This window comes from Saccopteryx leptura, chromosome 13 (assembly GCF_036850995.1).
Source record: "Saccopteryx leptura isolate mSacLep1 chromosome 13, mSacLep1_pri_phased_curated, whole genome shotgun sequence".
NCBI classification, from domain to species: domain Eukaryota; kingdom Metazoa; phylum Chordata; class Mammalia; order Chiroptera; family Emballonuridae; genus Saccopteryx; species Saccopteryx leptura.
In genome coordinates, this window is record NC_089515.1 from 44,751,191 (window position 1) to 45,012,335 (window position 261,145).

Genomic DNA, 261,145 nt, shown 5'->3' on the forward strand with positions numbered 1-261,145 from the left:
CGTACAACTACTGCAAGTTCTTGAGAACATGGGATCATAGTCAATGTATTACTTTGGCATTTGCTTTTAAACTTAAAAATAGACTGTGGACACCATTTCAAGGTAAACATGTACAGAATTAACTCGTTCTAACTGCTGTGTAATTTTTCCTGTGGGTGGACACTTGAGGCTATAAGTTCTCGTTGGGTTCCCTTGGGTTTAGGGTAAACGCCTCCAAAGCGGAGTCCCCGAAGGGTATATGTATTTAAATTTTTAATCAGTTTTGCCGTTTAGCTTTCTCAAGGGGTCATAGCAATTCTCAAGGGTTCCAGGAGGTCCTGGGAATGCTGGTTGCCCACATCCTGGCCAACTCTAGATGCTGTCAGTCGTCTAAACCTTTGCCAGTGTCATGAGCAAAAACTGGCATCTCATTGTTTTGAAATTGTGTTTCCTGAATACGATTGAGGTTGAACATCTTTTCTTGTGTTGTTTGGCCTTATTAAAATGTCCTCTTCCATTAGTTTTTGAATCTAATCCTTTGCCCAGTTTTCTTTTTTTTTTTTTTTGTATTTTTCTGAAGCTGGAAACGGGGATAGACAGTCAGACAGACTCCCGCATGCACCCGACCGGGATCCACCCGGCACGCCCACCAGGGGGCGACGCTCTGCCCACCAGGGGGCGATGCTCTGCCCACCAGGGGGTGATGCGCTGCCCCTCCAGGGCGTCGCTCTGTCGTGACCAGAGCCACTCCAGCGCCTGGGGCAGAGGCCAAGGAGCCATCCCCAGCGTCCGGGCCATCTTTGCTCCAGTGGAGCCTCGCTGTGGGAGGGGAAGAAAGAGACAGAGAGGAAGGAGAGGGAGAGGGGTGGAGAAGCAGATGGGCGCTTCTCCTGTGTGCCCTGGCTGGGAACTGAACCCAGGACTTCTGCACGCCAGGCCGACGCTCTACCACTGAGCCAACCGGCCAGGGCCATTGCCCAGTTTTCAATTGTGGCATCTTAATTTTTTAAAATCACTTGTAGGACAATTTATTTTTTTTTAGCAGAAGAGAGAGACAGAGACAGACAGCAGACAGGAAGGGAGAGAGATGAGAAGCATCAACTCATCATTGCGGCACTTTAGTTCATTGATTGCTTCTCATATGCGCCTTGAGCAGGCAGCTCCAGCCGAGTCAGTGACTCCTTGCTCAAGCCAGAAACCTTGGACTCAAGCCAGCGACCTTGGGCTTCAAGCCAGACCATGGGTTCCACACTCAAGCCAGTGAGCCGGCGCTCAAGCTGGCAACCTCAGGGTTTCGAATCTGGATCCTCAGTGTCCAGGAAATTGCTCTATCCACTGTGCCACCACTTGGTTAGGCTTGTAGGACATTTTTGAACATTATTGATATTAACCCTTTGTTTTATGTGTTGCAAATGTTATAGTCCAGTGTGACAGTTGACTTTTGCTACAGAGAAGCTGTATATACTTATTTTTAACTCTTTGTTATAGAAATCTGAAAACATACTCAAAGGTAATAAGAACAGTATAATGAATTCACACTGTACCACCTCTGAGCTTTGACAGCGATCATGATAAGGCACATTCCCCCCCAGTACGAAGTTTGCCTTTGGACGTTGCCTGTGGTGGTTTTTGCAATGCAGAGATTTTTGCTTTTGTGTAGACATATTTCTCAATCTTCCTTTTTGTGGCTTCCAGGCTTTGTGAAATACGTAAAAAAAGGTCTTCCCACTCCATGATTATTAACAAAACAAAACAGATTCTTCTAGTACTTGTAAAACATGATTTATTATGTTCTAAATGGTGATGTGGTATTTTTTCACAAGAAGGACCATCATTTATTTAACCAATCCCAATTACCGAGCATTAGCTTGTTTCTGACTTGCCCCTATTATAGCCGCTGGATTGACTGAGCAGCTACCCCTGGCTTCCTCACCTCATCTGGACTATTTCAAAGCAAACCTCAGACATCAAGTCATTTCATCCATAAACATAAAAGATTTCAAATTTTTATATTGTAGAATTGGTTAATCCACTTTAGTTGTATTTACATTTTGAATAGACAGTGTATTCGCATTTAAAAGGATAAAAGGATACATAGAAAAATCTCTTTCCCACTTCATTCTCTCACTGCCAGGGCTCCCTTCTGAGGAAACAAACCAGTCTATCAATGTTTTGTGTGTCTTTAGAGTTATTATATACAGGGTGGGCAAAAGTAGGTTTATAGTTGTTTGTATGGAAAATAATACAATAATTAAAAATAGTAATATGAGAATAAACTGTTTTGCATATTCACTACTGTAAACCTACTTTTTCGCACTCCTGTATATTATGCTATGCGGCAAAGGGGAATTAAAAAAGTGAGAGGAATTAAAATTGCTATCAGCTGACCTTAAAATTGAGATTACTTTGGACTATCCCAGTAGAGGCGATGTAATCACCAGGAACCTTTAGAAGCAAGAAGCAGGAGAAAAGTTAATGTCAGGGTGCTGTGATGTCAGGAAGACTGACACTGGCCATTGCTGGCTTTGAAAATGGCAGGGGCTTTTCTGGCCTATGGTGGCGCAGTGGATAAAGCGTTGACCTGGAACGCTGAGGTACCGGGTTCGAAACCTGGAATGCTGAGGTTGCCAGTTTGAAACCCTGGGCTTGCCCAGTCAAGGCACATACGAACAACTAAAGTGAAGCAACTATGAGTTGATACTTCTCGGTCCCCCCTCACCTCTCTTTGTAAAATCAATAAATACAACCTTTAAAAAAAAAAAGGAAAAAAGAAAATGGTAGAGGCCACAAGCCAAGGAATGTGGGCAGCCCCCAAAAGCTGAAAAGGGGCAAAACAAAACAAAAAACAACAACAACAACAAAAAAACACACACCCACGGATGCTCCGTGGGTGGCCAGAAGAAAGCCCTGTGAATGCCCTTGAGTGCAGCCTGGTGAGATCCAGGCTGGACTTGACTTACAAAACTGTAAAGTAAGTGCGCTGTTGTTTTGAGTTTGTGTTAATTTGTTAACAGCAGCCACAGGAAATGAATACTGATACCATCTGGTATTGCCCAGTAAAAAGATGCTCAGAGAAGAGAAGGACCCCGCCCCTGCCTGCACAGCCTCTGGAAGCAGCATCTGGTGAGAAGCCGATCCCCTGGCTCCAGTCACTTTATTTGCTAGGTCCACCTTCTGCTCTGCCTTCTTTCTGATAAGCCCCTGGAATCATGAAAGTTAAATAAACGTCCTGGCAAGATTCAGTTATCCGGAACACCCATCTTTGGAGTTGGCAGGATTCGAGGTTTTTTTTCCTGGATGACTGGGGCTTCCCTCACCCCAGCTGGAAAGGACGAGCTCTGTGCCCCTCCCCCAATGGCAGATGCTGTCCAGATGTGGAGAGGTGGGGCCCCAGGCTATGGCCACAGTGGGGATCATGCGGGGGATTGAGTGGCAGGAGACCTGGAACCAAAGACCCATTCGGGGCTGTCGTCTGCCTGTCAGGGCTGTCAGGGGACACCGGTAGGGGACGGGCAAGCGAGTCCAGGCGCAGCTGCTGGTGGGCGGCCCGAAAGGGTTAAACCCGGAGGAGTAGTAGCCGGGTCAGGTTACTTCCCTTTAAAAAGCCTGCGAAAGGAGGAGTCAGGTCCTGGTGGGGCTTGCGGGTGGCTAGTACGGCTCGTCCTCCTGGAGGTGGCTCCGGTGGCCCAGGCAAGTGGAGGGCCGGTGGAGCGGGTACGGGGGTGTTGGGGAGTGGGCAGGGATCCGACGCCAGCACGCACAGGGAGCCCCACAGCTGCTGCCCACGCCCCTTTCTGGGGCGGGCACACTAAGGCCCAGGGAGAGCCAAGAATTTCTTTAGCCAAGATCCCACTGTATCTCTTCTTGGCTCAGTTGGGGCAGGGGTCCGCCCACCTGGGGCAGAGGTGGCCCCCAGGGTGGGAGGGGGCTGCTGGAGCCTCTGGGGGAGGGATGGTGGGGAGATCTGGCTCCGGGGGAAGGGGTGGACTGCACCCTGCTAAGGTTTGCCTCACGCGGTGGTGGGACTAAAGGTGATCCTGAGCACTTAGTCTCTAGTGGGCAGGGTGGAGCCAGAGAGGAAAGAAAATCCCGGGGCGTTTAGCCTCTAGAAGAGATGGCTCCGCGGGCCCCTTCAAGAGCTTTTCAAATTTTGCCTCTGTCCAAAGCCCTTCGCTGGCCCCCCAAGAGAAGAGGAAAAGTGTACTCCTTTCTTTTCTTTTCTTTTTTTTTTTTTGAAGATTTTATTTATTGACTTTTACAGAGAGAGGAAAGGGGAGAGCGAGAATTATCAACTCATAGTTGCTTCACTTGAGTTGTTCATCGCTTGCAGTATGTGCCTTGACCGGGCAAGCCCAGGGTTGAGCCCGTGACTTAAGCGTTCCAGGTCGACACTCTAGCCACTGCACCACCACAGGCCAGGCTGTACTCCTATTTTTAAGCACCCATTTTACAATCGCGGTCTCCCTCTCTCTTTACACTCACCCCATTGGGATGCCGGTTTCCCAATGCACCGATCAAGGTTCCCACTGTACCTGCACTTGTTCTGGGGAGGGCTCCTCCAAATGGGGCCAGTGGGGTCCTTACCTCATACCTCCAAACCCCTGCAGTGCAGGGGGGGCCCAGGTGAGCCCTGCCTTGGGTTTTGTGACTTGAACCCCCTCCTCCCACCAGCCCAGCCCAGGGACCATACCAGCCAGGCTGTGTCTTCAGGTGATCCGAGCACTAGTCTCAGTCAGCCCTGACGTCTGATTATGGCTTAATGTCTAAATGACACAGACCTATCTGGGTCTCAGTATATTCACCTGTAAAAGGGGAAGTCTTGGACCAGATGGGCCCTCAGGTCATCTGTTTTGCAGGTGGGACAGTAGACATGTAGGGTGGTGGTGGGATGAAATGAGGGCATGGCCAAGTAGAAGTGGGGATGTGCCTCCAGGTTACCACACTAACAGGTGTGTGTTCCCCTCCTGTGGTCTCTAACCCTCATGGGCACTGCGTAGTAGAAAATGGGGTGGGGTATATGGGAAGATGCTTTAGGAAGCACGTGTAGTTAAGCCTGTAGAACCTGCCACTAACTAGCTATGTGACCTTGGGCAAACCACTTACCCTCTCTGTACCTTGGTTTCTTCAGCTACCAAATAGTAGTGTTTATCCTGGTAGCGCACATGGTAGGTACTCAGTTAAACAGATGGGAGTTTCTAAGAAGGATCTGCAGCCCAGAATGTTTCCTCCATGGCTGGTGTGCTTCTCCCAGTCCCACTAGGTCCCCTCTGCTCCTTCCCTGTCGAGCGCCCTACATCGGGCTCCAGAGGCTGACACAGGAGCTGACTTCCCATCAGGGAGCCTTCTAAGGTTCTCACAGGATGGACAATGAATGAGCCTCCCAGAGGAAGCACCCTGGGGTCTGGCCCAGGCCAAGTCTCATGCAGCTGTGGGTGGAGGGCTCAGAAGCCTGGAGAAGGCCAGGGGCCAGAGAAGCCAGAGTGTACCCTGTGTTGAGGCCCCAGCCTCATCTTTGCTGCCGACTCACTACTCCTTCAGAGCAAACAGATGGACTCAGTTTGCCCGCTTGCTCCCAGTTCACCCAGCCCTGCAGCTGACAGGACGGGTTGGATGAGTAGCATTGTGACTGAGTGAGTGTGATTAGCTTACCCAAGACCCCCAAGGTCAGTGAGAGAGCCTGCATCTCACTTCAGTTTGCCTGATTGCTGGTCCTCCCTGCCATAGTCCTTCCCAGGTGCCTGGCATTTTCATGTATCAGTAAAAGGCAACCTGTCCCCTGACGTCTGAGTCAAAGCTGCCTTTTCTCATTCAGTCGATGTCTTCCAGACGTGTGGCTCTACCTTAAATATTCTCTTGCATGATCAATTTCAACCTTAATATATATATATATATATATATATATATATATATATATTTTTTTTTTTTTTTTTTTTTTTTTTTTAATTTAGAGGATATTTTGTTCTCTAGACCAAGACATAGGCAGGGAAGAAATATATAAAGCTATTGAAAGGCTGCTTTGGTTGAGATGGGGCTGGAGGTACTTGGTTTGTCCCCAGTCGAGAAACGAACAGTAAAAGGAACATGCATTTTGTTCACCTGCAGAAAGGTTCCATTCCAAAAACAAATGCCCATGATGCCACCCCCAGAATCATGTGGGATGGAGCAGCAATTCCGAAAGTGGGTGTAGCCATACAAGATGATTTTAGGAGCTACCCAGATGAATACTTTTTAAGTCAGTAGTCGTGAATTGAAACATGTATTGGGAAAAAATGCAACACATGCATTTTACAGGATGAACAAAGGCACAGACATAAGCCCAGAGGGGCCTTGGCCTGATAGCTTGGTTGGTTGGAGCATTGTTCTGATAAGAAAAGGTTGTGGGTTCAATCCCTGATTAGAGCACATACAGGAACAGGTCATTGTTTCTGTCTCTCTCTTTCACTCCCCCTTCCTCTCTCTCTAAAATCAACCAATCAATAAATTTAGGGAAGAAAAAGCTGCCAGGGAAATGCTGGCAGCTGGAGCCACAGTGGGCATTGGAAACAGGAGCAAGAGGGTCAAATTCACAGAAGGTCTTGAGGCTCAGAGTTGAGGTTTTATACTGAGGGCAGTGAGGAGCCAGAAACGGCTTGAGCGGGAGAGGAAGGCTTCTGTGCCAGGGTGTGTGGTGGCGTTGGCTGACAGGGAAGGGCTGCATTGCCACCACTTTCTGGTGGGGTGTAGAGATGTCAGGCCTGAGCCACAGCAGGGGCTGAAGGAGAGGGCTCTTTTCAGTATTACAGAGGAGGGGGCTATGGAGCATGCGCCCCACAGCTGGGCTGGCCCGGCGCCCGGAGCCGGGACCTCTCATCACAGGGGCAGAGGGCTGCCTGCTGCGCCCACTTTGAAGACCAGAGGCCCTTTCCGAAAGAGTCAAGATTCCAGCCAGCTGGGCCCGTGGGCCATGTCCAAAGCAAACAGGAAAAGACTATGGTGGGCCAGGCGGGGCCTCTTTCTTTGTTTGGAGAAGGGATTAGGCCAAGCAGATTTGTGGGTCTTTCCGCTGCAAAGGTAGAAGGGGCTGTAGGCCCCACCAACGACACATGAGGTACAGTTCAGGGGGCTGCATGGGTCGTAGGTGCCAGTCTCCGGGGTGCTATACAGATGGCCTTCCTTGGCAAATTCTAGCACTGATTGAGGGAACTGGGAACACATGCTACATCCCCCTTGGGTGTCACCATTCCTTCTGTCACCATGCCCAAGCTGCAGCTTTGCCCTCAGCACTTGGCTTCTCATTGGTGTCCCTTGGCCATCAGCCCAGACCTGATAGGGTGGCTGCTGGTCACGGCTGTGGGAAGTCCACACTGCCCAGACCAGGGCCCTGGGCACAGGGTGTGCTGAGCGCTTGGAGCACCCTCCCTCTGAAAGGTGGATACCCAGGATTCCCCTGAAGACCCTCTGCTGGCCAGATGGCCGGTGGCAGTCATTCACTCTTGCAGTTATACCTGAATGAATTCATCTCTGAGTCAGTTCACACATATATTCACTGAACAAGCCTTCGGGCAGGCCCAGGGAGCGGCAGACGAAGGAGCTGAGAAGCTGGTGGAGCAAACAGATATGAGTCCTGAGATGCATTTGGCCCCAACAGGAGTCCTGCTTGTTTGCCACGAATGGAGCTCATAGAAGGGGGTAGACAGTTCTCCTAGAACAAGAGGCGGGGCAGGAACAGGAGGGGAGATGGGCTAGAAAGACTTCAATAAGGCGAGACTCCTGAATTGACCCATTCACTTATTCATTCGCCCGTGTGTGCATTCACTCAACAAGTATGTGCTTAAGCACTTACTATGTGCCAGGCATGTGCCAAGTGCTGGTAAGCAGAAGCAGCCAAGGTCCTGCTCTCAGGGGGCTTCCAGTTTGTGGTGGAAATAGGCAGGACTCAAGTCATCAACGACACAGATCAAATGGAAAATTCACTGAGTTACAGGGCTTTGAAGAAAAGGTTTGTGGTGCTAATGGAACTAATAGGGACTTGACTTGGTCAGAGAAGTCAGGCATCTTCTCTAAGAAAGACTTGAAGGATAAATAGGAATTAATCCAGATAAGAAGGGAGAGAAGATGACCCAGATGGAGGAAACAGCAAGTGCAAAGGTCCAATGGTGAGGGGGCTGGGTGAGGTCCAGAGAGGCTAGAGGACCAAGACAGAGGGGAATGTGGTGAAAACGAGGCTGGATAGTGGGCAAGCTGATAGCACCTAAACTTGGGGGTCCCTTTAGAAGATTTGGTCTGAATTCCAAAACCAAAGAGAAGGATTTAAGCAGTGGTAGAAAATAATGATTTAATTGATGTGGCAAAGAGTGGGGGGGGCAGTGGACGTGGGGAGTCCATGAGGGGACAGCGGTGTCCACATAAAGAGTGGCTTTGACCAAGGACATGGTGAAATCATAGGAGGGGGGAATTGGCTGTGGAGATGAGGATCAGCCAATAGCCAAGGTCTGAGAAACTGGGCTGGTGAATGGGAAGAATAATAATGAACATCGTTGTCCTCTGAGAACATATTTTATTGAGTATGATAAGTACTATCTTCATTTCTACCAAGGATAGGGAGAGAGGCAGTGGGTGAGCTCTGGGTAAAAAAGGTGGGGACGATTTTTAGTTTCTGCTATGTGGTGTTTAGTATCTTTTTCTCATTAAATCTATTCAACAAACAAGAGAGGTAAATACTATCATTATGAGGAAAGAGGTCTCAGAAAGATCAAGCTGCCGCCCCAAGATCATGCCTAGTCAAGAGGTTAAGCCTCCACCACTTCTTCTCTTAAAAAGACAAAACCGCCTGACCTGTGGTGGCACAGTGGATCAAGTGTCGACCAGGAACACTGAGGTTGCTGGTTCGAAACCCTGGGCTTGCCTGGTCAAGGCACATAGAACAAGCAAGCAATCAACAACTAAGTGAAGCAACTATGAGTTAATACTTATTGCTCCACACTCCCCTCTCTCTCCTGTTTCTGTAAAATCAATAAATTAAAAAAAAAAAAAAAAAACTTAAAAAAAAAGGCAAAACAACTTGCCTGACCAGTGGTGGCACAGTGGATAGACCACTGACCTGGGATGCTGAGACCCCAGGTTCAAAACCTGAAGGTCACCGGCTTAAGCGCAGGCTTGTCAACTTGAGTGCGGTATAATCACCATAATCTTATGTTTGCTGGCTTGAGCAAGGGGTCACTGGCTCGGCTTGAGCCCCCTGTTCAACTAAAGTGACACGATTAAGAGTGGATGTTTCTCACCTCTCTCCCTTCCTGTCTTTCTCTTTAAAAAAAAAAAAAAAAAGAGGCAAAGCAACTTGTTTTATTCTATGCAGTGAGCTGATAATTGAGGGAAAAGACAGGGGTACCTGGGAGCCCTACCTACTCTAGAGGAATGCAGTAGGAGCCTACTCTGGGAGCAAGTCACTGAGGAATAGACATCCTTCCAGCTCTGGACCACAGGGGAGACCCAGTGTGTTCTGGACCCAGAAACTGATTCTCTCATTCTCTGCATTCCCACCTCTTGTTCCTGGGAAGTCCTTCCCTCACTCTAACCTTGATACTCCTACTTCTGTCCTCACCATCTCCGCTTGCACACAGATAGTGGCTGCTCCCCCACCACTGAGCCTGCAGCCTGCCCCCTACCCTTCAGCACTCTGTCAGGCGGGCTCCAGGGCAGCCAGCAGCCTGTAACCAGACACTGTTTGCTTCCAGCAGGTGCACTATTCCTGGATCTCCTCTCCAGAGCCTGGGCAAAGCGCGCCCCTGCCCAGTGCAGTGACCTTCGCCTGTCTGGTTAATTTTTGCCCAGTCTGCGGGCTGTGGGGCTCCTCCTCTCTGGAATATAAGCCTGGCCCCAGGCTGCCCTGTTCCCTGCCGGCCCTGAGCTTCCCAAGCTCCCTTCCCACCCTCACCATGGCCAAGGGCTTCTACATTTCCAAGACCCTAGGTATCCTGGGCATCGTCCTGGGCGTGGCAGCTGTGTGCACCATCGTCGCTCTGTCTGTGGTATATGCCCAGGAGAAGAACAAGAATGCTGAGAACTCTGCTGAGGCCTCCACCAGCCCCACCACCACCATGTCCACCACTGTGGCCACCACCTTGGACCAGAGCAAGCCATGGAACCGATACCGCCTCCCCAAAACACTGGTGCCCGACTCCTACCAGGTGAAGCTGAGGCCTTACCTCACCCCCAATGAGAATGGCCTGTACATCTTTAAGGGCTCAAGTACTGTCCGCTTCATATGCAACGAGTCCACCAATGTCATCATCATCCACAGCAAAAAGCTCAATTACACCAAAACCAACGGGCACATGGTTGTCCTGCGGGATGTGGGAGGCTCCCAGGCCCCCGAAATTGAGAGGACCGAGCTGGTAGAGATCACCGAGTACCTGGTGGTGCACCTGAAGAGCCCACTGAACAAGGGCAGCATGTACGAGATGGACACTGTGTTTGAGGGGGAGCTGGCTGATGACTTGGCAGGCTTCTATCGCAGCGAGTACATGGACGGCGATGTCAAAAAGTGAGTTGGGGCCCTGGCTGGTTGGCTCAGTGGTAGAGCGTCGGCCTAGCGTGCAGGAGTCCTGGGTTCGATTCCTGGCCAGGGCACACAGGAGAAGTGCCCATCTGCTTCTCCACCCCTACCCCTCTCCTTCCTCTCTGTCTCTCTCTTCCCCTCCCGCAGCCAAGGCTCCATTGGAGCAAAGTTGGCCCGGGTGCTGAGGATGGCTCCATGGCCTCTGCCTCAGGCGCTAGAATGGCTCTGGTTGCAACAGAGCGACGCCCCAGATGGGCAGAACATTGCCCCCTGGTGGGCATGCCGGGTGGATCCCGGTCGGGCACATGTGGGAATCTGACTGCCTCCCCATTTCCAACTTCAGAAAAATTAAAAAAAAAAAAAGTGAGTTGGACCCTGGCCAGTTCGCTCAGTGGTAGAGCGTCAATCCGGCATGTGGATGTCCTGAGTTCAATTCTCAGTCAGAGCACACAGGAGAAGCGCCCATCTGCTTCTCCACCCCTCCTCTTTTCTCTCTCTCTCTCTCTCTCTCTCTCTCTCTCTCTCTCTCCCTCTCTCTCCCTCTCCCTCTCGCTCCTCCTCTCCTCCTGCTGCCATGGCTCGAGTGGAACGAGTTGGCCCCGGGTGCTGAGAATGGCTCCATGGCCTTGCCTCAGGCGCTATTGTTGGAGCAAAGCCCTAGATGGGCAGAGCATCACCCCCTAGAGGGCTTGCCGGGTGGATCCTGGGGGGGGGGGGCATGCAGGCGTCTGTCTCTGCCTCCCCTCCTCTCACTAAATAAAAAAAAAAGTGAGTTGGAGCTGAGTCTGTCAGCTGGGGGCAGATTCTCAGAAATGAGGCAGAGCTGGAGTCTGAGAACCAAAGAAGGGCTTGGGTTCGAGGCCTTGGAACTTCTGATCCATTGCTTTATCTGTAGCTCTGCGGGGAGCAGCTACCAAGACAACAAATCCTTTCCTGGAGGGCCTCCCGTCCCCACTTTAGGGAGCCAGGGATGACTGATGAAAGTGCCCCTTATTTAGACAGGAAAACTGAGGCTCAGAGGAGAGAAGTTTGGTCTCCCAACTAATGCAGGGATGAAGCCTGCCTGGACTTTGACCCTGAGTCCAGAAGGAGCTCTGATCTCACAGGGTCAGCTGTCCTATCAGGGGCTGGAGGCCGCGGGGGGGATTAGGCCGGATCAGCCCTCCGTGTACCTTCCCCTGCACACCCAGCAACACCCTAAAGCACCCCCAGCCCCCTTACTGGAGCAGGCGTTCTGCTGGCAATCCCTCTAACACCCTGGTTTGGGCAGGGTGCTGGCCACGACACAGATGCAATCTGCAGATGCCCGGAAATCCTTCCCATGCTTTGACGAGCCAGCCATGAAAGCCAGGTTTAACATCACCCTCATCCACCCCAATAACCTCACGGCCCTGTCCAACATGCTGCCCAAAAGTGAGTGGGTGTGTCCTGGGGCCACACAGCCTTGGGAAGCCAACACCTCAGGGCTGGGTCAGGGCAGGGGGGAGGGTGCATGCCTACACGCCTGAATGTTCCATGCTCAGGTTCCAGCGTCCCGTTTCCTGAAGACCCCGCCTGGAATATCACTGAGTTCCACTCCACGCCTGTAATGTCCACGTACCTGCTGGCCTACATCGTTAGCGAGTTCACGAGTGTGGAGACGATGGCGCCCAATGGTGTCCTGGTACGAAGCTGGGCCCACCTGCTTGTCCTTCCCAGGATTGGCCTTGCCTGAGGGAGATTTTTTGTTTAGCTTCATCCCTGTCCCAGTCCTTGAATTGTTAGGCCAGTGTCTGCATCTGAAAAATGGATCTCTCCTCATTAACAGAGTTCCCGACCCATAGGTGCCAGACAGACAGATGGTGATTATGACTATTGTTACTTCTCAAAGACTCCGTCCTAGGACACAAAGCCCCTCAGAGACCCTAACCCTCCCTTCTGCTGACCAGGCCTCCCATTTTAACTTTGTCCAGTGTCTGGGACTCAGCCCACCTGCAGCAGGACCCAAAAGGGGCCCCTGACTTACCTCCACCCTCTTTGCAGATCCGGATCTGGGCTCGGCCTAGTGCAACCATGGAGGGTCATGGCAGATATGCCTTGACTGTGACAGGAGACATCCTAAACTTCTTTGCAGAACATTATAACACATCTTACCCCCTCGAAAAATCTGGTGAGAGAAGGGCGTCATAGTAGGGGAGGGCGACAGCAGAGGGGGCTCCATGGCCAGGGGCCATCCTGCCAACTGCCTGGGTCCCACAGACCAGATCGCCTTGCCTGACTTCAACGCGGGTGCCATGGAGAACTGGGGGCTGGTGACCTACCGGGAGAACTCTCTGCTGTTTGACCCAATGTCTTCCTCCAGCAGCAACAAGGAGCGGGTGGTCACCGTGATTGCTCACGAGCTGGCCCATCAGGTAGCCCCTCAGCACGGGGAGTGCAGAGCAAGAGGCGGGAGGGTTCTGGAAGGCAATGACACAGGTCCTGGCTCTGCCTTTGGCAGCTGAGAGGGGAAATGGCAGGGGGGGGTGTCATAATGATGTCAGAGGATCGCCAGCCTGGCCTAGCACGTGGGGGCGCTCCTGAAGGGCTGCTCTGAGTCCTGGTGGTGAACGCAAGGCCAGAGTAGCTGGCTGGGCTGACCGCTGTCCCCCACAGTGGTTTGGGAACCTGGTGACCGTGGCCTGGTGGAACGACCTGTGGTTGAACGAGGGCTTTGCCTCTTACGTGGAGTACCTGGGTGCTGACAAGGCAGAGCCCAGCTGGAACCTGGTGAGCCAGCTGCACAGGGTCCCCGGGGTCTGGGTGTGGGCGCAAGGGAAGACCTATGTCACCCCTCCCAGGACAGTCTACTGATGGCTGTCGGGGTTTTGCAGAAAGACCTCATAGTGCTGAACGATGTGTACCGCGTGATGGCCGTGGACGCCCTGGCCTCCTCCCACCCGCTGTCCACCCCTGCCCAGGAGGTCAACACACCAGCCCAGATCAGTGAGATGTTCGACTCCATCTCCTACAGCAAGGTGCTGCCCCAGCCTCTGCATTAGCCCTGAGCCGGTGAGGGGTGTGGGGAGGGAGGCGGAGACTTGGCCTGCAGGGACGCCACTGCAGCTGGGGCCCTGGGAGCACTTGTCCCAGCCCGATGGGGTCACAGGGTCCTGCTGGCTCAGCACAGTTTTCTGAGCCCTGCCTCTCCCCCAGGGAGCCTCCGTCCTCAGGATGCTCTCCAGCTTCCTGACCGAGGAGCTGTTCAAGAAGGGTCTGGCGGTGAGTGTGCTTGGCCAGCCATTGGGGGTGGTGGCAGGGAAGGGGGCTTCCTCCAGCCGCTGCCCCTTGTGCCCCAGCCCCAGCCCGCCCTAGAGGTTGAGTGGCAGAGCCTGGGGGACACCAGCTTTGCCCTCACCATGGCCTTTCTTCCCACAGTCCTACCTCCAGACTTTTGCCTACAAGAGCACCACCTATCTGGACCTGTGGGAGCACCTGCAGAAAGTGGGTAACAGCCGGCCCTCTGAAGCCATTCTGTTGGGGTCCTGAGATGCTAGAAGTCCCTGGGAGTAGTACATGTGTAAGGGAATGTGCCCAGTCCCACTGCTTACCAGCTCAGGCAGGTCATTGGGAGCCTTGCTTGGTCATCTATAAAATGGGTGCTACGGTGGCCCTTTGATGGAGGTAGTGTGAGAAACCATAGGCCAAGACCACAGCAGGCAGCCTGCCTCACCTATAGTTAGCTCCGTGATGGGAGCTGAGGAATCCCCTCATCTTAGTGCTGAGGAAATAGGCGCTCATGGTTCCCACGCCCAAGCCCTCTTCTGCCCGAAACTTCGGAGCCACTCATTCAACCTATTCAGTCACTCATTCAGCAGTCCTGGCTGCCCTGTGCCCTCCCAGGCCCTCCAGACACGACTTCGCACCCCAGCACCCTCAGCGCAAACTGGGATGCTGCCATCCAACCCCACCCTGCATTCCTGTCAACTCAGACCTGGAGCAGCCCCAGACCGGGGGTGGGGGGGGACCCTCCAACTGCCTCCCCCTCTCTGCACTCCTCTCCTGCCTCTTGTAGGCTGGAGTCTGCCCGCTCTCTGTCATCCACCATCTCTCTTCCTCTCCCTCACAGCTGCCCTACCCCCCCCCCACCCTCCCCAATCCGATCGGCCCCTCCAGAACTCCACGCCCCAGGCTTCCTGCCAGCTGCTCCCCAGGTGCCCAGGCTCCAAGGCTGGACTGACCAGGGAGGGGAGACCCAGGGCTCAGTCGCAGAGTCACAGCTGGGCTCCAGTGTCCTCTGGGCCCAGCTCCAGCCCACGGTGCATCCACCATGAGCCTGGTCCACCTCCCCTCCTCCCTCACTGACTCGGCCTTCTCCCCTCCGCTTCCACTCTCTTCCTTGCCCTGCCTCAGTTTCCCATTTCCCCTGTCCTGCGAAGCTGAGCCCTCCCCCAGACCAGGTGCCCCTCCAACTCCATCGCTCCCATCTGCTCTCTCTTCCCTTGAGGCCCCCTCTTCCTGCAGCCCCCAGAGCTCCCTCCTGCTCAGCCTGTACCCTCCGACATGCTCTTCTGCCCACTTTCTTGCCCTCTTCTTGTTTTTATTTTCTCAGTTATTAACATATATTGTTGGAGTTTTGTTGTTTTTACAAAAACAATGCATATGGACCTGGTTGGGTCGCTCAGCCAAGGTTGTGGGTTTGATTCCTTGTCAGGGGCCCATACAAGAATCCACCAGTGGGTGCATAAATAAGTGGAACAACAAATCGATGTGTGTTTCTCTCTCCCTTCTTCTCTCTCTCTCTCTCTAAGAAAACAAGTGCACATGCATGGGAAAGATAAAAATTGACCTGTGACTACAGGAACAACCACCTTAAGCCTGTCCCTGGACCCCATCTGGGAGCCCACAGCTCTTACCCTCACCCTGACTGTGACCCTGGTTTTTCCTCACCCTTGTGTCCTCTTCCAGGCTGTGAACAGTCAGTCAGTCATCAATCTGCCCGACTCTGTGAAGACCATCATGGACCGCTGGATCCTGCAGATGGGCTTCCCTGTCATCACTGTGGACACCAAGACAGGGAAAATCTCCCAGGAGCACTTCCTCCTTGACCGCGATTCCAATGTCACTCGCCCCTCAGAGTTCGGGTGAGCAGACAGGGTCACGGGGCAGGCGTCCCGGTGAGGGTTCGGAGGGCCTGGCCTGCCGTGGTTCTCCCCCCGTGACAGTAGGCAGGTTCTCCCTCTTGGGCCGGGAGGATTGGGGCATTTGGTGCCAGGGTTGGGCAGAAAGTGGGAGCCCAGGCAGGGAGGGGGTACTCTTTGCTGGCAGTGGCCAAGAACTGGCATCTGTCACTGCCTGACCTCGGGTCTCCTCTTGCAGCTACCGGTGGATTGTTCACGTCACGTCTTTGAGAAATGGCAACCCGCAGGAGGACTTCTGGCTGAAGGATAATCCAGCAGAACGTAATCCAGCCCTGTCCTCGTGGACAGCAGCCCCACCCCACACTCCCAGCTCCTGGCCCGGGTGCTGGGGGGGTTACAGCAGCCTCAGCGAGGGCTTCTTTCCTCATTTCACTCCCCAAATGGAGCCAACTTGTTTGGCTCTAATCATTCTGCTGCTGTGTGACCCTGGGCAAGTTACCATCCCTGTCGGGTCTCCATCTCCTCATTGATAAAGTGGGGCTAAGGACACTCTCTACCCCGTTGAACTCTGTGAGGATTTAAAGGAGATAATCCACATGAAATGTTTTAAACGGTGCTTGGCACATAGTATGAGCTGCCCTATTCTGCCAGGCACTGAAGAAACCAAGGTCAAGGCAAGTCGGCCTCTGCCTAGGGCAAGGCTGTCCATGAAGGGAAGGAAGGTGGGCAGTTAAAAATTTCCAGAGCTGTTCTGAATGCTTTCATAGAGGCACGGGTGACCTCTGGGCTACTTGGGCACATGGGCCAGGAGCCAGGAATAAGGGAGATTCAACTTCATGGAGAGGTCAGGGAAGACTTCATGGAGGAGGTGAGCTAAGTGTTAGAGGAAAAATAGCAGTTAGCTAGGCTAATGGTGGCAGAGGAAAGTATTCTAGGCAGAGGAACACACATAGGCAAGTGCAAAGCATAGAGGCAGGAGAGAACATGGGGACTGAGTAGAGGTTCCTGAAGGATGCAGGAGGCACTCACCATGTCCTTGGGCCAAGAGGAGCTGGGGCAGGTTGGAAGTGGGCAAATGATTGGGTCTGACCTGCAGCTATGGAAGGGTCCCTCCTGGTTGCCAGGAGAAAGGATGGAAGGGGGAGAAGGAGAGCAGGGAGGAGGGGCACTACGCCCCATGGAAGAAGAGACAGGCAGTGCTGGGGGCCGACTGGGTGGGAGTTTGAGTGGCCAGGAGGTGTGAGGATAGAAACATCCAGGTAGCCAGCACTGTCCTGGGCACACAGAGCCTGTAGGAGGCAGGGCAGGTGCTGCAGTGCAGCCATGGTACACGGTCTTTCTGAGGTCACCGGCCAGCCAGAGGCAAAGATTGGCTGGGCAAACTGCTCAATACCCCCGCACCTCTTCTCCCCTTGGCATCATCCTGGAGGCTGGCAAGCCAGCTGCTGCCAAGCTGCAGGAAGCTGCTCTTGCTGAGACCTGGAGAGAGGAGGATCGAGGCTCAGCCTGTGGCCTTCTGAGCAGCCCCACCCTAGCTCTGGTTCTCTCCCGCAGCCCAGGATAACCTGTTCAAAACCGGGAGTGGAGAGTGGGTCTTGCTGAACGTCAATGTGACAGGTTATTACCTGGTGAACTATGACGAAGACAACTGGAGGAAGATTCAGGCTCAGCTGCAGGCAAACCTGTTGGTGGGTGTCCGCACCCCTCCCCCGTCCCCTGTCCCAGGCCCCGCCTGAGGTCACACCCTGAGGTCACACCCTCTGTTGCCCCTTCTAGACCATCCCTGTCATCAATCGGGCACAGATCATCCACGATGCCTTTGACCTGGCCAGGTGAGTGTCCCCTTCCTTCTCAGGTCCACAGTGGCTCTGCTAGAAGCTGTTGACTTAGGCCTGGTGACTTTAGCAAGTGTATTTCCATGGTGAGAACCAGCTGTTCTCACTTGAGCCAGGCTCAGTGCAGCAGGCTCCCTGTGCCCGGAGCACCCCTCCTGTGGTCCCCCTCCCTCTGGAGATTGTGAGTGTTACAGCCCCATTTCCCAGATAAGGAATCTGGAACTCTGAGTTTGAGTACCTTGCCTGAGGCGACGTGACCCATGGACTGCCAGACTCAGGCACGTCCACTCCAGAGTCACACTGTACCCATGGCGCCAAGCTTTTCCTGAGAGCTGACTGTGCTAGGTCACTGTGCTAGTGCTAAAAAATCTGGGGAGGACAGAGCAGGCAACACGTGACATGCATAAACAACTATTAACCACTTCCTGTGCTAAGCTCTTTGATACACGTGATGTAATCCATAGACATGGACATTTATGAACCAAATGTGCACAAACAGCCTGAGGAGGAGCTGCTGGCCATGGTAATAAAAAAAATAGATTAATTAAGGCAGTGGTTCTCAACCTTTCTAATGCCGTGACTCCGCAATACAGTTCCTCATGTTGCGGTGACCCCAAACCAAAAAATAATTTTGGTGGCTACTTCATAACTGTAATTTTGCTACAGTTATGATTCGGAATGTAAATACCTGATATGCATTATGTATTTTCCGATGGCTTTAGGCGACCCCGCTGGGGTCGCGAACCACAGGTTGAGAACCGCTGAATTAAGGAAAGGGCACAGGCATTTTGTCCTTTTGAATCTAGGCTCTGTCTCTACAGGTTGTGTGGCCTTAGGCAAGTCACTTTACTTCTTTGAGCCTCAGTTTCCTCACCCGTAAAATGGGAAGATTGTGGCTGGCAATGGATGAGGGCAGGGCCTGGGGCTGGCCTTGTTTGTGGAATCGCCCAGCACCCATGTTTGCCACCCCAGTGAACACTAGAGCTGGCTCAGTTGGGGCTCTGGGACCTGAGACTCCAGGAAGGGGCTGGGGTTCCCAGAGAGCACTGGGTAGGGGTGCTTACTTGAGCCCTTCTGTTTGTTCCCAGTGCCCGGAGGGTCCCCGTCACCTTGGCGCTGAGCAACACCCTCTTCCTAGCCAAAGAGACAGAATACATGCCCTGGCAGGCCGCCCTGAGCAGCCTGAGCTATTTCAAGCTCATGCTCGACCGCTCCGAGGTCTACAGCTCCATGCAGGTACAGAGGGGCACGGCTGGTCAGGCACGAGGACCAGTTTGCCTGGTGCCTGAAACGGCACTGTTAGGAAGTTCATGGAAATCCTGCCCGGAGTGGTGAAACCCTCCAGGCTGACACAGCACCAGGTCCTTGCTCAGTGCAGGCAGAGTGGTGAGAACAGGAGGGACTGGAGTGGAGGCAGGGGGACTGAGAAGACGGGCAGGTTGGGAGGGGCAAGGAAAAGACCCAGGCTTCCAGCAAAGTTTTGACATGTGGAGGTTAGCACTTCTGGAAAAAGCCACTGTGGGCCCTGGCCAGTTGGATCAGTGGTAGAGCGTCGGCCTGGCGTGCGGGGGACCTGGGTTCAATTCCTGGCCAGGGCACATAGGAGAAGCGCCCATTTGCTTCTCCACTCCCCCCCCCCCCCCTCCTTCCTCTCTGTCTCTCTCTTCCCCTCCCGCAGCCAAGGCTCCATTGGAGCAAAGATGGCCCGGGCACTGGGGATGGCTCCTTGGCCTCTGCCCCAGGCGCTAGAGTGGCTCTGGTCGCGGCAGAGCCACGCCCCAGAGGGGCAGAGCATCGCCCCCTGGTGGGCAGAGCATCGCCCCCTGGTGGGCAGAGCGTAGCCCCTGGTGGGCGTGCCGGGTGGATCCCGGTCGGGCTCATGCCGGAGTCTGTCTGACTGTCTCTCCCCATTTCCAGCTTCAGAAAAATACAAAAAAAAAAAAAAAAAGGCACTGTGCTGGGACGCAGGATGCCTGTCTTTTATCAGCTATGTGGCCCCTTGGGTCACCCTCCTCAGCCCCAGTGAACCCCTCTGTGAACTGAGCAGCGCATACCTGTCTAGCCTGCCCAAGGGACAGGAGGGAGGGAGATGCAGCTGTTAACAGCTGTAAAGCAGGGGGCGCTCAGGCTCCTACTAGGAAAAGCTGGTCTCTAAGGATGTTCATTGCCATGTGGTTTATAAAAGACCAAAAAATAAAAAACACTTCAATGTCCAACAGTTGGGGATTCGTTAGCTAGACTATCCATTTGGTGAAATATTATGTAGCCATTAAATCATACTTAAAGAGATCATTTTTTTAATTCAACATTTTCCCCATTATGATAAATGAGGTATTATGGTAAATGAGGTTTTAACTCATCTTAGCTCATTAATGTATGTACCGTGTGTTCACCTCATCTTCCGAATGTGGTTCAGTCACAATATTTTTTTTTTATTTATTTATTCATTTTAGAAAGGAGAGAGAGAGGGAGAGAGAAAGAGGAGAGAGAGATAGAGAGAAGGGGGGGAGGAGCAGGAAGCATCAACTCCCATATGTACCTTGACCAGGTAAGCCCAGGGTTTCGAACCGGCGACCTCAGCATTTCCAGGTCGACGCTTCATCCACTGTGCCACCACAGGTCAGGCCAGTCACAATATTGGGTCAACTTAGGATGTAACATTTACTTTGTTGGGATTATTTAAATAACATTCTCTGCTGAGCCACATAGAGTATTATGTATATGTTTCCTTTTTTCTCCATGTTATATAAATGTATCAGATAACACAGCAGGTTTACTTCCACCCCCCACCCCCAGGTACCCCTGCTTTCTTCTGGAACCCCACTCAGCTCTTATTCTAGAAGGTTCTCCTGGTCCCTGAAACCATGGGATCTTCCTTGAGTTTTCTGTCTCCTGGGGAAGCTCATCTTCCAGGAATTTTGAGAAAGGGTTCGTAAGAGGTGGATGTTCTGAGGTAGATTTACCTGAAATGCCTTCATTTCGCCTTCACACTGGAATGAGAACTTATGTTGGTTTAGAAGTTTTTATGTTGGAAATTATTCCTTGAAAATGTCAGGTTTCCCTGCCTGGGTAGCTCGGTTGGTTGGAGCATCACCTTGATACGCCAAAGTTGCAGGTTCAATCCCTGGTTGGGGCACATACAGGAGTCCACCAGCAAGTACAAGTGGAACAAGTCAACATTTTTCTCTCCCTCCCATCCTCTCTCTAAAATCAATCAATAGAATTTTTTTTTTAAAAGAGAGAAAAGAAAAGAATGTCGGGTTTCGCTGCACTGACGTCTAGTCTCTGTTGAGAAACCCAGAGCCTTTCTTGTTTCCGGTTCTTTGAATGTGGCCTGCCTCCCCTTGTGCAGGCTGGTGGGCTCTTCTCTCAGTCCTGGTGGGCCTCCCTCAGCCTTCTGCTCTTTCAATCTGGACATTTTTGCATTGCTCCTTTAAACTTTCTTCCTCTCCTTTTTTATTATTATTTTTTTATTTTTATGGCCCTCTCGTTTTCTTTCCTTTTCTGTCTTCCAGTGTATTGACTTCTTGTTCTGTCCTCTAGGACCTGCCCACCCACTGTCCTGTACAGGTTGTATTCATTTCCTCAATCATATTTGTAAACTTCTGAGGGCTACTCCTGGCCCAGCGTCCTGTGCGGTGTCTTCTCTGACCCCTCGGAAGATCCTCATCACAGGCTTTGCCTAAGTTTTCTTTTTCTCCCATTGACTTGTTTCCTCTGAGCCTCCTGTGGGCTTTGGTCTTCTCTTTTGAGTTGGAGGCCGAGCTGTCTCTTTGGATTTGAGAATGAGGCAGTAAAATGGGATTGGAAGCCCGTGGGGAGGTGGGGTTTGTTGCCTATGGGTCTCGCTGTGGGGTGACTGGGTGCTCAAGTGACTCTTCATGGGGAACCTCAAGAATCAGTATCCACGGGTGTTCCCTTGAGACCATGCAGTCTTCAGGGCGTGATCCTCTGTCTCGGGAGGCTGGAGGTGCTCTCTTTCTGGGGAATAGTGAGTGGGGAAGGCAAGGAGGGACACCTCCATTCAGTATGGAAGCTCACCTCTGGTCCCCTTTGCAGTCCAGCTACCCTCCCACAGTGACCCCCAGTTCTGAGTCCCTCTGATTCAGCCTTGCCCTTGGTAGGGAGGGGGTGGCCTACTGCTTCAAGGAGAAAAGTGGGGGCTGGGGGTTAATTCCTCCCTCTGTGGACTCGGACTCCATCTCTCTCTGTTTACAGATCCTGCCTCATTTCTGTCCCTCACAGACCTGTCTTTCTAAAGCCAAGTCTGTCACAGCAAGTCCCCTCGCTCCCATCTCCCCCTCCCCTGCTGCAGGCTCCCCCACTCTGCCTAGCCTGTTATGCCTCCCTCTCTCTGCCTTCCAGCAGCTAAATGGGGTGCATGCCTCTCCCACCGTTCTTTCCTCTCCTAGTCTCTTTGTTCTTGGCGGTTTCTTTCTTTTACATTTCGCTGTGGATTCCGGTTGGCACACATGACAACCGATCAACCATGTTGAACCAGAGTCTGCAAAAGATTTTGATAATCTAGGGTGGGGCTTACGTTATAATGCCAGGCAAAAAGTACAGCATTCAGAGTTGCAAATACACTAGGTAGAAAAGGAGAAGGGAGGAGGAAACGCTCTTCTTTCACCCCAACCAATTTGGAAATTGTCATTTTGGTAAGCTCCTGGGTGGTTTGTATTTTCTGCATATGTTTTTTGTCTTCTAAATTCTTCATAGAAAACACAATATTAACAATCAGGTGGCAGGGGACAGTGGAACCCAATGCTACATTTTCTGGTGACATTTGAGAGTGTTAGAGCTGCTGAGCTTTGAGGAGGAATCCATCATCTGAAACTGGGGTTAGTGTGGCCCCTTTGAGCACTACCTGGGCCTAGGTGAGGCCCGAGCCTCTGGCCACGTGTCCTCTGTAGCCATTCGTCCTTGCAACTCCAGCCCACCCCCATCACAGGCTGCTGGGGGCTCCAGGAAGGTCAGGCTTGAGTTTCCCCTTTGAACTATTCATGTTTTCTTTTCCTCAGCAATACCTGAAGAAGCAAGTCACACCCCTCTTCTATCATTTTGAAAATATCACCAACAACTGGACTCAGCGCCCACAAAACCTGATGGACCAGTGAGTATGCCCTCTTTTGGGTCTGGAGGTCATGGGGAGCCCAGCCACCTTGACCTGGAGTCTAGAGCAACACCCAGGCAGGGTCCCCCTTTGGACCTCCCAACTCCCTGGCCGGACTAGGACTACCAGGGAGTGACCCCGCCTAGGAGCAGGAGGCCTATGGGCCCATCTGGCCTCTTTGCACAGAAACCAAACTGAAACTCTGAGGTCTCCTCACCAACTTGGTCATTGAGATTGTTGGTGTGGAAGCTGGAGCTAGACCTTGTGCCGGCCCCTGTGGGTCCCAAGGCACAGAGCAAACGGGGACCTGGGGGGACTGTACCCTTAGCACCCTGGCCTGGCCTCCCTGCCTGGAGTCATGAGTCAGCTGGAAAGTCTTTGCCGGAGTCTGGGCCAGACAGCTGACCATGTGTCACCCGGGGCAGGTACAACGAGGTTAATGCTATCAGCACCGCCTGCTCCAGTGGGCTTCCTGACTGCAAGCTATTGGTGTCGAACCTCTTCTCCCAGTGGATGCGTAACCCCAGTAATAATCCGTAAGTGTCCCCTGCTCTGCCCCTGTCTTCATTCGTCCCTCAAGCCATAGCCCTGTCCTCATCAGACCCTGGTCCCACCCTCCCTGCTGCCTGTCCACCTCTGACTCCCCAACCCACCCCATGCCAGGATCCACCCCAACCTGCGGTCCACTGTCTACTGCAATGCCATCGCCCAGGGTGGTGAGGCGGAGTGGGACTTTGCCTGGGACCAGTTCCAAAAAGCCACGCTGGTAAATGAAGCTGACAAGCTCCGTGCGGCCCTGGCCTGCAGCAAGGAGGTCTGGATCCTGAACAGGTGAGGACTGGCCAGCAGAACTGGATGAATTTCCCTTCCCACTGGGGACCAGGATCCCCAGGTATAAGAGAAGAACCAGCCTCACAGTGTCTCCGCATTCTCTTTCAAAGTTGCGCAGTGGGGCAGGATGTTCCCACTTTACAAATGAGGACACTGAGGCTTGGTGAAGCAAAGCAGCTTGCCCAAGGTCTGGAAGCTTTACTAAGTGATAGCGCTGATTCGATCCCAGATCTGGGCCCATGTCCTGTGCTTTTCACTGCTGTGGCCTCTCAGCTTTTACTTGACAGTGACTCAGTTTCCCTCTCTGTGAGGCCTGTGGTACAGCTGGATCTCAGTCCTTCTGGATATCCAGCTGGGCAGTTGCCCCCCACAGCCCTTGATGAGGGCTCCTGGCTCCCGCTGTGTGACTCATACACTATCGCCTGGAACCCAGTAAAGGAAGGTTCCCTTCAGTGTCAAAGACAGGGGTGGCCACCCTACCTGGTGCGGGGATCGTGACTCTAGCACTCCTTCCCACCTTTCTTCACCGTCGGATATTTGTCAAATACCTGGCCCATGTCAGGCACGACACCTGGCATAGCCAGTGTTCCTGCATAGAAGATCCAGTGTCCCATCTATAAGAGGGAGGCAGGACCAAGGGGTCGTCAGCCCTCAGCATGCTGAGGGGATGTCAAAGGATGCAAGAGAGGTGTGGGGGGAGGGCCAGGTCCTTTGCCAGCCTGGTTCTCTGTCAAATCACCTGACTGCAGCCATTGGAAGTGGTCCCTAACACAGCATCCTGCCCGCGCAGGTACCTGGCATACACGCTAAACCCTGACTACATCCGGAAACAAGATGCCACCTCCACCATCATCAGCATCTCCAGCAACGTTGTTGGGCAAACTCTGGCCTGGGACTTTATCCAGAGCAACTGGAAGAAGCTCTTTGAGGAGTGAGTCTGCTAAGAGCATGTCAAGGCTGCCCGGGGGGTTGTCTTTGTGCATGGAACACCACAGTCAGGAGAGAAAGAGCTGGGCACTACACAAGGGTTGGGGCGGGAGTCAAAGACCAGGCAGGGTGTGTGCCGTTCCTTTTCCCACTTGGAGGAAAGAGAAAGTCTGGCTGGCGGGAGTGATCTCTGGAGAGATGGGAGTAATGACACTGTAGTGAAACCCGTCTTCAAGTGTCCTTGGGTGTGTCATTTCATCTCATCTACAAGATGGGCCAATCACAGGCCAGCTGTGACGATATAGTGTCGCCTGCCAGTCACTGAGGGTTAGTTCCCGCCCTCCTCACAGTGCCCTCTCTCCCTGACCTGCAGTTATGGTGGTGGCTCCTTCTCCTTCTCCAACCTCATCCAGGGAGTGACTCGGCGATTCTCCACTGAGTATGAGCTACAGCAGGTAAGAAGTCCTGGACCTTGGGACCCATCCCCAGTCTAAGGGCACAGCGGAAAGGTATTTCAGCCCCTACCAACCGTGGTCATAGGGAGCACATGCTTCTTGTCAGACCTCCCTCATATCCAGAGGAGCTGGGGGTTCAGACTTTTTAAATGGTGACAGTTCAATCAAAAAAGTTCATCTTGAAAATTTTATACAGGCAAAAAGGAAAGAGAATAATATCATGAACCTCTATGTACCTATTACCCAGATTGAACAGTTATCAACATTTTTCCTGGCACTTTTTTGGGGGTGGATAATTTTTAGGCAAATCACTGATATCATATAATTTCACTTTTAAATACTTTAGTCGTATTTAAAATGAAGTAATCTCACTGTCATTAGCAAACCCGAGGAAATTAATAACCATCTTATACCCAGGCTGTTTTCACATTCTCTTTAAGATTTTATTTATTGAGCCCTGGCCAACTTGCTCAGTAGATAGAGCATTGGCTTGGCATGTAGATGTCACGGGTTCAATCCCCAGTCAGGACACACATGAGAAACAACCATCTTCTTCTCTTCCCCTTCTCTCTCTTTTCTCCTCCTACAATCGAATGGTTTGAGCATCGGCCTCAGGTGCTGAAGATAGCTCAGTTGCTTTGAGCATCAGCCCCAAACAGGATTGCTGGGTGGATCCTGGTTGGGGCATATGCAGGAGTCTGTCTCACTACATCCCCTCCTCTCACTTAAAAAAAAAAAGATTTTATTTATTGATTTTACAAAGAGAGGAGGTGGGGAGCGAGAAGTATCAAATCATTGTTGCTTCACTTTAGTTGTTCATTGCTTACTTGTTGATTGTTGTGTGTGTGTCTTGACCAGGCAAGCCGAGGGTTTCAAACCAGCCACCTTACCATTCCAGGTCGACACTGTATCCACTGAGCCACCACAGGCCAGGCAAATTCTCTACATTTTTAAAAAAATTCTTTTTTAGTGCTGGCTTCGGGAGCACATATGCTAAAATTGAAATGATACAGAGAAGATTAGCATGGCCCTGTACAAGGAGGACACACAAATTCAGACGTGTTTCATATTGAAAATTTTTTTTTTGCCATTAATATGTTATGTTTGAATTAGAAGCCAAAGTTAATTCATTGCACTAGGTTGATTTGTCATTTTTAAAATTGAGAATAATTGGCCCTGGCCAGTTGGCTCAACGGTAGAGCGTCGGCCTGGCGTGCGGGGGACCCGGGTTCGATTCCCGGCCAGGGCACATAGGAGAAGCGCCCATTTGCTTCTCCACCCCCCCCCCTTCCTCTCTGTCTCTCTCTCCCCTCCCGCAGCCAAGGCTCCATTGGAGCAAAGATGGCCCAGGCACTGGGGATGGCTCCTTGGCCTCTGCCACAGGCGCTAGAGTGACGCCCCGGAGGGGCAGAGCATCGCCCCCTGGTGGGCAGAGCGTGGCCCCTGGTGGGCGTGCCGGGTGGATCCCGGTCTGGCGCATGCGGGAGTCTGTCTGACTGTCTCTCCCCGTTTCCAGCTTCAGAAAAATACAAAAAAAAAAAAGGAGAGAATAATTCACGTATCATAAAATTCACCATTTTAAGTGGCTCTTAGTATATTTACAAGGTTGTGCAACCATCACCACCATCTAATTCTAGAACATTTTTATTACACCCAAAAGAAAACCCACACCTATTAGCCACTTTCTAGTTCCCTGTCCCCAGCCCCAGACAACCAGTAGAGTATTTTCTGTTTCTATGGATTTGCCTGTTGTGGATATTTCATGTAATGGACTCGTGCAATATGTGGCCTTTTGTGTTTGGCTTCTTTCAGTTAGCATGATGTTCTCAAGGTCCATACATGCTGTAGCATGTATCATTCCTTTTTATGGCCGAATCATATTCCATTAGATGGGTATACCACTTTTGCTTATCCATTGGCCAGCTGATAAGCAATTGGGTTGTTTCCACCTTTTGGTTTTTACGAATAACATTGCTATGAACATTCAGGTACACATTTTCAAGTGAACATACATGTTTTCATTTCTCTTGGATATGCACCTAGGAGCAGAATTGCTCTAGCAAAAATTAACTCTACATTTAATGTTTCCAAAGCAACTGTACCAGTTTGCACCCCCAGCAGCAATGTATGAGTGTGTCAATTCATTTATGTCTTTGTGGACACTTGCTTTTTACCTTTTTTTTTTATATTATTATTATTTTTTTTCATTTTTCCGAAGCTGGAAACGGGGAGGCAGTCAGACAGACTCCAGCATGCGCCTGACCGGGATCCACCTGGCATGCCCACCAGGGGGCGATGCTCTGCCCATCTGGGGCATCGCTCTGCTGCATCCAGAGCCACTCTAGCGCCTGAGGCAGAGGCCACAGAGCCATCCTCAGTGCCCGGGCCATCCTTGCACCAATGGAGCCTTGGCTGCGGCAGGGGAAGAGAGAGACAGAGAGGAAGGAGAGGGGGAGGAGTGGAGAAGCAGATGGGTGCCTCTCCTGTGTGCCCTGGCCAGGAATTGAACCTGGGTCTCCCACACGCCAGGCCGACGCTCTACCGCTGAGCCAACCGGCCAGGGCCTCATTGATTCTTATATGTGCCCTGTCCAGGGATCAAACCCACAATGTTGGTGCATCAGGTCCAACTGAGCTACCCAGCCAGGGCCAACTTTGTTCTTTTTAAAGATTGATTGGCTCAAACAAGCAAAAGCCCTAAAGTGATGGAGAGCAGTAGTTATCCGAGATTAGGATTTAGGGGAAGGTGTGACTACAAAGGAATACCATAAGAGTTTTGGGGGATAATGAAACTGTTTCATATCTTGATCATGCTAGTGGTTACACAAATCTACACATATGTTAAAATTAATGAAACTATACACCAAGAAAGCACAGGTTTACTGCAAATTAATTATTTTTTCCCAACTTTATTTATTTATTTTTTGAGAGAGAGAGAGAGAAACAGGAGAGGACAGAGATGAGAAGCATCAACATGTAGTTGCAGCACTTGAGTTGTTCATTGATTGCTTTCTCATATGTGCCTTGACTGGGGGGCTTCAGCCGAGCCAAGACTCCTTGCTCAAGCCAGCAGCCTTTGGGCTCAAGCAAGTGACCTTGGAATCATGTCAATGTGAGGCAACCTCATGGTTAAGCTGGTGAGCCTGCACTCAAGTTGGATGAGCCTGAGCTTAAGCCAGCGACCTTGGGGTTTCTAACCTGGGACCTCTGTGTCCTAGGATGATGCTTTATCCACTGTGCCAGCACCATCTGGATGCATATTAATTTGAAAAATAAAAGGCAAAATTATTTCAATGGCAAAAAAGAAAGATTGTTTGGCTCTTCTGGGTCCCTTGAATTTCTTTATGAGTTTTAGGCTCAGATGCCAATTTCTACAAAAAAGAGCCATTGGAAATTTAATAGGGATTGTGTTTAATCTGTAGATCAGTTTGGGGAGTGTTGCCATATTAATAAGATTAAATCTTCCAATCCATTAACACAATTTCATTTGGATCTTCTCTCCTTTTATTTAGGTCTTCTCATTTCTTTCAACAATCTTTTATAGTTTTCAGCATACCAGTCTTGTATTTGTCTTGTCAAATTTATTCCCAAGTATTTTATTCTTTTTGATGCTATTATAAATGAAGCTGTTTTCTTAATTTCATTTTCAGATTGTTCATTGCTATTGTGTAGAAACACAGTTGCTTTTTACACATTGCTCTCAGGTCCTACAACCTTGCTGAACTCATTGGTTTAAACAAGTATTTTTTTTAAGGTTTCTAAGGATTTTCTATATTCAAATTATGTCATCAGCAATTAGAGGTATTTTTACTTCTTTCTTTCCTGTCTAATTGCCCTATTTATAACCTCCAGTTCTGATACATCTTTTCATCTGTAACATCTCTTTTTTAAAAAAAAAAAATACCGTTTATTTGTTGAAGCAACTGGGTCATTTGTATTATGGAAATGGCCACATTTTGAATTTTGCTGGTTGTTCCCTGTGGTGTCTGCTTAATTTTTTCCTCTGTCCTCCCTTGACTGGACTGAGATTGTAATTCAGTTAAAAACTGGGAGTCAACTCGATGAAGAACCACACACTGAAGGCTAACGACACCTAGGATGGCTCCTAGGTGCTATCATTTCTGAGCTCTGTGCTGGATAAGGACTTGGCCCCAGGAAAGGGGAAAGACGGGCCCCTCCTGTCCTGGAGAACAGGCTGTGGTCGCCATCCCCAGCCCCACTGTGGACTGGGCCCCCCTCTTCTCAGAGCCTGGATTAAGAATCTTTTTTTCCCGGCAGCTGGAGCAGTTCAAGAAGAACAACATGGACACAGGCTTCGGCTCAGCCACCCGGGCTCTGGAGCAAGCTCTGGAGAAGACCAAAGCCAACATCAAGTGGGTGAAGGAAAACAAGGAGGAGGTGTACTCTTGGTTCAAAAACAACAGCAAATAGTTCCTGGTCCGTGCAGTCACCTGGTCCCCATGTGAGATGCCCACATGTGTCTGACCCAGCGGCCCCCCACGCAGGGCCCCCACTCCTGGACCCTGAGGCACTAGCGTCCTCCCCTCAGGGATGAAGTCCTAGCCCACGTTCTCTCCACTCTTCCTGTGGGGCTGACCCAGCTCCTGGTGGCCAGAGGGTCCAAGCACCTCCCAGGCCCTGCCCCTTGTGCCAACCGCACCCATGGCTCCTGTCATCCAGGGCCCTGGGGTTGATCTCAGGGAAGCCCAGCTCCAGGGCCAGAGGAACAGAAGCCCTCAGTGGACTCTGGGCGGCCTCGGGGAGCTCACTTGCGCTCTCTTACTTTCCTGTGAAGACCCTGAACCTGGGGGCTCAGCAGAGCATCAGATCTGTTTTTTGTTTTTTTTTCCTAAGAGAAAATGTAAATAAAGGATTTCTAGGTGAGGTTCCAGACTCCCCACTAAACCAGAGCAGGAGCAGGTCTGTACAACAGCTGGGGAGACTGGGCTGGAGGGAAGCAGGGGTGTATGGGCAGCCTTGTGGGGCCTGGGACCCCTAGGAGCACGAGAGGGAAGTCCCCCCCTGCTGGTCCTTCCTACAGTGCACAGTCTGTCCGCATGTTCCTTTCATCCGAATTCCCAGCCAGGCCCGAGCCATCAGGAGCTGGGGAGCCAGAGGGGTGGAGGGGGGGGGCACGGGGTACAGTGTTTCCATCCGGAGTGGGAGGAGCAGGGCTTGGTGCCAGGCCGGAGCAGGTCCTGACAGTGCCCTTCTTCCTGCACCTCAGCCAGCACACCTGGGACAGTGAGAGAACAGGGCTTGTACCAAGGGCAGCAAACCTTGGGTCCCAGGCCTGATGCAGCCACTTGCTAGCCGAGGGCGCGTTCTGCCACGGCTCTGGAATTCGTGGTGGGTGGGTGCGATATCAATTTTGTAAGCTGGTTGTTTTCAAGAGTAGCGTACTGAAAAAGGCGGGTGCCCTCCTGACCACCTTGGGGAGCCAGTGGCCAGGGCCAACTCTAAGAAGCAGGCCTAGGCCCCATGGGCTCCACGGCCCACATGGGACTTGCTGGGAGTTTCTTGGGAGACAGAGCTAGGTGGTAGGAAGCTCCCCTCAACCTCAGCCCCGGGATGCCCAGCTGAGCATCAGAGGAGGGAGAGAGAGAGAGAGAGCACAGACAGAAGGCCTGCGGGGCTCCAACTGCTGGGGCCTTGGACTCCAGAGGCCTGGTTTTCAGATCGTGGCTCAGCCACTATTTCTTGGACAAGTGACCAAAACGCCCTGGGCTCTGGTTTCATCATCTGCGCAATAAAGAAGATCGAGCCTGGGGTTGACGTGTGAATGGAAGGAGTCACGGCCTTACCACTTGGCCTGATATGTAAGAGCTGGCAATTACTGTGGTCCTCAGCCCTGTCCCCAGGTTCAAGGCTTCACCTGTCCTCTCCCCTCACAGGCTCTCCCCCTTGGGAGGAGCTGATTGCCAGGCCGGAAGGCTCCCCTTGTGCTCCCCTGGGGCCTGCACATCAAAGGGTGGGGCGGGGCCTGCCTGGGATGGGGCGGGGTCTCTCCACCGTCCAGGTCCCCTCTGGGCCAGCCCTTCCTGTCGCCAGTGCCCAGCAGCAGCGGCTGGCACTTGACCTTCTGGAGACCGCCGCACAGGACCCCTTAGGTGGTCCCTGCTGGGAGAGGGGGCTGCCCCGCTATCTAGTGTCTCTAGGGGAGAGCTGGCCTCCAGGGAGAAGAGTCGGCAAGGATCCTAGTTTCTGTGCCTGGCGCCTGAGCTCAGCGTTTATGTGCATTATCTCATTTGGTTTCTCAACAGTCCCAGGAGATAAGGACTGACTTTATCTAGGTTTTGCTGATAAGGAAACAGGCTCAGGAGGTTAAGTCACAACTCAGTAGAGCTGGAGGGAGAACCTGAGACTGGCACTTCTGCCCCTGCAAGAGTGGAGCCTGACTCCACTTGGAGTCAGGGCAGGGGCTGTGACAGTTACCTGCTCAGGCCACTGGACAGCGTACAACACTGGCATTCATAAGGCCCTGTGCGGCTGGAGGAAACTGGTTCCCGGGCTGCAGCAAGGACACACAGAGCCAGTGACCTGTCTGCAGAACCTTGCTCAAGGTTACACACAGAGTGGGAGACCACTGGAACCCACGCTGCTCACACCAGGTCTAGAGCTCAGGGCCACGGGGGGAAGCAGGCTCGGAGGATGAGCACGAAGCAGCCCGGGTACAGTGCCCTCCCCCACCTCCCTGTCCTCCAGGAGGCTCCCTAGGAGGCATGTATGTCCTTGACAGTGCAGGGTCATCAAAAGCCTAGGTGAGGCACTCAGCAAATGTCATCTCACAGATGGTGAATGGGGTCCCCAGGAAAGTGTGTGGAGACCAACATCCCAGGCAGAACCCTGGCATCAGTGCCTCTTCTCCCCTGCCAGTCACTCTGCCCCCCTGCAGAGAGGTGCAGCCAACAGCAGGGGGTGGAGTGGGGGTGGCAGCCTCTGACCTCTGCCTTGACTACTCCTAGAGGACTGGGAGTTTTAACAAAGCTGCCAAGTTCTAGAAGATGCTCGGCTCTGGCTGCTGCTCCAGGGCTCTTGGGCGTCTTGCAGGGCTTCAAAGCTGGGGGAGTGTGGCCGTCAGAGACTGCACCAGGAATACCATTCTCTGTCCCTGTAAGATTCATCCCGGGTGGGTAGGACTCAAAGCAAGGAGACAGGCAGGTGTTCTGTTCTGCCTTTGGTGCAGAAGCCATTAGACTGGAGCCGAGACCTTGGGTTTTCTTGGAAAGGAGAGAGCATTAGATGGGGAGTCAGGGCCCCGACATCCATACCCAGGTGGGGCAGGGGGTTGAGAACCTTAAAGAGGTAATCAATGTAAAAATGAGGTCATATAGATGAGCCCTAAGGACTGACGTCCTTATAGAAAAAGGAAATTGAGACTCACACAGACCAAGGGGTGATCAAGTGAGGACATAGCAAGAAGGTCCAAGCCAAGGAGAGAGGCCTCAGAAGAAACCAACCCTGCTGACACCTTGATATTGGACTTCTATCCTCCAGAACTGGGAGAAAACACACAGTTCTGTGATTAAGCCACCCGATTTGTGGTATTCTGTCAGGACAGTCTGAGCAAACTAATAAATGGGCCTCGTCCCTGGGGGCCATTTATGGGCATCCTTTAAAACAATTTCATATCATTGTGAAAGAGCCCTACTGGTCAGCAGGAATTCACCCAGAAGAATGGAAGAGGGCAATGCTGATGGGTCTGAGGCAAGTGAATACATCCACATGTCGACCTACCTGTGCCACCTTGCAAAGTAGGCCAGGTGGAGACCCTGTGCAATAAATGTGGTCAAATTGGCAAGTGAGGGCCTATGTCAACCTTGGTAGGCATGACTTGTTCCCCACAGGATGGGAACATTTTTCCTTTCTCAGAGGCCATAAAAACCTAAGCTGATAGAAGAAAAACAACAGACCAAAGCACATTTTTGTTGTGTGTTTTTCTTTAAGAAGCAAAATCAAAGTATACAGGCTTCCGCCCTCCCCCTACTCCGTTACCCCAATCCGTCCCCCATCAGTCCCAGCCTGGACAACTTTGTGGTCAAGCACCCAACATCACACTGAAGCTCAGGCTGTATTCTTCAGGGCGCTGGTTGTTCGGGTGGAGGTGTCTAGGAGCAGAGGGCACTGCCCCAGCCCCAACTCCAGCCAGGGAGGCCACCAACTATCTGTTTCAAACACTACTTCCATGAAAGACATCACTTGGAAAAAGGATCCTTGGCTAAAGGAAACCTTGAAAAACCACTGGTGTTGTAAATGAGGAGGGCACCCACTCTACAGGCCTGATTCCTAGCTACAAGGGGACGGGCAAGGCCATTAGTAGAAGATGCTCAGGTGGCCCCCCTCCAGATCTTCCTGCCAAAGTTCAGGGCAGCCACTGAGCTGCAGGCCTGAGCTCTGGAGAGGGGTTTCATCACTGAAGTGGAAAGTGGGGCCTGGTCCCTGGTCCTCCGAGCTGGGGAGCACCTCCGCACCATGGCTCCAGTATTCCCACTGGGTGGGAGGCTGGAGTCTCTGGCAGGCCGGCCCAGGCAGGAGGGGTGGGGTTCCTGGCAACACACAGGACTCTGAAGACACAGAGATACCCTGCAAAAGAGACAAGAGCAACTGGTTGGCGGGCTACTGTCTGATGCCCTGAGATCTCGAACCTGCATGCTTCCCAGAGTGTAGCTGGCAGCTTCTGAACAGCCCTGGCAGCCCGAATGCAGTGAAGCAAAGTGGTTAAGTGTGTCCCCTCTGGAAATACACGGCCAGAGTTCAAGTCCCAGCTTCGCCACTCACTAACTCCAAGAATGCTGAGAACCTCTTTTCGTCTCAGTTTTCTCATCTGCAAAATGGGGCAGAATGAGTCCATTTATGTACAGAGGATGGTGCTGGGAACATAGTAAGCATTCAATAATTTTGGTTATTAATATGCTGTTTTATGGACCATGAGTTTCCTTCCTCTTGAAGGAAACATAAAGGTCACCCACTCAAAGCCCATCCATCAGGAAACCCCTAACCCTGGGGCCGCGGGGTCTTCCTCTCTCCTCCCAGCCCTTATTGGAGCATTTGGACCCTGGACCCTGCAATGTCCAGAGACCAGGATAGAAGGAGCAAGTCTGAGGGCAACTCCCTCTTCCAGAGGGTGTGGTGGTGGCCTTAACTCCTCAGGGTCCCACCTCTTTCCTCAAAGAGGTTAGAGCCCTCTCTATCCTCCCAGCTTCTGTCAGCCCTAACCAGGGTTGAATTAGATAATAGGGATCTAAAAAAGTAAGGATCGCTGCTGACTAGAACCTACCCACACAGTCCATTTCCAACCGCAGTCTAGGGACGGTACCTGGTATACCGCAGCCGGCTCCGCGGCGACGGGGGGCGGCGCCCAGGGCGTGGCCTGAGTCCGGGGCTCCGGGGCTGTCTGTGTTCCAGAACCGGCTGGGAGCGGTGTCCAAAGGGCCGTGTCGGGGGCCTTCCCTTGGGACACCTGCGGAAGCGACTGAATCCCAGGGCAGTAAGGGGAGGAGACCCAGGGACCCACGTCGGGGACCCTGCTTCCCAAGTGTTTGGGAGCCGCTGGGGCTACGGGACCGGCGGGAGGGGACCCCCAGGAGCCCTCGATGGGGGTGGTTGTGCCCAGGTCCCGGCCGCGCGTCTGCGCCTGCGCGGGGCCGCCGTCTGGGCAGAGCGGGCATCCCCGAGGGAGCACATCGCTGTGTCGCTGGCGCCGGCGCCGCAGGCTCTCCTCGCTGAGGCCCAGTACGGCTGACAGGTGGCCGATGTAGCGGATGGCCAGGCGCAGCGTCTCGATCTTGGTCAAGGTCTGGCCGGCGGGCGCCACGGACGGCGGCAGAAAGCGGCGCAGCTCGTGCAGGGCGCGGGCGAGCGTGCGCATGCGCAGCTTCTCGCGCTCGCTGGCGCTCTGCCGCTGCCCGCCTGCGGGTCTGCACCGCGCTGGTCCCGGCGCCGTCGGGGCGGCCTCTGCGGCGTGGGCGCCGCGGGCTGGGGGCGTGGGCTGCGAGGTACCTCGGGCGGCGTCGCAGGGGCACGAGCCCGACGAATCCGAGGAAGAGGCCGGGGACGTGGAGTCCGAGTGTCCGGCCCAGCCCCAACCTTGTGATAAGATCCAATGGTCGAGGGTCTGCAGAGGAGGGGACTGGGCCATGGCCGGCCGCGGGCTCCGGGAGGCTTGGGCCGGCCACCTCCAGCCCCGAGCTTTTATCTGGACCAAAGGTGCAAGGTGGCCCCCCGCCAGGTTACAGAGAGGTGTCAAAACCCACAGAGCCCAGGGAAGGTCTGGGCAGGGGGGGCCCTGGGAAAGCAGGCCCATTTGCGGAGGTGTGGATTCTGACTCCTCAGGGGCTCTAATGGAGGCCCCTACAGCCCGGGAAGTGTGGGAGGGACAATTCGCATCTGGATGGAGCTGCTAAGCTTCTCACCAGGTTCCCCACCCACCCCGCCCTGTCCACTGCCCACGGGTGAGTGCTCGGGAATACTACGGTGGGCAGTGCCATCGTCTGCGGGCGCCCAAGGTGTCTCTCAAGTGATTCATGGACCCCTGTAAAGAGTGGCCGCCTCTCTCATCACCAGGCTCCGGGGTGGAGGGCTGTGCCAGGTAACTTACATCCTGTGCTTACAAGTGTGCCTATAGGACAAGCCCGGACGCTCCTGCCAGCAGTGATGGAGGTGGCGGGACATACAGGTGGACCCTTCCCGGGTTCTTTGGAACTTGCACTTGTTGACTTGCTGTGTGACACATAGAAAATCATCTCACTGCCCACAGTTCATTTCTGTTCCTGAAAAAATAGAACATAGCAGCCTGGAGAAGAATGAATGCGATGCAGTGGGTGAAGAAATGGGGGAAGATGAGCCCCTCTCCAAAGCCCGCCAGAGTCAGGCCTTCGTTTGCTGTGTGACTGGGCAAGTGACTTAACTCTCCTGAGGCTCAAGTTTCCTCATTCTCAGCAATAATAAAAATACCCACCACCTGGGACGGTTGCTGGTACTAAGTGGAACCATCCGGGGAACCACTTAGTGTGGACCTGGCAAGAGAGCTGAGTGTTTGGTGCTGTCAATTTATAAAGAAGGTACTTACATTTCAAGATGCTTGTAGGCATTATTCATGTAATTCATGTTTATTTGTCAACTGGTAAATGTCAGGCACACCAGGGTGAACAAGCTAGCTGTGTTCTTTGCTTTCATGAGATTTCAGTTTTGTGGAGAGACACATAAACAGGCCATTATATAATTAGTAGGCCCACCACTAACTGGCTGTGTGCTCCATCAGAGTCCTTAACCTGTCTGAGCCTTCTGCTCCATAAAAACAGGAATAATAATTACATATCTACTCACAGAACTGTTACAGTCTCATAGTATAAATTTAGGCATAGTCAAGTTTATGAAGTCAAACCTCTCACCCCTCATCAATAATTACAGTTTAAAGGAGGCGTCAACATCCTTTCTGGCCTTCTTTTCGAAAAGGGGCTGACTCGGAGTCTTAGGGCCTCATGAGGGCCAAGAACTGTAGAGCTCTGGCCATGGAGATGATAAAATCACAGCTGAGCCTGAACCGTGAGTACGACTGGAGTAGGGAGAGAGGCAGATAGCATTCTGGATGTGGGAACAGCATAAGCAGAGGCCTGGCAGTGGGACTTCCCAAGGTACTCCCTAGGTGTCAGGAATAGATCAGCCCGTACCAGCCTGAAGTAGTAAATGGCCTTGTAGTGTTTTATGGAGATTTTAAAAAACTTTTTATTTAGAAAATTGAGTTTAATGGGGTGACATTGATCAATAAGAGTACATAGGTTTTGGGTAAACATTTCTATAGCATTTGAACTGTTGATTATGTTGTATACCCATCACTCAAAGACATCATTTTCTGTCACCATATATCAATATTTGTTATGGTTTTTAAAAATTAACTTTTAGCCTGACCAGGCAGTGGCGCAGTGCATAGAGCTTCAGACTGGGACACAGAGGACCCAGGTTCAAAACCCTGAGGTCGCCAGCTTGAGCACGGGCTCATCTGGTTTGAGCAAGGCTCACCAGCTGGAGCACGGGGTCACTGGCTTGACCATGGGATCATAGACATGACCCCATGGTTGCTGGCCTGAGCCCAAGGGTTGCTGGCTTGAAGCCCAAGATCGCTGGCATGAGTGCAAGGTCACTGGCTTGAGCAAGATGTCACTCGCTCTGCTGTAGCCACCCCCCCATCCCCCTGATCAAGGCACATATGAGAAAGCAATCAATGAACAACTAAGGTGCCGCAACAAAGAATTGATGCTTCTCATCTCTCTCCCTTCCTATCTGTCACAAAAAATAAAAATAAAAAATTTAACTTTTAGGACAAATTACATAATGAATACAGTCTCTTTGTAAGAAATGGAAACATTAGAGATAAAGCTGGAGTCCCTGTAATCCCTCCCCAAAGGTAACAGCTATTTCGTGTTGGCAGGTATCCTTCCAGACCTGGTCCATGCATTCACTTCAATCAACATGTACCCTTAGAAGACGCATAGTATAAAGGAGGTAACATACCAGCCTATAACTTGTTCTTTTTTTCAGTCAGCAGCATATATTAGCGTAGGGGTCCCCAAACCTTTTACACAGGGGGCCAGTTCACTGTCCCTCAGACCGTTGGAGGGCCGGACTATAAAAAAACTATAAAAAAATCCCTGTGCACACTGCACATATCTTATTTTAAAGTAAAAAAACAAAACGGTAACAAATACAATATTTAAAATAAAGAACAAGTAAATTTAAATCAACAAACTGACCAGTATTTCAATGGGAACTGTGGGCCTGCTTTTGGCTAATGAGATGCTCAATATGCTCCTCTCACTGACCACCAATGAAAGAGGTGCCCCTTCCGGAAGTGCAGCGGGGATGAATGGGCTCAGGGGGCCGCATGCGCCCCGCGGGCCGTAGTTTGGGGACCCCTGTATTAGCGCTTCCCTGTCAGGACATATTTAACACATAGTTGGTCATAGTTGATTTCAATGTTCATTCATTTCAGTCATAGAGGATAATTTTAATTGGGGGAGGAAATGTGCAGGAGGTACAGATAGACCTTTAATGATGAAATTACTGGCTCTGGCTGGTGGCTCATTGGATAGAGTGTTGGCCCTGTGTATGGACATCCCAGGTTTGATTCCTGGTCAGGGCACACAGGAGAAGCACCTGTCTGCTTCCTTACCCCTCCTCACCCCCCTCCTCTTTTTTCCTCTCTTTACCTCCCACAGCTAGTGGCTCGATTAGTCTGAGTGTTGGTCCTGGGTGCTGTGGAAAGCTTGGTTGATCTCAATATCAGCCCCAGACGAGGTTTCTGGGTAGATCCCAGTTGGGGCACATGTAGGAGTCTGCCTCACTATCTCCCCTCCTCTCACCTAAAAAAAAAAGGAAAGAAAGAAAAAGAATGAAATTACATAACTTTCTCCTCAGAACTTATTATTGGAGGAAAGATATTTATGTTACCATCGTAACATTATGATGAAGTAACAATTGACCTGGAATCATGTTGCTTCAGGCAACAACTGTTGTTCAGTTTGTTATAGCTGCTGTAAATGAGAAGAGGAGACTTCAATTTATCCCTAACACAAAAAGAAGATTGAATTGAGCTCTGGCCAGTTGGTTAGAGCATCGTACCAGTATGCCAAGGTTGTGGGTTTGATCCCCGGTCAGGGCATATACAAGAATCAAACAAAGAATGCATAAATAAGTGGAACAACAAATTGATGTTTCTCTCTTTCTCTCCCTCTCTCTCTCTCAATAAATAATGATAGTTTTTTAAAAAGATGAAATCGGGCTAATCATGCCTATTATCACACAAGCTTTCTTTGGAAAGAAGCAGTTAGTTATGCAACATTTCATGACTGAAAAGGGTTTAAACCAAGGTTAAAAAAAAATACTACTTTTCCCTGAGGGCAGTGTGGATTTAGAAAACATTCTGTCCTACACTTTTGAGATTGAAATAATGGCAAATGCAAGTAAATCATCATTTATTCATCCAAAGCTGCACAGTGCTATAAAGCTCTGACAAATTGTACCATCAAGGAATTTATATACATGGATTGACAGTCGAAAAAAAATTCATCAGATTTCATATATATTTCTGGATCCAGATTCTGAAGTTTCAGGTTAATGGGGTGTTGATCTTGAGCTTTCCAGCCCACCTTTTTTAAAAAATTTTTTTTATTTATTCATTTTAGAGAGGAGAGGGAGAGACAGAGAGAGAGAGAGAGAGAGAGAGAGGAGAGACAGAGAGAAAGAAGAGGGGGAGGAGCTGGAATCATCAACTCCCATATGTGCCTTGACCAGGCAAGCCCAGGGTTTTGAACCGGCGACCTCAGCATTTCCAGGTTGATGCTTTATCCACTGCGCCACCACAGGTAAGGCCAGCCCATCCTTTTTTTTTTTTTTTTTTTTTTTGTATTTTTCTGAAGCTGGAAACGGGGAGAGACAGTCAGACAGACTCCCGCATACGCCTGACCAGGATCCACCCGGCACGCCCACCAGGGGCAACGCTCTGCCCACCAGGGGGCGATGCTCTGCCCCTCCGGGGCGTCGCTCTGCCACGACCAGAGCCACTCTAGTGCCTGGGGCAGAGGCCAAGGAGCCATCCTCAGCGCCCGGGCCATCTTTGCTCCAATGGAGCCTTGGCTGCAGGAGGGGAAGAGAGAGACAGAGAGGAAGGAGGGGGTGCGTGGGGGGTGGAGAAGCAAATGGGCGCTTCTCCTGTGTGCCCTGGCCGGGAATCGAACCCGGGTCCCCCGCACGCCAGGCCGACGCTCTACTGCTGAGCCAACCGGCCAGGGCCCAGCCCACCTTTTTAACGGCTGTATAATATTCTACAGCATGCTCACACCATAGTCAGTCCCTTATTGATGCGCCTTTGGCATGTTTTTAGTTTGAGCCAAACAGTGCTGCCTTGTGTACAGGCAGCTAGATTTGGAGTGGTGAAGTAACCTTGTGATCTTTAGGAAGGTTCCAAATACCTGGAATTATTATTCTTCTCTCCCATCCTGCCCCCACCCATCAGAGCCAGTCTGGAGGGATTCCTGTGAAAGGATTTGAATGATGGGAGTCCACCCAGCACAGAATCCTGTGTGGTTTTTCCTCTCTGGGATAGCTTGGCCTTCTGTCTTGGTTTGGGCTAGTCCAGAGCCTGTGCCTTAGACTGACTGGGATGTCTGAGTATAAGTTTTGGAAAGTGGAGCGCTGAGCCTGGATTGCTGTGGCCCTTGGCTCTTCACTGGACCTTGAAGCCAGATTCTGCAGCCCTGGGGCATACTGTTTGCCAGCCCCACTCACCAGGGGGAAGCCGAAGTACATCTCTCATGGGCCTCCATTTTGTACAGGGAAGTAGTGTAGCTTAATGGTTAGGAGGCCAGACTGTGTCTCAAACCCAGAAAGACCTGGGTTTTACAGCCTTAGCTCCATGCTTTACCAGCTGAGGAAGTAGGTGGTGCCTGGATCCAGGAAACATGGTCAATAGAATGTTCACGACTGGCAGGGACTTCTATTTGTCCACACGTCATTTTTCATAGACTCTCTTCTTCTTTCTTCCTTAGTAACAGGACCCTGTATTATTGTGGATGGTTATATGCCCAGCTAAAAACCTGCATTTCCCAGCCTCTTACAAATGGACTGACCAATGAAATGTTAGTGGAAGTAGTGGATGGGGTTTCTAGGAAAGCTCTTTAAAGCAGGGAGGCTCGCTTCTGTGGCTCTAAGTACTAGTATTTTCTACCCGGAAAACATGTGATGGCTATAGCAACCAGTCACACACTAAGGAGGGTGGGGCAGAAAGAGTCCCGAGGCATTGGTGACAACAGTGAAGCCACACTAGCCCAGGACCATCTACCCCTGTGTTTCTTTCTTTCTTTTTTTTTTTTCTTTTTTTTCTTTTTTTTTGTATTTTTCTGAAGTTGGAAACGGGGAGGCAGTCAGATAGACTCCCGCATGCACCCGACTGGGATCCACCCGGCATGCCCACCAGGGGGCAATGCTCTGGCCATCTGGGGCATCGCTCTGTTGCAACCAGAGCCATTCTAGCGACTGAGGCAGAGGCCATAGAACCATCCTCAGTGCCCGGGCAAACTTTGCTCCAATGGAGCCTTGGCTGCGGGAGGGGAAAAGAGAGACAGAGAGGAAGGAGAGAGGGAGGGGTGGAGAAGCAGATGGGCGCTTCTCGTGTGCCCTGGCCAGGAATAGAACCCGGGACTCCTGCACGCCAGGCCGATGCTCTACCACTGAGCCAACCAGCCAGGGCCTACCCCTGTGTTTCTTTAATGCAAGAGAAAGTGAACCACCCACCTTCAGTTATTAGCATTTTGGGTACGTGCTGTGAGCAGCTGACACAGTTTCTGTCCACAGAATAAAGAATTTCCTTGGAGATTTCTGTGAACAGATGGGGCCATGTGAGCTGGATGATTGTTAAATTTAGTGAATTCATAGCATTCTTTGTTCCCACAGATGAATGGATGAATGTTTACCTAGCAGGCATCCCCAAACTATGGCCCGCGGGCCACAATGTGGCCCCCTGAGGCCATTTATCCAGCCCCCACTGCACTTCTGGAAGGGGCACCTCTTTCATTGGTGGTCAGTGAGAGGACTACTGTATTTGGCAGCCCTCCAATGGTCTGAGGGACAGTGAACTGGCCCCCTGTGTAAAAAGTTTGGAGACCCCTGATAGAGGAACGTCCCTAGGTAGGTGCCACCAGCTCTATCCCCAGTCTTGTCATGGGCAGCATTATGATACTGAGTGAAGCTATCAACTGCTCTGATGTAGGGTAAGATCCTAACCCAAGAAGCAAACTGGGTAACAGCCAGGAGATAAAGAGATCCTGACAGGCTGGAAGAACCCATCAGATGAAATGTGGAATCGACAGAGCCCTGTATGTTCTCCCCCTAAGTTCAGGGTCAGGGGGCATCGTGTAACCAGCAGCACACTTGGAAAGGGCATGGCAGTCATTGCCTTCCAGGCGTCAAGGGCATGAGAAATGTGATCCCCTTCCCACAAACAACAAACAAGGTCTTCCACCATGGAGGCTGGTCTCTCTCTTTTTTTTTTTTTTTTTTTTGTATTTTTCTGAAGCTGGAAACGGGGAGAGACAGTCAGACAGACTCCCGCATGCGCCCGACCGGGATCCACCTGGCACGCCCACCAGGGGCGATGCTCTGCCCCTCCGGGGCGTCGCTCTGCCGCGACCAGAGCCACTCTAGCGCCTGGGGCAGAAGCCAAGGAGCCATCCCCAGCTCCAATGGAGCCTTGGCTGTGGGAGGGGAAGAGAGAGATGGAGAGGAAGGAGGGGGGGAGGGGTGGAGAAGCAAATGGGCGCTTCTCCTATGTGCCCTGGCCGGGAATCAAACCTGGGTCCCCGCACGCCAGGCCGACGCTCTACCGCTGAGCCAACTGGCCAGGGCCTGGAGGCTGGTCTCTTATTCCCCAGGCAGGGTGGGCCATACCCAGAGAAAGTGGCCAAACCTGGGGGCTACAGTTTAAGGGGAGGAAGTCTGGTGAGGGGACTTGAAGCCAGATCACTAGAGAAATAGCTAAAGGCCTGACCAGGTGGTGGAGCAGTTGATAGAGCATTGGCCGGGGATGCTGAGGACGCAGGTTCAAAACCTCGAGGTTGTCGGCTTGAGCGTGGGCTCACTGGCTTAAATATGGGGTCTTCGGCTTGAGCGTGAGATTATAGACATGACCCCATGGTTGCTGGCTTGAGCCCAAAGGTCTGTGGCTTGAAGCCCAAGGTCACTGGCTTAAGCCCAAAGTCGCTGGCTTGAGCAAGGGGTCTCTGGCTCAGCTAGAGCCCCCTGGTCAAGGCACATGTGAGAAAGCAATCAATGAACAACTAAGGTGCCACAACAAAGAATTGATGCTTCTCATCTCTGTCCCTTTCTGTCTGTCTGTCTGTTTGTTTCTCACTAAAAAAGAAAAAAATAGCTGAACAACTCAGGAGTGCTTTGTCCAAAAAGAAAAAAATGAGATGTGATGTTTCTTCAGATACTTGAAGGGGAATACTCCAGGGAGAATCTGAAGAACTTTCTAAGGTCAGAGGGGCTGTCTTGGGAGTGGGTAGCCTGTTCCTGGAGGTGATCAAGAAGAGGCGGATGACTACACGGTGGGCACACACAGCGCAGTGGAAGGCTGCTGCCGCCTCTGCCCACCCTGACAAGCTCCATCAAACAGGGAGTTGGAGCTGACGACCCTGAGGTACCTTGAGAGCTGAAGCCAAGAACCAGGGAGAGGACGGGAGAGGCTGCCTCGGGCTCCGGGCAGTCTCTGTGGAGGGGCCACAGGGCACTGTTCAAGGGGTCTTGGGCGGGGGGAGTACATGAGACCTCACAGATGCTTCATCCCCGCCCTCCTCCATGTCTGAGGCTCCAGCTCAGCTTTGCCTGTTCTGGGGCTGGAACCACTAGGCCACCTCCACCTTTGGCTGAGTTTGCCTGTGTGGCACCAGTTATCTTGGCACTGTGAGATTGGCAGTCCCCACGTCAGTATACCTGTTATATAGGTGAGGACACCGAGGCCTCCCTGCCATCATCCCCTTGCCAGGACTTCGCCCCCGACCACCAGTCAGATGAGAAGGGCCAGCAGACCTGGCGCTGTCAGGGACTCTGGGAGGGGCTCTGGGCGGGCCTGCTTTGGGTGGCTGAGCGCAGGCCTCCCCATTTGTTCGCCCGCAGCCCCAGTCCTGCACCTACTCTTTCTCCCGGGTGGGCAGTGCAGGGCCTCTGGGAGCAGGTCCAAGGCTGGAGCCAGGTTATGGCCTGGCCTCTACCCTCTAGGTCCTTTCCCTTCCAGGCCCTGGGGCAGGCAGGCTGTGGGGACACGGGAGGGGAGGAGGGAGGCAGGCTGTGTGGGGGCTGCAAGGGCCATGTGGTATTCTCATTACCAGCGAGCAGCGAGGGCCAGCCCAGCCTCCCCCTTGGCCACTGTGGCTGCCTTCACACCTTCGCTCTGCCTGTTGACACAGGGTTGCCTCCTCCAGGGCAGAAGGTGTCGACTTGGGAACAAGGGTGTGCAGGGGCCTCCAAAACAGCCTGGCAGCAGGCCCCCTCAGAAACCCTGGAATGCTCGTCTGGGGTAGGGGTGGGAGGCTCCAGGAAGGACCAGGGAAAAGGCAGCTTCTATGTCCCTGGGATGGCGAAGGAAGAAGTGAGGGAGGACAGGGGGCCTATATGAGCTCCTAACTTCAGAAGCCCTGAGTTAGTCTGCCCAGAAACTCCCTGGCCCAGGTGCTGGTACGTGATTCTGGGCGCAGCTAGGGGAGCCTGATGATTAGGCTGTGCCAGGCAGAGCACCGTTAGTGTCACTGGGAGGCTCAGAGACTGACAGCCACGAGGACAAGGTCACAAAGCAGGTGCTGGGAACGGAGCTCTGCTGACCTGGCCTCAGACTGCCTGTCTTCCCAGTGCTTCTGCGATGTAAGTGCCCAGTGTGTGCCTGCATAGCCATTCAGGGCTCAGACCCAGGACCCTGGCCTGCTGTTCTGCCTTTGCTCAGATGGGGAAACCAGGCCTGAGAAGTCCCATCATTTGTTTAAGGTCCCTTGGAGTCAGGATTTGAACCCACCGAGGCCATGCACCACACTATTGGGAAACACCACCGGGGTGGCGGGGGCAAGGCTCCAGGGAGGATGAGTTTGCTGCCCTCTGGGAACTCGAGCTGGAGGAGGAGAAAGAGGAGCAAGCTGACTCTGAGTCTGCAGTCGCCTTGTGTGCTGGAGCCCAAGGGTGACAGAGGTGCCCCCTGGCTCATCATCAAGGTGGGTTGCAGAAGGAAAGGAAGGACCTTAAATTGTGGATTTTCCTCCAAGTGGAGGTAGGGCATTCCTGGCAGCAGTGAAAGGTGTGACCCCAACTCTAGAAGTGGGGAGGCCCAGGGCAATGCCAAGCAGGCCGGAACCCCAGGAAGGGGATGGGGAGGAGTGGAGGAGCAGATGGGAGCTGGTAATCCTGTTGAGTGAGGAGACTGGACTCAGGGAGGCAGAGTCCACAGAAATTCTGAGGAAGGAGACTGTTGGAAGGTGAAGAGCTGGAGGCAGGGGTCAGATCAGGGCAAGGGCTATTGGAGGCAGGGCTCAGGAGAGGGTGGAGAACAGGCCTGGAGAGAATGTGGAGTAAGGGGGGAAGGATGTGGCCCCTGGGGTGGAGTTGGGGACTGGGGGCCACAGGTATCCATGGAGCTGGGGCATGGAGGGAGCACCCTGCTTCTCTTTTAACAAGAAAGTTGAGCAAAGGAGGCTGGTGTGCAATGGCCTGCAGAGGCCCCATGGGTCCAGCTCCTGGGGCCTGCTAGGGGCAACTCCGGCCTAGAGCCAGCCGTGCCTGGGCTCAACCCCCCTGAGCCTCAGTCTTGTCATCTATGAAATGGGTTTCCTTGCTGAGATGAGTAGGTTGGGCACCGTGTGTTCAACATGTGAGACTCCACAAGTCCTGTGCGCTGCCCCGCTGGAGAGCAATGGCCACCTGCAGTCCTGGAGCTCCTGGGAAGGACGGGGGGGGGGGGGGGGGGGAGTGCGCGGTGCCCTCGCCTGCTGGGACACAGATAAGCTTGGGAGGGGTATGCAAAATCTTCCTCCCTCCCTTCCTTTTTTCTTTTCTTTTTCTTCCCTTTCTCCCTCCCTCCTTCCCTTCCTTTTTTTTCCTTTCCTTTACCAAAGCAATGAATGTTTGCTACAGAAAATGAGAAGATACAACTAAAAAGAAGGGAATTTAAATGCCCCCGGTTTTATCCATCTAAAGAGAACCACATTTACATGTTGGTCCATATTTCTGCAGCCCTGCAAATACACAAACATATACATACAGCTTTATGGAGATATAATTCACATACTGTTATGATGGGGCAGCAAGATAATGGACGTCTTGCCACTCAATCACGAAGCCAAATTAGGAAATAGGGAGCCTTTATTAGCTAGCTATGCACGTGGACCACACGGAGGCTGAAGCCCTTTAAATCAATGCGGCGTCGACTGCATTTTGGAGTTAGGTTTTATAGGTGGAATTACATACTGATTGAGGAATGGGGAGGGGAGAAAGTATAGCAGTAAAACGAAGTAGTGAAACAAGCTTTCTTACAATGTTTACCTACAGGGTAATTCAGGGAGGCACATTCTGAGAACACCTGCAACCTTGCAAAGCTGGCCCAAGGCCACAGTCTGGGAGACCGGCCTCCAGGCCAGGAATAGAAAGTTGTTTGTTTTCAGAAAAAGTAAGTTCTGCTAAAAGTCTCTTTGTTTTAGAGAAAGTAAATTTTTTGCCAAAAATTATTCATGTTAAGAGCCTTTCTTTTCCACACTTCAATACCGTATGTAAAGACGGGCCGCCACCATGGCCGTGCAGATGCAAGTTATCATTGGATTCGGGCAGATGGTAAAGGAACTGTGGAGCTAAGGATGGTGAGCCATTCTGTTTATTAGAGTCTCCTAACGGCGGACGAGCAAACAGGCAGGGAAGACTGCTTTCCCTTTCTCTCAGGGCTCCCAAGCCCTGACTCAGTTTCCAATTCCACACCTGGACTCATTCTTCAGACTCACCCTCTGGACTCACAGCCCCACCAGCCGCAGCAGAGCTCCCACGCCCCTCAGCACTCTCCAGCAAAACAGGTGGGGCAGAAATACCCCTTCTCTGGCAACCAATCACTCCTCCCCATGGACAGGCAGTCTGCAATTTGCAATTCGCCCCCCTAAGGGCAAGCACCTGCAGCTTTCCACAGACTACGCACACATGGGGCTGCCCCAATACCAGTGAGTAAATCTAAACACACTTGAAACACATTGTTTTGTTCAACACCATACATTCTGTTTAAAGTGTACAATAGTTTTTGAATATGACATTAAAGGTTTTTAGATTGTGATAAAATATATATAACATTAAAATGTCATCTTAACCATTTTAAGTGTGCAATTCAGTGGCATTTATTATGTTCACAATGTGTGTGACCATCACCACTTCTATTTCTAAATTTTATCACCTCAAGTAGACATTCTCTTCCCCATTAAAAAACAACTTCCCCTTATCCACCTCCCCCAGCCCCTGGTAACCTCTAATCAGCTTCCTGTCATGAATTTGACTATTGTAGGTACCTCCCATAAGTGGAATCATATAGTATTTTTCCTTGTGTCTGGCTTACTTCATTTAGCATAATGTCTTCAAGGTTCTTCTGTGATGTAGCATGTGTCCAAACTTCACTCCTTTTTGTGGCTGAATAATATTTCATTATATGGATATACCACTTTTTAAAATTCATTCATCAGCTGATGGGACATTTGCTGTTTCTACCTTTTGGTTATTGCTGATAACCAGTGCCTAATGCTGATGTGAGTGTGGCCTTACACTTATCTATTCTAGACCCTGCTTTCAAGTCCTTTGGGTATTTAAAGAGCACATTGTTTTGTGACCAATTTTTCTCACTGATATATTTAGATCATTTTATGTATCAGTAGATGCTTTTTTTTTCTTGTAGAGAGAGAGTGAGAAGCATTAACTTGAAGTTACTTCACTTTAGTTGCTCATTGATTGCTTCTCATACATGCCCTGTTGGTGAGGGTGGGCGGGTGTGGTATGGTGTGTGTGACTCAAGCTGAGCCAGTGACCCTGTGCTCAAGCCAGGAACCTTGGTTTCAAACCAGCGACTTTAGGCTCAAGCCACAATGACCTTGGTGTAAGGCCAGAGGCCACCGCCATGACCATGCAGGTTCTCATTGATTTGGGCAGATAGTAAAGGAACAGTGGAGGCAGAAAATGGTGGGCCATTCTGTTTATTAAAGTCTTTTAACAGCAGATGAGCAAACAGGCCCTTCGGAATCACGAGCCCCCACCAGCCTCAGCACCCCCAGCCAAACATGCTGGGCCAAAATCTCTTTCTCTCTCTGAGTTCTCTAGCAAAACAGGCTAGGGGAAAAACCCCTTCTCCAGCAAACAATAGCAAATAATGGCCTCTCCCAAGCAGGAAGGCAATCTGTAATTTGCAATCTGCCGTCCTGAGGGCAAGCACTTGCAGCCTTCCATAGACTATACACACATGGCACTGCCCCCACGCCAATGCAAAATACAAGCGAGCAAACAACTCACTTGTTTACCCAACACATTGAGATCATGTTGCTGATCCCACACTCAAGCTAGTGACCTTGAGGTTTTGAACCAGGGACCTCAGCATTCCAGGTCAGTGCTCTATCCATTACACCAACACCTGTCAGGCCAGTAGATTTACTTCTGAATCAAAAGTTTGAGGGCCTGCCTGTACTTCAAGGTGTAGCGGTAACAGTTTAGTAACACATGCTTTAGTATACACTCATATGCCTTAAAGTACATCCTTGTATTTCCAATTTTAAAAATAGTTTAATTTGTCCATTAACATAGTTTTATTTTTATTATTATTTTAAAGTATTTTTTTTAAGTCTTTATTCATTTTTTAGAGAGGAGAGAGAAAGAGAAGGGGGGAGGAGCAGGAAACATCAACTCCCATATGGTCCTTGACTGAGTAAGCCCAGGGTTTTGAACCAGTGACCTCAGCATTCCGGGTTGACGCTTTATGCACTGTGCCACCACAGGCCAGGCCAACATACAGTTTTAAACTATGCAATATCCTTGTCAAAAATTTAAGCATTACAGATAAGATTAAAGGCTTCCTTGACTGTGCCCCAGAGCCCAGACCTGCCCTTCCCCTGCCAAATAAGTCCTGGTAGGTTATTATAAATTTTTTTAATTTTTATTTATTTATTTTACAGAGACAGAGAGAGAGTCAGAGAGAGGGATAGATAGGGACAGACAGACAGGAACGGAGAGAATGAGAAGCATCAATTATCAGTTTTTCTTTGCAACACCTTAGTTGTTCATTGATTGCTTTCTCATATGTGCCTTAACCGCGGGCCTTCAGCAGACCGAGTAACCCCTTGCTCAAGCCAGTGACCTTGGGTCCAAGCTGGTGAGCTTTGCTCAAACCAGATGAGCCCGCGCTCAAGCTGGCAACCTCGAGGTCTCGAACCTGGGTCTTCCAAGTCCCAGTCTGACACTCTATCCACTGCACCACCACCTGGTCAGGCAATTATTATGGATTTCATGAATACTGAGGCCTTAGTCCGTGCTCTTACACAGTAAACCTTTATAAAATTCATGGTGTCATTCAATGACTGTCTATGTAGGGTGTTTTTTAGATTCTTATGTTTTGCTTATATCAACTGTGTCACATGGAGTGGTGTTTTTCTGCAACTTGGTTCTGTCACTTAGCAGTATGTCTTCACCTGTATGTTAAATCTTTTCTAATCAGGATGAAGTCCTGTCAGGGGAACTGCTTGGCTGAGGGCACACGGAGGCTGTTCTGAAGCCTCCAGCCAGCCCCAGGGAGCCTCAGAGGTGGGTACCTGGTTATAGGCGGCCGGAAGCACACGCCAGCACACAGCACACGGGGTGGCTTACTGGTGTGACTGCCTGTGCCAGGCACTGACCGTGCATGCCCAGGGCCTGGGCTGGGGGATGACCTCCAAGGGTGAAGAAAACTTTATTGGCTCAGGCCAAGGGTTGCATTCAGGACTTTTCTTGGTGGGGGACCCTCCAGAGCTGAGGACTGAGTTCATCCTATCCTCAGTTTGGGCCCATACTCAGTATTGATCATGTAAGATCCTTCTGTTTGATTTACTATCTAGTCAGCTTAAGCTCTATCCACTTCCTCCAGATATTCCCCACCTGTCCAGGGACATCCTGTCCTCCAGCCCCTGACAAAGGAGGCTGCCCAGCAGCTCCTCACTCCCCCAGGCCCTGTGTGGGCATTCCAGCTCAGTCTAGGAGCCCCACTCTGCTTTTAGTTGTGTCTAAAGTCAGGTCCCTCTGGGGAGTTGGGGTGGGGTGCGGGAAGGAGGCCTGGAGCTGGCCGGGGGCCAGAGCATCCCAGTGGCCTGGTGTGGGAGCCCAGGCTAGGCTTCCAGGCTGGCCTTGTATTACTACCTCCCCCTCCTGCCAGGACCGATCGCTGCCCTGGCACCGCACTGAGCAGTCAGTGAGGGCACGGGCAGGGCTAGAAGGGGCCGGAAACCTGTACATCCTGCTCGGAGAGAGTTCCGTCCTGTGCTTTCTGGAAGGGCTGGTGTTGAATGTCCCCCAAGTTGGCAGCTGAGCTGGGTCTGCAGATCCTCACGAGGGAGCTGACAAGGGCGCAGAGCCCAAGGTCTCCCTGCCCAGAGTTTCGGTCAGCTTGTGGGTTGACTCTTTTCCAATCTTTGTTCCAGGGGTGTGAATAGGGAAGGGGGGAAGGGACCTGAGCTCTGCTTGTCCCCATCCCTCCTGAGCCAGTCCTCTTATCCTCTCTCCTCTCAGCTCCGTCTTGCTTTGCCTCTCTATACACAGATGTGTGTTTTTTCCCAGTGGACAGATGAGCAAACTGGGGTTCAGAGAAGGCAAGTGGCCTGTCAGTGTCACAGAGGCCATCACGCTGGCGCTGAACCAGCTTCACCCACTTGTTAATCCAGCCCCAGCATCTCTGATGTGTCTACTTAGCTCTGGGCGCCCAGCACTCCCACCCTGCACTGGCCTGCGCTCCAGGAAAAAGGCCTCTACTGGATTAGAAGTATGTCTGCCCTTTCTGCATCGCAAGATCCCAGGCAGCTAGGTAGCGCCCTCTGCTGTCTATGAATGGCAGTGCAAGGACACAGCGTATTCTGTACACCTACCTATCCATACACTGTATCCTGTGTGCGTGACTCAGGGGTCCGCACTGTGGCCTGATACGGATGCTTTCTCACCAAGGCATTCAGAGCTCCCAGGACATATCAGCAGGCAAATTGGGAGTCCCTGCTCCATTCTACAATTGGAGAAACACAGGTCCTGTGTGACAGGTTTCCCCACTCTATACCTCAGTTTTCCCACCTTTCACTGTAAAGCTTTGAACCCCCCACCCCGTGTACCCAGATGAAGCAAAGGAATAACATGGCTTCCCTAAGGAGAGAGGTGCTGTCTACTGGCCCAGCTTTCTCAGCCTGGCTCCCAGAACCACAGAGATTCCAGCCCTTCTCTGATCCTTCCCCGGAATTCGCCAAATCTCTTCTTTCTTCCCACCCCCTCCCTCCTCATCACCCCTCTGCCTCCTGCGACTTCCACTGGCTGCATATCCAGCTGATCCATGGCCAAGATAATCTGATTATCGTGGTTCCAGAATAATCTATTCCATATGGCTTGCCAACTCAATGGCTCCGGGAGCCAGAGGTGTGAGGAGAGGGGGTGATCCCAGTTAGAAGGGGCTCTCTGGGAGCTTCAGACTGTAGCTGGGAGGCTGCTGGGGAAGGCAGGAGGTAGAGGAGTTGAGAGTCTCAGTGCTGGGCCCTCTGACTGCTTTGGGCTCCAGGCCGCCTCAGTCTCCTCTCCAGCCTAAGCACATCTTCATCTAGCTGTGACCCAGGGGGTGCTTAGGAAGGGGGGGGGATCACTTCTCAGGGCCTTTTCCACTCTCTGAGTCTCCTAACACTAGAGAGATTTTACTTTTCATATCTGGACTCGCTGACTCCATCCTCGGGGATTCCAGTTCAGCAAGTCCAGGGTGGACCTCAAACCGTTTTCTTTTTTCATCTCCACAGGTCCCTTTGACATGGAACGAGGTTCCATGGGGGCTTGAAGACTCCAGGGCATCACCCCCACCCAGCACCTCACTCTCAGGGTAGCCCTCCTGGATGAAAGGAGCCACTCGAGTCCCCCCAGACTCAGAGGTGGCAGGAGGCAACACAGGCTGTGGGCCCAGACAGCCAAACAGACCCCGGCTCTGCCCTTCCTGCCATCTGACATGGGACAACCTCTCTCCACTCGGTTTCCTCGTCTACACAGTGAGTTAGTAATATACATATCACAGCATGGTTGCGAGTTGTGACCCGGCCAAGCCCCAGCACAGTTCCAGGCCCCAAGTGACAGTCACAAACCGTCGTGGGTGCTGCACGAAGCTTTTCTGTGGGGTGGGATTTGATCCTTGCCACATCAACACGGTCAGTGTCACACCCCGAGGCACAGAAGCAGAAGCTGGGGCCCAGAGACGGAGTGGGTGACACAGATAGGACATGGCAGGACAGGGATTCCAACCCACATTAGCCATACGCCAGAGCAGTGTCCTAGGCTGTCTGAAGGTGGGAACTTAGGAAATAACAACCATTCCCTCAAAAGTGCTTGCCTCTTGGGCTTGTGTGAGGTGTGGCAGAAAGACCCCTGGCTGTAGGGGACCCCCAAATTCAGAGCTCCTCAGGGGATGTGCCCGCTGATGCTAAGCAGGCTGGTAGTACAGGAGTGCTTCCTTCCCCTGGGGGCTCTGGCTCCAGTGGGGACAGGGATTAAGGGCTGCAGGAACATACTGACATAGCACCTTTGATTAGCACTCCTATGTCAGAGGGGCTAGCCGGGAAATGAGGGCACTGAGGCTGGGAGGCGGGAGGGAGCAGCACCCAGGATCAAGGCTTGGCCTGAGGAGGCCTGCCCGTTCCTAGCAGGAAGGCTGAGGCTCGTTCCCCAGCCTACAGGGGGTGCTGCCCTGTCCTGCCTGCCCCCAATCCCAGCCAAGGACCCCACTGAACGCTCCCTTCTGCTCAGCGGGGCTGCGCCCAGGCCTCATTTCCCAGCCTTACACTTTGGCAGGCGAAGGCAGGCTCGGGCAGGGGAGCAGGAGCCACTGGCTCCGGCACTTGTCAAAACACAGACCCCCAAGGTGTGAAGTCCTCACCCCAGCAGGAGGGCGTGTGGGCCCTGGCCCGGAGAACTCATTAACTCGGGCAGCTCCCAAATGAACCCACCAGAGAGGCTGGTGATAAGGAGATCAAAGGTCACAAGGCATGGGGAAAGGGCAGAGAGAAGCTGGCTGGCAGGAGGTGGAAGGCCCCAGATTGGGGTCCCTCCTCTGACCCCACCTGGCTCCATCAGGCCCACTGACCATAGCCTTTATGCAATCTGAGGCCAGAGACTCCAGGGCCAGCAAGAGAGGCAGGGACTTCCACATGGCACCCCGAATTTGTCAGCCGTTAGGACTGAAGACCCCACCTGTTTCATGCCATTTTTGTGGGCTCTTTGTCTCCACACTCACATTTGGGCTCTTTTCTTTTTCTTTTTACAACTGAGACAAAAATTTTGTTACTGATTTTAGATAGAGAAGAACGAGGGGAAGAGTTCGATTTGTTGTTCTGATTTCTGCATTTACTGGTTTACTCTCCCTCCCCCCTTTGGTTTCTGGTAAAATTTAATTTTTTTTTCTGTGCTATAAATCATATAGTTTTAAAATTTATTAATTGATTTTAGAGAGACAGAAACATCATCTGTCCCTGTATGTGCCCTGACTGGGGATCAAACTCAAACCCTGGCACATTAGGGTGACGCTCTGACTCACCAAGCTATCTAGCCAGGAAGGGCTGGTTTATTCTTGTATCTTCCCTGACTGGGGACTGAACTCACAACCTTGGCATATCAGGACAACGCTCTAACCAACTGAGCTATCCAACCACGCCAACCCTGGGTCTTTTTAACCCTCCTCAGTGCTGACACCAGAGACCCTCTTGTCACACACCACTTAGGGTGCCCGATACTGCTCCAGATCTCTTGGTGACTCCTATGTAAGTGCTCAAAGAATGTTAACTATTTGGTCTCAGATCTGAGAATCCTCAGGGACCAAAGCTGTGTTTTCAAGATAGTCTTACCAAGTATGTCTAGTTGATTTTGTACTTAATGAAATACAAATTCACTTCGGAGCATTGTTGCCAAGAAACCAGTGAAGATCACAACCATGTGGGAATTGGAGGGATTTTTTGATATTAGAAGGCTGGCAACAGGGTGCCCAGGCCCTGTGAGATCCCACCCTCTTGCCTGTCCAACCTTTACCCTGCACCCCTCCCATCCTTTGCACAGCACACTCTGTCAAGTCCCAACCACTTGTTCCCTCGGGTCCAGCAGGATCAAAGGGGCCCAGTCACCGGGCTCCAATACCAGGTTCTTGGCTTGAATCTGGAGTCCCAAAAAGGTATCCATCAGCCAGGGTCCAGAAGAGGCAGACCCTACTGACAGCTTTAGGCTCAGGGGGCCAGGTTTTCCTTAGGAAAAGAAGGGTCCTATGCTCTGTGCCCAGGGTGGGTGGTGGGTTGGCACTGCCTCTTCTGGGTGTTACTGTGGGCATGAACATTCTGGGGCTGCTAGGACAGCCTGCCAAAGGGTATAGAAAGAGTTAGAAGAGGTCAAGTGCATAGAAGATGAAAGAGAAAGGGGAGGGGCAGTGGCGGGCAGAGATGCCAGGGGAGAAGATACCAAGCTGCTTTGCTTTCTTACCTACCAACTCATCCGTCAGTCTTATGGGGCTGGAAGCCTAATAATTCAAAACATTAGGCACTTCTCCTGAAGATATGAAGCCAGACATGAGGGACTTCACAGTCCCGCTGGAGGGGCGTCATGCATGAAGTAGCTGTTATGACAGGGTGCAAACTCCAACCGAGGGGTTAGGTAGACAATATAAATTCCCTGTGAGGTTTCCTTTGTGACAGTCATGCTGTCTGCACATAAGAGACCATTTAACTTCTTCCTTTCCAATCTGTATGCCTTTTTTTTTTCCTTAATGCACAAGCTAGATCCTCCAGGACAATGCTGAATAGGCGTGGGTAGGAGTGGACATTCCTGCCCTTTTCTCAATGTTGGGGGAAAGCTTTGTCAGCTGTATGTTTTTTGGGTTTTTTTTTAGTTTTGAAAATGTATGTTTTTTGTAGATGCCATTTATCAGGTTGAGAAAATTCCCCTCTATTCCTTGTTGGCTGAGAATTTTTCTCATGAATGGATGTTGAATTTTGTCAAATGCTTTTTCTGTGTCACTTCCACTCACTTCATTGGCAAAACTTCTTATACGTACCCCAGGTGTTACAGATACCAGCTAGAGGCCAGTGGTGGCAAAAGCCAAGCCCCTGATGCTGCCAGCCCACGGGTGGCCTGGCAGGCAGCAGGCTCACCCCTCCTTCCACTCAGATGGCCCCGCAGCCTGACCAGATTCCGCAAGCTTGTTGGAGGGACCTGGGATAGCTTCCTCACAGTGGTTCTGCCCCAACTCACCACCACTAGGTAAAGGTGCATCCAGGACCAGCCTGCCTCAGAGGAGATATGGATTACTGTTCCTCTCTCCTGTAGCGGGAATCAGGGCCTCACTCCTGGTCCCTAGCCGATCCTACAGATTTGGGTACCATGTGCCTCTAGAAACCCATCATACAAGTTGGAAACAAAGGTGCAAGAAAAATTCATTATTTGTCTAAGGTCCCCAACAGGTGAAGGCAGCCCCACACCTACTGGACTTCGAGGCCTGTGATTCTGCTTTCTTTAACCTGCTGAGCTGGCCCAACACCCAGGGCTGGGCGCGGGGAGGAGGCCAGGGTGCCTGGGTCAGGTGTCCGTGCGATGGCTCAGGTGGGGCCAACCGCTGCAGTCCACCCGCCAGCACCTTTCGCCCCGTTGATTCAAAGGGTCAAGCCCCGCCCCCTCCAGGCCCAGAGCCCGCTTTGAAGTGCTGATGTGGCCTGGAAGGGGCCACTTCACACCTCGGACTCGGGATAAAGCGGTCGCAGGCCGCAGGTCCGGAGACACGCCGACGCTGCTGCCATGGCCCAGTCCCTGTGCCCGCCGCTCTCCGAACCCTGGATGCTACCCTCGGGCTGGGGCGAAGCGCAGCCGCCTCTGCCCTCCAACAGGGGCTGCGGCTGCTCCCCCGCCTCGTCCCCGAACTCCTGGGGCAGCGCCCCGGCCGGCAACCCCGTGCTGAGCTCCAGGAGGCCTGGCGCCCCTGCGGCCCCTGGCGGCCCGCGCGTCGGGAGACGCGGCGCCGGGAGCAGCCGTCTGGGAAGCGGGCAGCGGCAGAGCGCCAGCGAGCGCGAGAAGCTGCGCATGCGCACGCTCGCCCGCGCCCTGCACGAGCTGCGCCGCTTTCTGCCGCCGTCCGTGGCGCCCGCCGGCCAGAACCTGACCAAGATCGAGACGCTGCGCCTGGCTATCCGCTACATCGGCCACCTGTCAGCCGTACTGGGCCTCAGCGAGGAGAGCCTGAGGCGCCCGCACCAGCGCCGCACCGACGCGACGCTCTCTCGAGGCAGCCTGCTCTGCCCAGACGGCGGCCCCGCGCAGGCGCAGACTCAGGCGCGTGGTTTGGGCCTGTCCTCCGTGGTCCCCGCCACGGGGTTCTGGGGGTCCTTGCACTCCTATCCCGAAGGTGCAGCGGTGCCCCCTCCAGCCCTCTGTGATGAGGCAGCGTGCCCGGAAGGGCTGGCGACAGGGTCGGGCGCCTCCTCTCCGGTTAGTATCTCCTGCACCCAACCCCGCCGTCGTGGGGGCGCCACCCACTGTCCGCGCCCAAGGCGGGCAACCCGACCTCCCGGCGCGCCCTCCAGAGCGTCCCAGCTGATGTACCTTGGGCGCCCACGTAGCGAGGGGAGGGAGGGGACGCGCAGGGGACAGGGTCCCTGACAGTGGAGCCTGTGAGCGCTGAAGGCCACACTATTCTCTCCACTCTCACCCCCCCCCAGCTTTTTCCCGGCCACGTGCTGCCCCAGCTGGAGACCTGGATGTCCCTCTCCTCCCCGGAGTGGCCACCTGCCTAAGTATTGAACTGACGAAGAACAACTGGCGCCTGTCTGTGAGCACTGTCGCCTTTTTTGGCTTGAGCACCTTCGAAGGGGTCCCTTTCCAGACTCTTTCTCCTGACCGAGGGCACCGGCGAAGCTGGCAAGGGCATTCCTACGGGTGAGAGCCTGTCCCCACCAGGACGACCTTCCCCAGCCCCTCCCATGGTGAGACCCATAGAGTACACACTTTGAGGAAGGCAGGAGGCCCTGCTTATTATGTATTTATTTATTTGTGAATAAACTGTGCTGGTGTCAATTGGCAATTTCTTCTTTGGGTAGATGCAAAGCTCCCTCTCTCTCCTCCTGAGAACATAGGGGAGTTAGTTGGGAGGATTCCTTGCAAGCTTTAGCCCCCAGGGTACACAGGCCCAGACCCCTTCCTCCTTGTCCCCAGCACCTCCTGTTCAGAGGGGTAGGTCTGGAAGGAAGGAAGAAGCACTTTATATGGGAAAGTAGCAGGAAATGGAGTCTATCCATCTTTTCTTTGAACTTGGTGAGGAGCTGGAGAAAACCAATGTATCTAGAAAATACATCTCCATTAGTGAGTACTTGTTGTATTGGGTCCTTTGCACATTTTATACCCAAATAACCATTTTGCAGAAGGATTAACATTCTGGCCCTGGTAGGATTTTGTCAGCTCCATTTATTCTGGGGACTGAGGGGACACCAGCTCAAAGGGGCCATTTCACATGTCCCAAGTCCTTATTCCCCTTGTTGGAGCTTCCTGGCTGGGACTCGGGGGGTTTTCCCACCTTCCCTCACTCAGGTGTCCCTCCCATGTGGTTTAGGAATATACAATAACGTTGGTGAACCAATCCTGATTTTATGGAACTGTGACCTCCCAGAGGCCTATGTGAGATGACAGGCCCATCGGGCTGCATCCAAGGCCACACAGCTGACCCAGAACCAGGCCAGGGTGCTACACTCCTGTCTACATTGGCTGGATTCAGATTAGGGAGGAGATGTGTGGGGTAAGGGAAGCCTTGGGCCTGGGAGCGTGGCTTGGGTCAGGGAGTTTGGGGTGAGGTGGTCAACGGGACATATCCTCTCTGTCCAAGCATGGACATCCCTCAGCCCCCTATGGACACTTAGCTCCCCATCCACCCCCCTCAAGCTTCTTTGAAACACAGACCTTGGTTTTTTTTTTTACAAGAACTTTATTGAGATATAATTTGTATACCATAAAGTTCAAACCTTTAATGTATATTTGAATGGTTTTCATATTTATGTAACCATCACCACTAATTTTAGAACATTTTTGTCACCTCCCCAAAAGGAAACCCGATTTCTATTAGCAGTCACTCCCCACTGCCCTACTCCTGCTCCTCCACCCCCAGCCCACTACTCTACTTTCTGTCTATAGATTTGTCCTGAACATTTCATATGAGTGGATCACAGGATATGTTACCATTTGCGTCTAGCATTTTCCCCTGAGCATAATGTTTTCAAGGTTGCTTCACACGTCTGTGTAGAAGTCCTTTGGTTTCTTTCTGTTACCCAGTAGTATACCTTTGCATTTATAGACCACAGCTTATTTATCCGTTGATGTTGATGGGTGTGTTTTGAACCCACCTCAGGGATTGTTTCCAGGGCTTCTGCCCAGGCCAGGAGGGACAGTAATCATAGTGGGGTGGGGGTCACTGCCCTGCACTTCGGGCGCACGCTGGCCGCATTTGGCTTCAGAGAATGGGAACCCGGAGCAGAGGCAGTAGGGGTGGGACCTCACACCTTCGGTTATCGCTCCACTTTCCTGTGCCTCAACCCCCTTGCCACTCTCCCCTCCCAGGACCCTAAGCCGGGTAATTGGGATGTTTTCTCCAGGAACCGCCCCGGTTTAGAAAATCTATTTGCATGGCAAAGGCTCTGCAGTTTAGAAGGGGGAATTAAAGTTATTAGCAAGTCTTTTCACAGATAAGTGGGGCTTGTTGGCCAGCCCTTCCCCTGCAGAGGGCCTCTCCTCCCTCTCAGAGCGGGGCCTCCCACCGTTTATTAGCACCCGGGTGTGATTTTCATTAACAGGTCTCTGCTAATGAGACGGAGGACCAGATGAGAAGGGTCTCCTCCCACCGCTCCTCGTCCCCGCCCCTTCCTGGGCCAGGCCCACTGCACCGTACCTGGCAGCAGTCCTGCAGGCCCATTCAGAGGGACAGGACAGTCACCCGTGTCCAGGCAGGTGAGCTGTGGGGGCGTTCTCTCTCTCTTATTTCCCAGCTAACCTGTGAGGTATGCCGCAGCTAACGCAGCCATCTTAGGGATGGCAAAGTGAAGTAAGGAAGAGAGTAACTGGTAACACGTTAGTACCAACGTTCAGGGGCAGCCTTGAGATTGGGCCCCAGATTCGACTCCCGAGCCTGTGTGCCTACTCACGGGTGCTCTGCCTCTGTGACAGCTGAACCCCGGCCCATGTCAAGGACAGAGGCTACTGGCTGGGACTCACCTCACTTGGGGCCCTGGCAGGGCGCCCAGGTCTGGAGCGGTCTGGAAGGTGGGAGTAAGGCACAGCATCAGCACCGGGCACCTGCCTGTCCAGTCTGCTGACTCTGGTCACCACCAGTCAACAGTGCTTGAGCGGCCTGATGAGTTCAGACTCACATGATGGAGAAACAGACATTTCTAGAGCAGTGACCATGGGCCAGGCTCTGCGCTTAGGACATTAAATTCACGATCTAGTCATTTTAGCCTCAGTGCTGGGGCGGGGTGGATGGGTGTGTACCATTCACAGATCGGGATGTGGAAGGTTGAGTAATTTTTCATGAAACTAGTATGTGGCTAGTTGGGGAGAACTGTGGGTGGCAGGTGGCACATCCGGTCACTGGAACAGCCCTGGTGGGCAAGTGTATGTGTGTGCATGTATCTTGGCTGTAACATAAAATTCTTCATCTACATGGGCGGGAAACATACTTCTGCGTGTTGACCATACATGTCCTGGCTGAGACAGCTGTGTTTTGTAGATGCTGGTGCGGGTGGGCCAGAGTTTTAAGGAGGGGCAGCTAGGCTGATTGTATTCAATGACATGCCAGGGTCACACTAGAGACCTGGGATGTGTGCAGAAGGGGAACATCTCAGTAGGAGACCGCTCCATTCAGAGGACATTCAGCTAGTTAGTACCAGTGCTGTGAGAGAGGCGTCCCACCAACAAGGAGCAAGTGCGTGACCCAGAGGAGGTGAGTGGGGACACAAAAGAAGCTGTCGTCACAGATGCTGTGTGCAGTCAGTGGGCAGGTTGTTATGGAGCCTGGGACATATGAACCCCCTGCGGTTCTCGCTCTCTTTAAAAATTGATTTTGAGAGAGAGCATGTGAGAAGCATCAGCTCGTAGTTGCTTCACTTTAATTGGTTATTCATCGATTGTGCTCTCATATGTGCCTTGACTGGTGGGTCTCAAACTGAGTCAGTGACCTTGGGATTATGTTGATGATCCCACGCTCAAGCCGGCGACCCTGTGCTCAAGCCTGAGGAGCCTGTGCTTAAGCCAGCAACCTCGGAGCTTTGAACCTGGAACCTCAGCTTTCTGGGTCATGCTCTACCATTCAGACCGCCTACAGTTCCCAAAGGCACCACATGGTGTCCTCAGAGAGGCAGGCATACCCCTTGAGCTGCTAGGAACCTCCATCCAGTTTTCCTGGAAAGGGCAGTTTCTAGAGAAGAAAAATGTACCTCTCTGCCCCTCTCCTGTGCCCCCCAGGCCCTCCAGTCTTCTCTAGGGTTCCTGGCTATTAGGTAGGGGACAGTAGTGGCGTGGTTCCCGTCTGCTACCTCGCCTGGTACCTTTGCCTCTCACACCTGTGTAACCTGAGGCAGTCCCTCAGCCACTCTGAGCTTCAGCCTCTCCATAGTGACTCCATAAAGGTTATGCACCACATTGAGAGGGAAAAGAAGTGGATGGAGGTGAAAGGGGGTCACATAGGAGCTGCGGTGGGCTGGGTGTCTTGCTCGTTTAAGCAAAGTGGCCTTCCCGGGCCCATCAGGCAGGTGGTCCTCACAAGGCCTGGGATGCTGGTGGAATGCACTGCTGGGCCCTGCAGGGGTCGGACCAAAGGGTTACACATCACAACCACTCTGGAAACAATATGTCTGTTTATTCAGGGTGACACATCTGTCTGCCTGAGGGCTCTGACAAGGGCACAGTGGTTGAAATCCCCCCCAAATAGACCCTCTGCCTGTACCGGCTCTGTGGAGGTACCAGACTGCAAGTCTGCAAGTGCCAGTCCCTTGAACCTCCCGAGCCGCAGCCCTTTGTCGCCGTGTCTCTGTGCTGCACAGCCTCCTGGGTGAAGCTGCCCCTCTCCCGGGCGCCCAGGGCGGCCCATCACTTCCGGTTCTCTCTCTGCAGAAGCAGGGAGTACCTCCGCAGCCGGGCCCGGTGCTCCTGCTCTCGCACCTTGGTCTCCACCTCCTGCAACCTGCGGGCACATGGTTGGAGATGGGAAGAGCCAGCTTTGTGCAGTGTCCCCACCCCACCCTGGCCCCAGGTCCCCACAGGGCCTTGACCACCCTGTGCTGATATCAGGGACTCTCCAAATGACACATGTCTGCGTCATCTCTGTGTCCTCAGGACTCAGCCTGGTGCACAGCAGGCATCCGAAATGCCTTTACTGAATGAATGCGGAGTAGCATTCCAAACCACAAGGTGGACAGTGATAGGCCGCACAGCAGACGTGAAACCCGTCGTGATGCCAACATGCCGTCTCATAAGCATTTCTTGAGCATCTGGCAGTGACAGACACTGGTGCAAAGGCCAAAGTTAGGAAGGCCAAAGTGACCACAACAGCCTGTCCTTGTCCCCAGTGAATGAGGGCGACACAGTGATAGAGCACTCGTACAGGAGGCGTCTAAGTCCACAGAGGTCAAATGCAGCAAGGAGGAAGAGCCCAACCACCTGGGGAGTGCTGCAGGAGATAGACTTTGAGCTGGGTCTTTTAAAAAATAAGAGGGTTTTCATTTGTTTGTTTAAGTAATAAATGAATACATGTTCACATGCATTTCAAATGCATGGGACACCTGCAGGCCTGCACAAAGCCTTTGACTTCAGGAGCCTGACTGTTGGCACATCTGGGTCTGTGCCTCTATAGATAATTTTCCAAGGACTCATCCTTCTGTTTCTCAAGGCAGGCCAAGGACAGTTAGGGGGCCCACCATTTCCTCTATCATTAGGGTAGTAACGAAGGAGGTTGGGACAGCATCCTTACCCTGTTCCTGCAGCCTCAAGGGAAATGTCACCTGGTGTCCATACAGGGGCTGCCCAGTCCCTCGCCTAGGGAGCCATGTGCCCTGTGGGCCCTGGGACTGTTGGGTCACCCCACAAGCCCAATTATAGCAGGAAGTTGGGTTGGTCGAACCTGGACTGTGCTTGGCCTTGTGTTCCACAGGGAATGAAGGGAGGGGAAGAGGGAGAGAGAGAGAGAGAGAGATTGATTCTGTTTCTGTCTGCCTGCCTCCTGGCGTCTGAAATTTCTCCCCTGTGGTCCAAAGTCTGACCCAGCTGTAGGTAGCAGACACTAAGACGGAGCGGAACCAGATGGCGATGGTGCCCCGGGGGCCCAGACTGTGGGGGCAGAAGCCAGGCTGGGGGGCAGCAGGAGGGTGTTGGCACATTTGGCCCTAACTGGCCGCCTTTCAAAGCCTTTCACACTGCTGTTTATGAAAGTCCCAGGGAAGATTTTGTAAAAGCAACTTGGATGGACGATTGCAGGCCTAAAACTTTGACTCTATTGCCACATGAACCCACTGCCTTCAAGTTTCACCAAGTTTTAGGGCCAATGGAAACTTTCACATGAGCTATAAATAGGAAAAAATAAGATAGGATTAAAATCTCTGGGGTACACACGGATATGAGTGATAAATAGTAAAATGTTTATGAGAGATCGAGCTTGTGAGTATGTGGGTGTTCCCTGAAGTTTCTTTTCAAAGCTGCTGAGTGTGAATTTTTCCCTAATAAAATGGGGTAGGAAAACCCTAGATTACCAACCTCAGAGCAAGCAGAACAGGAAAGCCTTCTTTAAATCATAGTGTCTCCCAATTTATGGCTCCCAGATGGTGGGTAAAGGGAAGGGGTCCTGGGCCTTGGTTTCTGGGGCCCTACGGTCTCTGGTGCGACTGTTCATTCTGCCGCTGAGCACATGAGCAGCCAGCAAAGCTCTGCGAACCGGCGGCCTGACTCCCAGGGAAGCTTCCTTCACACAGATGGGCTGTGGGCTGAATCCGGCCTGCAGGCTCTCACGTGCCAGCCCTGCTTTGGACGATTGCGTCTAATAACCCGAATGTGCTTTGAACAATTGAGAAAGCAGACAGAAAAGACAGCCTCAACAGGAAGAAAGTGCCAACGGGAGGCCCTCCTCCATTAGCCTGAACTCATTCCTCCTTTTCTACCAACTGGAGCGGGCATCGAAGTGTGAGGGGAGAATTTAAATGCTGGAAGGGTCTTACCACCAAACCAACTCCACTGTTCCTCACCGGGGCCCTGCCCGGGGCAGGGGTGGGAGAGACCCAGGACTCTACCTCTTCCGGAGGAAGTTCTCGCATCTTTTCTCCAAGGGCAGCATGTGGGCGGAGGCCGTGGCTTCCGTCAGGTCGGCTTGAGAAATGGTGCAGTTTCTGGAGATGTTCTCCAGGAGTGGGTAGGCGTCGAAATGAAAATAGAAGACAGAATTTGGGGTGTCACTGGCCTTTGTGGTGGCCTTCGTTTCATCTGGATGAGAGACAAAAGTGGAAGGACTTCTTTGTGATGTGGCCCAGGTGGGTCAGGGATCCGCGCTCTGCTCGTCTGGTCTGGGCCATCAGGGCTGAGCTGTGAGGGGCTCACTGGATTGGACGCGAAGGAGTCCAGAGAGGCCTGCCTGGCGTTTCATCTAAGTGTCCAGCGAGGACTTTTGGGCTGTGGCAGGGGACCAAGAGTGGAGAGCAGGTTGGGTGGAGTCACCCTAGACTTTGTGAGGGGACTGAGAAAGTCAGGGACACAGTCAGCAGGCCACAGGCCTGTGGGGCGCCCTGCCCTTATGGCCCCACTTCCATACCTCGGAGCAGGAAATATGGGTGGTGTGAAGACACGGCAAACACTGGCTTCCAGGCGGCCACCAGGTGCTGAGGTCTGGGGGGAGCAAAGGCACAGATGACCTGAGACTTGGCCACGTCCAGCAGGTGCATAGAGCCATTACTGGAGAAGAGCAGCACCTGGGGAACAGAGGGACAGGAATGGGGACCTCTCTGTGGCGTCACTCACCCCAGACAGAATGAGAGAAGCAGCTGGACATAAACAATGAAAACAGCTGTGTGCTCTTGGGCATGCAGCCTCCGGACCCTGCTCAGGACAGGGGCAGCAAGGCGGTGCCACCAGCAGCAGCGGCCCTCGTCTGGCCGCTGTGTCTGTTCCTCATCTGCCCTGGCTTCGTCCAGTCTCCCCAGCTTCTCTGCTGCAGAGCTGGCCCCTCCACATGGCCAGGGTTTGGTTCTACATCTGGGCGCACGCTCTTCCTCCCACCTTCTCCGGGTCCCTGCTCAATCCAGCGGCCCCTCCTCGCCTGCCGTCTGAAACGGGCCTCTCCTACCCGGCTCCTCCTCTCTGGAGATGAACATATGAAACTAGCCCCAATCTCTTTTTTTAATTGATTCTTAGAAAGGAAGGAAGAGAGAGAGAGAGATCAATTTGTTGTTCCACTTATTTATGCATTCATTGGTTGATATATTTTTAAATATCTTGTAGCAATTCTTTTTTTTTTTTTTTTTAAGATTTTATTCATTTTAGAGAGGAGAAAGGGAGAGAGAAGGGGGAAGGAGCAGGAAGCATCAACTCCCATATGTGCCTTGACCAGGCAAGCCCAGGGTTTTGAACCAGTGATCTCAGCATTCCAGGTTGACTCTCTATCCACTGTGCCACCACTGGTCAGGCCATTGGTTTATTCTTATATGTGCTCTGACCGGGGATCAAACCCACAACCTTGGCATGTCAGGACAATGCTCTAACCACCTGAACTACCCAGCCAGGGCCATCAGCCCAATCTTTAAAACGCCCTCCTTGACCCTGCCTCCTCCTCCAGCTGCCCTCCATTCTCCTTCCCCCACTTTCAAACATCCTCAGCGTCCCCCTGCTTCCACCTCCCTGCTCACCATCTGTCTCCACCAGGTACTGGTTTCTCTTTAGCACAGGACACTATGCCTTCGCCTTCTTCACAGTCTCCTCCCTGAGCTTCCAGGAGCCCCCTCCTTTTCCCCTGGGGTGTCCCTCAGTCACAACCTGAGCTCATTCCCCTCATCCTGTCAGCGATGGCAGGACCCCCAGGGAGCCTCTTTTCTCTGTCCAGGGGAACCTGCTGATCCCCGTGGCTTTAACCACCACTAACCAGGGTTGGCCCAGAACCTGCACTTTCAGCCCTGGGCTGAGAGCCTGGCCTCATCTGGGGGTCCTGCAGGCCCCTCCCCTTTGGCAGGGCCACCATGCAATCACACTTCCCTCTAGAGCTGTGCTCCCTCCTGTGGGCCCTGTGAGGATTAGGGCGTCAGCTCTACCAGCCAGGATCCGCTCAGTGCCCCCCCTTTGGCCGCAGCCCAGGCAGCCCAGCAGTGTGATAGGATGTGAGTCCATTGTCATCAACATCTCTCCCTCTCCGTCTTCTCTGAGTATGCTGCCCCCTGCTCAACTCCCTCTGTCCTTCAAGCCTTGTCCCATACAAGGGCCCATCGGTACCCTCCCCACCCCAGCTCCTCCATCTCCACAGCCCGAGGACCTGATCCTGTAGCTGCTTGAACTTCCTGTGGTGCCTGGACCCCTAGTGTTCTCTCACCACCACGGTGCCGTCTTCTTAGCTCCCATGTTCAGCTCAGCTGTCCTGTTACCTCCAGAAAGCACCCCGTCCCCACCTACTTCTGCAGATTGCTACATCGTGGATCACAGCCTTTTTCACATTCTAGGGCAGCTGCCTGGTGACACGTCTCTCTTCCCCACTGAATTGTGAGCTCTGTGAGGGCAGGGACTTTCTCTTTCCTATCTGTGGACCGCCTAGCACGTGATAGGCCCACAACAGAATGTTGCGAAGGAAACGTGCACACAGTTACTGCAGGGAATGAGGGGCGTGAGGAACCTACCGTGCCAGGCAAGGCTGGCACCGGGGCCACTGCACAGATAGCTTCGTCTGGGTGCTTTACAGGCCTGTAGGAAATAAAACACACAGATATTCATCCGCGAAGAGTTTAAAAGTTTTTGCTATCCTCTCCTGGACATATATCCTGGATAAACCCTTGTATATGAGCATCAGGAGATATGTTGGAGACTGCTCACGGCAGCAAAAAACTGGGAGCAAGCCAAATCTCCACTGATAGAATGCATAAATAATTGTGGTATAAAATATATGCGATGGAACACAACGCAGCAGTGAGAATGAGAACCGGAGCCGAGGACACTGTCACAGCGAATCTCATGAGCAATGTTGTAAAGCAAGTTACAGAATGAAGGGCATTAAAAAGTAAGTTGGGCCCTGGCCAGTTGGCTCAGTGGATAGAGCGTCAGCCTGGTGTGCAGACGTTCCGAGTTCAATCCCTGGTCAGGGCACACATGAGGAGCAACCATCTGCTTCTCTCTCCTTCCCTCTCCCCCTTTTCTCTCTCCCTTGTTCCTTTCCACAGCCAGTGGCTCAATTGGTTCAAGCGTTGGCCCCAGGCATTGAGGATAACCTGGTTGGTCTGAGTGTCAGCCTCAGGCACTGAGGATAGCTTGATTGATTCAAGCATTGGCCCCAGATGGGGGTTACCAGGTGGCTTCTGGTCAGGGCACATGCAGGAGTCTGTCTCTCTATCTCCCCACCTCCCACTTAAAAAAATAATAAGTTGTAGAATAGACTGCAGTGCTGTTTACGTGCTCTCTCATTACGCATAGCTAAACACTGTGCTGCTTAGAGACACAGGCCTATGGAAAGAAAAGGAAAGAGTTTAGGGAAACGAGGTGGTGGGTTGAAAAAGAAAATTGGACATAATGTTTGGGAACAACTCCCATCAAAAATGGAGTCTGTCTTTCTACTGCTTGAGTACAGGTGAGGCTATGTAGCGCTATTTGTCCAAGATAACACCAGCAGAGGCTTGGAAAACATTTGTGTGTGGTGGTTGTCCTCGCTGCTAGGGACCCTTCATCTGCCAGGTGATGAAGACTGAGATCGCCAGCAGGAGAGGCCGCCAGGAGGAGCACCAAGTGCCCTGGCCAACATCCTGCCAGCCGCCAAGTATGTGAGTGAGGCCAGCCCCTGCCCGAGCTACCCACTGCTGCAGGCATGTGTGAGAGCCTAAGCAAGATCAACAGAACTACCCAGCTGAGCCTGGGCCACGTTGCTGACCTACAGAATCAGGGGCTGCACAATGATGGTTCTCTTAAGCCATTTAGTGTGGGGTGGTTTGCTGTATACAGCAACAGATTGTGAACAAAATGGTTTACCTTTGAGCAGAGAAGGGTGTGATCAGGGAGACATACATAGCTTTAGGTAAATTGGAGATGATCTACTTTTAGTGAGAGAGAGAGAGAGAGAGAGAGGGACAGACAGACAGGTAGGGAGATGAGAAGCATCAACTCATAGTTACAGCACCTTACTTGTTCATTGATTGCTTCTCATTTGTGCTTTGACCAGGGGGCTCCAGCCAAGCTAGTGACCCCTTGCTCAAGCCAGTGACCTTGGGCTCAAGCCGACAAACTCGGGGTTTCAAACCTGGGTCCTCAGCATCCCAGGCTGATGCTCTAGCCACTGTGCCACCGCCTGGTCAGGTGAAGATGATCTACTTCTTAAGCTTGGTGATGGTCACACAGTAGTATCTCTCTCTCTCTTTCTCCTTACACACATATCGTATAGGTCATTTGCATGCTCAAAATATTTCACAGTTTAAAGAGAGAGAGAGAGATCCTTGGGGAAACTGCCAATAGGCTCTTTTGGTAGAAATGACCCTCTTCTTGGCCATGTGGGATATGAAAGGTGTCATTTGTGCCGTCATACATATATGTATATGACGTTTTCCTATGTATATCCCGCCCCCACATAAAAGACTGGCGACCTTGAGAAGCTCATTGGGAGAGTGGCCTCCAGTTGGATGGATGGTCAGTGTTTCACCCCCATCACTGGCAGGTCACTTTTCCCGTCTTCCTCTCAGAGCCACTGACCTCTCAACAAGCACGCTGATGGTGGGTCCTTGGGTCCCCTTGGCTGCCACCAAATGGAGAGAAGCATCTGTGCACAGCACCACACATGTCATTTGGGATTTCACCAGACCCTCTGGATACAAGTTTCGTCCTTTGTGGACTACGAAGTATTTTAGGAAGTGAATGCTTTGGCAGAAACACCCATCAGGAAGAGCTACGACCCCGAGAGGGAATCCTGGAGAGACCAACCACACAGGCAGGTCAGAAAGGGGACAAAGCAATGCAGCCCTGGTGCGGGGCCAGTCAAGCACATGAGGAATGTGAGGGCAAAGTCCAGCAATGAGCGCCCCCTGCATAAGCATGAAGAGGAGCTGGGTGGGGAGAACCAACCCCCTAGAGGGGCAGAGTCAAGAATTTATCTATACAGGGTGTCCTTGGGTTACGACACAGTTCCATTCCTACGACAGTGACATAACCCGAATTTTGGTGTAAGTTGAAACATACTCTAGCCTAACACAAAAGGAACACTTGCTCTTTTTGACAATCCGAAAGGGCGTCGATAAGCGTGCTGGGGGACGCCAACTCCCTCCCTCATACACACGTTACTGCATATTCTTCCGCCACGCGCAAGTGCGATGCTAACGGCGTAAGTCAAAACACTCATGTCTCAATTTTTGAAAGTTTTTATGGGAGTGAGCATCATAAACTCAAAACATTGTATGTTGAGACTGTCGTAACTCAAGGACCCCTTGTTTCCAGAAAAATGAAATCAAGCTATTAGGCAAGGGATTATGAAAGTATGACCGTTCTTCTGCCCTTGAAATAGCTTTCACTATTATATTAATGCTGTGGGTACGATCAGTAAAATTCAGGAGGGCCTCCAGCATGTGGGAAGACTGTCCCCCTATATGAAACAACCATTGAATTTTTCACATGGAAATAGCCCAAGTGAGGAAGGCACGTCCCTGACTTGATAGAGCCTCCCTGAGAGACACCAACTCCGCCCTCTGATCACGAACTCTCAAGTAAACAGGGCGCCGCCTCTGCTTCTCCTCAGCACCTCACCTGCTTGGAGGGCTACCAGGGAAGAAGCCACCCCTGCTCTCAAATGAAACACATATGAGCAGTAAAACTGGTTGAAAAACAAACCACTGATTCATTCATCACTTTTTTAAAAGTTTGGTTAGAGGGAGACATTCCCTTAGAGGCTAATCAAATCAGGGTAAATAGATACCATTGATTTTTCGACACCTACAAAGCCGGACCAAGGACCCCAGGACCCCACCGTGGTGCCACCCACCCAGAATAGCTGCTGGCCTCACTTTGATCACTTTATAGGTCTCTTAGCTTCCATAGCAGTGGGATTCCTGCTGTCAGGGAGGTTGGAAGAGCAGGAAGGAAGACGCTTGTTTTGAGAGCACGGGGGGCCGAGGAGGAGGGCCGAGGCCACCATGATCTAACAGGCCGTGCTGGAAGGTGATGGTGAAGGTAATGGTTGGACTTCTGGGACTTGGCACAGGGCCGGGCACAGAGCAAGCACTGGGTAACCACATGGGGAAGTATCAGCACATGTTATGTTGAATACACGTCTGTTGAATGAACGAATGAATGAGGGGAAAGCAGGACCAGCCCCCTAAGGGGCCTTTAGGAACAGAGTAACTAACAGGAGACCCAGAGCCTGTAGGAATTCAAAGATCCTGGAGTCTTGGGACCTGGAGGTCCATCCAGGTGCCGGGCAGAGGTGGGAGCTTACCTTCGGCCAGGTCCCACAGCGTGAGCACACCGTCCTCGCAGGCCAGCGCCAGGTAGGAGCAGCAGGGGCTGAGCTGCGACGCAGCGATGGGCGCGGCACAGGGCCACACGCCCTCGGGGTCTAGCAGTGAAGACACCACTCACCAGGCTGCTCCCCTGGACCCCGGGCCCCAGACCCTGCCATCACCTCCACCTACAGAAGCTGAGACCCAGACTAGTCTGCCTGTCCAGGACACAGGCAGGAGCAACTGTCTGGACTCATCATCTATCTCCTGTCCATGCAACGCTCTCTCCTTCCTCAGGATAAGAGAACGAGTCACACTGCTGCTAGCCTACAGCTTACGTTAGTGAGTGCTGGCGATGTGTGAGGACTTTCGTGCACCAACTCATTTCATTCCCACAGAGTCCTGTGAGGTGGGTCCTGTTACTCCCCATTTTACAGATGAGGAGACTGATGCAGAGAAGTGACCGATTTGCCCATGGTCCCATCGGCAATCAGTACCAAAGTTCAGATTAGCAGACAGGCTGCCTTGGAAGGAGAGAAACTCTTCCTTTGTAAATATGTAAATATTACTTAAGAAGTATAATTCTAAAGTATAACATAAGTATACAGCTCACGGAACTGGCACAAAGTGAACTTGCTCATGTAACTGCCTCCATAAATTTGTATAAAAAAACAACCAACCACACATATTTCCCAAGTGCCTTTGAACTTCACAGAGCTTTCACATACAGGAGCTGTGTGTGTGTGTGTGTGTGTGTGTGTGTGTGTGTGCAGTAGACAGGGTGGTATAATTAACTAGTTGTGTGTTTGAGAGAAATTGGAGGGTAAGCGGTGTCAAGTGATGGGCCTGAGACAACCAAGTTCACAGACAGCTGGGCTGGAACTGGCCAAGCCCACCTTCTTTTGATCTTAGCTGCCTAAGGAGCCCCGTGGACCTGACCGAGCTTTGTCCCTATTGACCTCTGTCAAAGAAGCACGGCAGTTCAGAGACAGAGCTTTGGGTTACACCATTGCCATCATACCACCCACTCCTGCCTGCACAGCTCTGGTCCCCTAAAGCCACACTGAGGTGTCAGCCACGTGCTCTTGGCTAGGCTGAAGGTGGACATGTTGTGAGGGCCCTGAGCTGAGGCAGCAAAGTACCAACTTTATCCTTCGAGGTTCTGTTCAGTGAATAGAGGAAGAAGTTGTGACGTCCCGTCCAGTGTATGCCAAGGACACAGGCAACCCCTGGGAAAGAAGAGAGGAAAGGAGCACCATATAAACAGTCTGGTGGCCTTTGGTTTGTGTGGATGGTGTTTTCCCAAAGGAAGTTGGTTTGAAATCAGAAGTGTTTTGTTCCAGTGGGCAACACCCAACACAGTAGAGCTCTCTGGGGAGGCGGGGCTGGCCCCCAGGGGGTCTATTCCTAGGGCCAGCTCACCTCCCTGGGAAGGGACAGCGGCTGCAACTGCCCTCAGCTGTTTTCACAGCTTCTAGATTATTCATATCCACTTTACTGTCAGTGTTTTAAATAACATTTCCTACAAGATAAATTCTTACCCAGAAGCAGCCTGGAGGGATGTGTGCTCATCCCCTGCTTTGTGGCAGGTCACTCCCTGAAGACAGAGCCAGCCCCCATGACCAGGGAATCTGGGCCACGGGTCCCACCAGGAACTGTTCAACTACAGCTGGCCCCTACTTCCACCTTGTCCCCTCCCCCACACAGGGCCTGCTGTGGGGAACGCATCTAGGAGGGCTTGCTGAGGCATTCCCCCAAGGTGACTGGCCATGTGCCCAGGATGGCCACCTGCTTCATGTTCATTTACCTGAGGGGATCTTGGCCTCTGCTGGCATTGTAGTTATGCAGCTAGGAAGGAGGAAATGGAACGTGGCCACACTGGGAGAGAAAGAGATAGTAGTCAGAGCTCTGGCCGACTCCCGGGCGAGGAGTGTTGCTGGCAGTCTTGGTACTAGGACCAGAAATGGGTAGTTAGGATGGACCTCCCTTGGGGCAAATCGCAGTCTATGTGCTGGTCCTGGGGGGGTCAGACCTTGGAAGTCAGTGAGAGCAGGGCAGGTGGAGCTGCAGGAGTCTCTCCCAAGCCAGGGGCAGCACCCAGCACTGGACAGAGCCACCTCTGTCCTTGGGGAAGACCCCTTAATGGCTAGATTTGGGTGATGTGCACAAATGCTCTCTTATTTTGGCGGCGATACAACCAGCAGTGCGCTGAAAAAAATCGGCGCATTTTCTCTTTCTCTCTTTTTTTAAAGCCCCAATTTCCTGATTTATAGGGTTTGTAGTTTTTTGTGGTATAAGCACTCTCAAGATGGACAATTACCAGTGGTTTTACAGCTGGCTTGCAGAATTCCCAAGTGCCTCGCTAGGCAGCACACCACTGAGCTGGACTGGTTCCAGTTCAGGCCGCAGCTGGTGCTGCCAGCGCTCAGCTCCAGGACTCAGTGTCCTGAAGTGAGCAGGTTCGGCCCACTTGAGAGCAAGAGGAGGTTTCACTTCCACTTGAAGCAAGACGGTCCCTAAGAAGCTGCAAGGAGAGCCGGTGCCTGAAACCAGCTCAGACACTTCAAAGGCTGGGGCTCGGTTTTCATTGTCACAATGTGGGGTGAGGTACACCTGCTGATTGCTGACTAGGCTTAGAAAGTGATATAGCTTTACTAATTACATATGAACATATCATATTTAGGAAGACTGGGTGGAAGTGGAGACAGAGGTTAATAGTGGTAACTTATAGTTCTAAGCCTAGGATCTTCTGTGTTGTTTAGAAAATCAGGGAAAACACTTTAGGAGGTGGTATCACAAAATAGTATAAGCTCTGTTGGTCATCTCCATACCTCTTTCTTCTTGAAATCCTTTTTTTTTTATTCTGTTTTTTATTTATTCATTTTTTAGAGAGTGGGGGAGAGAGAGGGAAGAGAGGGAGGAGCAGGAAGCATCAACTCCCATATGTACTTTGACCAAGCAAGCCCAGGGTTTCAAACCGGCGACCTCAGCATCCCAGGTCAACGCTTTATCCACTGCGCCACTCAGGTCAGGCCTTGAAATCCTTCTTCTCAGTCTTTGTTCTGTTTAAATAATCTCCATACAACTTCTCAAAAGCTCTGCTGGAGTTCTCAGAAAAATGCCCCAAACTAGAAATAGCTTTTAGATACCAAATAAATTCAGGCCCTTAGGTTGATTTCTGGGGCACAGGGGGTTGGCTCACCTGAGTGGCTCCTCCTCCCACTCCCCATCCAGGTACTTCTTATAGGTGGCATTGAAGATAGTGGCCTGCTGCTCCCACTGGCTGTCCTTGATGAAGTGGTTCTGCCCCGAGCCCAGCCCGTAGCAGCCCTCTATCTTTGCAAAGACTTCCAGGGGACTTTTAAATGTGGTACCTAGGTTGGAAATATTCCGGAATTGGTCAAACCATCTGGCTATCCCTTCCCGATTTTCCCCTCCTTCCTCTGTGCTTCCTAGCTTCCTGAAGAATCCCTCCTCCTCGGAAATCCAGTCTCGGCCCTGGCGGGTTGTCTCAGTGAATCAAGGTTCAGCTTGGTGTGTGGATATCCCAGGTTTGATCCCTGGTCAGGGGACACAGGAGAAGTAGCCATCTGCTTCTCCGCCCCCCTTCTCTCTTTTCCGTTCCCACAACCAGTGGCTGTTTGGTTCAAGCATTGGCCTCAGGTGCAGAAGATAGCTTGGTTGGTTCGAGTGCATCAGCCTCAGGCACTAAAAATAGGTCGGTTAATTCAGTCATCACCCCCAGATGGGTGTTGCTAGGTGGATCCTGGTCGGGGCACATATGGGAGTCTTGTCTCCATAAATAACACTGCAGTGAACATTCTTACAGATACCTCTATGAGGTCATGTGCGAGTACTGAGAGGATGCACTCTGTATCCTCTGCCTACAATGGATTTCCCCTCTGCTCTTCTTGACAAACTCCCATTTACTCATCAATACCTTCCCAAATGTCCCTCCCTCTGATAAAGCCTTTGCCTACTCCCAGGGCAGAGTTGGTCACTGCTTCCTCTATGATTTTCACGGTTCTGGATGTTCCTCATTGCTGCACTGATCACATCCTGCTATGGTGGTTTCCTCTTAGTCTCTCTCAATAGACCAGCAGCTTTTAGGGCACAGGGTTTTTTACTTGTCTTCGTGCTTGGTGCATTATCAGCATTCAGAAAATACAGCAGGTCCTTAAATAACATTTTATTAAATGTCATTTCCTTACAATGTTGACGACATGCTGTGGGAATTTAATTCTTTTTTATTATCAATTAGTGCAGTGGTCCCCAACCCCCGGGCCGCAGACAAGTACCGGTCCATGGGCCATTTGGTACCGGTCCGCAGAGAAAGAATAAATAACTTATATTATTTTCGTTTTATTTATATTTAAGTCTGAACGATGTCTTATTTTTTAAAAATGACCAGATTCCCTCTGTTACATCCGTCTAAGACTCACTCTTGACACTTATCTCGTAAGTTCGACAATTATTTAAAAATACCACAGTTTTTACGCCAGTTGCATAATTTTATTTTGTGCATTTATCCATCCCACCCTAAAGGCCGGTCCGTGAAAATATTTTCTGACATTAAACCGGTCCGTGGCCCAAAAAAGGTTGGGGACCACTGAATTAGTGTATGGTAAAACTGGTTTCATTATACATTGCTTTGCTTGCAAAGTGAAGACTTATTGTACTGATGAATGAACTAACATGGGAATGTAGGAATACATGAACTCCAACTAGCACTCAGGAATGATGGCTCTCTTTCCTGATCTCCCAATTCTGTTAACTGTATCCTTGTAACATTTATAATTTTTGTCTTTAGGTCCCAGAGTTTATGGCTTCAAAAAAGTTTCCTCTTCAGAACTATACTTATAATTTAGATATGACTGCTAATAAATAGAAAAGATAGGAAATGTGAGGAAAGGCAAAGAAAGAAAAAACTGAGAAACCAATGACAAAAAGAAAGAGAGTATTATTTGAGTCACTATTTACCTGTGATTGGTTTGGGTGGTTTGATCTTCATTATGTAAATTGGAAGACTCAACTTAATATCCCCTTTAAAACAAATGTTTATGTCCTACAATAAGGAAAAGGCACAATTATAAAACAACAAAGGAGATTAAACAGAATCATTCAAAACATTCATTCCCAAGAAGGCAGAAATAGAAAGAAAAGGAAGAAAAACAGGTGGTACAATAGAGAGTAAATAACAAAGTGGCAGATTTAATCCCAAACATATCAATAATACATTAAATATAAATAGCCTAACCACCCCAGTTAAAAGACAGAGTTTGTCAGAGTGCATAAAAAGGCAAGGTCCAAGTATATGCTATCAAAAAGAAACTCATTTGAAATGTAAAGACACCAATATATTAAAAGGATAGGAAAAAAATACATCTTGTAAAACTAATTAGAAGAAAGCTGAAGTGGCTATATTAATATCTGACATTATATATTCAGAGCAAAGAATATTATCAGGGATCAAACGGTCATTGAATAATGATAAAATATTTAATGCATCAAGGGGACATAATGTTCTTTTTGTTTAAGCACCTAATAACAGAACTTCAAAATACAAGAAGCAAAAACTCAAAGAAGTGAAAGAAATAGATAAATGGACAGCCTTAGAGATTTAAACACTCATGTTTCAATAACTGATAGAATAAGTAGACAGAAAATCAGTGTGAATATGTAAGGATAGGGAAGGAAAAGCAGTAAGGATACAGAAGACTTGAATAACTTAATCAAAAACAGCAGAATACATATTCTTTTCATGTGCACCCAGGATAAACCACATTCTGGGCACACAACAAGTCTTAATAAATTTAAAAGGCTTCATATCATATGAAATATGTATGTTCCCTGATTACAATGGAATTAAATTATAACCCCCCCAAAAAAACCCCACCAGACTTATCTGGAACATCACCAATATTTGTATACTACATAACATGCTTCTAAGTAATCCATTGGTCAAAAATGAAGTTAAAAAGCAAATTAGGAAGCATTTTGAAATATTTTTGAAAATGAGAACACAACAAAATTTAAAGGATGCTGCTAAAGCAGTGCTTAGATGTAAGTTGATAGCACTAACTGCCTATATCAGAAAAGAAGGAAGATCTTAAATCAATGAAATAACCTCCTATCTTAAGAAACTAGAGGATAAGCCTGACCCATGGTGGCGCAGTGGATAAAGCATCTACCAGGACACTGAGGGCCCAGGTTCGAAGTCCTGAGGTCACTGGCTTGAAAACCAGCTCATCTGGCTTGAGCATAGGCTCATTAGCTTGAGTGCAGGGTTGCCAGCTTGAGTGTGGGATCATCAATTGATCCCATGGTTGCTGGCTTGAGTCCATAGGTCGCTGGCTTGAGACCGAAGGTCGCTGGCTTAAAGCCCTGGGTTGCTAGCTTGGGCCTAAGGTTGCTGGCTTAAGCAAGGGGTCACTGGCTTGGCTACAGCCCCCTGGTCAAGGCACATATGAGAAGCAATCAATGAACAACTAAGGTGGCACAACTAGAGTTGATGCTCTCATCTCTCTCTCCCTCTCATGCACATGCACGCGTGCGCGCGCGCGCACACACACACACACACACACACACACACACACACACACAAAGGAAAAGAAACTAGAAGACAAGGAAATAATTAAACCCAAAGTAAGCCAAAGAAAGGAAATGAAAAAAAATAAAACTGGGAATTAGTGAGATAGAAAACAAAAAACCATAGAGAAAATAAATGAAACCAAAATCTGGTTTCAATGGAATTATAAACAAATAAAAAGCAACCCACCAGACTTATCTAGAGCATCGCCAATATTTGGAAACTTCATAACATGCTTCTATGTAATCCATTAATCAAAAAAATTAAAAAGCAAATTAGGAAGCATTTAAAAATATTTTTAAAAATGAGAACACAACATCAAATTTTAAAAGATGTGGCAGTTATATCAATTATGATCATGTATGTATCTAGAAAGTCCAAGAGTAACAGCTGGCAAACCATTAGCACTGATAACAAAGTTCAGTAGATCAATGGGCAAAAGTTAAAAGCAATCCCCTTAAGATCAGGAACAAGGCAGGGGTGCCCCCTTTCACCACTCTTATTCAACGTAGTTCTGGAAGTCCTAGCCACAGCAATCAGACAAGAAAAAGAAATAAAAGGCATCCAAATTGGAAAAGAAAAAGTAAAACTATCATTATTTGCAGATGATATGATATTGTATATAGAAAACCTTAAAGTCTCAGTCAAAAAACTATTGGATGGACCTGTTAAATGAATTCAGCAAGGTAGCAGGATATAAAATTAATACCCAGAAATCAGAGGCATTTTTATATACTAACAATGAACTGTCAGAAAGAGAAATTTTTTTTTTTTTGTATTTCTCCGAAGCTGGAAATGGGGAGAGACAGCCAGACAGACTCCCGCATGCACCCGATGGGGATCCACCCGGCATGCCCACCAGAGGAGACGCTCCGCCCAGCAGGGGGCGATGCTCTGCCCCCACCCCCATCCCAGGGCTCTGCTCCGCCGCGACCAGAGCCACCCTAGCACCCGAGGCAGAAGCCAAGGAGCCATCCCCAGCGCCCGGGCCATCCCCGTCCCAATGGAGCCTTGGCTGCGGGAGGGGAAGAGAGAGACAGAGAGGAAGGGGGGGGTTGGAGAAGCAAATGGGCGCTTCTCCTATGTGCCCTGGCCGGGAAACAAACCCGGATCCCCCACACGCCAAGCCGACGCTCTACCGCTGAGCCAACCAGCCAAGGCCCAGAAAGAGAAATTAAGGAAGCAATCCCCTTTACCATTGCAACCAAAAAAATAAAGTACCCAGGAATAAATTTAACCAGGGAGATTAAAGACTTATACTCGGAAAATTATAAAACATTGATAAAAGAAATCAGGGAAGATACAAACAAGTGGAAGAATATACCGTGCTCATGGTTAGGAAGAATAAACATCATTAAAATGCTTATATTACCCAAAGCAATTTATAAATTCAATGCAATACCGATTAAAATACCAATGTCTTACTTCAAAGATATAGAACACATATTCCAAAAATTTATATGGAACCAAAAGAGAACACGAATAGCCTCAGCAATCTTGAAAAGGAAGAATAAAGTGGGAAGAATCACACTTCCTGATATCAAGGTATACTACAAGGTCATTGTACTCAAAACAGCCTGGTACTGGCATAAGAACAGGCATATAGATCAATGGAACAGAACAGAGAACCCAGAAATAAACCCACACTTTTATGGACAACTGATATTTGACAAAGGAGGTAAGAGCATACAATGGAGTGAAGACAGTCTCTTCAACAAATGGTGTTGGGAAAATTGGACAGCTACCTGCAAAAACAATAAAACTAGACCACCAACTTACACCATACACAAAAATAAACTCAAAATGGATAAAAGACTTAAATGTAAGCTGTAAAACCATAAGCATCTTAGAAGAAAACATCGGCAGTAAGCTCTCTGACATCTCTCGCAGCAATATATTTGCCAATTTGTCTCCACAGGCAAGTGAAATAAAAGACAGGATAAACAAATGGGACTATATCAAACTAAAAAGCTTTTGCACAGCTAAAGACAATAAGAACAGAATAAAAAGACAAACTACACAATGGGAGAACATATTTGACAATGCATCTGACAAGGGGTTAATAACCAAAATTTATAAAGAACTTGTAAAACTCAATACCAGGAAGACAAACAATCCAATCAAAAAATGGGTGAGGCCCTGGCCGGTTGGCTCAGTGGTAGAGCATCGGCCCGGCGTGCAGGAGTCCCGGGTTCGATTCCTGGCCAGGGCACATAGGAGAAGCACCCATCTGCTTCTCCACCCCTCCCCCTCTCCTTCCTCTCTGTCTCTCTCTTCCCCTCCTGCAGCCAAGGCTCCATTGGAGCAAAGTTGGCCCGGGCGCTGAGGATGGCTCCATGGCCTCTGCCTCAGGAACTAGAATGGTTCTGGTTGCAACAGAGCAACGCCCCAGATGGGCAGAGCATCGCCCCCTGGTGGGCATGCCGGGTGGATCCCAGTTGGGCGCATGCGGGAGTCTGTCTGACTGCCTCCCCGTTTCCAACTTCAGAAAATACAAAAAAAAAAAAAATGGGTGAAAGAAATGAATAGACACTTCTCCAAAGAGGACATACAGATGGCCAATAGGCATATGAAAAAATGCTCAACATCACTAATCATTAGAGAAATGCAAATGAAAACCACAATGAGATATCACCTCACACCAGTCAGAATGGCGCTCATCAACAAAACAACACAGAATAAGTGCTGGCCAGGATATGGAGAAAAGGGAACCCTCCTGCACTGCTGGTGGGAATGCAGACTGGTACAGCCACTATGGAAAACAGTATGGAGATTCCTCAAGAAATTAAAAATCGAACTGCCTTTTGACCCAGCTATACCAGTTAGGAATATACCCCAAGAACACCATAGCACTGTTTGAAAAGAAGAAATGCACCCCCATGTTTATGGCTGCATTGTTCACAATAGCGAAGATCTGGAAATAGCCCAAGTGTCCGTCAGTGAATGAGTGGATTAAAAAGTTTTAGTACATATATACTATGGAATACTCAGCCATAAGAAATGATGACATCGGATCATTTACAACAACATGGATGGACCTTGATAACATTATACTGAGCAAAATAAGTAAATCAGAAAAAACTAAGAACTATATGATTCCATACATAGGTGGGACATAAAAATGAGACTCAGAGATATGGACAAGAATGTGGGGGTTATGGGGTGGTGCGGAGGAGAGGGAGGGTGTTGGGGGAGGGGAGGGGCACAAAGAAAACCAGTTAGAAGGTAACGGAAGACAATTTGACTTTGGGTGATGGGAATGCAGCATAATCAAATGTCAAAATAACCTGGAGATGTTCTCTCTGAACATCTGTACCCTGATTTATCAATGTCACCCATTAAAATTAATAAAAAGAAAAAAAAAGAACAAAGTTCAGTAGAGAGGGTGACAGAGCTGAGACTCCTATAGGAAGCAGGCAACCAGGGTATGGAGTTTAAGGAGACCCTAAGAATGTCTTTTTTAGTTTTCCACCTTAAGGACCTCACTGACTTCACCTAGTCTTGGCCTTGGAGGTCAGATATGAGATCAACATCCCAAAATCAATAGTTTTCTATGCACCATTGTTGTGGACATATGTCATCTTTCTGGCTACACAGGCCGAAACGCCTTTCCTATTTTAAGGGGACTCCCCTGTTGTGTGAATCTGGAATAATCTGTGTCCCTCCAAGGAGCCAAAAGGGCCAGATACTTTTTCCTGTCCTTTGGAGATTAGAGTGTTGGCACATGACGTAGGCTCTACCAGTTGCATGCTCCTGCCCGGCACTGTGAATCTTGAGGGAGTGACATGGAGATCCAAAAATAGTAGAGGAATCATTCACAGTGGAGGCGGCCATGTCATAGCCCAGTGGCAGAGCCATTGAGGGGAGTCCAGCATCACTTTGGTGGCTGTGGCTCCTGGGGACGGAGATGTTCAGTGGCCATTGTGGTAAAGTGCTGGCTACTGTATTTTCACTACCTGCCCTCCCTTGCTTCCTTCTAGTTTTCTGAAACTCAGTGTCCTTCTAGTTTCTTTGCTGCAACTAAGGACGCAGTTAATACCCATATAGCTGTGCACGAGCAATAACTAGTTGGAAAATATAGGTCATAGAATGAACACATGCATTTAACTCCTCTCCTGAACCTCTATTAAAATGACAAAAAGGTGGGGTTTTTTTTTATGGAATACATTCATAAGGAATAGCTAAATAAAAGAGACAAAAGCAAGAAATTTTGAAGCTGGAAAGCCAATGGCTAAATGATTGAGCAGACTCAAGAAAGTTAGGTCTGAACCCAGTAAGAGAGAGAGCCTAGGTGCCCACTGACTTACACCACAAACCCCTCGGGGAGCTACCCATGAAACGGTAGCTCCATGGGTCTCTGGAAGTTGAAGTGTCCGTGGAATAAGCAACAAGAGGACTGGTTGAAAATTTCTTTATGAAACATTTAAACTCAGATTCTCACCCTGATTGCAACACAAAGCCTAAACCAATTCACACACACATACACCACCCTAATCCCCCTTCAAATAACTCAGTTTGCTAGATTGGGCTCTTTGAGCAGGAGCAAATTGGGTTTCATGGGGTGTGACATACCAACAATTTGGAGACCTCTGGAAGAAAAAGAACACAAAATACCCATGACAGAGGGGAAGTATGAATGAAAAGACACAGTGAGGCTTTGGCCCAAAATGTTCCTTTTGCCAATTTTACAGAAATATGGGGCCATGTGAGCACATTACTAGGCTCTTCTCAAGGCTTTGGAATGGGGCAGACAAGGAGGGATTGTGAAATCTAACCTCCCTCCAGTGAGACCACTTCTGGACAAATGACTTGGGTCAGTTATCTTCAAGGACAGGGGGCCATGTTCAAGGGACACGCATAAGATTTAGTCCCAGAGAATCTGAAAACAGTGTCCTGTTGGGACATTTTACTTGCATATTTGATATTTAAGGTCAATTTCAAGTAAAAAATCTCTAACATGTAACTTAAATCTCTCTGGAGATTTTCTTTAAAGTTTCTTACCATTTCTGGAAGTCCCAGGTTCGATTCCTGGTCAGGGCACAGGAGAAGCAACCATCTGTTTCTCCCCCCTCCCCCCCTTTCTCTCTCTCTCTCTCTCTCTCCATCCCTCCCTCCCTCCCTCTCTCTCACTCTTTTCTCATCTTGCAGCCATAGCCCAATCTATTGGTGTGCATTGGCCACAGGCGCTGAGGCTGGCTTACTGGAGCTTCTGGCCTCAGGTGCTAAAAATAGGTTGGCTGCAAGCATGGCCCTAGATGGGCAGAGCATTGGCCCCAGATGGAGGTTGCCGGGTGGATCCCAGTCGGGGCGCATGCAGGGGTCTGTCTCTGTATCTCCTCTACCCTCGCTTAAAAAAAAAAAAGTTTCTTACCGTTTCTAAATTATCCAAAGTCACAGGATCAAGAGTATTCTGAGGAGGAAAATGAGGAATTAATTTACAATGGGCGTGATGTGTGGCCTTTAACCTTCTGAGGTGCTCTTTCTTCCTCCCAATTACTCTTGTAAGTACCGAACTCATCAGTAGAAATGGAGGACTGGTATTTATGTGGTCCCCCGCCTGCAGGATTTTAATACATGATCCCTATTCTCCAGGATCTTAAGGGATAGTTGGGGAAACAGGAAACAGAAAATGAACAGAGAGGTAAGTTTATTTCTGATTGGCAAAATATACTGGTAAGGTTTAGCAATTTTATTTAACTTCAAATGTAGCCCACAGTGTGAGAGCTGCCGCCGCCTGGCTGCTCCTCAGCGCGTGTGGAAACTGAATTACAGTGAGACACCACCCCCACCCCACGGGGCTCTCCTCAGGTGGGTAATAAGTGAATCCCTCCAAAAAGATATGTGTTGGGCACTGAATATGATACACTGGGGCTAGTTGATAAAAAGAAGCAGAAGGTATGCTCTTAATCCAGAAATGTATCATCTAGTTAAGAAAAGAAGGGCTTTCATGCATAACACAATAGCTGAAAAGGTAGCATGTGGGAGGTGTCTAAAAAAGGTACAAAGAATAATTTCTGTAAAAGCTCAGAGAGGCACGCTTTCCAGGCTGGTAGCGCTCCCAGAGATACAGGACCACCCCTGGAGAGACATCCTGGACGAGAGGGCTTCCTTCCCAGGCACTCCGCGAGCTCAGAGTGCACGTGAGGCTGTCTCGGTCTCCTCCGCCCATCACCCCCCTGAGCCTTGAGTGCCTAGTACAATAGGCTTTAAAGGCAGACTCGTTCATATTAGTTGTTAAAAACAATAAGGGCACATAGGATAGTAAAGCAGATTGTCTTAATATTTACTGAGGAACTATATTTTAAACTATATTTTAAAGACACAGCACGAGGCCCAGGGAACCCAAAAAATTAAACTGAAATGGTAGCAGTCCTAACGTCTAAGAATCACATGAAAAATACATGCATTTCTGTACATTGAGAACAACCTGTTTATACCAAAGTCTGGGAAATTCAGTGGGATGCAAGGCATGAAAGGGTTATTTTAGCCCAGAAAGGAAGAGAAATTATCTGGGAGGCCGGAGTGAGGATGCAAGGCCCTCCCCTCAGAGAAGTGGCCTGGGAGTTGTTCTTGGTGCACAGATGACTCCCAGACAAGGGAGAAACTGAAGGTCCCATTACAGAGGACCCTCTGCTTTTTAACATCTGATTTTAACCAAAGCAGGGAGACATGGGCCAGTGTGCAGTTGTCCTCTCTCACAACCTCCAGAAGGCCCCGTTCATCTTGAAATTTCAAGGAGGGTTTAGGCTAGATGTGGGACCAGGGTAGGGAGAAACAGAGCAGTTAAAAACAGATGTTTCCTGGCCCTGGCCAGTTGGCTCGGCAGTAGAGCCGGTGTGTGGAAGTCCCTGGTTCAATTCCCAGTCAGGGCACACAGGAGAAGCACCCATCTGCTTCTCCACTCTTCCCCCTCTTCTCTTACTCTCTCTCTCTCTTCCCCTCCTGCAGGCAAGGCTCCATTGGAGCAAAGTTGGCCCAGGTGCTGTGGATGGCTCCATGGCCTCCACCTCAGGTGCTAGAATGGCTCCTGTTGTAATGCAGCAACGCCCCAGATGGGCAGAGCATTGCCCCCTAGTGGGCTTGCCTGGTGGATCCCGGTCAGGCGCATGCAGGAGTCTGTCTCCCTGCCTCTCTGCTTCTCACTTCATACAACAAAACAAAACAAACAAACAAACAAAAAAAAAACAGATGTTTCCTACCGGTTGCGGCTGTCTGACTTTTTTCTTTGGATTCGTAGTGAGTTGGGGGTTCTCCACTTCCTTGAGCCAAGACTCCTTGGGCAATTTGTACACATCCAGCCAAGTCTCTCCAGCTCCTGTATTGGGAAACCAAGGGGCCATTGAGCAATGGCAGGCAGGCACCAAGTGTCCTCTGAGAGTCTTCCAGAACCCCTGACACGGAGCCCAGCAGACGTCTCTGAACAGCAGGGTCCTCACACCAGATAGCTGAACTGTCCTAAAGCCACCACCCTGCACTGACCTAACAGCTTCTAACCAAGCTCTGCTGCACCGGTCCCCATGTGTTCCAGGTTCCAAATGGTCAATTCCACTGACATTTTGTCTCACAGTGATCCCTGTCTGGGGAGGAAGGTGGCATATATAGAATCAGTAACTGACAGGGGCATGGCTGAGAAGGCCATACCTGGGAGAAATGCCTCCAGAGAATTCTTCTAATATTTGAGTTGATGGCAACACATGGGGGGTTGTGGGACTTGATCTTGTCATAGAAATATGCTCAGCTTCTATACCAAATACCCGCCAACCTGGGGAGGGGTGCTTTCCCATAGGATGGGTTCCTGGCTGAAATTTTCCTTTAAAAAGTGATCATCTGGACACCCTGACTTCAGATTTCGGGCCTTCAGCACTGAGACAAAAATAAGTAACTGCTGTGTTAAGCCACCCTGCTGTGGCAGCCCTAGGAAACTACTACAGAATGAAAGTTTCCTTTGATGCATAAAGCACCATGAAATATATCTCTTCCTCAAGCATTCAACATTTGAGGGACCTGGGCAAGAATATAAATAGAGGACCATAAACCATATGTCTAATTATTTAAAAGTTAAAAATCAAGCCAACAATCCATTTGAGAAAAATATGTTCTATCACCATAGTAGTAATTGCAGCAGGCAAGATCCAATGATGAATGCCGAAATTGGTGGGCGGAAACTTTCAGGAGAAACAGGATATTTGCAGAGTCGCAAAGTGTCCCCCCTACCCAAAGTGTTTATTAATCACTGTGGTGGTTTCAACATTCATTCAAAACTTCTTTGATCCTCCTACCCCCAGGGAGTGGTGTTTAAATCCTCTCTCCTTCAGTGTGGTTGTTTCTAACTTAGTGACTTGTTTCTAGGTCTGGACAGGGAAAAATGGGCTCAACAGTGCAGGAAGCCAGCCGACGCCACTTTAAGGGTCAAGGTTAACATCAGCAGGAGGGAGTCATGTTGCTACCATGTTCCCCCCCGCCCTGATATGATGCAATGAAAAGAGCCCTTCACCTCTGTGTATCTTCCCCCCAAATCCTTAACCCCAGTTGAATCATGAGAAAAATTCAGACAAACTGAAACTGAGGGACATTGCACAAAGTTTCTGACCTGTACTCCAGAAGTGTCAAGGTCATGAAAAACAAGGAAAGACCAAGACACTGTCACAGATAGGAGTAGACTAAGGAGATGTGATGATGGCCTTGGCTAGTTGGTTCAGTGGTAGAGCATCAGCCCGGTGCGTGGAAGTCCTGGGTTCAATTCCCAGTCAGAGCACAAAGGAGCAGCAACCATCTGCTTCTCCCCCCTCCCCCCTGTGCCCCTCTCATCCCCTCCTGCAGCCATGGCTTGAATTTTGGCCCTGGGCCCCAGACACTTAGGATGGCTCTGTGGCCTTGCCTCAGGCACTGATATAGCTCAGTTGCTAAGCAATGGAGCAGTGGTCCCAGATGGGCAGAGCATTGCCCTGTAGGGAGCTTGCCAAGTGGATCCTGGTTGGGGTGCCTGTGGGAGTCTGTCTCTGCCTCCCTGCCTCCCACCTCTCACTTAATAAAAAGAAACAATTAAAAAAGGAGATGTGATGACTAAATGCAATATGGTAATTCTGGATGGAACTTTGGAGAAAAAAAATTAGTGGAAAACTGGTGAAATTTGAAAAAAAAAATGTAGTTAATAGTATTACACCAATGTTATTTGTTTCAGTTGACAAATGCACCATGGTTATGTTAAATGTTGGTACTGGAGAAGCTGGGTGAAAAGTATAGGGGAACTCTCGGCTGTCTTTGCAATTCTTCTGTAAATTACTTCTAAATAAGAGGCTTGCAGGAAAAAGTGCTTATCTGGGAGAGACTGCAAATCTGGACTTTCTTAACAGCCTCTAGTTAATCTTGCCTTGGAGGAGGAAGGCTGCAAAGTCCCCTCCGTGAGAGATCTCCATCTTTACAAGGGTGGTCTGCCTGTTGGTGTCATCCTGTAAAGAAGAGAGAGGCTGCTAGAGTGAGGTTGCCTGGTGACAGAGAAGGGTGCATGTCAGGACTGGTGTGGTTCTCACCAGGGAACATAAACCCTTTAAGCTAGAGGCTTGAAGAGATGCCCTTTTGTGGGTGTTTTTATTTCTCTGGGGTAAATACCTAGGAGTGCAATTGATGAGTGATCAGTTTAATTTTATCAGAAAACTATCAGTTTTTCAGTGTAGGTGGATCACTTCACACTCTTACCAGCAACGGGAAAGTTCGTGGTGCTCCACATCTCCATCGGCATTTGGCGTACTCTTTTTCATTGTTTAAGCATTGTAATGGGAGGGCAGTAGTATCTCATTGTGATTTTATTTTGCATGTTTCTGTTAACTAATAGTATTTGGTACTTTTAAACATTAGTTATTTGATATCTTCTTTTGTAAAGTGTCAGTTTAAGTCTTTTGCTTATATTTTATTTTTAGAGAGAGGAAAGAAGAGAAAAGGGGGAAGCGCAGGAAGCATCAACCATCAACTTGTAGGAGATGCTTCTTGTATGTGCCTTGCCAGGGCAAGCCCAGGGTTTCGAACCAGTGACCTTGGCATTCCAGGTGGACGCTTTATCCACTGCGCCACCACAGGTCAGGCCTTCTGCCTATTTTTTGTTGGGTTATCTTTTCATTATTGATTTAGTGTTCTTTATAATACCTTTTTTTATTGATTGATTTTTAGAGAGACAGAGAGAAGAAGGGAAGGACAGAGAAAAAAGGGAGGGTTGGAGGGAAGGAGAGGATCATTCATTTGTTGTTCTACTTCAGGGGTCGGGAACCTATGGCTCGCAAGCCAGATGTGGCTCTTTTGATGGCTGCATCTGGCTCGCAGACAAATCTTTAATAAAAAAAATAATGTTAAAAATATAAAACATTCTCATGTATTACAATCCATTCATTTCCTACCGCTCATGTTTATGGTTGCGGGTGGCTGGAGCCAATCACAGCTGTCCTCCGGGACAACACCAAATTTTTATTGGATAATGCGTAAGGTACACGGGTCGTTGTATGGCTCTCACGGAATTACATTTTAAAATATGTGGTGTTCATGGCTCTCTCAGCCAAAAAGGTTCCCGCCCCCTGTTCTACTTAGTTGTGCAGTCAGTACTTGCTTCCTGTATGTACCCTGACCATGTATGTAACCAAAGCATCTTATGGTTTTACGTGTGGGGGTTACAGGGTGGTGGGGAGGAGAGGGAGGGGGTTAGGGGAGGGGAGGGCCACAAAGAAAACCAGTTAGAAGGTGACGGAAGAAAACGTAGGCAGTAAGCTCTCTGACATCTCTCGCAGCAATATATTTGCCGATTTGTCTCCATAGGCAAGTGAAATAAAAGACAGGACAAACAAATGGGACTTTATCAAACTAAAAAGCTTCTGCACAGCTAAAGCCAATAAGAACAGAATAAAAAGACAATGGGAGAACATATTTGACAATGCGTCTGATAAGGGGTTAATAACCAAAATTTATAAAGAACTTGTAAAACTTAATACCAGGAAGACAAACAATCCAATCCAAAAATGGGAAAAAGAAATGTATAGACACTTCTCCAAAGAGGACACACAGATGGCCAATAGGCATATGGAAAAATGCTCAACATCCCTAATCATTAGAGAAATGCAAATTAAAACCACAATGAGATATCACCTCACACCAGTCAGAATGGCGCTCATCAACAAAACAACACAGAATAAGTGCTGGCCAGGATGTGGAGAAAAGGGAACCCTCCTGCACTGCTGGTGGGAATGCAGACTGGTGCAGCCACTGTGGAAAACAGTATGGAGATTCCTCAAGAAATTAAAAATCGAACTGCCTTTTGACCCAGCTATACCAGTTAGGAATATACCCCAAGAACTCCATAGCACTGTTTGAAAAGAAGAAATGCACCCCCATGTTTATGGCTGCATTGTTCACAATAGTGAAGATCTGGAAACAGCCCAAGTGTCCGTCAGTGGACGAGTGGATTAAAAAGCTTTGGTGCATATATACTATGGAATACTACTCAGCCATAAATGATGACATTGGATCTTTTACAACAACATGGATGGGCCTTGATAACATAATACTGAGAGAAATAAGTAAATCAGAAAAAACTAAGAACTATATGATTCCATACATAGGTGGGACATAAAAATGAGACTCTGAGACATGGACAAGAGTGTGGGGGTTACAGGGTGGGGGGGAGGAGAGGAAGGGGGTTAGGGGAGGGGAGAGGCACAAAGAAAACCAGTTAGAAGGTGAGGGAAGACAATTGGACTTTGGGTGATGGGAATGCAGCATAATCAAATGTCAAAATAACCTAGAAATGTTTTCTCTGAACATATGTACCCTGATTTATCAATGTCACCCCATTAAAATTAATCAAAAAAATTTAGGTTCTTAAAAGTCTCAACTTGGCCCTGGCCAAATAGCTTGGTTGGTTAGAGCATCATCCTGAAGTGCAGAGGTTGCCGGTTCAATCCCCAATCAGGGCACATACAGGAACAGATCAATATTCCTGTCTCTCTCTCTCTCCCCATGTTATCCTTCCTCTAAAATAAATAATATAAACATTTTTTAAAAAACAAATTGAGAATAAAAGACCTTTTTGGTATGGCCAAAAAGAAAAGACTTTAGATAAAAATAAAAACCAGACACTGTGTAGATAATGCTTGTAGTTCTAGTTATCTGGAAAATGGTCAGAACACAGACACTCAAGCGCCTCTGCTCCATTCTTTGTTCACTTATTACTGCAATTTTACATTCATTTCCTGTTGGACGACAGAACCAGGTGATGTTCAGGGGGTAAGCCCACCCTTCCTCAGCCTCCAGAGCTCATGCCTCAGCTGAATACTTGGCTGCTCTTGTCCCCTGGCCATCTGTGGCTTAGGTTTTCTGTATGTCTGCATCAGTCATGGGATGCAGTGTTGAGGTGGGTGCTCGTCTTGTATAAATACACCACGATGTGCTTATCTATTCACCCATTGATAGACATTGAGTGGTTTCTGGCTTTTGGTGATCTCAGTCAAAGTTGCTATGAATATTCATGTGCAAGCTTTGTAAGGAGATAGGCTTTTATTTCTTCTGGGTAACTGGGGGCAGAATGGCTGGATCATATGGTGGCTGTATGTTTAACTTTTTAAAGAACTGCCAAGTGGTTGTACCATTGCACTTTACCATCAGCAGTGTGTGAGAGGGTTTTTTGTTGTTATTTTTAAAACTGATTTTACAGAGAGAGGAGGGTGGGGGTCAAGAAGTATCAACCTGGCCCTGGCTGGCTGGCTTAGTGGTAGATCTTGAGCCCAGTGTGTAGATGTCCCGGGTTTGATTCCCGCTCAGGGCACACAGGAAAAGCACCCATCTGCTTCTCCACCCCTACCCCCACTTCTCTCTCTTTACCTTTCTCTTCCCCTCCTGCAGCCGTTGGTTTGAGCGCATTAGCCTTGGACACTGAGGATGGCTCATGGAGCCTCTGCCTCATGCGCTAAAAATAGCTTGGTTGTGAGCATGGCCCCAGATGGCCAGAGCATTGGCCCCAAATGGGGGTTGCCAGGTGGATACCAGTTGGGGCACATGAGGGAGTCTGTCTCTCTCTCCTCCTCTCACTTGGAAAAGAAGGGAAAAAAATGAAGCATCAACTCATAGTTGCGTCACTTTAGTTGTTCATTGCTTGCTTGTCATATGAGCCTTGACCAGGCAAGCCCAGGGTTTCGAACTGGCTACCTCAGTGCTCTAGGTCAAGGCTATACACACTTTGCCACCACAGGCCAGGCTCAATTTTTATTTATTTATTTTTTGTTTATTTTATTGATTTTAGAGAGAGGAAGGGAGAAAGCAGGAAGGAGCCAGGGACATCTGTTCCTGTATGTGTCCTGACTGGGTATTGAACCAGCAACCCCTGTGCTTTGGGACAATGTGTGGGAGTTCTAGGAGTTCCATACCTGTCAACACTTGGGATGGCCAGTCTTTTGAATTTTAGGCCTTCTAATACCCGTTCAATGATAGGTTGTAATTTTGATTTTGATTTCCTTAATGACTGTGAGGTTGACAGTTTATTTGCCTCGCACATATATTCTTTGGAAATTGTCCTTTCTTTTCAAGCCCTCTGATCATTTTTAAAAATTGGGTTGTTTCCTTGTTTTTGAGTTTTGCGAGTTCTTTATATTTCTGGACACAAGTCCTGTATCAGATATGTGATGTGACTTGAAATTATTTTCTCCCCGCCTGACCAGGCAGTGGCGCAGTGGATAGAGCGTCGGACTGGGATGCGGCAGGAACCAGGTTCGAGACCCCGGGGTTGCCAGCTTGAGTGCAGGCTCATCTGGCTTGGGCGAGGGGCTCACTAGCATGGACCTAGAGTCGCTGGCTCGAGCGGGGGGTTGCTCGGTCTGCTGAAGGCCCGCGGTCATGGCACATATGAGAGAGCAATCAATGAACAACTACGGTGTCGCAGCAAAGGGCTGATGATTGCTGCTTCTCATCTCTCTCCGTTCCTGTCTGTCTGTCCCTATCTATCCCTCTATCTGGCTCTCTCTCTGTCTCTGTAAAAAAAAAAAAAATTCTCTCCCCATCTATGGCTTGTCTTTTTACTCTTTTACAGTGCCTTTTGCAAAACAGAAGTATTTTTTTTGTTTGTATTTATTTGAACAGAAATTCTTTTTTTTTTTTTTTTTTGTATTTTTCTGAAGCTGGAAACGGGGAGAGACAGTCAGACAGACTCCCGCATGCGCCCGACCGGGATCTACCCGGCACGCCCACCAGGGGCAACGCTCTGCCCACCATGGGGCGTCGCTCTGCCGCGACCAGAGCCACTCTAGCGCCTGGGGCAGAGGCCAAGGAGCCATCCCCAGCGCCTGGGCCATCTCTGCTCCAATGGAGCCTTGGCTGCGGGAGGGGAAGAGAGAGACAGAGAGGAAGGAGGGGGGCGGGGGTAGAGAAGCAAATGGGTGCTTCTCCTATGTGCCCTGGCCGGGAATTGAACCCGTGTCCCCCGCACGCCAGGCCGACGCTCTACCGCTGAGCCAACCGGCCAGGGCCCAGAAATTTTTTATTTTAATGAAGTCCAATTTATCAACTTTTTTCTTGTATGGATCTTGCTTTTGGTGTTTTTACTAAAAAAATCGCCCTAGCCCAAGGTCACAAAGACTTCCTTCTGTGTTTTCTAGAAGTTTTATAGCTTTAGATTTTACATATAGGTATGTGATCCATTTGAGTTCATTTTTATATATGGTGTGAGGAATGGGTTTTTAATTTTGATGAAGTCCAATATTCATTTTGGTTTTTTTCCCCTATGGTTAGTGCTTTTATGTTCTATGTGATCTTTGCCTGCCCCAAGGTTGCAGAAAATATTTTCTCATGTTTTCTTCAAGAGGATAATGTTTTTAGCCTTTACATTTAGGTTGATAATCCATCTCAAATTAATTTTTACATATGGTGTGAAACAGAGTTGAGGTTCATTTCCCTCATTTCTTTATTCAGCGTTATTTATTGAAAATACCATCTTTTCCCCCACTGAACTGCTTTGGGTACCATCAATAATGTCTTTTTTTTTTTCCAGCAAGAGGAGGGGTAGCAGAGACAGACTCCCACATACGCCCAGACTGGGATCCACTGGCAAGCCCACTAGGGGTTGATGCTGTACCCATCTGGGGTGTTGCTCCATTGATCATCAACCAAGCTCTTCTTAGTGCAGAAGGCAGAGGCCATGGAGCCATCCTCAGTGCCCCAGGGCCAACTTGCTCCAATCAAGCCATGGCTCCAGGAGGAGAAAAGAGTGAGAGAGAAGGGGGAGGGATGGAGAATCAGATGGGTGCTTCTCCTGTGTGCCCTGACCAGGAATTGAACCCAGGATATCCACACACTGGGCCAATGCTCTACCACTGAGCAAACCAGCCAGGGCCTCAATAATGTCTTTTATAAGACAAACTGCAATTAGAAATCTACCCTGAGCAATACCCTCTCTTTTTTTGGATTCATTATTATTATTAATAATAATAATAATAATAATAACAACAACAAACCCCTACATTCTGAGAACTTACAGTAATACACAAGCAATATGCTAGGAACAAGGGCTACACACATCAGATCTGCCTCTGCTCTCAGGGAACATACATCCAGAAGAAGCAGTCTCATAAACAAATAGGGATGAGGGTAGACATGGCATAGAAATTCTGTTCTGTATGGTGGTGGCACAGAGGAGGGAAGATCAGCTTCTCTTGGGTACATCAGGGAAAGTATGTCAGAGAAGGAGATATCTGAGCAGGTCTTGAGGCCTGGGAGAAATTTCAGAGGCACAAGTAGTAGGTAGGGAGGCAGGGAGATCACTCCAAGCATAGGGAACAGCATGGGCCAGCGAACAGGATGTGAGGCAGCCTGAAAATTTTAGGCACTTGTAAGTAGATATAAGATGTTAGTCTGGTGCTCAACCTGGATGGGAACTCCATAGTAATTTTCTTCTTTCAACCACAGGGTAAATAAATCCAAGCAATTCAGCACCTACCCTCTGATGGTCAGGTTTTAAATATTTCAGAGAAGGCTCTCTGACCAGGGAGGTGTCTTAATTCTCACTATTCTAGGACAGCTGTCGTTGCATCCATATTAAAAGAAAACGTGAAGCCCTGGCCGGTTTTCTCGGTGGATAGAGCATCGGCCCGGCATGTGAACATCCCAGGTTTGATCCCTGGTCAAGACACACAGGAGAAGCCTCCATCTGCTTCTCTCCCCTTCCCTCTTTCCTTATTTCCCTCTTCCCCTCCCACAGCCAGTGGCTTAATGCGTTTGAGCATCAGCCCTAGATGGGGGTTGCTGGGTGGATCGCAGTTGGGGTACATGCGGGAATCTGCTTCACTATCTCCCCTTAAAAATAAAAAAGTAAACTTGATTTGCTATAGCTTGTGGCCCAGCTAGAGGAACTTACCATTTCATTGATAGTTTTGATGAAGAAAAGACCATCCTTACAAAGATAAAACAATCTAACGATACCTGAAACGGAGAAATAAGTAGGGATGTAAGACAGACAAGTAGAACTGGAATCTTCTCTTGGACTTCCTAAAGTTGTCATCATAAGCTCATGCATTCTCAGGCCTTCTCCCTGGCTCTCCACTGCCTGTGATGGCTTTGCTCTCCCTGCCTTCCTCCACCCTGCGCTTGAAATGTCCACGTGGGTCTGCCTTCTGTGTCCTCTCTGCCCACCCTGGCCCTATCTTCTTCTTCTGGGAGCCTCCTGGGAGCCCTTCGGCCACACCAGCCCCCTCCAACTTCTGTCCCCTGTTTTGTTCACCACCCCATACTGCCTCACATTGTTATCCATCTGTTTCCTGTGGGTGTTTTATTCCTCTAGCAAGTTCATCGATTCTCTGAGGGAAAGGCTGTATCTCACTCTTCTATGTGCCTCACCTCTCATCCTCCAACAAGCTCCGCATGCCGTTGATTTTGTTGATTTAGTAAGTAATCTGTCATTCTAATTCCTGTTTAACCTATGGGCTCCAGTGCAGGATCATCATCCACCATGACTTCTTGTCTCTTTCTTTAGGTGCTTCCCAGACACTCATAAACCTATCCCTCCACTCATAATAACGCTGGTGATGGCCTTAGTCTCCCCGCCTTCCTCCACACACTTGAAACATTCAAGTCATTCTGCCTCGTTCAAGTCGTTTTGCCTTGCAAAGGCAACCAGCCCACTCAGCCCAATAAAAATCCATGGGATACTTGCTGTACGACCACAAATGTGCTGAGGACGACCCAGTTAGCCTCTCCTTCAAATTCATCACACTGAGGGTCACACAGGCATGAAACTGACCAGATACACTCAGACCCCCCCCCCCAGTATCAATGTCCCCACTCCAGGTGCTTCAAAGCTGGGCACATGTAAATGGAATTCGTCACCTCACAGAGCCCTGAAGACGTATTCTCCTACAATGGCTATGGAGGGAAGAGTGTGTCATTGACCCTATTATCTAAGGCAGAAAGGAGTAATTTTCTTCTCTTCCTCCTCACTCACCGCCCCACTCCATACTCCATCACTCACCAAGTTTTTCCATTACATTTTCCTTTTCCTTTTTAAAGCTTTTTATCTTTTTTTTTTTAAAGATTTTATTTATTTATTATAGAGAGGGAAGACAGAGAGAGAGAGAGAGAGTGAGAGAGAGAGAGAGAGGGAGAGAGAGAGAGAGAGAGAGAAGGGGAGGAGCAGGAAGCATCAACTCCCATATGTGCCTTGACCCAGGAAGCCAGGGTTTTGAACCAGCAACCTCAGCGTTTCCAGGTTGATGCTTTATCCACTGCGCCACCACAGGTCAGGCTAAAGCTTTTTATCTTGAACTAATATCAGACTCAGAGAAAATGTGCACAAAGAGTACAAGAATTCCCTTATATCCCTTACCTCTCCTCCTCTGATGTTAACATTTTACATAACCACAGTACTGTTTTTCTTGTCCTTCGAATGGCCCCTGCCTTGGTCTAGACCTTCACAGATTCTGTCCTCAGTGAATACAGTGGTTCTTCCTAGTCTCTCTGCCTCTTGTTTGACTTTTGTGAACTCCCACTGGTGTGCCCTTCCTAAAATATCAATCAGGTCGGGTCCCGCCCACTGCAGAGACAGTGTCCTCCAGAAAACTGTCTAAATTCTCTAGACCGGTGTTTTCAACCACTGGTCTGCGAACTGGGTCCACCAGAAATTGCGTGCCAGTCCATGAAAGAGTTAACCACCCTGATGTTGTAGGAAGATTATAGACCCAATGATCTTAGTCAGATTTGCTTATGCTCAGGGTGATTTCTGCCTTAGCGGTCCCTGAAATAATTCTTCTATTTTCACTGATCCCCAAGTATAAAAAGGTAGAAAATTACTGCTCTATACTGTTGTCCCCAGGAGGGCCTCGTTTGTCCTCAGGCTGAAAGGGAAAAGCAGCCCTGGTGTGTGTGAGCAGCAGGATTGCTGAGTGCCCGCAGGGTGTGAACCTCGGGGCCACACTGCATGGTTCTAATCCTGCCTGTGCTATACTCCACATGTTACCTCAAGTCGTTATTTAACCTCCATGCCTCCGTTGCCTCTTCTGAGAAACAGGAAATATTAAATTAACCCTACCTCCTGTTGTGAGGCTTCAATGGGCCAAATATGTGAAATGTTGGAAGAGTTCCTGGCACACCATACTATTCTGTAGGTGTTTATTATGATGACATGACTGGGGAGAACTTGCCATGTCCAGCCCTGCCCACACCTGAGAAGGAAATTATATTGAACAGCAATCTACAGGTACATGTAAATTAGGCTAAAAGGAAGATGAAGAACAAGTACCCATTTCATCCACAGGAGCAATAAGTATTTCACTTCCCAAATCTGTGGCCCATATGGACGTGACATCAACCTTAAGTTTATCCCAAACATATATTCGTTTAGCATCGTACAGACTATAGATGGAGAATCCTTTGGCTCCTCCAATAAACACATAGTCTTGGGCAATAGCCATGCAGTTTGGTGTTTTGCTGAACTGGAAAAAAAAATAAAAAGAGAGAAAAGGAATGATTTTCAGCTGTTACCGTCTGCAAGTAACATAAGCTAACATTTCAGAGGAATGTGGTCCCTTCATAGATATAATATCATCCCCAAACATAGAACTTTTCTAAATATCTTGCCCATGTATCAAGAAGTCATAGCACTCCACTTTTAGGGGAAAGGGGCCAGAGAAAACGAAGAAGTGAAGAATTAATGTATATTCCAGGAGTCAGGAACCTTTTCGGCTGAGAGAGCCTGAACGCCACATATTTTAAAATGTAATTCTGTGAGAGCCATACAATATGTTTAACACTAAATAAAAGTAAATGTGTGGCCTGACCTGTGGTGGCGCAGTGGGTAAAAGCGTCGACCTGGAACGCTGAGGTCACCAGTTCGAAACCCTGGGCTTGCCTGGTCAAGGCACATATGGGAGTTGATGCTTCCTGCTCCTCCCTCTGTTCTTTCTATCTCTTTTCTCTCTCTGTGTCTCCTCTCTCTAAAAAAATGAATAAAATGTAAAAAAAAAAAAAAAAAAAATCTTGTTAAAAAAAAAAGTAAATGTGTGCATTTTATGTAAGACCAATACTTTTAAAGTACAATAAGTCTCTGAATTCTTTTTAATAACGTTGTTATGCTGTTGCTAATCAATGATGAATAAAGTATTTCCTACAATTAATGTGACTTCTGGTGCTGCATGGTTTTGCTGATGGCTTTGTAGTCTGGTTGATACGTGGTGAGGTTAAGCTTCATGCAGGCGTTGAGACTTCCATCCATTAAACATGATCATAGGTTGGTCTTAACGTTCTTTAGATGTGAGAAAGACTGCTCACATGCATATGTAGAGCCAAACATTGTCAGTACAGCAATACTCACATGCTGCAGTGTGTAGTATGTGACAGGCAGTGCATTCCAAGTTTTGACAATCACCTGGTCCGCGGGTTGAAGTTTTTTCATTTCTCCCCACTTGTGTTTGCTCGCTAACTCTGCTTGCTGTCGTGCGAGTCTTTCCAAATCTTCATTCGGTGACTTGAACTTATTCACCCACATGTCTGAGGCCTTCAGGTCAGCAGCTTGTAGCTCAAAATCTCTGACGGAGACACCGGGGATGTAACTCAGGTCAGCGTTGTCCACTGCATACTCATGTGGATGGGTGATGAACTTAAAAAGATGAGTGCGCTCACGAAATTCTCCAAAGTGCACTCTGAATGACTGCAGGAGATTAGATGTGAAGCCCACTAGCTGCTGGAAATCAAGATGTTAAGCAGAGTCACTTGCTGTGCATGCATCTTTAAACTCTCCCAGTTTTTCAAAGTGTAGTAAATGACCTGTTTCAATGTTGGCAATGAAGAGTTCCAGCTTGTTTTCAAATGCAAGCACGGCTTGTTGAAGGGATAAGACTGTATTTCCAACGCCTTGCATTTTCACATTGAGCTGGTTCAGATGTTCAGTCATGTCCACGAGATAGTAGAACTTCAGGAGCCACTCAGTGTTAGCTAACTCAGGATGCTCGACGTTTTTCATTTCAAGAAAAGTCCGTGGCCTGACCTGTGGTGGTGCAGTGGATAAAGCGTCAACCTGGAAACGCTGAGGTTGCTGGTTCAAAACCCTGGGCTTGCCTGGTCAAGGCACATATGGGAGTTGATGCTTTCTGCTCCTCCCCCCTTCTCTCTCTCTCTTCCCTCTATATAATGAATAAAAATAAATAAAAATCTAAAAAAAAAAAAAAAGTCCGGATTTTACTCAGACAAGCCGCAAAACAGCTGAGCACCTTCCCTCTTGACAACCAACGCACACTGCTATGCAGAAGCAGACCAGGATAATTATTCCCAACTTCACCCAGCAGTGTTTTAAACTGGTGACCATTTAAAGCTCGGGCAACGATAAAGTTGATCACCCGAATGACCAGCGACATCACCTCACCAAGTTGCTCGCCACACATCTGAGCACAAAGCACCTCCTGATGTAGGATGCAGTGAAAACTTAGGATGGGTCTCTTTTCATGTTCATGAAGAAGCGCTACGAATCCTCTGTTTTTCCCCACCATGCACAGAGCACCATCAGTACACACTGAAATAAGTTTATCCATCGGTAAATTTTTTCTTTAGCAAACTCAGTGAAAGACTTAAATAAACCCTCCCCTCTTGTTGTCTCTTTCATAGGCAAAACAGAAAGACTTTCCTCACGTAGTGTGTCACCGACAGCATACCTTGCAATCACACTGAACTGGGATAAATGGCTTACATCTGTTGACTCATCCAAAGTGAGAGAAAAAAATGGTGCTGCATTTATGTCCTTCACTTGTGTTGCCTCAATTTGATTTGCCATCATGATGGTACGATCGTGAACAGTTCTTGCCAACAGAGGCATGTCTTTTATTTGTTTGATTATCTTGTCTTTATCCAAAAAGTCGTCAAAAAGTTCATTGGCAACATCAAGCATGAATGTTTTGGCATACTCCCCATCTGTGAATGGCTTTCCATTTCTCACAATTGCTAAAGCACCAGCATAGCTAGCCGAATTCCAGTCACCTTGTTGGGTCCAAACATGGAGTTGCTGCTGACTAGCTTGCACTTTGCACAGTAGCTCTTGACATGCTTTCTTCCTGCTGTCCCCCGCTGGATATTTCGATGCAAATGTAGTATGGCGTGTGTCGAAGTGCCGCTTTATATTTGACCGTTTCATTGATGCAATTTTATCACTGCATATTAAACACACTGCAGAACCTGCTCTTTCCACAAAGGCGAATTCCTCTGTCCATTCCGCTGAAAAGTACGATACTCCTCATCTTTTTTTCTTTTAGCCATCTTCTTTGTCAAAAGGGTTTCTGCAATTAGCTAGCAGACTACTTGATTAAAAGGAGTGAAGTTTACTTCCTGACCTCACAACGACCCATGTGTGTTACACATTATCCAATAAAAATTTGGTGTTGTCCAGAGGTCAGCTGTGATTGGCTCTAGCCACCCACAACCATGAACATGAGCGGTAGGAAATGAATGGATTGTAATACATGAGAATGTTTTATATTTTTAAGATTATTATATTTTTAATTAAAGATTTGTCTGTGAGACAGATGCAGCCATCAAAAAAGCCACATCTGGCTCATGAGCCATAAGTTCCTGACCCCTGGTATATTCACTACACTACGTGGTGGACACATGGCCCTGTTCCTGTACTTCATTCATTGGTACCAGTGTGGAAAAAAGCTATAGCCAAGGCACTGGCAAATTATCAGCCATGAAGCAAGAGAGTGATTACTTCAATTAGATTTAAAAATAACAACAGCTGAATATAAAAGACCTGTGTGACCTTCAATTAGCCAGAACATCATTTCCCCAGACAATGGCTTTTTTTTTTCCCCCCCTTTTTTGTACTTTTCTGAAGCTGGAAACGAGGAGAGACAGTGAGACAGTCAGACTCCCGCATGCACCCGACCGGGATCCACCCGGCACGCCCACCAGGGGCGACACTCTGCCCACCAGGGGGCGATGCTCTGCCCCTCCGGGGCGTCGCCCCGCCGCGACCAGAGCCACTCCAGCTCCTGGGGCAGAGGCCAAGGAGCCATCCCCAGCGCCCGGGCCATCTTTGCTCCAATGGAGCCTCGGCTGCGGGAGGGGAAGAGAGAGACAGAGAGGAAGGAGGGGGTGGGGGTGGAGAAGCAAATGGGCACCTCTCCTATGTGCCCTGGCCGGGAATCGAACCCGGGTCCCCCGCACGCCAGGCTGAAGCTCTACCGCTGAGCCAACCGGCCAGGGCCCAGACAATGGCTTTTGATTGATCCATTTCAGTCCACATCAGCGTGCCTAGAATCTTTCAAAAAATGCAGCTGTCTTATTGAATGAAGGTTCCTGGTAGGAAATTTTTCCCTAGATTAGGTGTTTTCATTTATGAACACTCATCTGAGAAACAGGGATCCCCAGTTAGCTGCTCCATACCTCGCTTTTAAAAACTGGAGAGTAGATGGTGGGCTGGATCCGGCTGAGTTCAGCTTCCCTCTGCCTGTTCCTCTCCTGAATAATGTCCCACGACCGGTCAAACAGAAGGCTCACCAGCTTGTTGATCATTCGATATGGCTGAGGCAGGGAATCTAGCTCCTGAGCTGGATCCTTGAAGACATAATTCTCTTCGTCATCCTTCGACCAGTCCTTCTCTGTTGGGGACTGCACCTCCAGCAGTCCCTTTTGTGTAAAAATGGGCAGCCTCATCTTCTGGCCTCGACTTCCTGTTGGGGATGACATCACAGAGGCAGCACTGGGAACAGCTATGAAACTGAGGAGCTGATAAAGGAAGTAAGCATTGGTACTTTGAGAAAACGGGAAAGTTATAACAGTGTATCTTCTCTAGCACAATAGTCTATGGGGACTATTTAGTCTATTGATTTTATTTTTTTAGGACAGGAGAGAGAGAGTTAGATAAAGGGGGGGAGGAGCAGGAATCATCAACTCATAGTTGCTTCTCGCATGTACCTTGCTTGCCTAGTCAAGCCGGGGATTTCGAACGGCCACCTCAGCATTCCAACTATCTATTCTAGAGACTGGCATTTTCTGTATTTATTATGGGATTGTTCCTAATTACTAAGATACACTTCATGTTAGAAGGACAAGAGCAGAGACAGGTGTTGACTAGTCACATCTTCCAAACCAGCCCAATACGAAGTGTGCTAGGCTGGAAACAAAGGAATCTGGCAGCCTCGTTGTCGTTCTTCATCTCCTGATAGGGAGAGGCTGTCTTTCTGTCCCAAAGTGAATTCGCCCTCTCTCCCACAACTCATGTCTTCTCCTGGTTCTTCCATTTCTGCAAATGGCTGTGCTCAAGTCAGCTGGGTAGTGAGCCATGGCTTTTTTCCTTTCTTTCCCTCACTGCCAACCAGAGACATTTCTAGCACTTCTGATCATTGCTGTCTAGTTTGTGTTGAGCTTACCTATTTACTTGTGTCCCTCATTAACCTAATACCTGAGGCCCAGAGCTTAGCACAGTCATGGCCAGCATTCAACAAATTCTTATTTTCTTGCAGTATTGTCCTGCCCCGGGATATGAACTTGGAGAATACTTCTGGCTCTCTTACAGGCACTTTTCTGTGCAAAAAATGAGTAAATTTAAAAAATTTTTAATTTACTAATTTTAGAGAGAGGGGAGAGAGATGGTGGGGAGGAGCAGGAAGCATCAACTTGTAGTAGTTGCTTCACGTATGTGCCTTGACTGGGCAAGCCCGGGGTTTCAAACCAGCTAGCTCAGCGTTCCAGGTTGATGCTTTATCCACTGTGCCACCACAGGTCAGGCAAGGATGAGTAAATTTGTGGGGCCAAGAGGATATACTACCTCAAAGTCGAGAGGCCTCCTTCTGGAGTCTAGATCATGTTCAGGCAAACTATACTCCTGAAATTTACTGACCAAATGATCCCTGCAGGAGTCTCCTTCCCAGCTTTTCTCCTAGCTGCTAGTGCGTGCATGTACCCCTAGACCTGAAAGGTGACCCAGGGATGGCTGTTTGCAGGGGTATGGGCAGAGCTTGGATGTGGCTCAGAGTATTCACACACTGTATGCAAGGCCCGTATCAGTGACATAGGTGGGAGCTAGAAATAGGAAGAGAAGGGGGGTGGGAAAGGACTGGGCCAACTCTCCCAGCAGTACAGTATTCTGGCTGTTTTTCCAGGTATCTCCAAAAGCCTAAGAATTCTGAATGTGAAACGATTTCTAGATCATTATGAAAGTATATTTATCAGGTAGGAAAACAGAACATACTTTGACAGTGTGTTACTTTGACTTAAATATATGGTAGGTGGGTCTCTATTTGTACTGATATCCCCCCACCCGACCCTGGGGGCCTGCAAGTGTTAGGGGCAGGCCTGAACAAGGGACTAAAGATTACAAAAATGGATGGGGTTCCATGTCTTCAAGCCCCAAAGGAGGAACGTTCAGTGGTGCAGTTTCATCGTAATCTATTTTGCCACCACTTCGTTTATGTTAACTGTTTTAAGATTTCCTCAAATAGCAATCTTCTATCTGTTTTCTAATCCTAACAGAAAACTCGCCCACTTGACCCGGCCCTCATGCTAGAAATACACACCTCTGGTTGGCTTATCTCTCCTTTAACCATGGGCTTCCCCATACCTTGAGCTGGTGTTGCTGAGGGAGACGGAGGCACAGATCTGGGAAAGATTAGGATCTGTAGTTCCCAAGCAGAAGCTCAGGGGAAGCAACATTCGGGATCCTATCTGGGGTTCCTGGGACCCTGGATCCGCGAGGAGGCGCGGGGCGTCCGGGAACACCTGAGACCGGGAGAAGAACCTCCTCGGAGCTCCCCTAACGAAACCCTGGATGTAGGGAAAAGTCCAAGGTCACGTGGGAAGCGGACGCACCTTGTATCGCCCACCGGGCTCACGGCTTGGCGTCGCCTTGGTAACAACTTCCGGCCCTGACCGGAAGCCCGCGAAGTCGCCCTTTGGAGCCGAGCGACACAGTCCCTTCGCCCTCCCGCGGAGATCCGGCGGCGCCCCTGAGGACTCGCGACGGAGCCCGGCGCGACGCTGTGCCGTGGACTGGGCGCCATGGAGGCCTTCATCCGCTTCACCAACCAGACCCAGGGCCGGGAACGGCTTTTCAGGTGAGCCGGTGCCAGCGGCCTCCACCACTCCGCCTCCACCGCTCCCCCCTCCGCCGACCGCACCCCCGGAAGGGGGGAGGAGCCGGCCGCGCACCCTGAATTCGGAGGGCGTGGGCCGGAGCCCCGCACCGCCGTGAGCCCGCCGCCTGTCACACCAGTCGACGGGTCCCTTTCTCTGAACCTGGAGACACTGGGTTCTCCGCCCAGCGTGCGGCGAGCAGCTGATGTTAAAAGGAAACTTTGGGTTGGCATTTGTAGCTAGGGAACCAACCTCTTGGCTGTGGCTTCTAATAGCACATGAAATTTACAAACGGAGTGACAGAAACCGTAGTTATTTTCTTTGTCTTGCGTTATCGTCCTGTGTGCCTCGGTGGAAATTTTATGAACTAGAAAACAAAACGCGGTGTGAGAGCCTGGAACAAGCTAACAGCACCCCTGACGCACACGCAATGCCGCCAAAATGTTACCTAGACATGGTGGCTTTAATACTGATCAGTTCATGATCTTTTAGATATTTGGTTGATTCTTGCTTAATAATTAAAAAGCAGTAGAGTTGCAGTTTGGTTTAACAGTTTTTCCTCCTCTTCTGCGTGTCAAGTGCTAATGCAAACAGGCCAGTGAGAACAGCCCCAGTAAGGAGACTTGGGGAGCGAGGCTGTGCCAGCTACTGTTCTCAATGGATCACAACTCATTTACGCCCATCACAGCCTATGGCACAGATGCTCTGACCACCCCCATTTCACAGAGGGAGAACCTGAAGCAGAAGGATTCAATGGCAGAGCCCAGGGATTTAAATTTTCACAGTTGACTCCGGTGCCCACCTCTTTAACTATCAAGCCAAACTTACCTTTCTCATTAATTTGAAAGATTTAAAAAATGGTTGCATCATATATTACAAGCTTCAATCAAATAGAAGCTTTCAATTCCAGTGGACTCAGACGATCCTGCAAAGTTATCAACGGGTTTGGTTAATAAAGTAATTGTTTATCATATACTGACTCAGTAAGATCTGAAATCTCTTGTATTTATTTCCTGGTCCTCTTGGTGATCTAAGGCTTCTACGAGCAAACTGGCATTCCTAAAGCAATGCTTTGTTTTTGAACACTTTCCTATTACTAGATTAAAGCTGACAATGGGACCAGCTTGAGCCCTCTAGCCAGGAAGCATAATTTAAGAGGGGAGAGGAGAGTGTGATTGATTCTTACTTCATCCCCAATCACAAGTTCACCGGTTTGGAAAATGTGCTACATTTTAATTGAGAGTTTGGGAATTTAGAATGAGTCACCCCAAGATGTGCCTTTTTTGAGCTATAGGCAACCAAGACCCCAAGGCTCAAGAGAAATTTCTGCCTCACCCCCCTTAACTACCTAGAAGAATTTAAATTAGGGCCCTTGCCCATATTAAGAGCTGTCACTAGAGGCCCTGGCCGGTTGGCTCAGCGGTAGAGCATCGGCCTGGCGTGCGGGGGACCCGGGTTCAATTCCCGGCCAGGGCACATAGGAGAAGCGCCCATTTGCTTCTCCACCCCCCCTCCTTCCTCTCTGTCTCTCTCTTCCCCTCCCGCAGCCAAGGCTCCATTGGAGCAAAGATGGCCCGGGCGCTGGGGATGGCTCCTTGGCCTCTGCCCCAGGCGCTAGAGTGGCTCTGGTCGCCGCAGAGCGATGCCCCGGAGGGGCAGAGCATCGCCCCCTAGTGGGCAGAGTGTTGCCCCTGGTGGGCATGCCGGGTGGATCCCGGTCGGCCGCATGCGGGAGTCTGTCTGACTGTCTCTCCCCGTTTCCAGCTTCAGAAAAAATAATAATAATAATAAGAAAAAAAAAAAAAGAGTTGTCACTAGAAATAACTTTTTATGACCTATCTCTGGGCAGGGTGAACTTCTAACTATTGAACATCTGTGTGTCTTACTGTTTTGCTAATGACCTTCCCCCCCTCTGAAGCACCAACGCGCTTTCCTCTTCCTTAGTTCAGAATGTCTGATACATCTCAGTTCCCCTTTCTGTGTCTGAACCTCTTGTGTGGGGGGTTCCCATGCGAACATATGCAATTAAGCTTGGTAATTTTCTCTTATTAATCTGTCTTGTATAGATTTAATTATGAGACCAGTCTAAAGAACTGTGGGTAGAAAAAGGTTTCTTCCTCCCCACAAGAGTAATATTTATAGCATAAAGGGATTCAAATGCAGTTGCAGAACAATAGGAAACAGGCACCTACTTTATAAATAGACTGCCAAATACATTTAGGTGTTTGATTATTGGGTATAAAATTTCTCATCTTATACTTCTGTAAGGCATTGTTATTTGTAGTCATGACAGCAGTTACTTTATTGAACATTTTAGTGTAACGAAACAGGAGTCTGCCTGTAATTTATATAAAATACTAATAGTTTTGAAAGACAGATATCTAAACTTAGTTATGTATTGGTGTGTATTCGGTCCTTGTAAAAAAATTAAGCACTGTTCAAACTGGACTTGTCATTCCATTCTAGTTTGTGTCTGCTGTTACATAAGTACTTGGTTAACTCTATGGCAAAAAAAGTTCATTTTAGAAATATGCAAAATCATGCTGCACTTGAGAAAATAAAGACTTTGCAGACTTTACACGAGGGAGGTTTTTGTGCAGTTTACCACTTTGACTATACCCACTTCTCTGTGCCAGCAAAAGGCCCTCCAAGGGGCTGTACTCTGCCTTGTCGCCGAGTTCTCCTTCGTTACCTTTGTGTTGCATTTCCATCCTGTGTCCTACCCTTTGGCCTTGTGGAGTGCCTGTTGCAGAACATTGCTCTTGTAAGAGCTGCTTGCATGAGGAATTGCCTTGGAAACCTTGCCTTACCAAGACGTGTTTCTCCTTCCCTTACTTTAGCGGTTCTCAACCTGTGGGTCGCGACCCCGGCGGGGTCGCCTAAAGCCATTGGAAAATACATAATGCATATCAGGCATTTACATTCCGAATCATAACTGTAGCAAAATTACAGTTATGAAGTAGCCACCAAAATTATCTTTTGGTTTGGGGTCACCGCAACATGAGGAACTGTATTGTGGGGTCACCGCATTAGAAAGGTTGAGAACCACTGCCTTACTTCATGAATCAAGTTTTATTTGTTTTGTAAATCATTCTCTTCATCTTTTTTTCCATTTCAGAGCCACTCAATACACATGCATGTTGCTTAGATATTTGTTAGAGCCTAAAGCTGACAAAGAGAAGGTGGTAATGAAGCTCAAGAAACTGGAGTCTAGTGTGAGCACTGGCCGTAAATGTAAGTACCCTGTCTCCTGAGGGACAGTGGCTCCTGGTCTCGATCCTCAGACTCTGTAATGCACAACATCCTTTTAGATCATTAATTTCTAGTCAGTCAGGTTTGTTGATGAAGTCGACCAGTCAGTCTGCCTTCAGGGAACGACAGTCCAAAAAAGTTGAATGTTTTGCTGCAGAACATTCATAAATACCCTGCTAAGTTCACATTTGGTGCTACACCATATCTTTCTGGTTAATCATAACCTGTGGGACATGCATTGTGTTAATTCACCTTTAGTTCTTAGAATCACAAAATGTTTTGGCAATCACTGACATGAGTTCCCGGCTCCTAGGGGCCTTTTGTATTTTCTAGAAAAACTAAATACCTGTATCCTGGCTCCCCTGCCTTTCCCCTTCTCCTGAGGGATTGCTAGAGGAAATGGACGGATACATGTTCTTAGACCACTTGTGACGTGGTTTCATGTTAAAGGCAAAAAGTGAAGTCAGTATTTTATGCTCATTTAGTTCACTTGATTAATAAAGCAGACTGGGAAATCCTGTACTTTCAGTAACAGTTGCGTGCTGGCTCCTAGGTGAGGAAAGCAGAGGTTGCCACAGTGGGTAAGCAGGGGCGTTAGGTAGAATGTAGAAATCAGGTGCTGAGCAGTTATTTGTGAGCACCTGCTTCATGCGGACACAGTCCTGAGCCTTGTGGGAGAACTACGATCACATGGATAAATAATATTAACTTTAGTGCCAGATATGTTGGTAGAAGAAAAGAAAGGTGTTCTGGAGGAGGTGGAACTTGAGGTGTGGCTAGCGGGAGAAGGAAGGAGAGTGCTCTTGAAGGGTGGTTTCCTAGTGAAGGCTCGGAGCTGTTGTGAATAAACATTTGGATTGGAGGATCGGTGAGAAAACTGGTTGGACAAGAGAAGACTTAAGTTGTCAAGCAGGATTGGAAGGGTAGGGTGAGCTTTTCTGGATGGCTTTGAAGACCAAGAATAGAAATTCTCAGATTCCTGTAGAATGTTGGAGCTCAAAAGTCCTTTAAAGGTCACCAGTCTGGGAAGTCCAGAAAGGACTTACCCAGGGTCACTCAGTAAGTGCAAGAGCCAGACTGGAACCTAGGAGTATTCATTACATGTTTTGTTTTGTGTTATTATTATTATTTTAATTTTTCCATTGCTTTGACTGGGGAGGGGGCGGGAGTGAGAGAAGAGAGAGACAGAGACAGAGACAGAGACATAGATGCATCAACTCGTTCCACTTAGTTCCATTCAGTTGTGCACTCATTGATTGTTTCTCATATGTCCCCTGACCTGCAACCAAACCTGTGACCTCTGCACACCAGGATGACACTCTATCCACTGAGTAGCCTTGCCAGGGCTTGTTTTATTTTTGATAAAATAATACCAATATAAACTTCCTGACTGTAGCTACTTGAGAGCATTTGCTGAGTCTAAGATACAGTCCTTTAGGGAAAGTACTTCTTTTGTATCTTCCCTAATGTTTAAAACTGTAACTTGCCTGACCTGTGAGTAGCACAGTTGATAAAGCATCGATCTGGAATGCTGAGATCGCCAGTTCCAAACCTTGGGCTTGCCCGGTCAAGGCACAAATGAGAGTTGATGTTCCCTGCTCCTCCCTTCTCTCTCTCTTTTTTCCTCTCTCTCTCTCTCTCCCCCTTCTCTAAAAGAATGTATACTAAAAAAATAAAGACTAACTCATTCTGAGTATTTGATTGATGCATAAATATTTGATTGCTACATTCCTGATTAATTGAATTACACACTCAGATAAGGGCATGCCTTGCATTGGTTAATTCACCTGGGAGTTACATATGACAATATTATCAGTTGTCCTGTCCTACTGTCTTTACTTTTTTACTTTGTCTTCTTGATAGTAGGGAGCCAAAGGGGATTAGGACCAGAAAAATGGCAAGTTGATAATGGTGCATTTTTTTAAGCAATCTTTTGTCTGGAAAGTAAATAAAATGTAAGGCATTAGATTTTCCAAAAGAATGTTGCATCTGGAGTTCATGTAATCATAGCACCTTCCTTCTAAAGAAGTAGAAGCTGGTAATAATCAAATGTGACAATGCACACTCATGATGGACCTTGCTTAATGTATGTTGTAAGGCAGTAGAGTTGAAGAGCCACTGTCTTTGTGCCTTCCAGGATCATTTTAGCTGTCCGAAACACATTGTAAGGTCTGTCTCCTTTCCTGAGCAAGGACTAAGCCTCAAGTGACAGTTCGTTGTTAAAAGACCAGTGTTGGCCTCTCACCCTGATACAGGGACCCTGCCTTCCTGTTGCACATTATTTAACCATTTACTATTGTGGGTTCTTCTTGCAGGGTTCAGACTAGGCAATGTGGTGCACGCGGTACAGGCCACTGAGCAGAGCATTCACACCACGGACCTGGTGCCCCGCTTATGCCTGACGCTTGCCAACCTGAACCGTGTGGTTTATTTCATCTGTGACACTGTCCTCTGGGTGAGGAGCGTAGGGCTCGCCTCCGGCATTAACAAAGAGAAATGGCGGACGTGGGCCGCACGCCACTATTACTATTTTCTCCTGCTGAACCTGGTCAGGGATCTGTACGAACTCTCCCTGCAGATGGAGCAGGTCGCCCGGGACAGGGCAAACAGGGAGCAGTCACCGTCCCAGGATCCTCTGGGCTACAGCGTGGCTGATGAGGAGACAGAGTGGCTCCAGTCCTTTCTTCTGCTCTTGTTCCGCTCTCTGAGGAAGCATCCGCCCTTGCTCCTGGACACGGTGAAGAACCTCTGTGACATCTTGAACCCGCTGGCCCAGTTGGGGATCTATAAGTCCAATGCTGGCATCATTGGACTTGGAGGTCTCGTGTCCTCTCTAGTAGGCATTGTCACTGTGGCATGGCCTCACATGAAGCTGAAGACCCACTGAGGTGGTTTCAGGCTGATGACCTGTACCCCCTAGTGGAGCGGACATTCCCATTCTTACAGACTGTCATGTGTTTAAAGACTTGTTCACGAGAGCACTTAGCGGCCTGGCATGTGAGGAGAGGTCGGGCCAAGAGTGGAGGAGGGGAAAGCATTAAGATTTATATGTGTTTTTTGGAGTGCTTAGGTGACTTCTGAATTTCTGAGTATTTTCCCTTCATCTAACATTGACTGAACATCTCTTATGCACATCATAGGATCTAATGTTTGCAGAATGAATAAAAATTGAAAGAAAAAAATTTTAAAGACCCAAACTAACAAGTAAACACTAATGTACAGGAACTTTTGGGCTGTGGGCCTCCCCGCTTTTGCATGACTACAGCGGGTCTGATACACAGCCCTCTCCAATGCAAAGGCCCCTTCCTCCGCAGAGGCCAGTGCCAAGGTGGGGGAGGGAGTTGGGCAGAGAGCCTCTTAAATTGCTTGTCCTGATGTCACTGCACTCTGCCCGAAAGTAGAGTCCGAAACACATCAGGCAGAATAAATAAATATTGCACTCTGCCCGGAAGTACAGTCAGAAACGCATCAGGCAGAATAAATAAGTAAATAAAACAAAAGAAATGCATCAGGCACCTTCAAGGTATAAATTTTGTCTTCAGGTAGTGCAGTAACTAAGCAAAAAATCAGAAGCAGATGGAAAGAACTTGAGGTAAAAAAAAAAAATGTGGAAGGTCAAAGAAGTACCTGTTAGTAGCCCATGACAGATAAGGAAACGGAGCAGGACCTCCTTCGTGTGATTCTCAGTCCCGCGTTCCTTCAGTGATGTTTACCACCTCACTAGTGGAGTGGGAGTGGGATATTCTCCAGAATTCTGTGCAAGAGGCTTTTTGAGAGCCTGTGTTGGTCATTGGTTTCCATTGTCTACAAAAATTAAAACTATATTTAGACTTTTCAGCTAGATTGTTTTATTTAAAGCCACATGACAGTTTGGGCATGACCATATTAATTTTCATCATAATTAGTGCAATTAAGTTTTATGAATGCTCAGTGTAGGAGGGTTGTAATTTTCTATGATAAGTCAGAGTTCATATGTGTAGGGTGGTTGGAGAGGCAGAAAGAACCAGAGAAGCTAGTGAATGGGACATTTGAATATTGAAAAGGGGCCACTACTCATCTTGGGTGTTGGGTTCTTACTTGTCACTACAGATCCTCTAGTTCAGCGATTCTCAACCTGTGGGTCGCGACCCCAGCGGGGTCACCTAAAGCCATCGGAAAATACATAATGCATATCAGGTATTTACATTCCAAATCATAACTGCAGCAAAATTACAGTTATGAAGTAGCCACCAAAATTATTTTTTGGTTTGGAGTCACCGCAACATGAGGAACTGTATTGCGGGGTCATGGCATTAGAAAGGTTGAGAACCACTGCTCTAGTTTGAAGTAAGTGAGGTAGAGAAGTAGGTGGCCAAGGTCAGACCCACCAGTAACACCACCTCATTTATCTGAGCAGAAATGAGAAAAGTTGTGCACTAAATAAATTTCCCATAAATGTGATTGAGCTTAAAAAGTACTTAGGTCCATGGTTCTTTAATTTTAAAGTGATCAACCAAGATGCAGGATTTGAGAAAGAATATTTTGGCCCTGGCCAGATAGCTCAATTGGTTAGATCATCGTCCCAATATGCCAAGGTTGTGGATTCAATCTGTGGTCAGGGCGCATACAAGAATTAACCACTGAATGATGTTTCTCTCTCTCTCTTTCTCCTTTCCACCCTCCCCCTCTCTCCTCCTCTTCCCCCTTCTCCCTCACTTTTCCTCTCTCTGAAATCAATTTTAAAAATTTAAAAACATTTTGGAAATTTGAAGAGAAAATAAAGCAAAATCAGGGCAAATAAAAACTTTGAAGAACTGTATTGCTCACAAATATTAGGGGATATTTCAAAATGTATATGAAGTGATAAAGCATTTGGCTTTTTATTAAACAAGAACATCAGAAAAGCAAACAAGTCAAAGAAAGTTGTTTGATTATGCAAAATCAACTTATTTCATTGGTGAAAATGCTCTATTCAAAAGGCTGAAAGTACTGGAGTATCTGCACGTTCCCTGATCCCCTAATTTTTGTGAGCAGTGTATTTTTACTTTGTCCAGATCCTCTACTGTACTAGGTTAATTATGTCTGATTAAATGTTTTTTTTGTTTGTTTGTTTGTTTGTTTGTTTTCCTGAAGCTGGAAACTGGGAGAGACAGACAGACTCCCGCATGCGCCCGACCGGGATCCACCCGGCACGCCCACCAGGGGCGAGGCTCTGCCCACCAGGGGGCGATGCTCTGCCCCTCTGGGGCGTCACCCTGCTGCGACCAGAGCCACTCCAGCACCTGGGGCAGAGGCCAAGGAGCCATCCCCAGCACCCGGGCCATCCTTGCTCCAATGGAGCCTCGGCTGCGGGAGGGGAAGAGAGAGACAGAGAGGAAGGAGGGGGGGGTGGAGAAGCAAATGGGCGCCTCTCCTATGTGCCCTGGCCGGGAATTGAACCCTGGTCCCCTGCACGCCAGGCTGACGCTCTACCGCTGAGCCAACCGGCCAGGGCCTGATTAAATTTTGTTTGTTTGTTTGGGGTTTTTTTGTGACAGAGACTGAGAGAGAGGGACAGATAGGAACAGACAGGAAGGGAGAGAGATGAGAAGCATCAATTCTTTGTTGTGGCACCTTAGTTCATTAATTGCTTTCTCATATGTGCCTTGACTGGGGGACTACAGCAGACCAAGTGACCCCTTGCTCAAGCCAGCGACCTGGGGCTCAAGGTGTTGAGCCTTGCTCAAACCAGATGAACCCGCACTCAAGCCAGCGACCTTAGGGTTTTGAACTTGGATCCTCTGCATCCCAGTCTGATGCTCTATCCACTGCGCCACTGCCTGGTCAGGCTGATGAAATGTTTATACCAAATTGACTCTTGTATCTGTGAATGTGTTCTGGAGACAGAAGAGTTAGCGTGTGCACGGTGGGTCGAGTGAGCTGGTAAAAGGAGCTGCCCCCCCAGAGGACCCATGTTGTGGAGGAGGATGAAGGAATTAGCTGTAGAACCTTTGGGTTGAAAGAGGCCCCTGGGATGATCTCATTCAGACTGCTGCCCAGGGCCGTGTCCTTTGTATCAGCCCTGCCGGTGGGGTTTTGGCTTCTGCCTGGAGGCATGTGACGGTGGTATCCATGGTGGTACTTTCCTCCTCTCCCAAGTTAGGGTGGATAGTGGGGAGTTTGGGGAATGCACCCCTTGTAGAATTTGTGAAACCTAGAAATTGTGTGCCCTGGTACCTCCCTGTGCATCTTTCTCTTTAATGAACACCTCCCCACCTCTGAGCCTCCACATTCACGAGTGATTCAAAAACCAAAGACATTGTATAAGCTAGCATTTTCACCACAGAACTTGTTGCCTGAGAACTTGTCCAATAATGAGTGTTTGAGTGCCCTGCTTAGTTTTGGGACCCACTGTGCACCAGATGACAAAGTCCCTGTGCTCGTGCAGTGAGGGTGGCAGGCAGATGGGGTGAGGAAGGAAAGAAGGTAAGTGTGTCCTTGAAGCTGCTGCTGGAACACAGACCCTCCCCAGGGGGCTCTCCTGGGCCCTTTCACCACCTCACCTCTCACCCACACTTGGCTCCCAGCTGCAGAGGCCAAAGGACCAGCTTTGTCAGCAGAGCTTTCGGGCATTGAGCCCTCTACTCCCACTGGCACACAGCCACTTCTCCAAAGGCTGAAAACTGCCCTTTGGCCCATGTTTGCTCACTGGACACAGCCTTGTGGATAGTTGTCCTGAACCTTGAAGCAAAGGCAGAGGCCACTTCTTAGGATACTTGCCTTCCTCTCCTTTACTGTCTTAAATTTTTGAAGTCCAGGTTGGATCCATAAGTATTGAGTGTATCAGACACTCCTTCCTTCGGAAGCTCCCAGCTGGACTCTCCCTTTCCTGGCTTCTCATTCTCTGTTTATTTTATCACAGATATAGAATTGATTACCTGGATCTGTGGTTAAGCTCTATTTCCCCCACCCTCTGCCTTTCCCCATTGCTCACAGTGTACAACTTAGGGAGTCAACAATAGATGTAATTCTATCAACAACAGGGAAATCTGTTGTTCTGATTTTTATTAAAAGAGGCTTCTCAGACAGTCTAAAAACTATGGTTTACACCATAATCCTCCATCATTTGAAGCCAGGAAGTAGAACGTGGGCTCAGCTTGACCTGTTGTTGCTAAGGAACGGGGCCCTGGCCGGTTGGCTCAGTGGTAGAGCATCGGCCTGGCATGCAGGAGTCCTGGGTTCGATTCCCTGCGAGGGCACACAGGAGAAGCGCCCATCTGCTTCTCCACCCCTCCCCCTCTCCTTCCTCTCTGTCTCTCTCTTCCCCTCCCGCAGCCAAGGCTCCATTGGAGCAAAGTTGGCCCGGGCGCTGGGGATGGCTCCATGGCCTCTGCCTCAGGCGCTAGAATGAATGGCTCTGGTTGCAACAGAACAACGCCCCAGATGGGCAGAGCATCGCCCCCTGGTGGGCATGCCAGGTGGATCCCGGTCGGGCACATGCAGGAGTCTCTGACTGCCTCCCTGTTTCCAACTTCAGAAAAATTAAAAAAAAAAAAAAGAACGGATGCAGGGATACAAGGTGTTAGCTCTTGGCTGTTGACCAGTAGCAGAATCTTGGTCTGTACTCAATTTTCCAGACTTGACAAAACCCAGTTTGCTTTCCAGCTGCGCATATCCAGGTAAAGTTCAATAAACTCCCTTGAAATCTAGGAATTTACAGAGGTTGCAATTGCTCCCTCAAAGGCTAGACAGGGAGTCACACCCCAGCTCTGGTTCTCTTCATTGAGACTGGCAATCTCTCTTCATAACCAGAGTGGTATGTTCAGGTTCCTGTTTGACTTCAACTCTTGCTGTTCAGAATTCACACAGGAGAGTAAATAAGGGGTGGGGAAATGGGTTGAAAATGGTCCCACAGGACCCTTTGTGGAAAAGGAACCAAAGAATACAGAGCTTCAGAACTTGAGGTTAAAAGGACCTATCCCAACACCTGTCTGGAAGACAGTTTTTTGAGAACTGGGGGCCCAGAAACATGTTACAGAGCTGATATTTCATGACTCTGGAATAATAACTCCTTTGAGGCTGGGTCTCCTTCAGCTCTGAGATCTGCCTTTCTCCTAGTTAGCTAAATCTTGCAGAAGCTAGGCTATTGCCCAGGGGACCCTGGGTCAAATAACCATGACAACCAAGCTTTCTCTTCTCTGCCCTCCTCTAGCTGGGAGGTGTTAGCAGCATTGCCCAAGACTCCTTGGAGCAACTGGAATTGTTTCTGCTGGAGCAGACACTCTGCAGCCTGGGCTCTGGGACTGAGGCCGTGTCGGCGACGGTGAGTGGGCGTTCCGGGACACCTGCCTTACCTGGTTGGTCTGTGAGAGTTAAAGAAGTTGAGGGTCAGGGTCTCCTGGGAATTTTACTGAGGATGGAGAGGCCTGCAAGGTGAATGACCTGGAATGTAGAGTCAGTAGTCTGGGGCTGCAAGCCTTTCCAAAATGCAGCTGAAATAGTTGGTTTTAAGGTGAATGCTTTCTCGCCCATTGAGCATAGAGGGAAGGACTGACGGATATGTTTGCTTAAAAAGAGGGGAAGTAATGTTGAACTTCTTCATTAAAAAAAGAAGAAAAGGCTAAACATGAAACCTATTCTTTTAGTCTGTTTTGGTCCCTCATCTAAGAGCCCCTAAACTTCACCTAAAACCTCTTAATTCCTAAAGCTACCTTCATTGTTCACTTCTTACCCTGAACCCTTGGAAGAAACATCAGTCTTGACAAGCAGGCTGTGGGCACCTCATCCTTAGGGGCCTCCAAGGAGTGGCTGTCTGTCTGTGACATTCACCCTCCAACATAATACCTCCTGTTCAGGGAACTTGAGTTCCCAGGCATCCTGTGCCCAGTTGGTGGCCACAAGAGGTAGGGACTGACCCTGTGGATCTGAAACGGAGAGTTTGCTCATGGACCTGGGGCCCTCTGCTTTGCAGCTTGAAGAGCTACGATGGCAGTCAACAAGGGCCCAACCTTGCTGGATGGAGACCTCCCTGTAAGTAACTAGGGCTTGTATGAGGCAGGGGTGGACAACAGGGGAGGAAGAAGCAGGAGGGGAGACTCCAGGGACTTGGGTATTTCTAGATGAGATTGAAGTTCATTGACGGTCATGTCTTAGTCATTCTTTCCCTCACTGCATTTTGCAGGGACACTTAGAGGGTCTAGGGTGAGAAAGATGCCTATTAAAAACCAAGGACTTGGGAGAAAAAGGACCAATACTGGCTGGGAGGGACAGGAGAAGGAAACTGCTGTATGCTAAACCCTGACGCAGAGGCCCCGGCTTTGTCCGCCCCGGCAGAACACCCCTTCAGTGCCAAGCCCCTGTGCTCTGCCATCCGGGGCCTTGTTCATGGTGGAGCCACACTGTGCATAGCCTGCGCAGCTGTGTGTGGGCAGGGTTAGAGGGGCAGCATGACTAGTGTCATGTGGCTAGCCTAGTGTCCAGTGTGACTTGCAATGGTGTGACATGTTTAGATGTAGGTGTACCTGATAGCTTCCTGGCAAGCCTCTCTGATTTAGGCGTAGCTCAAAAAGTGAAACTAAATAATTGTGAGTGTATACAATACTCACCGTGTCCCAAGCTAGCTTTAACTAACCTTTGTACTGGGAATCCCCCATCCAAGTATTGATACTAACCAAGCCCGAGCCTGCTTAGCCTCTAAGATCGGACGAGATCGGGCACCTTCATGGAGGTATGGCCGTAGACAACACGGGGAATCTCCGTGTTAAGGTTTGTATTGAATCATTGAACAAGAGGCATAAAATGATCAAGTGCACAGTGAGACCATCCTAACAGGTGGTGGTTTATTTTCTTCCCAGGACCTCTCTCCCCTTTGGCTTTACCTAAAACAACCCCTGAAAACTCTGTCCAAAACAAAGAAAATGTTTTCTGCTTCTAGTCATAGTCTTTTCTGGCTCAGATTTCAAACTCCCCTGCCAGACAAAAAGCTAAAACACTGTAGCTTGTCGTCTAGTCAGTGTACATACTCACCTTCGCGAGGGGTATTCTCGCTCAGCCTCCTACCAACTGAAGTGCCTCCTGAGCAGAACCATGTAACAGTGGCAAACTTAGAATTACAGAGAGAGCTCACACGTCCAAGTCAGATCTAGGGACTTTTTTTATTTTTTATGTAGAGAATTTTTAACATTCTACCCTCCACTCTCCCCAACAGACATTAATCCATAGCAAGTCCTGATCCATCCTCACCCCCTCTACTCTCCCATCTTGCATTATTTATTTATTTTTTTTTCATTTTTCTGAAGCTGGAAACGGAGAGACAGTCAGACAGACTCCCGCATGCGCCTGACCAGGATCCACCCGGCACGCCCACCATGGGGCGACGCTCTGCCCACCAGGGGGCGATGCTCTGCCCATCCTGGGCGTCGCCATGTTGCGACCAGAGCCACTCTAGCGCCTGGGGCAGAGGCCACAGAGCCATCCCCAGCGCCCGGGCCATCTTTGCTCCAATGGAGCCTTGGCTGCGAGAGGGGAAGAGAGAGACAGAGAGGAAAGCGCGGCGGAGGGGTGGAGAAGCAAATGGGCGCTTCTCCTGTGTGCCCTGGCCGGGAATCGAACCCGGGTCCTCCGCACGCTAGGCCGACGCTCTACCGCTGAGCCAACCGGCCAGGGCCCATCTTGCATTATTTTGAAGCAGACCCCAGATATGCCATTTTAGGTCTGAGTCAGAATCCCGCCTCTGGCCCTAGCCAGTTGGCTCAGTAGATAGAACACTGGCCCGGCATGTGGATGTCCTGGGTTTTTTGGTCCCAGTCAGGATACATGAGAAGCGACCATCTGCTTCTCTTCTCCTCCTTCTCTCCCTTCTCTCCCTCTTCCCCTCCCACAGCCAGTGGCTTGATTGGTCCAAGCGTCAACCCCTTGCACTGAGGATAGCTCAGTTGGTCCAAGCATCAACCCCAGATAGGGTTTGCCAAGTGGGTCTCAGTCAGGGCGCATGTGGGAGTCTGTCTCTCTGTCTTCACTCCTCTCACTTAAAAATAACAACAAGAAAAAAGAATCCTGCTTCTGCTGCTTACTACCTGTGTGCTCTTGGGTAAGTCACTTCACATCTCTGATTCTTTGTCTCCCCATCAGCACCACAGTGGTGATAACGCTGACCTCAGAGGGTCACTGCTAGAATTAAGTGAGGTTGTGTCACCAAAGCACCCGGGCCTGTGCCTGGAGCCTTGTGGTACTGAGTAAACGCTTCCCTCTGTGTGACTAAAATACACATTCTTTGACTCAAAGACCAGCGTCTTCCTACTGAGATTCCTTGGTGACCTGAAGTCTAATGCTGTGACTGCTGCCAAAGAGTGAAAATACATTAATGAGAGCACAGCACCTCAACAGTGAGAAGTGACAATTTCCCTGTGCCCCCCAGATCTAGGCCATGCCTGAAACGCTGCCTTCAGCTTGAGCGCTGTATCTGTGGGAAGGGCAGGGGCTAACTGCAGAGGCTGGAGGAGGCTCGCCAGGCCGCGTGGGCCATCTGGAAACTAAGTCAGGAGCTGGCGCTGCTGAGCACAGGGCAGGGACCGCTGAGGGGAGGCACGTCTACCTGCGAACTTAAACAAGGGCCAGCCCGTGGTTGAGGAAATAGATTTGCTCTGTGCTGTTCCAGAGGGCATGGGGTGGGCAGCGGGTGGAAGCAGATGTCAGTGCAGCAACACCGTCCAACAAGTGGCACGAGCCATCAGGGGAGAGACCTGCTCATCCAGGCAGTGGGAGCACCCTTGCTGCAGAGGCCCCCGGAGGCCTGGTGGTGGGATTCTGTGCAGCTGGGTGGATCTAAGTTGACACCTATAGGTACAGCCTTGACTGACTTGTTTAGTCAACTAACACGGCTGTGCAGGCTTTAGGGAGGCACCGAGGACAGAGATGACAGTCTACTAAGGGACAGACAGGTGCACACGGTCACAGCCTCATGTGATACTCATGTGAGGGATATGGAGACAGCCCAGGCAGCAGTGGCTTTTTTTAAAAAAGACTATATTTATTCATTTTAGAGAGAAAAGAGAAAGAGAGAGAGAAGGGGGAGGAGCTGGAAGCATCAACTCCCATATGTGCCTTGACCAGGCAAGCCCAGGGTTTTGAACCAGCAACCTCAGCATTTTCAGGTTGATGCTTTATCCACTGCGCCACCACAGGCCAGGCATAAGCAGTGACTTCTGATGCGAGAGGAGAATTAGGAAGCTTCACAGAGGTGGTGCTCTGGTACTGTCTCTCAGGAGTAGCATTTCACCTGACAGAAGGGACATGGGGAGCGGGCCAGGCGGTGGGACCAGCATGCACAGGCAGGCTGGCTGTGTCCGGAAAGACCAGAGAAATGTTTAGATCAGGAGTAGTCAACCTTTTTATACCTACCGCCCACTTTTGTATCTCTATTAGTAAAATTTTCTAACCACCCACCGGTTCCACAGTAATGGTGATTTATGAAGTAGGGAAGTAACTTTACTTTATAAAATTTATAAAGCAGAGTTACAGCAAGTTAAAGCATATAATAATAATTACTTATCAAGTACTTTATGTCAGGTTTTCGCTAAGTTTGGCAGAATAAATCTTTATAAAACAACTTACTACAGTTAAATCTATCTTTTTTTTTTTTTCCTGTATTTTTCTGAAGCCGGAAACAGGGAGAGACAGTCAGACAGACTCCCGCATGCGCCCGACCGGGATCCACCCGGCGCGCCCACCAGGGGGCGATGCTCTGCCCACCAGAGGGTGATGCTCTGCCCCTCCGGGGTGTCGCTCTGTTGCGACCAGAGCCACTCTAGCGCCTGGGGCAGAGGCCGAGGAGCCATCCCCAGCGCCCAGGCCATCTTTGCTCCAGTGGAGCCTCGGCTGCAGGAGGGGAAGAGAGAGACAGAGAGGAAGGAGAGGGGGAGGGGTGGAGAAGCAGATGGGCGCTTCTCCTGTGTGCCCTGGCCGGGAATCGAACCCGGGACTTCTGCACGCCAGGCCGACGCTCTACCACTGAGCCAACCGACCAGGGCTAAATCTATTTATTTATAATTTTCTTGCTCTGCTACTGCCCACCATGAAAGCTGGAACACCCACTAGAGGGCGGTAGGGACCAGGTTGACTACCACTGGTTTAGATGAAGCCCCCAAAACAAGATGGACAGAAGACCCTGGCCGGTTGGCTCAGTGGTAGAGTGTTGGCCTGGCATGCAGGAGTCCCAGGTTTGATTCCCGGCCAGGGCACACAGGAGAAGTGCCCATTTGCTTCTCCATCCCTCCCCCTCTCCTTCCTCTCTGTCTCTCTCTTCCCCTCCTGCAGCCGAGGCTCCATTGGAGCAGTTTGCCCAGGCACTGAGGATGGTTCTGTGGCCTCTGCCTCAGGCGCTAGAATGGCTCTGATTGCGGCAGGGCGAAGCCCCAGATGGGCAGAGCATCACCCCCTGGTGGGCATGCCGGGTGGATCCCGGTCGGGTGCATGTGGGAGTCTGTCTGACTGCCTCCCCATTTCCAACTTCAGAAAATACAAAAAAAAAAAAAAAAAAAAGATGGACAGAAACTAGGCAGGTATGCCGACATTCAGCTCTGTACCCACAGGTGCAGGAGGGGCGGGCTGGAAGACCCCTGCCGGGTGGCAATGGCCTCAGCAGCCTCTCCAGGGCTGGGTTGTGACCAAAGGAGCATGGCAGGCTGGCTCTCCAGAGCCCTCTGTGGCCTGGGTTCCTCGGACCCAGACTGGCCTGACCAATGGGCTCTTTGGTCCCGGGGCTGCCTTCCCCGGAGGTGGGACAACTTGAACTCCTTCCTTCCTTCCAGGAGCAGGAGAACGTGCTGCAGCGGGTCCTGCAGCTGCCCGTGGTGAGTGGCACCTGTGAGTGCGTCCAGAAGACCTACAACAGCACCAAGGAAGCCCACCCCTTGGTGGCCTCTGTGTGCAATGCCTACGAGAAGGGCGTGCAGGGCGCCAGCAGCCTGGCCGCCTGGAGCATGGAGCCCGTGGTCCGCAGGCTGTCCACCCAGTGTGAGTCCTCGCCGCACTCGGAGGCTGCCCGCCTCTCTCCTCCTGCTCGCTGCCTGGCTGTCAGTCTGTCTGACCATCTGATAGCTTGCTTGTCTGTCAGCTTCTATGTCTGTCTGACTCATTACACAGTCTTCTCATCTGTAGCTACAGGTGATAAAGCTCTATAGATGATGTAGACACAGGTATACGTCTAGATGATATGGAGGTAGGTAGCTCTCTTCTCATCCATAGGTGCCCAGCTGGCATTTTCCTAGGGTAACAGTGATGGGCCAAAGAATCGGTAGGAGGGATGGCATAGCTGTGTGGGCGGTGGGGAGTGGAGCCCATGGCAGACCAGACACCCCCTTCAGCTCCAAATGTAGCAGCAGGAACTAGCAGAGTGTGGCACAGAGGCAGGGGCAGTGGGCAGCAGGGCTGGCCTGCCAAGGGTTGGGGGAGTGGAGGTCCAGGGAAGCCCTTTGGCCCCAGCAGTTGATGGTACCAGCTTCTGACAGGTGGGGGCAGCAGAGAGCTACCAGCCAAAGCCCGGGAGGGGCAGGACAAGCTCTCCACGCTGGCCTTCCCAGATGCCCCTGTTCAAATTGTTCTGCGCCCATTCGAAAACATGGTCTCCAAGACCCAGCTCCTGACAGGGCTGAAGGACATTCCAGCAGCACCAAGAAGTCTAGAACTTTCCAGTATCCTGGTGAGAGCATTACAGGTGCCTGAGGAATCTGCACTACCAACAGGAGAGGGCAGGTGCAAGCAAGATCCAGGCCCCCGGCCAGCCTTCCTGCCACGTGCTCCTCAGATCATTTCCCTGGGTCACATTTTCCCAGATCTGAAGACGGCCAAGTCATCTGGGCTCTCCTAAGAATTTTGTGAAGAAAAATAAGATTTCTGGAGGAAGAACATATGAAAGAGTCTATATAAATAGCCTTTCAAAGTGATCTCCATGGTTGTGACTGCAGAGCTTGGTCCTCGGAGGCCATTGGGCAGTGTCTCCGGGAGGCATGGGCCTCCTTCGGCACTGCTCCCTCTCCCTAGGGTCACTCCTCTGCCCTGTGGCCCTCTTCCCATTATTGCCCATCTCACTCCTAGAGGTTGTAAGGAAGGGTCACGGGCAGTCTGAGGCCGGCACGGGCTGTAACTGGGAGTTTGTCACCTCTGGAACTAAGTAGCACCGAGCTGCTTTGGACCCTCCAAAGGCCCACCCCAGGGCCCCGCTGCCCTCCCCGCCCCCTCGGCTCCAGCCCATTGTTTGTTGCTAACTCACATGGTTTCCATCACTTTCTCCTCCCTACCCTACAATGTGGGCCCCATTAAGGCACATTTGATGATGAGGGAGCTGGAGTTCAGGCAGGTTGGGACTTGCGTGAAGCCACACACCGCAGATACAGAGCTGGGCTGAGCACAGGTCTGCCTGACTCCAGCGCCCTCATGCGGATGGCAGAAACCAGCCAGTCTCCGGGAGTCACAGTAGATGGGGGCTGGAGGTGGCAGAGGGCCCCAGGCTCCATGACACGCTGGGTAGAGCAGGGCTGGAGGGGGTGTTGTCTGAGGGCTCCAGGTGCCTTCCTCGGCACAAAGGCCACTGCTAGGTTCTCACGGTGCGGGAAGGGCTCACCCCACCACAGCCCTTTGCTTCCAGTCGTAGCTGCCAATGAGCTGGCCTGCCGAGGCCTGGACCACCTGGAGGAGAAGATCCCGGCCCTCCAGTACCCTCCTGAAAAGGTGAGGCCTTCTCTCTTCTCTAATGTGCCCCATGCTCTGTCCTCACTGCTTCTCGGGGTAGGGAGGGTACGAGCCGATGACGCCGCCGGGACTGGGAGTCTTGTTTCTGCGGCAAGCACCCTCCAAGGCTGGGGGCAGCTGCCTGCCCCTCAGGCCACACAATGTGCTTCTTTCTCTCCCCACGAAGCCAGGTGAATGTAGGCTTTCTGGCACCAGTGGGTGTGAGGAGAGGTCCCCCTGTTCCTGACACCACCTCCCTCCCTGAGATACCCTGTAGGCCTGCATTGGACCAAGTGGTGATGACAGCCACCTGAGACCATGGGTCACATTCATAGATCCCAGGATTGCAGTCCCTTGTCCTCAAAATCCAACCTTTTATGGGCCATGAGACTGAAAAGCCACTTGACCTGGATACATGTTCATTGGGTTACTGGCTATGGTAACAGTCACGTGAGGTGTTTTTGGCGAATAAGCCTCTGACCTCATCCACCTCACTGACCAACTGTCTATCCCAGTTACTGAGCCCCACCCTATGCCAGGGGCCATAATGCGTGATTTCTAGAGCTGTCCCATGTAATCCTTTTGTCAACCCTGTGGAATGGGGTGGTTGTCCCCATTTTACAGTTGAGAAAACTCGAGACTTCCCACCGATCACCCAATCATAGCCGGAGGCCCCATGAGAGCGGGTCTCCCTGGCCCCCAGGCCTGCGTTCTTCCTTCCTCTTTTCCAGATGAAGGGCAATGTCTTTGTCACAAAGGATGTCCCAAGCAAATAGGAGAGAGGCAAATTCTTTCATTGCAGAACTTGTAGGAAGATCAACCACATCTATAATTGCTGTAGTCGCACGCGGGCATGTGAACCCGTTCTGAGGGAAGGTCAGAGACAGGAGAGGGGTTCCGAAGAACAGATACCTTGTGTGCGCAAGGGTCTCGGGACAGGCGTCATCAGGAGGTGGTCCTAGGGGAGTCCTCGCAGGATGGCTATGGGCTCACTAGACAGAAATGGTGCAAAGAAGCCGGGTGATTCCAGTGGTCACGGGGAGGGTTAGGGCCCTTCCCGTTTTAAGCCTGGCTTAATCCAGGTGCCCAAATATTGGTGCCAGTCCCCTGGGCCTGTAAGGTTGCCTGACCCTTCTCCCCACTGCCCCCAGATCGCCTCTGAGCTGAAGGACACCATCTCCACCCGCCTCCGCAGCGCCCGGAACAGCATCAGTGTGCCCATCGCCAGCACTTCCGACAAGGTCCTGGGGGCCGCTTTGGCCGGCTGTGAGCTTGCCTGGGGGGCAGCCAAAAACACTGCAGAGTACGCTGCCAACACCCGAGCCGGCCGGCTGGCTTCTGGAGGAGCCGACCTGGCCCTGGGCGGTGTGGAGAAGGTGGTCGAGTGCCTCCTCCCTCCAGCCAACGGAGAATCAGGTACCTGCCTGTAGGAGCTGGCAGACCCACCTTGGGGAGTGAGTTGAGCCCCCTGCTGCCATGGGAATTAGCAAAATTGGCAATTCCCAAATTATCCAACTACCATTTTGGAGCAGGGGAGACCCACTGGGGTTTTCAGATGCACCCATCCCCACTTAGTCCCTCCCCATTTTTACGTGGGGAAAGGGAGTTGTCCAAATCTCGAGCCTGAGGTGGAGCTAGGACACCAGCTTTCCTGGCTCGTCTGACCTGCTCTCCCTTCTCTCCCCACAATCTCCTACCCAGCCCCTACTCCAGGATGCCAACAGGCCCAGAAGCCTCCCGAGACCAAAGCAGGCCTCCTGAGCAGGGTGGGGACCCTGGCCAATACCCTCTCTCAACACACCTTCCAGACCACAGCTCGGGTGCTGAAGACAGGCCATGCCCTGGCCATGTGGATTCCAGGGGTGGCGCCCCTGGTGAGTGTCTGCCCTGAAGCCTGACTGACCCCCAGTGTAAGGACAAGAGGACTTAGAGGGGCAGAGAGCCAGTCTTCTAGGCTGCAGGGGGAGAGAAAAGCATGGATGCGAGCTGAGAGCAGGCCTGCCTTGCTAGGATGGTCCTGCCCCACCACCTTTTCTGTCTCTCCCATTTTCTCACTGGGTCCCATCTCCCTTCATTCCCCCGACTGAGCCTCTTGCCGTGATCTCTCCCACCTGTGAGGGAGCAGAGACCTGCTCACAGGTCTGCTGTCCAGGCAGTAGGGGGTGTGGCTCTGTCCGGGGGAGGGAGCCCAGCTGGGTAGTGTTCCTGACTGCCCTAGGTTTCTCATTTCTCTTCTGGAGGCTTCCATCTTGCATCCCACTGTATCCAAGGTAAAGCTGCCTTTCCTCAGCCCAGTGAGAGGTTAATTTCTCCCCTCCCCCATCTCTCTGTGTATTTCAGCAGACATGCGCTGGATTTTTTCTTTTCTTTTTTTTAATTCAGTGAGAGGTAGGGAGGCAGAGACAGACTCCTACATGTGCCCTGACCGGGATCAACCTGGTAGGCTCACTAGGGGGCGATGCTCTGTCCACTTGAGTTGTTGCTCCATTGCTCAGCAACTGAGCTCTTCTTAGCACCTGAGGTGGAGGCCATGGAGCCATCCTCAGTGCCCAGGGCCACCTCGCTCCAATTGAGCTATGAGAGAGAGAGAGGTGAGAGGGGGAGGGGTGAAGTGAGAGGTGAGAGGGGGAGGGGTGAAGTGAGAGGGGGAGGGTGAGAGGGGAGGGGTGCCAGCAGATGGGTGCTTCTGTGTGTCCTGGCTAGGAATCAAACCCGGGACATCTATACACCAGGCTGATGCTCTACCACTGAGCCAACCAGCCAGGGCCTGGATTTTTTCATAAGGAACATAAGTAAGAAACCTAGGTTATCACTTCTTGGCCTTTTGGCTAAGATCAGGCATCGGTATCTGTTCTCATCAGTTTAACATCTGATATGTCCTCTATCCGGGGACAACATATTGAATGGATTTTTGGTCCCTCCACTCTGTGCACTGACCCAGTGCTACAGTATCTCTGGGAACAGTGCATGTCCTTGGGGACAAAAAATCCCCCAAAAAACTAAGGCCAAAAAAAATGAAATAAAAACATTAAGCCCTGGCCAGATGGCTCAGTTGGTTAGAGCATCGTCCTGAAGCGCAGAGATTGCTGGTTCTATACCCGGTCAGGGCACATACAGGAACAGATTGATGTTCCTGTCTCTCTCTGTCTCCCTTCCTTGCCCTCTAAAATGAATCAAATACCGGTAAGAGACAATATTAAAGCATAAAGGTCAGCACTTTTCAGCCACCATTTGGGCGATCCGTTCAAAAGCATTGTTGGGCCTGGCTCGTTCACTCAAGCAAATGTTTGCCACGAGCCTAGTGTGCACTGGGTTCTGTGTCTGTAGTAGGAACACAGGAGTAGTTCCCTGTGTCCCCTGCATGGGGGCCCCTTTCCAGTGGGGGCCTGCTGGTTTCCTCCTATGGGACACTCTGGCCCAATGATTTTTGTACTCTTTAAAGATCTACAAGGACTACCTACTAAAGTTATACATACATATCCCCAGTGACCCAGCAATTCCACCAATCAGAAATGAGAAAAAAAAGAAAAGAAATGAGAGTCAGTGTTCCCCAAATTACAGGTCAGCAATGTCCCTCTCAGCTTTAGCCTTAGCCGAGAGCCGAGAACTGAGAGCCGAGAACGACTCAAACGTTCCAACAGAATGGGCAAATGTGGTCTGTTCCTACAGTGGAGTATTACACAGAACTGCAAAAGAAGGGCTACCTTGACATGCAAGTTGTGGGTGAACCTCAAGGCCTAATGTTGAACAAAAGAATCTATTTGTGAAAATATACTCGGTATATGAGACCATTTATATGAAGTGCACAGAGATCAGAAGGTGGTCGCCGTCAGGGGGTACTGATGAGGTAGGGGGCACAGGAAGTCCCCCGGGTGGTTGAAAATCGTCTCTGTCTTGTCCTGTGTGCAGTTTATGTCACTTATTGCTCGATGAAAAGTTTTAAGAACCGTCTGCTGGGGCTCAGCCCTGTAACCTCCCTACCCTTACCCTGGCGGGGAGGGACTTGGGCTGCATGGGCTGTGAAGCCAGAGGCCACCACCTCTGCTCCCGCAGAACAGCCTGGCCCAGTGGGGCGCGTCAGCAGCCATGCAGGTGGTGTCCCGGCGGCAGAGCGAGGTGCGGGTGCCCTGGCTGCACAACCTCACCACCGCCCTGGAGGAGGACCAGGACGACCAGACGGACACGGAGGGGGAAGAGACCAAGGACGAGGAGTCGGAGTCAGAGACGGAAGATAAGCTCAGTGAGGTTAGAGCGGAGCCGAGTAGGGGCATGGCAGCCTCAACGGGGGTGAGAAGCAGAGGCCAAGGGGTGTGGCATGCGGTGCAGCCCTCTCCGCCGGCCCCAGAGGCCCAGCCAACAGATACCTGTGCCCTCTCCCAGCTGACCCTCACAGCAGCCTGTCAGATAGGCAGGGCAGAAATTAGCATCTCCACTTGATGATGAAGAAACAGGTTCAGAGAGGGGAGTGACTTGCCCAAGGCCACACAGCTAGTGGCAGAGCCAGGTGTCCATGTCCTTTCCCCTCTAGCTCTGGGGATGGTGGGGTGGGGAGGGGAAGGGTCAGGGAGTTGCTGCAGGAGGTGCTGACCTTGCTCTGGCTCCCAGGTAGCAGCTCCGCCCCGCCCACAGGGCCTCTTGGGCAGCATGGCGCATACCCTGCAGAAGGCCATTCAGGGCACCATCTGGGCCGTGACCTGGGCGCCTGCAGCTGTGCTGGGCACGGCAGGGAGGGTGCTGCACCTCACACCGGCCCCTGCTGTCTCTTCGACCAAGAGCAGGGCCATGTCCCTGTCAGACGCCCTGAAGGGGGTTACAGACAACGTGGTGGACACAGTGGTGCACTACGTCCCCGTAAGTCCCACCCCTGCTAACCCTCTCTACCCTCGGGGTCTGGGCAGGACAGAAAGATTTCCCTGAGGGGCTGCAGCTGCCCTCTGTCCGCCAATCTCCGGGGTGATCCTCCTGTCAGCTGCAGTCCCGCCATCCCCCACCCCCGCCCGAAACATGCTGACACAGCGTGGCTGTGACTGGGGCATTCCCAGCCCCAGGAATGTGCAGGCCTGTGGCCCTGGCCTGAGACCTCTCCCCAAATCCCTCCTCCCCATCAGTCTGGGGGTCCCCAGGGGCCTGGCCCTCACCCTCAGCTCCCACCTGCAGGGCCTGGCAGGTTTGCATGCTGCTCCCTGGGAAGCTATTGGAGGAAGGCTGTTGGGGTCCTGGGGGTGGGCTGTGTTCCAGGTAACAGCAGCTGCCCCCATCTCTCACCTGTCACCAATGGAAAAACTCAAAGGAATGCCAGAACTAGCTTTTTAGGAGTCCCGGGGCCCCTTCCTGGAGCAAGCTCCAGGAGGGTTGGTCAGGGCAGAAGCCCCCCTTAGAGTGATGCAGGGTGGGGTACTCACTCCCACCCAGAGATGTGCCAGGACTCTTGACAGCCAGCCCGTCTACCTTGGGCCGGAAACAGAACCAGGCTGGGATACCCTGACCCTGGCTGGGGCATATGTGGGCTGTGGCTTACAGCTCAGGCCCCAGGATGGGTCAGAAAAGCCACTGACTTCCCACTAAAAGGCCTCTGAAGGAGGCACCAGGGGTCCACAAACTTTTTCAGAGGGTCTTGCCTTGGGGGTGTGGACCGTGGAGGCCGGCAGAGCAGGCAGGACCTCAGCTGTCTGCCCTGCGCACCCCATTCAGCTGCACGGAGGCCCTTGTCCCACCACCCAGCTTGTGCCCTCCTAATGGCGTTCCTAGGGGGCGGGAACTCTGAGGGGGTGAGTAGGAGGTGCCACGCGAAACCAAACCAGGCCCTGATGCGGCCGCTGGGTCCTCAGCTCCCCAGGTTGTCACTGATGGAGCCTGAGAGCGAGTTCCGGGACATCGACAACCCGCCGGATGAGAGCGAGCGCAGGGCGTCCGGAGCGCCGCCAGCTGGCCCGGCGCTGCACAGAAGCAGCCTGCGCAGCGCGAGGGGGCCGGGCCTGGACGACAGAGGGGACCCGCCCCCTGCGCAGCGCCCGGCCTTCCCTGCTGCTCCCCGGGAGAAGCCGTTGCGCAGGGTCAGCGACAGCTTCTTCCGGCCCAGCGTCATGGAGCCCATCCTGGCCCGCGCGCAGTACAGCCAGCTGCGCAAGAAGAGCTGAGCGCCCCGCGCCCCGGTCACCACCCGGCGCCTGGGCTGTGTCGCCAGCAAGTAAGCAGAACGTGCACGTCCAAGAGAGCGTTGACTTCTTCAAAGTAACCCCCTGACACTCTGAGCCTGGGCGCGCGTCATCTTTTGAGCATCCTTTTGGGGCTTAGCCTGCAGCCAGTTAAGAGAAATCAGAGCAGCAACCTGCTTTGATTCTTTTTTTCCGACTAAAAGATTAATTGCTAACTTGGTATATCACTTCTTTAATCAAACTTGTGGCCAAATGACATTTGACTGTTTCCAAGGTTAGATCCATTCTGTGTAGACAAATGTTTGAGGCTAATGAGTTATATGTCACTAACCTGAAAGTCCAACCAGGCAGGAGGTCTGGACACACTTTTAAGCTCAGAGATTTCCTTAATGCAGCTTCTCAGTGGGCTGCTTTGAAGGAAGAACAGTCAGGTGCAAATGCTCTCACGTGTTTGTATGAAATATCAGTGTCACTTTTTGCACACACTGTCCCCGGTGTTTTCACAGGCTGGGTCCCCCCACTTCCCCGCCGCTGCCTCTGGTCCACAGACATCCATGCACATCCGTCCTGTCTTCCACCTGCACGTTGACCCTTCCATTCCCCTTTGGGGTACTGCACCGCTGGTGTGGGGGGACAACAGTGATGACCCTTCACTGTGGAAAGTCTAGACTATTTAAAGTATCCCAAGCTCTATTTTTGAAAACGATAATATTTGGCTGATCTAAGAAATGCACACAGATAATTTAAAATTCAAACCCTGCAAGAGGGTACGTGTTTTCTCCCTTGAGATCCCGGGTTCCCCTTCACAAAACAATCATGGCGCCAGTCTTCTGTGTGTCATTCCAGCACGGGTAGTGCATGTGCGTGTGTGCTTCCCCCTTGGTTCACACCATGTGGGAGGCTATACTCACCTGCTCTTCTCACCTCACAATACACTGTAGCCGTTATAAATCCTTCTCGCTCTTTTTAATGGCCATATAGTTCATTATGTAATTGACTTAGCTGGTTTCCTAATGAAGGGCTTTGAGGTTTCCATTTTATTTGCTACTGCAAACAGTACTGCAATAAATGTCTTTATACAGAATGCCTGGTGTGGTACATGTGTGATTATATCTATAGGGTGAATTTATCACTTGGGACCATGACTTGATGGTTGAAATGGTTTCTATGTTTTAAAATTGTTAGATAATGCCAAGTAGGCTTCCAAATCAAACTTTGTTTTTATTATTTTCATCTGCAGAAAATTAAGTGCTTGCTAGCCTCCTCTGGGTGTTTTCTGTCTGAAGGTGATGGCAGAGGAGAAATGGAAAGGCTGGGTCCTTTGTCACATTGCCACTGACTCAGCCCGCCCTGGAGCCCTCCTCCCTCTGGTCTCTCTGTTAGCTGAGATGACAAATGACCTTACTGCTCAAGCCACTTCAAGTTGTGATTTCTGCTCCTTGAGGCTGAGGGTTTCCTCATACAGATCTGGCTAATTTTGACAGCCTTTCTGTAGAATCTTCTGTATGCCAAATTAATTACATTTTGCTACTACATCAGAATTCAATTTTTATTATGACATCTTAAGTGACAGATATGTTTCTAGATTTTAATTAAAAGTCAACTATGCATGGTGCTCCCAATGCAACCAATCCATCACAGGTCACAGAGGTGAAGACACCATGTCCTCCAGGTGATGTGTGCCCCTCCCCCTCATCACCTCTCCTGGCGCAGTTTTCCTTGGCAGTGACTGTAAGATGCAACTCAATTTCAGAAACATTAGAATGAGAAAATGCAAGTCTTAGAACTGAGGGAGCATTTTTGGGGGGCTGTGATCAAATGGAAGTTTTTGCTGTTCTGGGGGGGATAGGTTGAGTCTGACAGTGGAAAAGAGAGAAGAGAGAAGAAGGGATGCTGAGCAGAGGACAGGATTGTCTGGTATCCACTTTTGGGACATGATTTGTAAAACATAAAGAGATGCCATTGCGAGGACGCTTGTCCATTCTCCAGTATGTTCTATGTAGCGCTCTGTCTTTACGTACCTGCCATAAGAAAATATGAGCCATATTGTCCTATATCCATTATTTCTGTTAATGCAAAGAGTTTCTCATATCTTTTTTTCAATAAGTTTTACCAAAAACCGTTATGGAGTGACTATGCCAGGTCTTGGGCCAAGGCAAAGGGACATAAATAAGCCTGACAGTGGGGGCACAGTGAATAAAGAGTCAATCTGGAATGCTGAGGTCACCAGTTTAAAACCCTAGGCTTGCCCGGTCAGGGTACATGTGAGAAGCAACTGTGAGTTGATGCCCACCCCTACCTTTCTCTCTCCTTTATTCAAAGTAAATAAATAAAATCTTTAAAAAGAAATAAATAAGACTCCCTCGAAGGAGCTCACATTTTAGTGGATAAAATGGACAAGTAAACAGTTATATTATGCATACATATGTGTAATAACATGTACATGCTTGTATATCATAATGCAATGCTCTGAATGTGTCCCTCCAAAATTAATATATTGAAATCCTACCCCCCCCCCATGTGATGAGGAGGAGGTGGAGCCTTTGGGAGTGAATACGTCACAGGGCAGAGCCCTCAGGATGGGGATTAGAGCTTTTATTTATTTTACAGGGACAGAGAGAGAGTCAGAGAGAGGGATAGATAGGGACAGACAGACAGGAATGAAGAGAGATGAGAAGCATCAATCATCAGTTTTTCTTTGGGACTCCTTAGTTGTTCATTGATTGCTTTCTCATATGTGCCTTGACCGTGGGCCTTCAGCAGACCGAATAACCTCTTGCTCGAGCCAGGGACTTTGGGTCCAAACTGGTGAGCTTTTTTTTTTTTTTTTTGCTCAAGCCAGATGAGTCCGCGCTCAAGCTGGCGACCTTGGGGTCTCGAACCTAGGTCCTTCCGCATCCCAGTCTGACGCTCTATCCACTGCGCCACCGCCTGGTCAGGCGGATTAGAGCTTTTATAAAAAAGACTCCAGAGAGCTTGCTCCCTCTGCCCTGTGATGACCCATTGGAAAGACAGCTGTATAGAAAGTGAGCCCTCATCGGACACTGAATCTGCTGGTGCCATGATCTTGGGTTTCCCAGCCCTCAGAACTGAGCGAAAGAACTTTGTTGTTGATAAGCCTCCCAGTCTGTGGTATTTTATTATAGCAGCCTGAATGGACTCAGACACATACAGATAGTTGGAAGGGGACCTGCCAAGACATTGTGCTCACTGGCCTCCTGTGTGCTTTAAAACATATATATATATGACATTATATATATATAATGTTTTTTGTTTTTTTTTATTGGCATGTGTTACAGGAGCAGGAGGGAGAATGAGGAGGCTCTGAGGCAGCCCAGGCCCGAGATGGGTGGCGTGGGCCGAGGCTGTGCCACGAGGTTGACAAACACACTTGCCTGGACTGGAAACTACTCTGGAGGGCAGATCAGGGCTTGGTGGTGGATGTGAGGAGAGAGGAGTCTAGGATGGGTTGAGGGATCGGGTGGGAACACCTGCCCAGGTAGGTGCAGGATGAATACCTCTGTGTTCCCACTGGCCTTTTACCCACAGAATAACATCCCCAACTGGGTGGGTGGGCAGCAACCCTCACCTGGGGGGCAGTGGTCCATCCAGGAACTTGAGGCTGGTGGCAGTGGAGTCCACCATTGAAATCATGGATGCCAAGAGCTTTCCAAACTGGGGGCTTCCAAGCCAGAGCTGTGGGCCAGCCCTTATCAGGAGCCCCCCAGGGGAGTGGCTGCCTCTGGGGTCAGACCTCATCCTGATCTGTGCCTAGCATCAATTAGAGGCAGTGGTAGTCAACCTGGTCCCTACTGCCCACTAGTGGGCAGTAGTGGAGCAACCAAAGTATAAATAAAAAGATAGATTTAACTATATAGTAAGTTGTTTTATAAAGATTTATTCTGCCAAACTTAGCAAAAATCTGACATAAAGTACTTGGTAAGTAATTATTATTATATGCTTTAACTTGCTGTAACTCTGCTTTATAAATTTTATTTTATTTTTTTTTGTTTTTGTTTTTTTTTTAGATTTTTTTTTTTTAATTTTTTTTAATTCATTTTAGAGAGGAGAGAGAAGGGAGAGAGAGAGACAGAGAGGGAGAGAGAGGAGAGAGAGACAGAGAGAGAAGGTGGAGAGGAGCTGGAAGCATCAACTCCCATATGTGCCTTGACCAGGCAAGCCCAGGGTTTTGAACCGGTGACCTCAGCACTTCCAGGTCAACGCTTTATCCACTGCGCCACCACAGGTCAGGCATCTGCTTTATAAATTTTATAAAGTTACTTCCCTACTTTATAAATCACCATTACTGTGGAACCGGTGGGCGGTTAGAAAATTTTACTATCAATACTTACAGAGATACAAGAGTGGGCAGTAGGTATAAAAAGGTTGACTACCCCTGAATTAGACCTTCCTGTGTCCAGCCCCTGGGTTCCCCAGGTCTGGGGCAGGGAAGATGCACAGAGAGGACTTCCTGGTGCAGCCAGGTTCCCGACCCTGAAAACCATGGGAGTTGGATCCTTCTCCGCATTAGAAGGGTCGTAAAGTCAGAGAAGAGAGGAGGCCTGTGGAGGGAGAGCTTTGCTAAGCTTTGAGGAGGCGCGGGGAGTGCAGAGAGAGGGAGCAATGAGGTGGCGGGCGGAGGGAAGGTCTACACCTGAATAGATGAACGAATGAACAAAGGAATACTAGCTCCGGGTTACCGGGTCTCAGGGTTGGGAAACCCAGCCTCGGCTCGCAGTGCGAAAAAGGCCCCTAGTTAATTTTCTCACGTGTTACAACTTGCCGTTATGAGACTTGGGTGCCCCGCCCGTGTGCAAGGGGGCTCCAACTCGGAAGATCAAGCCGGCCTCCTGGGTCGCTGTGTCCCCAAAATTCGATGAGTCTGCGCGGGGATCAACGCGCAGCGCGGGTAACCCGAGTCAGCGCGGGGGTCCGGGCAGAAGGGGACACGTGGCCCCGCCCGAGGCCCTCGCCCCGGAGGCCTGGGCCCGCCCTGTCCAGCTGCAACTGACTCGGCGGCCCCGCCCGGCTTGTGCCTCAGCCCCCGCGAATAGGAGCAGGCGGGGTTGCGGGGAAAGGCGGGATTATTTAGGGGGCGGGGGTCCTGGTGACGGCATCAGAGCGCGCGGCTTTGGGGCTCAGACCCTGACTGCTGGGCCGGGGGCTGCGCCGGCTCCCGGGCGGGTGAGTGCGCGCCCGGAGGGCGGTGGCCGAGGACCAGACGGGTGGGCGGCACTGGAAGCTGGCATCCCTGTGGAGCCCGTCTTCGCTAACCAGCCTCCTGGGCGCCGACATCCCTCCCGGGCCTGGCCGGGAGGAGGGAGTGCCGGGCGGCGAGGGTCGCCTCTGCATTTGTGACCGCTTTTCCAAACTTTCCCGGAGCCTGCGCCTCGGGCGCCCGACCCACTGCCCGCGCGCGACCGCCCCGGTGGACGGTTCTGGGCGCCTTCGCCGCGCAGAGAAACGGGACCGCGAGGGACTGAGAAAGTTCAGGGTGAGCGGTGAGGGTGCCGCTGTGTCCCCAGCAGAGACGGGATGCTTTCGTTGATCGTATAGCTGGTAAACGGGTAAACCATAACGGAGACGCTTATTAATGCTAAACTTTGCGTACTGTGCGTCGTTGTGCGTGCCGTATTTTATGGGACTGGCCGCGCCGCCGGCTTGTCTTCACCCGCATCCCCACAGGCATGCAAGCGGCGCGCGCAGGAAAGCCAGCTGTAATCTCTTTGCTGGTGGAAGGTCTTGCCTTCAGTTTATTAAAAATAAAAGTAACACCTGCGAAGCTCAATAAAGCCAATCATAATAAAGGAGATAAACTTGTGGTTACTGTGATGAGGGAGGATGAAGATGTGGCAAGTTCCTTGGATAAATACTTGTCATCAGGATTGGGGCGCTAGAAAGCCTCGGCCATTGTGCTGGACAATGGAGATAGATACAGCAGGAAGGGGACAGGACCGTCCTGCCTTCCGGCTCCCAGTCTGGGAGGTTCGAGAGACCAATGTTGATGGGAGCCGCTGGGGGTTGTGTGTGGAGAGGGGGCACAGCGAGGGCGCAGGCCTGGCTCCCTGAGGAGAGTGGAGCCAGCCTCAGCTCAGCTCGGGGACGCTGGGAGGAGGCAGATGGGCAACACTGACGGGGTCCAGGCCTGGGTACGTGTGGAATAGTCCAGGTACAAAGGGCCTGTTTAAGTTTTTCTTTTTTCTTATTAAGGTTTAGAATCTCAAGGGTGGTGGGAGCCTCTTCTGGGGGAGTTTCAGCAGGTGCTTTATTATTTTTCTTTTTTTGTATTTGCACTTTTGAAAGATGCCCCTAGTTGCGGGGTAGGAGGAGCGCAGGGACACAGAATCAGTGAATGGCTAGTCAAGGTCACCCTGTCAGGACCTTGGTGGCCAGGACTAGGGCTTCGGCATAGGCTGAGGAGAAGCAGGTTGTTATGATAAACTATTTAGTTGGTTATAATTAAGTTATAGTTGGGTTTGTTAGATAGTTCACAACGTAAAATGAAAGTATTCAATAATTAGGAGTCAATTGAATAGGCAGAGACACTCATAGCAAGTTAAAGAACATAGACTTTAATTCACTCACAGTTAAGATGAGTGGCCAGCTAAGGGCCTCGCTTCAGGGGGTCCCAGAACGAACTTGCTTGGAGAGGCAGAGTGCTTTGCGATAGTTGCCAAATGGTCATGGTGGGCAACATGGAGCCTGTGTTGGAGTCTTAGGTGACCGACTTGATCTTCACCCCAGCTACTTATATCTGGTTTTTATCAGGGTGAGCGGTGAGGGTGCCGCTGTGTCCCCAGCAGAGACAGGATGCTTTCATTGATAGTATAGCTGGTAAACGGGTAAACCATAACGGAGACGCTTATTAATGCTAAACTTTGCGTACTGTGCGTAGTTGTGCGTGCCGTATTTTATGGGAGTGGCCGCCACTTGTCACATCATAGAGTTCCATTCTCACACTTCAGACATAAGTCATATATGGGCTTCATAAGGTTGACAGATGGAGTGATCAGAAAAGGGAATAAACCTGTTACATCTTGGTAATTGGGCCTTATATAGTGGGCTTTTACCTAAAATATAGTTAATCACATTAATTCACACATGGTATTGGCATGCAGTTAAAACATATGGCGTTATCTCAAAAAGGCATAAAGTGGTTACACCTAAGTCACTCTTAGTTTCCTTTTTACATTTTATATTAATTTGATTACATGTTTACGATACATTCCACCCCTTGGTCCCAAAGGACTTAGAGGGCCTAAGGGAAACTTATGTAGTTTTTTGTTTTCTGTTACAGAAGGAAATCAAAACTTTTAGAAGTAAAACAATAAGTATAGGCTCTGGCCGGTTGGTTCAGTGGTAGAGTGTCGGCCTGGCGTGCAGGAGTCCCAGGTTTGATTCCCGGCCAGGGCACACAGGAGAAGCGCCCATCTGCTTCTCCACCCCTCCCCCTCTCCTTCCTCTCTGTCTGTCTCTTCCCCTCCCACAGCCAAGGCTCCATTGGAGCAAAGTTGGCCCGGACGCTTGGGGTGGCTCCATGGCCTCTGCCTCAGGCGCTAGAATGGCTCTGGTTGCAACAGAGTGATGCCCCAGATGGGCAGAGCATCACCCCCTGGTGGGCGTGCTGGGTGGATCCCAGTTGGGCACATGTGGGAGTCTGTCTGACTGTCTCCCTGTTTCCAACTTCAGAAAAATACAAAAAAAACAAACAACCCCCCCAAAAAACAATAAGTATAAAGCAAGCAATGAGAGTTAAAATGTCACAAACATTGTTATAGAGTAGAAGGTATGAATACCATATCTACTACATAGGGTTGAGAGTTTCCTGCTTAGGTTTACAAGAGAGTAGTTTCTATTAAATCACAGGGTTTATGAATATTAGAGGCATCATGTACTGTTAATATAGGTAGATTGGGCATTAGCAATAGCAGCCAAATTATTAATTTTGTGTTTGTCTTTGTTAAGATTCTTAATTATTTCTACAGTTTGAGTATGTAAGACTTATATTCTATCTTTTGTGTCATTATGTCATTCAGATATGTAGATACATTCATACTATAAGATCGTTTGTGTTGCATGTGGTAAATAAGGTGGAATGCAGTGAAATCCGAATATTGAATATTACCTTGATGTGTAATGTTCATAGTGTTTCTAAGTAATTTATATATATATTTTTTTCTTTTCTTTTTTTTTTTTTTTCTTAAGTTGGAAGCGGGGGAGGCAGTCAGACAGACTCCCGCATGCGCCTGACCGGGATCCACCCGGCATGCCCACCAGGGGGCAATGCTCTGCCCATCTGGGGCGAGCTCTGCCACAATCAGAGCCATTCTAGCGCCTGAGGCAGAGGCCACAGAGCCATCCTCAGCACCCAGGCCAACTTTGCTCCAATGGAGCCTCGGCTGCGGGAGGGGAAGAGAGAGAGGGGAAGGAGAGGGGGAGGGGTGGAGAAGTAGAAGGACGCGTCTCTTGTGTGCCCTGGCCGGGAATTGAACTCAGGACTCCCACACGCCAGGCTGACGCTCTACCACTGAGCCAACGGCCAGGGCCTCTAAGTAATTTATATTTTGATTGTGATGTGTCGTTAAGATCTTTCCCTGTGGCATGGTCATAATATGTAGTGTTAGTATAGCAATGGATAAATGAAAATGCACCTAAGTTGCATACAAAAGGGGGAGGGGAAGTTTGTACAATGAGAATAGTAAAGAGATAAGGGGACTGAGTGTAACATATGGTGATTGAGTCCATGAAGTGAGTTGATCCTTAGAAAAGTAAGGTTCAGTCAGTGTATAAGGGTGCTTCTTTTGCTGAAACAAAAATTGAATTGTCAATTTTATATGGTAAGGGTATGGCACAGGGGTCCAAACTTTTTACACAGGGGGCCAGTTCCCTGTCCCTCAGACCATTGGAGGGCCGCCACATACAGTGCTTCTCTCACTGACCACCAATGAAAGAGGTGCCCCTTCCGGAAGCACGGCGGGGCAGATAAATGGCCTCAGGGCGCTGCATGTGGCCCGCTGGGCCGTAGTTTGGGGATGCCTGGAATAGGCTAATAGGGTATTACCTCCTGTAAGAGTCTTTTTTTTTTTGGTGCTGTATGACAGAGACAGAGACAGTGAGAGGACAGACAGGAAGGGAGTGAGATAAGAAGCATCAATTCTTTGTTGCAGCTCCTTAGTTGTTTGTTCATTGATTGCTTTCTCATATGTGCCTTGACCGGGGAAGAGGGGGCTACAGCAGAGTGAGTTGACCCCTTGCTCAAGCCAGTGAGCTTGGGCTTCAAGCCAGCTACCTTTGGGCTCAATCCAGTGACCATGGTGTCATATCTATGACCCCATGCTCAAGCCAGTGACCCTGTGCTCAAGCTGGTAAGTCTGTGCTCAAGCCGGTGACCTCAGGGTTTGAACCTGGGTCCTCTGCGTCCTAGTCTGATGCTCTATCCACTGCACCACCGCCTGGTCAGGTCATTAATTTCTGAGCTCATTAAGTTGCCTATTGGTGTCTTCTTGCATCTCATTGAGTATTTTCAGAACTTCAATTTTGAATTCTCTATCATTTAACTCCAAGGTTTCCATGTGAGTGAGATTTTTTATTTTCTTTCTGAACTGTGTCTCTGTCTTATGTAGCTGTGGTATTTGATTTCTTCTTCCTTGATGGCATTTGAGAGTGGTATTGTTAAGAACCCTAATAAGCCTGACCAGGCAGTGGCGCAGTGGGATAGAGCGTTGGACTGGGACACAGAGGACCCAGGTTCAAAACCCCAAGGTTGCTGGCTTGAGTGTGGGCTCATCTGGTTTGAGCAAGGCTTACTCGGTCTGCTGTAGCCCCCTGGTCAAGGCACATATGAGAAAGCAATCAATGAATAACTAAGGTGCCACAACGAAGAATTGTGCTTTTCATCTCTCTCCTTTCCTGTCTGTCTGTCCCTATCTGCCCCTCTCTCTGTCCCTCTCTCTGTCTGTCACAAAAAAAAGAACCCTAACAACAACAACAACAAAACTAAAACAGTGCTCGCTTCGGCAGCACATATACTAAAATTGGAATGATACAGAGAAGATTAGCATGGCCCCTGCGCAAAGATGACACGCAAATTCGTGAAGCGTTCCATATTTTTTAAAAAAAGGGAAAAGAAAACAAAAAAACTAAAACATGAAAAATTAAACAAAAAAATTACAATAAATTATGACAAGAAAAACCACAGAAAAAAAGATCAAAAGCAAACAAAAAAATAAAAAACAAAACACTACAAAAACTAAGAATAAAAAATATAAAATTTAAAGAAGGTGAAATCCAAGAGAAAAAGAGAAAAAAAATAAAGAAAAAAAGGGAAAAAAGAAAAAATAATTCAGTTTTGAGAGGTTTCTTCCAGGAGGTGTCACTGTATTCCAGCTTTTAGCTCTGAAGTTCCTGGGCTGTGCGCTGCTGAGATGTTGTTGTCTCAATGATGTAGGCCAGGGGCACAGTGGCGTGGGTGGGTGGGGCTTGTTGTAAGGGCTTTAGGGCTTAGGCCTTACAGATTCTGTTTTACGGCTTCAGCTTTCTTGCTTTATGTCTCTAGCAATGGTGATCTCAGTAGTCCTGGTGCTCCTTCCCACATCTCAGGGTTTGTTCCTGGAGATGGGATCACAGGGGAAGAGTACCACTGAATACAAGCCTTTGGATGGCAAGTGGAGAAGTTAGGGCCTTACTTTGCCAGTGATAAGAGCCGTGGAATGTTCCCGTAAAGCAGTGGTTTTTAACGTTCTACACTTGTGGGCCAGTGAGGATAGGAGAATTATTTTAGGGACCGCTGAGGCAGAAATCACCCTGAGTGTAAGCAAATTTGACTAAGATCATTGGGTGTACATCCTTCATACAGTATCAGGGTGGTTGACTCTTGCGAACCGACAAGAAATTTATGGTGGAATGCCCCATGGACTGGGGGTTGAACACCACCACTATATAGGACTGTCTTGTGGCCCTCGCAGAATTTGGGACCAGAACTTTGGGACAGAGGATGACCTGAACTTTGACCTCCCTCTCCCTCATCCCTCCAAGGTCAGGAGCTGCAGGAGCTGACTCCAGGTCACCTGTAGGGTAAGTCCCACCCCTGGAGCACAGTTGCTGATGGCCGGGGGCCTCTTCATCTCTGCAGGGCCTGGAGCACCCCTCCCTCAACATGGGGCTGGAGGCCCCGAGGCTGCCAGGGGCTGAGGAGGCCCCGGTGAGGGTGGCCCTGCGAGTCCGCCCGTTGCTGCCCAAGGAGCTGCTGCACGGGCACCAGAGCTGCCTGAAGGTGGATGTGGGGCGTGGCCGAGTCACCCTCGGGCGAGACCGCCACTTTGATTTCCACATGGTGCTGGATGAGGACGCTGGGCAGGAGGCCGTGTACCAGGCCTGCGTGCATCCCCTCCTGGAGGCTTTCTTCGAGGGCTTCAATGCCACCGTCTTTGCCTATGGTCAGACAGGCTCCGGGAAGACGTACACGATGGGGGAGGCCAGTGTGGGTGAGTGACCCTGCCCCGTGCCTAGTGGAGGGGCCTTGATGGCTCCTGAATTTCTGCCCCTGCCCTCTCGCTGCTGTCCCTGTTGAAGGTGACGATGCTGGGGGAGGAACAGTTTCCTGAACTGGTCGAGAGCCCAGGGTGGGTCCAGCCATGTCAGTGGGCAGGGCAGGGCAGGGAGGAAGGGGCCTGGAAGGTGAGGGGCCTTCTCAGCTCCATAGAGACGGGGCCATGCTGTCTGGTTCTGGGACCTTAGGAGGAGGAAGGGTGGGAGGTTGTCAGGATGGCTGCTGAGGGTCAGGGCTCCATGTTCTAGTTGGAGTCTGGCTGCTGGATGGCCAGGTAGCAGGCTGGTTCCACGAGGCTCTAGAGCAGACTTTTGGGGGAGACACTTTAGGACAGTTGAGGGAACTGCCGGATTTTAAGTACTATGAGTATTTTCTCTGGGGTTATAAAAGTATACAAGTTTGTCATAAAAAATTAGCAAAATATAGAAAAACACAAAGTTGCCTTTCAGAAATCACATTCCCTGTTAGCGTTCCAGTTTCTCTTTGGAAATTATTATACCTTTTAAGAAAAGGTACCCAATCTTTTGTATCCCATTTTATTTTCTTAACAATATATCATGAACATTTCTCTGCATCATTAAATATTCTTCACTCTGATTTTTCAATGGCTGCTGGGCATTCCATTGTGAATATAAGGTAATTTATTTAACCAGATCCCATATTGGTTCTTGGGATGGACACTTAAGATGTTTGCTTTATTTCTTTTTTTAAGTTATGAGAAAGAGTGCTGCTCTGAACATCCTCTAATTAATTCTCTGGATAAACTTAGGAGGTTCTTTAGATAGCTGAGCATAAAGTATGGTAATGAGCCCCCTGTCCCAGGGGGTAATCAAGCCAAGGGTATCTCTGACCTGTCAGGAATGTAGTGGAGGGATGCTTATATCATGAAAGGGGTTGGTTGGCCCCTGAGAGGCTGCTTCCGCCTCTGAAATTTTATGGTTCTGCCTGATCACCCTGAGCTCAGGCTGCCCGGCCCAACCTGGCTTCCGCTGCTGCCTTCTCCATACTGGAGCCGTCTTCTAGCTGCTGTCTGGGTCACTGGAGCCTTAGCTCGCCAGCTGGAGGCATGGTGACAGGAGGCCCTGTGGTATCTATCTCCCCAGCCTCCCTCCACGAGGATGAGCAGGGCATCATCCCACGGGTCATGGCTGAGGCCTTTAAGCTTATCGATGAGAATGACCTGCTTGACTGTCTCGTGCACGTGTCCTACCTGGAAGTGTATAAGGAGGAGTTCCGAGACCTGCTTGAGATGGGCACCGCCAGCCGTGACATCCAGCTTCGGGAAGATGACCGTGGAAACGTTGGTGAGGAAATCCTGAGTCCCTCACTGGCTAGGAGGAGTGGGACACCTGGGTTGAGGAGGCTTCATCTGCTGAAAGCTGGTTTACCTGTATGGGGGGGGCACCAACTGGGAAACCCAAGCTCTAGAAAGTTTTGCTTTGGTTTCCTTTGTCTCTACTGACTAGTGTGTGCTTCTATACCCAGAGTGAGAGGCTTTGATGTGGGCCTAGGGGAAACTGGAGCCCCTGCAGCCCAAATCAGGATGGGTGGGAGTCCCAGGCCTGAGGCGGGGCACCCGAGGCAGGAAGAACTGGAGAGGCGTGGCTGGCCCTGTTCCGACTGCCCTCCTGGTCAGGCGTGGGCTGCCCCCACCCTGGGTTCACTGCTCCTTGCATCCGCAGTGCTGTGCGGGGTGAAGGAGGTGGACGTGGAGGGCCTGGATGAGGTGCTGAGCGTTCTGGAGGTGGGCAATGCCGCCCGGCACACGGGGGCCACGCACCTCAACCGCCTGTCCAGCCGCTCCCACACCGTGTTCACCGTGACCCTGGAGCAGCGGGGGCGCGCCCCCAGCCGCCTGCCCCGGCCCGTGCCGGGCCCTCTGCTGCTCTCAAAGTTCCACTTTGTGGACCTGGCGGGCTCCGAGAGGGTGCTCAAGACGGGCAGCACGGGCGAGCGCCTCAAGGAGAGCATCCAGATCAACAGCAGCCTCCTGGCTCTGGGCAACGTCATCAGCGCCCTGGGCGACCCCCAGCGCCGCGGCAGCCACATTCCCTACCGAGACTCCAAGATCACCCGGTGAGTCCACGGGAGAAGGGACCCGCGTGAGCCACTGTCTGTCATGGCTCCCAGGTAGTCATTGGCATGGAGCTGGGGGAGGCCATTAGGATGGGTCCCCCTCCAGGTTTTGGGGCTCACAGCCATGCATTCCGAGCCTCAGGCCTGAGGCAAGGTCTGGACCGCGGATCCAGGTGCACTGGGGTCCCTGACGTGCCTGTCTGATGTCCTCAGAATCCTCAAAGACTCACTAGGTGGGAACGCCAAGACGGTGATGATCGCCTGTGTCAGTCCCTCCTCCTCTGACTTCGATGAGACCCTCAACACCCTCAACTACGCCAGCCGTGCCCAGAATATCTGCAACCGCGCCACCATCAACTGGCGGCCGGAAACCGAGCGAGTGCCCGAGGAGGCGGCGGGTGCGCAGGCGACCCCACGGCACCGCTCAGAGACACGCATCATCCACCGTGGCCGGCGCGGCCCAGACCCCCCCTCCACCTCCGCCGTGGCCGCTGCCCGCCTGGACGCCGAGTGTGCGCGCTACCGGGCCCGCACCGACGCCGCCTACAGCCTGCTGCGCGAGCTGCAGGCTGAGCCTGGGCTGCCGGGCGCCGCAGCCCGCAAGGTGCGAGACTGGCTGTGCGCGGTGGAGGGCGAGCGCAGCGCCCTGAGCTCTGCCTCCGGGCCGGACAGCGGCATCGAGAGCGCCTCTACCACCGAGGAGCAGGCCACGCAGGCGCCGGGCCGCAGAAAGGTGGCCAAGGACCAGGTGTGGCTCTGCTGAGGGCCGGGAAAGGGAAGGAGAAGGTCTTCAAACAGCCCCAGCAGTGCCTCTGTCCCCGTCCCCACCCATTAGCAGAGCGCTTTCGGTGTTCAGAGACACTTCTGCTGGGGACCGTGGTCACTTTCTATAATGTCCCCCAGCCTCAGGCTCTCTGTCTGTAAAATAAGGATGACGTTGGTATTTATCTTCTGGGGGTGATGTAGGGCTGAAGGTGTAACAAGGGCTCGTACACTGGCAAAGGCTCAGTAAGTTGTAATAATAGTGGTGGTATTCTTTTAAGAGATTTTTTTACTTACTGATTTTAGAGAGAGGAGAGAGAGAAAGGGGGGGAGGAGTGGGAAGTATGACCTCCTAGTTGCTTCCTACTTGCTTCTCATATGTGCCTTGACCAGGTAAGCACAAGGCTTTGAATCAGTGACCTCAGCATTCCAGGTCAACACTTTATCCACTGCGCCACCACAGGTCAGGAGTGATTTTTTTATTGTTAATAAAACTAGGATTAATTACAAGAGGTGGCCCAAATGGCTTGCAGAGGGGACTGCAGGCAGGGCTTGGAACAGAGTAGCAGGTAGGGCTAGGAACCCCTAGGAAGGGCAGAGGGAGGGCTGGATGTCAGGGACAGACGGGCTTATCCTGCCAGCTCCTGGCCCTGAAGCCTTTCTCCTTGCCCCCTAGGAAGATGAGGGGGCGCTGCTGGCCCTGCAGAGCCAGGTGGCCCGGCTGGAGGAGGAGAACCAGGACTTTCTGGCTGCCCTGGAGGACGCCATGGAGCAGTACAAGCTGCAGGTGGGGCCGCCATTCCCACCCAGGGGGTGCGTGCGAGCCGCGTTTCCTCACATGGAGGAAGTTAGCCGGGACCGGTAGAGATGGGGGCATGCACAAATGAGCAAAAGTGTGGAGGTGAGGAACAGAACGAGGAGAGTGGGAATGCCGGATGGTCGTGAGTGTGGATGCAAGTGAGACTGGAGGGGACAGCAGAATAGGGCGCTAGAACTGCAACCTCTTGTCCAAGGTTAACTGGGTCAGCAGTTCCCCTGGCGCCCTCTGGTGGCAATGATTGACATGGACGTGGAGGACTGGCAGGGTGGAGTGAGAGCTTGAGTCTGAACAGTGCAGTTTGTGTGGGGGAGGGCAGGAGGTGGTCAGAGGTACTTGGCCCTCCTCAGTGTCAGCCCACAGGGTACGTCTTCCTGTCAACATCCCTGTAGCACCCCCTCCCCGCAGTCCCTACCACCCCTCAGCACCTGGACCATGTCTTGCAGAGCGACCGTCTGCGGGAGCAGCAGGAGGAGATGGCAGAGCTACGGCTGCGGCTAGAACTGGTGCGGCCAGGCTGGGGCACCCCAGGGCTCCTGCAGGGCCTGCCTCCTGGGTCCTTTGTGCCCCGGCCTCACACGGCCCCCCTGGCTGGTGTCCACACCCATGTGCTAGGCATGATGCCCCCTGCATGCCTTCCTGGAGAGGAAGGTGGCCCTGGAAACTGGGGAGAGGTGAGGAGGTGGCTCGGCTGGGCGTCAGCTGGCCCTACTGGACTGCGCAGGCTCGGGCAGGGAAAGACGGGCTGCAGAATGTGTCCCTCACCCTGGGCTTTCACGGGACCAGCTGCCGGATGTCCATTCTGGTGTCAGAGGAAGGGCCAACACTGGGTGACGGGGACCTCAGCAGGGTGGTGCTATTGGGAATCTCTGGCATATCTAGAGATTGCTTGGGGGATACAGAGAGGGTCTGGCTTCCAGCTGTGGATGGGAAGCTTGCATACCTCCAGAGACAGGGAGCTTATCACTTCTGAGACCACGCCCCCTATCTTTGGATGCCTCCCTCTGCAAGTTTGCTCTTCCATGAGCCCTGACCTCCCCAAGCCCGGTCTCTCGTTCCTAGTTCTGTCACATTGGGCATTTCGGACAAAAGCTGTGCCTGCGTCTACCTGAAAGTTCGGGGTCACCAGCTCTCCAGTCCTGAGGGACCGAGGAGAGGGAGGCCGCGGGTTTGGCAGGAGTCTGTTCCACAGCCACCACTCTTGGCAGGCACTGTTAGCAAGATAAGAGTTGGGTGCAGATGACCTGTATACAAGACAGAAATGGCAGGTGGCCACCTGAAAGTGTCAGGGGCTCTGGGAGCCAGTGGGTAAAGGGACGGGGGAGCGCCTGCTCTGACTGAGTTTGGGAGGGCCTCCCATGGGTGTCAGTTGAGCTGGGTCTTGAAGGTAAAGTAGGGCTTGAGGTGGAGATGTGAGGTGGGCATAGCTGGGAACAAAGACTTGGTGATGGGAATGGCCCATAGAGGACGCCCTGGAGGCTTCCTGTCCAGAAACCCTGACATTTCCCTGGCAGGTGACAGATTGCAGGGAAGTGGGAGCCAAGTTGCTGGCGGAGGTAGACAGGCTGGGAAGTGGCTCTTCAGCTGCATCGGAGGAGGAGGAGGAGGAGGAGCGGCCGCCCCGGCAGACCCTGCACCTACGCAGGTGAGTGGGACCCACTGTGGACCTGACCAGGACCAGCTCTGGGTCCAGGCTGGGAGGACCCTGTGGTCTCAGGGTGCCCCCAACGGCAATGCCCTTGCCAGCCTGTGGGAGAGAGCATACAGTGGTGGGGTGGGCCCGGCCTCCTGGTTCTCAGCCTCCCAGGAGGTTCTTGGTGCTCCCAGCTGCCCTGCACCCCCAAGCTTAGCCCCTGGCCTCAGAGTTCTGCTGGACTGACAGGTTCTGCTGCTGATGGGATGGGAGGCCTGTGACCAGCTTCCTTCCTCTGGCCCCAGAGGTGGCTGGGCTGGGGAGTGGTACAGATTCCTGCTTCTGCCCCCCAGAAATGGGATCAGCAAGTGGAACCAGAGGGTGGAGGCCGGCCCAGGTAGTCCGGCAAGCAGGAAGGGCCCAGAGCTTCGCCTTGAGGAGCTGGGTGCAGCCGTCCCGGAGCCCAGCGGTGAGCTTGTGTGGTGCAGAGAGGACCCTGACCCTTTCTCCCTCCATGGCCCTGACTGGCCACTCTAGGCAGTCCACACGTCCTCCCTGGCTGCTCTGGGCATGCCTCCCCTCTCTCCTCTCTACTCCCTGCCTCCCCTCTCTCCTCTCTCCTCTCTCCTCTCTCCTCTCTCCTCTCCCCTCTCTCCTCTCTACTCCCTGCCTCCCCTCTCCCCTCTCCCCTCTCCACTCCCCTGCCTCCCCCACTGTTAGGTGGGGCAGCAGCCTTGACAGCTGGCCTTTTACAGTGGCTCGTGGGAGCAAGGCACAGGCTCGGCTCCGCCAGGCCCGGGCTGCCACAGCCTCCGAGTGGCGGCTGGCCCAGGCCCAGCAGAAGATCCGGGAACTGGCCATCAACATCCGCATGAAGGAGGAGCTCATTGGCGAGCTGGTCCGCACAGGTGAGGGGTGGCACTGGGCGGCCTCCCGCCTGAGGGTGGTCAGGAGCAGGGGCCGATGGCCAGGTGTGAGACCCAGCGCGGCCTCTTCCTGCTCTGTGACTTTGAGCAGGTAGAATAACCCCTCTGAGCCTCAGTTTTCTCATTCCTGAAGTGGGGACAATGTACTTGCTTCCCAGGGTTGTTCTGAGGATGGAATGAGTTAATTTGGGTAAAGCGCTTAGACCAGCTCTCAGGAAGCATCATTTACCTGTTTTTTTTTTTTTTTTTTTTTTTCTTTTCTGAAGCTGGAAATGGGGAGAGACAGTCAGACAGACTCCTGCATGTGCCCGACCGGGATCCACCCGGCACGCCCACCAGGGGCAACGCTCTGCCCACCAGGGGGCAATGCTCTGCCCCTCCGGGGCGTTGCTCTGCCGCAACCAGAGCCACTCTAGTGCCTGGGGCAGAGGCCAAGGAGCCATCCCCAGCGCCCGGGCCATCTTTGCTCCAATGGAGCCTTGGCTGTGGGAGGGGAAGAGAGAGACAGAGAGGAAGGAGGGGGTGGGGGTGGAGAAGCAAATGGGCGCTTCTCCTATGTGCCCTGGCCGGGAATTGAACCCGGATCCCCCGCACGCCAGGCCGACGCTCTACCGCTGAGCCAACCGGCCAGGGCCTACCTGTTGTTACTTATTGAGGGCCTGCTGTGTACCAGGCACTGTGCTGGCTGGGCACAGGGCCTCTGGAACTGGGGAGCAGACAGTGTCCCCAGATTGTGCTACATCTACAGGTGATATGTGTGACCGGGCAGGGGATGATTTTAGGTGGTGACCAACTGAACTTTTTAATAATTATGAATTTATTACAAAATACATGATGAAGAATTTCAGGCAAATGAGAAGAGGTAGTATGGTGACCCCCCAAATACTCGTCACTTAAGATTTAGTCATTAAGGTTTTCCCACATTTGTTTCATCTCTCTCCCTTTTCATTGCTGAAGTACAGTGTGTCCGTAAAGTCGTAGTGCACTTTTGACCTGTCACAGGAAAGCAACACAAGATGATAGAAATGTGAAATTCGCACCAAATAAAAGGAAAACTCTCCCAGTTTCATACCTATTCAGTATAGTTTGATGTGGGCTCACGCACAGATTTTTTAGGGCTCATTAGGTAGCTATCCCGTATAGCCTCTACAGACTCGTCACTGACTGATGGCCTACCAGAACGGGGTTTCTCCACCAAACTGCCGGTTTCCTTCAACTGCTTATCCCACCGAGCCATGTTATTCCTGTGGGGTGGCGCTTTGTTATAAACGCGCTGATATTCACGTTGCACTTTGGTCACAGATTCGAATTTAGCGAGCCACAGAACACACTGAACTTTCCTCTGTACCGTCCACATCTCGACTGGCGTGGCCGTGGGCTGCTCCGCTGTATACACGGTGTTTCATCATCTGCGCATGCACACATGCTGCCACATCATCCTACAGAAACCAGGAGGGTTTTCCTTTTATTTGGTGCAGATTTCACATTTCTATCGTCTTTTGTTGCTTTCCTGTGACCAGTCAAAAGTGCACCATGACTTTACAGACACACTGTATATGTTGTTTAATTAGATGTATGGGGGTAACATTAATTAATAACATTGTGTAAGTTGCAGGTGTAACACTTCTGTAACACGCCACCTGTATGTGGTATTGTGTGTTCACCCAGCGTCCAGTCTCCTTCCGTCACCATATACTTGACTCCCTTGACTGTCCTTACCTCCCCAAACCCCCTTGTCACTGCCACACTGTTGCCTGTGTCTGAGTTTGTGTTCATCTGTTGCTTTGTGGTTCTTGTCCTTTTCTGTTGTAGCAAATGGCAGCAGGTCATCATTTGTTATGGCTGAGTAATATTCCATCATATATGTGTATTTGTATATAATATGTGTATATACATATGCATATATGTATCACATTTGTTGCTCCATTTATTTATGCATTCATTGGTTGATTCTTGCTTGTGTCCTGACTGGGGATCAAACCCACAACCTTGGTATTTCAGAACGACGCTCTTACCAAGGGCCCATTTATTCATTTTACTTTCACTAACTCTGAAACCCAGGACCATAAGCGTAGTCTTATATTCAAACGCCGAATCCATTTTGAGTTAGTTTTTTGTGTGGAGGCTGATGGCAGTCTACTTTCACGCTTTTGCATGTGATTTTTCAATCTCCCCTGCACTGTTTGTCGAAGAGCTAAGGGCTTTTCCTTTCCCCTTTGTGTGTTTTTGACTCCTTTGTTGAAAATTAGTTGCCTGTATATATGTGGGTTTATTTCTGGACTTTCAATTCTGTTCCATTGGTCTGTGTCTATTTTTCTGCCATACCATGCCTTGTTTTTTTATTATGTTGACATGGTGTCAAGTGTCCCACTCACTATAACACTGTCTGTCCCCCACATCGTGCCCGCCACGCCTCATGCAAAGTCTCTTTCTACCCTGTTCCCCCCCCCCCCCGTAACTCCTCTCCCCCACCTCCATCCCCCTTACTCCTCTGGCTGTTACTACCCTGTTGTCTGCATCTGTGTGTGGTGTATATATAATTTCACTAATCCCTTCACCTTCTTGAATCCCCTTCCCTCTTCCCTCTTCCCTCTGACAGCTGTCCCTCTGTTCCCTGTGACTCTGCCTCTGCTTCTATTTTGTTCCTCAGCTTATTCTGTTCATTAGAGTCCACATATAAGTGAGATCATATGATATTTGTCTTTCTCTGCCTGGCTTATTTTGCTTAGCATAATAATCTCCAGGTCCCTCCATGCCATCGCAAAAGGTAAGCTTTCCTTCTTTTTCACAGTCATGTAGTATTCCATTGTGTGTATGTACCACAGCTTTTTTATCAACTCATCCACTGATGGACATTTGGGCTGTTTCCAGATATTGACTATTGCAAACAATGCTACAGTGAACATAGGGGTGCATATCTTCTTTTGAATTAGTGTTTTACGTTTCTTAGGATATATTGCTAGAAGTGGGATCTCTAGGTCATAAGGCAGTTCCATTTTTAATTTTTTGAGGTCTCTCCATACTGTTTTCCAGAGTGGCTGCACCAGTCTGCATTCCCACCAGCAGTGCAGGAGGGTTCCCTTTTATCCACACCCTCACCAGCACTTGTTTGTTGATTTGTTGATGAGCGCCATTCTGACAGGTATAGGGTGATACCTCATTGTGGTTTTAATTAGCATCTCTGATGATTAGTGACATTGAGCATTTTTTACATACCTATTGGCCATCGGTATGTCTATTCAGTTCCTTTGCCCATTTTTTTTTTTTTTTTTTGTATTTTTCTGAAGCTGGAAACGGGGAGAGACAGTCAGACAGACTCCCGCATGTGCCCGACCGGGATCCACCCGGCACGCCCAACAGGGGCGATGCTCTGCCCACCAGGGGGCGATGCTCTGCCCCTCTGGGGCGTCGCTCTGCCGCAACCAGAGCCACTCTAGTGCCTGGGACAGAGGCCAAGGAGCCATCCCCAGCGCCCGGGCCATCTTTGCTCCAATAGAGCCTTGGCTGCGGGAGGGGAAGAGAGAGACAGAGAGGAAGGAGGGGGAGAGGAGGAGAAGCAAATGGGCGCTTCTCCTATGTGCCCTGGCCGGGAATTGAACCCGGGTCCCCGCACGCCAGGCCAACACTCTACCGCTGAGCCAACTGGCCAATCTTTGCCCATTTTTTAATAGTTTGTCTTCATAGTGTTAACCCCTCATCAGACATATCAGCAAATATATTCTTCCATAGAGTAAGCTGTCCTTTTGGTTTGTTGATGCCTTTTTGCTGTGCCAAAGCTTTTTAGTTTGATATAGTCCCATTTGTTTATTTTGTCCTTTATTTTTCTTGCCCTAGGAGATATATCGGCAAAAATACTGCTTTGAGAGATGTATGAGAGTCTACTGCCTATGTTTTCTTCTAGGATTTTTATGGTTTCATATCTTACATTTAAGCTTTTTATCCATTTTGAGTTTGTTTTTGTTAACAGTGTAAGTTGGTGGTCTAGTTTCATTTTTTTGCGTGTACCTCTCCAGTTTTCCCGACATCATTTATTAAAGAGACTGTCTTTACTCCCTGTATACTCTTGTCTCCTTTGTCAAATATTAACTGACCATAAAGGCGTGGGTTTGTTTCTGGTTTCTCTGCTCTCTTCCATTGATCTGTATGTCTGTCCTTATGCCAGTACCAAGCTGTTTTGATTACAGTGGCCTAGTAGTATAACTTGATATCCGGAAGTGTGATACCACTCATGTTCATGTTGTTTTTCATTTTCAAGATTGTTGAAACCATTCGGGGTTTTTTTGGTTCCATATAAACTTTTGGAATATTTGTTCTAGATCTGTAAAGTATGCCATTGGTATTTTAATAGGAATTGCATTAAATCTATAGATTGCTTTGGGTAGTATGGGAACATGGTATATGCGTCCACTTGTTTGTATCTTCCTCGAATTCTTTTTTCAATGTCTTATAATTTTCCAAGTACAAGTCTTTTATTCCTTGGTTAAATTTATCCCTAGGTACGTATGTACGTTCGTTCTTTCTTTGTATGTATGTATGTATGTATTTTGCAATAGTAAATGGGACTGTTTCCTTAATTTCTCTGACAGTTCATTATTGGTGTATAAAAATGCCACTGATTTCTGAATATTAACTTTATATCCTGCCACTTTGCTGAATTCATTTATCAGGTCTAGTAATGTTTGTTTTGGTGGAGGATTTAGGGTTTTCTATGTACAGTATTATGTCGTCAGCAAATAGAGTTTTACTTCTTTTCCAGTTTGGATGCCTTTTATTTCTTCTTCTTGTCTGATTGCTGTGGCTAGGACTTCCAGGATTATGTTGAATAAGAGTGGCGAAAGGGGACACCCTATCTTGTTACTGATCTTTATTTATTTATTTATTTTTTACAGAGACAGAGAGTGAGTCAGAGAGAGGGATAGACAGGGACAGAGAGATGAGAAGCATCAATCATTAGTTTTTCATTGCACGTTGCAACACCTTAGTTGTTCATCGATTGCTTTCTCATATGTGCCTTGACCGCGGGCCTTCAGCAGACCAAGTAACCCCTTGCTGGAGCCAGCGACCTTGGGCTCAAGCTGGTGGAATTTTTGCTCAAACCAGATGAGCCCGCGCTCAAGCTGGCAACCTCGGGGTCTCGAACCTGGGTCCTCTGCATCCCAGTCTGACGCTCTATCCACTGTGCCACCGCCTGGTCAGGCTCTTGTTACTGATCTTAAGGGGACTGGATTTAATTTTGTCTGTTGAGTATGATGTTCGCTGTGGGTTTGTGATAGATGGCCTTTATCATGTTGAGGTATGTTCCCTGAATTCCCACTTTGCTGAGAGTTTTGATCATAAATGGGTGCTGGATTTTATCAAATGCTTTTTCTGCATCTATTAATATGATCATGTGATGTTTATCTTTCATTTTATGTGATGAATCATGCTTATTGATTTGTGGATATTGTACCAGCCTTGCTTCCCCAGAATAAATCCCACTTGATTATGATGTATGATCTTTTTAATGTATTGTTGGATCTGGTTTACTAATATTTTGTTGAGGATTTTAGCATCTCTGTTCATCAGGGTTACTGGCCTTTAGTTTTCTTTCCTTGTAGTATCTCTGTCTGGTTTTGGAATGAGGATAATGCTGGCCTTGTAAAATGAACTTGGAAGTCTTCCCTCCTCTTGAATTTTTAGAATAGCTTGAGAAGGATGGGTGTTAATTCTTCTTTGAATGTTTGGTAACATTTGTTTGTGAAGCCATCTGATCCAGAACTTTTGTTTGCTGGGAGTTTTTTGGTAACTGTTTCAATTCCATTTGTTGTAATTGACCTGCTAGGGTTTTCTGATTCTTCCAGATTTAGTTTTAGAAGATTGTGTTTCTAGGAATTTATCCATTTTGCCCAGGCTGTCTAATTTTTTGGCATATAGTTCTTCATAGTATTTTTATATCTCTTATATTTCTGTGAATGTCATTTGTTACTTCTCTTTTATTTTTGATTTTATTTATTTGGGTCCTTTTTTTTTCTTGATGAGTCTGGTTAAAGGTTTGTCAATCTTATCTTTTTAAAGAACCAGCTCTTGGTTGCATTGATTTTTTTTTTTCCTCTATGTCATTTATTTCCACTCTGATCTTTATTATTTCCTTTCTTCTATACTTTCTCTGGGCTTTATTTGTTTGTTGTTCTTTTTCTAATTCTTTTAGGTGCAGGTTTAGATTGTTTATTTGAGATATTTCTTTTTTTATTTTTTTTTATTTTTTAGAGACAGAGAGGGAGTCAGAGAGAGGGATAGACAGGGACAGACAGACAGGAACGGAGAGAGATGAGAAGCATCAATCATTAGTCCTTCATTGCGCATTGCAACACCCTAGTTGTTCATTGATTGCTTTCTCATATGTGCCTTGACCGCGGGCCTTCAGCAGACTGAGTAGCCCCTTGCTGGAGCCAGCGACCTTGGGTTCAAGCTGGTGGGCTTCCGCCCAAACCAGATGAGCCCACGCTCAAGCTGGCGACCTCGGGGTCTCGAACCTGGGTCCTCTGCATCCCAGTCTGACGCTCTATCTACTGCACCACCGCCTGGTCAGGCTAGAGATATTTCTTGCTTCTAGAGCTAGGCCTGTAAAGCAATGAACTTCCCTTTCAGGGCTGCTTTTGCTGTGTCCCATAGATTTGGGGTTGTTCTATGTTCATTTTCATTTGTTTCAAGGAAAAGCAATATTTAAAAAATATTTTATTTATTGAGTTTAGAGAGAGGAGAGAGAAAAGGGTGGAGGAGTTGGAAGCATCAACTCGTAGTAGTTGCTTCCTGTATGTGCCTTGACTGGGCAAGCCCGGGGTTTCAAACCGGCAACCTCAGCATTCCAGGTTGACACTTTATCCACTGTGCCACCACAGGTCACGCTCAAGGAAATTTTTGGTTTCTTCCTTGATCTCATTGTTAACCCATTCGTTATTTAATAACATGCTACTTAGCCTCCAAGTGTTTGAATATTTTTCAGTTTTTCTATTGTAGTTGAGCCTGCACTTAAGCCAGATGAGCCTGTGCTCAAGCCAGCGACCTCAGGGTGTTGAACCAGGGACCTCAGCATCCCAGGTTGACGCTGTATCCACTGCGCCACCACTGGTCAGGCTAAGGTTATTATTGACATGTACTTATTTATTGCCTTTGTTGTTGTTGTATTTTTCTGAAGTTGGAAATGGGGAGGCAGTCAGACAGACTCCCGCATGTACCTGACCGGGATCCACCCACCATGCCCACCAGGGGGCGATGCTCTGCCCATCTGGGGCATCACTCTGTTGCAACCAGAGCCATTCTAGCGCATGAGGCAGAGGCCATAGAGCCATCCTCAGCGCCCAGGCCATCTTTGCTCCAATGGAGCCTTGGCTGTGGGAGGAGAAGAGAGAGACAGAGAGGAAGGAAAGGGGGAAGGGTGGAGAAGCAGATGGGCGCTTCTTCTGTGTGCCCTGGCTGGGAATTGAACCTGGGACTCCTGCATGCCAGGCTGACGCTCTACCACTGAGCAAACCGGCCAGGGCCATTGCCTTTTTATTCTTTAAACCTGTAATCTTTCAATTTTTTTTCCCTTTCCTCTTATAGCATGCCCGTTCTTGCATTATTGGTTTGGTGGTAATGAACTCCTTTAGCTTTTTTTGGTCTGGGAAGCTCTTTATTTCTCCTTCAATTTTAAATGATAGCCTTGTTGGATAGAATAGTCTTGGTTGTAGGCTCTTGTTCTGCATCACTTTGAATATTTCATACCAATCCCTTCTGGCCCGAAGTGTTCTGTTGAAAAGTCAGGTATCAGCCTTATGGGGGCTCCTTTGTAGGTAATTAATTGTTTTTTTCTTGCTGCTTTTAGTATTCTTTGTCTCAACTTTTAATTATGATGTGTCTTGGTGTGGGCCTTTTTGGGTTCATCTTTAATGGGACTGTCCTTCTTGAACTTGTGTGACTTTTTCCTTCATCAGGTTAGGGAAGTTTTCAGCTATGATGTCTTCAAACAAGTTCTCTATGTCTTGTTTGTTCTCTTCTTCATCCCTATGATGCGGATGTTGTTTTGCTTCATGTTGTCACAGAGCTCTCTTAGAGTTTCCTCAGCCTTCTTGAGCCTCTTTTTGCTACTCTGCTTTTGTGCTTTTGTTTATCTTGTCCTCTAAATCACTGATTCACTCCTCCACTTCATTCAGCCTCCTGTTGATTCCTTCTAGTACAGCCTTCATTTCAGATATTGTATTCGCCATTACTGACTGGTTCTTTTGTATGATTTCAGTGTCCTTTTTATTTTTTTTATTTATTTATTCATTTTAGAGGGCGGGGGAAAGAGAGAGAGAGAGAGAGAGAGAGAGAGAGAGAGAGAAGGAGGGGAGGAGCAGGAAGCTTCAACTTCCATATGTGCCTTGACTGGGCAAGCCCAGGGTTTTGAACCGGTGACCTCAGTATTCCAGGTTGATGCTTTTATCCACTGCACCACCACAGGTCAGGCTCAGTGTCCTTTTTAATGCTTACTATCTCTTTAAGTTTTCATTATGATCATCCATTCTTACCCTGAGATCCTTGAGCATCCTAATAACTGTTATTTTAAACTCTGTGTTTGGTTGTTTGGTTGCTTCCATTTCATTTAATTCTTTTTCTGGGGATTTCTCTTGTTGACTCATTTAGATCATATTTCTTTGTCTGCCCATTTTGTCTGTGTATTAGGTAGCTTGGCTCTGACTCCTGAATTTGTTGTGGCATCTTTATGAGGAAGGTAGGCTTAGTGGTGCTAACCTTTAGGCCACCTGAGCTCTTTGCTCTAGGAATGTTTATTCAAAGTTATAATTACTCTCCTGTTGTATGTGAGTCTTGGATGCTGTTGGCCCCTTTGTGGATGGAGTTAATGCTTTAGGCTGGCTGGCCGTAAGGGTCAACCTTGATCATGTGTATTAGATGCTGTGCAGTGCTGTCTGTTCTATGGGGTGTAGTTAGTTACACTCAGCAGGCTCACCAGCTTGAATGAGGGATCGCTGGCTTGAGTGTTGGATCATTGACATGATCTCATAGTCATTGGCTTGAGTGTCGGATCACTGACATGATCTTATGGTTGCTAGCTTGAAGTCCAAGATCTCTGGCTCAAGCAATGGGTCACTGGCTCAGCTGGAGCCCCCTGGTCAAGGCACATATAAGAAGCAATCAGTGAACAACTAAAGTGCTGCAACTATGAGTTGGTGCTTCTCATCTCTCTCCCTTCCTATCTCTGTCTCTCCCCCATTCTGCCCCTCCATCCATCCCTCCCTCCCTCTCTTTATTTTATTTACTTTTTGTATTTTTCCGAAGTTAGAAGCGAGGATGTAGTCAGACAGACTCCTGCATTCACCTGACTGGGATCCACCTGGCATGCACACCAGGGGGCGATGTTCAGCCCCTCTGGGGCATCGCTCTGTTGCAGCAGGAGCCATTCTAATGCCTGAGGCAGAGGTCATGGAGCCATCCCCAGTGCCTGGGCCAACTTTGCTCCAATGGAGCCTTGGCTGCAGGAGGGGAATAGAGAGACAGAGAGAAAGGAGAGGGGGAAAAGTGGAGAAGCAGATGGGTGCTTCTCCTGTATGCCCTGACTGGTAATTGAACCTGGGACTTCTACACGCCGGGCCGACACTCTACCACTGAGCAAACTGGCCAGGGCCTTCTTTTTCTATCTTAAAAAAAGAAAAATCACCTCGGTGCTCAGAGCATGAGCACACTTCCTTAATCATTCAACATCTCTGCACAGCCAGTTTCCTTGCCTTAAGCCTCAGACTTGTTCTGCACCTTATGTTTGCTTGTTGGGTCTCTAACATTACTGTTCAGCCATCCTGTGTAGTGTCCCAAACCCCAGGTATTCTGGGAATGTCTGTTTGATTCCTAGTGGTGTCATTTAACCCATCTTCCACACTCCCTGCAAATGGAAGTTAGTGCTACAGGATTAATTATATGCAGCTCAAATTACATGTTTATTTTTGCATGTATTAGGTAAAAATACCAGTTCATCCATAATTTCCCTGAGTCACTGCTATAGATGAGGCTAATTGAAAATGCAAGTCAATTTAAAGAAGAATGCTAAGAAATCACGGGGCCAGCAGAACAAAGGCTTGGTAAAACCCGTGCAGGGCCCATGGCCGACTGGTCGGGGAAACCTCCCCGGGGAAGGAGCGGACGGTCCTTGTGGGGGGCTGGAGGCCGTGCTGACGCGGCCCCCTTCTCCAGGGAAGGCGGCCCAGGCCCTGAACCGGCAGCACAGCCAGCGCATCCGGGAGCTGGAGCAAGAGGCCGAGCGGGTGCGGGCCGAGCTGAGCGAAGGGCAGCGGCAGCTGCGGGAGCTGGAGGGCCGGGAGCCCCAGGACCCCGGCGAGCGGTCCCGGCTCCAGGAGTTCCGCAGGAGGGTTGCTGCCGCCCAAAGCCAAGTGCAGGTCAGTGGGGCCCCTGGGGGTGGCAGCTGCGGCCGCCAGGCTGGGGCTGGGGCTGGGGCTGGGTGGAGGCTGCGTTACCAAGGGTCAGCTCAGCTTTGAGTGCGGCAGAGGCAGAGGCAGGTCCCGCCTGAAGCCCACCTAGGAGACCCCTGAGGGTGAGTGGTGAGTGTCGAAAGAAAATCAGCCCTTCCTCCTGCAGCCTCCCCGCCTTCATCTGTCTCAACTCCCTACTCCTTTACATCTCTACTTCGTCTTCCCTGTCTTTCCCCATCAGCCTGTGTGTCCGTCTGATCCACTTGTGTATCAGCTGTGACCAGCTGTCCATCTGTCCTTCACCCTTCCGTCTTCCTGTTCCCTTTGATCAATCTGTTATCATGCATCCTGCTTTTTTGTTTTGTTTTATTTTTTTTACAGTCAGAGAGAGGGAAGAGACAGGGACAGACAGACAGGAACGGAGAGAGATGAGAAGCATCAATCATTAATTAGTTTTTCGTTGTGCATTGCAACACCTTAGTTGTTCATTGATTGCTTTCTCATATGTGCCTTGACCGCGGGCCTTCAGCAGACCGAGTAACCCCTTGCTTGAGCCAGCGACCTTGAGTCTAAGCTGGTGAGCTTTTGCTCAAACCAGATGAGCCCGCGCTCAAGCTGGTGACCTTGGGGTCTTGAACCTGGGTCTTCCGCATCCCAGTCTGACGCTCTATCCACTGCGCCACTGCCCGGTTAAGCTGTGCATCCTGTTTTTTATCGTTACACGATCCCATCCATCTTTGTCCGTCCACCCATGTCTCTGTCCACCCATCATTCCATCATTCATTCTTCCTTTCCTCAGGCGCCAGGACACTATACAGTAGCGGGGTCAAGGGCGCGAGTGATGGAACCAGACTGTTTGGTTTGCATCCCAGCTCTACCATGTTACTAGCTCTGTGTCTTTGGTCAAGTTTCTTCTCTGTGCCTCGGTTCCCTAATCTGTTAACTGGGGCTAGTAATAACCATTCTTTTTGATAGGATTGTGAGGGTCCTTTAGTGTTCACAGAGCACTAAGTACAGTGCCTGGTGCACAGTAAATGTCAGCGAGCCTCCCATTAGTAGTCTGTTGATGTTTTTATTAGTCTACCCATCCGCTGGCCTTCCCTTCTCTCTGGCCCTCCCTCTGCTCCTTGGCCATCGGTTCTAACTGCCCTGTTGAGTGCTGGGTTCATGGCGGCTCCAGCGCAGCCCAGCGGAGGCTGTGTTGTCCCAGGTGCTGAAGGAGAAGAAGCAGGCGACGGAGCGGCTGGTGTCGCTGTCGGCCCAGAGCGAGAAGCGGCTGCAGGAGCTCGAGCGGAATGTGCAGCTGATGCGGCGGCAGCAGGGGCAGCTGCAGAGGCGGCTCCGCGAGGAGACGGAGCAGAAGCGGCGCCTGGAGACGGAGATGAGCAAGCGGCAGCACCGGGTCAAGGTCAGGCTCTCGGCCGCTGCCGAGCCATGTCCCAGCCCGGGGAACCCAAGCAGGGCCCCTCCTGCCCGCCACTCCCCACCACACGACCTCCAGGTCACCTCAGGTCACTTGGTCTCCCTGAGTTTTCCTCACCTGCAAATAGGGGGGGAAGAGGGTATATGATAGGAAAACCGAGGCCAGGGTGAGAATTCAGTGCAGTGGACCTGTAAGGTGACAGGCACCTCGCCTTGCAAGAGCCAGATCAGTGTTTGCTTCCATGTGCTGGTCCTCAGGGAGGGTGGGGACGCCAGAGGAGTGCGCACACTGCCCGCCCAGCCTGTCCCCAAGCCTGCGCCTCCCCAGCCCCAGCCCACTCCTGTCCCCAGGCCTGTGCCTCCCCAGCCCCAGCCCACTCCTGTCCCCAAGCCCGCGCCTCCCCAGCCCCAGCCTGCGCCTCCCCAGCTCCAGCCCGCGCCTCTCTCCCCCTAGCCCGTGCCTGTCCCCTATGCACCCCCAGGAGCTGGAGCTGAAGCATGAGCAGCAGCAGAAGATTCTGAGGATCAAGACGGAGGAGATCGCGGCCTTCCAGAGGCAGCGGCGCAGCGGCAGCAGCGGCTCGGTGGCCAGCCTGGAGCAGCAGCAGGTGGGCCCGGGCCAAGCCTGACCCCCGAGCACCCGTAGCCTGACCTGGGGGCTGCCCGCGCAGCAGAGCTGGATTCTCAGTGCCCACCCTGGCTCCCTCTTTCCCTCAGAAGATCGAGGAGCAGAAGAAGTGGCTGGACCAGGAGATGGAGAAGGTCCTGCAGCAGCGGCGGGCGCTGGAGGAGCTGGGGGAGGAGCTCCGCAAGCGGGAGGCCATCCTGGCCAAGAAGGAGGCGCTGGTGCAGGAGAAGACGGGGCTGGAGAGCAAGCGCCTGCGGTCCAGCCAGGTGAGGACGCTGCCCTGCGAGGCCCGGGCGGGTGACGATCCCGGGGAGGTCTGGGCAGGTGGAGCTCCGTTCTGTTGGGTCAGAGCCTACGAGTCCCACAGGTTCTGATGTGCGGGTGGAACCTCTCCAGGTGTCCTCCCCACAGTTCATTTCCCCTCCTCAACCGCTGCCCTGGGGCTGCACAGGCAGAACAGGGAACAGCAGGTAGAGAAGGGCGTGGCCCAAGAGAACACCCACATTGGCACGAAGGCAGAAAGACCTGGCCCCACAGGGCTTCATTGCTCCCTCGTGAGTGGGATGCTTCTGAGCCATGGTGACGTTGCGGTTAGGATTTGAGGGGATACATCAGACACAGAGCCCAGAGCCCGCTGCGTCACTCAGCTGCAGGCAGGTTCAAGGTGCTTCTGTATTATCTGAATACCCTCTGTCCAGTAGAGCCCCCACTTCAGGCTCCTGGAAAGGCCTTCTGGCTGGCCGGCCGGCCGGCCACCATTTCCCAAAATTCCCATCACAAACTCAAGTCATCTCAGTGACAGGCCACCACACCCTGCTCTGCCCCTGTTGTCCCCTTGTCAGGAGTGCCTTGTCCTCTCTTGTCTGCACTCTTTCTGGGACCCCACTCCCCGAGCTTCTGCAGGACAGGCCTCCTCAGCATCCGACAGGGGGCCCATCACCCTGTGAGGATGGGGCTGGCCCTCCCTTACTGCCCGGCGGCGCTGCCCCAGGCCCTCACTGAGGACATCGTGCGCGTGTCCAGCCGGCTGGAGCACCTGGAGAAGGAGCTGTCCGAGAAGAGCGGGCAGCTGCGGCAGGGCAGCGCCCAGAGCCAGCAGCAGATCCGTGGGGAGATCGATGCCCTGCGCCAGGAGAAGGACTCGCTGCTGAAGCAGCGCCTGGAGATCGATGGCAAGCTGAGGCAGGGCAGCCTGCTGTCGCCCGAGGTACGCCGTGCTGGGCCCGGCCTCGCTGCGGGGACGTGGGTTCCACGGGGGTGGAGGTGGTGCAGGGCAGCCTGCTGTCGCCCGAGGTACCCCGTGCTGGGCCCGGCCTCGCTGCCGGGGACGTGGGTTCCACGGGGGTGGAGGTGGTGCTGAGGCAGGGCAGCCTGCTGTCGCCCGAGGTACGCCGTGCTGGGCCCGGCCTCGCTGCCGGGGACGTGGGCTCCACGGGGGTGGAGGTGGAGGTGGTGCTGGTGCAGGGCAGCCTGCCGTCGCCCGAGGTACGCCGTGCTGGGCCCGGCCTCGCTGCGGGGACGTGGGCTCCACGGGGGTGGAGGTGGTGCTGGTGCGCGCTGGACGGCCCCTATGGACCTGGCCACCTTCCAGTCCCGCCCCGCTGGAGCCTGGACTCGGCCTCCTCCACCGCACTGACTGCTGGCGTGGCATCTTGGCTCCCCAAGATGTGGCAACAGGTGTCGGGCCACATCCTGTACCTTCCCCGAGGGGCCCCGCCAGGTCATCCTTTCAGTGGTGGGTGTTCTGACTTCTCGAGCGTAGACTCTCCAGAGGTGCCTGAGCAGCCTGCTAGCAGAGCCCCGGCCTCCCTCCTCCTCCACCCCCGGGGTCGGGCTGTGACACAGCTCAGACCAAGGGGACACTTAGAGGGTCAGTTGTACCGTGTGCCTCAGACTTAGTCGTTCAAGAGCGTGGGTGTTCTTCCGTGCGAGAAGCGGGTCACCCCACCCCGTGCACGCGCCTGTCCCCGCAGGAGGAGCGGACACTGTTCCAGCTGGACGAGGCCATTGAGGCCCTGGACGCTGCCATCGAGTACAAGAACGAGGCCATCACGTGCCGCCAGCGGGTGCTGCGGGCCTCGGCCTCCTTGCTGTCCCAGTGCGAGATGAACCTCATGGCCAAGCTCAGCTACCTGTCGTCCTCGGAGACCAGAGCCCTGCTCTGCAAGTACTTCGACAAGGTGGGTCGCCGCCACTCTCTAGGGCAGGGGTCCCCAAACTATGGCCTGCAGCCCCCATGCGGCCCCCTGAGGCCATTTATCCGGCCCCCACCGCACTTCCGGAAGGGGCACCTCTTTCATTGGTGGTCAGTGAGAGGAGCATAGTTCCCATTGAAATACTGGTCAGTTTGTTGATTTAAATTTACTTGTTTATTTTAAATATTGTATTTGTTCCCGTTTTGTTTTTTTACTTTAAAATAAGATATGTGCAGTGTGCATAGGGATTTGTTCATAGTTTTTTTAATAGTCCGGCCCTCCAACGGTCTTAGGGACAGTGAACTGGCCCCGTGTAAAAAGTTTGGGGACCCCTGCTCTAGGGCTACCTGTGCTACTTAGGGAAACGAACCCCATTTTCTCCCTTCTGGCCTGCCTGGCACATTCCAGGTGGCCTCTGCCCCAATCGGTGGCTTTCAACAGGAATGGCCCAGGTGATGGGCTGAGTCTGGAGATACTTTTAGTTGTCACAGCAGTAGGGGCCACGGCCATGTTGCTACTCCCCCTGCCATACACAGGGCGGGCCCCACAACCAGAAGTTACCTGGCCCAAAATGTCAGCGATGTCGAGGCTGACCCATCCTGGCCTCCGTGAATCCCCACAGCTCGAGGCTCTGCCCAGGGGCATCTCCCTGTGTGGCTGGGAGAGTGTGAGGCAGGGAAGGCAATGACACTTGTCCTAAGAGCGAGTGCCATCATTTGGAAATCGCTGCCTGGGACACCGCTGAGAAGGCGTCTGTGGGCCCAGTCTTCTCAGTAGCAGACCCTGGTGGTTTCTCAGTGACACCTGCCGTCCTGGGGGAGGGGCAGCCGGCAAGGGGAGCCAGCGCGGGGTCTGAGCCCAGGGGGTCGGCACAGGTGGTGACGCTGCGCGAGGAGCAGCACCAGCAGCAGGTCGCCTTCTCGGAGCTGGAGCTGCAGCTGGAGGAGCAGCAGAGGCTGGTGTACTGGCTGGAGGTGGCGCTGGAGCGGCAGCGCCTGGAGATGGACCGCCAGCTGACCCTGCAGCAGAAGGAGCACGAGCAGAACCTGCAGCTGCTCCTGCAGAGTCGAGGTGAGGCGCCACTGCTCCCGCGCTCGGCCCGGCCCCCCAGCGCCCTCCACCCTCCCACCCTCCTCTCCGCCTCCCCTCTAGACCACCTTGGTGAGGGGTTAGCGGACAGCAGGCGGCAGTACGAGACCAGGATTCAGGCTCTGGAGAGGGAGCTGGGCCGCCTCCTGTGGGCGAACCAGGAGCTGAAACAGAAGCTCGGCAGAGGGAGCGCCGTGGGCCCGAGCAGGGGTAAGCGGCACCTGCCTCCCCGGGCCGCCGTCTGCCTGGCCGTGGGGGTGTCAGGGTTTGCTCCTGTTTGGGGGAAAGGTCAGAAACCACTCGAACTGCAGCTCTCCCTGGGTCATTTCACACGCGGCTGTTGTGCTGGGGCGCCGGGAGGCTCAGACGTGTGGACGGTGCCGCTCACTCCGTTCCCGACAGGCTGTCGTTGCTCTCGGGTCAGGTGGGGAGAAGCCCCCATGCCTGGAGAACAGACAGCTCCCTGGACCCGAAGACGAGCTCCAGGCTGCACCCGAGCTGCTCTGGCCGTCCGCCCTCGGTGAGGGCGCCCCCCACGCCCGGGAAGAGGTGCGGGACCCGGTCCGCGCCCCACTCCCGCTGATGTGGAAGCGCTCCAGCCTGTGCGGTGAGGAGCAGGGCTCCCTCGAGGAGCTGCTGCCACGGGAGGTCACGGAGCCCCTTGTGGGCCGAGCGCTGTCGGTGAGGGAGGCGGGCCTGGCCCGGAGCTACGAGCCCGTGGCCCGGCCCCGGCGGGAGCTGCGAAGGCCCAGCCCAGGCATGATTGACGTCAGGAGGAACCCCCTATAGGCTCTTGGACAGCAGCCAGGAGGGTGGTCTCGAGCCTGCTGCGAGGTATAGTGCGCATCTGCTTTGGGGAGGGACAGCCACACCTCCCTGTCTGGGCCTGACCTGTACACAGCCAAGTCCACCCACTTGAACTGGACTCCGACTTTTTTTTAAAAGCAGTCCCATCACTCCTATTAAGCTGTGGTCCCTGGTGGCCACCTTGGCTTGCTAGTTTCAGGACAATTCCGGTCAAGTCTATGTGTGTGCCATTAGTTTTAGGGTTCAGCCAAGGCTGGTCCCAGAATGGCCTGTGGTCATATGTATATGGGGGGAACTGGGAAACATCACATTTTTAGAAATTTGTAAAACCATTTTATAATAAAGGAGACGAATCTCTGGAAATGGGACTTTTCACTTTGAGTCTGATTTATAATAGTAGGAGTCAGATCTGGGAACACAACAGCCTTCAAAGTTTTTCAGAGCCCGCGAGACAGGTGTGGATCTGCCCCTGGACGAGACCAGACAGTAGGCTGCCAGTGGGCCGTCTGGGCGCGCTCCAGGGAGTCCCCCCCGAACCCCCCGTGGACTGGCGCTGAGCAAGACCCTTGGTGCGGCTGCTCCACAAAGCACAGGAGCCGGGTCCCAGTCACAGGTAACCTCAGGCTGGGCCCTCACACAAACACACCGATGTGGAGTAGCCAGAGGTGACTATATTGTTACAGGGCTGTGTCAGTTCACAAGCATTGTCCATCTCGGGGTTGCAGACTTACAGCAGCTTCACAAGGGGCCCATGTGGGGCGCTCTCTCCCGGTCATAGCTGAGGCAGCGCAGGCATGAGCTGCAGTCGAGGTCAGGGCGGGACTGCAATGGGGTCCTGGTCTTGCAGGTCCGTCTGGCTTCTGACTCCGCCCAGACTGCCTGCTTTGCGTCCAGGCAAGCCCCTCCCTCACCTGATCTGAGTCCTCTGCTAAGAACTTCTTTACTGGACGTGTTTGCAGCACCAGCCGTGCCCAGAGAAAAGCGCTCTGGCGCACTTCTGTCAGGGAAGCAGGGACCCTGGACGAGCATTGTAGTGTTTGCAGTTCTAAGTCCCACGGCAGGTTCCATCCCTACTAACTTATCAGTTTCTTCCGCGAGTAAGTCCGGCTGATGGGGCGTCTCCTGGAAAATGCTCGGCTGAAAGGAGAATCTGCCGGGGCAGGAATTGCATCCGTGTCCTCACCTAGGAAAAGGCAGGCAGATGGGCTCACTGAGGATGCGGCGGGATCACGGGCATGCTCTGAACTGCAGAGGGCACACACAAGGCCGTGCTTGCCCTTTGCATTAGTGCTGCCCACGCTCAGTGCAAGTATCTGTAAGTTTCAGGTCTGCAGGGCTGGTGCTATTTTGCATGCTTTAATCCTGGTCTTGAGGGAAAAGACCCCCCCGAAGGTCCCCATCTCCTGCACTGAACCCGTGAAGTTCACAGGCAGGGCTGGGGAAGGGGACCTAGACTCAGGCTGACGGCACAGACACCGGGAGGAAATGGCTGGCTGACAGTCCTCAGACTCCAGGACCATGCGCCCATTTCGGCCACCGTCTTCAAGAACCTCAAGTATCTTGGTAGGATTCTGTGGGGTTTCTGTTCAAACGTGTGGAAGTTCTAATGTGGTATTTCCCTGTGGAGGTGTGTCTTTGGCAGGGGGGGGGGGTTACAGCACGTCACTGCAGGGACAAAGCCATCTGTCTGACACTCAAACTGCCTACGACTCCAAAATTCAACTGCCGGGCAGCCCTGAGCTAACTCCTGGGAGTCACCCAGGGGATAGTGGCCTGATGTTGGTCAAGGTCCCCAGGACCTCCCATGACTTACCTGTGGCGTCTCGGCACTGAGAGGAGGGCGTCTTCCCTTGGAACAGCAGGGGAGACTGCGTCAGCGCCTGCAGCCCGCTGGCAGACAAGCAGCTCCGCAGGGCACAGCCGGGAGGCGGGGTGCAACCTGCAGCAACGCACGGTCAGCTCTTGCTGCAGCCCCAGGCAGGGGAGCCCTAGCTGCCGCCTCACCCCTCCGGCTGCACGTTGATAAACGCACCTGAAATCAAGGCCTCGTCATCCCCTGCGGAGGGGAGCTGTGGAGACGCCTCCTCACTCTGCTCCTCACACACCTGTTTGGCTTCACACTCAGCTTCTTCCTTGGCACAAAGGAGTCTCTTCCTGGAACCCAACCCAAACTGTCCCCAAGAGGCTTCCTCAGCCTTGGGCACACTGTCCCCGGGAGGGGACTGGTCTGGCAGCTGACACACCCCCTCGAGCTCGAAATCCCCCAGGATGGGCGTCTTGATGCCGAGTTCGAGGCCTGGCTTCCCCTCCGGGAGCAGCGACATGCCTCCAGCAGGGTCCGAGCCGTCGCCCCTGCCCACAGAGGCGCCCAGACTACAGCCGCCCGCCCTCTTCCTCCGAGGCCAGTCCTGAATGGTGTCGGGAGTCGTCTTCCCGCTGTGCTTGGGAGATGGTGTCCAAGGAACCCCAGTATCTGTCTGAAATGGACTCGGGGTGCTAGAGGGGCAACGGGTGGGGGTACAGGACTGGCAGATATAGGTTTGTCCGCTGCTCTTCCCGGGGCTGCTGTGCAAGGGCCGAAGGCAGGGGGGCGACACATAGGTGGCTTCAGGTTTGCCTGAGGAACTGCTGCCCCTGGGACCTGGGGGGACATTCTGATCTCTTCTTAGGGACTCAGCTTCTGCCCAAGGGCTGGCGTCTCTCTTTTTAATCCGGAGCTTGGGCAGGCCGGAAGCCTGCATCTCCAGCTCTACCTCGTAGGTCGGGGGGGTGGCAGGGGCACCCGAAAGCTGAGTGGCACCCTGCAGGGTGCAGGACGGTGTCTGGGGGGAGCCAGGCCCAGAGGAGGGTGGGGACAGAGGAACACCCGGGGGAGACAGAGAAGGCTTCTCATCACCAACCGCCATCCTTAGCCCCTCGTGCGCTCTCGCGGGAGAGACACTGCTGTCCTGGTCCTCGGCTCCGGGGAGCTCATCTTCCAAGAGGAGGGAGAGACGCTCTATGTCACCTGCAACAGGCAAAGGAGGGGAAACACACCAGCCCCCCCTAAAGCCAGGCCCAGGGTCCTGGTCCCTTTCAGGAGACGGAAGGGAGGGGTCCGCTCCCCTCAGGTGCCGCCCAGCACCTGCGGTGGCGGCCCTCTGGTCAGCAATGCCACCAGCAGGCGCGCTGGCCTGAGGCTGGCACTGGGGGACGTTCCTTTCGGGATCAGAGGTCTTTCTGTGCGTCTTCCCGACTTTAGACAGGGGCGGCCGGGGGCGGGTGTCCGAGCTGGCCGGCCGCGAGGCTGTGACGGGAGCCAGAGCAGCGCGGGTGCCGAGCGGAGGGGCACTGGGTGGGGGAGGGGCACTGGGCGGGGGCCGCGGCTCCTGCCAGCCCCCCTCTCCGGGGGCGGGACAGTCTGGGGGAGCGGTCCAGAGCGGCCTCTCGTCAATGTCACGGGCAGGAGGAGGGGTACAAGGTTCGTTTGATGGGATAGGTGGGGAAGTCAGGGCTGTGTCTCCTGGTCTCTCTGAGGTGTCCACAGCTTTAACGGTCTGTATCTGCACCGGCTCCCGGCCCTGCGACGCTCGGAGGACACGGGGACAGCGGCAGCTCTGACTCGGAGCCCTGCCCACAGAGGCAGTGTCTGTCCCCACCCCCGAGGCCGTGCCCAGAGGTGATCTCAGAGAGCACCTGGCAGGGGTGATGGCTGGACCAGCGGGGCTTCCGGTACTAGAGTCCGCTGAGAGCAGGCTGGAGGGACTCTGCAGAGACGCGAGGGGCTGGCCTCCGGGCTTCCCGGGAGCTGTGGGGCCCTTGCCCAGCGCAGAGGCCCGGCCTTCCCGCAGGGGGCGCCCTCTGGGTGGCGTGCTTTTCTGTGGAGACGGTGACTCCCAGCCCCGGGGCGAGCGGTGTTTCAGGGCCGGAGAGAGAGCCTGTCCAGCTGGGGCCCGGGCCACAGGGGCCCCCCACAGCCGCCCGGGGCTGCGCAGTGGAGTCTGGGGGGTGCGAGGGCACCAGCCGGGCGTAGCTTTAGAAGAGCTCGGTTTCCAGGAACTCTTCCTCGGAGTCTGTAAAGAAAAATGCCGGTTTCAGTGCCTGAACGTGCTAACCCATGTTCTCTAAGGACCGTTCTAGGAACCGCAGAGACAACGAGGGAGGCCGGTGGGAGACGCTGGTCCGCCAGAGGAGCGGTCTCAATAGGGACACGTTTCCACTTCCAAGACAGGACTCGAGGTGACTTGGCCACTACATCCAATCTGAGTTTGTTTCCCTAAAACATGAGATAATTTGCATAATGCGTCTCTAACGACTTCACTTGGCTATCCTTCCCTTCTACATAACTATGCCTGATCTTTGCCTGAGGGGTCCTCTAGGTGTCACACCTGTTGTTCACCCACATTCAACATGCAGTTGACTAAGCACCTACTACGTGCCAGGCAATGTATGTGCGCGCACAGGGTGGCGGAGTGCGGGGCTCAGATCCAGAGGGCACTGCAAGAAAGAGCATCTCAGAAGGGACCTCCCCCAACAAAGCACGTCCCTCCCTACTTGCAGAAACGTGGCACTCCAACAGGTAAGGCCGTCGCACACCTCACTGCTGCAACCTTATTTGGTCATCTCGAGAGAACACCAGCCTAGCTGGCATTTCATGTTCACTGGGTAGAAACAGAGGACACTAGTGTGGCCAGTACAGTGACAGGGACAGGCATGGGGCAAGATGTGGCACAAGGAAAGCTTGCCGTTAAACCAGTAACGGCTGGGGTGTGGGACAGGAGTAGTGAGTCAGGTCTTCAGATGGGTGTCAGCAGCTGAAGGGAAGAGGCTTGGGGGGGCAGTAGGCTTAGAAAGTATGAGTGAAGGCCCGAAAAGACAAAGTCCTTGACGTCCGCCCTTTCCTGTGCAAGAGAGTCAGAAAAGATGCCTAAGGAAGGAGCTCTTAGCACATTATGAAATAAGAATGGTAGTGTAGACCCCCCCCCCCCCCCCCCATCTGAAGTCTGCGCTAGAGAGAGAAGGAAATCGCTGCAGGGAAGTAGGAACAGGTAAGTGGTCTCATCTCTGAGCTCACGCTTCTCTCTCTGGTCTCGATCTTCCTTTGCCCTCCTCTCTCCCTCTCTGATGTCCTCTGAACTTGCTACTTCTCTCTCATCTCTCTCTGTCCTCATTCTCTGTCATCTCTCTATTCCCTCTGAGATCTCTGATTTCTCTCCCCATCTGATCTCTCTTCTTTCTGATCTCTCTGACCCCTCTGTTCTCGATCTTCCTTTAATCTCTCTCTGACTCATCTTTGTGATGGCTCTTTCTGTTCCCTCTCTGCTCTTTGTGACCTCTCAGAATGACCAGAGAGGTCATAGAGAGATTAGAGGGAGACATCAGAAAGATCAGGGGGAGATAGAGAGTGCTCAGAGATCAGTGGTCTCTGATTTGTTTCTGATCTCTGACTTCTCTCCTGATTTCTCTCATGTCTCTTTTTGTCATCTGACACCGTCTCCCCAACTTTGATATCCTCTGAACTTGCTCTCTCTCTCACCACTCTTACCTCATTCTCGATCTGATCCACCTATCTCTCTGAGGTCTGGTTTCTCTTTTCTCTGATCGTTCTCTCATCTCTTTCTGATCACTCTCCCATTTCTGACCCCTCTGTTCTCAATCTTTCTTTGATTTCTTTTCTCTGATCTTTCTGAGTTCTTTCTCTGATCCATCTCTATGGCTTTCTGATCTCCCTCTGCAACCTCTCACGATGATCAGAGAGAGCAATTAGGGAGATCAGTGGTCTCTCCTGATCTCTCCCCCCCTCTGATCTCGCTTCCTCTGACTTCTCTCTGCTGTTCCACTGCTCTCACTTTCTTTGTTCTGATTGATATCTCTGACTCTTCCCTCTCATCTGATTTCTCTATAGGTACCTCCTTCCTCTCTCAGATCTGCCTGTGTTCTCTCTCTGATCTGTCTGCTTTTCCTTTTCTCATTTTCTCTGACCTCTCTCAAATCCCTGTCCTCTCTGTCTGATCCGCCTGCTATCTGAGATCTCTCATATCTATCGCCCTCTCTCCCTCTGATCTCTTTCATTGATCTCTTTCAGATCTCTTCCTGACCCATCTCTCCAATTTCTTTGTGCCCTCAGATCAGAGAGAGGTCAGAGATTAGACGGATCAAAGAGGGAGTAAAACATTGCTGGTCTCTCTGATCTGTCTAATCTCTGAGCTCTCTCCCCTATTTTCTCTCATGTCTCTGTTTTCTCTCATGTTTCTGTGTTCTTTCTTATCTCATTCTGTTCCTCTCCTGTCTCTCCTCTCTGTGATCTCTCTCATCTCCATCTCCCTTTTTTCTCTCCTCTCTCCCTCTCTGATATACTGACCTCGTTATTTCTCTCATCCCTCTTACCTCACTCTCTCTCCCATCCCTCTGATCTGCCCACTGTCTCTCTGACTTCTCTCTCCACCTGATCTCAGTCTTTCTGATCTCTCCAGCCTCTCTCTACACTCCCTGTGATCTCTCCAGCCTCTCTCTACACTCCCTGTGATCTCTCCAGCCTCTCTCTACACTCCCTGTGATCTCTCCAGCCTCTCTCTACACTCCCTGTGATCTCTCCAGCCTCTCTCTACACTCCCTGTGATCTCTCCAGCCTCTCTCTACACTCCCTGTGATCTCTCCAGCCTCTCTCTACACTCCCTGTGATCTCTCCAGCCTCTCTCTACACTCCCTGTGATCTCTCCAGCCTCTCTCTACACTCCCTGTGATCTCTCCAGCCTACTCCCTGTGATCTCTCCAGCCTCTTCTACACTCCCTGTGATCTCTCCAGCCTCTCTCTACACTCCCTGTGATCTCTCCAGCCTCTCTCTACACTCCCTGTGATTCCTCTGTTCTCTCATTTCTCCCTCTGACCTCTACTCATCACTTTCTCTGAAATCTCTTCTCTGATCCTTGTCTTCCTTTATCTCATCTCTCTTCTCTCATCTTCCTCATTTCTCTTATTCCACTCTCTCCCCCATATCTCTGATTTCTCTCCCCTGATTTCTCCCTTTCCCTGATCTTGCACCCCCTCGACGTCTCTCTGATCTGGATCTTTCTTTGCTCTGATATTGGACTCTTCTATCTCTGATTTCTTAATACCTCCCTCTCTTGGATCTCTCTTTTTTTAAATCACACTGATTTGTTTGATCCCTCTGATCCATTCTCTCTGATCTCATTCTCTCATCCTCTGATCTGCCTGCTATCTCTGAGCTCTCTCCCAGATCTCTCCCGAGTTCCTTCCTGATCCATCTCTCTGAGCTCTCATTCCGGTCTTTCTGTCTTCGTCTGTGACCGCTCAGATCAGAGAGGGAGTACAGAGACAGTAGTGGTCTCTCTGAGGTCTCATCTCTGATACCTCATATCTCTGTGAGATCTCTCTCTCCATCTGATCTCGATCTTTCTTTGCTCTCTCCTCTCTCTGGCTTCTCTCCCTGGTCTTTCTCTTGTGTCTCTTCTCTTTGACTCCCCTCTCTTTATCTCATATCTTTCTCCATCTCCCTCTTCTCTTTCTGATTCCCCTCCTCCCCCGACCTCTCTCTGCTGTCTCTCTGATCTCTCTCTTTCCTCTCTGATTTCTCTATACCTCCCTCAGATCTTTCCTCTTTTGGATCTCTGATCTCTCATCTCTCTTTCTGATTACACTGATCTCTAACCTCTTTCTGTCTTATGTCTGATCTCATTCTCTGTCCCTCTGACATGCCTGCTATCTGAGATCTCTCATCTTTCTAAGTTCTCTTCCTGATCCATCTTTCTGAGCTCTCTCTCAGTGACTTCTCAGATCAGAGAGAGATTAGAGGGAGAGGTCAGACGGAGTACGGAGAGATTAGTGTTCTCTCTGATCTCAATGATCTCCTTCTATCTTCGACTTGTCTGCTATCTCTGTCAAGGATCTCTCTCCATTTAATCTCTCTCTTCTATCACTCCTCTCTGATCTCTCCCGCCTCTCTCTGGTCTCAATCTTTCTTTGCTCTTATCTGACCTCTTTGTAATCACACTGATCTCGATTTATCTCTTCTCTTTTCTGAACTCGTTTCTCTGATTTCTCTCCTGTCTCTTCTGTGATCTCTCTGATCCCTCTCATCTCTGTTCTCTCCTTTCCCTTGTATCCTTCTCTCTCACTCTTCGCTACCCTCTGAACTCATGGTTTCTCTCATCACTCTTATCTCCTTCTCTGATTTGTCTGCTCTCTGAGATCTATGATTTCTCTCAGATATCTCATCTTTCTGGGCTCCCTTTGATCTCTCTCTCTCTTCCTGATCCCTCTCTGTTCTCGATCTTTCTTTGATCTCTCTTTCAGATCTCTTCTTTCTCTGCTCTATCTCTGTGATGGCTCCTGCTGATCTCTGCCATCTGTGACCTCTCAAAATGATGAGGGAGAGATCAAAGATAGAGCAATGAGATTAGAGTGCTCAGAGATTAGTAGTCTCTCTGATCTGGCTTCTCTCCTGATCTTCGCTCCCTCACTGATCTCAAGCTTTCTTCATTCTGATATCTCTGACTCTTCCCTGGTTTCTCTATACCTCCCTCTTCTCTTTCAGATCTGTCTGCTCTTTCTTCTTCTCTCATCTCTCATCTCCTCTGACCTTGCTATCTTTCTCTCCCTCTCTAATGTCTCCGATTTCTGTCCTCTCTGTAATCTGCCTGCTATCTGAAATATCTCTCCCTCTGATCTTTCTTTGATCTCTTCTGAGTTCTCTTCCTGATCTGTCGTCTCTCTGAGCTCTCTCATCCCTCTGATCTCACGAATGAGAGGTCAGGTGAGAGAGAGGCCAGAGGGAGTAGAGAGATTACTGTGATCTCTCCACTCTGATCTCATTATCCCCTAATCTCTCTTTCTAATCATAGTGATCTTGATCTCCTTCTCTAAAATCTCTTATCTCTCCCCTTTCTGTGTGACCTCTCCCATCTCTGATTTGTCTCTGATCTAATCTCGATCTCTCATCTTGATCCCAATCATTCTTTGCTCTCTGATCTCTTTCTAATCACACTGATCTTAATCTCTCTTATCCCTTTTTCTGATCTCTCTTCTCTCTCTGATTTGTCTCATTCTGTGCTTTCTGTGATCTCTCCTCTCTGATTCTCTCCCTGATCTCAATCTTTCTCTAAAATCTCTTCTGATTTCTCTCCCCTCTCCTCTGTGAACTCTGATCCCTCTCATTTTTCTCTCCAATCTCTGACCTCCATCTCTCTCTGATCTCTCTCACCCTATTTCTTCTCTTTCTGATCACTCCCTCTGATGTCTCTTGGATCTTGATCTTTCTTTGCTCTCTGCTCTCTCTGATCTTATTCTCCACTCTCTCTAATCCCTCTGATCTACCTGCTGTCTGAGATTTCTTTCAGATCTCTCTCTCTATGACCTCAGATCAGAGAGAGGTCAGAGATTAGAGGGAGTACAGAGATTAGTGGTCTCTCTGATCTGTCTGTACCTCTTCTTTCATCTCTCCTTTTCTCTGTGATCTCAATCTCTCATATCTTTCTTTGAAATGTTTTCTCTGATTTCTGTCCTCTCTTCTCTGATCCCTCTTATTTCTCCCCTCTCTCTCTCCATCTCATCTCTCCCTGTGATCTCTGATTTCTCCCTCCTGATCTCCCCTCCCTCTCTTTTCTCCCATCTTTCTGAGCTCCCCAATCTCTCCCTCTGTTCTCCATCTTTCTTTGATCCACCTCTCTGATCACTCTCTCTAGCTCATTCATCCCTCTGTGATCTCTCAGAGAGAGAGAGATTAGGGAGATAACACCACTCTTATTACTGCTCTCGCCTCTAATTTCTTTCTGTCCCTGAGCTCATTCTCTATTATCTCTAATCTCTCTGATCTGCTTGCTATCTCTGAGATCTCATCTTTCTTTCCCTCTCACCTCTCTTTAATCTCTTTCAGTTGTCTTCCTGGTCCATCTCTTTGAGCTCTCAGCCCTGTCTGATCTCTCTGTGGCTTCTCCAATCAGGGAGAGGTCAGAGGGAGTACAGAGATTAGTGGTGCTTCTGACTTCCCCTCTGATCTCTCTGATCTCTCATCTCCTCTGAAATTTCTTCTGATTTCTCTTTCCCATGTCTCTGATCTAATCTCTGTCTCTTGTTCATCTCTCTGATCTTGATCTTTCTTTTCTGATTATCTCTGTTTTCTTTCCAATCTTCAATTTCTCTATACCTCCTTCCTCTCTCCTCCAGATCTCTCCTCTCTTGGATCTCTGAAATCTCTCTGACTTCCTTCTCTGATATCTTTCCGTGATCTCTCTCTCTTTCTAATCACACTGATCTGTCCTCTCTAATCTCTGCCTGATGTCTGAGGTCTCTCATGTCCCTCTGATCTCTTTCTATGAGAGATCAATCTCTCCTGATCTCTCCCATCTTTCTGAGCTCCCTCTGATATCAACCTTTCTTTGATCTCTTTCAGATCTCTTCTGAGTTCCCTTCCTGATCCGTCTCTCTGAGCTCTCTCAGCCCTCTTTCTGATCTCGATGTTCTCCCTGATCTTTCTCTTATGTCTATCTCCGACTTCTAGCTGATCTCCATCCTTCTTTGCTCTCTTTCCACCTTTCTAGTCACAATGACATCTCTTTTTCTGAAATCTGATTTCTCTCCCCTCTCCTCTCTGATCCCTCTCTCCCCCATTTCTTCTCTCCCCATATCTCTGATCTAATCCCTGATTTCTCTCATCTTTTCCTGAGATCTCCCCTGTCTCTAACCTCTGTGATCTTTCTGATCGCTCCCTCATCTCTCTCTCTCTCGGATCTTGATCTTTCTTTGCTCTCTGATCTCTCTATATCTCTCTTCTTTCAGATCTCTCATCTCTGACTTTTCTCTGTGATCTCTACTTTGTAATCACACTGGTCTCTCCTCTCTGATTTGTCTGATCCCTCTCTTCTTTCTCTGATGTCATTCTATACTGTCTCTAATCCCTCTGATCTGCCTGCTATCCTAAGATCTCGTATCTTTCTGAGCTCCCTCTGATCTTGACCTTTATTTTCTTCCTGCCCAATCCTCTGATTTCTCTCTCTCATCCTTTCTGATCTCTATCATTCTTTTGTGATCTCAATCTCTCTCCCTCTTTGATTTCTGTCTTGTCTGAGTTCTCTTCCTGATCCATCTCTATGTGGCCTCTCAGATCAGAGGTCAGAGATTAGAGGCAGAGATCAGAGAGGGAGTAAGACATTAATGGTCTGTCTGATCTGTCTAATCTCTGAGCTCTCTCTGATCTTCCTCTGATTTCAATCTCTTTCTCTGAAATCTTTTGATTCCTCTCATTTCTTTGTTCTCTCTCCATCTGATCTCTCCCTGTGATCTTTCTCTCTGATCCCTCTCCATTTCTTCTCTCAGAGATCAGAAAGACTGAGGTTCATTATTCCTCTCTGATCTTTTTCTGATTCTTCTCTCTCCCTCTGATCTCAATCTCTCTCCTGATCTTCCCCTCCCACCTTTCAGAGCTCCCTAATCTCTCACCGCTGTCTCTCCCTAATGGGCTCAGTGGGTTTCCCTGACCAGGTGTCGTGTTCTCAAACATTATAGAAAGGTCCTACCTGATAAGCGGTGGGCATCTCAGAGTCCACTGTGTTCCTTGCAGGCCTTTCAATCCAAGCCGAGCCCTTCTCCGAGGGACTGACCATCGCTGACACCGCCCCGAAAAAGAGCCTCTTAGGGGACTGAAGACTTTGGATGGGAGAGTTTCCTCCTTGGTCTGCAAGTCGAAAACAATGACATTTCATTCTCTTTCAACTTCTGCCCTCCCAACACTAACAGAACAGCCACTCCATACAGCAGAGAAGACAACTATTTTGAGAACTGGAGAGGGGAACTCCACCTAGTGATGTCCGCGACCAGTACAACCATGCTGCCTTCTTGAATTTTACTAAGACTGCAGTGAACCCAGCCCCTGTGTTGGGAAATGTAGGCAACTAAAGTATTTTAATTATAAAACACATTTCTGATGATCCAACCTAATGAGCGCTAGAAGAGTAAATCACATACGAACAGCTCGCGCCCTCCCCCGGACACGGGTATTGGATGTGAGCATGTGCAGGAAACCACGGGCAAGTCCTCCTCAGAGAGTGTCCTACTCACAGGACAGTGGGAGTGACCAGCTGTGAGAATCCAAAGGGATGACCCTGACGACAAAGGCTCTGGATTGTTCATTTGGTCATCATTCTGAACCTCAAATATACACACCGAGTCTACTTCTCCAATGTCAAGAAACAAAAGGTCAGTCTGACCTGTGGTGGCGCAGTGGATAAATCATTGACCTGGAACACTAAAGTCACCGGTTCAAAACCCCGGGCTTGCCTTGTCAAGGCACATATGGCAGTTGATGGTTCCTGCTCCTCCCCCTGCCCTTCTTTCTCCCCCCACATCTCTCTAAAATGGAAAAAAAAAAAAGTCAAATTTCCTAGTTCTTTTTTCCACCAAGTTGGTATGAGCTTCTGAAGACAGGGTGCCAAGTTGTTACCTGACTTGTTTTGGTGAAACGAGTGAACTCTTTGCACACTTCGACTCTTTGGCTGAGACGCAGAATAGAAGGGACCAGAATTTGTCCTGCCGAATGTCAACTGCTTGATTCGAGGACTTCTTCTCAAACTTATTTCTACAAAACCAGAATCACAGTAAGCAGGGAGAAGTGCAAGCCTGACATTTCCCATGTATGAAGTAAGCAAAATTTCTGTCAGACCGAATACAAGATGTAAATTTGACAAGTTACTGGTTTACAATTAATTGTAACAAAGAGGTGTATGACACATGGCCCCAGAAAGGTGCAAAAAACAATACTGACCCGCTAGACTGTCACCTCCGACAGCATCATAAACTGCCACCATTAAGCATGTGGGGTGAAAACTGTGTGTAAAGTATAGTGACTTTTGTCACAATTTTTAATGGTCTGACCTGTGGTGGCACAGGGGAGGGGCGCTGACCTGGAATACTGAGGTCACCAGTTCGAGGCCCCGGGCCTGCCCAATGAAGGCACTCACGAGAAAGAACTACTTACTACGAGTTGATGCTTCCTGCTTCTCCCCCTGTCCTTTCTCTCTCTCTCTCTGTCTCCTCTAAAATCAATAAATAAAAAATATATTTTTAAAATGTTTATTGATTTTAGAGTAAGCGAAAGGGAGAAAGAGAGAGAGACAGGAACATCAATCTGTTCCTCTACGTGCCCTGACAGGGGATCGAACTGTCAACCTCTGTGCTTCGGGATGATGCTCTAACCACCTATCTATGCAGCCAGGGCAATAAATAAAATATTTTTAAAAAATTTTTTAAATTTAAAAACTGCAGTTTTCATGTGTATATTACATATGTTTGTATGGAAAGAAAACCTCTAAGAATATTATTAAAGCTAAAATGTTAACAATATTTCTGAGTTACAAGATTACCAAAGTAATCATTAAAATTTTAGCTTCTCTATATTTTCTGGTCTTTCTAAATAAACATAAATTTCTTTTTTAATTTTTTTAAGAAAGTGATTAGAAGCATCTACTCATAGTTGCAGCACTTTAGTTGTTCATTGATTACTTCTAATGCGTGTCTTGACCAGGGGCTCCAGCCAAGCCAGTGACCTTGGGGTTCAAGCCAGCGACCTTGGGATCATGTCGATGATCCCACACTGAAACCAGTGACCTTGGGGTTTTGAACCTGGGATCTTAGTGCCCCAGGTTGACACTCTCTCCACTGCGCCATCACCAGTCAGGCAAAACATAAATTACTAGATTAAAAATAGGTTAGGGGTTCTGGCCAGTTGGCTCAGCAGTAGAACGTTGGCCGGCCTGGCGTGTGGAAGTCCTGGGTTCGATTCCTGGCCAGGGCACACAGGAGAAGCACCCATCTGCTTCTCCACCCCTCCCCCTCTACTTTCTCTCTCTCTCTCTTCCCCTCCCGCAGCCAAGGCTCCATTGGAGCAAAGTTGGCCTGGGGCACTCCAGGATGGCTCCATGGCCTCCGCCCTCAGGTGCCAGAATGGCTCCAGTTGCAGCAGAACAATGCCCCAGATAGGCCGAGCATGGGCGGTGATCCCGGTCGGGCGCATGTGGGAATCTGTCTGTCTGCCTCCCCCCCACACACACACCCCCGCTTCTCACTTCAGAAAAATACAAAAAAAAAGAAAAAAAGAAAAAAAGAAAAGGTTAGGGCCCTGGCTGGTTGGCTCAGTGGTAGAGCATTGGCCCGGCATGTGGAAGTCCTCAGTTTGATTCCTGATCAAGGCACACAGAAGCGACCATCTGCTTCTCCACCCTTGTCCCCTTTTCTCTCTCTCTCTCCACTCCCCTCCTCTCCCCTCCCACAGCCATGGCTCAAATGGTGCCAGTAGTTTGGCCCTGGGCACTGAGGATGGCTCCATGGCCTTGCCTTAGGTGCTGAAATGGCTTGGTTCTGAGGAATGGAGCAGCAGACCAGATGGGCAGAGTACTGCCCCCTAGTGGGTTTGTCAGGTGGATCCTGGTTGGGGCGCTTGCAGGAGTCTCTGCCTCCCTGCTCCTCACTTAATAAAAAATAAAAATTAAAAAAGGTTTTTGGAAAGTCTTCCATCTGTACTTTTAAAAAGATCATTCACGCCTGACCAGGCGGTGGCACAGTGGATAGAGCATCGAGCTGGGATGTGGAGAACCCAGGTTCGAAACCCTGAGGTCACCAGCTTGTGCGAGAGCTCATCTGGTTTGAGCAAAGCTCACCAGCTTGGACCCAAGGTTGCTGGCTTGAGCAAGGGGTTACTCGGTCAGCTGTAGTGCCCCGGTCAAGGCACATATGAGAAAGCAATCAATGAACAACTAAGGTGTCTCAATGAAAAACTGATGATTGATGCTTCTCATCTCTCTCCGTTCCTGTCTGTCTGTCCCTATCTATCCCTCTCTCTGACTCTCTCTCTGTCTCTGTAAAAAAACAACAACAAAAAAACCATTCACCAAGCAATATTTACTGATGTCCACTGTGCCCAGAGCTGTCACAATGTCTATAAAATACCATAGGATATGCTGAGTGACACCATAAAGAAAGGTTTTCACAGAAACTAGATAAAACACAAAGACCCCAAGCCCCTAAACAAACGTAGGTAATACCACCTCCTTTATCTGGGGACTCTTCAACAACATCAACCTCAGGACCAGGATCAGAGGATCTTGAGGAACAAAAGTACAGGGATGATTCAGAACATTAATGATTAACACACATTAAAGAGATCCAGCTTCTCAGCCACACGGTAACCAAGGCCACAAAGTTTGGTGACACCAGGGCTGGCAAGCCCTCTCATAGTTACTCTCAAGAGTTAAAACATTTTTTGGGGGGTGGAAGCCATTTACAACATCAAAATTAGGCAGAGAGGAGAGGCCCTGGCTGGTTAGTTCAGTTCGTTAAGGGCATCGTCCTGAAACAAGGTTGTGGGTTCAATCCCTGGTCAGGGCACACATGGGAAGCAATCAAAGAATGCACGACTGAGTGGAACAACAGATGCTCCCCTTCCCTCTCCCATCTCGTTCCCTTCTTCTCTCTGTTGCTCTAAAAATCAATAAAATTAAGCCCTGGCCAAATAGCTTGGTTAGATGGAGCGTCAACCCGGAGCACGGAGGTTGCTGGTTTGATCCCCAGGCAAGGCACAAACAGGAGCAGCTCGATGTTCCTGTCTCTCTCTCTCTCTCCCGGCCTCTCTCAAAAAACAAAACAATAAAAAGGTGGAAAAGAGAGGCAGCCTGGCTGGGGACTGAGGCCCCCAGAGACGGGCAGTGAGCTCCCGGAATTTCCTTTTTGCTCCATAGACCCCAGGCTGAGGGCTGGAGAAGCCGGCAACTCGAAGACACCCAGAGGTGCGGAGAGAAACTGCTCTCAGGAAAGCTGGCTTTCCGGTTAGAGAACAGTAACGGGCAGTCAAGCAAGACAAACTTTCTTTTTAAAATTTTTCCACTGATTTGAGAGAGACAGAGAAAGAAAGGGGAGAGAGGGAAAGAGAGGGGAGAAGGGGAGAGAGAAGCATCAACTCATTGTTCCACTTAGTTGTTCCACTTAGTTGTGCACCCAGTGATTGTTCCTTGTACGTGCCCTGGCCGGGGATCGAACCCACACCTCTGGCGTGCCAGGTCAATGCTTTATTCACTGACTGAGCCACCCGGCCAGGGCCAAGGCAGAAACTTGCAGATAAGACCTGCTCTGCTACAAGAAACTGCCGTGGAAAGCTGCGGCCCCTGCCAGCACGGGATGTTGCGGTGCCAACAAGACCTAGACTTCCAGCCTTGCCCGGCCGTCATGATGGCTCCCTCCTTCCCCACATCAGCACGTGAATACATTTTACAATTATGGAACATCCCCTCAACAGAATATTACTCAGTAATAAAAAGGGACAAACTACTGATACACGCAACACCATGAATAAAGCTCAAAACAATGATACTGGGGAAGAGGCCAGACACAACACCATAGGTTCCCCAGCGCTTGGAGAGTTTATAGAATGCACCGTGGTTATAAGAACTGCAGTTAAGATCTGTGGTTCTAAGAACTGCAGTTAAGATCTCAGTCACAAAGCTCGTGAGGAGGCAGGAGGGCTGTCTGTTGTACGGGGAAGCCGCACCGGAGGTCACGCACCTGCCCTGGATCTGTCTGTGCAGCAGCCGTCGGGAGATCTGCTTGTGCTCCGGCGTCTCGGCCACCCTCCTCGTCAGCAGTCTGTGCGCACCTACAGTGTGAGCAGCGCCAGCGTCACTTCCCCGTCTGCAGAAGCAGCAGCAATGCCAAAGGAGTAGTGACCTTTTATAGGGCTTATGACTTAGCTAGATCTCAGGGTCTTTGGACAACAGTCTAACATAGGAATCAATTTAACAATTTATTAACACCGTTCAAGGTGACATAATAATGAAATTTTCATAAAATAAGCAGTCCTGAAAAATGAACAGTGCCCACTACTAACACATCTTTCCACCTAGTTGGTGGCTCTTGCATTTACAATTAAATAAAGTATGTGAAAATGGTGATATGCCACATGAATGCTGAAATAGCTAATATTAAGATAAACCTAGCCTGGCCCTGGCTGGTTGGCTCAGTGGTAAAGCATTGGCCCAGTGTGTGGAAGTCCTGGGTTCGATTCCCAGCCTGGGCACACAGGAGAAGCAACCATCTGCTTCTCCACCATTCCCCCTCTACTTTCTCTCTATCTCTCTATTCCCCTCCCATAACCAAAGTTCCATTGGAGCAAAGTTGGCCTGGGCACTGAGGATAGCTCCATGGCCTCTGCCTCAGGCACTAGAATGGCTCCAGTTGCAACAGAGCAACGCCCCAGATGGGCAGAGCATCGCCCCCTAGTGGGCTTGCCAGGTGGATCCTGGTTGGGTGCATGCGGGAGTCTGTCTCTCTGCCTCCCCGCTTGTCACTTCAGAAAAATACAGAAAAAGAAAAAGATAAACCTAGCCTGACCAGGTGGTAGCACAGTAGACAGAACATCAGACTGGGACGCAGAAGACCCAGGTTTGAAACCCTGAGATTGCTGGCTTGAGCATGGGCTCATCCAGCTTGAGTGTGGGATCAGAAATAACCCTATGGTTGCTGGCTTGAGCCCAAGTTCGCTGGCTTGAGCAAGGGGTCTCTTGCTCTGCTGTAGCCCCTTGGTCAAGGCAGATATGAGAAAGCAATCAATGAACAACTAAGGTGCCTCAACAAAGAATTGATGCTTCTCATCTCTCTCCCTTCCTGTCTGTCCCTATTTGTCCCTCTCTGACTCAGTGTCTGTCAAAAAAAAGAAAAAAGAAAAAGATAAACCTAGCTGGCATAGACTGTCTTAGAGGAGGTAGCCAAATCATTCACAGGAGGACTTATCTTAACAGAGTTAAAAAGGACTAGAAAGAGGAGTTATCAGGAGGAATGTGGAGTAAAAACCTCTAAAAAACTCCTCCATAAGAGCAATGAGAACACGGACAAACATGGCCAAAATCAACCTTTCCAGACTCTGGAAATTAACCAATTTGCAACCTTACAGGGATTATTTATTCAACAAAAATGGCTGAATCTCTGAGAAAAGTGAGCTTTGTGGAACTCTCACTTGCCCCAACGTCCTCCCCCAGCCCTGAGGTAAGTATGCAAACCACAGCCCAGGAGCCTGTGGGTGGGGCGGACTGGGACTGCGGCACCCTCCCACCCCACTCCCAGCGCTGACACTATGGAGCCTGTCCAGCAGTTCCTGGAGCGTGCCACTGCTAGGCTTGTCTCTAGTTGACCCGACTCAGAACTCACCCAGGGCAAACAACCTCTGCCCAGGAAGCGTTTACTAAAAAATCAGCCATTGTAAGTTTAAGAGCTGCCGGAAATGGTTATAATACGTGGGGCAAACAAGCTGCCCAAAAGTTAAAATGGGGAAACTGGAGACTGAGGTGTCCACAGGGCACTCTGAACCTCTGACCATGCCAAGGAACCTGAAAGTCCAGCTATGGTAGGGCTGTGCACATGCTGAGCACAGCTGAGAAAGGTCTAAACTGCCACCTCTGGGGACCTGGAGGCTCCGGGAAAGCAGAAAGTAGGGGCTGTAAACCGCCTCGCTGAGTATCAAAGCCATAAGCCAGCACACATGCAGGGCCCTGAGCTGGGAGGCTTACTGGGCTAGGCATTTAAGGAAGAATCTGTCCGCCTGTGAGCTGACCACTGAACTAACCAAGCAGAGACTGGGAGCTCCACACAAAAGAATACAGACAGTTTTAAGAATTAGTTCTAGAAGACACAAAACAAACAAAAGCAGTAATGACAAACCTGACGGAAGGAGTGGGGTATCTGTAGAGCTGCCTTACTGTATAATTTAAAGTGTCCAGTTGGCAAGAAAAAAGGAGATATGCAAATAAACAGGAAAATATGGGCCACACACAGGAAAAAAAAAAGCTATCCCACTTAAAAAAAAACAAAAAACAACAAAAAAAAAAACACCAAAAACTCAGCTCTGGCCAGTTGGCTCAGTAGTAGAGCGTTGGCCTGGCATGTAGAAGTCCCGGGTTCGATTTCCGGTCAGGGCACACAGGAGAAGCGCCCATCTGCTTCTCCATCCTTCCCCCTCTCCTTTCTCTCTCTCTTTCTCTTCCCCTCCCACAGCCAGGGCTCCATTGGAGCAAAGTTGGCCCAGGCACTGAGGATGGCTCCCTGGCCTCTGCCTCAGGCGCTAGAATGGCTCTGGTTGCAATGGAGCAACACCCCAGATGGGCAGAGCATCGCCCCCTGGTGGGCATGCTGGGTGGATACTGGTTGGGCACATGTGGGAGTTTGTCTCTCTGCCTCCCCATTTCTCACTTCATAAAAATACAAAAACAAAACAAAACAAAAACAAAACAACAAGAAAGTCTTATACCTCAATGTCAAAAAGACAAACCCAACTAAAAACAGGCAAAAATTTGAACAGATATTTCTCTAAAGAAGATACATAAGCTGCCTGACCTGTGGTGGCGCAGTGGATAAAGCATTGACCTGGAAATGCTGAGGTCGCTGGTTCGAAACCCTGGGCTTGCCTGATCAAGGCACATATGGGAGTTGATGCTTCTAGCTCCTCCCCACTTCTCTCTCTCTCTGTCTCTCTCTCCTCTCTAAAAAAATGAATAAATAAAATAAAATTTAAGAAGATACATAAGCAACCAGTGAGCATATGAGAAGGTGCTCAACACCTGTCATCAGAAAAAAGCAAGTCATTACCGTGGTAACACAAGACCGGGTAACACCCACTAGAAATGGTAGAATAAAAAAGAGACAATAGCCCTGGCCAGATAGCTCTGTTGATTGGAACATTATCCTAAGTGCAGAGATTACTGGTTTGATCCCTGGTCAGAGCACATACAAGAGCAGATCAATGTTCCTATCTCTGTCCCTCTCTAAAATCAATAAAACATTCAAAAAAATTAAAAAAGAAAGCAGAGAGAGAAAGGAGACAATAAAAGGTGGTGGCGAAGATGTAGAGAAACTGGAACCCTCACATATTGCTGGTGGGAATGTATGATGGTGCACAGTTCTGGTGAACAGTTTGCTAAACACAGAGTTACCGTATGACCCAGCAATTCCATTCTATCCATGTGCCTGAGAATTAAAACACGTCTACACAAAATCTTGTACATGAATGTAGCAGCATTATTCACAACAGTCAAAAAGTGTAAACAACTCAACAGTCTACCAATTGATGAGTAGATAAATAAAATGTAAACTGCATACATCATTTTATTGCTAGCGGTAAGAAGAAATAAAGTCCTGAGACCTACTGTAGAATTCCACTTATACCCACAATAGGGTCCTGGCCAGTTGGTTCAGTGGTAGAGTGTTGGCCCAGCATGTGGATGTCCTGGGTTCAATTCTTGGTCGGGTACACAAGAAGAAGCGACCGTCTGCTTCTCTACCCCTCCCCCTTCTCTCTCTCCCTCTCCTGCAGCCATGGCTTGATTGATTATAGTGCATCAGCCCTGGACGCTGAGGACGGCTCCGTGGAGCCTCTGCCTTAGGTGCTGAAAATAGCTTGGTTGTGAGCATAGCCCCAGATGGGAGTTGCCAGGTGGATCCCGATCTGCATGCATGCAGGAGTCTGTCTATCTCCCATCCTCTCACTTGGAAAAAGAAGAAAAAAAAAAAGAAATACCCACAATAGGCAAATTTGTGAACCAGAAATAGAGTGGTTGTTGCCAACAGCAGGGGTGCCTCCTAACGGGTCTGAGGTTCCTTTTGGAGTGATGAAAATGTTTGGAATTAGCTGTGATGGCCGTACACCTCTGTGAACATACTGAACCCACTGAATCACATACTTTAAAAGAGTTGATTTTATAGTACATGAATTATATCTCAATTATTTAAAAAGAACAAAAAAAGCAAAAATAAAAACAAAAAGAATCCCCCCCCCCAAAACAACCCACAATACAAAAAAAGACTATCCTTCATTTCTTTTTAACTGGTTTTAGAAAACAGATGCTTGTCTGTAGGGGTAACTAGTAAAGGAGGACTGAGAGAGACCAGGATTACATTTTCATCAGAGCGTGGAGAGCCCCGCTGAGAAAAGTAAGTGAAGGCCCCCACTGAGACCAGAAACTAGATGCCATCAGTGAGCTTCTGTGATAAAGGGAGTCTAGGGACAGGCGTGGCCCTTGTGTCTTGGCTGCTCTGACAGGTACCTTTGGTCCCCCTGAAGCTGTCCGGTTGGTAGGCCAGGCCTTCCACGGCTGACACAGAATGGCTTCTGGGCAAGCCCCGCTTCGCCGACCTCTTTGAAGAAGAAATTTCCTGGTTGAAGAGATTTCTTCGAACTTTGGTCACTTCTGAAAGCATTAAATAAATAAATTAATTAACAAACGAGCAAATAAATAAATAAATAAACGAAGAGATAAAATATTATCACTAATAAATGCCATAATGGGAAAAGAAAGTTATCCAAAACAGAGAGAAGCTGATCTGTAGACTACCATATTGACACTTACTAATAAGATTTCCTTAAATATTAGACTCACACGGTGCATTAGTATTTTTACTTGTACAGATTCCATTTAAACCCAACCTTTTAGGAACACATGGAAGGCCCAGAGCACTTAAACTAGAAGATTCGCTCACTGTAAAATGGATTTAATCCTTAAGTAAAAGGTTGGCTAATGTCCATCATGGTCCTTTTCTACTAGACTAGGATTGTGATAAATTTCCTCACTTTGGACTTTTTTGCTCCTTTGTATTCAGTTCAGCCCGAACTAGAGAGAAACTGTTCTTTCCAACTTCAGACTTCTTTCTTCTAGACTCAAAGTTAGGGAAGAAAGCCGAAGCATCAAGAAACACCTGACAAAGCTAGCAAAATTATGTCTTCACCTCACGATGGCCCAGCAAAGGCTACTCAAAAGCTCCCTAGGATAAATTCCTCTAGGAGCCAGTCACTGAAGAAAACCAAAGAAAGGGCCACCACACTGGGAGGAGCCCTGTCTTCCCATCAGAGACATAGCCATCAATGGTAAGGACACCAATAACACAACCAAGTTTCAAAAAATGTTCACATAGAGCCCCTGTTACCTACCTTAGGCTACCTAGGAAACTGATTTATGACCTGACAGCTAAACTTGTATTTGTTACTTTCTGTTCTTCCCAACTTTTTCAAAGTTTAACATCTACAGAAAATTTCAAATACAATAAAAGTCGTGGCGAAAATTCCTGTACTGTCCACATGGGTGTCCCCCCCCCCTCCACCTCTCCATTGCCCAGCGGGCAGGGCAAGCTGCAGACACCACACCTCTGCGCTCCATACTCCATTTCAGTGTCTCCTAGGAACAAGGGCACATTATCCAGCCCACTACCCATTTTCAGATTTTTCTCACTATCTCAATATACTGTATTCTCCATGTATAAGACGCACCTTAATTTGGGGGCTCGAAATTTGAGGGGAAAGTTATTGAACTTTGTGTAATACACATCATAAAATTCACAGAATTCCTTCTCACTGTCAAAACTCCCATTAGCTTGTCCTCATCTGTGTCTGATGACGAATCACTGTCTTCAACAATGAGCGCAAATACAAGTGCGGAAAAAGTAGGAAATTTAAGTAAAAAAATCTACAATGGCTGTATAAGATGCACCCAATTTTTAGACCCCAAATTTTTTGAAAAATGGTGCGTCCTATACATGAGGAAATACGGTAATTTATAGCCTTTTTACTTTCTAAATTAAACTCTAAGCAGGGACCCAGTGTAGAGCCTTTAGCTGTTGCACCTAAACTGGTTTACACATCTCATCTAAACCAGTTTTACTGTGTCTTTTATTTTTTTGGCTTTCATGAGAATGGTGTTTTTAAAAGATTTCAGGCCATTCTGCAGAATGGAGCACTTTGAGACAATGGGAAGAGCTTACTCTCCTAGCACCTGGTACCTGGACATGTTTCACTAACCAACAACTACACGAAACCATGCGGCCGTTTAAATACACGCAATCAAAATAACTGTCATTCCAGTGATGGGCCGGGGCCCGGGAGAGCAGAGCATACCCTGGCCCGTGTCTTTCCCCGGGAGTGAAGGCTGCGGCAGAGTGGGGCGAGCGTTCTCCTGAAAGATGAGAAAACCCCATAAGAAAACAGGCATACGTTTAAAATAAAAGAATAGCCCTGGCTGGGTGGTTCAGTGGATAGTGCGTCCACCCAAGTGCAGAGGTCACAGGTTTTTTTTTTTATTTTATTTATTTATTTATTTATTTTTTCATTTTTCTTAAGCTGGAAACGGGGAGAGACAGTCAGACAGACTCCCGCATGCGCCCGACCGGGATCCACCCGGCACGCCCACCAGGGGCGAGGCTCTGCCCACCAGGGGGCGATGCTCTGCCCATCCTGGGCGTCACCATGTTGCGACCAGAGCCACTCTAGCGCCTGAGGCAGAGGCCACAGAGCCATCCCCAGCGCCTGGGCCATCTTTGCTCCAATGGAGCCTTGGCTGCGGGAGGGGAAGAGAGAGACAGAGAGGAAGGCGCAGCGGAGGGGTGGAGAAGCAAATGGGCGCTTCTCCTTTGTGCCCTGGCCGGGAATCGAACCCGGGTCCTCTGCACGCTAGGCCGACGCTCTACCGCTGAGCCAACCGGCCAGGGCAGGTCACAGGTTTGATCCCAGGTCAGGGCAGGTAGGAGAAGCAAACAATGAGTGCACAACTAAATGGAACATCTAAGTGGAATAATGAGTTGATGCTTTGCTCTCTCTCTTTGCATACCCTCTTCTTTCTCTGCTCTCTCAAAATTCAATGAAAAAAATTTTTTTAATTTAATTTTACTTCTCTGATCTCTAGTATCTAGTTCCTACTCGTAGAGACACTGCCTTCCATTCTAATCTACATGCCAGAAGGAACAACTCTGCTGGTGCCATTTCCTGTCTCTTAAAAACGACTCACTTTTGTTATTAAGAGAGAAAGACAGGAAGAGAGAGAGATGAGAAACATCAACTCATAGTTGCATCACGTTAGCTATTCACTGATTGCTTCTCACATGTACCTTGACCCAGGGGGCTCGAGTCGAATGAGCCCGCACTCAGGCCAGTGACTTTGGGGCTTCGAACTTGGGACCTCAGCATCCCAGGTCATCATTCTATCTACTGTACCACCACCAGTCAGGCAAGTCGACTTACATTTTTTGCAGCTCTCTTGGACATTTTGGGAATTTCAATTTGTCGAAGATTCTGTGACCCCTCCGCAATGCTTTTATGTCTTATTAATGCATTTTTCCTTTTAAAAATAGAAAAATCTTTTAAATAAAGGACAGTGATCTTGGCACTGGCCTGAATTTATAGCAAAACAAGTCAACCCCAGAATTTCCAAAAGTAACAACCAGAACCAGTTATGAATAATAAAGAGTATTAAAGAAAACTTAAAAAGCAAGCATTAAAGAAAAGTTAAAAACACCCTCAGCTCATCTCATACAAGGCTCCTACTTCCTAGAGACCCCCACAGACAGCCAATAGCATGCGGACTGTGTGATAATGACTATGTGTCCCCTAGATGATACAGTCCTGTGTTCCTAAGACTCCTCCTAACAACCAGGAAACACATCGTAGGAACTCCAATGATGGCTTCTGTGATTCAGACATAGGGCAACAAGGAATTCTACGATTTATACACAAAGACAACTGCCTATGGTTTAAACACGCCCTTTGGCAGAACTACAACAGTGCAAGGAGCTCCTTCAATTCCTGAGCTACTACCTTCTCTTCTTGGCTGACCGGGTACGAAGCTCCTCCAGCTGCTCAGTTTCAGTGCCACCTAGCACCGACTTCTGAGCACTTGACGCAAGAGGCACAGAAAGAAGAGGTGACTTGCTTTCCTGTGTCATGGAATCATCACTGAAAAAATCTGTGGGAAGGACACCGGCCAGCTTCGGGGGAATCACAAAGCCCAGGCTGTCGTAGAGTTTTCCAAGGGTCTTTGGGATGGAGCTGAGATACCTATGGGACAGAGTGACTAAATCCGGACCAGTACGTCACCACAGCACCCTCTTACCCCCCACCCCCACCCCGCACCCGGCATGAGGAACAGTCCTCACAATTCCAGAATTCTGAAACAATACCATATGTAGTTCTTGGCAAAATAGTTTTAAAGTTAAGGTAGGAGTCATCCAACTTACAAGCCCAGAATGCCTTCCAGGAACTTTGCCAGGTATGCCGAGTCCTCAGTTAGACACACCATGCGCAGCAACTCTGCCACCTGCAGGGGGTGCTACAGAATTACTACATGCTGCCAGAAGGGGTTTTACAGAACTACCACCCGCGGCTGCAGGGCAGCCGGAAGCATCTGTGGCAGTTCCCAGCGGCCCCGGCATCATACTTGCCTCCTCCACCACCTGGTCCACCTCGTCCACGTTCTCATGTACCGACGGGCACTGCGCACAGGTCTCCAAGCGAAGAAACACCTGAAGCTGGCACCTTGAAGGAAGAAACATTTGGTTACATCTACTCTGAATGCCACTTAACTAAAGGCTCCTTTCTTAATCACAGACCTACTTAAACAAAAAACAACAAACCGGAGAGTCACTGCTTTCTCTAAATAACGCAATGGTTACAGGGAAATCAGCGCCTCAAACTGCCTATTCACGCATGAAGAATCCGCTACAAAAGCCTCTGAGCAATTTGCCGTCAATTCTAAATGCGTCCATGCCCAGCTCAGAGCTTTGTTTTAGAGGAACGGTTAAAAAAAGAAAAAAGAAAAAAATTCGTTACTTACTCTCTGACTTTATCTTCTTTATCCAGGCTTTTCCCTATATTCTGTCTAAGACTTCTGCTAGTTTTTAAGAGGTTACTTTTAACTTGCTGCAGGCAGTCCCTCTGAAAATACAAAATTATCACAAAGGAGAATGTTACATTCCCGTCATTATTTCTAATTTCTTCCCACATGACGAATGTCTGAAGAAGGGGAGGACATTCCCTTACACATTCCCCCTTCTTTCGTGTGAATCAAAAACAGTGAAATGATGGCCTGGCCTGTGGTGGCGCAGTGGATGGAGTGTCGACCTGGAGCGCTGAGGTCGCCGGTTTGAAACCCTGGGCTTGCCTGGTCACGGCACATACAACAGCAAGCAATGAACAACTCAAGTGAAACAACTATGAGTTGATACTTCTCGCTCCATCCACACCCTCTCCTCTCTCTGTAAAATTAATAAAAAATAAAAAAATCTGCCTGACCAATGTTGGCACAATGGTCACCAGTGTGAGCATGGGATCACAGACATGACCCCATGGTCGCTGGCTTGAGCAAGGGGTCACTGGCTCGGCTGGAGCCCCCATCCCCCACCATCAAGGCACATATGAAAAGCAATTAATGAACAACTAAAGTGACGCAACTACAGCCTGACCTGCGGTGGCACAGTGGATAAAGCGTCCACCTGGAACGCTGAGGTCATGGGTTCAAAACCCTGAGCTTGCCTGGTCAAGGCACATATAACAAGCAACCAATGAACTAAAATGAAGCAACTATGAGTTGATATTGCTCACTGCCCCCACCTCTTCTCTCTTTAAAATCAGTAAACAAAATCTTTTAAACTCAAAAGAAAAGAAAACAAAGTGATGCAACTATGACTTGATGCTTCTCATCTCTCTCCCTGCCTGCCTGCCTATTTTTCTGTCTCTCGTGCATTCGGGAAAAAAAAATCTAAGAAAGAGTAAAACAAATATTCTTTTCTTCTAAAAAAAATTTAAGCCCTTGCCAGTTGGCTCAGTGGTAGATTGTCAGCCTGGTATGTGAAGTCCTGGGTTCAATTCCCGACCAGGGCACACAAGAGAAGTGCCCATCTGCTTCTCCACCCCTCCCCCTCTCCTTTCTGTCTCTCTCTCTCTCTCTCTCTTCCCCTCCCGCAGCGAAGGCTCCACTGGAGCAAAGTTGGCCCTGGTGCTGAGGATGGCTCCATGGCCTCCGCCTCAGGCGCTAGAATGGCTCCGGTTGAGCAACGCCCCAGAGGGGCAGAGCATCACCCCCTGGTGGGCATGCCGGGTGAATCCCGGTCGGGTGCATGTGGGAGTCTGTCTCTCTGCCTCCTCACTTCTGACTTCAGAAAAATAAAAAAATAAAAAAATTTAAGAGGGGGAGGAAGAGGAAGAGAGCAAGAAAAAAAGAGGAAGGGTGAGAGAGGAGGAGAGAGGGAGAAGAGAGGGAGGGAGGAAGGGAGGGAGGAAGGGGGGAAAAAGGTAGGGAGGGAGAGAAGGAGAGAGGGAGAGAGAGGGATGAACTTGTCCCACTTATTTTTTTTAACTTTATTCAGTTTTTTTAAAGAGAGAGAGAGAGAGAGAGAGAGAGAGAGAAGGGAGAGGAGCAGAAAGCATCAATTCTCATACATGCCTTGACCAGGCAAGCCCAGGGTTTTGAACCAGCGACCTCAGCGTTCCCAGATCGACACTTTATCCACTGTGCCACCACAAGTCAGGCCTTGTCCCACTTATTTATGTATTCATTGGCTGATCCCTGTATGTGCCCTGACTGGTGACGGAACCTGCAATCTTGGTGTATCGGGGGAACACTCTAACCAACTGAGCAACCTGACCAGGGTTGAATAGTCTTTCTTTCTATCTTTAAAATGAACATGTTTAAAAAGTATTTGGACATGAATACAGCAAGTCTGCAGATCTGAACTTTCATAAAAGGATGATTCTATAAAGTAGTGATCGCCTAAGTATTAAAAGAACTCCTATTCACTTAAGAGGAGCACAGCTTCGCTAACCACAAACGGAAGCAACAACACGGTCACAAACAGTGGTTTGCAATGCTCCCTGTGCATCAGGATCATTTAGGAGCTTTTTAATTGTAGAGATGCCCGGGTCCCAACACCCAGAGGTCTATGTCTGTGGGCCTGGAGGAAGGTGGGCATCAGCTACTAAATGTTCTAGGTGACTCTGAAGAACAGGCAGAATTAAGAACCCCTGGCTGCCTTCTGCAGTCTCACTAGAGGAGAAGCCCATGTAAGCAGCCGGCCTGACCTTCTGGGCTTCTGCCTTATTAGGTCACTGTGCCCAACTTCCAAGATCTTCCACTGTGCTCACTTCTTTGCTCACCTTATCATTCTTGAATCATACATGTATGATAAGCACATGACCCAAACCCACCAATAAGCAACGACGACACTTATGACACATCATCAGGGCTCTCTTACCTCTACGTCTTTGGTGCCTTTGGACTTCAAAGATGCTTTAATGGTTGAGATCATGTTCCGAGCACATGAATACAACTCGGGTTCTCCTGTGGCCACGGTCTTTTGGTAATTTTCACATATGTAAGATTGTAGCTCCTCTTCAGTTTTAAAATCTATGGGAATAAAAAAGTTAAATGGAAGACTTTCAGTCAAGATGGTGGAGAAAGAAAAGGCTGTGCTTGCCTCCTACCATCCATAACTACACCAATATTAGAATTACATTAAAGAACACACTGGGGGCCCTGGCTGGTGGGCTCAGTGGTTGAGTGTCGGCCTGGCATGTGGATGTCCTGAGTTCAATTACCGGTCAGGGCATACAAGAGAAGTGACCATCTACTTCTGTCCCCCTCCCTTTCCTCCTCCCACAGCCAGTGGCTCAACTGGTTCGAGTGTTGGCCCAGGCAGTGAGGATAGCTCAGTTGGTCCAAGAGTGTCATCCTCAGTCACTAAAAATATATAGCTCGGTTGATTCAAGCATTGGCCCCAGACAGTATTGCCAGGTGGATCCCTGTCGGGCGCATGCAGGAGTCTGTCTCACTAACTCCCCTCCTCTCACTTGGAAAAAAAAAAAAACCACACTGGCAACCACTGAAAGATTAGCTAGAAAGAAGTCCCGTAACTAAGTGTTTAAAGAAGACATGTTGAGACTGGTAGGAAGGGTGGAGATGCAGACCAGGCAGGTCCCACGCCGAGGGCTCTCTCAGCTGCTGAGGCCCCCTCTGAGGAGCACGGGATCCCGGATAAGCCACGGGCATCAGTTCTGGAACAAGGAGCCCCCATATCTGGCTGTGAAAACCAGCAGGATCACATCAAGAAAGAGAAAGTGTTTCTGTAGCTCAAGGTGTTCTCTTAAAGGGCAGGGGCACAAACTCACTTGTTCACAAACTCACTCACTCTGGTGATAATAAAGAGCAGAAATAAACCAAACAGAATCTAAAAACGAATACAAAAGATGAATAAAAACAAGAGCTGGTCCTTTGAAAAGAAAAACAAGATGGATAAACCTTTAGCCAGACTCATCAAGAAATAGAGAGGACCCAAAAAAGTAAAATCAGAAACAAGAGAAGTGACAAGTGACCACAGAAATACAAAGGATTATAAGAAAATACAATTGTATGTTAACAAATTGGACAAACTCAAAGAAATAAATAAATTCCTAGAAACATACAATCTTCCAAAACTGAATAAGGAAGTAACAGAAAATCTGAACAGACTGATAACTACTAACAAAATCAAATCAATAATAACAAAACTCCCAACAAACAAAAGCCTAAACCAAATGGCTTCACAGGTGAAATTTATCAGACATTCAGAGAAAAATGAACACCTATCCTTCCCAAAATAGTACAAGAAACTGAAGGATCCCAGACTCATTTTAAGAGGCCAGCATTATCTTGATTCTAAAATTAGCATGACCTGGCCTGACCTGGCGGTGGCAGAGTGGATAGAGCGTCGAACTGGGATGTGGAGGACCCGGGTTTAAGACCTTGAGGTCACCAGCTTAAGCGTGGGCTCATCTGGTTTGAGCAAGGCTCACCAACTTGGACCCAAGGTCACTGGCTTGAGCAAGGAGTTAGTCTGCTGAAGGCCCATGGTCAAGGCACATATGAGAAAGCAATCAATGAACAACTAAGGTGTCACAATAAAAAACTAATGATTGAGGCTTCTCATCTCTCTCCGTTCCTGTCTGTCTATCCCTCTCTCTGTAAAAAACAAACAAACAAATAAACAAGATTAGCATGACCTGTGGTAGGCACAGTAGATAAAGTGTTGACCTGGAATACTGAGGTCACCAGTTCGAATCCCTGGGCTTGCCTGATCAAGGCACACAGGAGAAGCAGCTACTACGAGTAGATGCTTTCTGCTTCTCCCCCTCCTTTTCACTCTCCCTCCCGCCCTTCTCTCCAAAAATCAATAAATAAAATCTAAAAACAAAATAAGCAATACTGAAAAATGAACAGTTCCCACTTATTAGTGCTAACACATCTGTCCACCTAGTTGGTGGCTCTTGCATTTACGATTAAATAATATAAAGTACATGAAAATGGTGTATGCCACATGAATGCTGATATGCCACATAAAATAGCTAATATTACAATAAACCTAGACTGACCAGGTGGTGAAGCAATGGATAGAGCATCAGACAGGGACACGAAGGACCCAGGTTTGAAACCCTGAGGTCGCTGGCTTGAACATGGGCTCATCCGGCTTGAGTGCAGGCTCACCAGCTTGGGTGTGAGATCATAGACATAACCCTATGGTTGCTGGCTTGAGCCCAAGGTCGCTGGCTTGAGCAAGAGCTTGCTCTGCTGTAGCCCCCCAGTCAAGGCACATATGAGAAAGCAATCAATGAACAACTAAGGGGCCTCAAAGAATTGATGCTTCTCATCTCCCTTCCTGTTTGTCTGTCCCTCTCTGACTCAGTCTCTGTCAAAAAGAAAGAAAAAAAAAAAAGAAAAAGATAAACCTCGCTGGCATAGATTTTCTTAGAGGAAGTAACCAAGTTATTCACAGGAGAAAAGAAAATTATAGGCCAATATTCCTGATGAAAATAGATATAAAATCTACTAACGTGATATAACACATAAACAAAATAAAGAATAAAAATCATGTGATCCTATCAACAGATAGAAAAAGCATCTGACAAAATCCAGCACCCATTTAAAAAGATAAAACTCTTGGCAAAGTGGAAAGCGAGGGAACACATCTCAGCAAACCCACAGCTAACGTCACACCAACAGTGAAAAGCTGAAAGCCTCTTCTTTAGGATCAGGAACGAGATAAGGATGTCCACTTCACCACCCATATTCAACACAGTACTGGAAGTCTGAGTTACAGCAATTAGGCAAGAAATAAAATATGTCCAACTTGGAAAGGTATGATTAAACTCTCATTATTTGAAGATGACATAACACTATATAAAGAGAACCCTGAAGAGTCCACCAAAAAACTATTCGTGCTGATAAATAAATTCAGTAAAGTAGCAGAATACAAACTTAATATTTAGAAATCAGTTGCATTTTTTTTTTTCCTGTATTTTCTGAAGTTGGAAACGGGGAGGCAGTCAGACTCCCGCATGTGCCCGACCGGGATCCACCCACCATGCCCACCAGGGGGCGATGCTCTGCCCATCCAGAGCGTTGCTCTGTTGCAACGAGAGCCATTCTAGCGCCTGAGGCAAAGGCCATGGAGCCATCCTCAGCGCCCAAGCAACTTTGCTCCAATGGAGCCTCGGCTGCGAGAGGGGAAGAGAGAGACAGAGAGGAAGGAGAAGGGGAGGGGTGGAGAAGCAGATGGGCGCTTCTCCTGTGTGCCCTGGCCAGGAATCGAACCCGGGACTCCTGCACGCCAGGCTGATGCTCTACCACTGATCCAACTGGCCAGGGCCTCAGTTGCATTTTTATAGACCAATAATGCCATTAGAAATAGAAACTGCTCTGGCCAAGTAGCTCAGCTGGTTAGAGCATCTTCCTGATACACCAGGTTATGGGTTTGATCCTCAGTCAGGGCACATACAAGAATCAACTAATGAGTAAGTGGAACAACAAATCAACATTTCCTTCTGTCTGTTTGTCTCTCCTTCCCTTCCTCTAAAATCAATTTTAAAAACTTAAAGAAGTGCTGGCCAGTTGGCTTAGTGGTAGAGCATCAGCCCAGTGTGTGGAAGTCCCAGGTTTGATTCCTGGCTAGGGCACACAGGAGAAACGTCCATCTGCTTCTCCCTCCTCCCCCCTCTCCTTTCTCTCTATCTCTGTCTTCCACTCCCACAGTCAAGGCTCCAATGGAGCAAAATTGGCCTGGGTGCTGAGGATGGCTTTATGGCCTCTACCTCAGGCACTAGAATGGCTCGGTTGCAATGAAGCAATGCCCCAGGCAAGCAGAGTGTTGCCCCCTGGTGGGCCTGCTGGGTAGATGCCAGTCGGGCACATGTGGGAGTCTGTTTCTCTGCCTCCCTGCTTCTCACTTCACAAAAATTTTAAAAATTTAAAGGAAAATAGAAATTAAGAAAACAATCCTATTTATAATTGCATCATAAAGAACAAAATACTAGGAATAAATTTAACCAAGGTAAAAGACCTGTACTCAGAAAATTATAATACATTGAAGAAACTATAAAAAAAAAAATAAATTGAAGCACATACCATGCTCGTGGAATGAAAGAATAACATCGTTAAAATGTTTATACTAGATTGACTGGTGGTAGTACAGTGGATAGAGCATTCACCGAGGACGCTGAGGTCCCAGGTTCGAAACCGTGATGTTGCTGGCTTGAGCACGGGATCATCAACATGATCCTATGGTCGCTGGCTTGAGCCTATGGTCGCTGGCTTGAGCACAGGATCATCAACATGATCCTATGGTCGCTGGCTTGAGCAAGAGGTCAGTAGCTTGGTTGGAACCACCTGGTCAAGGCATGTATGAGAAGCAATCAATGAACTAAAAAGTCCTGCAAGTACGAGTTGATGCTTCTCATCTCTCTCCCTTCTGGTCTCTCTCTCCAAAAAGAAGTTCATACTACACAAAGCAATCTACAGAATCAATGCAGTCTTCATCAAAAAACCAATGGCATTTCTCATAAAACTACAACAAATAATCCTAAAATTTATACGGAACCACCTAAGACCCAGAATAGCCAAAGCAATCTTGAGAAAAAAAACAAAGTTGGACGAATCATGCTACCTGTTATCAAAATATACTACAAGGCTAGAGTAATCAAAACAGCATGGTACTGGCAGAAAAACAGACACATACATCAATGAAAAAAAAAACAACTATTAAAAACTGGGCAGAAGACCTAAATAGACATTTCTCCCAAAAGGACATACCAATGATCAACAGACATGAAAAGCTGTTCAACATCACTAACAAACAGGAAAGTGCAAATTAAAACCATAATGAGATATTACCTCACACCTGTCAGAATGTAGCCACTAAGGAAAACATGCAAGTTCCTCAAAACACTAAAAACAGAACTACCATATGACCCAGCAATTCTATCTTCAGAGAATTTATCCAAAAACCCCCAAAATCCTATTCTAAAAACATATATGAACCCCTATACTCATCGCAACATTATCTATCGACAACAGCCAAGACATAAAAGCATTCTAAGTGTCCATCAATGGACAAATAAATAAGGAAGATACAGTACATATATATATATACAATGGAATATGACTCAGCCATAAAAAAACGAAATCTTGCCATTTGCAACAACATGGATAGACCTAGCGGGTATTATGCTCAGTGAACAGAGAAACACAAATACTGCATGATTTCACTTATAAGTAGAATCTAAAAAACAAAATGAACAAACAAAACAAACTCATAGATGTAGAGAACGAATTGATAGCTGCCAGGTAGGAGGGAAGTTGGAAGGATGGGAAGAAAGGTGAAGGCGTGAATTAGTATGAATTTCCAGATACAAAAATAATCACGGGAGGTGAAATATGGCTCAGGGAATATAGTCAATAAAATTGTAATAACTATGTATGGTGTCAGATGGGTACTAGACTGAGCAGGGCGGTCACTTTGTATTGTTACATAAATGTCTAATCAGTATGCTATACACCTAAAACTAATAATGTATGTACACTGTAATTGAAAAAAATGTAAATAAATGAAGTTAAAAGGTCAAATTGATCATCAAACCCAGCTGAAGTCAATGTATTAAGCAATGGGTTTCCACTGGCCGCCCAGGGGGCCTCTGGCTATGTCGGGGCTGCCTTGACTGGTGGGGAGGCGGAGGGCACTGCGGGCACACAGCAGGCCCAGGCCCGGGATGCTGCTCTGCATCCTGTTGGCCACAGACAATTGTCTGATCCACAAAGTCAATAGTCAGGGTTGAGAAAGTGCAGAGACAGTGATTAATTTCAAAGGACTTTGCCCATAAAGTATACATGTTATAAATTTAAGGGTAACTACTAATGGAAAAGAAATAAACTATATAGAGTGTCCAAACCTAATAGGAAGGAAAGAGAAGAATTAAAAAAAACTGGATGGGCCCTGGCCAACCAGCTGAGTGATAGAGTGTCCACCCAGCATGTGGAAGTCCTGGGTTCGATTCCCAGTCAGGGCACACAGGAGAGGCAACCATCCGTTTCTCCCTCCTTCCCCCTTCTTCCTCTCTCTCTCCCTCCTGCAGGCACGGCTCAATTGATTAGAGCACATCAGCAGCAGGTACTGAGGATGGTTCTGTGGAGCCTCTTCCTTAGGTGCTAAAAATAGCTCAGTTGCGAGCATAGCCCCAGATGGGCAGAGTATCAACCCCAGATGGGGGTTGCCAGGTGGGTCCTGGTCAGGACAAATGCAGGAGTCTGTCTATCTCCCCTACTCTCACTCAAAAATAAAAAATAAAAAAAGAAAACTGGATGAACCCAAAGCGTGCTAGAAAGAAAAACAATAGGGAACACAAAATAAGGCACAAAAATATACTCCAGCTGATTAGAAATCATAATAATTATAAACATGTCTTTTGCAAATACAGTCACTGGTTAAAAGACAGAAACTGTCAGATTGGATTTTGGAAACAAAAAAGTATGTGCTTATAAAAGGCATACCCCGCCCCAAAAGAAGGCATACCCAACACAATGACAAAGAAACACTGGAAATAAATGAATAGAAAAGATATTGAGGCAAACACTAACCAAAGAAGGCTAACGTAGTTATATTAATACCAAGAGAAACAAAGTTGGAGGCATAAAGTCACTAGGAATAAATTAAAAATGACCATAAAGCCTGACCAGGCGGTGGCACAGTGGATAGAGCATCGGACTGGGATGCTGAGGACACAGGTTCGAGACCCCGAGATCGCCAGTTTGAGCACGGGCTCATCTGGTTTGAGCAAAAGTTCACCAGCTTGGACCCAAGGTCGCTGGCTCGAGCAAGGGGTTTCTTGGTCTGCTGAAGGCCTGCGGTCAAGGCACATATGAGAAAGCAATCAATGAACAACTAGGGTGCCGCTATGAAGAACTGATGATTGATGCTTCTCATCTCTCTCCGTTCCTGTCTGCCTGTCCCTATCTATCCCTCTGTCTCTGTAAAAATAAATAAATTTTAAAAATGACTATAAAGACAATCACAAGGAAGATATAAACAGTTCTCTCTCTCTCACTCTCTCTCCTATCTAAAATGAATAAATTAAAAAAAAACTTAAAAAAAATTCTGTGTTAAAAAAAAGTGAGAGAGAAACAGACTGTAATTGATCTATTTTTTTTTAAAGGTTTTATTTATTCATTTTAGAGAAGGGGGGGAGGAGCAGGAAGCATCAACTCCCATATGTGCCTTGACTGGGCAAGCCCAGGGTTTCGAACCGGCAACCTCAGTGTTCCAGGTCGATGCTTTATCCACTGCGCCATCACAGGTCAGGCTGATCTATTTTTTAAAAAAGAAAGGAAAGCTAGCTCTGGAAAGTTGGCTCAGTGGTAAAGTGCCAGCCCGGAGTGTGGATGTCCCAGGTTTGATTCCCAGTCAGGGCACACAGGAGAAGTACCCATCTGCTTTTCCACCACTCCACCTCTCACTTCTCTCTCTCTTTTCCTTCTACAGCCATGGCTCAATTGGAACAAGCTGGCCTTGAGCACTGAGGATGGCTCCATGACCTCTGCCTCAGGTGCTAAGAAGAGCTCAGTTGCTGAGCAATGCCCCAGATGGGAACAGCATCACCCCCTAGTGGGCTTGTCAGGTGGAATCTGTCTCTGCCTCCCCTCCTCTCACTGAATAAAAAACAAAACAAAAAAGAAAGAAAAGCCCTAGCTGGGTAGCTCATTTGGTTAGAACATCATCCTGATATGCCAAGGTTGCACACTCTATCCAAGGTCAGGGAACATGCAAGAATCAACCGATGACTACATAATTAAGTGGAACAATGAATCAGTGTGTGTGTGTGTGTGTGTGTGTCCTTCTCTCTTAAATCCATTTAAAAAGTAAATGAAAAATGAGAAGAAAAAGAATAGGAAAAGAAAAGCTACTGGACTAGAGTCTTTTGCCCAACTCTGGAAGCCCTCCACAACCTAGCCCTAGATTCCGCATGAACTTCTCCCTCCCTCTTCCTACACATCAAACTTCTTTAACCACGTGTCTTCCAGCCAACCACAGCTCTTCTTTGTGACTTTGTACATGCTAACCCTGCCCCATCCTTTTCTTCTCTGACCTTCCCACACCTTCATTCTGCTCATTCTTCACAGTCTAACCTGGGCTCCACTGGCTCCTTAGAAACCTCCTCAGCCTGCTCTAGCCCAGGTCTGGCCTTTCCTTTCTCGACTCCTATTATGTCTTTACTTCCCAAACGAGCAAGTATTTTCTGTTGTGGATTCTCAACTCTTATGTATTAGTTTTATTAGTTCCAGTTATATGTACTATATATAGCTGCTGATTTCTTTCCTTCCACTGTGCAACCCACTTCAGTGCCTGCAGCCTACAGGCGGAGGCCAGGCAACAGTTCAAGGCCACAATTCTCTGTACCATGGGACACTATGAGACTCAGGGGGACAGGCCTGCCATAAAAGCAAACCTATGCATTATATCTGCTGATTACTGTTGTTTGTAGCAGGGTCATAAATCTAAGGAGAGGACATTATCTTACTAATTTATTGTGCTCCAGCCCTGGCTGGTTAGCTCAGTTGGTTAAGAGTGTCATTCCGAAACAACAAGGTTGCGGGTTCGATTCCTGGTCAGGGCACACAGGAAGCAGCCAATGAATGCACAACTGAGGAGAACAACAAATGAATGCTCTTCTTCCTTCTCCCCTCTTTCTCCCTTTCTCTTTCCGTCTCTCTAAAAATCAGTCAGTGGCCGGACAGCTCAGCTGGATGGAGCATCATCCCGGCGCAAAGGTTGCCGGCTCAATTCCCCAGTCAGGGCACACACAAGAGCAGCTCAGTGTCCCTGTCTCTCTCTCTCTCCTTGCCTCTCTCAAAAAAAAAAAAAATTATTGTGCTCCCCCATAACACATTTGTGGGCATGAAACACATATGCAATAATATGCATTATTGTGAATGTTCGTTAACTAAAGGATAAGACTGAAACTTATAAAAATAGGACGGTACAGAGGAGTACGCATGGATTCAGACACCACACGCTATGGAAGAGGGGATACCTTTAGGTCTGGGACTTCCTGTTCTGCCTCTGCTTCCGGGTCTGCCCATTCTTCCGCCAACTGGCTGTGGGGCCCCTTTCTCCCCAGTAGCATCGGGGCTGCCCTCGGGGTGCAACTTCTGAGCCTTGACGTTCAGCCTGGCTACATTCAACATCTTCAAGGAGCGGCACATGGTGTTCATCTTCTGCCTCACTGGAGTAGGAGGGACACCTCCTACCAAGACATTGTGGGCAGAAAAGTAAAATAAATGTCACCCCTGGGGAAGCAAGAACTGCTCTAGTTACAAAAAACACCACTTTTATTCTATACCAGGAGCTATTTTTCCCACTTTAGGGTGTAGTCACTTTTCCTGGAGGCTTATGCTAAAGAAATCACTAAAGAACAAATCTTTTACACACACAATATTATTTATAATGATAAAAATAACAATTAAATGTTCAACAACATAAGAATATTGTAAATTTTGTTAAGCTGTGAGATGGAGTAGTAACTGAAAAGGCAAGGTAGAGATGAACAAATAATTTTGTAAGTGGCACACAAAGTTGTATTTAAATTTCTGTTATAAAAACGAAAATGGTTTATTCATTAAGAAGGAAGAATTGTACTATTGTACTAAGAACTTGTTTATTCAGTTACCATTTCAACCTCATTTTAGGGAATGAGGTCAATCTTTTAAAACAGTCTCAAAAAAGACTGCTCAAGAAATCTGCTTTGTAAGCACCTACGTTTCTTTTTGCCGTCTTCCAGGTTCGACAAAGCACACCCCTCCCACGACCTTCTCAGGTAGAACTCAGACAGGCCACGTGTTAATTCACTTTCAGTCTTGGACAATTCTTCCTTATGAGGCGAGGCAGCCTGCAGTAACCTGTGAACAAGTCAAAGTTGTCTGGTATAATAAAGCTGAAATTCCGATTTTCCAAAATGCTTTAAGACAAAACGACAACAACAAAATTCATCCTCTTTTTATAAGCTAATCAAAAGATGTCCCCAAAGAGGTCTTCAAAAATATATTTGCTCAGGAGGTAAAAGGTCCCTTTTCTCATTTATAATTTGGACAAACTAAGGGGCAGAAACTATCTGTTCATAGAACCAATAATCATTATGTATCTAGTATTGACTTTTTTTTTAAAAAAAGATATTTATTTATTTATTTATTTATTTACAGAGACAGAGAGTCAGAGAGAGGGATACATAGGGACAGACAGACAGGAACGAAGAGAAATGAGAAGCATCAATCATCAGTTTTTCGTTGTGACACCTTAGTTGTTCATTGATTGCTTTCTCATATGTGCCTTGACTGCGGGCCTTCAGCAGATCGAGTAACCCCTTGCTTGAGCCAGCGACCTCGGGTCCAAGCTAGTGAGCTTTGTTCAAACCAGATGAGCGGGTGACCTCAGGGTCTCAAACCTGGGTCCTCCGCATCCCAGTCCAAGGCTCTATCCACTGCGCCACTGCATGGTCAGGCAACTTTTTTTTTTTAAAGACTTTATTTATTCATTTTAGAGAGAGGAGAGAGAAGGAAGGAAGGAAGGAAGGAGGAGCAGGAAGCATCAACTCTCATATGTGCCATGACCAGGAAAGCCCAGGGTTTCGAACTGGTGACCTCAGCATTCCAGGCTGATGCTTTATTGACTGTGCCACCATAGGTCAGGCATGTATAGTATTGACTTTAAAAAAAACTTTAAATTTATTCATTTTTTTAGAGAAGGGTGTAGAGGAGCAGGAAGCATCAACTCCCATATGTGCCTTGACAAGGCAACCCCGGGGTTTTGAACCGGTGACCTCAGAGTTCCAGGTTGACGCTTTATCCACTGTGCCACCACAGGTCAGGCTCATAAAGATTCTTCATGTCCTCGGGTATATGTCTAATTATGGCAGCTGTTTCACTTCAGGACTTCCATGGTGACTTTCTACTCAGTGTCCACACATTAAAGTACAAGATGATGAAATACAGTGTAATAAATGCCACAATGACTTCTGAATAATTCCTTCACATTGCAGTAAACTAATTTGGAATTAATAAGAGAAATAGGACAGTGGTGGTTGGTTACTAAACACTCTTCCACCTAGAGCTAAATACCAGTCACTAAAGAAATCACAAAAATGGGACAAAAAATGTATCACTTGTATTTCACTATCTTCCACTACCTGATATCACGTGATTTAAAAATAGGGTAAAGTTACAGTACCATTGGTTGAATCGTACATGCAGCAGACTGTCTCCCTAAGTGGCTGGTGTTTCCTTTACAAGTGGGGGGTTTGCCTTTTTATTTTCTCTTAATTTTTTTTAATTGAAAGGCAGGGAGACAGGGAGCCAGAGAAACAGACTCCCGTATGCACCCCGACTGGGATCCATCCAAGAAAGCCCTTTAACAGGGTGATGCTCTGCCCATCTGGAGCAGCTGCTCTGTTGCTCGTTGCTCAACAACTGAGCTATTTCAATGCCTGAGGTGAGACCATGGAGACATCCTCAGCATCTGGGGCCAACTTGCTCAAACCATTTGAGCTATGGCTGGGAGGGAGGGAGATAAGGGGAAGGGAGGAGTGGAGAAGTAGATGGTGGCTTCCCCTGTGTGCCCTGACTGGGAATGGAACCCAGGTCATCCACATGCCAGGCTGATGCTCTACCGCTGAGCCAACCAGCCAGGGCCTTTCTCTTAATATTTTAGAACTTTGAACTTTATAAATACACAGACAAGTAGAGAAAGCATTATTAAGTGATAGGTATTTATCTCCTTTCAAGATTAAATACTTAATAGTTTACCATATCTGCTTCAGATCTTTTTTATTTATTCTTTTTTTTTTTAGAGAGGAGAGAGAGAGGGAGAGAGAGGAGAGAAAGACACAGAGAGAGAAGGGGGGAGGAGCTGGAAGCATCAACTCCCATATGTGCCTTGACCAGGTAAGCCAAGGGTTTCGAACCGGCGACCTCAGCATTTCCAGGTCGACGCTTTATCCGCTGTGCCACCACAGGTCAGGCCCAGATCTTTATTTTTAATGAAATTAAACATTATAGACACAGAGAAAGCCCCAAACTTTTCCCATCTCTACCTCCCAGATATATTCCTAGATTTGTGTCTTACTTAGAGACATATATATGGATCAACACCAACACAAATTATTTTATATGCTGTAAGTGTTTTAAAAATATTATATAACACCATCCTTTGCAATTTGATTGTATTTAAACCAATTTTATATTGGATAGCTTGTCGTTTTTAAATGATTTTTAGGAGTTCTGTACTAATTTGGGTACTAATCCTTTGTTGGTTATATGAATTACAGCTCAAGTCTTTTCATCATATAGAAATTTTAAAATTCATTATAGTCTTATTTTCCTTCTGCAGGTGAATTTTTGGTCTTATTTAAGAATCCATCCCTAGCCCTAGCCAGTTAGTTCAGTCAGTTAGAGCATCGTCCAGGAACAGCAATGTTGTGGGTTCAATCCCCCATCAGGGCACATACAAGAAGCGAGACCAATGAATGCACAACTAAGTGGAACAACAAATGAATGCTTCATTCTCTCTCTCCTTTCCTCTCTCTGTCTCTCTAAAATCAATCAATAAAAGAAAAGGAGAAAAAGAAATCCATCCCAGTCTGATCTAACCTCTTATGGTTAGATCTCTATTTCAGATTTCTTTTTTTTTTTTTTTTAATTTTATTTATTCATTTTAGAGAGGAGAGAGAAAGGGCGAGAGAGAGACAGAGAGGGAGAGAGAGAGGAGAGACAGAGAGAGAAGGTGGGGAGGAGCTGGAAGCATCAACTCCCATATGTGCCTTGACCAGGCAAGCCCAGAGTTTCGAACCGGCGACCTCAGCATTTCCAGGTCGACGCTTTATCCACTGTGCCACCACAGGTCAGGCTCAGATTTCATTTTTTAATGTATTAGGAATTTACCATCGTGTATGCTATGAAATAGAAATTGAATATTTTTCTTCTGAAGAGCCAGTTGTTATACCACCATTTATTAAACAGTCTGTTCTTTTCCCTGATCTATAAATGCTGTCTTTTGACTCTGGCCAGTTGGTTCAATGAATAGAGCATCAGCCCAATGTGCAGATATCCTGGGTTCAATCCCCGGTCAAGGCACACATGAGAAGCGACCATCTGCTTCTCTTTCCCTCTTGCAGCCAGTGACTCAATTGGTTTGAGCATTGGCCCCAGGTGCTGAGAATAGCTTGGTATATCCAACTGTTGGCCTCAGGCACTGAGGATAGCTCAGTTAATTCAAGCATTGGCCCTAGATGAGGGTTGCTGGATGGATCCCTGTTGGAGCACATGTGGAAGTCTGTCTCTCTATCTCCCTTCTTCTCACTTAAAACAATAAAAAAATAAATGCTGCCTTTGTCATATGCCAAGTTCCCATATGTGTGTGGGTCACTTTCTGGGCTCCCTATTCTGTCCCATTGGTGCACTTGTCGATCCTTACAGCAATACTATACCACAGTTTATGGTGAATTTTCACCTCATAGGAGAACCTGTTTTGTTCTTAGCCTTTTTGAGCTGTAACATGTCATGAATCAGAGGACTCATTATTATTAAGAGTTCAATTCTTCCCAAATTGATCTATAGACTGCATGTACTCAATCAAAACTCCTAGCAGGCTGTTTGGTGGAAATTAACAGGCTAAATCTAAAATTTATATGGAAATAGAAAGGATCAGAATAGTGAAACCAATTCTGGGAATGGAGAGGAAAGAGGAGAACAAAGCTGAGAGGACTTAGACTCCAATGTGTTGTTAAAATAATTTCTGAACTAGACTATATCCAGAATCAGACCTGTACAATGGTGGTCAACTGAGTTCAACAAAGGTACCACAGTAATTCAGTGAATAAAAGATTGTCTTTTAACAAAAGAGTTGTAACAACTGGCTATCTTTGGGGAGAAGTAAACGTCCACTATATCAATAATATTTTGAATTTTGCCTGACCAGGCGATGGCATAGTGGAGTGTCGGACTGGGATGCAGAGGACCCAGGTTCAAGACCCCGAGGTCGCCAGCTTGAGCACGGGTTCATCTGGTTTGAGCAAGGCTCACCAGCTTGGACCCAAGGTCGCTGGCTCTAGCAAGGGGTTACTCAGTCTGCTGAAGGCCCGTGGTCAAGGCACATATGAGAAAGCAATCAATGAACAACTAAGGTCTCACAACGAAAAACTGATGATTGATGCTTCTCATCTCTCTCCGTTCCTGTCTGTCTGTCCCTGTCTATCCCTCTCTGTCCCTGTAAAAACAAAACAAAACAAAAAACACCAAACAAAAAATACTTTGAATTTCTGCTCTTTTACATTTCTAATATTGTTTATTTATGTCTTTTTAGAAACTGCTCAATCTTATTATAGATAACTTTGATTTCTCAAAGAATTATCTTATTTCTATCATTTGTTTTCTATTTGATTCATTTTTATTCTTATCTTTACTAGTGCCTTTGTTCTTTCATTTTTTGGTTTACTCTCTTGTACTGTTTTCTGTGTTGAACATTTAGCTAATTTTTATTTTAAATAGACTTTAGAGAGGTAAGTGGGAAAGAGAGAGGGAGGGGGTAAAGTAGGGAGGGAGAGAAACATTAATCTGCTGTATGTGCCCTGACCTGGGATAAAACCCACAACTGTTGTTCATCTGAACAATGCTCCAACCAACCGAGCTATCTGGCCAGGGCTAGCTAACTGGTTTTTAATTTTTTTCTTTAAAAGATAGTCTAAGTCTATAAATTCTTTTAAGTATAAATTTAGCTGCATTATACAAGTTGGCTATTTTTCATTTTTAGAGATTACATTTTATTTTTCTAATTAATTTTTTCTAATTTTTTTAAGGGGGTAAAATACCCACTTCACCTCACCACTTTTAAGTACATAGTTCACTGGTATTGAGTATATTCATCATGTTGTGCTACCATCACTCCCCCATCCATCTCCAGAACTCTCTTTAGCTTGTAAAACTGAAACTTTATACCCATTGAACAATACTCACCATTTGTAATTAGTTTTATTCTTTTTATTTTTGATAGGAGGAGAGACAGACTCCCATATGTACCCCCCAACAGAGATCCACACTGCAAGCCCCCTATAGGTGATACTATGCTCGTCTATGACCACTGCTTAGCAACCGAGCTATTTTTAGCACCTGAGGTGGAGGCTCCAGGGAGCCATCCTGAGGGGTGGGCAATTTGCTTATCAAGCCATGGCTATAGGATGGGAAGAGAGGTGGGGAAAGTGGGGGTAGAATGGGGGGGAGAGGGAAGAGAGGGGAGAAGGGAAGAGGGAGAAGAGGAGGGAAAGAGGGGGAGAGAGGGAGGAAAGAGAGGGGGAGAAGAGGAGAGGAGGAGAGAAAAGGGGAAAAGGAGATGGGAAAAGGAGGAAAGGGGGGGGAGAAGAGAGGGGGAGAGGAGAGGGGGAGAAGAGAGGAGGAGAGGAGAGGGGGAGAGAGAGGGGGAGAGAAGGGGAGAGAGGGGAAAGCAGATGGTCACTTCTCTGTGTGCCCTGACTGAGAATTTAACCTGGGATATCCCACGTCTGGCTGATGCTCTACTACTGGCCAACTGGCCAGGGCCTATTTATTCATTTAACTTTGCAATTCATTTAATTCCAGTAGAAGTGGTTTTTAATATGATCCCAGTGGTTTTAATTTTGCTTCCCAGAATTCTTTTATTTATTTTTATTTTTTAACTTTACATTTTGTTTCTTTTTTATTTTATTTATTGATTTTAGAAAGAGAGGAAGGGAGATAGAAACATCAATCTGTTCCTGTATGTGCCCTGATCGGGGATCGAACCAGCAATCTCTGCATATTGGGACGATGCTCTAACCCACTGAGCTATCCGGGCAGGGCCAGAATTCTTTTTTTTAATTACAGGTGACATTCAATGTTATTTTACATTGGTTTCAGGTATACAGCGTAGTGGTCAGACATTTTTATATAACTTATAAAGTCATCCCCTGCTAGGTCTAGTACCTACCTGTCATCACAGTTATGTAATTTGTTTTTAACATATTGAATTGTACTCATAAAATTAGCAATACCCAGAGGGGGAACAAAAAAAGTTTTACCAAAATGACTCCATCAAATGTGAACTGGCGCCACTAAGATTAGAGAAGAGAAACCACCTCTCAGCGACAGCAGCTCTCCAGGGCACGGTGCGGCCAAGCTCCTGCTGGGCCCACTCTGGACAGGGAGGAGCTACAAGGGCCAGAGCAGACAGGGAATAAAGGAGGCATGAGAACCCAAGTGGAGAACGCCCACGCTTGCTCCTGCTGAGGACCGCCCTCCTTCTCACCAACGACACACCAAGCGGCAGCATTAACTACTTTCCTTCATCCGCACCAACTTGGACAGGCCTCTGTGTCTATGAAAACTGCTCCTCGGAAATGCACACCCAGGCCCAGGGCTTCTATGAGGTATGCTCCCTCCCTGTTGCTTCCTTCAAGTCTGTGCTCAAATACTGCTTTTTCAACAAGGCTGTTCAAAACTGCACCCCTCCCACCCCTTAACATGCCCATTCCCTTTCTATTGTTTATTATATAGCACTTATTGCTTTCAAATGTACTATATATAATATATAATTCCCTAATTTACTTTATTGTCTTGTCTCCCCTGATTAAATGGTCAGTTCCATGAGAACAGAGACCTTTGCCTATTTTGTTCACTGATGTATTCCCAATACCTAGATGAGTGCCTGACATGTAGCAGGCACTCAATAAATCTGTTGAATACATGGAAGAAATATCAAATTAATTTGATTTTTATCTACCTAGCTTAAGTAGCAATGCCACGAACTGGAAGGCAGACAGAATCACAACAGTCTTCCGTGGAGTCCGCATGAAATATGTTACAAACTGGACTTCATCAGAGGCCTTGGATTTCAAACTGGTTTCCCAGAGCCTTTGGCCTCCTCAGAAGTCCTTCAGGATTTCAATGAATAATGATGACTTAAATTGCCTGAAATACTACAGTTTGCTTTTACCTGTTTCTAACAGATATTGGGGTTCTCCTATTAGCACAGTGAAAAAAGAATTCTGAAGCTGGAAGAGACTAAACCACTGCGCTGGGGTGTGTTAGTTGCCGGGTCAGAACTTACCAGAGGTCGCAGGATCTTCCAGTAAACTGTGAGGCTGAGTCAACACAACGTCCACCACCTCAGGAAAAAGGGAAGCTGTATCCTGGGGGCTTTCTGCCACAGCTGTTTGGAGAAGATGTCTTTGAAATTCAGCCTCCTCCATGCGGAAAACAGTGAGAATTGTAGCATTGGCAGAGAGGGGGGAAATAACTCCGGTGATGGGGGGCCAACCTTCACCAGGGTCCACACTGACAACCTACACAAGAAGTTCTAGTTAGTTGAGAATACTGTAGACATGTGTGTAAAGGAGAATGTAGCTCAGTAAAAGGCAATGATAGTTCCTCCCAACCATGATTAACGTTAAAAAATATGGAAGAGACTGACTTGATGGATATTAGTGCTAGAATAGAACTTACTGATCGTATAATCCTAACTCCTCAATTCACAAATAAGAAAAGCCTAAAGTCACCAGGAATACTTACTAAGCATGTCTTGTAGGCTTACAACTTACTGAACCTTCCCAACCATTCTGAGGTAAAAATGATTATCATTCCCATTTTATAGAAGAAGACTGAGGCTGAGGAACAGGTAACATGTTTAAGGTCACCCAGTTAGTAAGAGGCAGAAGTGAAGTGGGTATGAATTCCAAACCCATGCTCCTAACCACAAGGCAATAGGGCCACTAAAGGAGATACTAGATCACATGGTTAGCAGCAGAGAGGGGACCTGAGCCAGATCACCTGACTGCCCTCTGGGTGCTCCTTCCATCAGAGCTCATAACTCTCAGAACACCTATTCAGATGACTGCTCAGGTTTGCTCTAGAATGTTTCCCAGTGGGATTCAGAAGATAGAAGCTTTCTGAGGTTATAAAGGCAAAAGACATGTAGCAAGGTAAGGGGCCCTGGCCAGCTGGCTCAGTGGTAATCAGTCTGGCATGTGGATGTCCCAGGTTCGATTCCCAGCCAGGGCACACAGGAGAAGCAACCATCTGCTTCTTCACCCCTCCCCCCCCTTCTCTCTCTCTCTCTCTTCCCTTCCTGCAGCCATAGCTCGGCTGGAGCAAGTTGACCCCAGGCACTGAGGATGGCTCCATGGCCTTGCCTCAGACACTAAAATAGCTCAGGTGCCGAGCAACAGCCCCAGATGGTCAGAGCATCGCCCCCTAGTGGGCACAACGGGTAGATACCGGTTGGCACATGCAGGAGTCTGTCTCTCTGCCTCCCGGCTTCTCACTTAAGGGGAGGGGGGGAGGTAAGGAATTTGCTGGTAGCTTAAAAATAACTATCACCTTTAATTGGATAGGCAGTCCTATTCAAAAGGCATTTCTAAGTTTGTGTAACTATTGGATACTATTATATTTTACAGTGTAGGGCTTTTAAAAAATGAAATGTATTTTTTTACACAAAAGGAACAAATACATATAGTAGTCCCCTCTATGTTCCAAGTCCCCCAGTGAATGCCTGAAACTGCACGGTACCACACACTACATACATGTTTTTTCCAATATATACACACCTATGATAAAGTTTAATTTATAAATTAGGACGGTAAGAGATCAACAAAAACAAACAATAAAATAGAACAATTATAACAATATATTGTAAAAATAACCATGTGAATGCAGTTTGTCTCTCTCAAAATAGCTCACTGTACCATCCTTACCTAGTCATTTGAAGGAGGGCTTTCTGGCTTCTCTCTGGCATGTCTGAATTGTCACTGTCACCAGCCTTACACTTGGGGGAGATTATTAAGTAAAATAAGGGTCACTTGGACACAAGTCTTGTGATGTCAAAACAGTCAATCTGATAACCGAGACAGCTACTAAGCTAATATATACGGGCGGGCAATATATACACAGCGGGGACACACTGGGCAAAGGCACGATTCACGTCCCAGGCAGGCCCCCACGAGAATTTATCATGTTCCTCAGAACAGCTTGTAATTTAAAGGTCATAAAATTTATAAACTGTTTATTTCTGAAATTTTCCATTTAATATTTCAGATGGCATTCAACTGTGGATTGGGGTGGGGTGGGGGAAAACTGTCCCATCACTCACCCCCCTAGTATAATCATTGCACTGGCCCATGACCTTTTTTCTTATGTGCATATAAGTTAACTTATTTAACTTAGGGGGATTCCAGGCACATGTAATTTTATAAACTGTTTCTTAACTAATGAGCATTGTCATGCTGCTATAGTGTAGACACTATTATTTACAAAACCACCATCTGTTACACTGAGACAATATCATGTAGGGCAACCCTTGGTATTTCATAAACACTCTTGTTTCACTTTACCAGCGTGTTATTAGACAGAATGGCTTAGTGCGTGGATGATACCTACTGTTATTAGACAGAATGGCTTAGTGCGTGGATGATACCTACCAGATGTAACTCCTCAGCAGTCAGCCTGTTTACCAGCTGCTGAAATAATGTCCTGTGAGTTGATTTATTCTCCTCCGGACTGTGGAGCATCCAGCTATCAGTGCCCGAAGTGCCGCTCATTGGGAGAGACCAGTGGGTGGCTGTGCCCTTCAGAAAAATTCTGACTGGTCTCTGAAAATGTCTCTGATGCATGGCCAAGGGCTCCAGGATGACTGCCCATGGTTCTTGAATCTCTTTGCCTGCTAGAAAGAAAGACTATTAAAATTCTAATGTAATAAATAGTTACTAAAAATAGGTTTAGTAGTAAGAAGAAAAATAAATAGATTGTCGGTCGAGATACTAGTATTGCCACTTAGTTCTCACTCAACCCTCATTCTACTGCCAACAGCAAGCTCATGTAGCTCGGCAAAGTTGTCCACAAACAAAAGTATTACAAGGGCACGACCTGAGGACAGAACTTCTCCGTAACTATGACATAGAAGTAAATATGCAAGCAATACTCACTACTTACAAAAATAAGACATCGTTTTTTAAATCCATAAAATATAACACATAGCATATCTTGTGAGAATTTTTTTTTTAATTGAGAGAGAGGCAGGGAGGCAGACAGACAGACTCTTACATGTGCCCTGACCGGGATCTACCCAGCAAGCATCCAACGGGGCAGTGCTCTGCTCATTGGGGGGCCACTGCTCTGTTGCTCAACAACTGAGCTATTTTAGCATCTAAGGCAAGGCCATGGAGCCATCCTCAGCAGCCACGGCCAACTTGCTTGAACCATTCAAGCCATGGCTACAGGAACAGAAGAGAGAGAAAGAGAGAGAGAGAGAGAGAGAGAGAGAGAGAGAGAGAGAGAGAAGGGGAAGGGATGGAGAAGCAGATGGTCACTTCTCCTGTGTGCCCTGTTTGGGAATCAAACCCAGGACTTCCACACACTGGGCCGATGCTCTACCACCAAGTCAACTAGTCAGGGCCAAGAAGATTAAATTTTAAAGACAAAATTACTTAAAAAAAACTACTCTTAAAATGTCCTTAAAGTGCACATAATGTATAACATAGTTTTATGTACACGTTTGTATACAATACTACTTCTGTGTGAATTCATAATAATTCAAAAAGGAGATTACGGTATAGGAAATAATATTGTAAAGCAAATTTAAAAAGATTCCAAAACGCTGGCTCTTTCTGGTAACAAGTACCACTTTCAGCTTCACTGGACTAATATGTTATTAATCATGTCTCTCCATGGTCTTTAATTTAGCAGTCTCTTCTATGAGGCAATGAAATCTTACCATCCATTTGCTTGGGCATATTATCTTTGAGGAATATTATCTTTCCTTGCAAACAGTTGAGAAACTCTTTGAAATCATCCACTTGTTCTTTTTATACATGGACTGGCAGTCGTACTGTACCAGAGTTCAATCTTTCCTATGGTACCTCTGATTGTGCTTAGACATATTTAAATTACAAGCACTAATTGAGTGCCTGGGCTGCTGGAAATTCTAAAGAAGCTTGAAAGCCCAGGGCTGCCTTGAGGAAGAGACCTCCCCGCCCCCAACATTATTTGCTTACCTTCAACAGGGAGAAATAATGTCCCTTCCATCCGTGGAAATGAGGCTTCATACTCAGGAGAATTATAGAGCAACCAGTTTAAGGTGGAATCAGTCGGCAGAGTTAAAATCCACGAGGAGAGGTGAGGCTCACTTGACAGCTGCTGTTCGCTACCAAGCAGCGTTTTCCCAGCTTTTGTACAATCCTGGCTCCAAGTTTCTAGTGGAAAGACAGTGCCTCCTACGTGGTGGAGCAGTTCACACACTGTCCAGTACCCAACGTGGTCTGAGGACCCCCACAACTAAAATAAAATTACAAAGAACCTCAAGTTATTCTAAATTAGGCATTAAGAAATAAAGCTAAGAGCATCAAGAGAAAGTTGATTTTTTTTTTTTTGGATTAATTTTAATGGGGTGACATTGATACATCAGGGTACATATGTTCAGAGAAAACAGCTCTAGGAGAAAGTTGATTTCTACACTGAAGGATCAAATGCCACAATTGACGTATTTGTGGAACCCAGCAGAGGTAATAATGGCCAGCATCCTATTACTATACAGCCCCAAAATATAATTACTACATAATATGCCTTCAAGAAAGTGTCCAGTTAGTGAAAATGCTACTTTAATTCTATTTCCTTTCAAGAAACAAATGATGCAAATCACTGGGGATACATCATACAATGTTAAGAGTCAGAAGTGTCAGATCCAGGATGGCTGCAGAGTAGGTGGAAGCTGTACACATCTCCTCCTGGCACCAAACCGATTTACAGCTAAACTATAATCAACCTCAATGATCAACTGAAGGGCAGCTGAACAGAAGTGTTCTATCCAAGAATTTACAGAAGCTACAGAGACTGGTAAGAGGGGCAGAGACGTGGAGAGGGTTGGCCCCTGCACCCAGGCGCGAAAGCTGAGAAGCCAGAGGGATATTTTGGCTGCAAAAGTCCTCCCTGAGGACCCCCAAACAAGGGCACCAGGGCCAGGAAGGGGAACCAGCGTAGCACCTGGCAGTGAAAAGCAGCAGGGACTCCACCCACCTGGAAGAGGAGGGAGTCTGCTAACGGGCACCGAGCTCATCAGGGCTCTGGTAGAGGACAGGCGACTCAGGGCATACAGAAGCCACAAAGAGAAAGTCTGGAGGGTGAGCTACTGAGGTTCTAGTCCTGAGCCAACATCCCATATTGCCCTCAGGGGCCACCTTCCAGGGTTGGGGACTCCTATTCTTTTTTTTTTTTTTGCATTTTTCTGAAGCTGGAAACAGGGAGAGACAGTCAGACAGACTCCCGCATGCGCCCGACTGGGATCCACCCGGCACGCCCACCAGGGGGCGATGCTCTGCCCATCCTGGGCGTCGCCATGTTGCGACCAGAGCCACTCCAGCGCCTGAGGCAGAGGCCACAGAGCCATTCCCAGTGCCCGGGCCATCTTTGCTCCACTGGAGCCTTGGCTGCGAGAGGGGAAGAGAGAGACAGAGAGGAAGGAGCGGCGGAGGGGTGGAGAAGCAAATGGGTGCTCCTCCTGTGTGCCCTGGCCGGGAATCGAACCCGGGTCCTCCGCACGCTAGGCTGACGCTCTACCGCTGAGCCAACCGGCCAGGGCCGGGACTCCTATTCTTACAGCACCAGCTGGGGCACTGCACTAACCTGGTCCTCTAAATACTGATGACACCGCCCTGCCAAGCTCGAGTCCTGCAGAAAGGACAGTTGGCTATACCCAGCAGGAACATGAGGTGCATTCCTTTTCTGAAGAAATTATAGGCAGACTCTCAGTCATTGAACAGTGTAGCTTTGGAAAGGGGGCCACTCCTTCCTCTCTCCCATGGGCCAGGCAGGCACCACCCCCAACAGAAGACTCCCTGTGAGGGTCTCCAGCTCTGTGGCTGTGGAGCTAAGGGGAGGCGGGCAGCTTGCTGCCCTCCCGTGGGCCAGCAACACCCCAGCGGAGGGCCGCCTTGACTTGAATTCCCAAATCCCACTGGCCCTGTCCTGCTGGGCTCAGTTCCACGGTTGGGGGAAAGGTGGCTTCTCTCAGAGCTGGGACATTCAGATTGCCTCCCCCTCAGAGGCTCCAGTTCCCAGCTCAGGCAGGCATGGCTGCAGAGCTAAGGGGAGGAGTAACGCTTGCCTCCCTCCCGTGGCCCAGCCAGTGCCATCGCCAACCAAGGCTTTCTTGACCTGTTTGCCCAAGTACCAGTGGCCCCATTTTGCTGAGTCTGCTCCTGCAGCTGGCGGCAGCAACCTGAACCTGTGTGTGCCCCCCTGGAGGAGCTCGAGCTGGAGACTCTAACAGAGACTTAGTGGCATGGCCTGGATTAGGGGCCACGTTCTCCCCACGGAGTAACTGACCGCACTGCCTCCAAGTAGGGAACTCCTAGCCCCATCTTCCCGACCCCATCGCCCTGCCTTACCGAGCTTGAGCCCATGAAAGGGTCTGAGGGTGTGGGCAGTTCAGATCCACTCTACAGCTTTTCTTCATAAGACTCTGGAGGGAGTCCGGGTCCCAGCTCAGAGTTTCAGGAAGCCCACCCTGGTCCAAAGCCTGGCTCTTACCGCACACACCCAGGCCCAGTGCCACAAAGAACGTATAGCAGTAGCTGACAGGTAACCCAAGGCCAGTTACACACAATGTCTGACATCAACCTGCACCAGAGCCCTGGCCAGGAAGGCCCAAATCAATACAACCAGCTGTGGGCTTCAAATCACACCAGAGCTCAACCCACTAGCCACACAAACAGTACAGCCAAAGGGGGACTCCAGCAGACACCAGATCCTGCCGGGAACAACTCTGCCTCAGGGGGCAGCCCTTGAACAGTGGTTCAGACTCGTTGAATGAGGCTTATCCTTAGTCAGCCAGCCTGTGGGTTAACGCTATCCACGAACTGGCCAACAGCATTCAAGACTCAGCTACAATAAAAGAAAGCACTAACACACACAAGAATCATTTTGGAGCATATAGCTCGGGTGATTTAGAAGACTGAGCCATTGTGACCCATGAAACACCTACATCAGAAAGCCCTCATAACAAGCTTGGGAGTCAAAGCAATATGCTCCAACTCTGACCAGAGAGCTCAGTTGGTTGGAGCATTTACCTGAAGCAGAGGTTGCCAGGCCAATCCCAGGACAGGGCACATATAGGAACAGATTGATATTTCTCTCTCTCTTCTACCTTCCTCTCTCGCTAAAAATCAATAAATTAAAAAAAAAATGCCCCAATGAAAGAACAAGAAAAATTTCTAGAAAAAGAATTAAATGAAATAGAAGCAACCAAAATACCAGATGCAGAGGTTAAAACAATGATTATAATGATGCTCAAGGAACTTAAAGAAAGAATGATCTCAATGAGAACTTACGCAAAGAGATAGTTAAGCATTAAAAAGGACATAGAAACCATAGCCTGACCAGGCAGTGGCACAGTGAATAGAGCATCAGCCTGGGATGCTGAGGACCCAAGTTCGAAACCCCAAGGTCGCCAGCTTGAATGCAGGGTCACTTCCTCTGCTGGAGTCCCCCAAGCATTCAATGAACTAAGGTGCCACAACAAAGAATTGATGCTTCTCGCCTGACCTGTGGTGGCGCAGTGGATAAAGCATCGACCTGAAACCCTGAGGTCGCCAGTTAGAAACCCTGGGCTTGCCTGGTCAAGGCACATATGGGAGTTGATGCTTCCTGCTCCTCCTCTGTTCTCTCTCTCTCCTCTCTCTAATAATAAAAAGGAATAAATAAATAAAAAATTTTAAAAAAATGATGCTTCTCATCTCATTTCCTTCCTGTCTGTCTGTCCCTATCTGTCCCTCTCTCTGTCTGTCACACACAAAAAAGGCATCGAGTAGCTGAATGGTTAGGAAAACATGGTCCATCTATATGCTTTCTACAAGAGACCCAACTCAGAACAAAAGCATATACAGTATTCATGGATTGGAAGACTTAACATCATTAAAATGTCCATAATGCCTGACCAGGCCATGGCACAGTGCATAGTGTTGACCTGGGACGTTGAGGACCCAGGTTCGAAACCCCGAGGTCACTGGCTTGAGCACGGGATTGCCAGCTTGGGCATGGGATCATAGACATGACCCCTTGGTCGCTGGCTTGAGTCCAATGGTCGGGGCTTGAAGCCCAAGGTTGCTGGCTTGAGCGAGGGGTCATTGGCTCGGCTGGAGCTCCCTGGTCAAGGCACATATGAGAAAGGAATCAATGAACAACGAAGGTATCACAACTATGAGTTGATGCTTCTCATCTCTCTCTCTTCCTGTCAGTCCCTCTCTCTGTCTCTGTCACTAAATAAATAAATAAATAATTAAGGGCCAAACTGACGTCCCATGTGACTAAGACCAAACAAGCAGTCAGATCTGTCCACCAACTAGACTATGCTTCAGAATGCTGAGATATGGTCATGTGTAGGAAATATAAAGTCTGGGAAGGCAGATAGGACCCAAATAGTGATGGATCTTCAAGCATGTGTGGTAGGCAGTAGACAAACTAGAGCGGATCAAGGACCACAGGCCAGGCAGGAAGGTGACCACAGCGAAAATTCCCGGGTGCCTATCAAAGGGGAAAACAACGACCTCTTCCCCAGGATAATCTCTCCTGCCCTGGCATGTCACTAGCTATGTTGTAGACCCCGTTGGAGGTGGAACAAGGGGCAGAAGAGTGGCCTCATGCGACTCCTTTGCAAGTCCAGTGTGTGACCACTCCCCTAAACATTAACCCTTAGGGATATCATCTAGGCCTCCATTGCGTATGGGCTCCAGGCCTCAAAAAGCAGCAAAACCAGACAAGCCAGCCATGGCTGACCTTAGCACCAGCTGTATTGACTAATGACCTCCTGTCCTGGTGCAATCAGTGGAGATTACCACCCTGAAAGAACACACCTGGAATAAAAGCCCTCAAGACGGGAGGACTCAGCCAGCGGCTCTACCTCCAGGAGCGCTCCCCCGCTTTCTCCCCCCTCCCTGGTTCATTTACCTTTCTCTCCCCTACGCTCCAAGGGCCCCTGCTTTTTGTCTCTTGTCACTTGTTTTCTGAGCCCATTTCTTCTACGTCTGTGACTTTCTAAATAAACTTTCTCTTATAGTTCGTCTTGGCTCTGAATTCTCTCTTGGCCTGAATTCAAATACCAAGGTTGCTGAACCAAAGCCGGGTCTGGCTACCTGGATAACACCTGGTTCCTTTCCGCAGCTGCCGACATTCTGACTTAGTAGATAACCCAGAAGCTTCCCGTTTTTCTATTTAGATTGTCCCTTTGCAGACGCTGCCCAGTCTGGTTAGCCATAAGAGCACCCCGCAATAAATCCGAGTTCCCGATCATCTCACCTTGGACCTCTCGGTGGTATCCACCCAGTACAAGGTGACTTTTCGGGCGGTCATGACTTCCTGGACCCTCTTGGGCAGCAACTTCTCCATCACCTGCTTAGGAGTGAGCAGCGGGCCCTGGGCCTGGGCCTGGGCCTCGCAGCCAGACACGAACTGCAGCAGCTCCCTTTGCGAATGGGGGCAGGGGGCCAGCAGGAAGATGGCGTTCCCGAAGCCCCCGAGCGCAGTCTCGGCCTCCCGGGCCTCGCTCTCCACGTCCAGCAGTCTTCTGCCGCTGCTGCTGCGCAGGACCGGCTTGGTGGGCGACGTGATCTCGGGCCGGTCCCACTGGTAGTCCAGCAGTGTCTCCATCAGGGCGCTGTGCGTGTGGGTGGCCCTGGGCGCGGGGCCTGGCAGGTGGGCGCCGGGACCGCCGTCCCCGAGCCTGGCCTCCAGCTCCTCCTCAAAGTCCTCCCAGGAGTGAGACCCCAGCTCGCGGAAGTCAGACACGCGGGAGGGCCGGCTCCGCGCCCCCTGCGAGTTGAAGAACCGGAAGGCCCAGCGGACCCTAGTAAGGCCAAATCGGCAGCTGAGGTAGATGAGGAGGCGCAGGGCAGCCCGCCGGACCGGACTCTGGTCAGCGGCTCCGCCCGCGGAGTCCAGCAGCATCATTACGTTGTGACAGCAGGCCATGTCGGCCGCGCTACCGCCCTTGGGCTCGGGTTCTGCCCTGGACCCCGGCTTCAGGGAACGAACGCCATTCACTTCTCCTAGGGATCCTGCTCAAAAGGCTCCCGCGCTCTCCAGAAAACATTACCATTGGCGGAGCCAGCCCCCAGCTCTAGCTCCTATTGGCCCCTTGTCTTACGTAACTTACGGGAGCGACAGCCCTCCTTGGCGTTGATTGGAAGGGCATTGGGGAAAAACCTCTGCTCTATTGGCGGAAAGTGTGTCTGTGGGCGGGGCCCTGTGTTCCGGAAAAAACTTAACGTTGATTGGCCTGTGCCTTCGTTTTAAAATTTAAAGAGGTGTGTCTGTAAAATTGCCCTTCTGGGAAGGTGTGTGTTTGGGCGATTGTGCGCAGATGCGGCTGCGGACCGCTAGGAGATAGATGGTCACTAGGTCCTTGAAAACAGCACGGGGACGGAATTTGGGATAGTTTGAATTCAGCTGGGCTGAAGCCACCCTAGACTTTCAATGGACTAGAATTCGATGTGAAGACTTTAATTTTCTGTAACTTAAGTTATTAAAAATTAAAAGTTCACTCCCTTTGTCCCGGTTAACTTATGAGTTTTTTTGAAGAAGGTAATCAGATCCAAATAAAAGGTATATGTACATCATAGAGTTTAACGAGCAAAATTGGAAACAGCTCCAATAGGTATGGTACCCAAAAGGAAGGAACGTCGTGAAGCTTTTTAAAATAATATTTTTGTTGTAATGTTAAATTGAAAGAAAAAAAAAAAGACTACAAACAGCACATGCAGTGAGATCCCCAAACTTTCTATCCATATGTATATTTTTAAACTGTTAAGCTAATGCTGTGAACAAAACTTGTCTGCAGTTGTCTGGGTATGAGATTATGGTGATTTTTAAAATTTTTAATTTTATACTTTCTGAATTTTTTAAGTTTTTCACAATTCTGTATTTCTATATTATCTTTAACAGTGGGGGGATATTCTTTTTTTTTTTTTTTTTTTTTTTTTTTTTTTTTTGTATTTTTCTGAAGCTGGAAATGGGGAGAGACAGTCAGACAGACTCCCGCATGCGCCCAACCGGGATCCACCCGGCACGCCCACCAGGGGCAACGCTCTGCCCATCAGGGGGCGATGCTCTGCCCCTCTGGGGCGTCGCTCTGCCGCGACCAGAGCCACTCTAGCGCCTGGGGCAGAGGCCAAGGAGCCTTCCCCAGCGCCCGGGCCATCTTTACTCCAATGGAGCCTTGGCTGCGGGAGGGGAAGAGAGAGACAGAGAAGAAGAAGGGGGGGGGTGGAGGAGCAAATGGGCGCTTCTCCTATGTGCCCTGGCCGGGAATCGAACCCCGGGTCCCCTGCACGCCAGGCCGACCAGCCAGGGCCAACAGTAGGGGATATTCTTAATGAATAGAAGGAATCTTCTTGTTGCAAATAGAAGAATCCTCAGTTTTAGAAATAGTTGTGACTTTTGGTGGGAGCAGTACCTATTATTGGTCGTAACAGCAGAGAAGAATTTAAACTCTCTAGCTAGGACTGGTTGCCTTTACGTTTCCGTCCAATACGGAAAGTCTCTGTGTCAATTGCTTCAAGAAAGACCACCAAATCATGCTTTCCTGACTGGTCAACACCCAGGGCCACCCACACTCATAACACCCTAAAGGACATACTGCTACTAGTGGGACCAACCAGAGTTTATGTGGCCCAACAAGTGGACCCTATGCAACAGGGAGATGAGACTGCTGGACGTGCAGAATGAAATACATGAATGAATAAACTAAACTAACATTTTCTGATCCACCCATTGTGATTTTAGAGCAACACACATTTGTTAGTCTTAATGTGTCAGGGACTTGCTAAAAACATCCACACCTGTTGTATTATTTATCATTCATTCAACAAATAATTATTACAGGGAACAAAACAGATAATCATCCCTCCCCTTGGGGAGCTTACTTTCCAGTAAGGGAGCCAAACAAAATAAGTACAATATAGAATATGTTAGGTGGTGATAAGGGCTTTGGAGAAAGTCAGAAAAAGAGGATGAGTGTGTAGGAGTATGCACTTCCAAGTAGGATAGTCAGGGAGGCCACACTGAGGTGACAAATAGTTCAATAAAGACAACTGAACATAAGGGGGAGAGCCCTATGGATTTCTAGGGGAAGAGGGTTCCAGGAAGAGGGAACAGCAAGTGCGAAAGCCATTAGACAAGAGTTTGTTTTCTTGTTATCCCGGCTAACTTCTTCTTTTTTGTGTGTGACAGAGACAGAGAGGGGGGGGGGACAAATAGGAAGGGAGAGAGATGAGAAGCATCGATTCTTCATTGCGGCTCCTTAGTTGTTCATTGATTGCTTTCTCGTATGTGCCTTGACTAGGGGGCTACAGCAGACCCCTTGCTCAAGCCAGCAACCTTGGGTTCAAGCTGGTGAGCTGTGCTCAAACCAGATGAGCCCAAGCTCAAGCCAGCAACCTCAGGGTTTTGAACCTGGGTCCTCTGTATTCCAGTCTGATGCTCTATCCATTGCGCCATCACCTAGTCAGGCTCCCAGCTTAACTTCTTAAGAGTTATTATTAAATTCATTATTTTACAAAGAGAGGAAAGGGAGACTCACAGTAATTAAGAATCTCCTCCATGATTTCATATACAGCAAGGCCACAAATGGAATCAAAGTCACATTCCAAAAAGCAGGTCTAGGGCACAATACTTGCAGCCTAGATCTAAACAAAACAGCTTCATAAGGAGAGACTCAACACTTGAAAGAGTAAAGCTGGTTTAAAACAATGACTAGAATGGGGCTATTCAATCTCCATTTCTTCTCTGTCCCATGGCAACAAATCTCCCTTAAAGGTTGTTTGTTAAATATTTGTTTTCCTTTCCCTCCCTCTCTTCTACCCTTTTATTTAGTTAAAAAAGTTATTGCCTATCTGCCTACTGTTAAGGGCAGTGAGAGATAGATGTAAAGGAAGAATAAGCCTTAATATACTGCTCACAAAAATTAGGGGATATTTCAAAATGAATTTGAAGCAATACAAAAAAGAAGCATTTGGTTTTTTTATTAAACAAAAACATCACAAAAGCAAATGACAAGCCAAAGAAAGTTATTTGATTATGCAAATGAGAAGCAAAACTAACTTTTATTTCATTAGTGAAATTGTACTATACAAAAGCCTGAAAGTACTGGAGTATCTACCCGTCCCCTGATACCCTAATTTTTGTGAGCAGTGTATTTTTCCCTAGAAGGAATTAAAAGTAACAATACCCAAAATGCATTAGAGACTAGTTCAATGCAAAACCCAATAAACCGAATGTTTAATATTGCCAAAGGGCCCTGGCCAGTTGGTTCAGTGGACAGAGCATTGGCCCTGAGTGCAGATGTCCTAGGTTCAATCCCTGGTCAGGGCACACATGTGAAGCAACCATCTGCTTCTCTTCCCCTCCCTCTACCCATCCCCTTCTCTCCCTCTTTCCCTCCTGCAGCCAGTGGCTCCATCAGTTTGAGCATCTGCCAGGCCACGGTTGGATCCTAGTTGAGGTGCATAAAGGAGTCTATCTCCCCTCCTCTCACATAAAATAAAATAAAATAAAATATTGCCAAAGGAAGGAACCATTCAAAATGAAACTATCACGGTGAGTTAGAGTGGCCAGACGTGCCACCCTCACTGCAGACTGGAAAGGATCAGAGTGTAGAAGAGCATTTTATCATGGGTGGAAGATCCAGATGCCTTTAGGACACTGACAGGTAAAGGAAATGGGCATTAGTGAGAAACGGAAAATGGAGGGGAAGGGAGTTGTAGGCCATAGTTTATCTTTTTTTTTTCCTGGAGTTTGACTGGACTGGAGTGATTATCATCTAAAAGTTTTCTGTCTTGCTAGTCTGCCCCTTTCCTGGTCTTTTGACTAGAGCATTCTTTTCTTGGGCTTTTTCTTTTTGCTGGCATTAATTGGTGAGTGTATTGGGTAGCCAGCTTTTCCAGTATCCAGTCAGAATATAAAAGGCAAAAACAAACTAACAATAAACCTCAGGGAACTCACTCCATGTGGCTCTTGAGGGCTCAAGATCCCCAACCAGTCTGTTGCTTCTTCAATCTCTTTTTTCTTTTTCTTTTCTTTTCTTTCTTTTTTTTTTTTTTTTTTTTTTTTTTTTTGTGAGAGGAGGGGAGATAGTGAGACAGATTGCCACATGTGCCCTGACCAAGATCCACCTGGCAACCCCTGTCTGGGGCCGATGCTCAAATCAGTCAAGCTATCCTCAGCTCCTGGGGCCAACACTTGGATCCCTGGCTATGAGAGGGGGAGAGGGAAGGGAAGAGAAGAAGATGGTCACTTTGCATGTGTGCCCTGACTGGGGACTAAATCTGGGACATCCACACACCAGGCTGGCTGACACTCTATCCACTCAGTGGGAAGAGTAGGAATAAATAAATGCATCCACTCCATTTTGTCTGGAACCAGAAGTCAGAGTCATTGTTTTTATTGTAACTATTCAAGCTATCTCTTTAAGAGTTTACGTCACTTTCTAAACAGTGGGTTCTGAGAGGGCAAGAACTGTGCTTTATCTGTCTTTGTATTTTTTCTGCCTAACAAAATAGCAATAAATTATTTTTTAATTGAATTGTGGTGATATTATCAAGTATTTCTTTCCCAGGAGTTTAGATTTCGTGCCGATAAAGATAAATCACCACAAGAGGGCAGTAGCAGCCACCCTTTACTAAAAGGCTCGGATGTCCACATGTCCCACTCACTATGAAACCTTCCCCAGAACTGCTTGTCCTTAGTTTAAGTGAGAAAAGCAGACCTCTGGTAACTTATTCTAGTTGAGCTTCCCAGGGAGAAAAAAGTCCTTGTGGGTTGACAAGGCTGCACCTGTAGTACATGGGTCCCATTCTTTCGGGGGGGAAAATGCTTCCCTTCTCTCTCTATAAAGGAAAGGAAAGACACATATTTCCAGCACCTTAATGGGACAGTCATTATTCCGTGCACTCCATACAGTAATTCTGCAGGCAGGCATTATATCCTCTCTTTTACAGGTGAGAAAACCGAGGTTCAGAAGGCATCTCACAGCTAGTAAGAGGGAAAGCTAAGCTCTGCACTGCTTCTCCCAAGAGATGTGAGGACAGCCTCCTCCCTGTGACGTGAGGGAGCAGACAGAAGAAACTTCGTGGGCAATGCAGGGCCAGGCCAGGCCAGCTCCACACCCAGCAAGCCTCTGAACCCTGCGTAAGTCCCTGTATCCCTCATCTTTCTTCAATTGGGTGATAACTTACCCTGCTTTTAAGAGCTGTGTAGTTTAAGGGCCAGGACCAAGTACACAACCTGCAGGGCCCAGAGCAAAGTGAAAACATGAGATGCCTTGTTAAAAAAATTTGTAAATGTCAGCAGAGCATTGACCCTAATAGAGAAATGAGAGAAATAATAAAATTGTAATAGTCTCACTCTTGGGGCACTTACCTTTCTGGTGTTGTTTTGCACTCTATGTGTTTTTATCTTTATAATGAGAATTCTGGAGTTAACCAGTAGTTTAGTGGGGGTTTTCTTAGTTTTTTATTTATCTGAGAGAGAAATGGAAAGAGGAAAGGGGAGAGAGAGATGAGAAGCATCAACTCATAGTTGTAGCCCCTTAGTTGTTCATTGATTGCCTTCTCATATGTGCCTTGAACAGGGGGCTCCAGCTGAGCCAGTGACCCCTTGCTCAAGCCAGTGACCTTGGGCTCAAGCCAGCAACCTTTGGGCTCAAGTCAGTGACCTGAGGATAATGTTAATGATCCCCCGCTCAAGCCATGAACCCCATGCTCAAGCTGATGACTTTAGGGTTTTGAACCAGGGACCTCAGTGTTCCGGGTCAATGCTCCATCCACTGCACCACCACTGGTCAGACCGGACCAATAGTTCTTAACCCTGGTTAAGCATGAGAAGCAACCAGAGACTTTAAATAACACCCAAAGCTGGCCTCAACCCCAAAGATTCTAACTGAACTAAATGGGCACATGAGTCAACTCTTTCCCATTCTAGGACTCTGGTTTCTGTTTGAGGGGGATGATGACAATGAGGATGTCCTTCCCTCCTTTGAAAAGGCAGCTGAGGTATCTAGACAACGCCAGTTCCAGCTGGGTAAGGCGTCTTGAGGTCTCCGTTTGGGAGATTTTTACTGATACAAGGAATATGTGTTGTTGGTGGCCCTGGATAAGGGGCAGGTCTTGTGGAGACATTGTCTCTTCTCCACCACAGCCATTGGCCAAGCACCCATTCTGCCCAAGGTTCCAGTACTCCATTGTTACCTGGCAACCCCTGAGGGAAGCTATCCATTTGTGGCAGTATTTTTTTTCTTTTACTTTTTTTTAATTCTTAAAAATTTACAGTGTGTCCATAAAGTCATGGTGCACTTTTGACCCAGTCACAGGAAAGCAACAAAAGACAATAGAAATGTGAAATCTGCACCAAATAAAAGGAAAACCCTCCCAGTTTCTGTAGGATGTGGCAGCATGTGTGCATGCGCAGATGATGACGTAACACCGTGTATACAGCGGAGCAGCCCATGGCCATGCCAGTCGAGATGTGAATGGTACAGAGGAAAGTTCAGTGTGTTCTGTGGCTCGCTAAATTCGAATCCGTGACCAAAGTGCAACGTGAATATCGGCGCGTTTATAACGAAGCGCCACCACATAGGAATAACATTACTCGGTGGGATAAGCAGTTGAAGGAAACCAGCAGTTTGGTGGAGAAACCCCGTTCTGGTAGGCCATCAGTCAGTGATGAGTCTGTATAGGCTATACGGGATAGCTACCTAAGGAGCCCTAAAAAATCTGTGCGTGAGCCCACATCAAACTGCACTGAATAGGTATGAAACTGGGAGAGTTTTCCTTTTATTTGGTGCAGATTTCACATTTCTATCGTCTTTTGTTGCTTTCCTGTGACTGGTCAAAAGTGCATCATGACTTTATGGACACACTGTATTGATTGATGAGAAAAAGAGAGAGAAATAGAGAGAAACATCAATTTGTTGTTCAACTGAGTTGTACATTCATTGGTTGCTTCTTGTATGTGTCCTGACCAGGGATCACAAACCTGGTATGTCGGGATGATGCCCTAACCAAGGCCCTTTGTGGCGGTATTTCGGGGCACAAAGAGACAGGAGTGGCTCCTCTGCCCTCCTGGGAACTGCCAGCTTGCATAGATTCCTTAATCAAACCACAGCCATGCGCAAGAAAGCTGTTTGGAGAAATAAGCAGAAAGGAAAATAGCATTTATTACACACTTTTGGAGTATTTGGCGTTGTACTAGGAGCATTTTTGTATTTAATCTTCCCCAAACTCTTCTGAGTATTATTATTATTATTTTTTTACTTTTATTTATTCATTTTAGAGAGGACAGAGAGAGACAGAGAGGAGAGAGAGACAGGGGGGAGGAGCTGAAAGCATCAACTCCCATATGTGCCTTGACCAGGCAAGCCCAGGGTTTCGAACCGGCAACCTCAGTGTTCCAGGTCAATGCTTTATCCACTGCGCCACCACAGGTCAGGCCTGAGTATTATTTTTAACCCTTATTTTTACAGCTCAGAAAGGTTAAGTAAGTTGTTGCATATCACACAGCTGACTGGTCCTTCTGTTTCCTGGAGGGGCAGGGCTGTGGTTCAAAGCCCTAGACCCAAATGCAGGGGTAAGGCGGAATGGTGCTTGCCTCACCCCTACCCCGCCATTTCTCTGAACCCTGCTAGCCTGAGGCCTAGGACCCTACTCTCTGTTCCCACCCCCTTTCACTCCCACCCAGCAGTGCTCCCTGGGTAAACCGCATCTGAGGGCCAGAACAAGCCCAGAGCCTACAAGACTGCCCCTCCCCTTTCTACCTGAGAGAGCCAAGCCATGGCTGAAGCCAGTGAAGCATGGCCCGGGGCTGCCTTATCAGGACAGTGCGGAGCCCGGAAAACCCCTGTGGGAACGGTCTGGAACACTGGGTCCATTCACTGATGTGGGAACCCAAGGACGAAAGGAGGGTCTCCTGGGGAGGAGGCCCAGGTTCCTGGAGGGAGCCCCTCAGGAGATGCAGCTGAGGCAGATGGGGCCCTGGCTGCTGAGCTGGGCTGAAACTCCTGATAAGATCAAACTCCTTCTCTAAAGCCAGTTATGCTGCAAAGAACCTAGTTCTGGTATATGAACTGGCACTGTGACCACCACCCTTGCTACCTGCCCAAGAAGGAAGAGCCTCACTTTTAAGGAAGATGCTCAAATTCCCCTTACTACACTCAGAGGGACTTGGAGAGGCTCAGAGAAGCCATGGGGTCGTGGGTGGATGGGTAGGAAGCAATAGAGACCCCAGATGGTATTTTGGTGGCGGGGGCGGGGGCGGGGGTGTTACAGCCTCCATGGCCAGAGCAGAAGGGAGAGATGGAGGGAATCTTGAGGCTCCACCCCATCCCCGGAATTCACCTGCCCCTTTAGGAGAATAAACCTGCAGTTTCACAGCCCCAAGCTGAGCTAAGCCAGGGAGGCCTGGACCAGCTAAAAGGAGTCACGAGGAAATAATTTCTCTCTCACCAGGAATCTCAGGGCTGCCAAGTGATTTGGGGGTGAAGGCCTGGGGAATTACCCTTAATTTATTCCTCAGAAGCGCAAGGGCAGATGGAAAACATTTTGTAAGATGGAGCCGCAATATGGGATGACGAAACAGTTCTGGAGATGGATGGTGGTGATGGCTGCCCGACAATGTGAACATACTTAATGCCATAGAAGTGTCCACTTTAAAATTGTTAACATGGTGGCCCTGGCCAGTTGGCTTAGTGGTAGAGCATGGGCTTGGTGTGTGGATGTCCCGGGTTTGATTCCTGGTCAGGGCACACAGGAGAAGTGACCATCTGATTCTCCACCCCCCTCTTTCCTCCTTCTCTCTCTGTCTTTCTCTCTCTTCCTCTCCCGCATCCATGGCTTAATTGGTTCAAGCATATCAGCTCCAGGCACTGAGGATGGCTCTGGGGAGCCTCTGCCTCAGGCACTAAAAAATAGCTTGGTTGTGAGCATGGCCCCAGATGGGCAGAGCATCGGCCCCAGAGGGTTTGCCTGGTGGATCCTGGTCAGGGCACATGTGGAAGTCTGTCTCTTTATCACCCCTCCTCTCACTTGGAAAAAGAAAAAAAAATTGTTGTCTTTTGTTTGTTTTGGGGTTTTTTTTGACAGGGACAGAGAGAGTCAGAGAGAGGGACACATAGGGACAGACAGATGGGAAGGGAGAGAGATGAGAAGCATCAATTGTTTGTTGCGGCACCTTAGATGTTCAATGATTGCTTTCCCACATGTGACTTGACCTGGAGGCTACAGCAGAGTGAGTGGCCCCTTGCTCAAGCCAGAGACTTGGGCTCAAGCCAGCCACCTTGGGCTTCAAGCCAGTGACATTTGGGCTCAAGCCAGCGACCATGGGGTCATGTCTATGATCCTATGCTCAAGCCAGCGACCATAGGGTCATGTCTATGATCCTATGCTCAAGCCAGCGACCCCGCACTCAAGCTGATGAGCTCTCATTCAAGCCGGCAACCTTGGGGTTTCAAACCCCGGTCGCCTGTGTCCCAGTCCAGCGCTCTATCCACTGCACCAACTACCTAGTCAGGCAAAAAAAAAATTTGTTAATATGGTAAATTTTATGTGAAGTATATTTGACTACACACACAAAAAAGGAGGTGTTGCTGTGGTTAGCTCAGAAAGCCTGTCAGGCCAGCCTCGTCTGGAGCTGAAGAGAGAGTTCCCGTGCTCCAAAGCATCTACAGGCAGAGTCAGCAGCACCTGGGGGATGTTCCTGCCAAATCTCAACCTAAATTTAATCAAGTCTTTAGATCTGACTTCCAATTTGCAGGAAATGCAGGGGATAAAGGCCACCATAAGAAAATAATCAGACGTATCTAGGCAGGCCAGTCAACAAGACACTTGTCTGAGTTCTTCAAATCAATGTCAGCAAAAGCACACAAAACTGTAACAAGACAGACCAGTACGGATGGACCTTTTCTAGATTAAAGCTACTTAAGACAGCCTGACCGGTGATGACGCAGTGGATAAAGCGTCAGCCTGTCATGCTGAGGTTGCTAGTTTGAAAACTGGGCTTGCCCTGTCAAGGCACATATGAGAAGCAATTACTATGAGTTGATACCTTCCACTCCCCACCCCCTACCTTTTTTCTCTCCTCTCTCTATAATCAATAAATAAAAAAATCTAAAAAAAAAAAAAAGATACTTAAGACATAACAACTGAAGCCACTTCTTGATCCCTTAATTGAATTCTGGTTTGAACAATCTATCTAAAGAAGTAATTTTGGGACCCTGTGGATAGAGCATCAGGCCAGTGTGTGGACATCCTGGGTTCGATCCCCAGTCAGGGCACACATGAGAAGTGACCATTTGCTTCTCTTCCCCTCTTCCTCCCCCTTCTTTCTCTCTTCCCCTCTTCCTCCCCCTTCTTTCTCTCTTCCCCTCTTGCAACCAGTGGCTCAATTAGTTCAAGTGTCAGACCTGAGTGCTGAGGATAGCTCGGGTGGCCCAAGCATCAGCCTTAGGCACTGAGGATAGCGCAGTTGATTTGAGCATTGGCCCCAGACGGGACTCATCAGATGGATCCCAGTTGGGGCTCATGCAGGAGTCTGTCTCTCCCTTCTTCTTGCTTAAAAAAAATGTCATTTTGGGGATAGTGAAAGAAATTTAAATAAAAACAAGAGATTTGTTCATTTTCTTAAGTATTATTGTAGCTACTTAGGAAAATATGTTTTGAAATACAGTGAAGTATTTAAAGATGAAAATATTTTACAGTAAAATATTTAAGAAGAAAAACAGGTGAAATAAATATGGCAAAATATTAAAAGTGATAAATGAATGATGAATATATTTGAATGTGAGTGTTCCTCATACTGTCACTTTTTCTGTATGTTTGAAGTTTTTCATAATAAAAAAAATTTTAAAGATCAAGAATATTTGAGCAAACTTTTTTTTAAGATTTTATGTATTGATTTTAAAGAGAGAGAGAAATAGAGGGGAAGGAGTGGGAAGCATCAACTCATAGTAGTTGCTTATTGTATGTGCCTTGACCAGACCAGCCCTGGTTTCAAACCAGCAACCTCAGCATTCCTACTCAACACTCCATCCACTGTGCCACCACCCGTCAGGCAGAGCAAACATTTTAACATCGGGAGATTTCATGTAAAGAAATCCAGATTTCTGGCTTCTCTAGAACCTTCAGAGCATCTGGCCACTGGGTCTATCTTTCCAAATGGGAACATCTGGCACCAGACAGTGGCTGCTCCTTCCGTCCCTCAGCTGTCCCCCGTGTGCCCTTCCCCCTGCTCACTTCACTCACTAATTTACCTGTCTGGCCCTTGAAGGCATTTCCGTTTGCGTAAAACTCACGAGAGAGCTGGTCTCATTAATCAGAGCGGACAAATGAGAGCCTAACATCTTCCAAGCCAGCCAAGCAGATTTTCCCTAGGGCTCATTTGAAACTTAAAATCTCCGGTGATGAACAGTTCTTTCCGGAAGCTCCCGGAGCTAGCTCAGTGGGAAGTATCACCTTGGTCCCAGGACCCCGTGATCTTTTTCCCCATGGTTCTTTTTTTTTTTTTTTTAACAGAGGCAGAGATAGACAGGGACAGACAGACAGGAACGGAGAGAGATGAGAAGCATCAATCATCAGTTTCCCATTGCGCGTTGGGGCTTCTTAGTTGTTCATTGATTGCTTTCTCACATGTGCCTTGACCGGGGGCCTTCAGTAGACCGAGTAACCCCCTGCTGGAGCCAGCGACCTTGGGTCTAAGCTGGTGAGCTCTTTGCTCAAGCCAGATGAGCCCATGCTCAAGCTGGCGACCTCGGGGTCTCGAACCTGGGTCCTTCCGCATCCCAGTCCGACGCTTTATCCACTGCGCCACCACCTGGTCAGGCTTCCCCCATGGTTCTTTGATCCTCAAGACTCCCAGAGAACTAGTGCAGTGGATATGGGGGGGGGGGGGAAGAAAGAGGAAAAAGAAAAGAAAACCATACCTACAGAGGGATTCAGACTCTTTTTTTTTTTTTTTCTGAAGCTGGAAACAGGGAGGCAGTCAGACAGACTCCCGCATGCACCCGACCGGGATCCATCCGGCATGCCCACCAGCGGGCGATGCTCTGCCCATCTGGGGCGTCACTGTATTGCGACCAGAGCCATTCTAGCGCCTGAGGCAGAGGCCACGGAGCCATCCTCAGCGCCCGGGCCATCTTTGTTCCAATGGAGCCTTGGCTGCGGGAGAGGAAGAGAGAGACAGAGAGGAAGGAGAGGGGGAGGGGTGGAGAAGCAGATGGGTGCTTCTCCTGTGTGCCCTGGCCGGGAATTGAACCTGGGACTTCCGCACGCCAGGCCGACGCTCTACCACTGAGCCAACCGGCCAGGGCTGGGATTCAGACTCTTGACAACGAGTATACACAGTTTTCCAAATCAATTAGCCAACTCATATATAGCTTCTTTGTCCAAACAACACTCTCTGGCTACTCTATTAACACTGTGGGGATGAAGCCCATGAGCATCCTGGACGCAGCCATCTGCCAGGGGGCCCTGAAAGCACACAATGAGTGGAAGGGGGGATGCCCATGCATGTGACTCCACTGAGCTTCAACTCACCCAGTCCAACCTCCTCAACACTGGGTCTGCCCACCTTCCCGCCTTCCTATGGGATTTGGACCAGGAACTTAACTCTCTAGGCACAGGTGAGGATGGTCCTGTAGCAGCCAGCCATACTGAAATTCTCAGGAGTCGTCACTGGGTGACTTAGATGCAGATAATAAAACTTGGTAATAATCAACATTTAGATGGTGTTTTTCATGTGCCAAGCACTGTGCTAAAAATGATGCATGTATTAACATTTCATTTGCATATAACTTCCTGAGGTAAGGACCATTGCAATCTCCATTTAAATAAGGCACAGCCTGACCAGGCGGTGGTGCAGTGGATAGAGCGTCGGACTGGGATGTGGCAGACTCAGGTTCGAGACCCCAAGGTCGCCAGCTTGAGCGCGGGCTCATCTGGCTTGAGCAAAAAGCTCACCAGCTTGGACCCAAAAGTCTCTGGCTAGAGCAAAGGGGTTACTCCTTCTGCTGAAGGCCCGCGGTCAAGGCACATATGAGAAAGTAATCAATGAACAACTAAGGTGTCGCAATGAAAAACTGATGATTGATGCTTCTCATCTCTCTCCGTTCCTTTCTTTCTGTCCCTATCTATCCCTCTCTCTGACTCTCTCTGTCGCCGTAAAAACAAACAAACAAATAAATAAATAAGGCACAGAGAAGTTAAGTGGCATGCTCAAAGTCTCATCCACGTGCTCCATACTGCCTATTCATTCATAAGGATAAGAAGCAGAGTGGAGCCCTGGCTGGATGGTTGTTTAGAGAGCACCATCCCGGTATGCAAAGGTTGCTGGTTTGATCCCTGGTCAGGGCACATACAGAAACAGATCAGCCTGACCTGTGGTGGCGCAGTGGATAAAGCATCGACCTGGAATGCTGAGGTCACTGGTTCGAAACCCTGGGCTTACCTGGTCAAGGCACATATGGGAGTTGATGCTTCCTGCTCCTCCCCTCTTCTCTCTCTCTTCTTCTTTCCCCTCTCTAAAATGAATTTTAAAAAAAAAATGAAGAAACAGATTAATATTTCTGTCTATATCTCTCCCTCCCTTCCTCTTTCTCTAAAATAAATAGATAGATAGATAGATAGATAGATAGATAGATAGATAGATAGATAAAAGAGTAGAAAGTGAGCTTGTAAACTGTCCCCTAACTCCTGTGTGGGCTTTTTGCTCGGAGAAGGTCTAGAGGATGAAGATGTTTCTGTGGGCTTTCTGTGAACACATGAGGGGTCTTTTCTCGTAATCCTCAAAGGCTTTCAGTGGTTTTCTGGGTGTTTGGTTCCCTAGACAAGCACCTAGAAGAAGCCAGAGGAGCCTGACTGACTCTCCTCTGTGAAGACCGCGTGGCTGACTCTCCTCTGACCACGTGTGCAGCCTCACTTAACCTCTTACAGATAAATGTCATTATCTGAAAATCAGGGATAATACTACTACCTGGTCCATGGGTGAAGTGAGATAATGCATGCAGAGTGCTTATACACATTAAATGAATATTCATTGCAATTACTACCTGTATGGTGTCTTCCCTATTGTCCATCACCCACATATGACAGTAATAATCTATGTAATGAACACAGGAGACACAGAGAGCCTCTGAGCTACTTAACTCTTTCCTAATCCTACAAGGAGACTGTGAAACCTCTGAAGATAGAGGCAGAACTCACCGGACAGCACTGATCCTGAACAAACACCTGTGGGATGTCAGCCAGCTATCGGGTATCGTAAATGACAAGTAAAAGTGGGAGAGGAAGACAAAACAAGCCAGGGGAGGGGCTTGTGAGAGCCCGACTTGAACCATGGATAAGGGACTATAGGGTCAGAGAGTAGAGAAGACACTGTCCCCATCCATGGGGAACCAAAGGGGACAGGACAGCAAACTAGACTGAGTTTAAATTGTCCTCCAGCTGTGGACCCCAATGCTGAAGCTGGGTGCCTAGCATGGCTCACTCCTAAATCTTCACAGGGCTGAGAGAGAGAGAGAGAGAGAGAGAGAGAGAGAGAGAGAGAGAGAGATTGATTTGTTGTTCCACTTATTTATGCACTCATTGGTTGATTCTTGTATGTGCCCTGACTGGGGATCGAACCTTCAACCTTGGCATATCAGGATGATGTTCTAACCAACTGAGCTACCCAGCCAGGGCCTGCAGAGCCCCATTTTAAAACTTTCTTTACAACTACCTTTTCCTTCTTTCTTAAAAAGGTTATAAGATCATAATTATAAGTATAAAATATTTTCTAATACAAAACATAAAAGTTGAACTGTTTTAAAGAAAAATAATAGAATGAATGCCTATATACTCACCACCTGTGTCTCTCCCTGAAGTAGCTTCATTTTGGACTAATGAATAAAGTTCCAACATATGTTGTTGTTGTTGTTGTTGTTGTGTGTATGTGTGTGTGACAGAGACAAGAGAGAGACAGATAGGGACAGACAGACAGGAAGGGAGAGAGATGAGAAGCATCAATTCTTCGTTGTGGCTCCTTAGTTGTTCATTGATTGCTTTCTTGTCGGAAGCCGATCCACAACTGCTGGCTGACAAGGTCACAGCAGAAGAAGATCCAAAACTGCTGATTGACAAAGTCACAGCAGAGAAGACCAATGGCTGCTGGTTGACAAAGTCACAGCAGAGAAAAGGCACAACGATACTTCCCCCTTTGACCTTTTGAATTAATTTGGCCTTATGTCCCCCCTTTTCTGGATGTGTGCTATCATTGATGGCACAGGGATAATAGCACTGTGCTTTCCCTGTAGATTCGTAGTAATTCTTTGGAAATGAGACAGAGGGTGTGAGTTCCACAGAAAAGCCTGTAAGCCCCTTTGCCTGGGCTCATAGACGTAAGAGGCTGGCTATGATATCCCTCGAAAAGGGTTAAGTTTGTAGGAGAATTCCTTCTTATTAATCATGTTAGAAAAAATAGATTGTGACTTATGAATAGGTAGGAAACAGTAACTATACACAGAAGCACCTTTCAGCCTTCATTTAATTCATTACTTTACCTCCCTAGCCTTTTCATGTGGTAAAGTAAAGAAACTTTCCTTTCTTCTTGCATACCTGACCTGCAGGTGGTGGAACACTCTGAGAAGAATAAAGTTAGAACTTAACCAGTGTATGAATATAGTAGATAAATACAATTTGACTAGACAATAGGACATTAGGTAAGGTAGAGTTATTAATCAGTACTGACCTTTTGGAAGTTTGTACCAATATTGTTATTGCTGTTCAAGTTATTGTATAACTGTACTTTGAATGACTTACCAGCTGATTTATAGCTTATAGAAATGAATTAACTGTTATCTAGAAATATGTAACCATAGTGAAACAAAAACAATGATTAATCAATGTATTCTGAATACCATGTGATTGTAACTTAGTGTGTGTATATAAAAATAAAGCTAGACCAGCATTTGGCAGAGATGTCTGGCAGTAAATGCTAAAGAGAGAAAAAAGAATTCGGCTCTCTCACTCGATTTGTGCCAATGCCGTCTCTTCCTGTGGGACCCCTGGATCGCCCCCCCCCCCCGGTGCTGGACCCCGGCATTTAGCGCCCAAACAGGCACCCACAGGTAAGCCCCCCTTGTTTTCACGGGATGGCTAGGACTCCACTCAGGGTGCTGCAGACCCCCCTGTAAGGAAGACAGGGTGAGGATAGATGGAGGATTACAGAATTTAAGATTTTGAGAAGTCATGGGCCATACTGAGTCTAAAGAAAGAAGACTCTTTATAGAAATTATTCAGTATACACTTTCTCTGAAAGGAGTTAGTGTTTCCCCTCAATAAGTAGCTCGTTTTCTGTATTTTGTACAAGAATGTTCTCCATGGTTTCCAGATGAGGGGACGCTGAGTCTCGAGACATGGGCTAAGGTTGGAGAAGATTTAAAACTTTACTATGAGCTACATGGACCAGAAAGGGTCCCAGTTGATACATTTGCTTTATGGAGTTTGATTAAAGATGCCTTAGATCCAGAACATGAGGTGCATAAATTTTCTAAGGCAACTGCTCCTCCAAAAGAAGAGACTCCATTAATTAGAAACAGAAGGCAGTCTCAAGATAGTGCAGATTATGGTATGGCCTCTTTAAAATTAAGTAAACATCAGGATGATAGTGAAGATCATTTATCGCCATCTGATGAGGCTGAATTAGAAGATGAGGCAGCTAAATATAATAGGGATAATGAGAATTGGGATTCAAAAACAGTCTTGCCCATATTATATCCCCCCAAGACTGACAAAAAGGATAAAAATAAGGTTATTAAAATGTCTTTGCCTCTACCAGTACAATCACTAGATGTTAATGAAAAGAAAAAATCATCAGGGTTAACAGGGTTGCAGAAGGCAATTCAAGCTTCTTGTGACCAAGGGGAAACTGATTTGGCATTATGTTTTCCTGTGGCTGTGGCTGGTGAATTTGATGATGAGGGGGTTCCTACATGGGAGCCACTTCCTTATAAATTATTGAAAGAGTTAAAAATGGCTTGCAGGCCCTGGCTGGTTTGCTCAGTGGTAGAGCGTCGGCCTGGCATGCAGAAGTCCCGGGTTCGATTCCCGGCCAGGGCACACAGGAGAAGCGTCATCTGCTTCTCCACCCCTCCCCCTCTCCTTCCTCTCTGTCTCTCTCTTCCCCTCCCGCAGCCGAGGCTCCATTGGAGCAAAGATGGCCCGGGCGCTGGGGATGGCTCCTTGGCCTCTGCCCCAGGCGCTGGAGTGGCTCTGGTCGCGGCGGAGCGACGCCCTGGAGGGGCAGAGCATCGCCCCCTGGTAGGCAGAGCATCGCCCCTGGTGGGCGTGCAGGGTGGATCCCGGTCGGGCGCATGCAGGAGTCTGTCTGACTGTCTCTCCCTGTTTCCAGCTTCAGAAAAATACAAAAACAAAACAAAACAACAAAAAAAATGGCTTGCAATCAATATGGACCCACCTCTCCTTATACTATGTCTTTGGTGGAAACAGTTTCTCATAATTGGATGACTCCTTATGATTGGGAACAGGTCGCTAAAGCTTGTTTATCTGGAGAAAATTACCTCCTTTGGAATGCAGAATACAAGAAGCAAGGCTTTTGCGGGGGTTGAAACGGAGGGATTTCTAATAGCTGCCGGTTGTAGCAGCTATTAGAATTTAAGAATGATTAGAAGACTGAGATGAGTTTTAAAGTTGTGTTATTATCTGATTTTCTTTAGTACATAGAAGGACTTAAGAGTTTGGAAAAATTACAGTTTTTTTTTTGTTCTCCTCTTTCTCTCAACTCATTTTATTTCTTTCCTGTTCTATGCCTGAAAAGAGGGCAAAGGGAACACCTGTTTGGATATGGCTAAACAGAATCTCATAAACGGCCATTCTCGAAACTTTTCGAGAGAGAGTTCTGTTTGGTTTCTATCCTTTATGTTCCAATCAAAATAGCCCTGTGTAAAAATCAAGCAGGCCATAGTCTAATCTCTAAAATCCTGGGTTTCTCTCTACTTTGTCTGATTCTTGTTTGTGTTTGGTCTTTGTTTAATGTTGTCTAAATGTGATTTTTTAAGTACTTGCATGTAAAAATTGAATATGCCAGCTCTAATATTATAAAAATATCATCCCTACAAATTTATAATTTTAATTGAAACAAGTAAAGCGCGCTCATTTAAATTTAAGTAGTATGAAATATGAATCCTAAAGACTTGTTGATTTTGACTAAACTGCTTCAAGCTTCAGGCTGCTTGCTGCCACTGCAGAGCTTGAAGCAGAGTAGATTTACCCAACAAAGGTGTAGATATTTTTTAATATAGGAAAATAATGAAAGCCACACTAAAATTTTCCAGCTTTAATGTGTTCTTTAAATTACCTTTTAATTAATGGAGTAGAAATGTTTTTATGAATATAGAAAAGTCATATACTGGAACTCCTGCAAATCTTCTTTATCATGCTTCTTACTTTAAAAAAATTTCTTTTGAATGCTGATATACAGGATTATTCAACAGCTGAGAGACTCTGGAATACCACAGGAGATGCTGAACCTCTTTCTCCTGCAAACTTTTACCCTCTTTTGTTTGATCCAGCTAATAACACTGTTTTGTCTTTTTCCAAATAGCTCCAGATATACGGAAATGATTTATATAGGCAAATAAGAACCCTTAAACCCCTCAACAAAATCTGAGCAAGAGTGAAAAGAAAGGTCATTTGAGCTAAAGCCTGCCTTTAAAAGGTTTTGTGACACCTTTAACATTTCACACATTACTGGCATCCCTTACAATCCACAGGGACAAGGTATATAGTAGAAAAGACTCATCAGACTCTGAAAATGCAGATTCAAAAACTACAGGAAGGTGAATTAAAATATTTCCCACATCAGCTTTTAAATCATGCTTTGTTTGTTATTAACAATCTTAATTCAGACTATCAAGGCCACACTTGTAAGTTGAGACACTGGAATCCGGATCTGGATAAGCCTAAACCAATGGCAAAGTGGAAGGATTTATTGACGGGTCAATGGAAGGGACCAGATGTAATTCTAACCCAGGGGAGAGGGTGTGCTTGTGTATTTCCACGGGACGCTGGCTCGCCTCTCTGAATCCCAGACTGGCTGATTCGCCATTTCTGATCGATCAGAGGTCGCCGCTGCCCCCTCCTTATCTCCATCCTCGTCCTTATACATCCAGCCTGGAGAAGACTCCTGTGCCACCCATGTCACCAGTGACTTCCCAGCAAAGGCCATCAAGAAACTCTCCATATGATCCTGTTACTCGAGTGATGCAACGACTGTCACTACAGGAAGCCGGACGACCTTCCTATCGTGGCCAACGGATGGCTTGCTCTGCTCGAACTGTCAACCCACCAACCTGGGGCCAGTTGAGGGCGTTGTCTGAGAGGGCTGATTTAATTCATCGTCAACAAAATATGCATCATAACCCTGCTAATATGTTTATTGCTATGCTAGCTGTACTTTCAATTCAGGTACTTAATGTTGAGGCTATTGGACAAAACAAATCTTATTGGGCTTATATTCCAAATCCACCACTGGTTAAGCCTGTTACTTGGGGAGGAGATGATATACCTGTATTTAATAATCATACTAAGTTTTTGGGAGGATCATCTAGTTCTTTTATTATGCATAAAACTAATTCAAATTCTTATTTCATGGAAAAACGGATAATGTACCTATATGTTTTATGTTTAATAATAATTGCAAGATTTCTGGGTGTTTTCCTACTACACTTAAGACTATTTTGACTGGCTCTCCTAAGAGTAATAAACCTGGACACATTACAAGAGACTTATGGCCTCTCACAATTTTAATGCCTGGAGGCCCTGACCCCCATGACTATAATCCTGTTACATTGCCCCCTAAGGGATATCACCCATGTAAACTTTATCCTCCAAAAAAGGCAACTCAGGAGGCTTATTGGTGGTCTGTGGAGAATAGACTTGGTTTTTCCCCATGGCAAGAATGTGCATATTCCAATTATATGAATTATATTGCATATGCTGTTAATTTCACTGTACAAGATTGATCTAGCCCTTATTTTGAACATGATTATAGAAAATTAGTACAGAAAATGAAGGATGTTTACAATTGGTCAAATAAATATAATCCTTTAAATAAAAACATCACATGTTGGCAGTCTACTGAATGGATACCTGCACAGCTGACTTATCAGGATGAATCAACCACCAGATATCAAACAAAGCTTTGGCAGCTAAATGCAGCTGCTGCACCTGCATATATGGTTAGGCCTCACCCTTATCCAGTTCAGAATATTTTTGTTCAGGCTTGTGTACAGGCTCCTTATGTGCTCTTGATTGCTACTATGAACAGTAATCTTTCTGTTATTACTTATAATTCTATGTTTAGAATTTCCTGCTCTCGCTGTGTTTTAACAAATTGTCTATCTTATGACACCAAAGCTCAAGTCAAGTTTATTTTGCAGCAGCCACCTTATGTGATGTTACCTGTTAGTCTGTCTCAGCCTTGGTATGATGACCCAGGGTTGCATGCACTACAGGCTGCTTCTGAAGCGCTTGCTCGTCATCGAGGAAAGCGATTTATTGCAGAATTGATTTTAGGAATTACTGCTCTTATTGCTGTTATAGGATCTGTAGCTGCTTCCACCACTGCTTTAGCACAATCGGTTCACACTGCAAAGCATGTAAATAGTTTACCTCGTAATATATCTCTTGCCTTAGCAGTACAAGAGACTATAGATAGGAAGTTAGAAATGAAAGTGAATGCTTTAGAGGAGGCTTTTATTCACATAGGTAATGGGCGTTAGCTATGAAGGTTAGTATGACTCTTAGATGCCATGCAGGATTCAGGTGGATATGTGTGACTCCTTTAGAATATAATCAGTCTATCATAGCATGAAATAATATACAGAATCATTTGTTAGGTGTATGGAATAATAGTAATATTAGTTTAGATTTGAAGGAATTACATCAGCACATACAAAACTTAGGACATTCAGGCTCTTTAGTTTCTGCCTCAGAAGTAGCTGATCAATTTGTTGAAAATATGAAAAGTATGTTTTCTATGCATGGCCTGACCTCTTTGGCTACTGATATAGGCATAATAATAGCTGTGGTAATTATCGCTCTTCCTGTCCTTCCAGTCATCTTCCGACTCTTAAACAACGGTCTCAGGGAAACAGTAGTGAAAATACAAAAGCTTTATTTAAAAAATAAAAAAGGGGGAGATGTCGGAAGCCCATCCACAACTGCTGGCTGACAAGGTCACAGCAGAAGAAGATCCAAAACTGCTGATTGACAAAGTCACAGCAGAGAAGACCAATGGCTGCTGGTTGACAAAGTCACAGCAGAGAAAAGGCACAACGATACTTCCCCCTTTGACCTTTTGAATTAATTTGGCCTTATGTCCTCCCTTTTCTGGATGTGTGCTATCATTGATGGCACAGGGATAATAGCACCGTGCTTTCCCTGTAGATTCGTAGTAATTCTTTGGAAATGAGACAGAGGGTATGAGTTCCACAGAAAAGCCTGTAAGCCCCTTTGCCTGGCTGTGATATCCCTCGAAAAGGGTTAAGTTTGTAGGAGAATTCCTTCTTATTAATCATGTTAGAAAAAAATAGATTGTGACTTATGAATAGGTAGGAAACAGTAACTATACACAGAAGCACCTTTCAGCCTTCACTTAATTCATTACTTTACCTCCCTAGCCTTTTCATGTGGTAGTGTAGAGGAACTTTCCTTTCTTCTTGCATACCTGACCTGCAGGTGGTGGAACACTCTGAGAAAAATAAAGTTAGAACTTAATCAGTGTATGAATATAGTAGATAAATACAATTTGACTAGACAATAGGACATTAGGTAAGGTAGAGTTATTAATCAGTACTGACCTTTTAGAAGTTTGTACCAATATTGTTATTGCTGTTCAAGTTATTGTATAACTGTACTTTGAATGACTTACCAGCTGATTTATAGCTTATAGAAATGAATTAACTGTTACCTAGAAATATGTAACCATAGTGAAACAAAAACAATGATTAATCAATGTATTCTGAATACCATGTGATTGTAACTTAGTGTGTGTGTATAAAAATAAAGCTAGGGCCCTGGTCGGTTGGCTCAGCGGTAGAGCGTCGGCCTGGCGTGCGAGGGACCTGGGTTCTATTCCCGGCCAGGGCACATAGGAGAAGTGCCCATTTGCTTCTCCACCCCCCCCTTCCTCTCTGTCTCTCTCTTCCCCTCCCGCAGCCAAGGCTCCATTGGAGCAAAGATGGCCCGGGCGCTGGGGATGGCTCCTTGGCCGCTGCCCCAGGCGCTAGAGTGGCTCTGGTCATGGCAGAGCATCGTCCCCTGGTGGGCAGAGCGTCGCCCCTGGTGGGCGTGCTGGGTGGATCCCGGTCGGGCGCATGTGGGAGTCTGTCTGACTGTCTCTCCCCGTTTCCAGTTTCAGAAAAATACAAAAATAAATAAATAAAGCTAGACCAGCATTTGGCAGAGATGCCTGGCAGTAAATGCTAAAGAGAGAAAAAAGAATTCGGCTCTCTCACTCGATTCGTGCCGACGCTGTCTCTTTCTGTGGGACCCCTGGATTCCCCCCGGGGCTGGACCCCGGCACTTTCTCATATGTGCCTTGACGGGGCCGGGCTACAGCAGAATGAGTGACCCCTTGCTCAAGCCAGTGATCTTGGGTTCAAGCTGGTGAGCTGTGCTCAAACCAGATGAGCCCACGCTCAAGCCGGCAACCTTGGGGTTTCGAACCTGGGTCCTCTGTGTTCCAGTCCGACGCTCTATCCACTGTGCCACTGCCAGGTCAGGCCCAAAATATGTCTTATTTCAACTTCCTCCTTTATATGAACAGAAGTGCTGACCAAACATTCATGTCAGAAATATGATGAGTTGTGCCTGACCTGTGCTAGTGCAGTGGATAAAGCGTTAAACCTAGAATGTTGAGGTCACTGGTTTGAAACTCCAGGCTTGCCGGGTCAGGGCACATAAAAAAAGCAACTATTATGACTTGATGCTTCCAGCACCCCCTCTCTTTTTCTCCTCTCCCTCTAAAAACCAGCAAGAGAGGAAGGGAGAGAGAGGGAGACAGGAACAGCGATCTGCTCCTGTATGTGCCCTGATGGAAGATGAAACTAGCAACCTCTGTGCTTCAGGAGGATGCTCTGACCAACCAAGCCATCCAAATAAAGCAATAAAATCTTTTTTTTTGCTACAGAAAGAGAGACAGAGAGGGACAGACAGACAGACAGGAAGGGAGAGAAATAAGAAGCATCAGTTATTTGTTGTGGCACCTAATTGTTCATTGATTGATTTCTCATGTGTGCCTTGACGGGGGGGGGGGGGGGGGGGGCTACAGTAGAGCAAGTGACCCCTTGCTCAAGCCAGTGATGTTGAGCTTAAGCCAGCGACCTTTGGGCTCAATCAAGCCAGCGACCATGGGGTCATGTCTATGATCCCATGCTCAAGCTGGTGAGCCCGCGCTCTAGCCAGATGAGCCACACTCAAGCTGGTGACCTTGGGTTTTCAAACCTGGGTCTTCTGCGTCCCAATCCGACGCTCTATCCTCTGTGCCACCACCTCGTCAGGCAATAAAATCTTTTTAAGAAAGAAAGAAAGAAAGAAAGAAAGAAAGAAAGAAAGAAAGAAAGAAAGAAAGAAAGAAAGAAAGTTGCAACCATAGGTTGGCCATAGATACAAGAGTTTGGCAAAAATAAAAAGTACTTTGTGACAATCCATTGTGTGGAATTTGCAATAAAGAATATTTTCTATTGTATTATTATTATTTGTAAGTTGTGTGCTACATATCCTTTATATCAATAAACTTGACATGTGCACATATGCAGGCTTTTCTCCCACATCACTGGATGAAGCCTAAGATTTATCTTTTTTTTTTTTTTTTCAATGAGAGGAGGGGCAATAGACAGACAGACTCCTGCATGCACCCTGACTGGGATCCATTCGGCAACCCCCATCTGGGGCCGATGCTCTTTTCATCTGGGTCATGCTTACAGCTGATCTATTCTTAGCACCTGAGGTGAAGGCTCCACAGAGCCATCCTCAGTGCCCAGGGCCAATGCGAGCCATGGCTGCAGGAGGGGAAGAGAGGGGGAGAGAGAGAGAGAGAGAGAGAGAGAGAGAGAGAAGGGAGGGGGAGGAGCTGAGGGGAGAAGCAGATGGTCACTTCTCCTGTGTGCCCTGACCAAGAATCAAACCCAGGACTTCCACACACTGGGCCAATGCTTTACCACTGAGGCAACTGGCCTGGGCCAGATTTATCTTCTGGCCTCTGACCTGGGCAGCCATTTGGATGCAAGTTCAAGACACAGAACAAACTGATGGTTGCCACAGGGCAGCAGGGTGAGGGCGTGGCTGGAATAGGTGAAGGGGAGTGAGAGGTACCAACTCCAGGTACAAAATAATTAACTCAGGGATCTAATGTACAGCATAGGGAATAGAGTTCCTAACGTCGGAATAACTTTGTATAATAAAAGATAATTATAGGCCCTGGCCGGTTGGCTCAGTGGTAGAGCGTCGGCCTGGCGTGCGGAAGTCCCGGGTTCGATTCCCGGCCAGGGCACACAGGAGAAGCGCCCATCTGCTTCTCCACTCCTCCCCCTCTCCTTCCTCTCTGTCTCTCTCTTCCCTTCTCTCTCTTCCCCTCCCACAGCCGAGGCTCCATTGGAGCAAAGTTTGCCCGGGTGCTGAGGATGGCTCTGTGGCCTCTGCCTCAGAAGCTAGAATGGCTCTGATTGCGGCAGAGCGATGCCCCGGATGGGCAGAGCATCGCCCCCTGGTGGGCGTGCCGGGTGGATCCCGGTTGGGCGCATGCGGCAGTCTGTCTGACTGCCTCCCTGTTTCCAACCTCAGAAAAATACACACACACACAAAAAAAGATAATTATAGACATTGTGATGATCATTTCATAAGGGATATAAATGCCAAATCACTATGTTGTACACCTCAAGCGGTGTGGGGTACACGCACCTGCTCGCCCACCCCTCCGGTTCTGTGGAAAGGTCGAGTCAGCCGTGAAATTAGGAGGACAAGTTCAGCAGGGAATGCTGCTCTGCCGTTCCCCAGCTCTGTGACTCAGCCACCCTCTGAATTTCTAGGAGCTTCACCTTCACCAGTAAAAGGGAGACACGTCCTTTGAGAATTAAATAAGTTAAGGCTGTATAGCATGCGAGACTGACGGCACATCCTAGGTGTGCAAGAAATATCATAGTTCTTTTTTTTTTAATCATTTGAAGTCTAACTCTAACAGGCTAGAGTGGAAATTCAACGTCAGTCCTTACTGGGGTGCTCTTTCTCTATTGCCCCTTTTCTCTCTCTCTCTCTCCACCCACACACAGTAATCTTGGAAACTCTCACGATGTGCAGGGAATGAGAAAAGGGCATTAGGTCTTGAATTCCACCCTGTACATCAGAGATCTGTGCACATGAGTGAGCAGGGTCGTGTAGTGGTTAAGAAGGACTGCTCTGGGGTTGATCCCCCCTACCACCACCACACACAGGCTATGTGGCTATGGGAAATTCACTTCACCTCTCTGATCTTCAGTTTTCTCATTATTTTATTTTTTTATTTTTAGTTATTGACTTTAGGGAGAGAGTGACAGAGAGAGAGAGTGAGAGAGAAAAACATCAACTCATTCCACTTATTCATGCTGACATTGGTTGATTCTTGTATGTGCCCTGCCTGGGGATTGAACCTGCAACCTCGGCATATCAGGATGACTCTAACCAACTGAGCCGCCTGGTTAGGGCCAGTTTTCTCATTCTTAACATAAGAGTGATGATAGTAGCTACCCTACAGGTTGTTCTACGGGATACAACTAATCCACAGAAAGCGCTGAGCACAGAGTTCATGAAAGCATGAGGTTGGCTCAGCAGAGGACCGGCGTTCGCCTATCCTGACTCAGCGTTCATTCACCGGAGCCCTCTTGCCGCACTTTTGGTTGATGAAAAGAGTTTCACGGGAAACTTTCCAGAGGGAAACCGTAAGTCCACCTCCTGTGTTTCTCCCTTATTCCCACACTACTACACACTCACAACATTTCTGACACCAGGCATGTGGTATTTTACCCCACCAAACAATTCTCGGTGACACCAGCCAGGTGCTCTGCAATATAACTCAACTCTGACACCACCTGCCTGGAGACAGCATCAGACCCCACCGTTGGGGCTCAGTCCCATGACACTGCCCCCACTTCAGATGCCAACTGCAAGGAGGTCCCAGGTCACCCACATCTTCTGTCAGACTAGGCTACAAATTGGGGTTCCCGTGGCTGCCTCTCCCTTGCCTTTACTTGCTACAAGTACACAGACTTCAGGGACATATATATTTCTTTTTTCCATCTCTTTCCAAGTGAGAGGAGGGGAGATAGACAGACTCCTGCATAGGCCCCAGTTGGGATCCACCTAGCAACCCCCATCTGGGGCTGATGCCATCTTCAGCACCCAAGCCAATGAGCTCAAATCAATCAAACCATGCCTGCAGGAGGGGAAGAGAGAGGGAGAGAGAGAGAGAGAAGGGGGAGGGGAGGAGAAGTAGATGGTCCCTGACCAGAAATCAAACCCAGGACATCCACCGGCCGGGCTGACACTCCACCACTGAGCCAACCAGTGAGGGCCAGGAATATACATTTACCGGTTAATTAAAGGACATGATAAAGATACAGAGGGTGAGGTCTGGGAGGGTCCTGAGCACAGCAACTCCTGTCCCTGTGGAGGTGGAGAGCATCACCCTCCCGCTGTGGGTGTGTTTGCCAACCTGGAAACTGTCTGAACCCTGTCCCTTTGGGAGTTTACCGAGGCTTCCTCATGTTGGCACTACAATTATTAACTCTATTTTTAGGAGGGGGTGGGGCTGAAAATTCCAAGTATCTAACGGTGGCTTGATCTTTCTGTGACCTGCCCCGCCCAGGAGCCCCCTGCCCCCAGAGTCTCCTCGACAGAGTAAGAGATGCTGCTGGTGCTCTTAGCACTTGGGAAATTCCAAGAAAGCTCTGTGCCAGGAACCGCGGCACAAACCAACATACCTATTTTGTATGATTTCACACCTTTACCTTACGGTTTACAGCGGGAGTACGTGCCCAAACGGATCGCTGTGCACACCCAGGAATTTTCTGAGCCCCACGTGCACCCACACGTACATGTGATTTCTCAGAACCCTTACAAGAACCAGGTACTGCCATGCCGGGTTTTCAGGCGGGGAGATAGCCTCACGCAGGCAGTAGGATTTGAATCTGCACCCGTGGGATTCCAAACGCTGCCTGTGGGGTTTTTTTGTTGTTGTTGTTGTTGTTTTTTGTTTTGTTTTTTTCATTTTTCCGAAGCTGGAAACGGGGAGGCAGTCAGACAGACTCCCGCATGTGCCCGACCGGGATCCACCCGGCATGCCCACCAGGGGGCGATGCTTTGCCCATCTGGGGCGTCGCTCTGTTGCATCCAGAGCCATTCTAGCACCTGAGGCAGAGGCCACAGAGCCATCTTCAGCATCCGGGCCATCTTTGCTCCAATGGAGCCTCAGCTGCGGGAGGGGAAGAGAGAGACAGAGAGGAAGGAGAGGGGGAGGGGTGGAGAAGCAAATGGGCGCCTCTCCTGTGTGCCCTGGCCGGGAATCGAACCCAGGACTCCTGCACGCCAGGCCGACGCTCTACCGCTGAGCCAACCAGCCCGGGCTGCCTGTGGTTTTATAGATGCCACAGGCAGCCCCTCCCAAACTTGCTACTTCCAAACCAGGTAGAGTCCCCTCCACCCAACCCTCCTCCCCACTCTTGCCCCTTGTGGGGGAGGGTCCTGCAGGTGTTGGGGGAGGATGAGGGGGAGCATCAGAGGCCAGATCATCCGGTCACTGTTACCTTCCCTGTGATCCCGTCTGTCTGTCAGCCCAGGGCCCCTGTGGTGGCGAGGAAGCTATTTTTTTCCTGGCCCGTGCCCCATGCCCTCCCTGACCCTTCCCACCCCACCCTCCTTTCTCTAACTGCCTGGGAACGGGGCTACCTGCTTCCCCAGTGACAGTCTCAGCTGGCCGCCTTCCCTCCCCCCCCAGATCGCCCTTATCTGGGGCCATCGAACCTCCGCTGCCATGCCTTCCCTCTGCTGCCCCAAGGTCACCTCCAGAGGGTTCCAGCGCTTGCTCACTGCCCAGGCCCCCTTCCGCCTTGCCTGGAAATGGGGGAGGGTTTTAAAGAGCCAGCTCCTTGCCTGGAGCCAGCCACTTTCCTCTCCCGGGGCACTGAGTCCAAGAGTGACGTGGGGAGGGCAAAGGACCGCGGGCTTCAAACCGGAATGCTAAGGCTGTGTCCCAGGCGCTGCACCTCACTCATTACAGAGCCTTGGACTAGTCATGTCCTCTTTCTGGGCCTCAGTTTCCCCAACTGGAAAGAATGTGGCTGGACCAGATACTCTCCAAGATCCGTTCCTTCTAGGAGTATGCGACTCTTACTTATATACCCTGAGCTGCAGCGTTGGGTTTGGGACAGGTAGATAGATACATTTTTTTTTTCTTTAATTAAAAATACTGGCAAAGCTGTCCTTTGCTGGGAAGAAGTCCCACTAAGTGCTCAGCCAAGAAGGGGAAGAGAAGATCAAGATGAAACCAGCACTTGGGGAGAGGGGAGCAGGAGAGGGAAGGAATCCCCGGGTTGATTTTCACAGGGCACAGAATCATGGAGCTTTTGGAAATGGGATGCCTATGCCTCCTCCAGACCAAAACGAAATCAGAAATTCTGGGGGTGTTATTTTTGTTTTAGAAACTCCCCAGACGAGTCTTATGCACAAGAAGGTCAAGAACCACTCTCGGACCCCGGCCTGTTGGGTCAGTAGTAGAGGGTCAGCCTGGCGTGCGGACATCCCAGGTTAGATCCCTGGTCAGGGTGTACAGGAAAAATGACCATCTGCTTCTCTCCCCCTCTCCCCCTTCTCTCCTTCTCCCTCTCCCTCTCCTGCAGCCAGTGGGCTTGATTAGTTTGAGCATGGCCCTGGCGCTGAGGATAGCTTGGTTGATTCGAGCATCAGCCCCAGAGGGGGTTGCAGGGCACATGCAGGAGTCTGTCTTTCTATCTCCCCTCTGCTCACTTGAAAAAAAAAAAAAGAACCACTGTTGCAGAGTAATGGTCTCTAACTTCAGTGCCGCCCTGTATCCCCCACAAGATCCTACCCGCAACTTCTGAGTTGGTGGGCCTGGGATGGTACCTGTGCTAGTGTCCCGTTGCTGCCTTAACAAGTTACCACACACCTGCAGACTTACACAACACAAATCTGTGCTCTGATCTGACAGTGCTGGAGGCCAGAATCCCAGTGTGCCCCTGGCCCAAGCAAATGACAGCACTAGGCCCAGCATCACTATGGAAAGAGGCTTCGCAAGAGGGTGGGTACAGCCTGACCAGGCTGTGGTGCAGTGGGTAGAGCATTGGCCTGGGATGCTGAAGACCCAGGTTCAAGACCCGGAGGTCACTGGCTTGAGTATGGAGTTGTTGACTTGAGCGAGAGATCATAGGCATGACCCCATAGTCGCTGGCTTGAGCCCAAGATCACTGGCTTGAGCAAGGGGTCACTCGGTCTGCTATAGCCCCCCAGTCAAGGCACATATGAGAAAGCAATCATTGAACAACTAAGGGGCCTCAACAAAGAATTGCTGCTTCTCATCTTTCTCCCCTCCCGTCTGTCCCTGTCTGTCTGAGCCTGCCTGCCTGTTTCTCTCGCTAAAAAAACAAAAGTGTGTGGGTAGAGAAAACACGATCAGTCAGGGACAGACTGTAACAATCTCCCATCCTCAGTAACAAACAGGGAAGCCGGTGTCGAATTATGATGGTTGCTCTGAAGGAAGTGAGCAGGATGCTGTAATGGGGACTGGAATAGGGGGAGTAGTCAGGGCAGGCCTCCCTGAGGAGGGCTGTTTGTAGCAGTAGGTATCTAAGAAAGGCAGGACACCTCTGGCCTCGCCACTCAAGCGGCCCCTGGACCACCAGCATTGACATCACCTGGGACTTGTTAGACTCGCAGCAACTCGGGCCCCTCTCCAGGCCTGCTGAACAAGCATATTCGAGGGGGGGGGGGGGGCGTGTGCACAGTGAAGTCTGAGAAGCTTGTGACTATCAGGGGGGGAGCAGACAGCACAACTAGCCCAGGCTTTCAGGTGTGCTCCTGACATCCTAGAAATCCTAGAAGCTTCTGTTGTGACCTGGCTATCAGTCCAGGAAGGCCCCACACCCTGTGGCCCACAGGGGACCCGTGTTCACTCTTCGGTGAGGTCAGTTTCAGTTCAGTGGCTACTACCCAGAGGGAAGCACCCGAAACCGGAGCTCTGCAGGGCTTGGCAGGACACTAGTCCTCTGATAGGTGGGGACAGTACGAACGGGGCCTCTGTTTATGCGTACACAGCGCCAGGCGGGGAGGGAAGCCAGTTACAGAGCAGCCGGTTCTGGGCACCCTGAAAACCCCGGGAAGGCCGGACCCTCAAGGCTGCTCCTCACCGGGTGCGGAGGGTGATGACGTGTTCCCAGGTCCTTTCCACCACAAAGAAGCTTTGCTGGTGGGAAAGTCGGTGGCAGTCAGCTGTTCTGCTAGGGTGATTATATGTCCCATTAGCCCGGGGCAGTCCTGTTTACATCTGCTATCCTGGTGTAATTATTAATAATGCCCCTCTCGCTCTGTTTGGACGATAAAGTAAAAGGTTACCTACTTATAACTCAAGTTTGATCCCCAGCACCAAAAGAAGGGGCCTCTGAAAAGAAAACTGATCCAGGAGTCAGGAACATGAACTGCTGTCCTGTCCGCTGCTGACACCTGGGGGCCTGTAAGCAAGTCCCCTCTGGCTGCAGCCACCGCCCCTGCTAGCTGGGGCGTTAATGAATACGAGATGTGGGTCCTGGGGTCTCCTTCCCTAGCAGCTGTGACTCACTGGCCTCTGGGGACCCCACATTCTGCTAGCTCTTCCTCCAGGACCTGCTCTCTGTGCTTTCAGCTTGCAGGGGCTGGTGTCACTGCCTGTCAACCTGCCTTCTCCACCCCAGTGGGACACTTTTTTTTTTTTTTTTTTTTAAGTGGAATACTTCTTTAACCTGCACTTCCTCATTGTGTGATGTTTGAGACAAATAACTTAATAACCTGTAATTGCCTCTCCACTTGTCACTTGGGATAACAATGTCAATCTTGAGGGCTTAAGGAAGATGTTTAGCTCATAGCAGGAACTCACCAAGATTAAGCCTCCTAGTTCCCATCTTAACGTGAATGCATCCCACCTCTCCACCTCAAGGCTAATCGCCTGCTGGAGTGCTCAGCCCAGGTCTTAATAGAATTGTTTGAGCGCTGAGGTTGGTGGTTCACAAACACCAGAAAGTCACGCTCTGCAACACTCTAGTCACTGGAAGGTTCTGTGAAAGCTCTCATTCCTTAGCCCCACCTCACAGACTGTATGTTCCACCCGTCCTTTGACTAATGTGTTGGGTGAGGCAATATGGATACTTTAATCCTTTTTTAAAAACCTCAGAGTTTCAGTAATCTTTATCTTGCAACATCATGTTGTTAAATTAAACCTTCTTCCCTCCCCTGATGCTTTAGTCTTGCTTGCGGTGCAGAAAAAGCACCAGCTCTGCAGTGACACTTATCTAGTGCCTGTCCCCTCTGAGCCCCAATTCTTTTTTTTTTCAAGCAAGGGGTCACTGTCCCCAACTCACAGACTCATGAGAGCTTCACATGAGGGGGTATATGAAAAGGATTTATCTGTAGGACTCAATACATGTAGGTTTCATTGCCTTTTCTCCTGTTATCTTTCCTCTTGCTAGAAAAATATAATTTTCTGTGGGGGAACATAAGCAGGCAAGCAAGCGAGTTTCTATATAGTTTCTATTGCTGTGTAACAAATAATCCCCAAATTCAGCATTTTTAAAACAGTCAGTGGCCCTGGCCGGTTGGCTCAGTGGTAGAGCGTCGGCCTGGCGTGCAGGAGTCCCAGGTTCGATTCCTGGCCAGGGCACACAGGAGAAGCGCCCATCTGCTTCTCCACCCCTCCCCCTCTCCTTCCTCTCTGTCTCTCTCTTCCCCTCCCGCAGCCAAGGCTCCATTGGAGCAAAGTTGGCCTGGGCACTGAGGATGGCTCTGTGGCCTCTGCCTCAGGCGCTAGAATGGCTCTGGATGCAACAACAGAGCGACGCCCCGGATGGGCAGAGCATCGCCCCCTGGTGGGCGTGCCGGGTGGATCCCGGTCAGGCGCATGCGGGAGTCTGTCTGACTGTCTCCCGGTTTCCAGCTTCAGAAAAATTAAAAAAAAAAACAAAAAAAACCCCAGTCAGTTCTGTGTTCAAGGTTTTGTGGGTTGGAGATTTGGGAAGGCTCACCTAGGAAGTGTCTGCTGGGGGTTTCCCAGGCAGTTGTTGGATGAGGGGTCTACCATCATCTGAAGGCTGGATTGGGCTGGATGTCCAAGACGTCACACTCACTCAGCTGGCAGTTGGTACTTGATGTGTCAGCTGGAGTTCCATCTGGGACTGTCCACCGGACCATGTATATGTGTCTGTGCAGCATCTGGGTTATTGGATTTCTTACATGGGGGCTAACTTCCCCACCACAGCAAGCATCTCAAGGGACCATGCCAATACTGCATGGTATCTTATGACCTAGTGTTAGAAGTCACATTTCATCACTTCTGCCATACTCATGAGTTCATGAGGAATTTGACCTTTCAACATGGTTATAGGACAGGCTTTAGTTCAATATCAGGAAGGATTTTTTTAAGTATTATGTGCTTAATGTTTTGAATAGGCAATAGAGTCACTGACAAAGTATTAGAAGGAACACAGTGAAGTCTCCCTCCCACAGCTGTCCCCTGTCCACCTTCTCTAGCTATTTCCACCTCCACCCCAGACACCCATCTTCATGGTGCTACATATGCTCCCATCGGGATTTTTTCTTCTCAGATTTTTTTTTTGTTGTTGTATTTTTCTGAAGCTAGAAACAGGGAGGCAGTCAGACAGACTCCCGCATGCGCCCGACCAGGATCCACCTGGCACGCCCACCAGGGGGCGATGCTCTGCCCATCCGGGGCGTCGCTCTGTTGCGACCAGAGCCACTCTAGCACCTGAGGCAGAGGCCATGGAGCCATCCCCAGCGCCTGGGCCAACTTTGCTCCAATGGAGCCTTGGCTGCGGGAGGGGAAGAGAGATACAGAGAGGAAGGAGAGGGGGAGGGGTGAAGAAGCAGATGGGCGCTTCTCCTGTGTGCCCTGGCCGGGAATCGAACCCGGGACTTCCGCACGCCAGGCCGACGCTCTACCACTGAGCCAACCGGCCAGGGCCTCTTCTCAGATTTTTTTAATTCTATTTTTAAATTGTGGTAAAATATAGATAACACAAAATAGACCATTTTAACCATTTTTACGTGTATAATACACGCGGTTGTGCGACCATCACCACCGTCCACCCCTAGAATTGGTTTCTTCTTCCCATGCTGAAATTCTGTGCCCATTAAACCCTAACGCACATTCCCGCAGCATCCCAGCCCTTGGCAACCACTGTTGTCCTTCCTGTCTCTGTGAATTTGCTGATTCTAAGTACCTCACCCAAGTGGAATCGTGCAGTATTTGTCCTATAAGGGGAGACCTTGCCTTTCCCAACCTCACTATCAACCGCCTATGTCACAGATGTTGCCCAGTTTTTTGTTTCTCCTATAATACTTGACTTAATGAATACTAATACTGCTAATTTACAAGAAGATTATTTCTAAAACTTATAGATAACATACAATACATAAATTCTATTATTTTTTAGTGAATTTTGAGAGAGAGAAAGAGGAGAGAGAGTGAGAAGCATCAACTCATAGTGGCTTCACTTCAGTTGTTCATTGATTGCTTCTCACATGTGCCTCAACCAGGGGCTTAAGCTGCTTGCTCAAGACAGCGACCTTGGGCTCAAGCTAGTGACCTTGGGATCATGTCAATGATCCCGCACTCAAGCCAGTAACCCCACACTCAAACTGGCAACCTCAGAGTTTTGAACCTGGGACCTCAGCATTCCATGTCAATGCTTTATCCATTGCACCACCATAGGTCAGGCTGTATAACTTCTAGACTGATGTGCAACAAAAGATTAATAATAGCCCTGGCTAGGTAGCTCGGTTGGTTAGAGCATAATCCTGATACGCCAAGGTTGAATGTTCAATCCCTGGTCAGGGCACATACAAGAATCAACCAATGAAGCATAAATAAGTGAACAACAAATTGATCTCTCTCTCTTTCTCTCCATTTCTCTCACTAAAACCATAAATAAAATACTGAATAAGATTGACAATAAAATAAATAAAATTATTGACAATAATTATCTTTGGGATTTCAGGTCATTTTTGTATTCTTTCCTTTGTTTGCATTGGTCATAATGAGCTTCCTTTCCTTTATTTTCAGGAATAACAATAATGCTATTGTCATTTTGTGAAAAACATTAAGTTAAATAAAAGCATATTTTGTTCTAAGAACACAGCTCTGAAATTATGTGAGTCAACTTAAAATGAACAAGAAATTAGATCTCATAGGAATTCGCACAGTCCCATCTGTTGCTGGACTCCCCTTTAGCCCCCCCAAGTTGCCTGCCCTCACTTACCAGCCTATGCTCATTGCTACCCCCCACAATCCCAGGCTCAAGACCCACTGGCCTGGGCTGACCCCTCTCCCTGGCCTGGGCCTGCATGGGGCAGAGCATGCGCGTCAGCCTGAGTTCCAGCCGCAGGGAAGCCCAGCGAGTGTCGCTGTTGATAAACTGTCCATCAAGCAGGGGTGAAGTATCCCTCCCTCCCATCCTTCTCCCTTCTTTTTTTTTTTTTTTTATTCATTTTAGAGAGGAGAGGGAGAGGGAGAGGGAGAGAGAGAGAGAGAGAGAGAGAGAGAGAAGGGGGAGGAGCTGGAAGCATCAACTCCCATATGTGCCTTGACCAGGCAAGCCCAGGGTTTCGAACCGGCGACCTCAGCATTTCCAGGTTGACGCTTTATCCACTGCGCCACCACAGGTCAGGCTCCTTCTCCCTTCTTTTCCCTTACTCCCTCCATCCTTCCCCACTCCTTGTTGCTTCCCTCTCTTCTTCCATCTCTCCTCCCATCCTCTCTCCCTCCTCCCTCCAAACCGTCCTCCTCTCATTCCCTCCACTTCTCCCAAACATCTCCCAAGCACAAGGGACACAAATGTCAGTAGGACAGTATCACCCACTGTCCCCACAAGGGGCCTGCAGTCTGTAGAAGCAGCTAAGACCTAGAGTTCAGTTATGTGTGCTTGGAGTCCCAGGGGAGAGTTTCCGGGAGGAAGTGACACCTAGGCTGACCCCTAACAGGAGGAGTCACTCAGGACAGTGACTAGAGCACAATCCTCACGGGCATGTCTGTTGATGCTGCAGGTTCCCACCCTCCAGAGCCCCAGCCCTGCCCAGAAACCTTCTCGGCGGGAACAGCACCCTGACCGTCTTGTGGGTACAGCTGCTGCCACCCTGGCGCCCAGCCTGCCTGGTCCTACAACAGCAGCAGCCCCGAGTGCAGGGCTTGGCTTGGGCCCACCCCACAAATGCAGCTGAATCAGGGTCTGTCTTTGTGCTCAGGACTTCTGGAAGGGGCTTGCCAGCTGTTCCTGCCAGGTCATGCCCGGTTCCATGGTTGTCATCACCAGTTTGGCAATTTTTCCTTATTTTAAGCCCCGATCTTCTCTGTGGCATTAACACAGTGTCCTTTGTTTTCTCCACAAGGATTTATAAAATGAAGAAAAACTGGTCTCTTTGCTCCCTCCGAAGGACAGCAGTTCTTCTAGGAAGCTCTGGTTACATTTCACTCTGTCATTGCTCAGCAACTAGAGCCCCTTTAAGCCGAGGTGTGCGGGGGCAGGAATAGGGACCCTTCTCACTACTCGAACCCCTGCCAAGGACCCTTCCTGGGTGCCTGGGTCCCTTTGCCATGTTTGGACCATCATTTGATAAAAGACCCATTGGGGGATTATTTTATTTATTTATTTAAAAAAGTTTTAGAGACTTTATTTATTCATTTTAGAGAGAGAGAGAAGGGGGGAGGAGCAGGAAGCATCAACTCCTATATGTGCCTTGATTAGGCAAGCCCAGGGTTTTGAACCGGCAACCTCTGCATTCCAGGTTGATGCTTTATCCACCACGCCACCATAGGTCAGGTGCATTTGGAGATTATTAGCCCACATGGAACATTGGTTGTGTCTGAGAATAAAGCCAGTGCTTTTTCCAAATTTCTCCTAGGTTTTTTTTTTTTTTTAATTTCTCCTAATTTTAAAAGGTGTTCCAGGTCCTGGCCGGGTAGGTCGGTTGATTAGAGCATTGTCTCAATACAGAAAGGTTACAAGTTCAGTCCCCGGTCAGGGCAGATATGGGAGTCAACCAATGAATGCCCAAATAAGTGGAAAAACAAATAGATTTCTTTTTTCTCTCTCTCTCTTCCTCCCTCCCTTCCTCTCTCTCTAAAATCAATAAATATCTTTTAAAATTTAAGCCTGACCAGGTGGTGGTGCTATAGATAAAGCATCAACCTGACTCAGTGAAGATCCAGGTTCTAAACCCCTAAGTTGCCAGTTTGAGCACAGGCTCACCAGATTGAGTGTGGGTTCACTGGCTTGAGTGTGGGATTATAGACAAGACCCCATGGTTGCAGGCTTGAGCCCAAAGGTCACTGGCTTGAAAACCAAGATCACTGGCTTGAGCAAGGGGTCACTGGCTCAGCTGGAGCCCTCTGGTCAAGGCACATATGAGAAAGCAATCAATGAACAACTAAAGTGCTACAACTACAAGTTGATGCTTCTCATTTGTCTCCTTTCCTGTCTGTCTCTCTCTCTCTCTGTGTCCTACTAAGAAAATAAAATAAAATAAAAAGAAGAAAAAAAACAAAAACGATGTTCCATATGAACATAGATCTTGGAGAGGTCAGTTTCAGGAAGAGTCGACCTTGGAAGTCAGACGTGGGAGCTGGAGACCAGGATGAGAGGTTTGGAGCCAGGGCCAGGAGAAAGGCCCTGACACTATTTACACAAAGGAGAACAAACCAATATGCATTGTTGGACAAAAAATAAAATAATTGAAAATTATACTCGGCCCTGGCCGGTTGTCTCAGCAGTAGAGCGTTGGCCCGGCGTGTGTAAGTCCCGGGTTTGATTCCCAGCCAGGGCACACAGGAGAAGCACCCATCTGCTTCTCCACCCTTCCCCTTCCCCTTCCTCTCTATCCCTCTCTTCCCCTCCCTCAGCCAAGGCTCCACTGGAGCAAAGTTGGTCCGGGTACTGAGGATGGCTCCATGGCCTCTGCCTCAGGCGCTGGAATGGCTCCAGCTGCAATGGAGCAATGCCCCAGAGGGACAGAGCATTGCCCCCTGGTGGGCATGCCGGGTGGATCCCGGTTGGATTTATGCAAGAGTCTGTCTGCCTGCCTTCCCGCTTTTCACTTTGGAAAAATCCAAAGGAAGGAAGGAAGGGAAGGAGGGAGGGAGGGAGGGAGGAAGAAAGAAAGGAAGGAAGAAAAGAAGAAAAGAAGAGAAGAGAAAAGAAAAAAGAAAAGAGGAAAGAAAATTATACTCACAAAAGGAGTGAGAAGGCTGGTTGGAGGGGAAGCTGCTGGGAGCAGTGGGAAGGCAGCATCCTTCAGAGAGGTTGGTTTGGAAAAGCTGGAATGAGGTGAACAAGGGTTTTCATCAGATGTGGCGGGGGGGTGGGTGGGGGGGATGGTTTTGCCAGAATGGAGCAGAATGAGAAGATCTACCTGGGCAGACCTCCCACCTGAGCCAGTAGGAACAGAGGAACCCTGAGCTGAGGGCGCAGGGCCTATGGAGTGCGGTCCAACGTTGGGGACGCCAGGGATTCTGGGACCAGCATGGCCACACGGGCCTTTGTTCCTCTTCTTCCTTTATTATCCCCGACGGTCTGTCTCATGGTCTGTCTCATCCCTAACGCCTTCCAGGTCCAGAGCCCAACCCACCTTCAATTCCTATAAAGGGAGCTGGAGGGAAAGGGTACTCGGTTGTCAAACTGCCCTAATGCCAGGCACAGCCCAGCCTTGCCGCTCACTGCCCCTCCGCCAGGTCTCTGACCCCCTGCGACCAGAAACCAGTTGGGGAGAAGAGATAAGTAAACGTAACCCTGCAGGACTTGTGTTGCTTTGCAGAATGTCCCTCACCTCGGGTTTGTGGCTGCTTCCGCATGATTATACCCCGGGTATGCATTTTGGCAGCAGTAGCACGGATGAGATATTATTTCTTTCTCGGGTCAGCTCATCAGGGAGCACAGGTTGTCTCATTTCCCATGATTGGTGACCTTAATTTTGACTCCACAAGTTGTCATAAAGGGGTGAGTTTTGCACAGAGACCTGTGTCCTCTTCCTTCACCCCAAAGGCTAACCACACTGGCCCAGAGAGGGTGTGGGGCTCCGTCTCCGGGGCCCTGTCTTTCCACTTTTCAGAGGGCCCCAGAGAAGAATGCCATTGTCTACATCAGAGATTTCCAACCTTTTTCATCTACAGCACACCTATACTAATTACTAAAATTTTGTAGTCCACCGAAAAATATAGATATATTTTACTGATCTGACCCCCCCCCCAAAAAGATATAATTTTGATTCATTCACACTAGGTGGCTATTGTGTTAATTGTCATTTTTTAAAAATTTGACAACATAAGGCAGTGGTAGTCAACCTGGTCCCTACCGCCCACTAGTGGGCGTTCCAGCTTTCATGGTGGGCGGTAGCGGAGCAACCAAAGTATAAATAAAAAGATAGATTTAACTATAGTAAGTTGTTTTATAAAGATTTATTCTACCAAACTTAGTGAAAATCCTACATAAAGTACTTGGTAAGTAATTATTATTATATGCTTTAACTTGCTGTAACTCTGCTTTATAAATTTTATAAAATAAAGTTACTTCCCTACTTTATAAATCACCATTACTGTGGAACTGGTGGGCAGTTAGAAAATTTTACTACTAACAGAGATACAAAAGTGGGTGGTAGATATAAAAAGGTTGACTACCCCTGATCTAAGGGAAAAGAGGTCAGTGTCCCTGACTAAATAGTCAGGTATGCATTTTTTTGTTTTTGTTTTTGTTTTTTTAAGTGAGAGAAAGGGAGATAGTGAGACAGACTCTGCATGCACCAACCGGGATCCACCTGGCTACCCAGTCTAGGGCCAATGCTTGAATCAATCAAGCTATTTTTAGCACCTGAGGCTGACACACTTGTACCAACTGAGCTATCCTCAGTGCCTGGCCTGACGCTCAAACCAATCGAGTCACTTACTATGGGAGGAAAAGAGGAAAGGGAGGGGGAGAGGGAGGTGAGAGAAGCAGATGGTTCTTCACTTGTGTGTCCTGACCAGGGATTGAACCCGGGATGTCCATATGCCAGGGCCACAGCTTTATACAATGAGTCAGCCAGGGCCTACGTACGCAAGACTTAAAAATTCTTGCAGCACACCAGTTGAAAATCACTGGTCTGCATCACAGAAGCAAGCCCAGTTATATTTATTATACCTTACAAAAGACTTTCCCATTCATTTGTACATGCAAGTAAGAGCTATTGCCTCCTCGAAGCACCGACTATAGGTAACTGGAGTCATTCATTTCAGAGTCATTCATTCCCAAAGGGGTTGTGAGCTGCCTTGAGTCACAACATGCCTTAGAGCAGGGGTCCTCAAACTCTGGCCTGCAGGCCGCATGCGGCCCCCTGAGGCCATTTATCTGCCGCACTTCCGGAAGGGGCACCTCTTTCATTGGTGGTCAGTGAGAGGAGCACATTGACCATCTCATTAGCCAAAAGCAGGCCCATAGTTCCCATTGAAATACTGGTCAGTTTGTTGATTTAAATTTACTTGTTCTTTATTTTAAATATTGTATTTGTTCCCGTTTTGTTTTTTTACTTTAAAATAAGATATGTGCAGTGTGCTTAGGGATTTGTTCATAGTTTTTTTTATAGTCCGGCCCTCCAATGATCTGAGGGACAGTGAACTGGCCCCCTGTGTAAAATGTTTGGGGACCCCTGCCTTAGAGTCATCTAGTTCTCACAACCCACCTGAAGGGTGGGTATTTCTGTCACCCCATTGTATGAATTGGGGAATGGAGGCCCAGAGAGATTAAGCAGCTTGCCCAGGGTCACCCAGCTAGAAAGTAGCAGGTCTGGGACTCGAACCCTGGCCCTTTTAAACTTCTGTGTCCAGGTGTGACGTACCATGCTGTGTGTTCTCCCTGGAGCCTCACAGCAGAGCAGAGTAGTGGGCAGGGCCAACTTGAAGTAGTCATTTGCAGACAGAGGAAATAAAGCCCATAGAAGTTAATGTATTCTGACCAAATTTGTGGTATTGGGACCAGTCCCAAGAACTTCCGAGTCCTGGCCTAGTGCCCTTGTCACAAGCTCAGGCTGCTGTTGGGACTGAGGCCAAGGGTGCTCATGAGGACCTGCCAAGGGGGATGGGAAGAGGGAAGGATGACTCAGTGACTGTCCCTGCATGTCTCCCTCACCACAGCCACCAGGCCTAGAGCAGGGAGACCCCTCCTCAGAGCAGGATAACCTGAATCACCTTGACTCTCAACCCACAGCACCCCAACCCCCTTGCCTGCCAATGTGGCAGCCACACCTTACCTCTCTCCCCTGGGGAGAGAACCATGTCAGCTCCCTGTCAGCCCTCCTCATAAGGTGACCAATCGTTCTTCTTTAGGGAGGACAGTCTTTCTTTTATAAGTTCCGTCCTCCCTTGAAAAGTGTCCTCCTACATGTCCCCCTTTTTGATATTGGAAGACTAATCTGTAAATATACGTATTTGATCGATGCAGAGTTGATCCATTGAGTGTGATGTGGCGTATTTGTATCTAAACCAGTGGTAGTCAACCTGGTCCCTACCGCCCACTAGTGGGCATTCCAGCTTTCATAGTGGGCGGTAGTGGAGCAACCAAAGTATAAATAAAAAGATAGATTTAACTATAGTAAGTTGTTTTATAAAGATTTATTCTGCCAAACTTAGCAAAAATCCAACATAAAGTACTTGGTAAGTAATTATTATTATATGCTTTAACTTGCTGTAACTCTGCTTTATAAATTTTATAAAGTAAAGTTACTTCCCTACTATATAAATCACCATTACTGTGGAACTGGTGGGCAGTTAGAAAATTTTACTGGCCCTGGCCAATTGGCTCAGTGGTAGAGCGTCGGCCTGGCGTGCAGGAGTCCCGGGTTCGATTCCTGGCCAGGGCACACAGGAGAAGTGCCCATCTGCATCTCCACTCCTCCCCCTCTCCTTCCTCTCTGTTTCTCTCTTCCCCTCCTGCAGCCATGGCTCCATTGGAGCAAAAGTTTGCCCAGGCGCTGAGGATGGCTCTGTGGCCTCTGCCTCAGGCGCTAGAATGGCTCTGATTGTGGCAGAGCAACGTCCCAGAGAGGCAGAGCATCGCCCCCTGGTGGGCATGCCAGGTGGATCCTGGTCAGGTGCATGCGGGAGTCTGTCTGACTGCCTCCCCGTTTCCAACTTCAGAAAAATACAAAAAAAAAAAAAAAAAAAAAGAAAATTTTACTACTAACAGAGATACAAAAGTGGGCAGTAGGTATAAAAAGGTTGACTACTCCTGATCTAAATGAATACTTTTTTCTTACAATTATTATTAAAAATTAATAGCTATGTAAGTATAAGTACAATATAAAATATTAAAAATGTTTTTATTATGCATCTATCATATTATAGTATATTATTGTTGCAATGAATAAAATGTTTCTTTTATTTACGATATTGTTTTCTTCTATTTATTTTTGTCCTCCTTTTCATTGTAAAAAAGTTGATTACCTTACTACTCATCAAGGCACCCACAGTTTAGAAGGAAGTGGCTGATTTCCCAGGGAAACTCCTGCCTACCTCCATAAACCTGAGCAACTGGTTTCCTGAACCCTGGTCTTAGAGGACAAACCCAGGATTTCAGCCTTCTGATGGTCAATCAAAATTATGGAGCTGGGGTGGGGAGGTGGCCTGGAATCCTCTACTGGTGGGTGGATGAAACAAGAAAAGTTAGAGGACAGAAGTGGAAAGGTCTACCTCTTATCTGCTCTGCAAATGTGAGATCAGCTCACCTCTTCCATGAAGCTCACCCTGATGACCCCAGTGCCCGCTCACCCCAAGCTCTCCTCAACTACCTAGGAAATTGCTTGTTTATGCTTTAGCCACTGGGACAAATTACTTGTGCCTTCTCTTACATAAGACAAACTGAGGGTGGGGGTCACTCTTCTCCATGACACTTATCACCTTCTAACATACTACAGACTTGACTCACCCATCTGTTTGCTTTTTGTCCCCTCCCCCTCCCCCGAACAAATGCAAGTTCCTTGAGGAATGGCATTTTGCTTCTTCTGTTCACTGGTATATTCCAGCATCTAAAACAGTGCCTGGTCTGACCTGTGGTGGTGCAGTGGGTAAAGCTTTGACCTGGAATGCTGAGGTCACCAGTTCAAAACCCCGGGCTTGCCTGGTCAAGGCACATACAAGAAGCAACTACTATGAGTTAATGCTTCCTGCTGACCCCCTCTTCTCTCTCTAAAATCAATAAATAAAATCTTAAAAAAAAATAAAAGTGCCTGGCACATAGTAGGTGTTCAAAAACATCATTCATCCTTTCCTTCGTCCTTTCCTAACGATCCCTGAGTGCCTGCTCCTCACCTGCACTGTGCCGTGGGCAGCGGAGAGAGGTATAAATAAGACATCACCCCTATCCTGTAGGAGCTCCTGGCCCCCGTGGGAATGGATACTAGGTGCCCCCACCCACTTCATCCCCAAGGGGAAGCCCTTGCCACCCTGCCCTCCATTCACTCCCCTCACTGTGTGCTTAGACGTCTTTCTCTGGAGAGCGCACATATCTGAAATCAGACCTTGCCTTTGGCTTTGCCCAGAGAGGCTAAGCATGGGATAATGCGATTAGACAGCCCAGTGTTTGAAATCAGGCCCGGTCCCTAGCCTCTCTGACAACTCAGTGTCTTCATCTGTAGGATAGGTTCCAATATTCACCTTGCAAGGGTTGTTGATCATTAGAATATGTTTATTTTATTATTATTTTTTTTTTTTTGTATTTTTCTGAAGCTGGAAACGGGGAGAGACAGTCAGACAGACTCCCGCATGCGCCCGACCGGGATCCACCCGGCACGCCCACCAGGGGCGATGCTCTGCCCACCAGGGGGCGATGCTCTGCCCCTCCCAGGCGTCGCTCTGCCGCGACCAGAGCCACTCTAGCGCCTGGGGCAGAGGCCAAGGAGCCATCCCCAGCGCCCGAGCCATCTTTGCTCCAATGGAGCCTTGGCTGCGGGAGGGGAAGAGAGAGACAGAGAGGAAGGAGGGGAAGGGGGTGGAGAAGCAAATGGGCGCTTCTCCTATGTGCCCTGGCCGGAACCGAACCCAGGTCCCCCGCACGCCAGGCCGACGCTCTACCACTGAGCCAACCAGCCAGGGCCTAGAATATGTTTAAAGAGTCTGGCCACAGCAGGCACATGATAAATGACCCCTCTCACCGGTATTGTTTCTGCAGTGTCTGTCTGTGTCTTGAAGCAGGTTGCTTCTTGTGCCAAGAGACTGGGCACACTCTGGTGCCCTATGCTGGTGCAGTGGGGCCACATTCAAGTTTCCAGTATGCTGGTCAGTATTCTATGTGGCATTTTGGTTTTTACAAATCTGGACTCCAAACTTGCAACAATTTTTTTCAAATCCATCATTGGTGAAGGCGCATGGGTACCACTCTCACACCTGAGTCACAGGTGCATGCTTTGTTTTGGGGGAAATCAAGTGATATGTCTCAAAATAATTCTGCCTCTAGGAATTCACTGAAACCTGTGCAAAGACTTATGTACCTGGATATTCATAATAGTGTTATTTATAATACCCCAAACATCAAAAACAACCTTGTTGTCTAACACCAGAGATTGGCTACATAAAGTACTGTCATTAAAAATGAGGTTGTGGGCCCTGGTCAGTTGGCTCAGAGGTAGAGTGTCGGCCTGGTGTGTGCAAGTCCCATGTTCAATTCCTGGTCAGGGCACACAGGAGAAGCGACCATCTGCTTCTCCACTCCTTTCCCTCCCTTTTCTCTTTTTCTCTCTTCCCCTCTCACAGCCACAGCTTGATTGGTTGGAGTAAGTTGGTCCCGGGTGCTGAGGATGGCTCCATGGCCTTACCTTAGGCACTAAAATATAGCTCAGTTGCCAAGCAACAGAGCAGTGGCCCCAGATGGGCAGAGCATTTACTGTTAGGAAGCTTGCCAGGTGGATCTCAGTCAGGGCACATGAGGGAGTCTGTCTCTCTGCCTCTATGCCCTCACTTAATTTAAAAAGAAAAAAAAATGAGGTTGTAACCTGACTGGTGGTGGTGCAATAGATAAAGCATTGACCTGGGGTGCAGAGGACCTAGGTCCCTGTGGTCACCGGTTTAAGCATGGGATCTTCAACATGATCCCATAGTTACTAGCTCGAAGCCTTAGGTCACTGGTTTGAGTTCAAGGTTGCTGGCTTGAGTACAGGGTCATTGGCTTGGCTTGAGCCCCCTGGTCAAGGCATGTATGAGATGCTTCTTCAATGAACAACTCAAGTGACACAACTACAAGTTGATTCTTCTCATCTCTCCCCCTTCCTGTATCTCTCTCAAAATAAATAAACAAACAAATGAATAAATAAGGTTGTACAAGAAGAATAATAAGGGAAGATTTTACAAAATATTAAACTAATAAAGCAGGCTATAAATCAGTGTTATAGTATGACTCCCTCTCTTATTAGTGTTGTTTTTAGGCTGTGAGATTACAGGTGGATTTTGGTTTCTCCTTTATGTTTTTCTGTCCCCTGCCCCAAAATCTCTACAATATACCTATATTACTCTTTTCTAAGCAAAATTAGAAAATCAAATATATTTTGACAAAATATGGACTAAGCATAGACTTAACTCAAAATCTATAGTTAACACATGTCAAAAGCACACCTGTTAACCAATACACAATTCCTGATCACAGCCCAATAAACTTGTGCAAAACTCAGATTCTTACAATCTTTTATATAAAATTTTTACTCGAAACCCCTTTCTTTGGGAATAATTTCAGATTCACGGAAAAGTTGCAAAGATAGTCGAGTTCCCGTATACCCCTCCCCCGTTTCCTTTACTGTTAACATC

At 49.0% G+C, this 261,145-nt stretch overlaps 8 protein-coding genes, 3 non-coding genes and 1 pseudogene across 18 annotated transcripts; 8 read left to right on the forward strand and 4 right to left on the reverse strand.

Annotated features, from left to right (window-relative positions):
* The first annotated feature begins 3,609 nt into the window (after positions 1-3,609).
* ANPEP (alanyl aminopeptidase, membrane) lies at positions 3,610-29,680 on the forward strand. The gene is made up of 21 exons (XM_066354550.1): positions 3,610-3,669; positions 9,693-10,501; positions 11,787-11,929; positions 12,040-12,179; positions 12,539-12,665; positions 12,755-12,909; positions 13,151-13,264; positions 13,369-13,512; positions 13,691-13,756; positions 13,913-13,978; positions 15,443-15,618; positions 15,854-15,936; positions 17,170-17,303; positions 17,392-17,447; positions 18,539-18,686; positions 22,472-22,563; positions 22,989-23,099; positions 23,227-23,394; positions 24,185-24,325; positions 24,695-24,776; positions 29,054-29,680. The coding sequence occupies exons 2-21, from the start codon at positions 9,894-9,896 to the stop codon at positions 29,204-29,206; spliced, it is 2,907 nt and encodes a 968-aa protein (XP_066210647.1). The 5' UTR covers positions 3,610-3,669; positions 9,693-9,893; the 3' UTR covers positions 29,207-29,680.
* LOC136385115 (U6 spliceosomal RNA) lies at positions 25,746-25,850 on the forward strand. The gene has a single exon (XR_010747726.1). It is a non-coding gene; the product is annotated as a U6 spliceosomal RNA (small nuclear RNA).
* Positions 29,681-32,715: 3,035 nt separating the features above from the next.
* MESP2 (mesoderm posterior bHLH transcription factor 2) lies at positions 32,716-34,913 on the reverse strand. Its single transcript, XM_066354981.1, has 2 exons — positions 34,092-34,913; positions 32,716-33,358 (listed from the first exon to the last, which is right to left on the reverse strand). Exons 1-2 carry the CDS (start codon positions 34,911-34,913, stop codon positions 33,089-33,091), a joined length of 1,092 nt encoding a protein of 363 aa, XP_066211078.1. The 3' UTR covers positions 32,716-33,088.
* Positions 34,914-55,342: 20,429 nt separating this feature from the next.
* Positions 55,343-56,604, forward strand: MESP1 (mesoderm posterior bHLH transcription factor 1). Its single transcript, XM_066355792.1, has 2 exons — positions 55,343-56,029; positions 56,260-56,604. The coding sequence occupies exons 1-2, from the start codon at positions 55,343-55,345 to the stop codon at positions 56,332-56,334; spliced, it is 762 nt and encodes a 253-aa protein (XP_066211889.1). The 3' UTR covers positions 56,335-56,604.
* Positions 56,605-60,427: 3,823 nt separating this feature from the next.
* On the reverse strand, positions 60,428-101,185 carry WDR93 (WD repeat domain 93). 4 transcript variants are annotated; one of them, XM_066355788.1, is made up of 17 exons: positions 101,120-101,185; positions 98,696-99,037; positions 94,566-94,758; positions 92,190-92,254; positions 85,182-85,260; positions 83,011-83,126; positions 81,183-81,221; positions 74,203-74,287; positions 72,425-72,596; positions 71,030-71,100; positions 70,365-70,451; positions 69,219-69,338; positions 67,487-67,700; positions 65,437-65,500; positions 63,372-63,528; positions 62,857-63,046; positions 60,428-60,761 (listed from the first exon to the last, which is right to left on the reverse strand). In XM_066355788.1, exons 2-17 carry the CDS (start codon positions 98,996-98,998, stop codon positions 60,668-60,670), a joined length of 2,049 nt encoding a protein of 682 aa, XP_066211885.1. In that variant the 5' UTR covers positions 98,999-99,037; positions 101,120-101,185; the 3' UTR covers positions 60,428-60,667. The 4 variants fall into 4 exon arrangements, with proteins under 4 accessions (XP_066211885.1, XP_066211886.1, XP_066211887.1 ...); XM_066355789.1 differs by lacking the exon at positions 101,120-101,185 and adding an exon at positions 100,872-101,107 and having other exon boundaries at positions 98,696-98,982; XM_066355790.1 differs by lacking the exon at positions 101,120-101,185 and adding an exon at positions 100,872-101,107 and having other exon boundaries at positions 67,487-67,553.
* Positions 101,186-101,224: 39 nt separating this feature from the next.
* PEX11A (peroxisomal biogenesis factor 11 alpha) lies at positions 101,225-108,221 on the forward strand. The gene is made up of 3 exons (XM_066355793.1): positions 101,225-101,364; positions 104,502-104,617; positions 106,951-108,221. Exons 1-3 carry the CDS (start codon positions 101,309-101,311, stop codon positions 107,520-107,522), a joined length of 744 nt encoding a protein of 247 aa, XP_066211890.1. The 5' UTR covers positions 101,225-101,308; the 3' UTR covers positions 107,523-108,221.
* On the forward strand, positions 101,236-127,558 carry PLIN1 (perilipin 1). The gene is made up of 10 exons (XM_066355791.1): positions 101,236-101,364; positions 112,806-112,916; positions 113,565-113,623; positions 118,402-118,606; positions 120,237-120,319; positions 121,471-121,735; positions 122,021-122,193; positions 124,373-124,564; positions 124,925-125,170; positions 126,148-127,558. Exons 3-10 carry the CDS (start codon positions 113,579-113,581, stop codon positions 126,454-126,456), a joined length of 1,518 nt encoding a protein of 505 aa, XP_066211888.1. The 5' UTR covers positions 101,236-101,364; positions 112,806-112,916; positions 113,565-113,578; the 3' UTR covers positions 126,457-127,558.
* On the forward strand, positions 123,128-123,293 carry LOC136385200 (U2 spliceosomal RNA; annotated as a pseudogene).
* A 4,052-nt stretch (positions 127,559-131,610) lies between the features above and the next one.
* Positions 131,611-160,802, forward strand: KIF7 (kinesin family member 7). Of its 4 annotated transcripts, none has more exons than XM_066354819.1 (19): positions 131,611-131,658; positions 137,606-137,957; positions 139,126-139,326; positions 139,705-140,098; positions 140,312-140,846; positions 141,537-141,647; positions 142,124-142,351; positions 143,192-143,322; positions 143,664-143,779; positions 144,066-144,218; positions 154,440-154,642; positions 155,886-156,083; positions 156,580-156,705; positions 156,815-156,991; positions 157,717-157,932; positions 158,699-158,905; positions 159,796-159,991; positions 160,073-160,219; positions 160,434-160,802. In XM_066354819.1, exons 2-19 carry the CDS (start codon positions 137,630-137,632, stop codon positions 160,796-160,798), a joined length of 4,032 nt encoding a protein of 1,343 aa, XP_066210916.1. In that variant the 5' UTR covers positions 131,611-131,658; positions 137,606-137,629; the 3' UTR covers positions 160,799-160,802. The 4 variants fall into 4 exon arrangements, with proteins under 4 accessions (XP_066210916.1, XP_066210918.1, XP_066210919.1 ...); XM_066354821.1 differs by having other exon boundaries at positions 156,818-156,991; XM_066354822.1 differs by lacking the exon at positions 131,611-131,658 and adding an exon at positions 131,738-131,968.
* LOC136385093 (U6 spliceosomal RNA) lies at positions 136,479-136,585 on the forward strand. Its single transcript, XR_010747706.1, has one exon. It is a non-coding gene; the product is annotated as a U6 spliceosomal RNA (small nuclear RNA).
* Positions 160,803-161,873: 1,071 nt separating the features above from the next.
* TICRR (TOPBP1 interacting checkpoint and replication regulator) lies at positions 161,874-216,222 on the reverse strand. Of its 2 annotated transcripts, none has more exons than XM_066354818.1 (22): positions 215,288-216,222; positions 209,995-210,274; positions 208,423-208,661; positions 206,058-206,292; positions 205,030-205,159; positions 198,711-198,850; positions 197,986-198,198; positions 188,850-189,001; positions 186,434-186,534; positions 186,042-186,135; positions 185,838-185,917; positions 185,419-185,658; positions 184,846-184,942; positions 183,727-183,784; positions 181,886-182,029; positions 177,360-177,450; positions 175,850-175,905; positions 173,251-173,385; positions 172,328-172,485; positions 162,849-164,868; positions 162,630-162,755; positions 161,874-161,999 (listed from the first exon to the last, which is right to left on the reverse strand). In XM_066354818.1, exons 1-22 carry the CDS (start codon positions 215,957-215,959, stop codon positions 161,890-161,892), a joined length of 5,571 nt encoding a protein of 1,856 aa, XP_066210915.1. In that variant the 5' UTR covers positions 215,960-216,222; the 3' UTR covers positions 161,874-161,889. The 2 variants fall into 2 exon arrangements, with proteins under 2 accessions (XP_066210915.1, XP_066210914.1); XM_066354817.1 differs by having other exon boundaries at positions 208,423-208,664.
* LOC136385176 (small nucleolar RNA SNORA42/SNORA80 family) lies at positions 197,275-197,406 on the reverse strand. The gene has a single exon (XR_010747778.1). It is a non-coding gene; the product is annotated as a small nucleolar RNA SNORA42/SNORA80 family (small nucleolar RNA).
* Positions 216,223-261,145: the final 44,923 nt, after the last annotated feature.

Excerpts from the sequence above, each read along its gene's own strand:
- ANPEP (XM_066354550.1), top strand. The coding sequence starts at position 9,894 with ATGGCCAAGGGCTTCTACATTTCCAAGACCCTAGGTATCCTGGGCATC. Across the intron at positions 12,180-12,538 it reads TGGCGCCCAATGGTGTCCTG|ATCCGGATCTGGGCTCGGCC; the intron begins GTACGAAGCTGG and ends CCCTCTTTGCAG. Across the intron at positions 24,777-29,053 it reads CTGAGTATGAGCTACAGCAG|CTGGAGCAGTTCAAGAAGAA; the intron begins GTAAGAAGTCCT and ends TTTTCCCGGCAG.
- MESP2 (XM_066354981.1), bottom strand. The coding sequence starts at position 34,913 with ATGGCCCAGTCCCCTCCTCTGCAGACCCTCGACCATTGGATCTTATCA. Across the intron at positions 33,359-34,091 it reads AGCCGGCTGCGGTATACCAG|GGTATCTCTGTGTCTTCAGA; the intron begins GTACCGTCCCTA and ends TCTCTTTTGCAG.
- MESP1 (XM_066355792.1), top strand. The coding sequence starts at position 55,343 with ATGGCCCAGTCCCTGTGCCCGCCGCTCTCCGAACCCTGGATGCTACCC. Across the intron at positions 56,030-56,259 it reads GGTCGGGCGCCTCCTCTCCG|CTTTTTCCCGGCCACGTGCT; the intron begins GTTAGTATCTCC and ends ACCCCCCCCCAG.
- WDR93 (XM_066355788.1), bottom strand. The coding sequence starts at position 98,998 with ATGTCATCCCCAACAGGAAGTCGAGGCCAGAAGATGAGGCTGCCCATT. Across the intron at positions 63,047-63,371 it reads CCCATATTTCCTGCTCCGAG|ATGAAACGAAGGCCACCACA; the intron begins GTATGGAAGTGG and ends TCTCTCATCCAG. Across the intron at positions 60,762-62,856 it reads GAGAACTTCCTCCGGAAGAG|GTTGCAGGAGGTGGAGACCA; the intron begins GTAGAGTCCTGG and ends ATGTGCCCGCAG.
- PEX11A (XM_066355793.1), top strand. The coding sequence starts at position 101,309 with ATGGAGGCCTTCATCCGCTTCACCAACCAGACCCAGGGCCGGGAACGG. Across the intron at positions 101,365-104,501 it reads GGCCGGGAACGGCTTTTCAG|AGCCACTCAATACACATGCA; the intron begins GTGAGCCGGTGC and ends TTTCCATTTCAG. Across the intron at positions 104,618-106,950 it reads TGTGAGCACTGGCCGTAAAT|GGTTCAGACTAGGCAATGTG; the intron begins GTAAGTACCCTG and ends TTCTTCTTGCAG.
- PLIN1 (XM_066355791.1), top strand. The coding sequence starts at position 113,579 with ATGGCAGTCAACAAGGGCCCAACCTTGCTGGATGGAGACCTCCCT. Across the intron at positions 118,607-120,236 it reads CCGCAGGCTGTCCACCCAGT|TCGTAGCTGCCAATGAGCTG; the intron begins GTGAGTCCTCGC and ends CTTTGCTTCCAG. Across the intron at positions 120,320-121,470 it reads TCCAGTACCCTCCTGAAAAG|ATCGCCTCTGAGCTGAAGGA; the intron begins GTGAGGCCTTCT and ends CACTGCCCCCAG.
- KIF7 (XM_066354819.1), top strand. The coding sequence starts at position 137,630 with ATGGGGCTGGAGGCCCCGAGGCTGCCAGGGGCTGAGGAGGCCCCGGTG. Across the intron at positions 140,847-141,536 it reads GAAAGGTGGCCAAGGACCAG|GAAGATGAGGGGGCGCTGCT; the intron begins GTGTGGCTCTGC and ends CTTGCCCCCTAG. Across the intron at positions 154,643-155,885 it reads CCGCCCAAAGCCAAGTGCAG|GTGCTGAAGGAGAAGAAGCA; the intron begins GTCAGTGGGGCC and ends GTGTTGTCCCAG.
- TICRR (XM_066354817.1), bottom strand. The coding sequence starts at position 215,959 with ATGGCCTGCTGTCACAACGTAATGATGCTGCTGGACTCCGCGGGCGGA. Across the intron at positions 208,665-209,994 it reads ATTATTTCTCCCTGTTGAAG|CAGGCAAAGAGATTCAAGAA; the intron begins GTAAGCAAATAA and ends CTTTCTTTCTAG. Across the intron at positions 198,199-198,710 it reads GGAAGACGGCAAAAAGAAAC|GAGGTGTCCCTCCTACTCCA; the intron begins GTAGGTGCTTAC and ends ATGTCTTGGTAG.